This window comes from Dermacentor variabilis, chromosome 5 (genome assembly GCF_050947875.1).
Source record: "Dermacentor variabilis isolate Ectoservices chromosome 5, ASM5094787v1, whole genome shotgun sequence".
Lineage (NCBI taxonomy): Eukaryota > Metazoa > Arthropoda > Arachnida > Ixodida > Ixodidae > Dermacentor > Dermacentor variabilis.
The window spans coordinates 23,071,407-23,359,764 of record NC_134572.1 but is presented as its reverse complement, the minus strand read 5'-3'; the positions used below and the strand labels follow the sequence as shown (position 1 = coordinate 23,359,764).

Below are 288,358 nucleotides of genomic sequence, written 5' to 3'. Positions count from 1 at the left end.
GGTGACGCAAAGACACACGAAACTCGAGCCAAATTGAGAACGGCAGTGCAGCAATAATCTCAAATGACGCTTCTCCTGTCGCACAGGCTCAGCAAGATTTCGACTCCAGAATGAAAGTATCATTCTTTCTTTCGCCTAGGTTGCCCCGGGGCATACTGAGGGAAATTTATTATAAGTAAGCATAGAGACCCTTTTTATGCAGGATAATGCAACTTCGAGTTGTGAAATGCGTTGTTCCTGCCCCATCGTTCATAGTCATCAGGATCGCCAGTTGTTCACATCGCTAAGTGCATTTTCGTGGACCGTATTTGCTTCAGCGCATGGATGGATGGATACAACTTTCTTGTACATCCGGCAAGGTTTAACGTGACCCGGGCTCAGGTCTCCCACGGGGAACCTCAAGGCCCTGCCTCAACGCCGCCTCACGGGCTTGCTGGACTGCCCACGTCGTGATTCCTAGGTCTGAGCTAACAGGAATCCTCTTCAGACGAAGCAGCAGAGCAGTTTAGAATATTTCGTCAAAAGTATTCTCAACCCGAAAAAGTATAACTCGCGTAAATCTCAGTATCTCTGCACTACTGAACAACCATCAAATGGTAAAAAAAACTAAACTACATTCTGGGGTTTTACTTGCCAAAACCACGATTTGATTATTAGGCGCGCCGTAGTGGGGGACTCCAGAAATTTGGACCACCTGGGGTTCTTTAACGTGCACCTAAATATAAGTACACGGGTGTTTTCTCATTTCGCCCCCATCGAAATGCGGCCGCCGTGGCCGGGATTCGATCCCGTGACCTCGTGCTCAGCAGCCCAACACCACAGTCACTAAGCAACCACGGCGGGTAAATGGTCGAGAAAATTTCTTAAGTGCATGGTAACAATGGAAATCTGGTGTGAGTGAGAGCTCTGGCCAACTTCGAGAGCGGACGCTTCTTTCTTCGAATGGCGGTCAGAGGCCGAAATATGCGGCGCGTATCATGCGGAAAAGGAGGCTCGAAGTCGCGTTGCAGATTCGGTGTTGCTCCTCAACTCCCGAATCATTTTTTGCTCGATGCCGACATCGCCATTGCAACCAACACTGAGGCGGTTCAGTGAGATCGTTCTCTAAGAAAGCAAAAGAAACGCTCTTTAGTAACTTCATTACTACCTTGCAGTGTTGCGAAGGATAAAGCTCGCGTCAGTTATAGTCAGAGAGTAGAATTAGTGGGAACTTCGATCAGTGCTTTAATGCTTGACGCCTTACATGGCTGAATGAAAATCTTCCAGAGAGTACCTCTTCGCGCAGTAGGCTTATCGTAACATTATACGGGGCGTCTTTCTTTTTTTAGACAACGCAGCTTTTTTATTAAAAAAGCTATGACCGTGAGACACCTGTCTTTTTCGCATATGAGCTCTTAGGCGAGGCGGAAATAATTTGCCGCTGCTTAAGTTACTCTGAAAAGACCATAATTAACAAAAATTTTTCATTGACCTTTTTATTAATAACTTGAGGGCAGTTGTTCATATATGGAAAACTTGCAGGGGATCACAATTTATGCCCCCCCCCCATACCTTTTTTTCCATAAATAAAAAAAGTCGCACGTAATTTAAGGTATTCATAATCAAAATTGAAGGCCAAATCCAGGCACCGTCGAGACTGAGCGCATCCCGCTGCACGTCGGACAGTGCCCCTTAAGCAAGCGTGTGAGGCGAAGTTTGAATGATAGCGTGCCACGGCAAATCCTGACCCGACACACAGCGCCACATGCTTGGCAGACAAAGCGTGCCGCAATCAGTGGCGCGCTGCTGATGGCGTGCCACTGTGCGTGCCACAATGGGTGCCGCTACTGGCCGAGGCGTCAGTTTCAAACTTCCTCGCGCTTGTCGTCACGGGGTATTTATGTCTGATACGATAGCGGGGCAGCCTTTTCTGCATTCCCGCGGCCATAGGTTTCCATATTGCCTGGATTTACCGTCGAAATTTGATGATAAATATGTCAAATTACATGCGATTTTCTGGATCTGTAAAAAAAAAAAATGTGTATGCCATAAATTGTGATGCCCTGCAAGTTTCCACATAAACAACCGCCCTCAAGTTAATAACAAGAAAGTTAATGAATCACCTTTGTTAATTTGTCTTTTCAGAGTAGCTTAAGCAGCGGCAAACTATTTCCGCCTCGCCGTAGAGCTCTCATGTGAAAACGACTCGTGTCTCACGGTCAAAGCATTGCGGTAAAAATATGTAATGTCTAAAAAGAAAGCCCCCTGTATACGATGATGGATGACCCGGTACACTTACTCTGGCTTGTCACATTAGAAAGCTTGGAGCATCGCCAGCCGCGCCATGAATGACAGTGGTCGAATCCGGGTTGTGCCTGAAGCCAGCGCTTCGACGAGAGGACTTGTGTTCGTCAGGGCCCTGACAAAGACCTTGTCGAAGCGTTCGCTCTAGCGACATCTCTTGACCGACCTTTGCTGATCATTTCAATAATTTGCGAAACATGTGAACCTTTCTGCAAGCAAGTATGTGTATCGTTAAGGCATGAAGAAGTTCTAGAGGCTGGAAGAAAAGAAACAACGGAACTCAAAGAACAAACGGGCTGCTGGTGCTAAACCTAACATATTTGTAGTAAGCCACTCCTATATATTCAGGAGCAGAAATCAGATACTGAAGACCGGAGATTCGCGTGGTTCCTGCGAGCATTTCTTTAAATTTATTCACGTCCACTCGTGGCGTTCTTAGAACGTCGTAATAAAGGATGAACCTATGCGCGCATAGCTCCAACAAACTTCCTTTGATTCTGTTAATTTGGCGCTTCATAAGCCAACATTAAGCCTAACTTTCACAACGGAAAGTTTGTATGAGAAAATGTAATAGTTTTGTAATGGAATTAAAGGCAGTACAAAACGATACAAAGGTAACAACATTTAATGAAAACATTGAGATACTTCAGGGGGAAATAGCAAGGTTTCAGGCGGGAAACACAAAGGAAAAAATAGTAGGCGACCCTAATCTCTGACTTAGGTGTCCCTTAGTGGCACTCGCACCTCGGCGTTGGTGTTCGTTCGTTGGTGTTCGTTGGTGGTGTTCGCGAACGTCTATCCCCTAGCATGATATGCGGGCGAGGAGTGAGGAAGGGCGTGGAGGAAGCGCAGGGCGCGCCGCCTGGCGGGGCGTAGCCCCCTAGCGAGCGGCGCACGAAGCGCACTTTACGCGACATCTCCGGTGCTGGCATCCGAGCATGTAACGAGCGCGCGCACGCGCGCAGCTGTTGCGAGCAAGCGAGTGAACGATCAGGTGCGCGTCAGGAGAGAAGCGAGAAAGGAGGGAGTGACGTCATAACCGCTCTGCTAGGCAGATGTTCAGTCTATGCCAGACAACTGTTTTTCATTAATTATCCGGTTAAATATCATGCCACCTTCTTGTGTGTGACGTCATTAGTGACGTCATTACTTCCTCTTTGTCCTTCCGGGTTTCCAGAAATTTCGCCGTAGTCGTGCTCACGTGGCGGGCCTGTAAAGTCTACGATTATATGCTTTGGTGTGCTATAATCAGTGATTTCTAATTCAGTATAATTATTCCAAACATTTCAGTAACTCAACTTGTGACTAAAGTTATGATCTGATATCATATATATATATATATATATATATATATATATATATATATATATATATATATATATATATATATAATGAAACCCATGAATTTTGTACTGTACTACTTTTTTGTTCTTTATTTTTCTGATTTATATTGAATTTCGTCCCCTGTCGTCTCAGGAGGTGAACCGGAAATGCTGCGCAAGAAGCAAGAGTGTCACTCGATGTTCGTGGCACTAATAAACGCCGACCAATGTGGTATGATCAGAGCGGTTAAACGTTTTGGCTTACACACGCAAGCCCACTTCTCTCCAATCCTTGCTCAGAGTGAACAAGGCTTCCGTTTGGAAGCCAAAACACCTCATTTCTTCGACAATACCAGTTGTTCGGCGTTCTTTTTTCCTTTACTTAATGACTTTACTTCCCAGCAAAACATAAGGTCGTCCAGTCACCGATTTCATGTATTAATTATGCTGGAATAACCCTCTAAAGTATCCCCGTGAAAATATGAAAAACAGATACGTATATGTTTCATCAAACACTTAGTGCCACATTTATATCTACACGCTCGCGCTCAACTTAATGATCATTCTCTTCTTTAGCATAGTCCATGCGACCATGCCTTTCAGGAACAGATGAGGTTCTACTGATATTCTCTTGATGACAATTTTTGTTTCTTACCACAGACATCAGGCCACAGCTACATGATTGCCACTATAAAAATTTAGTACCAGTAACATTTACAAACAGTACATATTGATGATGAGAAAGAATACTCGCAATCGGGGAAAAAGGAAAAGTCACGAAATTGTGGTTATCTGCGCTAACCTAATGAGAGAGCGCATGGCTTCCTGCTTTGTGTCTGCCAAGTTGACGCTGCAGCGTTACTCACTGCCCGACTCTGCGATGTCTTGTCTGCTGTCGCTGCAGTCGTAATGACGCGTGACGTTCCAAGCACGTCGTTGCCCTCTGGATCGTTGCAGCCCCCGCCAACTAACGACCATTCAGGGAGGAACGACGATTTCGGGGTGAGTGCGATAGCGTATTGACAAAAAAGAACGGAGAGATTGTGCGTGAGAGCCGCAGTGCTCAGCCCAACAGCGTTCACCACAAGGCGTCGGAAGGCGCATAATAACATTCTCTGTCCTCGGGGCTCGTTCTCCCTTATCACTGACATTAGGGTAACGACGCACCGGTTTTTTTTTTCTTATGAATTTACTGCTAGCTCCACTGTAAGTTACGCGCACGCGATGTCAGGAAAACATCCACTTATGCTGCAGTGGCAGCATGGTGCCATTTTTACTCTCTTTGTCACTAGAAGTGGGGAACAAAAAGAACACGCTGGAAGAATTTTCGTTTTGCCTTTTTTTTCTATGCTTTTGACAAACCTCCCAGCATGGCGCAATCGCCCATAATGAAAAAATTCCGGCAGAACCCAGCTCTCCAATAACGAATACTTTAAAACAACTAGCATCGAACCAATGTAGCAACACGTCATACGTCAACGCCGAAACGCGTCAATTTGTGAGGCGAGTATGCAGCCCGCCTCCTCTCCCGCGCTTCCCACTAAACACGCTCTGCCATCTAGCGGCGCCGCTGCAAATCCCGCGCAAGGCGCGTGTTTCAATATAGTCATACAAGAATATATAGTAATACAACATTACCTGAATATAAATGACGCAAGTTCAATTCCGCTCAGCACCAGAGAAACTTTAGCGGTTTTCTTTTTTTTTTTTGTCGTAGAAAATCGGCACATACCCAGAGAGGTACATTGGCGTGAAAGAGGTTCATTGAGCTGTGGCACGTACCCATTGACCCAAGTCGGTCCAGCGGTTGGTCTCTAACATGGTTTCCCCAGCCCTGCAATGCGAAAGGATTGCGATCACCGCGCGGTGCTTAGACATAATGCCACAACGCAAGGTCGTGCGTTCGACTCCCAGCAAAGGCCCTGTGTTCGAGACCAAACGAACGTCATAGGTTCGAGTGCCTTAAACAAGTCTATCTTAATTAGATGTGGCTTAATTAATTTCGCTTTAATTAACAAATAAGGTCCTGGGTTCGAATCCTACCATAGGTCGTGGATATGAGTGCCTTAATTAACTTTCCATTAATTAACAACAAAGGACGTGGGTACGACTCCCACCAAAGGTCGAGGATTCGTAACCTCATTAAGACCAAAGATCGTTGGTTCGACTCCCAAAAAGGAGAATTCGTAGCTTTTTGGACCAGCGTTTGGTCACGCCGACAACACCGGATTTTCCGCCTCATGAGACATTTAATGCTTTCGCATTAATAAGGATAACTTACCTTTCGCGCTTGTGATGCTGGAATGCACATGTCAAGCATGCTGATAGGATTGCGTGTGTGTGTGTGTGTGTGTGTGTGTGTGTGTGTGTGTGTGTGTGTGTGTGTGTGTGTGTGTGTGTGTGTGTGTGTGTGTGTGTGTGTGTGTGTGTGTGTGCCTTCCCCCTCTATGAAATCATAACCAAAAGTGACAACACAACAGGACCAATTTCACAAAGTGTAATTTTCGTCGCCAATCACTACTCTTGTGTAATTTTGACACTGCCCAAACTTCTCGCGAAGGAAGGAAGGTAAAAAATTCACCGACGATTACGAAACGTCCTAATGCGAAATTTGAGCGCAGTTCTATATGTGCTTTAATTTCGCTATACATTGGCTGGCACTGACAATCTCTTTCGTGCGGCAAGTTCCAAATGGAGAGAAGTGCAGCGCGTCTGCCTCTCTAATCGGGAGATCACGTGAGGCAGCACACGGGTGACGTGTGGATGCGATCCAGAGCATGCACCCACTGCAGACAAACCTCCGCTCACGCAGAGGTTTGTTTTGATGCGCTCGCCGCATGCCTTATCGATGGCGTCATCAGTGAACAGAGAACGCACAGTACTCTGGCGCTATAGCGGAGCGATCGTCGCTGCGGAAAGCCCCATACGCACCAGCGGTAAAAAGCGCGAGGCGCGCCGCCGGCTTTGAAACGCAGCTGCTGCAGAGCTGCCACACCAACTGGCGGCGAGCCGCTGAGGCAGTCACGTGACAGCATGAAAATCTCGCCTCCTCTGTGTATGTACGAGATGTCGCGTGCTTTTTCCTTCGTATACCGACAGGTCGGCGCTGCGTTTACGTTCTTCATCCTTCGTTCTTGATGCGAGTCATGTCATATGAAGATGACGACGTCGCCAATCGCCACTGATCCTAATCATGTCGGCGTGCCGTCTTCTGTTGCACCATCGCCGCATTCCAAAGTCAAGGAGAATGAGGTACTGGGTGTCGCCTCCCCGTCCTTGTAGGGCCCATCTTGTCGTACAGAATCGGATATCAATCAATCAATCAATAAATAAATAAATAAATAAATCTTTATTTATCCAGGAAAGCTGGATGGGTCTTCAGGGCTAAAAGCCACCCTAGGCAGCTTGACTGGGTCCCTGAAGACCGCGACATTGGCAACATGCGACGTTCCTTCTACTATTATACAGCCGGGAAAATGAACGCAAACATGTCGCAATTACAATGGAGCGATGCAAATAGTGCGTGATACACCTGGATTTTTACCTTCGAGGCACACTGTCTCCAAAAAGCTTTCCATCAGGACGTCTTGATTTAGCCTCATCATTGTAGAAAACAATCTCAAACCATGACAATCGAAGCAAGCGCGAACGAGACCAAACCAAGCAGACCAAACAAGCGCAAGCAACAGCTGACACGAACAGACGATAGCACGAAACGAGCGGTCCGGCTGAGGCCAGATACGAGTGCGCATGGAGCGGTCGGGAGGGTCCGCATGACACCGCACGTCACATGAAGGGGCCGCTCTCATTGGTCTCCGCCGTTCGCGGCTCGCGTCTTTCGTATCCCTATCCGCAATCGCTTTCATCCTTGGCTGTTGGGCTCGTTCGCTCGCTTACGCCGACGCTCACTATATTTAAGGCCAACTCAAAGGCCCAGTAAAGAAGAGCGCTTGCTCCGCTAAGGCCCGTTGTTGATCCGCCGAGTCAGACTGAAGCCAAGCACTCCAGGAGGGAAGGCGAGATTTAGGGAAATAAGAAGAGATAATGGCAGTGTTACATAAGTACAGAATGCGTTCTGTATCTGCGGACAATTGGGGCAGTGAGCTGTGCTACGCCATCGGAAGTTGAAGCGCAATGCTTATTGCAAGGTTACTTTTCTTATTCTGAACGCGAAATATGCAACTACTAGTGACGCAACTTTTTCAGGGACTGCGCCACTCAAGGCTCACCTAGATCCTCTGTAATGTTCGAAATATTTAAAGGAAGTAAGTTTGACGTCCATGAATTATTAATGGAGGTCAAGGTTATTAATAATCACCAGTGACAAAGTGGTTCTTCTCGCTTTCTCAAGGTGACGCGCTAAGGCTTTGCCATCATTGAAGGCTGTATGGTGTTTTCCCCTTCTGTTTCATCAGACAGGGTGCTTATTTCTCTCAAGTTATGACAAAATGATAGAGAACTTAAATTTCTCTTCAGTTTTATAACCATAAGCCATCGTGATATGCACGTTGCACTTTGATTGCCTTTCTTTCGGTTAATAGATTTTTTTTACTGGCAGTCGAACTATCTTAGAGCAATCGTTTTTCCATAAACCTGTCAGCAATTGCCTAATTTATTTCCTTCTTCCTTTCCTTATTTTCTGTTTTTATTTCCGGCCAATAGAGAACTCCTAAGAAATTTGTAATTGCGAAACTGGGTTCAACGAACGTTTTCTTCTCTTCCTTTTTTTGGCTCAATCAGACCAGATTAATCAACATTATAACGAAAGTGGCAGATTATGCTCTTTTTCATTATTTCTCCACATTTATTTCTCTCACTCGCTATAATGCCGAGCGTGTGCTGCTTTACTTTTTGCCAGTGACTGTTTCCACCAATTTCACCGAATCACTGTCATCACTAGTTCATGAGTTACCGCCGCATTATAACTGGGAGCCTCGGAATTGCTCGCTTTAGCGATTTATTCGAGGGTGTTCTCATTCATGGCTGGCAGCACTGCTAAATAGAACCTAACGAAAACGTCAAAGAGGGTCTGACGTTGACCTTCGATGAAAGTTTAAAATATGCTGATAGGGCTATAACATGAACATGAAATAAAAGTCCTTGCTAAAAGCATTGAGCCGAGCGAAGGCTACAGCGACGATGGGTTTGATAAAACATTAATGCGAAAGCATTATGTCCCACGAGGCAGAAAGCCGGCGTTGTCCGCAACGAGTGGTAACAAAAATCATCATACCCAGTGACGTTGGCAACACATTGTATGACATCAGTAGTAATGCAGAATTTAAGTTAGAACAAGTTAGAGCAAGGTGACTTAAGGTGAAGGTAAGTGAATGAAGGTGAAATAAAGTGTATTAAGCCTCACCAACATGGGCTAAGTGGATTAAAGTGCAATAACGTGGATTAAGGTTGCTACAAGTTAGAGCAAGGTGGATTAAAGTGCAATGACGTGGGTTCAGGTTGGTACAAGAGCAAGATGGATTAAAGTTGATTAAGGTTGGTACAAATTAGGGTTAAGGTAGAGTTATGAAGGACACGTGACAATGTATGACGTTACGTATCATGGACGTAACCAATTAAATAGAGAAGTCAAAATGATTTCGCATTCAAATCGCGTAAGGATAATTCAGTGACTGTCAATTTTTGTGGGTGTGGTTGTGTGACCTCAAATATGGCATCCGTGCGCGAGCAGAACCCCTCCTACTAGTGACGGCCGGTTCAGAAACTTCAGCGGGCAAAACACTATTTTTTTTCTCAGGGTCTCGATGGTCCGCGCCATGCTGATTGCTGGACATGCGCATCGGCCATCCACTCGAAAAATTGAAGAGAGTTGAGGCATGAAGCGCCCCTACATGTTCAAGCTTCGCAGCTCAAAACTGCAATATGCTTTTTTTTTCTTTTTATATCGTTCACACTTTCGCACAATGGCTGTGAAATCATCCTTAGCAGCCAGCTATAAGCCTTGGCAAAGCTACGTAAACGTTATGGGAGTGCTAGCTGTATGGCTGCGTGGCTGTGCTGCCATCATCACCATCTGGTCCTGATTCATGTACCCGTGCCACGCGTAGCCAGCCTGGGGCCGGAACGCGAGGAGCGGCGACCAGGAAGCTGGCCAGTTGCTTGGGGCTTAGGGAAGGTGAGGTTGTCTCTCCAGTGGTTCTTGCTCCCTGTGTCGTCTCTGAGACCCTCAGCTGGTCACTGGCTCTGAAGCCATGGCCTTCAGCCCACAACGTCTACATGGTTAGTGTACATATGCACGCTAGGAATATGTACATCTCCTAATCAGCTAATGATATAACTTACATGTCCTTTGGTGTTCGCGCTACGCTGACGTTGCTTCTGATGTAAACCGAAAACTTGCGTATATGTCTAACGCTTTTGGCCCTCGATATTAGATTGCGTTCAGGACAGCCGTTCCGCCGCGATAGCTTGCGAAAGTGACACAAGATGCACAGCGGATTCAATGTCTACACACAAGGAGAAGAGTTACACACAACTAGCACTGGTCAATGTTGTCACGATAATGTGCATGAATATTCTACTTTTGAACCCACCCCCCAACATATATATACCATCAAGAAGCCAACAAACAAAGACACCAAGGACAACATAGAGGAAAACTTCTACTTACTAATTCAGTTGAAGAAATAATAAATTAGTGGAAATGAAAGTGGATGAAAAAACAACTGGCCGCAGGTGGACACGAACCCACGTCTTCATTTCTTTAACTGAATTAGTAAGTACAAATAATTCCCTCTATGTCGTCCTTGGTGTATTTGTTTGTTGGATTCTTTATGTTATGATTGATGAAAGTCGGACGCCTCGGTATATATATTAAAAAGTATTAATCAAGTTATGGAGTTTTACGTGCCAAAATCGCGATCTCAATACGCGACACGCCGTATTGGGGGACCTTTGGACTACCTGGGGTTTCTAAAGGTGCACCTAGATCTAATTACACGGGTGTTTGCGCATTTCGCCCTCATCGAAATGCGGCCGCCGTGGCCTGGATTGGATCCCGCGACCTCGTGCTTAGCAGCTCAACACGATAGCCACTAAGCAACCACGGCGGGTCAAGAAAAAGTAGCATACATGAATGTGAACAAAAGCACATTCTGAGCGAGCCCAGACCGCGCAGCAGCTTCGCCAGGCGGCTGTCGTTAATTAAAAGTTGAGAGATGGTTTGGAGGATTTTTTAAGCCCTCCCACCTCGTTTTAACAAGCCCCCGCACCGCCACGTGTATTTCACTAAGAAATACATCTATTTCTTAATGACTTCCTTTGGCCCAACAGTTCTCCTGCAAATATAATAATTTCGACGCTTGCTATCATTCTTCAAATTTTTTTTTTTCGCTTTACCTTCTGTCTATATTCTCAAGTTTTACCCCGGAGGTTCTCGTCCCTTTACATCTCTCAGGCCAAACCGCAACGTTTCTGCGCCATAAAGGGGCGACTTATATCAAAAATGACTAAGAACAAGCTAAACGCGGTTCTGCTCTAGCATAACAGCTTTGTTCCATATCTTATTACCCGAAGTAACATATAAGTATTTCGGAGGCAACGTGCACAAAACTTCCAGAGATATTTAACTAAGCTTCGGAGAGCTCCACTTGTACCATTAAGTCCAACTTCACGCCTACATCAAAGTGGTCACACGTTATCCGCGTTCTGTCGAAGACGCAGAATGTGCTGGGATGTTGAAAAGTAAATTAAGGGGTATAGTTCGGTGCCAGGAACGCCCCGCCAGAGAAGGCACGATTGAAAGTAGGTGTGTCTCAGGACAGCTAAGCTTGCGAAGAACGTGTCTACTCGTACAAAGCATTTGGTACTGCGCTCGACCGCTTCCCAATTAGAGAAAATGCGCGCACGCGCATAAGGGAACACACACTTTTACAGCGAAGCTGTTAAGGGCTACTTCCCCCGGGATCGTGTCCGTGTGTTAACAGAGAACTGCCAATATCAGGATTGACTCCAGGGTCGTCGGCTGTTTCCACAGCTGGCTCGTCGGCGCACCTGGGCGCTACCGCGCGAACGCGCTCGTGCCACTGCTCCCGCATTTGACATCATAAGTTAATTAATTAAGCAAGTGGTTTATTATGCAATTAATTAATTAATTGACCAATTTTACAGCGAATTACAGCGAAGCTCTTAATGGCTAGTTGCCCCAGGATCGTGTCCTTGTGTAGACATAAAAGTCCCCATACGTGCGCCGATTCCGAAGATAGTCCAACGCCGGGCCGACCCGCTGCAGAGGTGCAGTTCGCCATTAAGGGGCCCACATGCACAGCTTCGCTGGCCATTCTTCTTCACAGAGTGAAGGGCACTGACTTTTTGAATTCCAATGTAGCAGTAAACATTAAAGACGTAATTTTTGAGAAAAACGAAAGAACTCGCGGTCAAATTTCAAGCACCCGATAGCAGTAACCATGCGCAAAAATACCCGAGGCCGTCTGCTACGTTGCGACAGTGTTGTCAACGCCATCATCGATCCGGAGGCGCAGGAGAGTGAAAATAGAGCGCGTAGCGAGAGAGGGCAACAAGGAAAGCGTTTTACGCTACGTACGCTGCATGGTATTGTTGCGCCATCTAGAGCGTCTACGTACAAAGACATTGTCATAATTATTATAGCCTCAGAGAGTTTGCGCGTTGTGCCAATGCATAATTTGGGAGGCTATGCCTTAATATTTACAACCACGTTCACAACGCGGCGCATTTTCTTCGAGACACTTTATTATAACGTCAAAATATCTCCCCAGCAGTCAGTTTAGGCTCCTCTGGCCGCATTGAAGCCTTGGGTACAGCGATAGCAGGGGAAAAGTAAACATGTCCGCTATAGAATTTAGCATACAGTTTCTCACCATATTACCTAGAGGGAAATCTGGCGCTGCTGCGCTGTGGTATGTAAAGTCCCTTGATAATTTGAAAGTAGCGACACTCTTTGAACTCTGCCGTCGCCGCGCGACCTCCTCGCCTCCTCCTCGCCCCTTGCGCGTTCCCCCGCGGCAACCAGTTTTGCGCCCGTTTTCCGGCACGACGATTGGGTGGACTACGGTGAACCCCAATTCACCGTAGTCCACCTTAATGCTCCTTCATCCACCTTAATACTCCCAAACCACCTTAATACAACCTAATCAACCTACATCGCCCCTAATGCACCTTAGCCTACCCTATGCGGTCTTAATCCTCCTTTATCAACCCTAATCCATCATATTCCGTCTTAATCCTCCTTCATCCACCTTAATCCTTATTCACGCACTTTAATCCCACTTAATCCTGCTTAATGGTCCCAATCTACCTTAATACACCCTAACCCGCCTCTATCAAACCTAATCCAGCTCCATGGTCCCTAATCCACCTTAATCTACCCTAGTCCATCCAAATCGGTCTTAATCCTCCTTTATCAACATTAATTGACCTTAATCCACATTAATCGACCTTAACGTTCCTTTATCCACCTTAATCCTCCCTAATCCTTGTACATGCACCCTAATCGGTCTTAATACCCTTTCATCAACACTTCACCTTAATCCAACGTTATCCTCCTCCACGCACCTTAATCTTTATTTATGCATCTTAATCCTTCGTAATGCACTCTCATCCACCTTAACCTTCTTTAATACACTCTAATCAACCTTAATCCTCCCTAATCCACCTTACGTCAACCACTAATAATTCATTAATTAACTTGGGTAATCATTCTCTTATACAGGGGTGGACATGCTTTGGGTCCCCTCTGGCCTTCCTTGGGTCACGTGGTACTTCCAGTTTACAACGCGACCTTGAAACAAAGATCTAAAGGCTTTCGCCTTAAAACTAAAAAAAAGCTCAATTTTGACTAGTTAACGCTCATCACCTGCAATACTACGGGTATACTTGCCACAAGTTTTTTCAGGGCGCAAAGCAGGGATCCTCCTCGCCCCTTGCGCGTTCCCCCGCGGCAACCAGTTTTGCGCCCGTTTTCCTGCACGACGATTGTCAACTACTAATGAATCATTAGTGGTTGACATAAGGTGGATTAGGGAGGATTAAAGTTGATTAGAGTGTATTAAAGAAGGTTAAGGTGGATTAGAGTGCATTACGAAGGATTAAGATGCATAAATAAAGATTAAGGTGCGTGGAGGAGGATTATGGTGGATTAAGGTGAAGTGTTGATGAAAGGGTATTAAGACTGATTAGGGTGCATGTACAAGGATTAGGGAGGATTAATGTGGGTAAAGGAATGTTAAGGTCGATTAATGTGTATTAAGGTCGATTAGTGTTGATAAAGGAGGATTAAGACCAATTGAGATGGACTAGGGTAGATTAAGGTGGATTAGGGACCATGGAGCTGGATTAGGTTTGATAGAGGCGGATTAGGGTGTATTAAGGTAGATTGGGACCATTAAGCAGGATTAAGTGGGATTAAAGTGCGTGAATAAGGATTAAGGTGGATGAAGGAGGATTAAGATGGATAATGATGGATTAGGGTTGATAAAGGAGGATTAGGACCGCATAGAGTAGGCTAAGGTGCATTAGGGGCAATGTAGGTTGATTAGGTTGTATTAAGGTGGACTGGGAGTATTAAGGTGGATGAAGGAGCATTAAGGTGGATTAGGGTGGACTACGGTGAATTGGGGTTCATTGATTATTAAGACCGATTAGGCTACCATAATCCTCCTAATGCACAGTCATCGACCTCCTCCTTCATTCACTCTAATCCTCCATAATCCACCAGTCATCCTTAATGCACCCTAATCCACCTTCATCGACCTTAATCTACTCTAACCCTCCTTAATGCACTTTAATCCTCATTAATCAACCGTAATGCTTCCTCATTAACTTTAATCCACCCTAGCCCACCATAATCCTCTTTAATGCACCTTAATCCCTCTTAATCCACCCTTATCCTCCATGCACTTTAATCCACCATAATCGTCCTCAATGCACATCAACGCACCTTCAACCACCCTAATTAACCTCATCGACCTTAATCCAACCTAGTCCTCCTTTATGCATCTTAATCCATCTTCATTCATCCTAATTCACCTTCATTGACTTTAATCAACCTTAATCCTCCTTAATACACCCGAATTCATCTTAATCCAATCACTAATCAATCATTACTTTGCTAATCATTAGTCATCTCTTATACGCGGCTGTACATGCTTTGGTTCGCTTCCCGCCTTCCTTCGGTCACATGATATTTTCTGTAGCTCACAACGGGACCTTGAAACAGAGGTCTAAGGCTTTCGCTCAATAAGCCACACACAAAGGGATGTGTCACAAGCAATACTAGATCATACGCACGAAGTAAAGCATCTGATCATGCGGCAGAAAAATTATCTGGAGTATAGAACTCGCCTCAAAGCTCCCTTTAAATCAGTATACCCCGTTCATACGGCTTTAAGAAAAAACCAGCCTCCTCATAAATGTTGCCTCCAGCATTATCAATGCTGTTATTAGCATTTTTCAAAATTTTCAACCTCACTGGGGCGCGCAACTGGCCCAAAATAACACGCCTCCATAGAATCCTGCGGCTCGTCCGCGGAAGCCCAGGAGGAATGCGCGCTGTGCGCAGCCGGCAGGCGAGGAGAATCGAGGAGGAAAGCGCCGTGAGGAGGAGAGTGTCGCTACTTTCAAATTATCAAGGCGCTTTAGTGGTATGCAAGGGAATGCTCGTATATTGTGGCTTCGGATTGGCACCGTTTTCGAAGAGCCAGGACGCCTTGAAGACACGCCTGGCTAACACTGAGAATAATTTCCTGCTGAAACAGCACGCAAAACGCTGTTTTAGCTTTATTATTACACAAAAACATGTTTTGCTTAATTATGAGCGCTTGTTATTGGATATACAATTACACGAAACACAGAAAGTATCAGCGGGCCGCTATAGTTGGAGTACAGACTAAAAGGTTCGCCCTCGCTTTAGAACAATTTTCCGTCAGTTCTTGCTTTTCTTGGCTTGGTTATGCATTGTAGATGAGCAAAATTCATTGGAAGATGTAATCTGGGTGAATGAAAACGTTTTATCAAAATTTTACTTTAAAAACGCATTTGTGTAGTCATATCCACGTTTTAGACGAAGCCTCTTACAACACCAGCCAACACAAACCTTGCAGACACATATACCTATGCATATGCTACAGTGGCTACATATACGGACCATGCATATCAGAGCTAATATTAACTCTATGATGCCTATACCGTCATTCCCAGACAGCGCAGGGCCCCTTAGGAAACTCCCATAGACGGTGGCGCCAGATGCCCCTCTAGGTGTTATAGTGAGAAACTCTATGGAAATTAGTAAGAGGCGATTGGATGCATGGAGGAAGGAAAAAGATAGCAGGGAGCGCACTGTACCGCACCGCGATTGAAGCCCAATACGTGATCGCACGTCAAAGTGCACGGTTGGTTTTAGTGTTCCCACTCTGCAGGCAGAGTCCCGCCAGGCAGTCGAACAAACTCGCAACAAATGAAAACTACTGACATAGCTACTGGGAACCAAACATCTCAACAAATCTCAATTCTTGCTCTGTAATCTCGGCGCAAGAGGTCACGTGTGGGCCACCACTGTACCGTGGTACTGTGGCTTCACAATGTGTTCGCTTGCCAAGGCTGGATGCATGACGTAATGCTCCCTCCTATATTTTTCCTTCCTCCATGATCGGAAGTTTGGTGGCAGAAAAGTAGAGAGATCACAAACAACAGAGGCCTACAAAAACGAAGTTCCCAATAGTGGTTACGAAAGCTTCATACTGGAAATTGTTTCTTTCTTTTTAATATGGATAGGACATGTATTAGGCAAAATAACAAGAGCTTGGTTGCGCAGCCCACCGCCCTGTTTCAAAGAGGACGCTCATAGCATTCATCCACGTATTCGTAAAAAACTGCAGTTGGCAACCAAGGCACACGAACTGCGCGGGGTTGTTACTTCACCAGCCAATCACAGAAGCAGTAATCGTCATGCGACCATTTCAATATGGCATCGTACTTGATACCTCCAGGCTCCAGTGTCTGCTGTTCTTGAAGAGTCTTTTTATCGGCGGCAGCGATGAGATGTGCAACAGACATTGGACAAAGTGTATGGAGTTTGAGCATTTCACACTTCAAAAGTCCGCGGTACAGTTCATTTCACTGCCGACCCCGTTTTACTCATGAAACTTCCCTGCCAACTAAAGTGAAACTTGACAATAGTTTCAGCCAAGCAAACGTTTTATTTCAGTTCAATAAAAAATTAGGCTTTCACTGTTCCATTATAATGGACAAATGAAAACGTCCAAAATTACGAGCTTATAATTTTGTTTTTGTGGTTACCGCCTTATTTAGGTAACAGGGAAAGCTTGAAGTACGAACTACTTGCAGTCTCACGGAGGAACAGTGGCTGGCGGTTATGAGTGCGTGGGCGGGGCTTGACTGCAGACTTGAGTTGTCCCTAGATATTTTCTTGCTTTAAAGCAAGAAATCTAGGGACCTTATTGGTAACCACGTCCACACGATACTAAGGGGTTGGCTACATCACAGCATCACACAAAATCTGTGGGAATCATTAATTCTGTCTTTATCCTTCATCCATGACGTCAGTGCCGTAGGTAGCTCTTGGCATCATATTGCCTTAATGCCGTCAGCACCAGGCACTTTAATCGCCTCACATTCACTCCATGATGAACGCTGCTTACATATTGTGCCGTTCGTTAACAACGAAAAAGAAATAAATGTGTGCAGTGCAGCATGAAATGCACAAAAAAAGTGTGGAAAAGAGGCCTGACTAGAGCCGCAAGTGTTTACAGTGTTTAGTCATCTGTATGTCCTACGCGAGTTGGGTTGCCACGTGGTCAGGTTTTCCCTCAAGGTGCTGGCTGCCTTTCCGACCCCCATACTAGCCAGCACGCCACTCGCTGGTGTTCCAGTTCTCCATTACTTGATACGTTATAACTTGCATCGCAAGCACCCTGTTGGGCATTCCACGCGGATTCATACCCAATTCCTAAATTGTTCACTGCCGTGATACCGTATGCGTTTTCCGAAGTTGTGGCACTAAGTTGACCATACTTTAGCCTTTTTTTTTCTTTTAGATGCCTCCTTCATTTGAGTCCAAGGGCATTTTCTGTTTCTCTCTGGTACGTCTCTCGGCGGTCACGCACTGTTGGTATATTTATCGTGCCCATTGGCATAGTTTGGCCTACATGAGCAAAATTGCTCATTATGTTGCTTTCACACAACCCAACCTGGGTTACCAAAACATCAGTCAGCATGCACTTGGCTTTTCCCGCATGGTCCATATTTTATATATCACAATCTCAATAAGTCTCAATCATGCAAAGCTATAGTACTCGGTGTTTTGCCACTTTATTTTGTTTGTTTTTGCATACAGTACTTATAGAAAAAAGACACGCCTTCACAGCGTCATTTCTTTTTTGTTTTTTTCAGTGTACAAATACTTTCCTGGGGGAACAGAAAAAAACAAGTGTTAAGTTACCCCAAAGTGTACAAATTAATACAGATTACCATGTGATGCTCAGGTTCTCAGTTCACCCGCTGTGTAGATCTGTGACATAATCCAGTGCTAGGTGGGATACCGCAGGAAATTGAAGACAAGTTTGAGATTTTTGTGATTCTGCTGATCAGCATGATACCTAAATGAAATGGCATCACTTGATCTTAGCATTTCCTTAAGGATCATGCATGTAGATATCAACATTGAATGTATGCACTTTTTTACAAAAACAGAATGAAAGAGTAAATGTATAAGCATTGTAGATAAAAATAAGAACGTATATCAAGTTCAAACAAACCACATTCTTGGTAATGTGCGGTATTTAGTTTGTGTGCAGTGCACACGAACTAATTCAGTTAAGTTCTAAAGCAGAATTGTAATGATTTCCATGTTTCTTCTTTACTTCTGTACATAGATAGCAAAATCTGGTGTACCAGAGACTAGTGCAATAGTGATCGAGACATGCTCAGCAACATGCATCTGAAGATAAGTTGCAATTCCGTTTAGGTCTGTGTAAATAATTGGGCTATTAATGCATCTTCCCACACACTTTGCTGCTAAGTAATAAAATTGATTAAGAATCTCATACAATAACTGAATGGCAAGTCAAATTGAAGATGTTTGAAAAAGGTTAGCAGGCATATTGAAATTATATAATTTTTCTGCATGTTCACAATACCTGTTCAATCTGTATCTGTAAATTTCCAAATATGTAGCCCAAGAAATATCCTGGAAAATGTTTTCTTACGAGTGCATTTGCGCATCATGGACTTGCTATGCTGAATAAAATTAAATCAACGGACACAAAGTCCCAAAGCAGCACAAAAATTACGGGGTACACCATGGTAGGGGTGCTTATTTTGACTACTTGGAGTTCTCATACAGCACTAAAATATAAAATTAAAAACATAGCGTTCAATGAGGTGGCTGTGCAGTTTTTGAATTTTGCACCCAAACCACTGTACCAATACAGCATCATTAACACAAACTTAACACTATAATACAAATGAGCGCTTTATGTGCAGGGAAGGTTTATGAATGTTTGCCAGGTCGAGTCACTGCTTGCTTTCAAGTAAAATGTACTTTCCTTTTTAATAGTGCACAAATAACCAGCGTTCAGATAATGCAGTTTAATATCTACGGTGCCACCAGCTAAGGAGCTGTCGTGGAGATCACAATGAGGCAGTGCCAGCTATACTGCATTTTCATGACCTATCCAGCTCACTAAACATCGAATCTTGGTAAGGCAGCCGTATTCCCAATTCCAGAATAACCTACTGAAACAACATAACTTCATATATTTTGGAGTATTTTTCAGCAGCAGTGTAACCCTAGAATTATTTAAACAAAGCCTCATGTTCAACAATTTGCAAGCATCTTTCAAAGAAAGGAACAAGAAAGGAAAAAATGTTTTATTCATAGTGGAACAAAATGTCACAGACTTTTGTCAGAACCGCACTGCAGTTGCTTTGGACATCAGTTCAAACAGTACAAAAATATATGTGTTGCATAGCTTGTTGTGAGAAAATACAAGCCGTTGATCACTGACCAGTTTATCAGCAGTGTATGAGGAGAGCAGCCTTGGGTTCTCAAAGAGCAGTTCCACAACACAGAGAAAAGGTTTACTGCTGCTTTACCTAAACAGCACCATAGGACATGGAACGACACATCAAAATGGACACACACAGCAAAATGAGTGTGCCAGAGGTGCACAACAGAGGATGCCAAGTCTTTCCACAAACCCTCTCCCCCTTGGCGCCTTCTCATTAGGCTCAACATCGCTGCACTTCTCTCTCACTCCTCCATCCCCTTTCCACATGTACAGTAACACACTGAACAAAGTCTAGCTAACCTCCCTGCCTTTCCTTTCCTCTCTCTATTTCACTGCCACATCTGGCTGCAAAGCTGCCAAACTTTCCAAACACCCATTTGGTAATACTGTACCAAACACAAAACAAAGAGAGGTTTGTGCCAACTTTTCAGTGACCCTAAATTCCCAAAGGCCTTTCACCAGCCTTTTCACAAGCAAATGTGGGCTCTATTGGATACCAAATGCTAGGGAGCAAGCTACTGCTCCGAATCAGCAGGATGTGAAGCTGGGGAGACACTGCCCCCTTGCCCCGTCTTCCATTCCCACTGGTACTGTTCAAGTAGATAGGTTCAGCGGTATCAAACAAATGCCACCTTCCATACGTATGTGCTGCCAGGGAAAACAGGAGCTAAAAGCAATTTTTTTTCATGCATAGAGGTTCAAACAAATGCAGTACTGATGGTGTTATAGATAGCCTTCTGTCTAAGTATGCTTCGCTTCACCTGTAAAACCCATTGAGTTGACTCTCCTGTACACAGTGAACGACTTCAGATTTGCTACATATTTTAATGCATGCATGAATGAAATATGGCACCTCTGGTACCACAGTAATGTGTATGTACAGCATGCAAAGATGAGGTTCTCGAGGTTAAATACATATCCGAATGAAAAAAAGAAAAGTAAGTCAGGGCCTTAATGACTCACTCCAACAACACACCGTTGCAACGTAAGTGAAACAACACACTTTCGGAACTCTGTCCTTCAAAGTAAGAATGCCAGTAATCTTTGTTATTAGAAAATTAGAGACATATGATGAGTGCCAATCCCTATATTTACCCAAAAGAAAACACATGGAACCGATTAGGCATTGTTCTTGGGACTCCCTAGACTATATATACACAACATAGACATACATAGACATCCTGTTTTGTGGGAGATGTATTTTCTCACTCTATAAACCAATCATCTCATCATTCCTCACACTGATAAGTTTTACAAGTCTTGAAATGAGGAAGATTCACATGAGAAGGCAGTACTGACACATAAGGATGCTACTGCAACTCTTTGAAGTTCAGCCACAGCCGATCGAAACACAGTATTGCGAGAATGGATGATTCCATACATTTTCTGACAGACATGAAATACAATATTGCAAAGTGTACTGGCATTCACAAAATATGCTTGGTAGTGGAGAATCTGCTTTCAAAGAGCTTGTGTTTGTACAGCTGCTTAACACATGCCATTTGGACTAAACAGCGAATGCAGAAAAGTTGATAAAATGTTGGATTGATAATAGTTCTCAGATTGACCTACTGTTCCATCCAACAGGCTTCTACATAACATAATTCAGTTTTAACTGTCATTCATAAATGTGCAGGGCTAACCTGTTTGCTATGGTGCCTCCAATTTTTATGCAGTTTTATGAAGAAACCAGTAGCACGTTGAAAGCTTCAGTGGTTTCTTTCCTTTTCTTTCTGCCTGACATTCTTCAAGAATTTGCAGCCTATGCTCTGTTTCAGTAGTTCTGTGCAGCAGAACCAAGGCTACGTAAACCACAAGCGCAGATTCTTGCACAAAAAGATGTAGTGGCACAGTTCAGAACCCATGAAGGGTTGAATGGCCATGACAGGTGGTATGGTTAACATGTTTACTTGGAAGCTTCTCTGCCGGTCACAGGGTGGTTTGTGCGATACTGCTTTATTCTTTAATAAAATGTTTATTGATGCTTTATGATAATAAAAATAAAGTTCTCCACACGTACGAATGAAAACATGCGGAGAAACAAAATTAATGCAGTGCTGCCGTACAGACATTAATTTGCACTTAAGAAGTACAAATGATTAACTTAATCGACAGTGACTAAATTCAAACATGTAGGCGGCATAGCAACAACACCGCAGAGGACTTCCTCTTGGGTAGTGCTTCGTCCTTCGCAGACTGTCTGGTATCATTCCAAGCTGCCTTTTTACACGAAAGGAACGAATAAGTTGGAGTTGAACATGCCTGGAACAGTGTGGAAGGCATACAGTAAACGTAACGAATTCTAATTAATACGATAGCAGTACTTAAGAACGTGAGCAAGCTCACCATGTACAAGTGGATGTTACAAGATGGATCAAGAGATGCTGACACCATTCCGTGCGACATGCTGGCCGAGTGCTCCTTATGAACCTTCTGCTGTCTCTGAAACCCTCCTCCTATGTCTCTCGAGATATCTTACCAGCCTTTTTGTTAATAGAGCAAATATGGAATTAATTTTCTACTGCTGCCATCATGGCAGCTGATAAACTGTGCAGTTGCATTTTTAGTAGATGCTGCCACAACTTGTACTGCAGCACTCGCCGCTAGCAGCCAACAGGCCAAGAGAGGGCACCTTAGGGATGTGTTCACCCTCTGATTGGTCGCAGAAGCCTGTAGCCTCCACAGTGCTGCACGGAACTACTGGAACAGATCATACAAACACGGTCTCTGCAAGACACACTGCACTTAATAAATATTGAGTTTGCCTGCCTCATGCGCATTCTTCCTCATTATGAAGTTTTACAGAAAACCTTGGAATGGGAAAGATGGACAATAATATAAACAGAGCCAAACTTTCACTGTGTGGCAAGTTAGCTTGCATTTAATATGTTTTTCATTACAAGCTCTTCCACAGTGAGTTAGAATAATGACCAAGCTCTAGACACTGCATAGCAAGGCTCACATGTTAAAAATTGGTGTTTAATGTTCTTACGATAGCATCACATAGAAGAAGCTGTTGCGTGAAAGACTGCCTTTCCGAATGTCTTTGTATTAACTTGCTCAAACTCAACATTGACTATACAGTAACTGCAGGTCAAGGTCAAATGGGATTGACTCAGGCTAGGTGACATAAAATCAGCTTTCAAAAGCAAAATTTTACAAGCATGGTGTGTCTACTGTGCTTCTCAAAGTAAAAAAGTTTGCAAGTGTGCGCACAGAAATTTCTCACCCTTTTGGTTAGCAGCAACAGTAAGCTGCCATATGTGCATAGCACATACAGCTAAACTGTTTGGATAGGAACATACAGCTTCAGAGTTTTTGCATTCAATATAAAACGTTTATAAACAACACTTACATGCAGAATTTTAATGCTCTTATCAGCACGCATTTGCCAAGATGTCTGACCTGTTTAATCATGTGAAAACACAAACAAACTCAATATCCTATGTACATCAAAGGTTTTTTGGAAATAGTATGCACATGTTTGACAAACATGCTCACAGAAAACAGTAAACTATACATATGGCTGGTTTTGACAGACAAAAAAAATGGAGACTGAACAGATAACTGCTAGCAGGAATAACTGGTTCTGTTTGAAAGGGAAGTAAACTTTAAATTCCTTAATGGATAAAAGAAGAATAGCTTCAGTTACAAAATGACTGTTGCCCAAAATACATGTTTGAGAACTACTAGGCACAATGTTGAAGATTTTCTGGTAAACAATACTAGCACATGATTTAGCTGTACCCCTGCAGTATTTCAGAAAAAAAGCGCATATGATTCAGAAATGCTACACTGACCAAACTATTTTATTACTTGCCCAGACGCTGTTCCCCTACCTGGATGCCAATGTGGCACTCTGCCATAAAATGCAAGCGCCCTCAAAAAAATTTTACATCTTATTGGCTTGTGCAAGGACATGCTCAATCAATTAACAGAAAGCCTATAACTTGATTTAGGTGATTAGATATATATATATATCGGTTCCGCCTTTTGCAATTGGGCATTTAATTCCAAGAAAGGCAGTGTCAAATGTTTCTCAATAGTAAATAAAAAAAAAAATGAATGCTTTGTTATCACAGCTGTTCAAGCACATTGCAATGCAATTTTGCAGTGAGAAATTTTTGTTAATCATTTGCTTTTTTTTTTGACAAAGCTGCAGTAAAGAAAAGAACTGAACGTCACCTTAAATTAATATATTTCTCATTCAGCATTAATTTTGTACGTACGTAAAAAATTCCATAATTTACTCACAAGTACAAACTTACATTTGGAAAATGTGATATAAAATGAGGGGAATAAACTGAAACCTCATAAGCACTTAGTCAGTGGCAGTGATCTCTTAGCTCGCTGCCGAGGGCACTCCACAATATGCTTTCAGTGTACAACCTGATAAAAGATCTTCTTTTGGCGGCGGTATAATGGAGCCTCTTCATAATTGCAAAGCTAACTTCTCCACAATTAAGGCAGTTTGGTAAACTAGTGACGGCACAGTCATTTCTGCAAACACTGTGTACGAGCACAGCTTGCTAGTCTTATGACATGGGAAATGCAGGCACTGTTCACGTGACCGAACCAGGCGCAAGGGCCAAGCATGTGCAGCTACCGTGTTGTCTTCATTTGAACCACAACTGGTGCCATCATTATTTGAGCAAATGTACCATGCAGAGAAGTGCAATTGAGAAACAAGGAAAAGGGCCCATTCTAGCTGACATTCATTATTCACTTATTGGCTGTTTATGGCACACCGACCATGTGTCTGCCACTTGGTTGACTGCTTAGCATGCTATGCCTCTACACGATAGCCAAAAGAGCAACTCCTTCTCTGGAACATATATGAGCCACAGGTAACATCTGTGCAAGAAGGCACACAAAAGGCTTATGTCCAAGTTAAGTAGGTAAAAGTATACAAAAATTCTGAGAAATCTCCCTGTTCTACATTAGGGCCGGCATAGCAGTAACTGGTCAGTAATATCTTCACAAATTTGCTGCACTTTATCTTCAAATAAAGAAAAAGTACTCTAGCCTTTCTTTTACTTTCCAAAACACTGCTTGAAGAAGGCCTCATGTGGACTTGCAATAATACTAATAATTCTTGTTCATAACCTGGCTCATTTCTTTCTAATGAAAGTAACATTATGAGGTAATGTTGCTCAATGCTTCTTGTTCAGGGTAATGGCACAGATCATTGACAGCATGACCAAGAAGCAAGCAAAAGAGCTCTGTAGGTGGGAGGAACCAGACTGGTATGATTTGTCGCACGCTGGAGGGCAGATCACGTTCACAGTTTCTGCAAATGACAAGAAAGAAATACAAAAAGCAGTGAGGCAACCTTACAAACTGCAAATTGTCAAAGGCACTCCTGCCACACTTTACTCATTTCTAGGATTCAGTTGTATATCAAACAATATTAACACTACACATGCACAGAGGAAAAGAATACACTAGTAATATGATGCCATACGGGCACACTATATAATCCTTCTGGTATGTAAATTTGTTCTTTTCCTACCTTATGTCACCTTGTGTTATGGTTTCCTTTTGTTTGACATGGCCCATGAAATCTATATTAGATTTTATAGCCTCTTACAAGGTTCTACATTTTGGAGAGCACCTGCAACTGCTATAACTGCTGATCACCAAACAGAAACCATATGTTCAATTTTTAATATAGTAGAACCTTGTTCATACGTATGTTTTGCAAAAGAAAAAAATTATAATTCGAGAAAAAATGCACGTACTGGAAAAACATACGATCTGAAGTCACAAAAAGATTTACAGAGTCAAGTCTGATCGACATCTACGTAATGCGAAGCGCTGGGTGAATCACTTCAGCACGAGCCACCGATGCATGCAGAGCTGGTGGAGACCTAGCGGCCCGAGACGTGCTTTGTCATTTTTGCGGTTTCGGCAAGCTTTCGTCTGCGCTCCTCAAATTCGGCTTTGGTCAGCAGCTTCTTCGAGCTGGGCATTTTAACAGGAAGTTGTTACATGCCCACTCGGCGCGAATCATTGCCGCATGATACGCCGACACAAATGGAGCTGGTGACGCGTTTTGTTGTTTTCTCATTGCGTGTTGTTTTAAGACTGTGACAGGAAACCAAACCAAAATTGAGCAGTTGGGCAACAGCGGAATACGAAGCCTACGATGCCACCAGCGGTGCGTTTCAAATATATCGCCTATTAAAAGCGTAATACGCTTCCAACGGCACTACACCCCACTCGCTATGAAATAGGTAGGTGAAGAATCTTATCACAATAGGGTTGGTGGTGATATCTGTGAATGCGGCGTTCGACAACACTGGACAAGATTTGCTGATACTGGAATAGGAAACAGTGGTCGCTGTATTGTGGGGAAGTATATTGCAGAAAAGCTGCTGCAGTGGGCACCTACTGTTTACAATCGTGCACACCTCACTCCATTTCTCGTTTACGTGGGATTTAGCAAGCGGAAGAGGCATCACACGATCACAGTTTGCCGATATACTGAACATTGGTGACGTGTTTTCTGGGTACGTAGGAACCTGTAAAAGATGACCTGCAACTGCATTGGGTCATTTTTTGTATTTTCGATCCTGATCATTGGCGCCAGGAAATTGTACGTAACGGGGGCCATATCACCGACGTTCTACTGTAATTTGTAGTATGCATACAGTACATAATTTTAATATTAAACTTACGGATATTATATGCTATAAAGCTATTAAAATAAAGCACAGCCCTTTCATGGCCATTCAAGTCTGCTTCAAGTCATATGTGGCCTTGGTGCTTTTTACAGACACTTGCAATGCTAATTGAAAATTCAATATCAGCAAAGCCAATGAAATATGACACAGCCAAGCTGCTGCACCTATAAGCTTTCTGCCTCTTCTTTAGCTTTAATAACAGCAACCTCACATCTTTAGCTTTGGCTTAACAAATACAAGGTGCTTAAACATGATGCTACAGGAAGGAAGAAGCGTGCAACTATTTACAGAGGGCTTTTAATGGCTGAGACAACATGCATAGAGAAGTGATAGCTAAAATCTTTTTCGACGTCCTCAACGCCACCATCCATGTCCTCTTCTTCCAACATTATAGACTGTGACAATACTTACTATACTTACTTACTATACAATTCTGACAAAGCAACCTCCTGCCCCCCCCCCCTTCCCCTCCAACTTTATGCTTGGAGATAAATGAGGGACAGTTGGGAACGGGGCTCTTACTCAGGATCATATAAAAATTCAAAATGGTGGGTGGGACAGTTTGATCAGAATTATGTTTTAAGATAAATTGATGGTAAAAAGCTAAGGCACTGTAGAAGGCAAGTCACTATTGTGACACTTGTGATTTCATGTCACAACGCAAGAAAGAACTACACTAAGAAACATGCTTGATTTGCTCTCAGGCAGGGATGATGCGAGGATATTTTTGTTGTGGGGGTGTATGATTCTCTGTTTTCAATGTGGCTGGAAGTTGGAACTTCCTCACTGGACATTCCATGTTAGTAGAAAAGTAGCTTTGGGAGGACAAGAAAGAGTTTTTGGGAGTGGCTACTTCCCCTCGCCCCACTTTGGAGCCCCTCATGCCTTTAAGAGCAGTAATTCATTAAAATCTATTTACAAAACACACATGACTTTTTTTTTTATTACGGTGTCTGCTTCTAATTTCACCAGGCGTGTATGGACAACCACAAAATTTTACGGAACATGAAATCTGAGAAAAAGCTGAATGTCTGCACAGCCTCTTGATTGAGCGTGGTATCCTCATTTACAGCCTCTACCACTATATGTGAACAGCATTGTGATTTTCAGTTTTAGCGGCAACTTGTAACAGGCTGCTTGGAAATTGAACATTTTCTGAGATTCTGTGGTCCGTAAACTTTTGTGGTTGACTGTACTTACATATGTTGCATTAAAGCAGCAACCTGCAAATACCTCAGCAACCTTTGGTTTGCCGATGACATTGTTCTATTCAGCAACGCTGTGGATGAGTTAAAACAAATGATTGAGGACCTTAACAGGGAGAGTGTAAGAGTGCAGTTGAAGATTAATATGCAGAAGACAAAGCTAGACAAAGCTAATGATAAATAACCGGGCAAGGGAACAAGAATTCAAGATTGCAAGTCAGCCTCTAGCGTCTGTGAAGGAGTACGTTTACATAGGTCAACTAATCACAGGGAACCCTGACCATGAGAAGGAAATTCACAGAATAAACATGGTTTGGATTGCATACGGCAGACATTGTGAGCTCCTAACTGGGAGCTTACCGTGATCATTGAAAAGGAAAGTATGCAATCGGTGCATTTTACCAGTGCTGACATATGGCGCAGCAACTTGGGGACTGACAAAGAAGCTTGAGAACAAGTTAAGGACTGCACAAAGAGCGATGGAATGAAGAATGCTAGGCATAACTTTAAGAGACAGAAAGAGAGTACTTTGGATCAGAGAGCAAACAGGCATAGGCAATAATCTAATGGACATCAAGAGAAAAAATGGCGCTGGGCAGGTCATGTAATGTGCAGATTAGATAACCATTGGACCATTAGGGTGACAGAATGGGTACAAAAAGAAGGGAAGCGCAGTAGAGGACAGCAGAAGACTAGGTGGTGCGACGAAATTAAGAAATTTGTGGGTGCTAGTTGGAATCGGTTGGCGCAAGACAGGGTTAATTGGAGATCGCAGGGAGAGGCCTTCGTTCTGCAGTGGACATAAGATAGGCTGATGATGATGATGAAAAATATGTGTAACCAATATCTGCAAATACTTAGCAACTTGCATGACGTATTTAAGCTACAAGCAAGGATGATTGCGCCTGCAAGGTAAACCTGCAAAACAATCAGATATGCTATGAAAGGGTATGCACAATCACTCTCTGGCAAAATGACAGTTAAAGAATGTTGAAGAATGTTGCTCATGTTGAATGCTCATTTTTAAGGATGCCCGCGTGGCACTTTTAAGTTTGAATGGAAAAGCAGGGACAGTTAATCCTGAATGCAAGCTGGGTATTCCCTTTCATATTGATCAGTGCTGTTCATAGGAGTATGCTGAAAGAAAACAGTGTATGTACTCTCCAGTAGTGAGTGCCAGTGTGTGAGTGCCAGTGTGTGAGTGAATGCACACAAGTCGGTCCCTTCAACATCCTGAGTTAACCCTAAATATCAACATAGTATCTGCTATGCAGTGCAGAAGTACTGTTGCCGAGGGCATACAGACACAGCTCATAGAAAAACAGTACTGACCATATAACTCGATTATCTTCTCATCATTGCCCAACTTGTTCAACGCCTTGCATGTGTAGTTGCCGTACTGCTTCTTCTCAATGGCGATGATACGCAGGGTGGAGTCAGTGAACTCGTCAGCCGTGGAGAAGATGGAGATTTGGTAGTACTGGTTGTCATTCAGTTGGTAACCGTCCTTGAGCCACACAATGGACGGTGACGGAAAGGCCTCGATATGGCACAACAGGTCCATAGGGTTTTGAAGGGCCTGGCCGTACCGTGGGCGGTCCACCGATACCACCGGTGCAACTGTAGCGTGAAGAAAAACATAACCATGTCACTTGGCTATCGGTCCCAGTATTATGTATGCAAATTTGGAAATAAATAAAACTGATTGACGGATTTAAAGAAATGACTCTCAGTATACTGGAAGCACTGACAAGGCGTATAGAACTTTTGTATCTCTCAGGAAAACAGGCCCACTTGGGTTGACTAGGCATACTGTGGCACAGCCCACAGGATTTCTTTTCTGAATCATTTCCTTAATTTTTTCTGTTTAGTGCAGCTGTAGGTCTGCCTTGTCAAAGCAGCTGCCGCATACTTCTTTCATCTCACAACATAAATTTATGACTAACTGCATGCAATAATGCTTAACCAGTCCAACAATTTACACTGCTTACATCCAGGCATTTCAACATATCTTTTGTGGTCCGTTGCAAGCAGGTGTAAAAGACAGGAGCTCCAACTTCCACAGTGCTCGTGAAGAGCTGCCTGTGCATGTTTACATACTTTCAGCACACACAATGTAGCTGTACCCAGTGATGCGTTGTTGAAAAGCTCTATTATTTGCTGCAAGCATAACTCAAAAAGCTATGTGATCAAAATAGCTGATGACTCAAGTTACCAGAAGCAACAACTGAAAGTAGTTTCTACAACTATCTGTCAGTCTCAAACACAGTAGCTCACTCTATCATTGTCCTTGTTCATTTGTTACCTGCATATGTGTAGCTTGCACATGACTGAATATGTACAAAGCTCAGTGACTGAAACACAAGTTGAACCGCATGACGGCTGGCCCTTTTTATGGCACTGGTGAATGCTGGGTGACTGCCGAGACGGTGGACTGCATTCACAATCTGTAAATCACAAAGCCATTCACATTCATTTGATACAAAAATGCGTGAGGTCAGTGTCCCCAGCACCCGCTGGTGGCCCATAAGGATATTGTGTTTCAATCACTGAGCACTGCACATAGACTGAAACAAGTATCAGTATTGCTGAGTAAGTGCAACACCTTTACTTTCAATAAGATGTTATGTGACCAGTAACCAGACAAACTCCCTTGTCCTAAATATTCATATGTAAAAAAAACTAGCTCTAGTATTGGATGATCAAGGGATAGATAAGAGCAGTGCAACTGCTACTTTCTGCCAAGTGGCACAGGCACACCAATGCAACATTAATTGTGGATTATCGCTGCAGCGCTTAAGCGGGCAGCACTTTTCGTCAGTGTCGTGCATCTTATTAAATGAATGCTACATTAAATACATAGTAGTTGCATTAAAACTTGCTTCAAGCTTAGTACGGAAAAAAGATAGAGAAATAACAGCAAAAAGAAAGTACTTACATTCAACTTCAACGCCAATGTTCCTACGTGCCCCATTGCCAACACCATTGTCAGCGATACAGTAGTATGTCCCACGGTCATTCTTGCTGACATTGAAAATGTTGAGGATGTTTCCTCGATAGACAGCACCACCTGTGGGCAGCAGGTCGTTGTTCTCTCGCCGCCAGGATATGTGTGGTGTAGGGTTGCCAGTGGCATAGCACTCCAGGGTGATGTTTTGGCCAGTGCTGGCTATCACAGACCTTGTGCTGTTGTCCGAGATAATCGGAGGAACTGCAAAGGGAGAAAAGGAGCATAAATACAAATTAAAAAGCAGTCCAATAGAGTCATTTTGAGCAACAGAATGTCATAGTGAACTTTCTTTTTTGGACAGAATCGCCCCACAGCAAAAGAATGAGGACGAGAGGACTAACATGGACAGGACGAGAGAACTGACAAGGACAGGTGGCAAAATACTGATCAAAACATATGCACCAGTTATCTCAGCAACATGTTTTATTGAGTCATAGTGAACTTATGTCTGCACGTCATGGGCATGCCAGTCACACTGGTCATCACTCCTGCAAACGGTATTTCCTTAGGTTTAATCTTTTTATTTCATGTCTAATTTTCCACTTCCACATGTTTAACGTCACATGTAGGGATGCTGACTATGCCGAAGTTAAACCACAGTTGTGAATGTCACAAGCAGACCTTTCTTTGACATATATTTGTGCTAAATTGAGGCCAGGTATGACTCAGCCATATTTCCTTTCAAATTGCCAGTGTGCCACATAAGTGAAAGAATAAGGGGATCCAAGAGGCTAAATTTTTTCTTAGTTACAACCATCTGAAGAAAACATACAATGAAACCATAAAAGGCACGGGGTAAATAATCCTTATGTTTAATTAAAGTGTACAAATAATAATAAAAAGGGAAATGAAAGTGGACAAAAAGACAACCTTCTGCAGGTCGTCTTTTCCAACCAAACCCAACATACTGTAAGCAGTACATTCACCCGTTATCTTCTTCTCTTATGTATACTCTTCCTAATAGCTGGTGTCGTCTTCATCAGTGCACAGCCTTTCCGAATAAAGTGGGAAGTTAACAGCTATCCTATGTACAAAACTATCTGACTTGTGCGGGTGAAAGGATGTTCCCCATCTGCACACATGACAGTGAGTAGCACTGGCTAACACTCTTAGGGCTAATATTGTATGCAAATTCCATAGAAAGTGGATGGGAGAATGGCCGCTGCGGTAGATTACACGGCAAAGCACACAGCATGCGTAATGCACAATATGTGGATTTGGCTCCCACTTGGGGTAGGTTGTCGTTTCATCCACTTTCATTTCCCTTTTCCCTATTACTTGTGCATATCGATTAAACAGAACACTTAATTTTCCCTATGCTTTCTATGGCTTCATTATCTGTTTTCCTCATATTAGTATGCTACATGCATCTTCACCAATGTTTGTCTCCCATCTACTACAAAGATTTCAACCCTATTGTATTTGCTCTTTCTCCCTTGTCAGTAGCACTCCATTATTATAAAGAGAGTACTCTGATCAAAATGTCCCTAACAGACAAGAGAAGCCTATGCATATATGCAAAATGTATACGCTAAGGTGTGCCTAGTGAAAACACTTTAAGCGTAGGGCATCCCAATTATGTCGCGATAACTGTGCACCATTTCGGAGACAAAACATCCACGAGATGTGCAATTTTGGAAGTCCTACGAAGAGTGTCCCAAGGGCATCACATCGGGACCTTTTTCAGTCCTCACGTAAATAGTTGCCCTCCCGGAGGCTTTATTTGTATTTCACTTTCCTTGTGACAGTCAGGCTTTCTGATATGTTAAAACTACACATAATCCAAAGCTATATCGTATCTGCAGCTCATGGGTACAAAATACTTTGCTTACTCTCTGGCACAGTTTTCTTGCAAAACACCATTTTGATTAATACGCCACATGTGCCTGGCAGAAGGTCTCAAAGAAATTAGGAGTACGCTGCACTTCCATACATGCACGCAATCATAATGTGTGCACACATATATGTTCTTGCTATTATACTTGCTGTGCGAGTGCTCTGCCCGTTGCATATGCCATGGCATATGCTATGAACGAAATATTCATTATAGCAAACACGGTGCAAAGGTATGCAGCATGTGCAAATGATGTCCCTCGCAGACTTGTAAGGGATGTCTGGACATGAAAAGTATGCTCAAACAATCATGTGAGAGATGTTCGCTGAACGTATTCAGCACATCCCTGGAATATCCATGTCCTAGCTTTGGATGTTCACAGGATATCCAAAGGCTGTCATTGCAGTCACATGGGTGCGTAAATATTTTTACAAAATTAGAGATATTTGATGATTATATTGCAAAGAATGCTCATACACTGTGGAGCTACAGGCAGAGCTAAAGGAACACGACCTCAAACAATATAGAAACACACTGAAGGGGAACTAAGTAGTTGATGAGTGAACCTTCAAAATTTCAGGTACAAAATGAATAGTCTATGTTACACGATTCATAATTGATTGAAGTAATCACAACTTAGTATTGTCAAATACTTGTTTCTTTCAGTATATAAGAGAAAATGTTACTTATCACAGTCTATATATAGGAAGGTCAATGCTGTTGGACGACACTGGTCACTGAGCAGAGGCACCAGTTCTTGAGCAAATGCATGGAGCATGTAACGTCTGTTTAAAAATTTCCAGTCACTCAACAAGCCAATGAACTTTCTTTCTTGATTTAGGCAAAGCAATTTCTTATTTCTACAATCTCACCATTTCTGTATTGTTTAAGAATGATGTGTGGTGCGCTAGTTAATATATCACGTTCAACTCCTGCAACAAGCACAATGCTCTTGGTGCATCATTATAGGAAAAAGACAGCACGCAACTTTCATATTTCCCTTTTGATTAGAATAAGATAATACTCAATATCTGATTCGATATATGAAGGCTGTTTTATTTGAATGATTAAACTCTAGGGTTTTGCATGCCAAAACCATGATCTGATTATGAGGCACGCTGCAGTGGAGGACTGCGATTTAATTCTGACCAGCTGGGGTTATTTAACATGCACATAATCCCCACCTGCACGAGCGCTTTTACATTTAACGTTCATCAAAGCGTGGCTGCCGTGGCCAGGATAGAACCCACAACCTCAAGCTCAGCAGCGCAACACCATAGCCACTGAGCTACCACAGCAGGTTTGAAGGTCGCTTTTCTCGAATATTCATATTCAATCCAATTTGAGCATTTTGGTATTTGAACTCCCCTAGGAATAAGGAAAAATGCATGTTTAACCAGCACTTCTCTAGTTTCCCTTTACCCAACCACCATCCTGAGTTTGAAGGAAAGTTGGTAACCCTTGCCATCAGTGTACTCTCACAAACATATGTAGACAATCAGGGCAACTACAGATGCCATATCGAATTATAAGGCACCCAAACAAATGTGAGGTTTATTCCTTCTATGGCAACAAGGTGTGTTTTCGATGTTCTCATGCAGCTTCCGTGAAAAGCTAAGCATGAGGTCTGCCTGAACGCAGTTATGAAACATACTTCTCTTATCACTTGTCATTATCAAAATGCCATTGCCAAATGTCAATTGTCATGTCATGTCGATCATGTCAAAATGTCATTGAGCAAAATGACTTGTCGTTTTGCTTGCACACACACCATGATCACCAAGCGGAAAAACTGAGAATATTTTTGCTTTATTTGAAGTCCTAGTTCTGCATATCTATTATTGTTTATATGCAGCTCAGATGGTCACCGCTGCCAAGGAGCGTTGTGTGAATATAGTGTGTCCTGATTTCATTGCTTTTATTGACAATGCCTTCACATTCTAACTAAACAAACTAACAAGTCTATAAAAAATAACTGTATGGCATGCTTTCCTTCAGCACTGAGCATTTAGAGATTTAACAATTACAAGGGCTAGAATAAATGCCGACATTCTTTAACTGAATACAAAAGGGAAGCATTAAAGGAATACTGACACATATTCTCAAAGTTATAGAAACTCTGCAACATGTTTCTCATGCTTAGTATCACTACTAGTGACACTTAGTATCAAAGTTGGGAAACACTTATGATATATATTGTTACATGTAGAAAGACACAGACGAAAGAGGCTATTTGCAGGCTATATACACTGGACTGGAGCCAGAGCACCAGGCCGACATTCACTCACGCCAAGGGCACAGACCTACTTCGTCGTCTTTCTCGCGGCGGCTCGTCCCTCGGGTATCTACCTTTAATATCGTAATACTACCCCCTGGTGGCAAAAGCGCTGTCACGGTGCTTTTAAATATCCAAGGCGCGTAGAGAGTTGTAGGGCTTGAGTCGGGTGACGTGGACAATGTCACTGGTTGTCACACCGGAGGACGTAGTGGGCGTGGCTAGAGCAATTTCATAGGTGACATCGGTCACTTGGCGGAGCACATGATATGGGCCGGTATAACAGGAAAGCAGTTTCTCACAAAGGCCAACTTTACGCGATGGTGACCAAAGCAACACGAGGGTGCCGGGCGCAAAATGGACATCACGGTGACGGAGGTCGTAGCATTGCTTCTGTTTGTCTTGAGAGACTTGTAGACGAACACGCGCAAGTTGACGAGCATGGTCAGCACGGGCGATTGCATCACGGACATAAGCGCTAGTTGAAGCTGTGGTGGACGGAAGCACGGTGCCTAGTAGTAGCATCGGTTCGCGGCCATACAAGAGGTAAAACGGGGAAAAGCCGGCAGTTTCGAGACGGGAAGAGTTGTATGCAAAGGTAATGTAGGGTAGAGCCAGGGCCCAGTCACGGTGGTTGTCTGAAACGTATTTGGATAGCATGTCTGTAAGGGTGCGGTTCAAACGCTCAGTGAGGCCGTTCGTTTGAGGGTGGTAGGAGGTAGTAAATTTATGCTGTATGGAGCAGGCCCGCATGATATCGTCAATGACTTTTGCCAAAAACGTACAGCCACAGTCTGTTAGCAATTGATGCGGAGCACCATGCATCAAAATGATATCATGTAGAAGGAAGTCCGCAACGTCAGTTGCGCAACTGGCCGGAAGAGCGCGGATTACGGCGTAGCGAGTCGCGCAGTCAGCCGACCTCCGGTGTACCATGTACGGCGTAGTCAGCCGATGTACCGACCACTCCGGAGTTCCGTGGCGAGGACGGGGATCGCTGACCACCACCAGAATGTTACGTGTGGAAAAACAGACGAAAGAGGCTATTTACAGGCTATTTACACTGAACTGGAGCCAGAGCGCCAGGCCAACATTCACTCGCGCCAAGGGCACAGACCCACTTCGTCGTTATTCTCGCGGCGGCTCGTCTCTCGGGTATCTACTGATAATATCATAATAATATTAATTTGATAGTAAATTTGCTCACCAAATGCTGCAACTTGCACCATTAAAATTTCTGTGATGTCACAATACTGAAAAAAATTTGCTGACGTGTAGTAGTAAGGCTAGATGTGACGGCATTGCTCATAAGAGGACAAATAAAAGTGCTGTGCATGTTTTACAGCGAAGCTGTTAGCCTCTAGTTGGTCGGGATTCTTCATGGTGAGCTCACCCAAACAACACGGCAGCTGGAAAAGGGGCTTGTGCTTGAGTTTCCGCATAGCAGAATTAGGTTTTCTTGTATATTCAAATTACAATCCAATGATATCATGTCTGTAGTTGTGCGTAAGTCGTACTTCACAAATTTTCTGACACATCTTATCTTGAGAAATTCAAATAGCTGAATAATGCACTTGCACCAGACGGAGGGTCCAAAAACAAATGGCAGCTGGAAGGCTTTGTGTTTGAGTTTTCGCTTAACAGAATTAAGTCTTCTTGCATATTCAAATTACAATACGATGCTATCATGTCTGCAGGTTGTAAGTCGTACTTTACGCATTTTTTGACGCAATTTACTTTTAAACATTAATTTAGTTCAATAAGGCGCTTGTGCTTGGTGGACGGCCTAGAAGATTAAAGATGTACACTGCCCTTCTGCACACGTGTGTGTGTGCGTGTGGCATACATTGTTTGTCGTGGTGGTGCTTGTGTGATGTCGTCTAATGTCCGCACCAGTGAGCTGGTGCAGTTAAAATGGAGGCAGATTTTTCTTCTGGCTGTGCTTATGAGTGGCAGTTGCAGTAATTGCAAGAACAGAGCGAGCCAATGTGTGAAGACATTTTCCAAGTAGCTGGACTGTTTGGGCTTCTGCAAAGCAATCTGAAAGGACCAAGCTGTTTGTGTAAAGTGAGAAATTATGCGTGTGATGCGAGTGTGTATATGTGTGATGACAGCAGCAAGACGACGACGGCAGTATCATGACTGATATTTTTTGTACTCCGGTGAAGAATTATTACAAGTTTCTTCACATCCTGATCACATCCAAATGTGGTACAATTTCGCACAGCATCTATGTAACATTAGCTGCTACCGGGAAAAGACTACAGGATGTGGGCAGATCGGTGCAGCCTAACGCAGTGTCTCAAAGCATTAACTGCGACAAGGAAAGAACGGGTGAAACTGCCCCATTTTGCTTTAAGAAACAGTGACATGCAATGTGATGCATGCAAGAGATAGTGATAAGTCTGTGACCAAACGAAAACAGGCTCATGAAAACCCGTGCTCTGGCTCGTGCCAACACATTACATGTTCCTTTACGACCTGGCCCTAACTAGAAGGCGGTGCAACGTCGCACAGCTTCTTTGTAGCATTAGCTTCTATGATTGAGGAAAGGACTGGGGAATGTAGGCAGATGCCGAAGGCGGTGCACTCTAATGCAGCATCTCAAAGCACTAGCTGCGACAAGGAAAGAATGGGAGAAGCTGCCACATCCTTGCTCTTATAAGCAAATTGATATGCAATGTGATGCACGTGAAAGATAATGGTAAGTCTGTGACTGAATGGAAATTGGCGCATGAAAACCCACGCGCTGGCTCGTGCTAATGCATTACATGTTCTTTTATGTCCTGATCCTATCTGTAGCATTATCAACAATGATTGAGGAGAGGACTACGGGATGTGGGCAGATCCCAAAAGTGGTACAGTCTAACGCAGTGTCTCAAAGTGCTAGCTACGGCAAGGAAAGAATAGAAGAAACTACCACATTATTTCTTTTATAAGTAGCTTGATATTCAACGTGACACGCGCAAAAGATAGTAGTAAACCCATGGCCGAACGGAAACTGGCACAAGAAACTACATGCTGTGGGCGTCTGAAAGTTGCTCAGGAGAAGCATGCGTGTGATCATGGCCTAATGGTTAGAATATCGGGCTGTTGTGTTGGAGGACTGAGGGTCAGTTCTACCATCAGACATTTGATTTTTTGTATTCAAGAGGACCAAATCAACGCAAAATGGGAGCCTGTGTTCCGCTAGGTGTCTGGAATGAACCCGAAAATTGCTCTGCATTAATAAATAAATCTAGCTCCAGGCATAAGCTGCAAAAATCTGTGACTTCAACTTGGGCCCTGTCAAGTCACTTTCACAGCGATTAGCACAGCAGACCTTCTACTGTAACGTCTGCCAATTCTCATTCTGAACTTGTACAGCAATGTTAAGGCATCATCAGCAATTGTCTGTCATTTTCAAATCCTTTTCTGCTTACTATGCCTTTGCTCATAAGGTAAACCAATCTTTTGTTATCCTAATACTGCAATCTACGATTTCACCTGATACTTCTTTCCAGTATATACAATGCTTCAAAATGTGACACAGATTTTTACAATGATTCTACAAAGATTCTACAAAATGTTACCTCTGACGTGAACGTAGACATTTGAGCTGAGTTTGCTGGTGGGTCCCAGGATAATCTGGCACTGGTAGAGGCCAGAGTCTGTTTCCTGCAGCTTAGTGATCTGCAATGTGTATGTGTTGCTGCCTTCGTCGTGCCGAATGGAGAACCTCTGGTCCGGCACGATGGCCTTGCTGCCAGATGAGATGAAGAGGTTGTTGCTGGGATCACGTTCATTAATTTTTATCCAGATTATCTGAAAGAATAAAAGCAAGTTGTCTCATTTCATGTATCATTCATGCACTAAAGGAACAAAGATGAAGTCTTGTTTACAAGGAAAAAGTGATGCACAAATCATCCTCAATAGGCCCGTATCGCTTATTGCAGACAATGGTCCTTCTTGTCATATTACACAAAAAAAAACAAAGCATATAGCCAGTGAAGCACCCCTGCCAGGAATATTTGACGACATGTGACAGCCAGTAGCTAAGGAATTGATGCCACCAGCATCGTGAAAAGGTGGTACTAGCAATCTTTTTTTTTTTATTTATTTACTCTCATACCCACAGCACCATTTAGGCATTACAGTGGGGGGTTACATACATCAATGTAAACAGCTTATGGCATCCAATAAACAGCATTAAACTGTACAATACAATGAAAGAAAGGCAGGAAACGGCATCATACAATTAAGTAATAAAGCACTATGTAATGATAGCAAACTCTACAATTACTATATACTGTAAAATAAAGAAGAAAATTTCAAAGAGCATTTACAAAATGTTCATTATTAAGTATACCAACTATGGCAGCAGGCAGTCGATTCCATCCTAAAATAGTTTTGGGGAAAAAAGTGCTTTTGAAAAGCTTAGTTCTACAACTGTATTCCCTAACCTTGAGCTCGTGATCTGTTCGCCTGGATATATAATGTGGCTGAAGAATATACTAATTACGGTCTATTCCAATTTGGCCATAAAATATATTGTGAAAAAGTTTCAAGCATAATCCCTGCCTTCTCTTTTCTAAGGTGCCCCATTTTAGTGTTTGTTTTGCACTACTAATACTAAGGTTTCTGTCATAGTTGCCGATTACGTACCGTGCTGCTACATTCTGAACTCTCAAGTTTATCTCGGTCGGTACACGTAGGTGGGTCCCATACGGTACATCCATATTCTAAAATGGGTCTAACATAGCTTTTGTACAGAAGATCACGAGCCTGCTGGGGAAAGAGTTTTGTATTGCTCCATAGAAATCCTAACACTTTGCATGCCTTTGCTGTAATTAAATCAATGCGCCTGTGCCAACATATGGACGGTGTGAGGAATACACCCAAGTACTTGTACTCGGAAACAATCTGCAATGGGGAACCCGATAGATAATATACAGCTTCTGGCATACACTTTTTAGTAAAGCGGACAGTTTTCTGTGTGTTTATTTGCATATGCGACTCTCTGCAGGAGTTTTGTAGTTTAACTAAACCATTTTGCAAAATAACAGTATCGGCAATGCTTATAATTTCCCTATCAGATCATCAGCAAACAATCTTACGGAAGAAACAATAGTGTTGGGAAAGTCATTTATACATATTATGAAAAGTAATGGGCCCAATACCGAGCCCTGGGGGACGCCAGACGTTGCGCGGGCCGCACTAGATTATGCGCCATTTACCACTACATGCTGAAACCGCAAAGAAAGGTATTCCTGAATCCATACAATTACTTGTTCATTGATATTAAACCAACGTAGTTTACATACAAGCAATGTGTGATCCACCAGTTCGAAAGCTTTTCTAAAATCTACAAACACAGAGTCAACACAAGAACGAGCATCCAGTGCACCACAAACTTCATGAACGAATTCTGTTAATTCAGTTGTACAGGAAAGCCCTTGCCTGAAACCATGTTGTTTCTGATTCAGGAGGTTATGATTGGTAATGTGTGTCATTATGTTACTGCACAAGACGTGCTCCAATACTTTGCAGACAATACTTGTTAGAGATATCAGTCTGTAAATGCTGACTAGTTCGCGAGGCCCCGATTTATACACTGGCACGACGCAAGCCATCTTCTATTCGTGTGGTAGGACCCCGGTGTTCAATGACTTCGAGTACAGTATCTTAAGAAAGGGATGGATGAACGATGCACACAATTTGAGAAAAGCACCTGTCAATCCATCAGAACCCCTGCTTTGCTGGAATCTATTGGCCTCGAGCTCCACCACTGGAAAAGCTGGTGCCACCGTCGGCGTGACGTACTATTAGGGATCACGTGGACATAGCAGCCGCGTCGGCTGCTTCGGGAGCACCAAAGCGAGCTGAAAACGAGAGTTTAAATGGCCTCGTACGCTGCGGTCCTCATTTAGTGGCGAGATTTTCCCGCTTCGAGTGTCTCCTTTACAACGCTTGAAAGCACTAAAATAGGTAGTGGCTGCCTTTGAAGGCGCGCAACATGGTAGGCTACTGCTCGGTGCCGCAGTGTCGGACGTGCGCAACGGAGCCCGGTGTCAGCTTTATTCACATGTAGCCGCAGGACAAGAAGCTGCGTGAAGCTTGACTCGCGAAACATAAAACCGGCAAACAGTCATCGGCTACAACTCGGGTACGCAGCAAGCACAGACGCGAGGAAGATTTCTGCTACGGCACTGGGTCTGCGATGTTCGTAAAACACGCACTGGGACGCTCGCCCGAGTCCGCTGCCCGACAAATGTCATGACGGGTTGTTCTATGAACTTGTCGATGCTATAGATACTGGCAAGTTCACTGGAGTGGGAAGGGAGCGGTAAGAAGCACATTAAAAAAAAAGCCTAGCATATGGTCATGTTTGTATTATGAATTAATGGACTGGATTACAAGAAAGAAGAAGCGGGAAATCGCACGCTGAGAGCATCGATAAACATACAGTGCGACGCAACTCAAGAAATAATATTGAAATGTCCAGGAACTTGGAAGAAAAAACAAGATTGAATCGTTGCGATGGCACATCACAGTCCCCGTAGGCGTCAAAGTCTCTACAATTAAATTATTTTTGAACAGCTCTGATAGTGCCCACGCAACAATGGTTGCTTGTATACTGTCACATGCTCATATTCTGCGGCCTAAAGCTCATAGCACGGTGCGAAAACGCGCACGCGGCGAAAGCGAAACAGTGCACGGACAAACATGCAGATGCGCAGTCGGTCGCTGCGAATCTGTGCGATCGCTGCATTGAGGCTTCATTCTATTACGCTCCATTTAGTTCTACAAACACTGTAAGAACATATTTCACATAGTTTGCTCTCAGCGTTTGCCTACCTTTCACGCAAGAAGCCGGTTCAGGAGACTTCATCGAGGCGACCGCGCGCAGTGGCGTTCACTGTACGTATTTGGTAAAGGGATAGCGTCTGTAAACGATTCTGTGCTTTCAGTTTGCCCAAGATTATAATTTAGACAGTAAAAAACTTAAATGTCCGGGAGAGCTCGCGCGTGGTGTTTTCAGTCAGCGCTGACAGCAAAACCTATGAGGAGCGTGCCGCGTGATCCCTCATACTACGCCAGCGAGGCGCTTCCAATAGATGGTGACTCCGTAACTCCTCGCCGCCAATACGTTCAAGAAGAGATGTACCGTATTCCACTTTCATCAATAATTATATCATCCATGTTTTCAATTACCTCATTAGCAGACGGATGTGGAATTGCGCTCGAGGCACTGGGTGAGAAAATGGAAGCAAAAAACTTGTTGAAGCAGTTGGTTTTTTCTAAGCTATTTTCTATTTCCACTCCGTCATGCTGAAGTGATGGAATACATACTTTGTCTTTTCTATTACATTTGAATAGATTACATAACAGCTTTTTTGTTGTTTGAAATGGAGAAGGCAAAGCGTCAAAGAATTCTTTTTTTGCCTGGCGGATTTTTGTTTGCAGCATTTTGGTTATGGTCGCAAGTTGATCGCAAGCTACCGAAATGGAGTTTCTTTTATATTTCCTGTATGTCCTATTCCTTTTATTAGTAAGGCGTCGCAGCTCACCATTAAACCATGGCTTAGATTTAGCACGCCGTTTGGTCTGCACCCAAGACAGCACATAGTTTTCTTGCATCTCAAGCATTTTTGCATTCAAAAGGACCCATAACTCATCAGCGCCGATTGTTTCAGAAAGTATTTCGAATTCCGGAAGGAATTCCTGTAATGCAAGTCCTATTTCATTTATGTTGGCTTGGTTGTAATTATGAATCCTTCTGGCTCCCGAGCTTTGCGTCTTTTCGTACGTCAACTTCATTTCACAAACCACAGCTTTATGGTCACTAATACATTGCACCATTAAAACTTTCCTAACCCAATTTGGCTGATTAGTTAAAATTAAATCTAAGACAATATTTTGTCTCATACCTTCTGTTACCACCTGGGTTAAGGAAAAGCTGTTTAGTATCATCAACAATTCCTTTGCCACTGCAGATGCAGCCATAGTATTAGAAGGGTGCTTATTCCAAGAAAGCTCTGGGATGTTAAAGTCCCCGCCAATGACAAGGTAATCTGTATTGACTGTCTCTATCGTCTTTGAAAAATCAGACAAGACAGCAAGAGAGCTTGAAGGAGCCCTATAAAATGAACATACTGATAATATTTTCCTGTTTGGTAACCGAATCTTACACCATATATCCTCGCAATTTCCGCTGCCGATATCGAGAGCCGAACAAGAAAGCAATGTGTGAACAAGTATAAAGACCCCACCGCCATGACGGTTTCTATCGTTCCTAAAGCATGTGTAGCCGTTTGGAAAGACTTCATTGCTTGTTATTTCTTCATCTATCCATGATTACATTCCAAAGCACTACAGTTGGTTTGGTCATGCATAGCAGCTTGTGGAAATCATCTACTTTGTTCTTGATACTACAGCAGTTGACAACAAGGAAAGTTACATCTGCTATGGAGCTGCGCATGCGTCATGTCATTTGCACAACCTGGCCACTACCTTCATCATATACACATAGTTACGGGAAGGAAGAAGCGTGCGTCTATTTACAGATGGCTTTTAATGGCTGAGCCAGCAAGCGTAGAGCAGCGATAATGCTACACTCTTCTTCGTCATCTCCAAGGCCACCATCATCGTCCTCCTTTTCCCACATTACCGACTGTGACATCACCCTCGTCGGAAAAAGCACCTTATTGGTGCGGCTCTTCGGTCTGAGAAAGGTAGGGTTTTAGGCGGCTGACGTGGATGATGTCAGAGAGAGGTGAAGGCACCATGGCATCCAGCGGAGACACTTCATATGTGACAGGGGTCACCTGGCGAAGGATGCGGTAAGGGCCACAGTACCGCGAGAGGAATTTCTCCAAAAGACCAACACGCCGAGTTGGATACCAAACTAGCACAAGAGCACCTGGTTCGTAGTGCACGTCGTGATGGCGCTGGTTGTAACGGCACTTCTGGCGTGTCTGTGAAGCAGAAAGATGAATGCAGGCAATCTGGCGTGCTTGGGTCGCTGTGGCTATGACATCCAGAGTGCACTCTGTCGGCGAGTCGAGTGTGGTCGAAAGGAGAGTCTCGAAAGGCAAAGTCGGCTCACGGCCAAAGGGGAGATAGAAGGTGAATATCCAGCTGTGTCACGGCGCGAGGAATTGTAGGCGAAAGTGACAAATGGTAGAGCAATGTCCCAGTCGCAATGATCGGAGGAAACATACATTGCTAACATGTCAGTTAATGTGCGGTTAAGGCATTCGGTAAGACCGTTAGTTTGAGGATGGTAAGCGGTAGTAAGTTTGTGTTTAGTATCACGTGATCAAAGTAGGTCGTCTATGACTTTGGCAAGAAAGTATCTGCCACGATCGGTGAGATGTTGACGAGGTGCACCGTGATGCAAGATAACGTCGTGAAGCAAGAAATCAGCGACGTCTGTGGCACAGCTGGTCGGTAGGCCTCTAGTAATGGCATAGCGAGTTGTATAGTCTGTAGCCAAAGCAATCCACCTATTTCCGTCATTTGATACAGGGAATGGTCCAAGAAGATCAACGCCAACGCGAAAAAAAGGGTCAGCCGGTATATTCAAAGGCTGCAGCAGTCCGGCGGGAGGCACAGCTGGTCTTTTCCGGCATTGACACGACTCACACGCGGCAACATAGCGCCAGACGGAGCAGTTGAGACTGGGCCAGAAAAACCGTCGCCGAATTCGGTCATAGGTCCGCGTGACGCCAAGGTGTCCAGCGGTGGGAACGTCGTGCAGTTCCTGCAGTACAATATGTCGCAGATGAGACGGAATGACGGTTAGGAGCTCGGGCCCGTCGGGGTGCATGTTGCGGCGATACAGGATGCCATTTTGTAGTCCGAACATATGAAGGGATGGGTCAGACGGATCAGAGAGCAAGCGTTCGATAATAGGGCGTAACGACTCATCGCGTCGTTGTTCAGCGCGAATGTCTTGCAAGGCAGAGAGCGAAAGAATGCAGATCGGTACGACATCCACTAAACCGTCCGGTACATCGACGGGATGACGAGACAGGCAGTCGGCGTCCTGATGTAGACGACCCGACTTGTAGACCACAGTGTATGTGTATTCCTGTAGCCGTAGGGCCCAGCGACCGAGGCGTCCGGTGGGATCCTTGAAGGAGGAAAGCCAACAAAGGGCGTGGTGGTCGGTTGCAACTGTAAATGGTCGACCATATATGTAGGGTCGGAACTTGCCCACCGCCCAAATGAGGGCAAGACACTCGCGCTCAGTAATCGAGTAATTGCGCTCTGCGGGAGAGAGGAGGCGGCTGGCGTAGGCGATCACGCGGTCGTGCCCACATTGGCGTTGAGCTAAAACTGCGCCGATGCCGTAGCCACTGGCATCAGTGCGGATTTCTGTCGGAACGGAGGCATCAAAATGGGCGAGAACAGGAGGTGTGGTGAGCAGCGTGATGAGCTGCGAGAAAGCAGACGCCCGTTCAGAGCCCCAACAGAAGGGAACGTCTTTCTTCAGGAGGTTAGTCAGGGGACGGGCAACATGGGCGAAATTTTCCACAAACGTGCGGAAGTACGAGCAAAAGCCAATAAAGCTGCGAACATCTTTGGCACAAGTTGGTACGGGGAAATTCTGCACAGCATGAACTTTAGCGGGGTCGGGGCGAATGCCTGACGAATCGACGAGGCGTCCGAGCATGGTTATTTGGCGGTGACCGAAGTGGCACTTGGACAAATTGAGCTGTAAGCCAGCGGTGTGAAAAACAGAAAGAACAGATGAAAGTCTTTCAAGATGCGTTGCAAAAGTTGAAGAGAATACGATGACGTCATCCAAGTAGCACAAACAGATGGACCATTTCAAACCACGTAAGAGCATGTCCATCATCCGTTCAAAAGTCGCCGGGGCACTGCACAAGCAAAAGGCATTACCCGGAACTGATATAGGCCGCCTGGTGTGACGAATGCTGCCTTTTCACGGTCCATTGCATCCACGGCAATTTGCCAATATCCAGAGCAAAGGTCTATAGATGAAAAATAAGTGACACCGTGGAGACAATCCAGAGCATCGTCAATGCGGGGAAGTGGATATACATCTTTCTTGGTGATCGTGTTTAGATGACGATAGTCAACGCAGAATCACCAGCTGTTATCCTTCTTTTTGATGAGAACAACAGGGGATGCCCACGGGCTGGAAGAGTGTTCAATAATCCCTTTGGCAAGCATCTTGTCAACCTCGCTCTGGATAACTTGTCGCTCAGAAGGAGACACCCGGTATGGGCGTCGGCGAACAGGTGCTGCATCGCCGGTATTTATACGATGCTTCACGACCGTAGTTTGACACAAAGGGTGATCGTTCAGGTCGAAAATGTCGGAGTAGGACTCGAGGAGGCCACGGAGCTCTGCGGCTTGTTGGGTTGAGAGGTCTGGTGCAATAATCTTTGTAAAGTCGTCGGTCGGGGCTGGTGCAGAAGGTGCAGAATGAGCATTGGTCGAAGACGGCGCAACAGATAGAGCGGAAATGTGGCACTCGTGCGTCGGTGACGTGGCTAGGGACATGCCTCGAGGAAGTACTTGTGGGCACTGTCCGAAATTTAGGATGGGAAGACATGTCTGATTGTCCGGAACAGAAACGATAGTGTGCGGGAAGGAGACATTGTGAGAAAGCAGGACTGAAGTCGCGGGAGTAAGGACATAGTCTCCGTCAAGTACAGGTGGGCAGGCTAAGACAGGGATGCAGGTTGCTGCAAGAGATGGCAGGCGTATAAAATCTGCGGAACAAAGCTGAGTTCCGCGGAAAGGTCAACGGGGACAGGTAGTGGTAGGTCAAGTTGTACAACGCCGGCGGAACAGTCAATCAGAGCAGAATGGGCGACCAAAAAGACGCATTCGGGGATAACATTGTGAGGGCAACGTTCGAGCACGATAAACAAAACGGATGCGTGGCGACCGGCGACACTGACACGAGCAGTACACATTCCAAGTACAGCCGGAGTTCCACCGTCGGCGACCTGGAGCAGTTGAGTCGGAGCAGGAGTCAGTACTTTCTTCAAGCGCGTTCGAAGCTCCGCACTCATGATGGAAATTTGGGCTCCAGTGTCGATGAGTGCTGTAATGGGCAAACCATCGACGTCCACGTCCAGAAGGTTCCGATTAGTAGGCAGGGTCAGCAGAGGAATTTCAGGCCGGGGTTCTAGAGCAGCGTCACCTCCAGGAGCTGCCCCAGTTAGTTTCCCGGCGGAGAGCGGCGACGGTAAGCTGGGCTTGGACAGCGATGCAGCTGGTGCGAACGGGAGCGGCGACTATGTGGTGATGGCAAGCGGCTGGTCACGGTGGCTCGAGCATTGTCATGTGCGCCTTCAACCTCGGTGGAGAGTGATGGCGGGCGAGGATTCAGTGGGGAGCGGCGGTAGGCGGGAAAGCTTGGTCGAGAGTGGGATGGCCAGGAACTTCGACAGTGGCGAGAGATGTGGCACACACGTCCACAGTTAAAGCAGATGGGTCTATCGTCATGTGTGCGCCATTCGGCCGGGTTGCGATAGCTCGGATATGGACTGTATTAGCTCCGGTGAACAGGGGCAGAGGCAGCAGATGAAGCAAAGTCAGAACGGCTGGCAGAGCAGATGGACGGAAGGCCCACATTGGCAAGTTCTTGGCGAATTACCGACTGAATGAGAGACACAAGCGGCCGGGAATTGTCAAAGCACTGTGTCACTGGCGTGGCAGGAGACACTGCTTCGATTTCTCGCCGAATGACACGTACGACGTTCTCGCAGGAGGTGGGCTCACGCGGCGGACAAACGTCTTCGCATGTCGATGAAGCTGCGGTATTAGGTAGACGCATAAACTGTTGAACTATGCGGCGGCTCTTCGCGTCTTCAAAACAGCGACATTCGTTAATGATTTCATTGACCGTTGTTACGTTCTTGTAAACAATCAGGTGAAACGCGTCGTCCGCGATGCCTTTTAAAACGTGGCTGACCTTGTCTGCCTCTGCCATATTGTTATCCACTTTGCAGCAAAGGACGAGGACGTCCTGGATATACGCCACATAAGATTCAGTGGACGTCTGTACATGGGCCCCAAGGTCCTCCTTCGCAGCACGTTGGCGGCCGACGGGCTTGCCGAACAAATCTCTAAGCTTCTGCTTGCACTGGTCCAAACTCATAAGCTCTTCTTCGTGTGTTTCGAACCAGACCCATGCCGTTTTCTTGAGGTAGAATATTATATTGGCCAGCATAAGCGTGTTATCCCACCTGTTTTGTGCGCTGACCCGTTCGTAATTCTGCAACCAGTCATCGACGTCAACGTGGTCGATCCCGGAAAACATGCCAGGGTCGTGAGGCTGGGCCAGGATGACCGTCGGTGGCGACGATGGGGCCGTGATTAAACTCTCTCCTTCGGATGACATGGCGGCCAGGTTACGTCTGCTGCAGAGCTCCGTCTTGCACAAGTGATTACCCCGCACATCCACCAAAGATGTTATGGGAAGGAAGAAGCGTGCGTCTATTTACAGATGGCTTTTAATGACTGAGCCAACAAGCGCAGAGCAGCGATAATGCTACACTCTTCTTCGTCGTCTCCAAGGCCACCATCATCATCCTCCTTTTCCCACGTTACCGACTGTGACAATATGCTTGCCTATTTACAAACAGCTTATCATATTTTAGGTCTGCGTGAGCAGCATTAAGGGCATTCCTTTTGCCGAATTCACAAAGAAACTTTCTTTTTCTGCGCACTGCCTCTGAACAATCTTCTGATATACTAGTATTGGATCCTTTTAGTTTCTTGGCGTTGGCTACAATTGCCTGTTCATCTTTAAACATTGAAAACATTGCAATGAGCAGCCAAGGTTTATTGGCCTGTAGGCTATACTTCTTGTTCCTTAATTGTACTCTAGAGTATTTAAGCATAAAGGTAACCTGTTATACAATAAATATTGCAAGAGATTAACACATAAAAGTGTGAAAACCAAAACAATAAAAGACATATGAATTTCGCTGCTGCATATATTTGAGCTCAATGAGGTCACATGGAGGAATACAGTCAACTTATTTAGACATTGACAAAACTGTGGGAAAAGGTCAAATTATCTGGTTGATCGAATTAAAAGAAGACACATGAAAATCATCCAAAGACACTGCTGCTTATTTGGCAGTATTTACCCGATTCTAATGCAAGCAGTTTTAAATGGTTCAAAGAAGGAATTACCTAATTCTAACATGCACTCAATCTTACAAAAAGAAAAATGTAGCATGTCTCCAATTCTTTAAACAAAAAAATATTAAACCTGCAGAGTGTGCTGGCACAGAATAGAAATATATATATGCTTGTCCATCGTCGCCCCTCTAAGACAGATCTCTATAGCCACGAGTGACAACATGTATTTCTCCATGCAGTCCATTGAATTTTACATTCCGCATTTCTTGAACGACTTTGCAACACTCACGAATGGTATGGTAGCCCATGTCTATAATAACCAAAGTGCCAGTTTGTCCTACGATGCACACAAGACTACAACACAGCAAAAACGTGTGACGTGGCTGTGTTCTTGCAAGCTTAGAACATAAAATAACTTATCTTTTTATGTGAACTTGTAATGAAAGTAGTGTTTTGCCAATGCCCAACTACAGAAAAACTTGTTCGGACGCCATGTTGTGATAATAACGGCTATGCCACCGTCTCTGACTATAGGCTGCTGCCAATGCTGAGACTCAGTTTTGGCTTTGTATTTAATTGTAATGTGCAGTAAATGTTCGGAACCATTTTCTTGGAAAGAAACGTGGCCATTAGAATTGAGATGGTAATCGTTCATTGTGAGCTACTGTTTCTGCTTGAAACTCCATGGTGGACAGGTTGAAAATCGTCGTTTTCGGCTTTCACATTGTGCATTAGCACCGCCAAGGCAGACAGCAGCACTACAGCCATACATTCAGAACTGGGGTCAGGCACGGGTGTGCAGACCAGTCACATTCAAATTACCCAGAGGTCCAAATGTTGCTTATGAAACAAGTCCAGTGGGCAACCAAGGCCAGGTCCAAGACCATCTTACTCCCTCAATAAACGTTCTCATCAACATCATCATCATCCGGCAAGGGCCAATTTCAGAATTGAAATAACGAATGCGGTGGGACATATGGGCATCGGTTGGGACCTTCAGCCAGAGCCTAACTGACAACTGAATTACCCAAAATCTAATTAACTGAAGTCCACTATACAGTCTCCATATAGCACCTTGCACAACATTATGATGATCGTAATGATGATGGTTTACAGTTTTCATAATTCGACTATAAGAATGTTATAGCTGATGCGGCTCCAGAAATATTTACCCCTTACAGCGCTTTAATGATAATAAGTACAGACAAATTATGTAAACACATTATCTTGATTTTTACAGTTTTATTAATTTTATTAGATATTGCAAGGACACAGAACAGTGGATAAAACTTACCGGGTATGCCTCAGCATACTGCACAGAACACTGCAGGTCCACTGTGTCCCCTATGCCGACCACCATTTCTTTGCTGATGTATGATATCACAGGGCTCTGCTGACAGGAACCTGCATAAAGAAAAAAAAATCTGCCTTGAAACACACACTTTAGTGCTTTCCACAATAATACATATACATGATATAATGCATGTGTTCTGTACGAAGAAATTGTCGAGGCAACAGCTTAAACCACACTGCTTTTACATCTTTTGTTGTCACCTCACTATCATTGTTATTACAACCACCAAGTAAAGTCGAACTTCGATGTCACCAACAGGGATGTAATGAATTATCAGATATAAAGAAGCAAACTCTAAATTTGATTGATCATGCTTTAGTTCAATTGAGTATTCTACTGATATAACGAAATCGAAAATGTGAAATCCAACACTGTTGGTTATAGCAAAGCAAAAACTTTTGTTTGCACTTGCCTCAAAAAATATATTCTGATATCAGAAATGACAAATTCACTTGCGCCGATAACCTGCACTAATCATCACCAAAAGTGTCAAACACAACTTTTCAGACGTTTGGCCTTTCGGACTGGCGCGATTATTCGGACTTCCCTGTGACACCCACCTGCCCCTAGCACCAATTTACACTGGCAAATACCGTAATTTCGGACATTGCAAGTCGTTTCGGGCATGAACCGCACGCGCGATGTGGCAGCTTGGCGGTTATGAACAAAATTGTAGCCATGTCGACTATAGGCACGAAACCGCAACTTGGGATGCAGACTCCCTACGAAGCGGCGCTGGTTAGGCTTAGAGGCCTTGGAAGTGCGGCCGGTGGAGTGGCTGGTGACAAGCCACAGAGAGATGCACGCCGTCAGTATGTTCGCACGCGTAGATATTATCGGCGATCGAGCGTGATATCAGGCGCACGGGAAAGACTGACGGCCGTATTAGCGGATTACGAATGCTTGTGCGGCTCCCTCCGTGCCCGAAAAAGCCAAGCCGCCACCGCCGACAGACTTTTTCGGACACCAATGGAACCGTACGTGAATCCGAACTCCGCCATACGCCATAAGGCTTGCCCGTGCGTCTGGTCTCACGCTCGATCGCTGAAACGTCTACGAGTACGAACATATATTGACGGCAAGCATCTCGCGACGGCTCACGTGCTTGTGCGGATTGCGCAGTTGCGTCTTCGCAGCGGTGCGGAGTGTGTGTACTTTGTTCCCGTGCCTCGTATCGGCACCGCAAGTTGCCGCTATGTCATCAAAATCGAGAAGAGACCCTTTACTGGACCTCTCGCAGGCACCCCGCCAGCGTTACCCACAGACATTGTAGCATTTTTTTACGCCGAAACCTGCGTGTATGCATGCTTATAACGAATATCAGATGTACTGAAGGTATTTTCATGGCCGATGCAACTTGGTTAAAACGAGGTTCGACTGTAGTATGTTCCAGCTGCACATACACAGCCTCTGTTGAAAATTTTGAAGCAACTCCTTGAGCAATGACATTTGCCACCATTCTTTTGAATTCCTGCAAGATGTTTGGTTCAGGGGACTAAGCACTGTCAATCTAATATCAGAAGCTTTGTAGCAAAGGTCTAGTGATGTGCAGTGTTTGCAAATTTATGATAAAGGTTGGAACTGCTGCTGCGTGTGTACCATAATATGCACGTGGCGAGGCATTAAGTGAAGTGAATACAATACAACTATTGACCTGCCTCATCCCCCTCAAACGAAAACGTGCAACGTAGCAGAGAAGCAAGGTTGTGTGCACAAACTCAAATGCACAATTTCCAATGTTTGTATGTGAATGTCTCAGTCTCACGCGTTGTTTGAGCTACGCAGAACTTCACTTTCTTAGCTCAAAAACCAACTATCTACACAACCATCCGAGTAATGTAGTACCCCAACTTGGACGGCTTTTTTTTTTTTTTTATTTGCTGGTGTATTCATTCCTCACTCTTCTGTCCCACTGCAGTGAGTGCGATTCTGCCCATCGACTGAAACACTGCTTTTGAATAAAGCTCGCTGACAATTCCTGTGATGAAGAGTAGTTTGAGAAATGTGCCCTCACCGAAGTCCACTAGAGTAAGTGCTAAGAAAGCGCGGTTACCAAATCTTAGCTCAGGAATAGCGATACCGCGCGTCTCACATCAGCGTGTCACGGCGATGATGATGGCAATATAACTGTCACCGCTGTCAGCACGGATCTAACTCGTGCCACTCCCGATGCAGCGATATGAAGCTGGGAGCCAGTGTCCTTTATCACGCAGTCTGCACGCTTACTTTGTCTTGTCGCTTTGTTGTTTGGAGCGAGGTTTGTAGCGTGCTCACCGATACAAATTATGGTGTATGTGGCGTCTGTGCCTACACATTTTGGAGAAAACTCAGACAATAGCAGGCAATTGCCTCATGCAGCTGAGTCCGCGCTGTTTAAAACTCTAAGTTTGTGTTGCAGATGTGTGATGCAGCAGATGATGCAGAATGAAGGTGCAGCGTGAAAGATAGGGGGTAGATGGGTAGTGTCAACATAGGTTGAATACAAAGGAAGACAAAGAAATGGTTGTCTAATAGCGACCTAGCGCGCACGTAAATCTCGCAGAAGTATTCAAAGACAAAGCGGCAGCGAAATTAAACACGGCTCTTCTATACTGTAGCTCTCGGTCATTGCGAAGCATAACCAAGAATATAACGAGCAAGTCTCCGTCAGTTCCGTTTCTTCTTTTTCTTTTCTTTTTTTTTTGTATTTGTGTGTGTGTCGTAGTACGCAAAAACGAAGCACAAGTGATAGCGGCATACGCTTACTGAACGCGCACACGCATACTATAAGCGCCATTCAAATATACAAGAAGCAAAACAAATGACCGAATAAGCATTATATATACTGCCTTGCGGTGATGTACTATGAACAAAGCACGCGAGAGCTGCGCGAGCCTGGTTTCTATTGTTCGCCCAGAGAACGAAGCGAATGTGATCGACCCCACCGTCACGACGTGCGCAAGACCACCTCCACTGCCAGCGGGCTCCATACAGCTCGCCGGTTCAACTATACCAGCACACCATAACACGCGGACCAATCGATGGCCCTACGCGCTGCGCGAATAAGAAAAATAAGGAGAACGACCAAAGTAACACAACAGCAAACCACGGTGTACCACGGTGGGAGCATGACTCAGTCGAGACCACCAGGCGAGGCGCCATCGTCGGGGCCGCACACAGCCTTCGCTTTGGAATAGGTGTAAAATTGGCGTCCCACCTCGCCGACGCGCGCCCGCGAAGCGCACGGTGATTTGGATGCGCGACGGAACGTCGAAACATGCCGGACGAGCAAGGGACGCTGCCCCTCGCCGCCGTCGGCGGCGGTGGGCCGTCGGCCGAAGATCGTGCCATCATGTCTCCCCGCCGCTGCGAGCTCCCGCTTCGGTTGTTTGTTGTGCGGTCGCTGCGGCGAACAAAGAAACTGCACGCCACATGTGTGCAAACGTACGCATAAAAAAAAAAAGAAATCATTAAGGAAAACGAGGTCGAGGTGCGTCAGCTGGCAGACAAGTTTCAGGCACGGACGTGAGTGCAGACTATCAGCGATGTGCGTTCAACGTATTCGCGTGTAGTCAAGTATTGCTGCACTTATGGTTAGCGAGCATAACGGATAGCGGACGTTAAACCAGACCAGGGCCATACTCCCGGTTCCTTATTAGGAAAGGGGGAGTTGAGGGGGCGACAGCGGCCATTTTGAAAGATTTATGCCGATTAATTTTCTCGTGTGAATCAAGCACGTCACCGAGATACAATAATTCGAAAGGTATAGCTTTACTTAGACAAAAAAAAGAAAAGGAACGAACTTTGTTGGGTGCCCGGAATTTAAATACTGGTTAAAGGGACCAACAACTGCCCAGAATGTGTTGTGAGACCTTCATGGAGACGAAATGACCAGGATTTGTAGTGGTAAAATCCAGCACGCTGTTCGCGGTTTAAGTAGGGATTATAATATTAAATTGGTTGGAGGTGAAACCTTGGTGCTTCGGATGTAGTCTGAGATTACTGTACGTAAGTCGGCCGTTATTAAGTACAACATAATTATTGCTTAAAATTGCAATTTCTGTACATAATTAGACACTTGCGATTTATTCATTGTTTCGGAAATCAAAAACGGACGCATGGCTACGGCAACATGCTGAACTATGTATCATGTGTAAAAGTGTCGTTTCGTTTTCGATTGGATTGGTTTTATTTTGAATGGTTAACTACCAAAGCAGTTGAACAGGAAACCACCAAAAACGCGTAGCTGTTATCGCAGAAATGCTTCAATATTTCGGAAAACATGAATTGCAGGAACATCGACTTGATAAAGAAAATAATACTTTCTCGCAGTTACGGCCGCACTTCTCGTCTGCCTCCCACTAATGCCGGCCTATAATTGCTATCGCACTCACCTATCACTGTCTTCAGCATGCTTCCAGTGAACGACTACATCCAAAAATGGAGGGGGGCCGGGCCTCCCCGGGAACTTGACTGTAGGTACTGAGCGGGATGCGAACTTTTGACGAAAGATGCAGTGTACCACGATCGCCCAGCGTATGTGGTGAACTGATCAGCGGCATTCGATCTCTATAGGATTCAGCGGTTGTGGTTTTTATTCGACCTACTGCTAGCAGCCGAACGCCACTGAGCGAGCACTTTTAATATATGAACACACTTTTTTTATGCAATATATGCTATGATGCTTGTTTCTATCATTTCAAAGCAGAATCAGAGACTGTTCACAATTCCAGAACACAATTACCAGCGTATTTAGTTCTCTTTTGTTTGTTTTTCTAGTGGCGTATTTACATTTAACAATAGTGGCATTACCTCCTACCACCGTGCACGACTGTCTGTCCCACCTTCACTCTTCGAACTATTATACTCTTCTTCGGCCACCCATGCGCAATGAGTTGCTCCATCTCACGCACATCAAGCCCCAGACGCGATATTCGATAAACTGGGGGTTAGTCTCCCGACTCCCGCCAGGAACATTGAAGCATATAAGCCGCCAACCATCTGTGCGGTACCTTCTGATATCATCAAAGTGTGTGTGCGCGCGCGCGCACGCACAATTATAAATATTGTCGTTGTTTGATTCCTGTATCAACAGAAGTCAGTTCAAGGGCTCCTCACCAAGTTCGGGCATTGCTACGACTTACAACGCCTCTCGCTCAGGACAACTTTAAACCGACTGGACTCGACACCGTTCTCGGAGTCGAGGATACGCGGGCCATAGCAACACCCGTCACTGGCACAAAAAGCGATTCATGCACTAGTACACTTGAAGTGCACTGGTTTAAGAGACCGGTTATAGTGTCCCATGTGCATCAACCTGCGTTCACTCAGTGCTATTTCTCTCTCTTTTTTCCTCTTTCTATTCCCCTTTCCCTTACCCCCAGTGTAGGGTAGCAAACCGGACGCTCGTCTGGTTGACCCCCCTGCCTTTCCTCTCCTTGCTTTCTCTCTCTCTTTCTCTCGGGCATCGCAAACGATATAACGTGAAGTGCGTAACGTATGCATGGTGACGACGTTGTTTGAAAAATATTACATTTTTGTACACCGCGAAGACGGCCGTACCTCCAAACGAAACCTCGCGCGACCTTATTCTAAGAACAGCTATGTTAAGTCACAAGTTTCCCCTGCACATCCAGCAGCGACATGACGATCGCACTGTTAGACGCTGAGTGCGCAAGTCCCCCATCGAAAATACACCACACAGAAAAAAAAGGGAAAAGCGAAAGAAAATGAGGCGGGGCTCATGACGCAGACGCCACGTGGTTTCTCGGCTCCGATCAATGCCACCTATAGTAGTTCACTTCGATTGACAAAATGCGGGCGACGAACACCACCTACTGACACTGGTCGAGGTAATGGCAGATCTCTTGAGTGGGTAGCCTTCTTGCCTTCTTAATCGTCATGCAATATTATATATACTTCTATCTCCAGTATCAGAAACACAGTAATAAAAAATATTCCGGTACAATGTTTCGTGAATGGCGGTTTGCAAATTCCAGCATAAAACAAATTTCCAACAGGTCTTGCTAAGAGTCAGGCGCGGCCTCGTGAATAGTTCGCTGGGAAAGGTAACGTTGGGGCCTAGTTGCCAGTGTTTCTAATGCGCGGCGCAAATCCGGCTCGCTGACGTAGGTATACTATTATTCCAGGAGAACATGCCACAGAACTTGATCAACGAAGAAATTGTGCACACTGCGCGGGCGGCCGCTTGCCAACTGCTCAACAGTACGACCCCCGAGGCTTCGAGGTCCACGACGTTTTCGGGCGAAACTGACAACGTATTGGTTGCGTGCATTAAATACTGTGTGCATTGCTAGGTGAAATGAGCAAAATGTGAGTCAATGCTCCACAATGAAGAATGCGCGTTCATGTTGTAGTCAAATGCCTTACAAGTGAAACAGCCGTTAAACAGTCGAGTGGAAATCTAAGCGCCAGCCTGGCGTGACGAGTTCGCGTATCCACCACAGCAGGAAGCGACCCAGGTCGGGACACCGAGGCGGATGTGCGATTCATGGTGATGCACGCGTGCCTGGCATGTCTTTCACCTGCGAGGCGCAAGCGTGTCCTGTAGCTTTTTTATTATTTTTTCCCCCTGTGGGGTTTACGTCTGCGTGGCGCTGGCTTGCAGCACCTGCGCTTCAATGTGCCCAGGTATACGCGCAGAGGCTGCGGGAGGGTACATGCATATTCGCATATAGGCGGCGGAACGTTCAAGCGTGCTGTATTCGCCGCTGTCGCCGCTGTGGTACCGCCGTTGTGCGACATAATGCGGATGCGGGTAGGACATCGACACACCTGTTTTGCCCCATGTGCAAAAGAAAAAAGAACAAAAAGCGCGGGGCGTCCTAAGGTGTACAGTCCAGCCATCACGACATGAAAAAAAGAGAGAAGAAATCCACACCTCGCATGAATCTGAGCCCTGCAACCAAACACATGCGACGAACGCAAGCGCTATATATGTGTTTCGCTCGCCCTCGAAGAGAGTAAGTGGTCGGCAATCACTTTAGAGAAATACATTTCCAGCGTAACAGCTAGTCACAGCGCTGAAGTATTGGCGGAACGCAGTGTCGCTATTTGCTTATTAAGCATGGTGAGATTGGGAAAATTGAAAATTGCTTTGCCTGAATGACGACAACAAATTCGCAGGCTGCCCAAGGTGAAACACACTTATTCAATAACTGGAAACTCTTGCGCAGAAGTGATCTTGTCCATGCGCTCTCAATAACTGGCGCGTCTCCGGAACGATTGCGATTCTCGTGCAGCGAAGCATCATTCGGAAAGGTCTCCACTTGCATCGGTCTTTATCGGTGTAGACTACAACAACTGCTGTTATCCCTCAACATATTATAACAGAAACTAATATTCGACAAGAAAGAATTAATTCTCGAAAAGAATACGAATTGAGTAGAAAATACTATTCGATTCGTATTCGAAAATGTGTATATTCGCACACCCGTTATTTTTAGACAAAATAAGTTTTGGAGGTTGTGTGATGAGATTAGGCGTACAACGATGATGAGGCGTAGACGAGTTGCAGGCGTACAAAAGAGTCAGCGATTCAAGACAGGATCACAGAAATGCAGCGCTAAAGGACAGGACAAAATAGTGACGACCACACAGGTAGTAATAAAACGAAGGACGACAACAACGATATACCGGACCATAAACAATAACAAAATAGAGAAGAGCACTGTGTACTCCTCCTCATCTTGTCTTTTAGATGTGTTTCTGTGATCATGGTCAAACTAGCCCGCCAGTCAACTCAAGACAGGAGTAGTCGCGTGGAGTTTCGTCATGCAGTGGAAGTCAAAATAGATCGATGATGATGGCACAGTTGCAGTGCCTGTACATCCGCAACATGCGCAACGGCAGCAGCGCCATCAAGGAAAAAGCGCGTAGGGATACGACGCCTACGAATCAACAGAACCAGCATTTGAAGAGACGATACCAGAGTATCAGCGGCATGCAATGGCGTCAGCACTGACGCCGTATCCTCCTCACTCCACGATGACAAAATAAAGAAAGACAGAATAGTGTTTGCCTGAGCTTGCTGGTTGCACATAGCACAATTGGTTTCCAGCAGAGCGTTCTGACACGGGCAGGAAGACGCGACGGACGACACAAGCTGGTCTAGCAACTGAATGTTTATTATTGATTTCCTATACTTTTTATAGCACAAGAAAACCAATGCCTCTTTTCTTTCTTTCTTTTATTTTTTTTTTTTTTTTGTAATGCCGATTACCCGACTCCTTGGGTTGAAATATCGTCCTTGCGCAAGTAGCTCTTTTCTTTTTCTGTTAGTAGTCAACTACGCCAAAACTACACCGAAATTACACTAAGAAAGTCAACTACGCCGTGCTCTTTAAATATACAGAGGCGCTACGTTCAACCACGGCGCTGGCACCGCCAATGATTAGGAGTGGTCGCACGAGTGGAAAGTGCAAAAAACAAAATGAGATAACGCCTCAGTCGGCGCTAGTGCAGAGAACACCTGTAACAAGCCAGCCGTTCCGTTAGCCTTCTGACGCACATTCCCGAATAAATGTAGAGGAACGACGCCATACCGTGCCGGTCACCGTCACGTCACGCTACAGTGCATAAGCTATAGCTGTTGTGCGTTTGTATGGGCGCGCGTGTGTCCTGAAACGAGCACTATAGAGAATGCCATGAAACCACGCACAGTCAGCGTAGTCACTATGTGGCGTATTGCAATGAAAGGCCACCGCACGCAAGAACGCTTCGCAAAAGCCACAATAAGTCTATAAATACGTCTTTCGTTGTTCTTTTACTACAGCCTTGTTAAAATAATATGCCATGACCCACAATGCGCAATTCAGAATGCCTCTGAAATACGCGAGAGAGATCAAAGGGGAAAAAAAATTCCTCCATGGCTTGTAAACGAAAAGAGAAAGATACAAATGTTGTGCATGTGTATAAATAGGGTAGCCAGACCGCAACGAAAATTGAAAGAATTCAAAGGAGCGTCACAGGAAAACAACGCCGCGAAGACCTCGGAACTTATCTAGAAGGTGGCTTGTGTCTCTCTGCGGGACCATGCGGTCGGGATGGAGTCAAAGACCCCTCGTTGTAATTCGCCACGGCAAGCGGGCTACCGCGAGGGGAAACGGCCGCGGAACGGCCTCAATGGGCGATGGCGAGGTAACAATGGACCGGGATTCACCAAAAAGCTTCATTGCGAGAAGCTGGGGAAAAGAACGGCATAGACGATGCCCCACGAGGGCGCGAGGTGCGGGATCCCCGCAGCAGAGTATATTACCTCGTTGTTCCCATCAGCGTTGGGCGATGACGCACTGCGACGGCTGCGACGCCTTCAACCCTCCTGTAGCCCATGAAGGAATGTACCATCGTATATGTTACAGAGCGCTAGTGCGCGAGCGGTCATCATGAAGAAACTGGCGCGGAAAGTGGACAAGAAAGAATACATGGACGAAGCGCTGACAACGCTTAGAGAGACACTAAAGGGACTCTGATGAACAATACAAAATCAGGTCACGTTAGTAAAGCACTATTTCAAAAACCTATGTACATCAATATGATTTAAAAACAGGGTTGACTACTACATGAGAAAATTAAGGCGCATAAAGCGGGAGACACATGATGCGATTTTCCGTGCGATCTGTCGTACGGCACGTCGTGTGCGACTTGCCTCATGCGGCAATTCGGGACACATGGTACGAATGACCTAGCGACGGGTAGCTCCGCCCAGAACCGGCGCCCCTGCGTGGAAGTTCGGAATGCTGCATAACTTTGAACAGAAAGTGAAAGCAAACGTATTTGCACAGCTCTCTTGTTTGAAACAAACGATGACAATATAAACACGCCTATGGAAGCACTGTAGACGTGTTTCCGTAAGGCCGCGTTAGCAGTAACGGCTCCTTTGACAGCCGCCTGTGGCTATAGGAGCCGGCAGGCATAGCTCGCTCGGCCATCGAATCCGACACCGGTGGCACTTGTGACACGATCGCTTGCAGCTCGTATAACGAAGCGCCTATGTCAGTCGGCACAACATGTACACAGTTATCTCACGCTTAAATTGCAGCACATTTGATTTCATTGGTGCCGACGGAAGCGAACGAGCATGCCAGGCGAGCTTGCGATCGCTGGGAGACTCTGTAGGCCTAGCTCGCCGGCCGTCTATCCGAGGCCGAGGGCCCACGCCGATGCGTACGCAGCTCGTAATAAAGCGCCTAAATTCATCAGCACAATCAATATCTGAACATTTATGTTTCTCTTAAGTGTAAATACGGTTAGTTTTCTCGGTGCCGTTAGTAGCGATGAGTAAACACGCCAGTCAGGCGAGCCGCTTCGTATAGACGATTGCTGGCGCGTCTGCGCTGACCGCGTCCGATTAGAAATTACGCCGCCAACGATTTACTATATCGCACAACGTTTTATAACATCCACTCTTTCGAGGCCACTTTATCCTATAAGTTATTTCGTGTCAGAAACAAATTGCAGCTTATTTATGTGCCGCCGTCAGCGGCGAAAGAGGCCTTGGTTTCGACCAGGGAGAAAAAAAAACAGACGTGATCGGAGCGGCGAGGCGCTCGCTCGCCGGCTCCGCCCCGTCGAGTCTACGACGTGGCCGTGACGTTCGCGCTACCGGCGCTGTCATTGGCTGCGGTCGCCCGACCGATGCGGCAGTCGCACGACAATATTCAGCAAGTCGGTCACATGCGCGGCGCGCGATTCGACGCCGCGTGCGCCGGATTTGGTTGAGAACCTGTTGAGTGCGGTTGCCGATGCGAAGGGTCGTACGACCGATCGCACCCAAAATCGCACCGTGTGTCTCCCGCTTAAACGTCCTTCTAATACCGCGCCGAAAGTCGGCGCCGTACGTCAGTGTGACGTCATAAGTTTCAAATAATTCTCTCCCATTTGGGCCAGTTCTGCCTATGAAAAGTCCTCGAAACTTCTTAGGTTCCCTTTTGGGTTCCTTTGGAGTGCAAGTCCTTTCACGATAAACAATTAACTAGACCCGAATAGACGCTGTCAAAACATGTGACGTCACGGCGAGCAGGGAAGTCAGGGTGGGGTTTCTACTTGTCTTCGTTTTGCACGTCGTCTGGATTATCAAGCCTATTTTCACGGTAAGAGAGGCTGCTCTGATGTTTTCGGAAGGCTAATTTCCGAACAGATCTATATGTTCGTCTTTACTGTCCCTTTAGGTGACCTAACTCACTTCACTGTGATCCTGTAACAGTTATACTAGATTATTCTTACAGAAAACTTTGCTTCGCAATGACAGAGAACGAGTTGAAAGTGAAAAATGTTGCCGACGCCAGCTTTGATTTCTCGAAGCAACGAACTCCCTGTGACGTCACAGACAATGGTAACGTCTGGCCGATAAACGTGATTATCAGAGAAAGCGATTACGTAGAATGCAACACCATGACGCAACCCAGCAGGCTTCGCGGTTTCTTTCCATCCCCAGATGAAGAGCTCCAACATGTGAATGAACAAACGCAACACGACGTCATTTCTGCTGCGGTTTGAACTCGAGAAAACCTAAATTTAACATTTGCCTTCATTCAATGTCGATTTTCTTTAGTTACAGGACTTTATTTCTTTTTTTCCTCCACGTAACTACAGCCTTGGGTGTCCCCTGCAAGAAGTTCCGCGTTTATTTATGCAGGTCTGGCGTAATACCGACCATGAGCTCTGTGATGTGGCGCCACTTAAAAATTGAGGACAAATCTTACTGGGAACCAGCATATGCTTCAGTATTTGAGCCAGATCTCAACACTATGATTTAGAGCTCCTACTGCACAATGATTAAGCTCTGTGGATTTCATTGTTTATTTTACCTCGTCATCGCGTTTCTGTAGCATGTCTTCTGTGAAGCTGTCTTTAAATCTTCCTAGGATTTCTTTACGTAGGAAAATGCACCCGTAATTCAAATTCACAACAAACACTGGACACTTCACCATAAAGTAGACGATGTTTTTTCTCCAGCGGCACGAGGTATTTATGTTATTTATCCAGAATAAATGGAATGAACGGAACCACCTAGGTATCTCCACCGTCAACATCACCGGCACTTCCACATTTAAAGGTGCGATCAAAAAGACGCGCGTAATAAGGTGCAATTTTATGGTTATTCCACCACCTCCCTTTGGCAGCAGCCCTCTGAGGGCGTTAATGAAAGGAATGAGTAGACTTATGTCTTCAAATTGAGGCCCGATCCACTCCCACTGAGTCTCCGGCACGCAGGTGCTGCAAGCGCGCCTATGTGAAACCTGTTATCTCTGCAGGCCACGAACACCGCAAAGGGCTCGCTCTTTTTCTGTCACAGGGTGGTTGCTGAAGCTACGCCTCCTTTCGTCTAACGCAGGCGTACGCGAGCCAGCGCACCCTTACACGACTGAGGCACCAAGGCTCGACACTCTCGCCGGCAGGTGGCGAGATGAGCAGCGACCTTATCCCACAGGTTCGGCCGCCATCTGGAGCCACCGGGCACTGTTCGTACTCAAAACAGCTGCACTGCGCGCCGCAGAGCGAGCGCGCTAATCTCCTCGCCCAGGGAGTAAGTCAGAAATTATGGGAGAAACTGCATAGCCGTAAACATGCAGCGGCAGCGCGTAGTGCGCTGCGTCTCGCGAATCGAGCACAGAGGGTCGGCCAAAAAATGGAACGCGATCGTTGCAGCGCGCAGAACATGCGCTGTCACGTGGCTTCTGCGATGAGGCATAGTTACCGCGCAGTAAACAGTTGGTTTGTGAATGGCCATATGGCAGTTCAAAACGCAAATTGAACGGCGCCAGCCCCCTATACCGACAGAGACTATCGGCACAGGGGGCGGCAAGAAAGAAGTGGCCGTTCTCACTTTTAAACGCGTTTCATTCTACAGCGAAGCTGTCAGTCTCTATTTGGTTGGCATTTTGCGTGTCCGCGTCTGTCAGCGAAAACGTGGGCCGATCCAGGCGGCATAGGGCATTGCAGGGCCAGGAGCAGTGGTGCGTATCCCCGTAAGGAAGAAGCTCCAAGTAGTCAGTATAGTGAGGCGAAAAATGAGTACATTCTTTGGTACCACGCGTGCAACGTACGGCACAGCATTCGTTTCAATAAAGAACAAGCACAAAACAAGCATCAATACCCCATCATTGATGATAAGGCGCTCCAGATAACAATGCGAAGCACGTAAAAAAACCAGCCTAGCAACTGATTTTAATGTTGTTGCAGCACCGCTATGGGCGGCCGCGTGCTGCCAAAATTACCATTACTCCCATTAGTGTGAATCCATAAAGCATTGCATACGCCCCATAAGCAGTTGCAGTGGTGGTTTTGAACAGCTTCGCTGGACACTTTCGCAGGGCTGGGATGGCGAGTCTTTTCTTCTTTTTTTTTTTTTCACACTGGTACCACATGTACTCCATAAACCGTAAACCAAGACGGCAGAAGGTGTTTTTGAATTGACGAGGCACGGCGGCTCTTCGAATTACGGAAGAAGCAACTGAAAAGAGTCTGACATGATTCTTATGGCTGTACAGTGCAACTACTGTCGGGTACTGTTCAAATGATATGTGTACCACACCTAAATCAACTTAAGCAGTAGTGTAGTGACCCAAAAGAGAAATACGTAGTAATGGTGATGTTGACACTAATTTAAATAACCAGCTATTTAAGATTGTCGACGCTGTCGGAGCCGAAAGACGTCGCTTGAAATACACGTGGAGCGCAGCGTTGTGTGCGCAAGAATGCATACGTGTGGTTTCGATGCGATGCAGTGCTGTAAAAGAGCATGGTTGAAATTGCAAGCTGGACACCAACTTTCCTGCTTCTTATATTTGTTCACAAATAACTAACAAACGACATGTTTTAATTCTTTTGTGTACTCTCGCAACGTTCTATCTGTTCTCTCAGCGCTGAAGGAACCATCTATTCGTGCAACACATAACGTCACGCATAGTCGATTACATCGCAATATGCGCCGCTTATATATACGTATAAGGACACGGCTCATATGATGACGTGTCATGACGCGGCACGGCTTTCATATGCGGTTCCTTTGGAATGGGACGCGACGAAAACCAGGTCTCGGTGTCCCATGACCCCGCGCCAACCGGATCTGAATCATGGGGCACGAACTACGAGTCCTCTGATGTTTTGCTCAAGCAAAAAAGAAGAAGGAAACGAACAAAGTGGCAGAAATGAGTGAGAGGTGGATCCGTAGGGGCAATAGTAAAGCGTAGAAAAATGGGAAATGAAAATGTTACAGCGATAAAAACGTCATGCTCTACGTTCTTTTATAGTTGATGTCGGCTTCTTTTGTCAGTATATACATATATTGCTTTTCTCCGCAGGCTCGCAGGTGCGATCACACATCTACATGACGGAAACGGGACGCCCAACACATGTGCAGAGCTCTATGTCTATCCATCGGAGCTTGTTTCTCGGGCCTTTGTTTTTTTAATTGTTCCAGAGATATCGCGACAATCCGCTTCCCAGTCAAGCCCGTTTATATGGTAAGTGACTAAGCGAATCTCTGATCACCACTCATACACTTATAGCGCTGAAGCTGTGGACTTATGAACAGGCCAACTTGTGAAGTAGTGAAAAAAAAAAAAAAAAAAAAGAGGGCACGGGGCATATGGACAGAAAAATGGACCGGGAAATTTAAGTTGAGCCAGCTGGTGCGACACGTCCAAGCTTAGCCAGCAGGAGGAACACTCGTATTAGTTGTATGTGCGCTTCGTGTGTCATTGATTATTCATTGAAAAAAAAAAAAAACAACTGTGGAGAGATGACCTACAGTGCCTCAGTTCCAGCGGAACCGCAGCGGAGCTCACTATAATGTCTCTGAAAACATTTGCAGTATCTGAGTATTCGTGAATTGTGTGATCAACCAGTGTGCTGTTTTTCCTACCGTTTTGCGTTATCATTTGTTCCCTATGGTTAAGCATTTACCCTGTGTATGCGTGAAACACAGCTTAGCAATGAGGAAGTTTGAAAGTTCCGGTGAAAGCCCAGTGGACTTCACATGGTAGATCGGGTCCGTGTGAATAACCTTGTATTTTCTTGAGCCCTGCGCAACGAAACATTGTGTTTAGTGTAAAAGGTAGCAAGTAATTAAAGGGGCAAGCAATCTGTGCACCAACTGTGCACTTGTATCAACTAGCCCGCTTCACTTACAAAATTACAAACGTTACGAACTCACGAATACTCGGCTGATGGCGATGGAATTAGGTGCATGACTAAGCCAGTAATGACTCGGATCATTGTCGATAATTACGGGGCTCTTCCTTCCCGTACTGGTTTTTAGACGCACGACTCGAACTTGTGCCTTCAACGAAGAAAGGGTGCTGCAAGAGGGTTGCACACAATGGGATGAACGCAGCGTTCGGACGTTACTGTCGGCCGAAAACGCAGTTTATACGGTCACGACTCGATGCCATATTTGAGCGCGTTCTAGCAACAATGACACATCATTAGAGGAGCGCGCAAGAGCCTCGGAAACGGAGCTTTAAAACTCGCTCGGCTTCGCTGCGCCGGTTGGAAAGACTAGAAAAAGAGTGAAAACGAAGAATACGAAGAACCCCGTCCCTCCGTCCTCTGTGCCTACACGCTGCCAGCGAAAACAGGCATTGATATCACGCCGTCACACACAAGCAGGGGAAAAGCGGGAGCTCTCGCTATTGTGCCCGCGTGGATTATGGCGATCACCATTATGAGCCCCCCTTATTCCCTCTCCCTCTCACACGACTCGACCTCCCCCCCACCCCCCTCGGCGACCCCCTTCTCTTCGCTCCGAGCGTCAAAGGAAACGTCCCCATGCCGTGCTGTTCACTGGCTGCAGCGGCAGGCATCACAATCCGGACGACCAAACTGTTCTCCCCTCACTTTCCTCGTACTCCTTCTCTCTCCCTTGCTTCGTGTGAAGCGTGCATACCCCGCCGGTGAAGCTCACGTAGCGCCGACGAGCACGGCAAAAGGAAGCTCCAACGGAGGGCGCGGAGTTGGAACCGGTGCCTAAAGCGAAGAAAAGTTCGTAGCCATGAGGAAAAGGTGAGTGGACGGTGGGAGGAGACACTAACCGGCAGAGAGAGTGTGTGGCTGAAGGTGGGCAGAGAGGGAGATCGGTCGGTTCTTCATAGTGGTGCTTTGAGTGGGAGAAACCGAAGGTCGACCTTTCTTTCTTCACAAACACCAGCACCGCCGCCACACTGGCTTGGTTCTTTCCTTCCGGGCGCGCTTCGAGACGCCGCTCATCATGCCTCCGGAATTTCGGGGCGTTGCCGCCGAGAGCGCGCTAGTTCTGCGACGAACCGATGAAGAAGCGCCTCTTGTAGGAGTATTATTGTGGTTTGCGAAATCTGCGCCCGACGAGTTATCTGCATAAAATGCGCGCTGCTTGAGACAGCGCGCATGCACCAGTGGCACGTCCGGAGGCAGCGGCCGTCGAGGAAGAACAGCAAATGTTCGCGGCACACACGACAGCAAGTTGTTTGAACGACGAGTGGCGAGCGGAAACGTCCTCTCAGGCAAGCGGAACGGGACAACCCTGATGCGCGTGCTGTGTAGGCAGGTTGCGGGAGAAGCGCATCCAGATGCGCTTGGACCACGCGTGTCCGGCAGCGCGTCCGTCATTTGACGGTAGCCGAGACACTATGGATGCGCTGTAATAGTCGCTCCTCTTTGTTTAAATTGCCCCCTTTTATCACTGCAATAGCAATTATGACACACCAGGCGCTTTCTGCTGTAAAAAGTCCAAGGGCGATAATATCACCGCCGTGCGCTACATGTGCGAGTGAAGCTTGCGAGGGTGAGACGACGATGGTGGTTCAATCGTGCGCGGGGAAGTGGGGAGGAAGCGCGCCGTCTTCCGTCGCACGCAAGACACGGGGGGGGGGAGGTAGTCCTACTCCGGCAGCAGTTGCGTATGGTGCCGCCGCGAGCGGCCCTATCTTCAAAGCAATCTGCGATACGGAAAGAGTGCGCCGAGTGCGGATAGCTTCGTGTGCGTTGTGTTCGCGCCGCTTAGTTCGCGCTGGAGCGAGATGCAGCACGAAGATCAATTCGTTCGCTGCAGCTGCCGCGCTTTCTCGCTCCAGCGTTCTGACAGCGAGTGTGCGTGGTCATCGAGTGAGATGTATTCATATTTGCTTCTGCGCGGGTGACACCATGCTTGTCAATTCACTTAGTAAGCGAATGTTTACAATATGGCCAATAAAACTACTATCCTTACTTCGTATAGCTGTGTGCTAATTTGCTATCGCAATCGATGCTTCACTTTTCGGGCGAAGCTGCGACTTTTTTGTTCTTCTATCCCACACTAGTATTTATTCTTTTTCTCAACAGAGGGTCAGCCAACACAGGGTCGGCCAACTAAACGATGATGTGCCACTCCGCCTCGTCGAGCCAAGCTTCGCTGCTGTTCCGCGACTTCTGCGAAAAGTTAGCAAATGTTCTCACAGTGAAACCTTATTACTAAATTCTTTTACCCAGAGAGAAGGGTAGCCGAGACACTATGGGTGCACTCCAAGCTAAGCAGGCCGCAGGTGGTCACACTCAGACTCCTGCAAACGAACTCCTACCCAAATCCGGCATCCCTTAACAGCATATATCCTGAGATTTATCCGACTTGTTCTTGTGTGGCCTGTGGTGAGGTTGCTACTTTGCCTCATATGCTCTGGGAGTGCGGGTCGCTGGGCCCGAAGTTCACCAAGGAAGAGTGGGACGCGCTCCTGCGAAGTCCCGTCTTTGAGGACCAAATCCTGGCCGTACAGCGCGCCCGCGATCGGGCCGGCAGACTAGATCTGTCAGTCCCGTCGTGGGATTAGCCGCGTGCGCGTTTTATCGCGTTTTGCTGGACCAAATAAAAGTTTATTCACTCACTCACTCACTCACTCACTCACTCACTCACTCACTCACTCACTCACTCACTCACTCACTCACTCACTCACAATGAACCTAGCAAGCATTTACCCTGACTAATTACTGGGAACTTTATCACATGCGAGACATCTGCAAATAAAGAGTTTGATCTTCATTACGCTTGTTCCAGTACAGAGTTGACTTTCCAAGGCAACTGCCTGGCGTTGCTGCATGCAGGTGCGAGAAAAGATTGACGAAGAAGAGACTGCTAATAAACGACATATTTTGAGGCAACAATAACAACAACATGGGCGTTCGGCCCCCATGCGATTAGTACCTCATCCTACGAGACGTACACACTTTTAAACGTATTATAACGACGTCCAAAAGACAGAGAAGTGGATACTTCAGTAAATGTTCTTAGGGTAAAATAAGTATAGTTTGTGCGCGTTTGACAATACGCGAAGATCACATAGCCAAATAGCGAACGGATACCTGTGAATGAATACCTGTGATGAATGAACTTTCATCTAACATAAATGCCGTGGTCGGTAACATAACCCCATATCAAATTTAATATGACGAAAAAAAGCCAAGGACAGTTTCATCTCGCCATGTTCTATACTAACATTGACCAAAATAGGGATGCTTCAGGGGATTGACTTGGTGATGAGCTCCTACATGCTAAAATGAAGAGCCCCGAAGGCTTCAAAGCAACTTTTTTGCTAATGGTACGGTACTCAGCGGAGCCGACGATGGGAAGAGAGCCAAAACAAACCTCCTAAACTGCGCGATAAGACGGCCCATTCCAAGCTGCTCGCAAGCTAGAGAGACGGAACAGCGTCCCATGGTACACCTTTCGACGCAAGAGCAATATCGGCAACGGCACTTCTAGCAGCGGCTCTCGAGTCAGTTAACCATGGTTGTGCGAAAAAGGAGTGAACAATTTCACTTATCCGCCGCTTCAACGCTATAATACTACACCGACAACTTGCCCCGCGAGTACTCACTTTTTTCTCATCTGCGAAGAAAGGGTCATGTTACGGTCTTTCAGCAAGTCCCCGAGGTACGGCTAAGTACGCCCTGCCGCATGCTGGTGACGTCACCTTCGGCAGCTTTTCTATATTATTAAAATACTTTGTCTCTCTCGCTGTCACCGCGGGGCTTTCTTTTTCTTCGTTTTTTAATTCCCAGGCTGCAGTTTGTTGTTTGGTGTTCGGGTGTTCTCCTTTTTGTTGGTTATGCCAAGGCGAGGTACGGTATAGTATACTATATCCCACGGTCTTAAATCTCTGCTGCCTACCCTCGCAATTTCCCATAGAGATCGACGCACGCGGGAAAGCGACACGAACACGTGACCAATCATTCATCGAGACAGCCCGGTCGCCTCGCAACACGCCCGCCACACAAAGCGGGAGCTCGCGCAATCGCCGCACTAACAACGGTCTCTAACGCTTCCTCCCGTCGCGCTGCCATCCGCGCTGGGCTCATTACCTCCCTCCCCCAGCGAAACAACACAAACACACAAAAATGAAAGGAAAGAGAAAGCAAACTGGCGAGCGAAGTCACGACCTGCGGATACAAGCGAGATCTCAGAGTGCGCGCGTATATATAGGTATATACTGAGGGTTATTGACTTCTGCCTCCTCTACAGCTACGCCAACGCGTTCGCTTCTGCGAGCACGCACAACACAACGGTGACCGAATGATGCAGTTTCGTGTTGTCCGACGAAACGCAACAGAGCTAGGAAGGCTGCTAGAAGTCTCAACGGAGTTGACAGGCCTGTGACTGGGTGGCCTTTAAATTGTTAGCATTAATGGCGCACCGTACGAATTTTGTAGCTCCTTAGAACTCGTTACAAATTTCCTTGACGCTGTCGCTCGTCCAGTTGGAAGTGTCGATCTCCTGTCGCAGGACGCCCGATGATGTGTGTCGTCAACCATAAGGATGTTGCGGCGTACAGGCGCCGACAAAAGTGGTATACTCCACCCAGTCCACGCAGCGGGAGCCGGAGCTACGGCAAACTGAATCGCAACACCATCTACAGGCAGCACCTGGGATCATGCCTGCCGATAATAAAGAGCACCCACTGGCTGTCTCGATCCCAGATACCGCCTGTAGATGGCGTCGCGATGCAGTAGTGTGCCGCTGCTCCGGCTCCCGCTGCGTGAACTGCGTGGGGTATACCACTTTTGTCAGCGCCTGTACATAATTTATCCATACAACCAGGATAAATTCGTGAAATGTCTCGAGAGAGGCAGAGACAGGGCTGCATTTAATCTTTGTGTCTGCATATTTCGCGCACATCAAGAAAATTATGAGGCTAGATGCACCTGTATAAACTAGCCAGTTGGGCACTCTGACGGAGCAACATGGATACTGAGCATCCATTTTGAAAGATTTGTGAACTAAATGCACGTGAAGCTGCATGGTAGCATTTATTAGTTTTATGTACAATACACTGTACGTGCAGAATGACAGCTTCAGAGCTGCAAGCGCTACAGATGTGACATGGGCGCTATCATATATAGAGGCAGCAGAAAGTCGTTATGAATGGGTGCTCAGAATGCGAGTAATGTTGATAGACGATTACTTATTTTTCACCATGTACGTAAGCAAAAACCGTGGCTTACTGGATCGAAACGGCGCAGCGGTGCGGTCTTAGAGGGCACGGTAAAAACTAACCCACTGCGAGATGATGGACAGACGGCAGAAGGTGATCATGGAAAGAGAGCCTGATACGGATGGTCCCTATCAGGTTGCTCCCATTTCCACACATAAGTTCAAGGGAGGGCTGCTGCTACTTCTGACTAAGATATGAATCGACACCTCAGGTCACTTCAAATGTCACCCATACCTTAATATTATCTATATATGTATTTTAAATATAAGTTAATTTGCCGTAAAGATGAGGCTATTAGTGGCGACGGTTGCGTTTGCCAAAAATTAAAAATAATAACAAAGAAAGAAAATGCTGCAGGTTTCGAACATCACTTTTCGTCAGTTTTGCGGGTCCGGTGTGGGTTTTACGCGATTTATTAAATTTTGTCTGAGTGCGGAGCAAAAGCGGCCGCTGCTGCTGGGCACTATATTGACAAATTGTTGCGGCTAGCCAGCTTAGTCAGCAAACTGTCACCGTGCTAGAGGTGCACGCTGACAGATCATTCGCCGCAACTTCAAACGTGCCTGATACATAACTGTTGAGTAAACTTCCTCACGGCCATCGAGCACGTGCAACCAGAGATATAGATCGCCCAACACACGCTGGCTTGCCCCAGCGCGAATTGGACGAAAACATTTCCGCTAGCCTACGAATGGTTCCGGTACAAGGGCGAGAAACAAGGCGTCGGAAGAGTGATTCATCATCGCTATCCAGCTGCCAGCCGATCCACGGGCGCGTCTATCGCGTGCATCGGTCTGCAGAGATGTCTGCATCCGTCATGCCTAATTATACTCCAGACAACGGGTACGATGCAGAAAAGGCGCTCTAAGGGTGGACCATGTTACCGACATACCTTCTCCAAAGGTCGGTAAGGTCTTATAAGTTGCGGGATCCATGAGGACAACGATAAGTGAAACTAACGTGCCACACAAACACGTGCTCTCTCTCTCTCTCCATATATATATATATATATATATATATATAATTATTGGGTCGCGGGAATCATATCCGCGACCTTGTTATCGGTTGTGTCATGTACAGTAGCAGAATTAAGAGGCATTCTTCAAATATTTTTGCCCAGCGTGCATACAGCAGCAAATGGGTCATTTTCACTGACTGCGAAGCAGCCCTGGAGACACGAACGCATTATTGTTTTCAATGTCGCTATTCCTGACTGTCTTATGAAATTACTCAAACGTTGAACTCCTTCGCCATTGTAATGTTGTCATATTTTTTTTTTTTTTACGGTGCATTTCGAGCCATATTAGTATATTAGGTAAAGAAGTAGCAGATAAACTGGATGCTGAGGCACATACTTAGACCCACATTGGCACCTGTTGCCTTCTCGCCATCTATGCTAACGGTCTCATTTGCGACCTGGTATACAAGTTATGCCGGACGACATGGCTTGACCGTGCGAAGTCGACGTCAACGCATGGCATTGAGCCTCTGCTTTCCTATAGACCTCAAGGTAGAACGCACACTAGACGGGCACCATCTGAGTGCCCACAACGCAGTATAACAGAAGCTTCTGCAGAACACTGTCGCATTGAGCGTCTAAATGCGACCAGCAGCGAGAGATCCTTAGCAGTTGCCTAGACAACTTTGTTAGGTGCGCTTTCTTCCAAGGTTAGCACGCATGCCGAGTTAATTTCGAATTATGAAACTTGGCGTCAGCGCGATCACAATGCGCTCAAGTGCGTCTCCATACATGCCAACGTTATCGTCTTGGTTCTCTGTGATCGGAGACGGACCCGCCGTGGTTGCTCAGTGGCTATGGTGTTGGGCTGCTGAGCACGAGGTCGCGGGATCGAATCCCGGCCACGGCGGCCGCATTTCGATGGGGGCGAAATGCGAAAACACTCGTGTACTTAGATTTAGGTGCACGTTAAAGAACCCCAGGTGGTCGAAATTTTCGGAGTCCTCCACTACGGCGTGCCTCATAATCAGAAAGTGGTTTTGGCACGTAAAACTCGATGATTTTTTTTTGATCGGAGACGGATAAAACATAACGCAGGCGCTCGACCATGTATATACGCTGCGCCACGCTGTGCTATGCTGGGAAAGTTATCGCTGATGCATAGTTTAAATCTAGAGGAAATGGGCTGCCAGGCTTGTTTTGACTTCTGCTGAAACATATCCAAATCTGCAGCTCCACGCGGCCTGCAGCGAAGGTCATCTTGTGATGTCAACTAACATATGGTTTGTACAAGCAAGCGAATACGCCACGTGAGTTCTGCTTGCTTTGGCATTCTTATTTATACGCGGGACCAGAGTGTCCAATATCTTATTACTTACATTACAATGACTGTTAGAAGCCTAGGAAGCAGGCTTTGGTTAAAAAAAATAAGAGCCTAACTATGGTTTGACATTTATGGCGATATCATAAGTAAGTATATGAACGACTGCGGTGCGCTGGGGAGTTCACTGAGCACATTCTATACATTGAACACTGAAATAGCTTGTGTGCCTACAGTAGAGGCTTTGGAATTTTTCATGACACATGCGCAATCACTCATACGAGGTGCTCGTTGCTTAGCGCTAGGACCGTGTTGGTCGGGCTGTTCCCGGTTCTGGCGCGTACGGAACATACCCACACGTATATTTTGTGTTCACACTGAAACGACATGTAGCATGCCGACGCCAATCGAGGGGGTTTAGTCACTGAGACACCAAGGCCGGCGCCAAGACGCGAAATAGCACTGAAAGCTGGCAAAAAGTCAGCTCGCGCATACGGAGGAATAAAAGACAGAAGGCAATTGAGAGGTGCAGGAACCTGCATCAGAAAAAAAGGCATGGTACTATTGCAGACTTTCAAACTCTACGTCAGCCGTATAGCATGTATACAGCCTCGAATGCTGTGCGTGAAACAACGCAAAGGAATTCATGCCGGCGGAAACAGCTGGATGGAAAACACACGCGGCCGCTTCCAAAGCGAAATAAAGCTGCGCACTTTCCGGCCTGGAGTCACGTACATAACATTCTTTTTGCGATTATTATCACAGAGCATGTACAGAAAGTAAACGCAAAAGCAAGCTCTCGCTGAACGGCACGTCATATTGTGGAACAGCGCGGTATTGACTCGCAATTTTATCGAGAGTCTTCGCACAGAACTCAAAGAAAATGACTGAAAACAACACAACGCGCGCAATGTCTTACAAGTTTCAGTTCAGAATCAGCTTGCCCTGTGCGGGCGCGCTGTTAAGTATATGACTCGACTGCCAAGCAAGTAGAGATATTTAGATCTATGACACAGAAAAGTGGTAAGTTTCCATGGCTGCGGAGTCAGGCGAGTACTTCAAAGATTATCCGTAGTACATATTCCTTCTCGACTTTACGCGACCGCGAAAAATATTATGAATACAGAGGAATCTGAAACACAGTTTCTTCAACATCTTAACCGAAACACATGCCTTGACAACACAATTCGAAGTCAAGGGACGCTAATGAGAAAAATTATTCAAGCTGTATTAGTAAATTACCCTTCCATAACATTAAAAAAAATTCACTGCTACCAGGAGAAGACGTTTGGGTAAGCCAGAAAAACATGCGAAAACGAAAGCCGTATGGCGATTTTGATGCCGTCTGCGCGGGCCTAGTAAATTTTTTTAGCGGCAGAAATGGGCTAGACTACGTAAAATTTAGTAAACTACGGGGTTTTATGTGCCAAAACCAGGATCTGATTATGAGGCCCGTCGTAGCGGGAGACGCCGAAAATTTGGACCACCTGAGGTTCTTTAAGGCGCACCTAAATCTAAGTACACGGGTGTTTTCGCATTTCGCCCCCATAGAAATGCGGCCGCCGTGGCCGGGATTCGATCCCGCGACGTCGTGCTTAGCAGCGCCATACCATAGCCACTAAGCAACCACGGCCGGTAGCTATACTCTGTCCTACATTCTAAAAGAGCCTAAGAGTGAACTTTGACAGTTAAAAACAAAAAAAACCTGTACAACGGCCGAAATAAGAATAAGTACTTTGCTATCCGTGACGTCACACCGAGGTATTGACGATGCTTTTTAGGCGGGAAATTCAAAAACGAACCTTTCACTGACCTTGAACTTTTTAAATGATCAACCCATTACAAAGAAATCAACAAATTTAGAGTTCTTCAAGAATGCTTTAGCTATCTAAACTGATCCACCGTTTCTATTTGTGTGCCTTTAAAGCGTGTTTCAGCATTAGAGAAATAAAATTTTTTAATGTGCTCATGGCGGTTCTGAGTGTTTGCGCGAAGCACGAACGGTGCTGTAGTTTTTCTAGCTTCACAGTTGCCTTCCTAGATGCTTCCTAGATAAGTTGGCCTCTTATAATTATCACCGCGTTATTCAGGTCATATTAACGCTAATGAAAGAAATCAAATACCACATGCAAAGAACCGTAAGCAGCAAGATGGTCACAATAGTCGTCACTTTTAACTTTGAGAACCTGTCTCAGCAGAACCTTGAGCGGATGTTCTTGCAGAATACAACTTGAATTATTGCCGTTTGCAACATTTAAATTCCGTTTTTTTCAGACAGTAGCGGCGCTACGCACTTGCAAGCATATGTGTACAGGCTACTTATGGCGAATGCCCGAATTATAAGAGGTGAAAAGGAATGAGGCAAGAAAAGCAGCTTTGGCTTGAACACTTAAGCGAGAACAACAAACAATGGCGCATACATTGTTGTAACCTATAGGGCATTCACACTAGCAGTAGCCACGGTGACGAATGAGGCCGTAGAAATGCCGCGTTGAGCACGTGGAATAATTGGAGTACCCAAACTTAGTAGTTGCAGTAGTTGGTAGTAGTAGTTCTCGTAGTTGCAGCAAGGTCTAGTGGTAAATGTTTAGATTCCTTTCAATATCGCACCTTGGTCGATCTGTTTTCTAGTGCACTCTTTTGCAGTCGGCCTACAGCCATGTGCTGACGTAAATAACGCGGAATCACCGTCGGCTCGAAATACAAAGAAGTCCCGACATAAAATACGCCGGATAGTGCTAGAAACTATGACACTGCTAGCTGAAAGTTTTCACATTAAACATAATGTATTACAACTTTCTCAAGAAGCCATCCACATACCGAGAGTCAACGAAAGGTTGCAACCACGATCAACTTTTCGAGCTAGCTAAGGTGTTGGTCAGCTTTCGTGGCTTTTAACAGGCGAATTTAACTAGAAGGGCAAAGGTACGTGCGACACGATTACGCCTAAAGTTGGTTACACCCCTTCAGAAGTCCCGTAGTTAAACATATGCAGAGTGGTTAGGCAGCAACAGCCGGTTTGACCGCGGGAACATTTCCAAAACGGTGCCAAACAATCGAGGTAAACAAGGCGTTGCCTACGATTGCTGGCCTGCCACGCGCTCGAGACAGGAAGCAAGACACGCCACCAGTCGCAAAATGTAGGCCCCATGGAACAACGATCGCCGCACGATTCTAACTTGCTGTCGACAGACTAACCCGTCTGCATCGTGCAGCGTGCGTGTGTATCTCGACACGACTGCACACACGGTGTCGACGAAACACCGACGCGAGACTGGAACGAGCGGATCGCAGGCAATTTCGAAATGTCCAGAGGTGGCGCGCACAACGCTCATAAGGCGCGCATTCCAAACTATTCAGTGTGCGCTACGCCCGAAGATCGCGAAGGATTTCGTCCGAGGAGCTCCTGGCTTCTTTGTCGCGCTCTGGCCATACATAGTCCCGTCTTCGTTCCAGCCTGACAAACAGAAGCCGGGGGACTCACACACGCTTCTGAAACGTGAGGGAAGGGGAGAAAGACAGGAAAGGCCCGCTCCTTCCTGCCGCGAAAACCGAATTCTCTCCTGGCCGTGGCCGTTCGAAGAGCACAATGGCCACGCAGGCCGTTCGGCGTTTCTTCTGGCAAAGTACCGTAACTCACCTAAAGACACCAGCGCAGCGAGGAAGAAGATGACTTGAGCCATGGCACACAAAATTCAGTTCCGTTCGTTTCACGTCCTAGCTTGCGAAGAGCAAGCGATGTTCGACAGTAGGTAGCAGGCGCCGCTGAGGCACTGGCAGAAGCGGCAAACGGCCGTTGATGCGGCTGTGTTCGTGCGCTAGTCGCGGGGTGGCGGCGCGTCGTCGTTGTGTTGGAAGCCGACTCACCGGCGAAGCGTTCTCTCTCTCTCTCTCTCTTACTCGCGTACACGCTGGGCGTTCGAGTTTCCTCCCAGCCTCTCGTTCTCTCTCATGAGGGAAAGGAAGGCGAAACTGAGGGCACGAATACAAACACATGACAAACAAGATCGAACTGATCACGTGACTCTTGTACCTGTGAGTCACGTGACGTGCGAGCGGCCGCAGCGGGTATGGAAAGCGGCTTCGGGCGCTGCGACACCGTGGGGAAGGGTGGGAAAGAGTCTCTGAGGAAGAGCGTTCGCAAAACCATAGGATGAGGAAGAAAATAGAGAGTGAGGCGTACAAAGCGAGGAAAGAAATGCGACGTGAGTGCGTGAGTCCTAGGGGATGGTCCGCGTAGGAGAGAGAGCGCGTAGCTGCACGTAGAATAAGGCAGCCGGAAAGCGGCGAAGGAGAGCCGGCTGCAGAACCTTTTGGGCATTTGAGTTGCCACCTGTTCGGCACGGCGGAGAGACGGGTGGCGCCGTCTGGAAGCGATGTCGTGAAAAACATCTGCTCACTGCCGAGGAGCGCAGGCAGAGTTACATGCTTTCGTACTCGGAGTGCTTCCGACAGGGTCTTTCGTGGGAAACGGCCAGTGTGAGCCTCGTCTGCCGTCGTCGCTGTCTTACTGCCGCGCGGGCTCGCGCCTTGACCGTCACTGCGGCAGAAGACGAGAGCACTTCCGGCCTTGCCACCCGCCAATGCCCGATTCACACCTCTAAAACAACGCTAAAAAAGCATGTTCCGAGTTACGCACGCGTGGCAGACAGCGACTACGAGGCACTTATACGGTGCCCCACGTCCGTCAGGATAGCGCGCAACGGAGGCCTCTCCGTCGCATTTCTGCTCAGGGCACGTGATTACGTGAGTGGGGGCCCAAAACCTTGGGGTTCCGCTAAAGCACGTCGTAGACAACTACCCATTCGTGTGCGCACAGAGAAGCGTGCCCTTCACACAGTGTTTCGTATAGGAATTACAGTTGCAAATGGATCTTTCGAGTGTTGCTTCATATTCGTCTTCGCACGAAAACGTTCACCAGGTGTAGCGCCATCAGTCGATGCCCTCTTGAACACACAACTATTCACCAACGTCCAGCTTCGACACTACCGCAAACCCGTGACTTACGCAGTGTGACTGTATAAGGTCAACTACTGAAAATATTAATTGAATTACCGGCAATGCTATCGCCAGAAAAATTTATTTCACACCTATGTAACAAAATTATGCAAATGTAATAAATTCTGAGTATTAATGCCATCTGCTCCTAGACTGGGGCAAAGGGTAAGAGCGATAAAACAGGGAATGGACTTGAAGTACACCGGACACACTTTGCATTTCTTAGTTACAGTCCACGGCGAATCAACCCAACTTTCTCGAGGTCCGCACAATGGAGTATAGTTAATCTCTGTCTCTAATTTCTCTTGAAATAGGTAGTGTATCTGCCCGTTTATAAATGAACAGAAAATGGATTCAACAAGGCAATACTCAAGCATGAACGAATTCAAAGCATGAACGATGAATTCAAAGGTGGTGATGACGTCATGCTTCTCTGGGACACGTTTAACTCTTGTTAAGTCTTGTATTGATAAACTCGTACCGATGTATAGAAAGAAAACTAAACATCATAATCCATGGATCACTCGTGAAATCATTCATCTCAAACGTAGAATAAAGCGAAAACGCAACTATAAGCTAGCTCAGAATACCGAATTACTCTCTTTAAGGGGTGCTTTACTCATCAAACTACGTAACGCCCGTGACAAGTTTCCTATGATTACATTCTTAAAAAACTCCCAAGACAAGTTTTGGAGTTTCCTGTCCGACTCTAATCGAAGTGTTCAGCAGCTAAGAAAAAACAACAACGTAAATTCTAATCTTAATGATATCGTCAATGAATTAAATGCCACATTTTATAAAGATTTCACTCGAGCTTCAGTTCTCGGCGTCCATGATAAATATGCGCCATCGGCATCTCAATCAATCCCTAACGTTTCAATTAGTCGCGAAGGAATTCTTTCTATGTTGCTTGATATTGACGTAAAAAAATCGCCTGGAGCTGATGGTTTGCCTAACAACTTTCTTCGACGCTACTGCCTAACAACTTTCTTCGACGCTACTCCGAACTAACTTCTCAATTCCTATACATTATTTTTAGTGCATGCCTGAAACAGAGCTCAGTACCAAAACACTGGCTGACGGCCAAGGTAATACCGGTTTTTAAACCAGGTGATAAACTTATTCCTAACAATTACAGACCTATATCCCTCATAAGCACATGTAAGTTCTTGGAGCGTATTATCGCTAATCACATATCTAACCACATCGAAGGGAATAATTTTTTGTTAACTTTCAGCATGGTTATTGTAGGAGATTTTCAACCTCAACTCAATTGTTATCTATTGTACACGACTTTGCCAGTGCAATAGACGACCGCCTGCATATTGACGCAATATTTCTAGACTTGTCAAATGCATTTGACCATGTGCCACATGCAAATATAAATGAAATTCTTAAATCACTTGGACTGCCAGAAAATATAGTGCATCGGATTCAAGCCTATTTAGCGAATCGTGTTCAGTTTGTGGAAATCGATGGTGCGAAATCTAATAGCCTGCCTGTCTTATCCGGTGTACCAGAAGGGTCAGTGTTGGGACCCCTGCTGTTTGTTATCGGTGTAAATGATATTGCTGAAAATTTGGATCCTAATGTCAATGTGAAATTGTTTGCTGATTATGTCATTTCTGCTGCTGTCAGGAGTTCTTCATGCCAGGATACACTTAACAATAGTCTTTGTAAGCTCGCGGACTGGTGCGACGACAGAGGAATGCAAATAAACTTTTCCAAAACAGTGTCAATGACAATAACACTAAAACGAAAATCACTACTTTATACTTACCACATTGGCAATCGGAACCTTAAATCGATTACCTGTGTGAAATACTTAGGCATAACAATTAACCGTAACCTCAAATGGGACACCCATATTAACAACATATGCAACAAAGCTTTTAAAAAAAAACTTTGCTTTCTAGGCAGAAAGCTAAAGAAGTCACCTTCATCTGTCAAGCTGCAAGCTTATCGTTCCTTCGTACACACAGTGCTAGAGTATGCTTCCATAGTGTGGGACTGGTTCATTAATAAGGAAATTGATAATCTTGAACGAATTCAGCGTCTGGCTGCACGGTTTATTTGCTCCGATTACAAACCATCATCATCAGTTTCTGGCATGTTAGGCAAACTTGGACTGGATACGCTCCACGTGCGCCGTAAAATCGGCAGGCTGAATTCTTTTACTCGTTGTTTCATAATCAAACAGGTTTAGCAAATGCTACATATGTTACCCATGCTCCACAAAGGTCGTCGCGTATTTTTCATTCTAAAGTAGTCCAGTCATACCTTGCTCGCACTAAAATCTTTCAGAAATCGTTCTTTTTTTTTTCCTCTTACGAGCGAAGAATGGAATCATTTACCGGAATGTGTTGTTGAATGCACATCTTATGTTTCATTTGAAAATATGTTGAAAAAGCATCTTTTGTAAACCCGCTCCTGGGCAGCTTTGCTGCCTTCAGTATTGTGTAAATAAAATAAAATAAATAAATGCTGCATATGAAAGCGAATGGTATTCGCTTCAATACATTTTAGATTGAAGTATACCGGTAAGCCATGCTCTCTAGTAGGCATGTCTCGTTGGTATCTCTAACTGAACTACGGAAAATCGGTCCTCAACTGAGAAAAGTCGTACAAATGCAAGCAACTACGATGAGGCCTTTCAGGTGAATGCCTTTCCGTATCAGATGTCATAGGTGTATCTACCGGTAGGGGGGGGAGGCACTATCCACCCCCCCCTCCACAATCGGAGTGTGTGTGTATGTGTGGGGGGGGGTGCAAGGTATCCACCTGCCCCCTCCCTCTCACTTTTGAAAGCGGGCACTTTCGGCTGCAGAATGAAAAATCCAACAACACTACAGCAAGGGCCAAATTTTCTTTCTGGATAAAGTGACCACGTAAATAATGCATTTCTCTACTACATATCCCATACTTTGGCGGAGAAGATTGTTTTTCGTGCCTCGTGGCGAAGCGCTGTAGCGGTTGACGCGCCGGATGCGCCCTACACTTACACATATGTGCTTTGTGTTCAACGTAATCGTATCTAGCCTACACTGCGTCACAAACTTACCTATGCATCGTGACGTCATGGTAATATCGATTACGCCCAGTCTTGAATATCTGAACCAACCTAAGTATGAAATTAAGCTATTTTAAAGTGTTGCTCAACGTCCATACTTGCTAAGTGTCGTCCTTTTACCTACGACAAGCGTCATCATCATCATCATCAGCCTGGTTACGCCCACTGCAGGGCAAAGGCCTCTCCCATATTTCTCCAACAACCCCGGTCATGTACTAATTGTGGCCATGCCGTCCCTGCAAACTTCTTAATCTCATCCGCCCACCTAACTTTCTGCCGTCCCCTGCTACGCTTCCCTTCCCTTGGGATCCAGTCCGTAACCCTTAATGACCATCGGTTATCTTCCCTCCTCATTACATGTCCTGCCCATGCCCATTTCTTTTTCTTGATTTCAACTAAGATGTCATTAACTCGCGTTTGTTCCCTCACCCAATCTGCTCTTTTCTTATCCCTTAACGTTACGCCTATCATTCTTCTTTCCATAGCTCGTTGTGTCGTCCTCAATTTGAGTAGAACCCTTTTCGTAAGCCTCCAGGTTTCTGCCCCGTAGGTGAGTACTGGTAAGACACAGCTATTATATACTTTTCTCTTGAGGGATAACGGCAACCTGCTGTTCATGATTTGGGAATGCCTGCCAAACGCACTCCAGCCCATTCTTATTCTTCTGATTATTTCCGTCTCATGATCCGGATCCGCCGTGACTACCTGCCCTAAGTAGATGTATTCCCTTACGACTTCCAGTGCCTCGCTGCCTATTGTAAATTGCTGTTCTCTCCCGAGACTGTTAAGCATTACTTTAGTTTTCTGCATATTAATTTTTAGACCCACTCTTCTGCTTTGCCTCTCCAGGTCAGTGAGCATGCATTGCAATTGGTCCCCTGAGTTACTAAGCAAGGCAATATCATCAGCGAATCGCAAGTTACTAAGGTATTCTCCATTAACTTTTATCCCCAATTCTTCCCAATCCAGGTCTCTGAATACCTCCTGTAAACACGCTGTGAATAGCATTGGAGATATCGTATCTCCCTGCCTGACGCCTTTCTTTATTGGAATTTTGTTGCTTGCTTTATGGAGGACTACGGTGGCTGTGGAGCCGCTATAGATATCTTCCAGTATTTTTACATATGGCTCATCTACACCCTGATTCCGTAATGCCTCCATGACTGCTGAGGTTTCGACTGAATCAAACGCTTTCTCGTAATCAATGAAAGCTATATATAAGGGTTGGTTATATTCTGCACATTTCTCTATCACTTGATTGATAGTGTGAATATGGTCTATTGTTGAGTAGCCTTTACGGAATCCTGCCTGGTCCTTTGGTTGACAGAAGTCTAAGGTGTTTCTGATTCTATTTGCAATTACCTTAGTAAATACTTTGTAGGCAACGGACAGTAAGCTGATTGGTCTATAATTTTTCAAGTCTTTGGCGTCCCCTTTCTTATGGATTAGGATTATGTTAGCGTTCTTCCAAGACTCCGGTACGCTCGAGGTCATGAGGCATTGCGTATACAGGGTGGCCAGTTTCTCTAGAACAATCTGTCCACCATCCTTCAACAAATCTGCTGTTACCTGATCCTCCCCAGCTGCCTTCCCCCTTTGCATATCTCCTAAGGCTTTCTTTACTTCTTCCGGCGTTACCTTCGGGATTTCGAATTCCTCTGACTATTTTCTCTTCCATTATCGTCGTGGGTGCCACTGGTACTGTATAAATCTCTATAGAACTCCTCAGCCACTTGAACTATCTCATCCATATTAGTAATGATATTGCCGGCTTTGTCTCTTAACGCATACATCTGATTCTTGCCAATTCCTAGTTTCTTCTTCACTGTTTTTAGACTTCCTCCGCTCCTGAGAGCATGTTCAATTCTATCCATATTATACTTCCTTATGTCAGCTGTCTTACGCTTGTTGATTAACTTCGAAAGTTTTGCCAGTTCTACTCTAGCTGTAGGGTTAGATGTTTTCATACATTGGCGACAAGCGTGTTGTACACTTTCCGCAACTTCGAACTACGGGTCAGTACTCCTTTAATATCCTTTGTTTGATGAGTCGCTGGGAGCCTACCTGTCCGTCTGAGAAGTGGTCAACGTGCCGCCGCTATATTAAGGAAGCAAAGGATTCTATGGCGGCAACGTGTGCCACCTTTCCACATCACACAGCGTATACGCGGTCAAGAATCCGGAATGTAATCGCTCGAGGCCTCCGCTCCCCTGCCATAGCCTAGCTGCGTTGAGACTAAGACGACACAACGACCTAGCCAGTCATCAGTTTCTCAGCGCTTTTAGTGTCGACCCCGTGGTGTCGGCCTCCTGAGGGGCGTTAAATTCAATGGGATGGTCATTACGGAAGCACAGGTCAAACACCCTCAGGAACTTCCGACGGCGCCGCGAATCATAATCGTTCGTCAAGGGACACGCTTCCAAGTACCCGCATTCAGCACTGTCCAGCGGTACTCAGAACTGATGAAACCAAAGAAGAAACGGTGGTCTACGGCCTAAAGACTGCGAAAAGGAACGAGAAACGGCGCAGCATTTTTTCGCCGCCTTTTACTCGCGCGCCTAGACTCATGGGTCATTAAAATCCCTTTTCTTCTTTTTATTCCGTCATTTCCTTTCTTAGCTGTTTTCCCATGGCTTTCACCAGCCCGCCTACACTATACGTATGTCTTTATTGTGGAGGTGTATGAATATTCGGAATTTGGAAGACGAATGGAATAGTATGTTTTCTGATTCGCATTAGATTTCAGAATTATTCGAAATTGTCGGATATTCGTTTGTGTTTGAATATAAGGTTTAACACTTGTCGCAGTCTCGATAGAGAGAGAGAGAGAGATTGGTGCAAGTGAAATGTGCACCGAAAGATTCTGCTACAGGAGCGTTGCAGAGGTTCATTCAGTAAAGATGCTTTGCTTTTTGGCAGCCGGTGTACGAATTCCTTTTCTCTAATTGGGTAATTCGTCATATTATTGCGCCAGTCTCACGCACGTGCCCCCGTACTACCTCACTTCTCTCCTTGAAAGAACGCAACACTATACGTGCGTATCGTCAGCCACATATGTGGACCAGCATATACGGCCCAAAATGGTTGCCTTATTTTATTAGTCATTTTCAGGGTACACGGGATAATTGAGAGCCGTTGTTTCCCATCTGCGATCTTTTCAGTTGACCGGGCGCCAACTTACAAACGGCAGTACATTAATCTGTCAAACACCGTGGAAATGCCTCATTTTTTTACGAAGGGAATTCCATGCAAACATTGTATTTCACTTTGAATAGAAATGAGTAAAACATTCGATAATGAAATATTAATTAAATATCTGGTTCCCCTTGAAAATTTCTCCATTCGAATAGGCACTCCTAGTTGATACGGACTTCATTCCGTGCATCTGTGCTGCCCGATTATTGGCCAATAATCAGAGTGGATAGCCATTACCACGGACGCCATCGTCATACTCCTCCTTCTCGTCCTTTGTTCACCTTCTTGGCGTATGTCGCGTAAAACGCGAAATCGTACAATGTGCGAATAGTTAACTGCGAAACGGTATACAATTAGTAAAAGGAAGCTTATTATAACTTCAACCTTTCACTTGCCTCGAATGGTGAGAATACTTTGCGGAAGAGTATGCGCGCACTTCGTTGATTACCGTATCTACTTATTAGGACGGACCCGCAATATGGGCAAGAAACACTGCAAAAAACTTCGGCAGCATGTTACATTCCTGTAACACGTGAAGGCGAAAGCCTGCTACATACGTGGTAATGCATTAAGTTATACGACCGGAGGGGTCAGAGTTCTTTGCAAAACATAACGAACTGCATTGTGAAGTAAAAGTACGGCGCAATAGGTCGACCTCCTCAACGATACATGCGAGCACCTAATGCACTACTAAATGGTTATTTCGTTCTCTCTTCCTTTCCATCTTTCTTTCTTTCATCTTTTCTTTCTTTGTCCTTTCGTTCGTTCTTCCTTTCTTTCGTTATTTTTCTTTTGGTCTATCTTTCTTTCCTTGGTTCTTTCTTTATTTCGTCTCTTCATTCATATTCAGCCATTGCATTTTTGCTTGCTTACGTGGGTATGAGCCATTCCTGATGATATTTTTTGCATCGCTGATATTCAACAGTGGACTAGACGCCGCTTTTTTCGGGTCTGAGCCATTGCAAGAGAGAGAGAGAGAGAGACGAAGAGGAAAGGCAGGGAGGTTAACCGGTTTTCTACCCTACCTCTGCTTGGGGGATAGGCGTAAGAAAGAGGACAGAGATGAAAGGGGTAAAAGAAATGCGCACACAGAGACACACGTACACAAAGTCACTGCAAAGAGCCACTTAAGGCTTTCGCCTTAAAATAGTGCCGTAGCACCACTGACAGACACACAGGGTGGAGGTCCGGTGGAGGAGATACCCTTGCTTGCGATGGTTTTAATGTGCGTTGAGATACCCAGGTGGTCAAACTTAATTTTACTACGACGTCATTGCATACGTGATGCAAGTTCGGGACGTGAGACCCCATCACTGAAAAAGTACGGGTTTCCCTCACAAAATACTACGCTCGTAAGTATTCGAACCTGCTTTTTCTCTCTGAAAACGGTAGTTGTGCAGAAAAGCAATAACCCTTGCGACATATCCAGACATCGACAAAAGCATGGAGGCCTGTCAAATATTACGCAGCCAAGGTAGCACGTAACTGGAATCGTCTGTGCAAAGCGGAAATAGCTCATCGAAACATTCCACTTTCTCCGTGTAAATCCTACACCGTTGATTGGACTACTGACATCTCCATGGAAGACACATCGATCTCGATGACAGCGGGAAGCAGCAGGGAGGACTCCAATGATGATGACAAGCGCACACTTCCAACTGCCAAAATTGCCCGATATGAGTCACAGCGCCACCGAGACGCCGTCGACCGAACCTCGCGGCGCCAGGCACAGGTCCACTCGCTTGTGTGTGCACTCCAGGCACTACAACGCGTGCGTGCGTTGTGTGCGTGCGTGCGTGGCATGCAGAGACGAGACGATGTCGCCGCCCGTGACTCACGCCCTTCGATCAATAGAACGGCAGGTGACTGCCACAGTATTGGCAAAAAAGGCACAGAAAGTGTGAGAAAAAAGGTACTGCGTGGTCAAGAAGCAGGCCGCCCCCTTGTTTGTATACTTCCGTTTCTTTCGCGGCTTCTCCCTCTCCTATTCTCCTCACCGCGACCGCGCACGCGCACCTGCTATCGGCAGTCGCACTACTGGCCTATACAGCCACTCACTCTACTCCCACGCGTTACTGATATTTTTTACGTTATTTTTTGTGTCTTTTCTATTTTGCGCGTGAGTTCTGCCCGTTGTTGATGCTCGTCATTTAGACCATGTGAGCTGGTGTGTGCGCCCAAACTATTTACATAATTCCATGTCGCCTCACGAAAAGAAAAATGTAATAATAAAGGCACAAATAGGATAGGCACGGTCATATACGAGCGGCGCCAATTCGTTCTGATATATAGTGCTGCCGTTGCGGGGACCCCCCGGCGGCTAGTTTTTTTTTTTTTTTTTTTTTTTTTTTCCCGCGCCGAGTAGTCGACCAGGGTACGCACGGAGTATAGGAGTGGTGCTGAATCAATAATTCCGTCGCCACCGCCGCTGCCACCGGCTGCGGGAAATAGCGTCAGGGATGACTGACCACGCCGCGTCACCTCCTCAGCCAGACCGGAACGTGCTCTGCCGAGAGACAGAAGGAGAACGAGAGAAGAGAAATAGTTAAAAAAAAAAAGACAGAGAGAGAGAGAGAAAGCGCAAGGAAACAGGATCGACGCTCTTCTCCGGATTGGGCACCCGTTCACGCGAGACGTTCGAGCCTTGCGTACTCCGGCTCGGGAAGGAGGTTTAGCTATAGCGGACCCAAAATTAGCGGTCTCGGTATGCTCCGCCTACAAAGACGAATGCGGGTTATGCGTCAATGCGTAGAAAATATTTCTTGGGCATGCTGAAGTCGCGTGCGCGATCTTACGTCGCTTTTTATATAGGCGTTCAGGAACAGCGGACATGAGTGAAAGCGACATCAACCGACGGTTACTGCGAACGTGCCAGGCCAACTATGGCATATCCCTCCAGCGGCCGAACAGGGGCACTAATATAACTGCTCAAAAAGAGCTCTCGCAAGTGACGGCGCCAGTTAGGTGGCGCAGCTGCACAAAGTTATGAAATAGCGTCTATCAAAGCGTAGTAGGTGCTTCCACTGAGGCCGGCGAGCCTTTCGCAAGACTGCATGCAGTTCCCGAGCAGTTTTGAGTGCTCTTGCTCGCTCATGACAGCACCGTGAGCATCTAGCGGCTTTCTATATAGAAAGGCAGAAAAACAGAACACTCGCGCGTTTTACGTGCGATTAGCATAAATTCAAGCGCGAACAACTCGCCAACGCCTAGAATGCAGTGTCGAGTTTCCATATTTGTATCAGTGACTTGATTCAGGCACCAAAACTTACAGTTGAGATTACGCCGTGCTTTTACGCCGGTTACGGAGCCAATAGACGCCGCACTCTGTTAACGCGCGTAGCGAGAATTCCGGTCAGTTATAAAGCAAAACTTTATTTGCCCCCTTTCCCGAGTTGGACGTGGCTGCTTGGCTGTCGGGTCGGTCGCTATCTCGCCAGATATAACTGTGGATACATGCACGACTCACATACAAAGGTATGTGCGTCGTACCCACGAAGGAATGTACCCGCGAAGTGGCTTATACAAACCTTGCATGCTGACCAAGCAGGCCAACCTTTGTTCTGCGTTCCTACATAAAACCTGAACACACGTATAATGTCAGCTCACAGGCACCTCTAAAGAAAAGCCATCTCCTCGTGGAATGATGAATTATATTTCAAGTGTTGTCTGATTTATGTTAATATCTTTAATTTAACAACTCCCTCTCTGTCACTGGGTCTGTGACCGTTGACCAATTCTTCAGAATGGGCATGACCCACTAAGATTCCTACGAAAGGCTCATCAAATCAAACCAGACCCAACCAAACCTGTCATTGTGCATCATTGAATAGGCATCACCAATCACCAAAGCTTCCCTTCACATATATAGATGCCAACTTGTGTGTTGGATCTGAATAATTTTTTACCGCAGAAACCGTTCTTCTCGAGGTCCCTCGCAGACTTCCACTTCATGGAAACTACGCCAATGCCAGACATGGCTCAACACAGGACAGCAAACATATAACCAGGGGCGCTATAACTTAAAGCTATTCCAAACTTTTCTATTCCAATGCTGCAATCAGCCCTCCGCGATCGGTCACAAACTTTTTTTGGACTACCCCCACTTCGCCAGTTCGTCATGCGACGTGATGAAAACCGCGATAGCTCCCAATCTGACGTGACGTGTACGCACTGATTATGCATGATTCGACCGAACAAAAAAGTAATTATTTATGATTCGACGCCTTTTCGCCATTAACTCTCTGTTATCAGACGAAAGGTTTCAGGCTGCATCCACTTCGCTTGCCTGTCACTCGATGTCACCAAAGCGCGAAAACTCGTTGCGTCAAAGTGACGTGTATGCGTTAAAGATGCATTAATATGCCGAACAATTTTTTTTTTTCTGAATAGCCCGAGATTGTCCCGTTCCGGAAGGAATAGAAGATAGCTGCTGCCGACCGCTCAGGTATTGGCTACTCGCACATGCCGGAGGGTACGGGTTTATTTGCCTACAACAAAACTTTTTTGTGCGACAGTATAACGTAATCGAGTCCTTTCGGCACGTATGCGACATCCCTCGGCCAACTCTTCCTTGTTGAGGATCCGTTCTGGCGGCAATTTTAACTGCCCCTTGCACACCGCCGCGATTTCACACTAGCCACCGCAAGCTTAGGGAAAGCGAACCAAACGCAGGCGCCGGCACCTCCCTCTTCATCCAGTTATCTACACTTTCACTGTGCTGGCTCGCCCCCATCGAAACATTCTCCACTTGAGCGTTCTCCTCGCTTATTTTCGGCCAATTAGATAAGAAAAACCGCTCAATGTAGGCTACCTTACTCGTTTTGAAAGTAAACAAAAATGACCTCCTATAAACGAGGAGAGCGTTTGATTGGGCTGTTCAGGCAACGCTACGGGTCACCGCGCGATGCTTGCGTCGGTAGTTCTGTAAGTTCGACGTCAGGACATTGGAATAGAAATATATTGGAATAGTTATGCGTTACGGGGCCCCAGTTTACATATACGTACGTATAGTCATATGTACTTCCGATACAGATGGGCCGGTCACCTGCTCTGTTCTCTAGAGAATTACGCATCTAAACAGCAAATGCTAGCTAAATAACCTCACAACAACAAATATATGTGGCTACGCACTCCCCCCCCCCCCCCCCCGTTATCTTCACATAATTCATTTATTACACCGAATTTACTTCTTTAACATAATCCTAATCCATAAGAGAGGCGATGCCAAAGACTTGAAAAATTATAGAGCGATCAGCTTACTGTCCGTTGCCTACAAAGTATTTACTAAGGTAATCGCAAATAGAATCAGGAACACCTTAGACTTCTGTCAACCAAAGGACCAGGCAAGATTCCGCTAAGGCTACTCAACAATAGACCATATTCACACTATCAATCAGGTGATAGAGAAATGTGCTGGATATAAACAACCCTTATATATAGCTTTCATGGATTACGAAAAAGCGTTTGATTCGGTCGAAACCTCAGCAGTCATGGAGGCACTACAGAATTAGGGGGTAGACGAGCCATATGCAAAAATACGGAAAGATATCTATGGCGGCTCCACAGCCACCGTAGTCCTCCATAAAGAAAGCAACGAAATCCCAATAAAGAAAGGCGTCAGGCAGGGAGATACGATCTCTCCAATGCTCTTCACAGCGCGTTTACAGGAGGTATTCAGAGACCTGGAGTGGGAAGAATTGGGGATAAGATTTAAGGGAGAATACCTTAGTAACTTGAGATTCCCTGATGATATTATCTTGCTTAGTAACTCAGGGGACCAATTCCAACGCATGCTCACTGACCTGGAGAGGCAAAGCAGAAGGGTGGGTCTAAAAATTAATCTGCAGAAAACTAAAGTAATATGGTTAACAGTCTCGGAAGAGAACAGCAGTTTACGATACGTAGCGAGGCACTAGAAGTGGAATACACCTACTTAGGGCAGGTAGTGACCACGGATCCGGATCATGAGACTGAAATAATCAGAAGAATAAGAATGAGCTGGGGGGCGTTTAGTAGGCATTCTCAAATCATGAACAGCAGGTTGCCACTAGCCCTCAAGAGAAAAGTATATAAGCAGCTGTGTCTTACCAGTACTCACGTATAGGGCAGAAACCTGGAGGCTTACGAAAAGGGTTCTGCTTAAATTGAGGACGGAGCAACAAGCTATGGAAAGAAAAATGATGGGTGTTACGTTAAGGGATAAGAAAAGAGCAGATTGGGTGAGGGAACAAACGCGAGTTAATTACAACCTAGTTGAAATCAAGAAAAAGAAATGGGCATGGGCAGGACATGTAATGAGCAGGGAAGATAACCTATGGTCATTAAGGGTTACGGACTGGATTCCGAGGGAAGGGAAGCGTAGCAGGGGGCGGCAGAAAGTTAGGTGGGCGGATGAGATTAAGTTTGCAGGGACAACATGACCACAATTAGTACATCACCGGGGTAGTTGGAGAAGTATGGGAGAGGCCTTTGTACTGCAGTTGGCGTAACCAGGATGATGATGATTATTATCATTAATAATAATAATAATAATAATAATAATAATAATAATAATAATAATAATAATAATAATAATATGCGCGAGGCCGAAACCGAGCGTATCGGGAGCGCGCCTACGCCACATCTGGCCAGAGGTTCGCCGTCAAGCAAAAGCAACACATCTTTGCGGTGAGTGGATGGCCGTTGGCTGAAACGCAGGCCTTCAATATGCGCAGTCAAGCTATTCGAATGGCCGAGGTGCATTTATTAAACTTTTTGTTCTCGAACTCCACTATACCAAATGCTGACCAGGGGCGCTAGCCTGGTGTGGAGATTGTCAAATTCCGCCATATCATCGAATTAGCCGTCGCGTCAGTTTTGATTGACTCACAGTACTGCTGCTACCTTTCTTATTAGCTCAAAACGACAATATAGCGGTATATGACAATGTCCAGAATAGCACTCTAGCACTAAAAGACTAGTAATTCCTTTTTGCGTGACAAGCATTAATTAAAGTCTAGGTCCTGGGCCGACAGCCATGATCGGCACATTGAACAGCGTGTCACGGTCGGTGAATCCGTGTTATTCCCGGGTGATCACGGCCACACCTAAGTGCTCGATCCCTGTTTCGCACGGAAAATGTGGTGGAGCTCTCGCGCCAGCGTGCTTTAAATAAGTGTTTAATTATTCATTTTAAAAGCTGATCTGTTAGGACCTTGCCAACATACAAAGGTCAAATTAACATCGGTGGCCTAGCTCTAACAACTATGAAGTTAATCATCATATCATGGATTATAGGCTGCTGTATAATCCATCAGGGTATTTATTTTATCCGCCGCTGCTGTAAAAATTGGCCCGCCAAAATTTACACGTCTCGAATCCCACATTATATTATTATAGAGACCATTCCTGCAGCATCACTCGCTATACTATACTATACTCGAAGCGCAGAGCGAATTACGAATTAAGCTTTCTACACGTCTTTGTATAACACTTCAAGGAGCACCAGTTTTCAATCTTTCCAAGAATTGCTCAGCATACAGTGCGATAAAGAGCACTGAATTATTGCGAGCGCGCTGCCAAGCACGCAGTGGCAGCGCGCTGTTTCTTCGCATGTGTACATAAAGCGCTCCCGAGAGAAGGCGTTCTGACACTACAACACAAATGTGCATATATATAGAATATCACCGTATATCTAACACTTGTTTATCAACCTGCAAGCACTCTACATGTAGAAAGGAACAGGACCAGAATTAACAGGTTCATGTTAGGGCCCACGTCACCATTGCTTATTGAAGCTGAGCAATATGGAAGTTAGATCCGTGTAAAGCAACATCCCAAGAATAATGCCACTTTCGAGATGTCCATCTCCAAAATCTGCTAGAAAGTGAACTGGCTTTGCAGTTAAAATCGCTCCGAAGTGCTAGAAAGAGGTGTTTGGGAAACTTAAATGGAACGCTAACGTATTTCTTAGCACGACCAGCATTTCTTGGCGCAAGAGGACGTTATCATCAATCAGTGGCATAGGAAGCGGAGTCGGTCTGCATTGTATGCTCTTACGTATCGGATGTATAGTACTGTTGCGTTCCCGAAAAGCTCCTCCCGAAATAAAAATCTGCTACGACAATGCTGTTAATAATGTATACAGAATCCCAGACACCTGCTTAAAGCGACAGAGGTGCACATATGTAGGCTGTCTATAGAGTAACCTACCGATTCAAAATAAACGACTGTGAGTATGCGTTGAGAAGCAGGAAGGCGGCCACTGCAACTCGCACCTGTCGCTCCGCTTTGGCTTGAATGGCCCACTGTTATCAGCGGCACCGCCCTAGCTAAGATGAGCCTCAGCATTTGCCAAGATATGTAGCGAAGGCACACCTTATCGCCGCGCGCGGCGTATCAAACACCGCAGGGTGCTGTATTCGGCGGTATTATTGCCAGGCGGATGTGGCGTACAGTGACGAATTGAGTACAAGCGCCCGTGCTGTCTGCTTTCCTTGCTTGTATTCCGTTCCGGTGTATCAGCAAACTATATCTTATTGAATTATTCACGTCATTCCAGTGTCACATCTATGAAGAAAACCTTAAACTTGCCTGACCTTTCCTTGTGTCGAAAGTCCCTTCGCCTTAACCTTTTCCACTAAATCTATTATTGCAACAACCATTTGAAGGCCCTCCTGTTTATCGACCTCATTATATATCTTCAAGGACCGATCATCCCTTCAAAGTGGGTCTACCGTCTTTTCGCACAAAATTGTGTAATGACCCTTGTTCTTCGAACAAGTGTCGCATGGAACCACCTTCCCTCCACAATCGCCAGCACAACTAATCACCATGAGTACAAGACCGTTTTACAAGATGCGTTGTAATATATATACTTTGTTAGCTGCACGTCTTGCCATCTCCCCCCCCCCCCCTTCTTCTAGCAGTGCCTTTGGGCCCGGATTGCATTTGTAATAAATAAGTAAATAAATAAAAGTCAGGCACCTCTTCTAGCCACAGAGCATGCGAAGTATTCTTTGAGTCCAGCGGGTTTTCCATATCTGGTTGTCAACGCTCAACAGCAGGGCCTCGGTGGGTTCTGCCTCCGCTCGAAGAGCGCACTGGAGTGGCCAAACTAGTCCAGCTGAACGCGAATGCGATCGACGCGTGGCGCAGTTACGATACATCGTCGAACATTGGACACTCTACAGTCTAGTGGGGCAGGCGCGGGAATATGACACGTTCCATCGCACGCCGGAGCAGCTGGGAACAGGGTGCGCATCGGCGTTCTTGCAACAGCTCAAATGACAAGCGCAACAGGGAGAACGCACGCCGAGAGAGACGCCCGTCAAATATATTGAGAGATGTGAGAGCAGTGCGCCTGGCTGCCTAGACGCATCATGGCGCAACTGAGAGATCAACAGTTGCGTACCGTTACGCATGGTTCTTCAATATTCGCCATATCCGCATCGGCTACCGGATTGCCGCCAGGTGCACGCGTAGTCTGCATAAGCGCCGATATTTCGCGGGGTTTCTTTAGCAGTCGGGGAAAAAAAATTTCGCAATTAGTACGTCGCTGAAAACACCGCAGTTGTACGTCATTTAGGCGTGCCTACAAATGCCTCATTGACACAGACATGTTTACAATACTTCCCAGGTTAGATGATTATAATTACCCAATGAAATCTCAGTAACGAAAAAAAATACTGGAGGATATATACTCCACTTTACTGGAAAAAATATGCACTAGGTTTTCTTCGAGTAACACATTTGCTCTTCCTTTAAATCTTGGTGCGTGATAGTTGGGAGGCCCTGTATAAGTCACTCAGTAACCAAAATGAGGCCAAGCCGGATTCACTCCAAATCAGAATCGGCAGCAGCCATCTGCAGCAGCGCTTATACTCGGACTTGCAGAAAAAAAAAAGGATGCCACAATTTCTCCGGAAAGGTGAAGCAGTACTAGCGATAGGGGAATACAAAACAATTTCACAAAGGAAGATTACACCACCGAAAGAAGCCCCCTTCCCCACCTATGTTTCAGAAGCGGCAATACCGACTCGGGAACTAAGTCCAAAATTGTATTTCAGTTCGCATATAACGCCAGTGGACACCGAAGGGTCAAAATTTTTACAACTGTACAATGTTCTCCACAAAGGGCAAAATAGCGCCATACAACATACCTTCGCCATTTTATTAAGTCCCAATGAACATTGAACAGCAATTAGAAGTGGATGCAAGCAGGTAAATTTACACAGGGCAGTGAACACAGAAGGACAAAAGCAACGTTGATGAAACAGTCTCATCAGGACGTAACACCACAGGCATGTGCGGTGGCGGCATCCGATAAATGTCCAATCTTGCTGAAGGGAGGTTCAGGATCTGCTTTACTTGGCTCTGTAGCGGTACGCAGCTTTACCGCTAACATGAATAACGAGTATAGAGAGGTTCTTGAAAAAAATAAGCTTGGTACCATGCCAGCACTAGATTTCAAAGGATAACCTCATACTCTTGATTCTCAGAAGTTAACGTAAATGTTTCATTGCCTTTCATTCACACAATGTGCTTTTTTGCAATGGTACGCTGATGCTTCTGATTAGCCATGATGAATGACTTGATAAACAAAGAACATGTGGATAAGGAAAAGATACAAACGGAGACCCCTTGGATCAGAAAACAAGTTGACAAGGCACGGGTCATACACAAATACAAGAGTGGACGCCCTTCAATTAGGGAGAACGCCCAGAGCCAAAGTCGGAAGGGTCTCCGAAAAGATCCGCGACGATCACTGCGGAACCATTAACGAGCTTTCTGAAGGAACTCGCCGATTAAACGACGCCATCCACCAAAAATGTCATCAATGAAGTGAGAACGCACCCAGCGAAAATAATGAACAACCAGATGAAATGAGTGAATTCGCACCCACGTACAATAAATAGATATGCAGCAACACACACGCACACTCGCCTACGCGTGCGTAACTTCACAATGCGAACCAGTATCAGACTACCACTACGAGAGCGCAGAATGTCAATAAAGGTGCACCAATCCCCAGATTTACTAAGAAGTGTATCGCAGAGGAGCCATCATGTTACGTCTAATTGTTTTGGGCCGCTCGTCGCAATATGAGTCCAATGGCCATGATACAGCTACAGGGAGGAAAGAACTCTGAGATACACACTGCTTACCGACCCAGAGCACCCCACTCGGATGGGCAACAGCGTATCTCTGGACACCTGCCCTGACCTTACCTTCGCGCGCAATACTGGCCCTGTCGTTGCGCACGGGCCTTTAGAGGAGCACCTTGGTAGTGACCACTACATTGTGGCGACCACCTTGTCATTACGGGGTGCGCGCAGGCCCGAGCGAAATGTGCGTATAACGGATTGAGCTAAATTCAGGGAACGTCGCCAGGACCCACCTGAGCGCCAAGGGTACGAACGCTGGCTTGACTCTCTCGCATAAGATCTAGAGGCCACCACGAGCACACTGCGCACCACAACCGAGACACCAGACATAGACCCGCATTTACTTCATCTTTGGAACGCCCGCAGAGGGTTTACACGACGATGGAAACGACAACGCCTCAACCGCAAACTTAGGAAACGTATAGATCAAATTACACGGGAATCTCAGGAGTATGCAGAGATCCTTACGAGGAATAACTGGCGAGGATTTTGCGATCGCCTCTCAGGCACATTGAGCCCAGCAAAAACGTGGTCGATTCTTCGCTCACTCACAGATCCCACCCCAACAAAGGGAAAAACATTTCAACAGCTGCACATCCTAACGCACGAGTACAGGGACGATGTCTCGACACTCCTCAGAGAGATAGAGAAGCATTTCATACCCACAGGCCCGCCGCCGCAATACCCTGACTATCCTTATTTAGGCGAGGCGAACGAATTGCTCGATGCAGACATCACATCTGACGAGGTGCGGGTGGTCCTACAAGACCTACGCCGCAACACGGCACCGGGAGCCGACCACATCCGATTCGCCACCCTTCGTGACCTCAGTGACGCGGATATTAACCACCTCACCCATATCTTCAATGATTGCTGGCGCAAGGGCATGCTTCCCCAAGCATGGCGACACGCCGACATCACACTGATCCCCAAACCGGGCAAGCCTGTTAAGGTTGAAAACTTACGAACCATCTCCCTAACATCCTGCATTGGTAAGCTCATGGAGCATGTACTCTTGCGGCGTCTTCAGCCCTTCCTCGAAGAAAAATCATTCTTTTCTAACTCTCAATTCGGATATCGGGCTCATCTGTCTGCCAAAGATGTGCTTTTACAATTGCGGGAGGAAGTCATAGGACCTCCGTCGTCCGCCCAAACGAGAGCACTCATCGCCTTAGACCTAGAAGGGGCATTCGATAATGTTGAACGTGACCTCATCCTTCGCGATGTTCCATATTCACACTGTGGAATTCGTATGTACAACTATATCCGCGCATTTCTTCGAGATCACACAGCCACCGTAGGAATGGGACCGCATCGATCCGGTACGATTCGCCTTGTAGGACGTGGGACACCCCAGGGCTCAGTTCTTTCCCCTACTCTATGCAATATCGCGCTCGCAGGGCTCCCCCGGCTACTCGACCAGATCCCTGATGTCGCCCACGCTATTTATGCAGACGACATTACTATCTGGTCGACACGGGGTTCCGACGGAGCCATCCAGGACCGACTGCAGCAAGCAGTCGATACAGTTTCCGAGTACGCGAGAAAATGCGGCTTAAGATGTGCTCCGGAAAAGTCGGAGTTCATAATCATTCGCCCCCGGAGCCGTTCCTCTACTCCCCCTATCACTGTGCACGTGGATGGCACACCGATACCACAGGTTAATCGTGCTCGTATCCTCGGCCTACACGTCCAAGCGGATGGCAGGTCAAACTACACTGTTTTCCTTCTATCCAGACAGATTGAGCAAATTCTGGCCGTGATCAGGAGGGTCTCCAACAGGCGCTCGGGCCTTCGAGAAGAGGACCTGCTGCGCTTGGTGGAGGCATGCGTGGTCAGTCGCCTTACATACCATCTCCCATTTCAGCGGTTGATCCAAGCGCAACAACTTCGCATAGACTCAATGATTCGCAAAGCGACGAAGCTGGGCCATGGCCTCCGAACTATACTTCCACACACCGTCTCCTTAACTTAGGGACACATAACACACTAGGCGAGCTGCTAGAGGCACATTGGGTCAGTCATCGCCAGCGCCTCCTACTTAATCCTACTGGCCGCCATCTTCTCACACGGCTAGGATACTCTGTCCCACCCCTTGAGTCTGAAACCCGTCCAACGATCTTGTCGTCAGCGATACGCCAAGCACTAAGTATTCATCCACTGCCACGTAATATGCACCCCGAGCATGACAAAGGGCGGCGCAAAGCCCGTGTACGATACATTGGCCGCATGCTTGCAAACATCCGGGAAACACATACTTTATACACGGACACATCAAGCACTCAAGAGCGCTATACCTCGGTAGTTTTGGATGGCACCGAATCCCTGAGAGACTCTGCTGCAATGCGCGGAACAAATGCCGCTTACGGAGAAACTCTGGGTGTTGCTCTTGCAATTCGATACGCCTTCCGTGTTCCTGAGGAAGTGTATATATATTGACGGACTTGCAACAGGCATGCCGGGCGTTCCTATCAGGACATGGCATCCCGAGAGCGGCGCACCAAATTCTCAAACAGATCCCGCAAAATACACCAACCACACCTCCCCGCATCCACTTACTCTGGACCCGTGGTCATACCTCGCTGCCGGGTAACGAACGCGCACATGCGGTTGCCCGAAAAATTTCCCTCCGGGCGACTCGATCGGCTTGGTGAGGCGACTATAGTTCAGAGTGGGGGGATCCCTTGCTCCGTTACAAAGACATACTCCGTCATTATACACGCATTCGTCGCACCCACGCCGCACCACCGCCGTCCTTCTCACGGGAGGAAGCAGTGGCATTACGCCAGCTACAAACCGCAACTTTTCCAAATCTTGTCTCTCTCAATAAATTCTACCCACACTGTTATGCAGATCGTTGCCCTGGCTGTGGCAGCTCGCCCACAATCTTCCACGTCACGATTGAGTGCACTGCAAACCTCTTTCCTCCCTTGCCAACTCTCCTTTACCCCCTACGCAACAAAGAGCTGTGGGACGATGCCCTCCGCGACGGACCTCCCGAGGTCCTCCGAGCTGTGATACAACGGGCTCGAAACATCGCCGGAATCATCTTAGGGACCCTGGACTGAGGGTTCCTCCCCCACTGCTCTCGCCATTCAAATATTATTAATAAAGATGTTTTACTCTCTCTCGCTCTCGCAGGGATGTCGTGGTCGGTGTTCGCCTCATGAACCCGTAGAAGTGCAGCGTCATCGAGTGAGCACGGAGCAAGGAGAGGTGGACTTTTCCTGCAGCTCAGCGTCATCGGCCGTAGCAATGTGACGAACTGTCGCAAGAACAGGGCTTGCTTCACTATACGGTGAGCCATAGATCGCATCGCCTACTACGCAGGCGGGCGAGACCTTAACGGGCTGCGGATGTCAAGACAAGGGTTGCCAACTGAAACAACAACAACAACAACAACAACAACAACAACAACAACAACAACAACAACAACAACAACAAAAGAAATGCGTGTTAATGAGCCGTCAGCACACTGTCGCAGTACGGGTCGGAAGGACTTACGCGCAGTCGATATACTGCAAGACAGGTAGTGCAGGTTTCTTCGTTCGCCGGGAAACCAGTAGCTGTCAGGCTGGAGCATAAGTGCACAGAGGATGGGACGACACGAGCTGAACGTTATGCGTCTGAAACACGGCAGAGCGCAGGGACGTTGCTGGATTGGGCTAAAAGCGGAGGCCTACAGGGTGCTTACCTGAAACAAAGGGGGCGACTTTTCAAGTTTTGAATATCACCAGAAAGTAGGTACTCACCACGACAGGCGTCATCGCACGAGGCGTGGTAGATAAACTCGTCAAATATAGTCCGCATGTCGAGCGACAAAAAAAGAAGCATGGCACAAAGAATGGAAAAGAAAAAAGTGGCCACGTACTTCGGCCGCAACGCGCGGCGCTGCGGACCGAAGGCAACGACCGTTCTTCAGCGTAGCTGGATGAACTGGAAGTAATACGCCACTGGTTAGCCTGAAACTAATTCCGGATGCCACCGACTTCCGCGATTCCACATTTCGCGCTCTTTCGTGCGTGTGGACGCGAAATTGTGGCCGGGAACAATGGCACTCGGAACGGGCCGATGGCAGTGTCGCAAACGAGGAAGGACACCTGCCAGCTGTGGCCTGCGCAGTGTCAGCTGCCTGCCTAGTGTTAGCTGAGCCTGAAGCTAGAATCGCCCCACCCCGTCCTCTCCACTTCCGTCACGGCGACGACTCGATGTGGCTGCGGCCTTCCGAGGAAGCTCGTGCGTAATTAAGCACTACAATTAACTTCACATAATTTGACAATGTTGTCAATCAGTTTTGATAAAGTTAGAAGCCGCGCCGCCCTCGCAAGCTAAGCACTGCCACCTCGTCGATTAGATGCCGAAGCGACGCGGTGGCGACAGTTGCTCCGTTGTCCCTCAGGGCAGTGCCACAGTCACTTGATTGCACGAGCTTCACCTACTGTTGAGAAGATAAAAAAGTCATGGGAAGCACGGGGGATTTGCAACGCAGCGCATTGGCACGTAAACAGTGCGACCATGAATACAACGGGATGGCGTAGGACTGTCGGTCGTATACGCCACCTTATGCTATATAACGCGAACTCACATCGAAAAAAGGAAACACATAAAAGCGCATGCATCGCAGGGCTTTAATCATCGTTGCTGTGAAACGCCGTCTCAAAACGAAGTAAAAGGATGGGCTCGGTCGTCTCGCTGTCGTCGAGAGCGGAGTCATTCGTTGCTCCAACTAAAGTCATTGGGCAAACAGCGCCTCAAATATTCCAGCGAAACAACCGAACGCGACAAAATCTTTCACGGATTGTGTGGTGATTGACCGGGCGACTTCGAAGAACGTGTGAGGCGCCTGCGCCTCGGCGTCTGTTGCCTTGCGCAGAGCTGTGATAGTTACACTTCTGTAGTTACACCGTAAGCACATTCATGCGGCACTAACGGCGTTGTAAATCACAATAAGGCGTAGAAATACGCAGTAGCAGCGGGCATGGTGAGCTGGAGTGCAGAGGTGAGCAGCCTTGCCAGAGCGCGCCGCCCGGGTCTTGCGGTGCAAGACGGCGCTGACGTTAGCCGCTACAGGCTCGAGTAGTACTGCGCACGCGCGAAATCGAGCCGGGTGCACATCGCTTCAGTGTCCAGTTCCCATCTTGTGCGCCCGCTTCCCGCCGCCATGGTCGCCCTGCATGGCCATGTGGTTTTAACGGGTTTTAATACGAGGCGCGGTCAGCCGCCATCACTCGTGCTTGCGTGCCGCTTGCAACGTGATTTTAAAGCCCCTATAGGAAGGCAGCGCGGCCACGACGGCACGAAGCGAACGCACAAGGTATAGCAACCGGTCAAGGAAGCGATGAGCAGGCACCCGACTCATGGCCGCGCGTGCGCAGTGGACACCCAATTCGATCCCAGCAGTTAGCCATTAGTTAGCGTTAGGACGAGCTGCTCCGCAAGGCCCCGGCGGCGCGTACTAGACAAGGCAGTTCACCTCCGTACATAACAGTATATAGAAGACCGTATATTCTTGCAAAGAATCCCTAGATTTCGCCGAGATGCGTTAGGGGCCAGAGATACCGGGAAAAAAAGAAACATATTTGGGGAAACACGCTAGTTGCGCGTCAACGGCTAAATGCAACGGCTTCATGCAGATATATAAAAAAATTGCCGCGTCATTGTAAGGTGTATAGCGCGTTCCAGTTAACGGCAGCCAAGCTGTTTCAGAAAAAAAAAAAAGAAAAAGCACAGTGCAAGACAGTTTCAAGGCTACGGTGTTCGGTTGCCAGAATTCTGACGCTAGAAGACCACAGGTCTTATAACTTTACCTTACACCATGAATTCTTCGCTTCTTTTCTGTTTTTGAACAGCTTGAATAATCTTAGCTGCGACACACACACACACACACGCACATATAGTGGCTCACCTCGCAAGGTAGTTAAAGCACGTGGCGATGAAAGTTGCCTCGTTGTCCCTCGGGTAAATGACACAGTCAGTTCGTTCGTGGGAACACGCGCACAAAAGAAAAGACCACGGCAGGCGAAACTTGAGACTGATCACGACGTCAGGCGTGACAGCTCGTGCATGAGAAAGGATGGAATCGCCGCCGCGCGTCGCCTACATATTCCGGAGCTCTATATAATGGGCCCTGCGAGAATTCCGGAGCAAAACAGAGTCTCGTAAACACAATTGCAGAAGTCCTGGCAACAAGAGGAGCAGCCGCGACTTAAAGCTTCGAAGCACGCCATACATCAGAAGGCAGCGGCGGAACCCATGGCTGTTTCCGGGTCGGTGAAGTGGTGGACACCGCGCCTAGCGTCGACAAATAAGATGTAACGATTCAGCTGAACGGGCGGCTGCTGCGCCAAACGCAGAATGACGGGCGGGTCACTTAAAGCAAAAAGAAAAGTTAAAGCGCAATTAAAATTTAAGCGCAAATCTCAGCTGTTGGCGCATGCGCTGCTGTGCCCAGGCATCTTCGTGCGCCGTACGTCATCGCTCGTCGCCAGTGGACCGCAATAGCCGTTACCGCCGAGATCAACAACTCGGCGTAACCGCCGGTCTGCCAGCAAAAAACAAGAAGAAGAAGCAAAAAACGAGGACAATGAAAGAAAATGATCGTTGTCATAATCTGACCTTCCATAATCCGCCGGTTTCGGAATGTTCCAGTAGCGCCCACTTCGTTCAGCTGAGACTGCGTGCCGCATCGAGGATTACGGTACCGTCCTAGGGAAATGATCGTACGGCCGCAACCGCATCGTCTATCGATGGGGCACACGAATGCAACCACCGCTCCGCACACATCACGCCGCCGTCGTGTTTGCGACGCGCCGTCAAAAACTAGGTGGACCCGCGATCCACGGAAGCGAACTACGTAACGTGTCGGAACCCCTCTCGAGTTTCACTATCGATTTCATTTTCATTCGCGCCGTCTATGCACTGAAATATAAGCAGGGCAATATCGTCACCAATTTCGAAGATGTAGTAAAAGCAGAGGAAGAATTCTATACTGACATGTACAATACGCAGAGCAGGCAGGACACATCCTTTGAAAGTAGTAATGAACAGGTTACAGAGCCTCCTTCTATAAGTTGAGATGAAGTTAGAAAGGCCTTAGAAGACACGAAACGAGGAAACGCGGCAGGTGAAGATGGAATAACAGTCGATTTAATGAAAAATGGAGGAGACATCATGCTTGAAAAAGCTTGCGGTCCTTTATAGGAAATGTCTCACGACTTCAAGGGTCCCAGAGAACTGGAAGTATGCCAACATTATACTAATCCACAAAAAGGGAGACGCTAAAGAATCGAAAAATTCTAGGCCCATTAGCTTACTGCCAGTGTTGCATAAAATATTCACGAGATAACTTCCAATAGAATAAGGGCAACAGTTGACTTCAGTCAACAAAGGAACAAGCTGGCTTCAGGAAGGGATACTGTACGATGGATCACATCCTTGTAATCAGGTAATCGAGAAATCTGCAGAATACGATCAACATCTGTACATGGCTTTCATACATTACGAAAAGGCATTTGATTAAATGGAGATACCACCAGTCATAGAGGCACCACGTAATCAAGGAGTAGAGGAGGTTCACGTAAATATGTTGGAAAATATTTATAAAGATTCCACGGCTACCCTAATTCTGCACAAGTAGGAAGACACCTATAGAGAAAGGGGTCAGACAAGGAGACACAATCTCTCCAATACTATTCACTGCGTGCTTGGAAGAAGTATTCAAGCGATTAAATTGGGACGGCTTTGGGGTAAGGATCAACGGCGAATATCTCAGCAACCTTCGGTTTGCAGATGACATTGTCCTATTAAGAAACACTGGGGACGAGTTAGAACAAATGATTGAAGACCTTAACAGAGAGAGTGTAAGAGTGGGGTTGAAGATGAATATGCCGAAAAAAGGATAATGATCAATAGCCTGGGAAGAAAAGTAGAGTTCAGGATCGCCAGTCAGCCTCCAGAGTATATGAAGGAATACGTTCACCTAGGAACTCACAGGGGACCCTGGTCATGAGATGGAAATTTACAGAAGAATAAAATTGAGTTGGGGTGCATACCGCAGACATTCTCAGATCCTAACTGGAAGCTTACCATCATCACTAAAAAGTAAGGTGTACAATCAATGCGTTCTACTGGTGCTAACATATGGGGCAGAAACTTGTAGACTGACAAAGAAGCTCGAAAACAAGTACCGCACAAAGAGCGATAGACCGAAGAATGATAGGCGTAACGTTAAGGATACAGGAATAGAGGAGTGTGGACCAGAGAGCAAGCGGGCATAGCCGATATTCTAATCGAAATTAAGAGAAAGAGATGTAGTTGTGGAAGGCATGTAATGCGTAGGTTAGATAACCGGTAGACCGTTAGGGTTACAGAATGGGTGCCAAGAGAAGAGAAACGCAGTCGAGGACGGTAAACGACTAGGTGGTGCGATGAAATTAAGAAATTCGCAGTCAGCCGGAGAGGCCTTCGTCCTGCGGTGGAATTAAAATAGGTTGTTGATTATATATATATATATATATATATATATATATATATATATATATATATATAAGTGGTTCGGAAAGCTGGTCCACCCCCCCCCCCCCCCATCGCAACATTCCGCCCCTGCGATAGGCGCTATTTAATAGCTGGTAATAACAAAATTAGGCAATTACCAGCCCTGCGGCTTTGCCAAGATTGCTTTGACAGTGCTAGGCATATATAGTTAATTTAGCCCAAGTTATATTTCGTTGCAGTTAGCCTTTAAGTTTTCCGCGATCTGTACAACTTTGCTAAGGGTTGTACCAGCGAAGCGTTTAAGCTATATCGCTGACGTCATCATCACCAAGTAAAACATCCACGCGTGTTGAAATGTCCACAGTGTCGGTGAGAGCGCGAAACGATTCGCAGGTCCGCCGACGGGCCGATTCTTTCCCCAATACTTTAGGTTGGATACAAGAAGAACAGTGTCTGTTCTTTTAGCTGTGCACGCAACCGTACCGAGGTGGGACGTAGCTTTCATTTTTACGCTTCCGGTCACGGTCCCGCTCTCAATTGTTCGCGTGCACGAACCCGTGACCCAGATGCCAGCATGTTGAATGCGGCTCGACCGACTTGCTTCCCGGCGTCCGGTTGGGCTGATGACCGCAGGCTCGCCATCGCTCACCAGCAGGTGCTCCAATTTATGCGCTTTACGTCTTCACTTAAATTGTCCCACCACAACAATCATCACCAATCGTGGGTGTATCTCCTATATTAAACGCTGCGCCCCCGTTACTTCCCAGTCTTGAAAGAGCATGTACATCTGAGCATGCTCCAAATTTCTGACAAGAAAGTAGCAAGCGCGGAAAGTTAACTAAACGAAGTTCACGCAATATTGACGACGACGATTGCCGTCCAACAAGTCCCAAAGAGCGTACAGTTTCTTTAGAGCACACTAAAGGCTTTGAAGGGTGCTTTTAATTTCTGCTACTCATGCTTCCGCGCTGGAGTGACTTCGAAAGCAAAGAGAATTTAGCTTTACGTACAGCTAGCGCCCTCTAGCTAATCTCCGGAAAACTAAGACCAGAAGCGCAGGCTCTTCAGCGTCAGCGCGAGTGCGCTGAACGTTGAATAGGGTTAGTGTTCTTGCATATCTGCTGCGCGAGCTCTATAACATAATTCTAGTACACTATAGTACCTGAAATAAGAGGCACCCTATGAGCTAATGTGCGCCCTCTTTTCGGGTTAGAGAGAGCGCTTCACGTTGAAAGCATCCTAGTGCCATCTATCTCAGCGCTTCAAAAGCTAACGTCAAAGAGTTTTTTTGATCGCGAAATTCATAGGAACAGATCCTTACGCGCGTGGGCTCATCGTTTCGACACGAAGGTGGCAAGCTTTTAGTTTTGCAAGAGGCAAGAAAATTATGGGGATTTTACGTGCCAAAACCACGATCTTATTATGAGGAACACCGTAGTGATTCCGGATTAATTTTGACCACCCTTAACGTGCACCTAAATCTATGCACACGGGTGTTGTTGCATTTCGCCCCCATCGAAATGCGGCCGTCGTGACTGTAAGAGGTACTTGAAGCACATGCCAAGGTGTATGTACCTGGTAGCGAACCTTCCATATATGTCTACATGTTCAAAACATGACGATTCATCGGTTGTTCATGAGGATAAGCGCTGGTGCACAAACTGTGTGACGAGGAAACACTTCCGGCGAAAAAAAAAAAAATATTGTGACGCCATATTCGTTAAAACAGAAGTGATGTCATTTTATTCTCGAACAAGCGAAATTTATTTTGGTGCCCTGCCATTTTGAAATGCCTGGCCATTCTACTTGATGGGCGTTTCGGGATTTCAGAGCAGAAAACGACACAGCAAAAGGCCAACCGTACGGGTGGCGAAATCGCCCCCCTGCACAGAACATACTTCCTTTGGAGGCTGACGAAATCTTTGGGTGTAGATTGCTGGTCTCATCTTCGGTCGACAACCCTGTCGACCTCGCAACCCTTTTAGCCTCGTTTAAACAGCTAAAGAAAACAATTATCTAGCGGTCGCAACTGGCTAGTTTTGACTGAACAGGTTCATAAACGATGAAACTCGATGAAACTACCCGCGCCACCAAACTCAGGCGAACGTCGACAAGCAAAACAACACATGTGAGGAGCGTCTTGTAACGAGTGCGCCTTTCTGTACACTTCGAGAGCTGTATTACAATGCAACTGATAGCGGCGTCAACGCCCCTTCTTAAAGTGGGCGCTGAAAACGGGTATTTATTGATAAAATAAAATAGAGTTGTCTTTTCTTGCCTCGCCATGCGTAAAAGAAAACTGATTAGTAATTTTATTTTTGCTGTCTGAATCGATTTGTGACAATTTGTTCTGAACAGCTTTTCGCCCGAAGCTTCGCGACCTACTTATATCGACATTATGGTGTTGGGCTGCTGAGCACGAGGTCGCGGGATCGTATCCCGGCCACGGCGGCCGCATTTCGATGGGGGCGAAATGCGAAAACACCAGTGTGCTTAGATTTAGGTGCACGTTAAAGAACCCCAGGAGGTCAAAATTTCCGGAGTCCTCCACTACGGCGTGCCTCATAATCAGAAAGTGGTTTTGGCACGTAAAACCCCAAATATTATTATTATATCGACATTGCGCAAACTTCTCACCTATGCGATGCGGCATATTGTCGCCTTCTGTTTTATTCAAGAATGGGCCGCCGTGTTTTGGGACGTCAGGAAAACTAGCGACACAGGGGTCACTGCAGGCAAAACGGGATCCAGAAGTTAGGCTAGGCAGTAACTTATTTTCCATTACGGGACATTTCGTCGCATTGAGCATGAAAGTAGATAACTGAAAAAAATTACGTTGCTAAGACAATTTTTGCACCTTCGTTGGTACATCTGCACGTTCGACTATTGCATTTCCCTTGCAAACTCATAATCGCTCGAACATATATCGGAAAAGTTCTCTCCGCTGCATTTACTCTCCCACATCGCAGAACCAGCGGGGTTCTGCTGATTTATTGTTGGTCTGCTGTCATGGTTCGTCACCTGCAGGCGACTTGCAAGGCTGGTGTCGGAAGGGTCGCCAGCCTCATTAAATCTTTGTTTTTACTCGCCGGACTGCTTTACTACTCGCCGAAGTACGGTATCACAGAACGTTTAGATGTCAGAGCGCAGCTATATGTCCTAACATCTGCAAGTCTTTTATAATAGCGTTACTGTTCCATCGCTCTGCCGTCACTGATCATGCGTAGTAAGCTATGTGCATGCGCAGTCAACGACAAACAATATCACTATATATATTACAGTATAACGTAAACGCAATGGTGAAATACTGTATCAGCCATATGCTATATTAGCGGACAGATTAAAAAATAAATTTCCGTTTTTGAGGAGCGCATAACAGCGCGAAGTCAGACAAATCATCGGTATATGAAGGATAGGATGATGGCCCAAACTGCGGCATCAATGATGCGATTCTTATGTCACACAGTGCTCTGTACTTTTGCATAACGGCATGGCTCCTTTTCGTAGAAGAAGAAGAAGAAGAGAGAGAGAGAGAGTAATGTAGGAAGGCAGGGATGTTAACCAGTCAATAGTCTTGTTAGCTACCCTACGCTAGGGGAAGGGAAAAGGGGAAGCGAGAGAAGGGAGAGAGAAGGTGTAGATACGTGTACGGACAGCACTTGAGGTAAAGACGCTCGCGCAAACCAGAACTTCTGAGAAAGCATAAAAGTGCCTTCACTGCCTTCTGAGCCGATGATAGGTCGGGACGGTGCTCTAGTAACGTCTGTTAACTTAGAGCACGATCATCTAATTTCCTCAGTGTGTTGGACAAAGATTGTCTTTGTGCTTGAAATTGAGGACAATGACACAATAAGTGTTCAATGTTCTCCTCGCATCAGCAAACATCAGATGCAGGACTATCAGCCATTCCAATTAGTGCTGAGTAGGCATTCGTGAAGGCAACTCCAAGCCATAACCGACACAGAAGAGACGCTTCACGTCGGTGCAGACCGGCTGGAGGTCTGAGTTGAAGTGACGGGTTTAGTCTGAGCAGACTTGTGCGCCTTGTATGTGAGGTGTTCCACTCTGCTAAGGAGATCGTGCGTGCTCTAAAAATGCCAAGTTGTCTCGCGGCGTCGGTCCTTGAGAGAGGAATGGGGACGCAGCGGTCTTCTTGGTTTGACGTCCGAGCTGTCTTATCGGCGTCATCATTTCCTGTGATACCGCAATGACCTGGTATCCACTGGAAACAGATATCATGGCCTTTTTCTCTTAAGTGTTCGCAAAAGAAAAGTTTAGAAAGGCTAGCAGGATGATTTTCTTTTAGCACGTTTTCAAATGCAATATAGTTCCTTCTTATCAATAATCGGTTAATCAGCTTCGGTTATTTGCTGTCAAAATATAACATGTCACGGAGAGCTACGGCGCAAATTGCGTGGTGGCCTCGCCACCAACTTTCCTGTTACTGTCGTTTACTGACTTCGTGCGACTGGAAAATTGGTCAAATGTAATTTAAAAATACTAGCAATCTAGCTTAACCTTACAAAGCGCGCTTCCTGCAAGGTGTTACTGTATTACCACAGGTACGACACAACTACATTTCACAACAATGTTTACGAATTGAGCCCGCTTTATGAGATAGTAAAAAGAAGTCCGTGGATTTCCACTGTTGATAACAAATAATTGCGACTGAAGCATGCGCAGTGCATATTCCAACTGCGTTGCGGATTGTGTAAGTTTAGGCCACGAGTTTGTAGCAATGCCTTCTTTGATGCCGTTAATTTTCCCGCTTTTCGCATTTCATCAGTGGTCAGAGCGACGCTCCGCCCTCGTTATGAATGGGATCAGCCGGCTTTGAATGGCGGGTGATAAGAGTGGCATAGAGCCGATCGGAAGACATCACTCTATTAGACCGGCCATCCGTTTTCCCATGGTGTGGACACTTTTGCTCGTGGCAACATGGCCTCCGTGGAGTTGACGGAATACACGGCGCGCGTAATCTCTGAGGCCTTGCCTGCAGTATGCGTCCTCATCTGTTCAACATGAGATGGCGCAGCTTGCTTGCTGGCCGTCCTGGCCGTAGGGAGCCGGCACGCAAGCACGAGCCAGCCGCAATGTCCCTCTGTATGTTTCCGGGCGTACTAGCCGCCGATTTCTTGCAACATCAAATTTGGCGCGCTTGTGCTTCAGCACTTCAACACAGATGGCGCCACAGTGTTACAGTGGCGAGTGGTGGCATGAAAGCGCGCTGACAACAAAAAGAAAAAAAAATGAGAGAGAGAGAGAGAGAGAGAGAGAGAGAGAGAGAGAGAGAGAGAAACACCCACACACACTTAGCTTCTACTTTCGAATATGGACATGCTCACATAAATAAGATATGAGGCAAAAAACGGGGACTTTAGTTGCGAAACGCAGAATTGTCACGAGGGTACTGTTAAAAAAAAGCGTAAATAAGATGTGTTGCACTTTAAACCAAGTACAACAATTATACTCGTATATTAAATAATAATTCTAATTTAGACCATCGAATACTAAGCAGAAATTCAGATAAAGATACGATACTATGAATGCTACGAGACGTCAAGCATTTAACTTTGCAAAGAAGAAACCAGATGCCAAACTTATGTAAATTACATCTGCTAGAGAGTCCCAAATTCATACATGGCACTTGGTTCTAGAGCATATAAGGGAGCCCAGATGCAAGTAAGTGCTTGCATATCGGCCTCCTAGAGTTTATCGGTGTTTTGTGCACCATATATTTCTGATACCTTATGCAGCCGAGGTAACTGCATTACCTAAAGATAGTATCAAGAACATCCGTTTTCGACAAATTTTATACCATTGACCAGGTAACGTTGATAAATTTTCTTTTCATCTTTTGGAATATTTTTATAAATTGGGGCACTTGCATCAATGATTGATTCCCGAAATTATTTCGAGTGACAAAGTCAAATATTATTTTACTCTCTTGATGTATTATTGCTCGTTGTTCTAAACCAAAAGTATCTGGTTCGAACAGAAACAGAGAATAAACGCATATACAGAGGTAGAGGCGAACGGCCCGACTTCCGGCCTTTCAACTAACATTAATCACGAAGTGCTTTCCGCAGGAAGAAAGATGCCAGTGCACACCACCACTTGACGCAGCGGAAAACGAAAAACAAGGAAAAAGGTATTATTCCTTTGTTTCGGCGCCTACGCTGGTGTTAAAAAAATAAAAATGAAAGCAATGTGACGATTCTCATAGTGCTTGTTCTTGACATATGTGTAAAACACTGGGCTCATGCTGAAAAGCTTATTAATAAAACATGTGATTAGAGCGCGAGCTCGGTAACACACTGCTTCTCGGTAAACAAAGCAGCTTGTGCGATGTACGCAGTCTGCAGTCCGCAATGTAGGCGAAAACAGCTCGACGAGCCCACCGAGTGTCGAATTTTTCCTTGGATGTTTTCTTTATTGAGTAACAGTCTTTTAGTTGAAAGAAGTTCTTTGATCTAAAACAGTGACCTTGCGTTTCGAAAAACCTTGCACCAGTAGTGTTTGCCGTACAGATGCAGCGATTATGACCACAAGATGAGGCACGCGCGTCACCGAAAAGCATGAAAGCTTTTGGCGACAGTCTGACGCCGAGACTGACGGCGTCTTCCTGAGTTCGTGTTCTGCACCTTCTCCTAGATGCCGATGGTGATAATGGTGATTTCCATTGGCATCAACTTCGAAACGGTGTGGCGACAAATAATCTCCTTGCCTTGCTTGAGCTAGTCAGGCTTTGCTACATCTGTTGTAGTCTGCATATTGCATATTTCGCCTTGATATTTTCTCTCTTAAAACCTCTACCTCTATATTGCACATTTGCGTACGCCTGTAACAACCTCAGCTCATTCATTCTCTTTTCTGATTTTTTTTTCACCGGTACACAAACGTCTCTTGCTAATCTCGGCTGCTGACCAGGTAATGCTTCCATCCTGGCTTTGAATCCCAGCGCCTTTGGAAGGTGGACGTTTCTTGCGGTTGATGTAGTAATCGCGCACTGTCTTTGTACAACACAGGAACAACACTGCTGCGCCACCGCTCAGTCATTTGAGAAACGCCCGTAAAGTGCCAGTTCTACCTAGTCAGGGCAGAGAGATCTGCGATGTTGGTAACGAATGTGTACCGTATACGTGCCAAAACATGGGTACATTTGTAAAATTTCATCATCGTCTTACTAAAATCTATACTTTTTGAAATTTAAGTTTAGCATCTGTTTCAAGACACCCAACAGAGAGTGCCTCGTCACTTTTTCACCGTTATGAGTAAGGAATATTTACGTCCATTAGTACAGCATGTTCAAAAGACAAGCAAACAAAAGTGCTTTCTGTGCTGGCTGTTATATAAACTACGGGCATACACGGATACACTCTTGCGCGCGCTACCGTTAGTCGTTTTGAGTGGAGCTCCATTCACCCTTTCCATCATTTTTTTCTTTCCCACTGGGCCCCCGGGCCACCGCACATCTCTGGCGGAAGTAAACCCCGACGCGGAAGCACGCATTATTACACAAGCGCAGCAACTGCTTTGTACTCTAAGCCTCTTAGCGGAGTGCCGTCTTATGAAGCATCAGATAGATGCGGTACTGAAACGGTAGTTCCTGGTCTCAACTTCGAAAGGAATCTAATGGTGGCACAACAGTATTCGTACGATACGAGACAAAAATCAGAGAAGGCATTAAACCAAAGGAAATTAAGTAAGAAGGCATGAGCGGGCGTTTTAAAGGAAGCTCTGAAGTAGCCATGACGTATCCGACTGTTGCAACTTTCTGAGAAGCAGTATCGGCTGAAGCTGTGGGAGGCTGTGATAACAAAATTGAATTAGCGCTGCCGCCACCTTCATATCAGAGGTGCGCGGCTAGATTATTTCCGCTCACAGGTTTACTTTTCACTAAATCTGAACGAAAAGCGAGCATCAAACAACCACAGACTGAAGAAAACTGCTGCAGGCGTTGTGATTGCAACACTCGAGTTCGAGTATATATACGCCTATTTAGTCTCTGGATGAGTTATCAGTGCTTATTAGGGGTCCGAAGAGAAAATATAGAAAATAAAGTGCCATGCAGACTGTTCGGGGGGCGCAAACACACACACACACACACACACACACACACACACACACACACACACACACACACACACACACACACACACACACACACACACACACACACACACACACACACACACACACACACACACACACACACACACACACACACACACACACACACACACACACACACACACACACACACACACAAACACACACACACGCACGCACGCACGCACGCACGCACGCACGCACGCACGCACGCACGCACGCACACACGCACACACGCACGCACACACACACACAGACACACACACAGACACACACAGACACACACACACACACACACACACACACACACACACACACACACACACACACACACACACACACACACACACACACACACACACACACACACACACGGTGGTTGTCTATAAACAGCGACAAAAGGGGTTTGGCTACCAAAGAGCTTGTTATGCTAAAATTGCAGCTAAAAATACCTCCAAACGGAAATACAGAGAACGAAGGAAATAACCGAAATTTGTCCCAATGGTGAAGGTAATGATATAAATAGAATGTAACAAAAGGTTGCAAGTTTGTAGCGGAAAGTTACAATTACCTACTCAATGCAGATCTACCGCATGATAATAAACAAACATCAGGAGGCTCCAATAAAGACCAGTTTGACTGGCACCATAGCACATGAAATGTGATTGAAGACAGCAGTATATAAAGACAATCAACATACCAACTGCGCCGCTAACAGGGAACTAATCAAATAACTGCAGACGAGAAAATGCCGGAAGGCTTTGACCGAAGGGTATACTCATTATTATCTCTTCCGCTTATGACCAGTCGGCATTTTCGCCAAGCGTTATCGGCTACCGGCCACGATAGACATATGTCCAACGGGATTCTTGCACCGCCTGTAAACATACTCCTTGTGTAATGGTGACTGAAAAGGTTTTTAACTAAATGAACTGAATTGATTGCAGTCTATAGGAAGGAATGGCTGTTGACCCTTGCCTCCGGCGACGTTACGTGTGCTTTACTGAACAGAAAGTTCTTACTTCTAGATCTTTAGAGTCGGTCAGGATGTTGCAGCGATTACAAATTTGCGATATCCTCAGGGTAAATAATACTCAACCACAAACAAGATGAATACGAAATATAAGAATAGAACACTACAGTAGAAAAAAGAAATACATGAATACGGCAAACGAATAAGATCTTATTAGATAGAAGAAAGAAAAATGCCTACATTTTTAAAGAATAGCATTGGTCAATGCACCTTTGAAAAACGTACGGTCGGTGCGGGCAGTTTATTCTATTCGCCAGCAGTTTTGAGAATTTACTTTGTTGGTGAACATACACAGCAATCAACCAACCTGAATGCAGCCCACATTTGCCTTCACCCGTCAGCTCTTGCCTCATTCTCACGCCATCTAACTCTATAGGGTACTTTTGCTGTACGGGTGAGGCGTAACTTTTCTTAAGCACTGTCGGCTTAAGAACTTAGTGTAGTTAAGTGCTTAAATACTCGAGTTAAGGAACACTAAAGATAAAAATAATTTGAGCTGTGTTAGTAAACTACACTACTGCCACTCAAAAATAAAAGAAAAAAAGCCGCTTCTATCCCGAGAAAAGGCATAGAACGCCAGAGAAGGCATATAAACAAAAGATGGGTGGCGGCGCCGCCTTGGACGCCAGCTCGTCGTGACGTCATGTATTTGTTTATTTATTTACTTACATGCCTACAGCGCCCAATGATGGGCATTAGAGTAGGGGGAAGGAATATACAAATGATGGAAATACACATGATTGATGGTACAAAAGGATACATCTAATACATAATACAACACAATATCAATATTGAAAAATACAGGACTTAATACAACAGTACACCTAAGGCTATTATAAAATACAATATAAATACAATTTAGTACGTAGAACAACAACAACAACAACAATATATTTCATGTCATGTATTTTGAGGGCATCTGCCCAGGCCTAGTTGACTTGTCATCGGCATAGATGAAATGTACACTGTAGATTAAAGGAGCTAAAAGGCTGAACTCCGAAAGTTTGAAAAAAGAAAAGAGAAAAGATTTAACCTTGATGTTTTCAAGGAAACGTTGGCGGCTAACGCTATGCACGAAGGCGAGCTTTCTGGAGCGCGCCGCTCCTACTAAGACAGACCTCGAACGGCAGCTGAAAAAGGGGTTTGTGTTTGAGTTTCTGCGTAACAGAATTATGTTTTCTCGTATATACAAATTCCAATCCGACGCTATATCACGTCTGGAGGTTGTGCGTAAGTCGTACTTTGCAAATTTTCTGACTCATTTTAATTTGAGAAACTCCAATAGTTCAGTGTAACGCCTATGCGCCACGCGGAGGGCCTGCGTGGATCGGGATGCGTGGTTGGGGATGATTTATTTTCATGTAGACAACGTCCCTGCCACCGATGTCGACGTCGACACCGACGCCGGATGTTCTGCGACACGGAGCTCCTAACGCTTTCGCGTTAATATTGTCACGTTGCAGTGACGGTGAAGAACACTGTGGCAGAACTGTGAAACACGAAACTAACTTTTTAGTGGGCGAACCCGTTCTCACAAAAGCACGTGACACTAGAAGAACAACGATAGAGGCGAGCACAGTCGGCGATTCGAAATCTTATCTGCGGGTCGAGCGATGAAGCGCGCCGGCTTTTATGCATGAGTCGTCGAAGGCTGCAGCATAATTGCTGGTGCTTGCGTGCCTTCCAGAAAGTCTGCATAATTACCGTCGCGTATACAATCAGATACACAAGGTTCGGTGACAACATACAGCGGAAAGAACAATCGATAACATTCGAGAAACTTCTGAGACATGCAGGTGCGTCCTGCGCCGAGCGATAACGTTTAACATTTGTTAGCCAGTGAAAAGTGGTCGCCGGAGAAAGATCAACAATTATGCGTGTCAATATACGTTAGAATCCGCGACGTCGCAATGGCGTGCCGGCACTGTGGTTTCGGTGCGAAAAAAAAAAGAACACAATAGAAATTTGATATTCGCTTTCGCTTCTAATAACATAATACCGCAAAAAATAATGAAAATGGACTGGTTAATGAATACTTTATCGTTCGATGTTTTTTTTTGTGTTTCTTAAGTCATCCCGTAAAGCTTTAGATTCATTCTTCAAAGGAAGGGAGCGATGGCTACTCCTTTTGAGGGAATGACTGCTTCTTCTATATTAGACTCCATTAATGCAGTTCTCGCACTTTCTCTACGGACTACATTTTATTATGTTTTTACCAGGCTAGTACCTATCTAAAATGCCCTACCCAGAATACCGAATCTTAAATACCTCTGCGACTATTTTTGTATTTTACAAGTAGTTTTTCAAACCATCATTTAGTATTGTAGCTTACATACTTTTTCTTGAAAAAGAAAAGCCCACTTGTCGAAACGCTGGCTCCCGCTTCTGCCTTGTTATCGTTTTGCTCATACTTTTTCTTTTTTTCTTTTACTCTTCCTTAAGATCAATTATGTGTGGCCACACATGAGCAGGTCATAAATACCAGGTTCTCTAGCCGAGTGCCATCCATGCGGTATAACCGAGCTCAGATTGGTCCACCTTGACTGATCAAATAGGGCACCACTGTAGGTTAAATGAGGCGTACAACTCCTGCGGGACCCGCCGTGGTTGCTCAGTGGTCATGGTGTTAGACTGCTGAGCACGAGGTCGCGGGATCGGACCCCGGCCACGGCGGCCGCATTTCGATGGGGGCGAAATGCGAAAACACCCGTGTACTTAGAATTAGGTGCACGTTAAAGAACCCCAGGTGGTCGAAATTTTCGGAGTCCTCCACTACGGCGTGCATAATCAGAAAGTGGTTTTGTCACGCAAAACACCATAATTCAATTTTTAATTTAACTCCTGCGGGGACGGTAGAGTATCCGTCTCCAGTGCAAGAGGACCGTGATTCAAATCCCGGTGCCGCGCAATTCTCCACCGGGAAATACAAAAAAAAAAAAAAACCCGTGTGTTGAGAAAATTGCACAAACAGGCCTGGAGTGCGGCCTGATCCCGGTGACCAGAACCGGTAACGCACTCTTTCACCAGAGCAGGATTGGCCACCCTGGTGCAGTACTTGGCCACAACCTCCTATATGAATACAACAATCAAACCCCGGCCCTCAGTCCCCAGCAGCCGCGAAGCAACTGACCACGGCGGCGGTCAGATCTGTAACGCTGCAGAGGGTGCTAAGAATACCTGGCTCCGGACAGGCCGCCATTGGAATCTGAACCTGGCAACGTTTAACGTTAGAACGCTATCTAGTGAGGCGAGTCTAGCAGTGTTATTGGAGGAATTAGAGGGTAGTAAATGGGATATAATAGGGCTCAGTGAGGTTAGGAGGACAAAAGAAGCATATACAGTGCTAAAAAGCGGGCATGTACTGTGTTACCGGGGCTTAGCGGAGAGACGAGAACTAGGAGTCAGATTCCTGATTAATAAGGAAATAGCTGGTAACATACAGGAATTCTATAGCATTAACGAGAGGGTGGCAGGTCTTGTTGTGAAACTTAATAAGAGGTACAAATTGAAGGTGGTACAAGTCTATGCCCCTACATGCACTCATGATGACCAGGAAGTCGAAAGCTTTTATGAAGACGTGGAATCGGCGATGGGTAAAGTCAAAACAAAATACACTATACTGATGGGCGACTTCAATGCCACGGTAGGCAAGAAGCAGGCTGGAGACAAGTCAGTGGGGGAATATGGCATAGGCTCTAGGAATAGCAGAGGAGAATTATTAGTAGAGTTTGCAGAACAGAATAATATGCGGATAATGAACACCTTTTTCCGCAAGAGGGTTAGTCGAAAGTGGACGTGGAGGAGCCCGAATGGTGAGACTAGAAATGAAATCGACTTCATACTCTGCGCGAACCCTGGCATCATACAAGATGTAGACGTACTCGGCAAGGTACGCTGCAGTGACCATAGGATGGTAAGAACTCGAATTAGCCTAGACTTGAGGAGGGAACGGAAGAAACTGGTACACAAGAAGCCAATCAATGAGTTAGCGGTAAGAGGGAAACTAGAGGAATTCCGGATCAAGCTACAGAACAGGTATTCGGCTTTAACTCAGGAAGAGGACCTTAGTGTTGAAGCAATGAACGACTATCTCATGGGAACCATTAAGGAGTGCGCAATAGAAGTCGGTGGTAACTCCGTTAGACAGGAAACCAGTAAGCTATCGCAGGAGACGAAAGATCTGATCAAGAAACGCCAATGTATGAAAGCCTCTAACCCTACAGCAAGAATAGAACTGGCAGAACTTTCTAAGTTAATCAACAAGCGTAAGACAGCGGACATCAGGAACTATAATATGGATAGAATTGAACAGGCTCTCAGGAACGGAGGAAGCCTAAAAACAGTGAAGAAGAAACTAGGAATAGGCAAGAATCAGATGTGTGCGTTAAGAGACAAAGCCGGCAATATCGTTACTAATATGGATGAGATAGTTCAAGTGGCTGAAATTGAAATTGAAATTGAAATTGAAATTGATTTTTATTCATTATAGATTACAGGTTGTAAAAACAAATAATATACAGAAGGAGGTCCCATAGTCAATGACTGTATCGGGACCTCCTGTTATTTATAAAAATGCGCTTTCTAAAGCAACGAATTGAACTACATTAAAATCATATATAAGCAAACATGGAAGAAAGTAAGTACTGGAGAATGCAAAACAAGATTACTAGTTAGTTACAAGAAATCTAACGAAGGAAATTATACAATTGCAAGGAGCAAATGCAGTAAAACCAAATGAGCTAAACGAATTGAACAGTAAAAAAAAGAATTTCATATATACATGACCATAAATGCAACAGTAGAAACAACAACAAAACAACTTTGAAATACACATGACTATTAATAAAAAAGAAAGGTATCAGAATAGCAGAATATTTAAAGTAATAAGGGTGAAGAAAAAGAGAGAAAAAAAAAGGAGTTCTATAGAGATTTATACAGTACCAGTGGCACCCACGACGATAGTGGAAGAGAGAATAGCCTAGAGGAATTAGAAATCCCACAGGTAACGCCAGAAGAAGTAAAGAAAGCCTTAGGAGCTATGCAAAGGGGGAAGGCAGCTGGGGAGGATCAGGTAACAGCAGATTTGTTGAAGGATGGTGGTCAGATTGTTCTAGAGAAACTGGCCACCCTGTATACGCAATGCCTCATAACCTCGAGCGTACCGGAATCTTGGAAGAACGCTTACATAATCCTAATCCATAAGAAAGGGGACGCCAAAGACTTGAAAAATTATAGACCGATCAGCTTACTGTCCGTTGCCTACAAAGTATTTACTAAGGTAATCGCAAATAGAATCAGGAACACCTTAGACTTCTGTCAACCAAAGGACCAGGCAGGATTCCGTAAAGGCTACTCAACAATAGACCATATTCACACTATCAATCAAGTGATAGAGAAATGTGCAGAATATAACCAACCGTTATATATAGCTTTCATTGATTACGAGAAAGCGTTTGATTCAGTCGAAACCTCAGCAGTCATGGAGGCATTACGGAATCAGGGTGTAGATGAGCCATATGTAAAGATACTGGAAGATATCTATAGCGGCTCCACAGCCACCGTAGTCCTCCACAAAGAAAGCAACAAAATCCCTATAAATAAAGGCGTCAGACAGGGAGATACGATATCTCCAATGCTATTCACAGCATGTTTACAGGAGGTATTCAGAGGCCTGGAGTGGGAAGAATTGGGGATAAAAGTTGATGGAGAATACCTTAGCAACTTGCGATTCGCTGATGATATTGCCTTGCTTAGTAACTCAGGGGACCAACTGCAATGCATACTCACTGACCTGGAGAGGCAAAGCAGAAGGGTGGGTCTGAAAATTAATCTGCAGAAAACTAAAGTAATGTTTAACAGGCTCGGAAGAGAACAGCAGTTTACGATAGGTAGCGAAGCACTGGAAGGGGTAAGGGACTACATCTACTTAGGGCAGGTAGTGACCACGGATCCGGATCATGAGACTGAAATAACCAGAAGAATAAGAATGGGCTGGGGTGCGTTTGGCAGGCATTCTCAAATCATGAACAGCAGGATGCCACTATCCCTCAAAAGGAAAGTGTATAACAACTGTGTGTTACCAGTACTCACATATGGGGCAGAAACCTGGAGACTTACGAAAAGGGTTCTGCTGAAATTGAGGACGACGCAACGAGCTATGGAAAGAAGAATGATGGGTGTGACATTAAGGGATAAGAAAAGAGCAGATTGGGTGAGGCAACAAACGCGGGTAAACGACATCTTAGTTGAAATCAAGAAAAAGAAATGGGCATGGGCCGGACATGTAATGAGGAGGGAAGATAACCGATGGTCACTAAGGGTTACGGACTGGATTCCAAGGGAAGGGATGCGTAGCAGGGGGCGGCAGAAAGTTAGGTGGGCGGATGACATTAAGACGTTTGCAGGGACAACATGGCCACAATTAGTACATGACCGGGGTAGTTGGAGAAGTATGGGAGAGGCCTTTGCCCTGCAGTGGGCGTAACTTGGCTGATGATGATGATGATGATGAAGATACTTTCTGAAGATACTTTAAACGCAATTTCTATTCTCGACCGTAGCGTACCCTTTTTGATTAGTGTCAGTAGATATAGCTTCAAAAAGCATATAGACAGTTAACAGCGTGTTCATTTGGGCTGGTTGGTACATATTATCATACACGAAAAGTTAGAACACTGTGACACAGGACACAGATTCTATGTCCTTCCTGTGTCACATGTCATGCTATTGAAAATTCTGCAGTTTCAGAATGTAGGCAGGCTGTCTAATCTAAATATTGAAAGGCAGCAGCTTTCCGAGGGTGGACAAACGCTTTTCGTAATTAGGCGTTTTGCTTTGTTTGACGATATAAAGCACTCCTATGACACGGAACTTTGTTTCATTTGTGCAATGCCTCGTATTTGTAAGGTATCCAGAAAGTAAACGACTGTCTCAGTATTTCGTATTCTACTGAGATAAGTTTTTGAAATTTCGGTATTAAGTAGTCTGCTAAGTAAATATTTTCCACCATGTTTAGTACCTTAGATATTTCTTTCTTTGAATGTCGTACAAGCCTGGGCGGTGGCCAAAGAAGAGTGAATTTACTCTTGCAGGAGTACAACTACTCCCGCAATATTGTCAAACTTTGAAAACGCAGTTGCTCTCGCAACAGAAGAGCCCAGTATTTCATTACTTCTTAGATTTGAACTTTTTAAAGCCTCGTTCGTTCCGTTCCTTTTCTCTCCCTCAACGCATCGCCCTTTTTTGCTCATCGTCTGAAGACGACCTGAATTCGAAGTGACTTAGGTGGGAGTCACCTTTGTTGGGCATTTATCTATAGAAAGCATTAGGGTTTGGCCGGTGGGGTGCAAGAGACAGCAAACGATTGTGCGACCGAGCTTTGTGAGCTTTATTGGAGGAGCCGCCACGCAGAGAGGAAGACAACGTGGCGAAGCAGACAGTCTCAGTGCAAGCGACAGTGTTCCAGCCAATGCGACAGGAAATTGACGCCAATTCGCTTCTACAGCAGGAAATTAACTGCAGCGAGTCAGTCAGTTCCGATGAAGAAACGTATGGACGAGGCTGCTGATTCGTCTTCGTTCAGGTGTATTTTTCTCATGGATGGGTAGGCTTTACTGCTGCGTGTGTCGAATTAGACCAGCCTAAGCCTAGCTTATACCTATCCATCATTGCTCAATGCCAGGGCTTAAAGGCTTATTTTAGAAAGTAGGGCAGACTCAAGTTTCGAACAACGCAAAGTTTTTCTAAGAACTTTAAGTTAACTTGTTGAGAAATCTGTGGTGTCACAACAACTCGCCAAAGAGGTGCTTTGCCAAAGGCTAGGGAGCCTACATTCAAGCGCTGCTTTAGGGTGGTGTACAACACCAAAATTTTGACCATTATTTACTGCCAAATTTAGTGAGTAGCCATTTTAGTCCCCAAGCTCGCTAGAAATCGCGGCGAATTCCTGCTCTCTTTTTGTCCAGCTCTGATGCACCCATGCTAACACGCGATCTATGAAATTTCTTTAATTTAGTTTTATACTAATGCACGCATGGAACCTGTATACATCTTCTATATACTAAACGCCTTTTCCTTTTGACAAATAAGATTTCTTTATTTTTCTGTTGCATGTATTGCGACACGTATAAAACAACTAGTTATAAGGCACGCTGGCGTGCGCGTGGCAGTATTATCTCACGCCAAGAATTTGAACCGCATTAAACATTTTCGTTGCCCTCCACTTGTGCGTAATATATAAAATGTCCTGTAATAAAGACTGTGCTTACCAGCCTGTTTAACAAAGACGTAGACGTGCTTTGTACTGCACTCAGACACACTATATGTCTCTGCCTGCTGAAGCCACAGTTGTTTTAAAAAAATAATTAGTTTCACGTCACCAAGGGCAGCGGAAGATGTGGTCTGTCGGCTCGTCTTTCGCCATTTTGTCTCCCACATCCTATAATTTGCCGGAAAGTTTAACCCGCCAATTGAGCTGGCAGAGGCAAGTACCCTTATAAAGGCTGTCACCATCCTTGCTGTTATAATTGCTGCGTTTATGGCATATATTTAAATCGCAGATTAGAATCATGCCAATCTCTAACGCCATTGCTATAAAAAAAGATATAGTACATCTTGGTATTCTTTGGAAAGTGGCACTTAAGATCGTCCCTTAAGCGTTGTGAAATAGTGAAGCACGCTTTGATAGCGCTGTTCACATTTGCTGCAACAGCTGTTCGGAGCTTCAAACTGGGTTGCCTGTGCCTGTCCGTTTGTTTTTTACGCAGCGCCTTCCTCGTCCTGTGGTGAGCCGTTACGGCCAGGCACCTTCCTCTCCAGCCCCCACCTTCAGCTTCAGTCTCAAAGTATGGCGAAGAAAACTTTAAACACTATTTCCACCCCTAATCGAACTCAGGCACCTCTGGTAAATGGCAATGCGTAGTTGGCATCCTGGCGCGCTGGTTATTGAGCTGTCGCTCAACATTTCCGCTTGGCAATTTTCTTAGGGTTTTGTGCACCATGCAGACCCCGACATTGGTGACGTCCGTGCATGCATTTCTGAGGCCACAGAAGGAAATACTGTAGCGGACTAAGACGAACTTCTGGACGTCGCGAGGAAGTTGTGCTTGATAAGAGGGATGTGTCTGGTGTGAGGTCAAACTAGCTACGACTCAAACTCAAACTAGCTACGAGTGCGGCTAGCCACATGCGAGCAACTGCAAAAGAAGTCGCGATACATCATGAGGATACATGAGGATACAGACAACAGGCAGAAAACTTGCAAAGCGATGTCCTCCACTTTATTATTTTTGATAGAGTGCACAGCCGATAAGAAAAGTTTTCGAGTACGTAAATTGCGAATAAGTTACATTTCCTCACGACTTCTCCACGAAGCCTGAAATTTAGGCACAGAGAAATACCGACAGCATCTTCAGATTATAGGGCGGCTGCACAGGCTACGACGAAATTTCCTTTTTCTTCCAAATTCTGTGCACCGATATTTTGTTTGTTTGAGAAACATGCATATCGCAGTGGTAGATTGATGGATTAAATGACTTAAAGGTTATGAGCGAGAAAAAGACGAAAGAAAAAGAGGAAAGACAGGAAGGTTACACAGAAAAGAAAATACGGTTTGCTAACATGTTCTGGGGGACTGAGGGACGGGGGGAGGGGTGGAAAGTTAAGAAAAAAGTAGAAAGATAAGACGAAAGTAGATAGACGCATAGAGTAGAGACACAAGATCCCAGCCGGTCACAATCACCACACCTTATCACATCGCAATATCATGTGCAGCAACAATAATCAATAATGAAGGCTGAAGCTGTTTGCGTGACACAAACAGTGACCGTTGCCTGTTGTCGCCCTCACAGGCAATGGTCTGTGAGCAATGCGAGATAGAACAATCGCGAGCGATCTCTCTTGGCTGTAATTATGGGTTGGAGTCTCAAAATAACAGTTTGAGAGACGCCGTAGTGGAGAACTCCGCGTAACCTTGTACCACTCGGGGTTCTGAAACATGCTCCGTTTGGTACACAAGTGGTTCTGCACTCGGCTCTCACCGGAACGCGTCGCGGTCGTGGCAGAGATGGAACCAGCGATGTCGTGTTCAAAACCAAAATATCTTAGCCACTTCGCCACTATGGCTTAAGAAGAGAAGACTAGTAAATGAGTACATGAAGGAAAACTAGAAAACTTTCTCCTTGCTTTAACACGAAAGTGGTTAAGGCCGGGGTCCACGCTTGACTTCCTGTAACGGATGTAACGGATGTGACGTCGGCGCCAATCAGTAAAAAAGCTGGCTGGTTGCAGCCCTGGGGAAGCTACCCGAACTCTTAGCCAAAAGGAAGGCCGAATGCTCCTCGAGATGTGCTCTTCCGGTTCGCGTCGTCTGCTCAGCGTCTGCATGGCATCTTGTTACATGTTCCATGGTTGGTGGAATGACGCAAAAGATGCTTTGACGCCGCAACTATAAGCTGCGTTGACATGCATGCGACAGCAGGGCTTCGCTTTACCTGTACGCTTTCCCTGCAGTTACCTTGTAGCCTCCTTAGCAAGCAGTGCTGGTGTGTACCTTTACAAATATTCACATGAGCCACAGCGTCTGCTCAGCGTCTACTTGGTGCTTGCTCGCTAAAGTCATCACGTAATATGCAAGAATGGGGTATTACATTAATGATGCGGTGAACAATTAGACTTCTTTAGCGCTCCGCATCGTCAACACATCACCAATGCTAATGCTGTGGCGCCATACGCTAACTAGAAATCAAACCAGTTTTACTGCTCGGTGCCGTGTCTGTAGTCCTAGCAGCGTGAAAACAAACAGCCGATCTTAATAATTACGACAAAACATACCTAATGATTTGACCTCAGCTTGAGATGAGACTTAGCGATGACATTTTGCCTCTTGTTTCTTGCTGACAAAGCCGAGAGCCAGTAACAAGCGCGAATTCGGATCGAAGCGGGTGGTAGGCACTGTATCAGCGCTGCCACGTTGCTATAGTTGAACACGGTTATGGTGGCTATTACAGTTAGCGGCGGTAACTGCTACAGTAATTCTCAGTATATGACGTGCACGCGCAAGTGTCCTAACATGTCACGTATCGCTGTACTGTATCATGTAGGGATCGAAAATAGTGTATTCCCAATAATTAGCCGGTTATGCTCGGAACTATATACCGTGGTGCTAGGATAATACCTGTGTACGCTTTGCACATTCGGCAGTGCTGCAATGAAGATAAGAGCGGTGAAGCGAAATACTGCATCGTGACACTAACGAGCGCCTACAGGGAGAGCTTCTGTAGTCACAGCGGAATCTCCAACGCGGTTGGAGATTCCGCTGTGATTCCAATGTGATTCCGTTGCGCACATGGTTTGTCTTTCGCGTCGGCTCAGCCTGTGCCGCCTCGTCGCCTACGGAGTGCAGCTTCAATATGCATCAGCAGTACTTACACGCCGCCTACTGCTTCGCTTGCGATGGCACTAAGAAAACTGCTGCACTAAGCGGCGCAGAAAGGCAACAGCGTCGACAGGCGAATCTTGCTTTGGTCCGCCGAGACACACGCCAGCGTGAAGCAGAACGCCTTTGCGCGTTCACGGCGCACGCTGCGAACTCTGCCACTCGCATTCCTGAAGCTGAGCGGGTCGCAACTCAACTGCAGCTGCCCAAAGCACTACGGAGTCGGACAAGAATGCTCGTACCGTCGCCGAAGCGACTCGGTAGCTGGATGGTGCTCTCTAATAGGACGCCGCACGGTAAGCAAACCTGCAAAATGGTCGCCGGCCCGCAAATCGTGCGCCTTTCCCTGCAGCGGACCGTGAGTTCACGAAGCAAACATGCAAAAGCTTCTGTAAAGACTCGTTTCACTTTCGTGTTCTACCGATTCCTATGAAAGAGGCATCAACTCTAATTATTTTACTACATGCACTCCCTCCTTTCTGTCGCACGCCATAAAAGGGTGCAAAGATTCTGAACTCACGGTGTTTGCATATCACTGTTTGAGTATTGAACAACACAGTATAAAAAAATTGGCAGTGGCTTAGTTCGGCTATGCCAGGATATACGTAGCGAAAGCTAAGGCGCAGCATGGTTAGCCTTGGATAATCTTGATTGCAAGTCCAGGTTAGTCTGGTTGTCTAGCTATGTTGCGGCGTTAAGTCAGTCGTTCGGCGCGCTGTTCGTCTGTTTCCTGGGCGATTCGTTTCTTCTTCATCTCGTTCCGATGTTGATGCCAGGCCTCCTCCTGCTTATCAGAATTGTCGACGTCCATACTGCCACCTCAACTGTGGTTGCGGCGCACGCGTGTTCTCCGACGCAGTTGGCGACGCGAGCGGAGGCGAACGCAACGACGAGGAACGCGGTGTGACGTCATACCAAACAGCGGCGGCGGAAAGGCGCGCCGCTGCGCAGCGGCGGAACACCTGTGGCTCGGTGCTACTAGTGGCGCATGCGCAGTAGTGACTAGGGAGCAACAGAGAGAGAAATATCCGCGAGGCGCGCGTTGTGACGTCATGTGCCTCCTCGGAGCACCGCCATGGCGAAATCACAAGTTCGCGGCCAGTAAAGCTTTCGCTTCAAAAAAGTACTTTGTAGATGGTAGCTGTCAGCCGCATCAGTCCCGTGATTAGTAATGCCCTTAAGGCTTCATATTATATAGGATGAAATATCAATCTGGGCTCTCTTAAATTGAGCTTACACAAAAGCTCCACTGTCGTATTGTATTAGTATACACATACGCGCAGAGTCGGCCCGCCATACCTGAGTTCCTTCTAAGCTTTAAACGTTCAAAACATTAGTGCGTTTTCCTTGCGGTTATGAAACGAGCATGGTCGAAGTGAAGCGTTCATCCACTACCAAAGCGGTGTGTATGAGCTAAACGGAAATGTAAAAATGAAGCCGTGTCTCCGAAGACTACACTCAAGCATCGATGCCTTTCACCGATCAGTTCACATGAACGCGCAGCGTTATGTCTTGACGACTGACATGACCTGTGCAAGTTAAATGTGTGCGCGGAGATGATGCTATAGGTATGTTAGCAATTTAGACACGTATGATCCTACACGTATGATCCTACACGTATGATTTACACACGTAGAAGCCTTTTCGAGAGCGGGTCGTCGACTCACGTCAATAGCAATTATTAAGCGAAGGCTTTCATCATCAAGTAAGCGAAGGCTATCATTATCAAGTTAGAACTTGATGATGATAGCTTTCGCTTAATGGTTGCTATTGACGTGAGTCGACGACCCGCTCTCGGAAAGGCTTCTTCCGAGAGAACGCGCACCATAGCTACAAGGTGTTTTAGCTGTTCACACCTTAAGGCCAGTGACCAAATAAACGACCTGAGGCTGCAAGGAAGTGAGACCACGTTGACAGCTGCAAACACGACACGTGTGTGGATGTTTAAACTATTAAGCATGAATTACAATGAAGTCGTTTCCTACAACTTTAAACATGCAGCATTCTGTCCTTTCTGTTGCTCATGCTTCATGCCTGTTCGCAGTAACTTTAGCTTCGGACATCGCTTCGGCAAAAAGTATTTTTAACCGCATTCCCAGCCAGGCATACCCAACCACTCTTTTACCACCAAAGTTTCTCATACCTTGTCTTTCATTCTTTACAAAATTTTTTCTTGGAATTTTCAGAACGGCAGCCCACACACAAATGCAATGGAAAAGGAAACACTGACAGCGCATATATTTTACGTTATCTCTTCTCAGACTGAAATATTAAACGCGCGAAACAATAACCGGAAATCGACCCACGGAAGACGCCGCGTTTCAAACAGAAAGCTTGCCTTTGTGCATAGCGTTCGCCGCAGCGTCTCCCGGTAAACGTTACGGTTAGATAAGCAGCAGTTCCCGGGAGGCATGAAAAGCAGTCAGGGGTCCTTGAATGCTATCGCGTTCTACTCTTAAAGGCGAAGCTTAAGAGTCCTTCAAATTTAACACATTGAACATCATTTGCGCGTTTGCGTAAAACGGGCCTTCATGTGCAGCTAGGGTGATAAAACCACGCGTGAACGATTTACGCATAATGAGTGTAACAGACAGACAGACAGACAGACAGACAGACAGACAGACAGACAGACAGACAGACAGACAGACAGACAGACAGACAGACAGACAGACAGACAGACAGACAGACAGACAGACAGACAGACAGACAGACAGACAGACAGACAGACAGACAGACAGACAGACAGACAGACAGACAGACAGACAGACAGACAGACAGACAGACAGACAGACAGACAGACAGACAGACAGACAGACAGACAGACAGACAGACAGACAGACAGACAGACAGACAGACAGACAGACAGACAGACAGACAGACAGACAGACAGACAGACAGACAGACAGACAGACAGACAGACAGACAGACAGACAGACAGACAGACAGACAGACAGACAGACAGACAGACAGACAGACAGACAGACAGACAGACAGACAGACAGACAGACAGACAGACAGACAGACAGACAGACAGACAGACAGACAGACAGACAGACAGACAGACAGACAGACAGACAGACAGACAGACAGACAGACAGACAGACAGACAGACAGACAGACAGACAGACAGACAGACAGACAGACAGACAGACAGACAGACAGACAGACAGACAGACAGACAGACAGACAGACAGACAGACAGACAGACAGACAGACAGACAGACAGACAGACAGACAGACAGACAGACAGACAGACAGACAGACAGACAGACAGACAGACAGACAGACAGACAGACAGACAGACAGACAGACAGACAGACAGACAGACAGACAGACAGACAGACAGACAGACAGACAGACAGACAGACAGACAGACAGACAGACAGACAGACAGACAGACAGACAGACAGACAGACAGACAGACAGACAGACAGACAGACAGACAGACAGACAGACAGACAGACAGACAGACAGACAGACAGACAGACAGACAGACAGACAGACAGACAGACCATATGCCTGTTTATTCCTCTTTTGTTGATATTAAGGTGTGCAAAACACATCAAGTTCGCGCAGCTAACAGTGACAGGTCATTTTATTTTTTGCAAGGGGTGAGTGGATACAATGTTATTCTTCGGGCGTCGAGGATGGCCTCGCAGTTCCCTTTCGGCAGAGAGGCACAAATGTGCGTCTGGAAAGAGCACAGGCCGCCGAATGCGTCGTGTTTGCAACGGAACGCAAATGGAAACAGCACGTCACAGAGCCACAACTTGACGCGCCCTCGCATAACATTGCAGTCAGCGCAACGCGCGCCCCGAATGACAGCCGCGCCCGGGGCCTGCCATTCTTTTCGAGAATCTGGAGTCGTTTGCCGCGGGCTTCGCGACACTGCGGCGCACCATATCCGCTTCTTCGATGGCACTGTGCGTCTTCTTGCGGGCTGGCTAGTTGTTGGCGGAGGCACGTCGCTGAAGGTCGACGAGGTTGGAAAAGGCTATTGACATAACATAGCACCTTTCGGGGGACTGCATTTTCGGTGACACTTTGAACGAATTCAAGAAAAGAAACACATGAAACGATAACGGGAACATCACGGCAAAGCGTAGCACTATAGTAACAGCGTCCTGAAACTTGCAAAGCTGCACGTCGGGACGCCTACTGTAGCGTGGAGTGTTTGCCGTGTGCCGTGACAGACGAAGACAGCAAGCATTTTTTGTCCCTTTCTTTCTCACTCCCCCCCCCCCCCCCCCCCCCGCCATATTCTTGTGAGGAACTACAGGGAGGCGGTAGTTGCTTCCACCGTGCAGTTCGTCTTCGAACCAACCAATCTATGTCAGTGTAATGTTTCTTAAGGGACCTTCCGCGTCTGTATGAAGGCGGCATATTAAGTATGTACGCCAAACATGTCATTTAACTACATACTACGCTGGTTAACGGTTCAAATCCGCGTGCACAGCGTTGTAAAACTCTGTCTGCATACTTGCAGTTGTAACATGAATCTGCGGTTGTTTATGGCTGTTTACAGAAACGGATTGCATCATTGCATGAGCTCGCTGCCTCAGAGATGTAGATAGAACCTTTACTTATTGTTTAAAGGAGTGTATAAGATGGTAGCTGTAGATTTTTGACCCTAATACGTTGTTTCTTTTCATAATATTTTAATGCATAAGCATACTTTGGCGAGTACCCCAGCAAAATCTTTCTGTCACGCGAAAAGTGAGGAACTGAAAGTGAAAAATGGGTAATTTGCGAAGTTAAGACATTTAGTAGTTATAGTAGTGTAGACGTACAATATCGGTAGCTTTCTAAGTGATAAACAATTGAAACGAAAGACAAAGTAAAATTGATCAGAGAGAATACCCATATGATCAGATTTATGCATACCCATACGGATACATAGGGCTCCAAAGAAAATGCATGGGGAAGCTTTTAGTAGCTGTGGGCCAACTGAAATTCGAGGCTGGGCCAACTTGAAGTTTGGGTCTGGGCCAACTTAAATTAGGGGCGGAAAACTTAAAATTCGGGGATGGGCCAATTTGAAATTGGGGGGGGGGGACTTGAAATTTGCGGGTGGGCCAACTTGAAATTTGCAGGTGGGCCAACCTGAAATTTGGGGATATGCGTACACGTACTTCGACAACTCCAATGAAGTTTCTGCATAATTTTAAAGTTACTACTGTTGCTGATACTATGGCGGAAAAGAGTAGCCGTCACCGTTTAGGGTGACGCCCATATCGCTTTTATTTTCGTTTCCATAAAGAACAAACAATCAAAACACACATATTTTAGAAGTTGTGAAAACTGTACAGCCTGCTTGTCACACGCAAAGAATGACACTTAATTAACAAGTGCGAAGGCTTGGAAACACTGAAAATATATTTGATATCGAAGATGGTCTCAAACCGCCGGTCTTGACATTGTCTACATTATCGTGATGTCCTGACAAAGAGCAAAATATGCTGACGTCGAGATGCAGCACGCAAGACGAGGCAAGTGATGAAAAAAGAAGTAAACAAGCGCGCTCTGCGTGTTTCTTTTGGCTATGCTGGCAGTATCAGAAATCGCAGGAACAGAGTGAGGTACCGTTTCAGGACCGTCATAACACATTCACTTAAAAACCAAAAGCCGTATTGGCTCGCACAAACAAGCATTATAGCATATTATGTAGCCCCCCCCCCCCCCCCACTCTGTCGCCTTCCAGTATATTTTCCTTGGTTTAAAGTGTTTGAACTTTCATCTGACGCAAAAATTGACTCGCCATCCCGGCTCTGCGAAAGTGGACGCCAAGCGAAGCTGTTGAAAACCACAGGTATAACTTCTGAGGGTGGGGGTATGCAATGCTTTATTGCTTTAGAGTAATGATGGTATTGGTCATTTAGAGTAATGGTACTAATTTGAGTAATGCTAATTTTTCCACCACGCCACCACTGGTTGTATTGCCATTTATTTTCCCTTTCCCGCTCCTCGTATTCACGCTGCTCCAAGGGAGTCCTAGATATGCATTGCCTACCTATAGTGGTGCTGCAACAACAAGTAAATCAGTTGCTACGCTGGTTATATTCTATATGAAAGGCCACTGACGTCACTTACCACATCACAAGCTGCCGTCGCCACGGCAGCTTGCGCACCAGTAAAATTTACCGGGAAACGTATGTGGGCAGCGTTACGTGCTTTGAATTGTTATCAGGAGCGCGTTATCATCAATGATCTGTTTTGGATGCTTGTTTTGTACTTGTTCTCTATTGAAACAAATGTTGTGCGGCATGTTGTGTGCGTGATACCAAAGAACGTATGCACTTCTCGCTTCAATCGCTGAAGGTTTTTTTTATAGCCGAATGTATTTGTTTTTCGCGAGAACGCGCCGTCAAAATCCCGAGCAACTAGAGGCTAACAGCTTCGCCGTAGAAAGAAAAAAAAAGACGTGTCGAAAATGTCATGGCAGCACTCCTTTAAATGCACATAGGATTTATGACGGCCCTACTGAGTACCATTGATTCTTGCAGTAATTCATTGGTCGAATAAGGAGTATCCCAGGCTGGACCAAGCTTGGAGACGTGTTCATCTTTAATTCTTCGTCTCCGTCTTCCTGTGAACTTCTGTTATTACTTCATTGTGTTTATTTCTTAGCCTGTATTTGTGTGTGTGGCACAACTAGTTTCCTCGAACACATATATGAAAAGTGCGTTGCTTTCCTCTGTATTCAAGATGCCTTTGTGACATTCTGGATATTCCTTCCGGGGAGCACAGAACTAGCCAAGCTGTTAATTCGGCTTCTCTTCAAGACCTCCCCGATCGCACTGATAGAAAAATTATTATTATTATTATTATTATTATTATTATTATTATTATTATTATTATTATTATTATTATTATTATTATTATAACTTCGGTCTTGTTTGAGTCGGTGATGCGTGTGCGTAGTTTCTATGAGAGCTGCTCGGAAATTATTTGCTCAGTCACAACAAATACAAAAAGAGAAATGTCTTCAATCTTGTCGCGCTTTAAACTAGGCTTTCGCGCTACTTTCCACGACCTTTGGCACTGGGCTCTAGGTAAATGATTTGAAAAAATTAAAGTGCATGAAGTGTTCATAGCCCATGATTTTATGGAAAAGACACTGTCTCTGATTGACTAGAAAAGCCGATCATTCATGTTGGTCTCCGGTGCCAATCAGGAACTGCCGAAAGGCAAGCTATCAGCCAAAGCACACGATGACTACTCCTGGCAGCATTAGACGATGATCACGGCGGCCATCAACACGGCGGCCACCAAGACAACTGACCCCTCTTCGTTTCCATAGTGCCGCTGAGTGAAAACAAAGCTTTGGTTCGATCATATGTAGCCCGTCTGAGAGCAGCTCGGTCGCCTTACGAAGAGAGCTGCCATCATGATAACGCGTCAATGGCAACAATCACGTTAATCATTATTACCGAAACCTAAAACTACCAGATCTGCCCGAAAGGTATCTGACCTCGTTTATATTAAGGAAAAGTATGGGGTGCAGGTTGGTCACACTGCGTGTCGTGCAACGAAAGTCCGTGATGTTCTAGCCTGCTGGTGGCGCTTTCTGTAATGCAGGAGCAGTTGTGTAGCCTACTGTCCTCTGGTTTTGACACGATTGTAAGCGGCAGAAAATGACGGAGGGCCAATTCAACAACATGCAGCGTAAAGTTCTCTGTGAAGCTTGGTAAAAGTCAAACAGAAGCAGTTGGGCAGGTACGAATATCATTTGGAGATGCCGCTATGAACATGAAGCAGAAGAAATATGGTAGAGCTGCTTCAACGAACAAACGTACTTCTTTATTATATGGTATTTAGGAGATGTCGCCTTCATTTGGCGCCGGCTACTTCTTTTCACATAGTGATTAAAAGAAAGAATAACTCGCAATAAAAAAGAATGAAATCATAATAACACAAATTACAATAACATAGGTACACTAATGCCGCACTAACTGCAAGTCAACTCAGAAACACAGCAACACAAAGTCCAGTCAGATATTTGCACTAAAGTAAACACAAAGTCCGGTCACATAACTAGACTCAAGTCAGATCATAAGATGCCAACAATAATAAAATGAATAAAAATCGGGCCCCTCGGTTAACCCTCTTTCTTCTCGTTCATTAAACTAAAATCAGGGCGCAAAAGAAAACACGGATCAGATTCGTTTGAAGCTACATAAAACCAGGCACTCAATTGGCCAAAGTAGAATGCGCTTATCACATATAAACACCCTACTGCATAGTTTCCGAGAATATTGCTCACTTCTAGAAATTTTTGAAGGGCCAGCTAGTAACGTTCGTCATTGCAATGAGTATGCTGGCCAAGGACATAAGATCTTCCTGAGGCTGAAGGGCCTGCGACTAATTGCCCCTAAATCACGTGCTAAGCGTTGTCTGTGTGTGTCATGTCCCGCACATTCTAGCAGAAGTTTCTGTACATCTTCATCAGCATGGCCACATTCCGGACTATCAGGTCTTGAAATGTGACGTAGAAAGTGCATTGTGTAGGCGGCAACCAGCCGCAGACGGTGAATGAGCGTTTCAAAGGCTCTGCTTGTATATAATGGGAACGGTATTTTAAATTGAAGCGATTGGTCAATGTGAAATAAATCTCGAGATTTCGAGTTCTGATCAAACTATGTCGCTTTGCTACCACGGGCTGAGATCTGTCTTAGTATGTGCCGCAATTCGCCTTGCGTTAGAGGGAGCCCATGTGTGGCGTTATTAACATGGGCTTGTCCAGCTGCCTTGTTTGCTGCACAATTTTCCAGGGATATTGCAGTGGCCAAGTATCCATTGAAACATTATTTTGCGATTTCCTTCACTTGCTTTCGCGAGTTCCTTTAGTGTCTCGTAAGCTAACGCCATGTTTTGCGAATTGCTGATGACACCATGAAGTGAAGACAAAGCTGCCTGTGAGTCATAAAGGATGTCCCATTGTTCCCCTTTTTGCATAGAACTCATGTATCGTAACACAGAGAATATTGCAAAAATCTGTGCTGTTGTTGATGATGTCGTGTGAGATAGATTAAACTTCTGTATTTGGTTCTATTATAGAATGACAAAGATAGCTGTAGAAGAAGTTGTTTGGCAAGAACCATCTGGTATATGCTTGAATATAGCCAGTGTATCAAAAATATATCTGCTAAAATGCTAGTTGTTGTACTGCTAGCATAAACATATCTCGTTTGCGAATAATGCCTTCAACCGAAAGTTGAATGTTTGGAGCTACGAGTCGCCATGGAGAGTAGGAGGTATCTGAGTACCAAAATTCGTGATGTGGTACTATACTTTTGTGCACCAGTATCACCGAATTCAACGTTATCCCTGGCTCTCTTAGTAAGGGCAATTGCTATAGGGTGCCTTTTGTACTGCACTGAAACGCGAAAGTAGCGTCGACAGGTTTCAACCGTCCTCATAATAGGAAATGGAGGATGACGTGCTTCTGCAATACCTACGGAACTTGAGGTTACTCGAGGAGCGCTTAAGCATACTCTAAGACTCCTAGCGTGAAACTGTGCTCTCTCTATGTCCTTCTACTCTCTCTCTCTCTCTTCGTCTCTATACCGTGTCCCTCAGTACAGGGTAGCAAACCGGATGTGCGTCTGGTTAGCCTCTCTGCCTTTCCTCTCTTCTATTTGTCTCTCTCTCTCTCTCTCTCTCCTAGCAATTAATCGTTAGTCTCTCTTCAGATGAACGGGAGATTGCATGCAGAACAGGTGAAGAGCAGGTGAAGAATCTTTTGCTTTATAAGTGCTTTATGTACTTCTTAGTAAAGATGAAACCGACCCTACCTATGTCGTGCCTGCTACGCGGCGAAGAACATTTATTACTGGGTTTATTTATTCTTCGAGGGCTTAATGCGAGAATTCCAAGAAAGTTTCCTGTCATGTATAACCCCTAGAAATTTGTGTTGTTTCACTATGTCTAAAGAATGTTGAAGAAACTGCCAACTTTAGCCTCATTCTTTTCGTCAACAGGCAACCTTGTGCTCCTCCGAACTCGTTCGGCAACGGGTATCACTATCGAAATAAAGCTTAGTTGTTGTGTCCACCTCAAACGAAGCAGTCGACCTGCCATAATTTCCTCAGGTGTCCCTCAATTGAGGCACAGCTGAACATCCTTTAGCTATCCTCTGGTGAAAGGCAACACAGCCGTCTTACTGTAAGCAGTTTCATTCCTCTTTCCCTTAAAAATTTGTCCACAATGTTTAGGCCTTTCTGCAAAGTTGATTGAACAGGGCCGGTACTTGAACCAGAGGCCCAAATACAAACATCATCCGCATGTATAGAGTAGTGTAATGCAGGTAGAAATCTCCGCGGAAAATTCACCATCACATAATTAAAGCGAAACGAACTTAAGACACTGCCTTGTGGACCTTCTTAAATAATATTGTGAGAGCAACTTTTTCCTTTGCTTGTTTGAATAAATATTGATCTGCCATTCAAGAAGTTGGTTATCCACCATAGCGCCCTTCCAGAGACTCCCAGTCCTAGCAGGCCACACAATATATGAGCATGGCTTAATGTGCTCAAGGTTCGTTTAACGTCTAAAAAAGCGCTATATTGTGACACTTCCCCTAGCTCCTTCGGGTTCAACATAAGTAAAGATATCCAAAATTGCATCCATGGTGCATCGCCTCCTTCGAAATCCTGTCATGTGATCGGGAAGTGCTTCTGTTTGCTCAGATCACCATTGCAACCTTGTGTCAATCATTTTGTTGATGAACTTGCATAAACAGCTCGTCAGGCTAACAGGAAGAAAAGACTCAAGAGAAAGAGGAGTTTTACCAGGCTTTAATATAGGTATCATACGAGCGGTTTTCCAAGAGTCAGAGACAGACTCCTTTTTTCCACGAGTGATTGAGTAACGCCAAAACTGCCGATCGACTAGTAGGTCCCATGTTTTGCAACATACTATATGTAATGAAACCTGGACCTGCAGCAGTCTTTATCTTACAAGACGCAAGCACACATTTTGGTTCACTCATAGAGAATTCGTAGTCTAATTGTAGATGCTGCGACTGAAAACACGCAATAACTTTTTGTTTTGCCACTTAAACTGAATATTGACACTCAGCACAAGTAATAGATACGTTCGCTCTAGTTATAGCTTTGCAGAATTCCTCAGCGATCAATAATTCTGAAATATGCTTGGCTATTGCGAGAGCACGAAAGGGTTGTGTTTAAACAATAGAGCCGCTTAATGCACGAATAGTCATCCATACTCGTGGAATTGGTGTCGAGGGAGACAGAGGGGGACAGTGTATCGCAAAATTCATGCCGTTCCCCCCCCCCCCCCCCCCTCTAATTTTCGTAGTCATCTCCGCATGACTGAGTGGATTCGCTGCGAATTTCTATACGCTTCTACATTTCCACACCGGCGAAACGCTATTTCTGTCCTTCTTCTTACAGCTCTCAGATGTTCATATTCTCTATCAATTGATGTGTACTCGTCAGGAATGGGCACTTGTTTGGTACACATTGTCATTGTTTCTTGTACCACTATGTGAGTTTGTCTACGTCAGCTTCAGAATCCACGCTACTGGACCAGTGTTGATGGCAAGTGGAAATCTCCGCGGTAAATGCACCATCACACAATTAAAGAGAAACGGACTTAAAACACTGACTTGCGGGACTCCTTAAATATTACAAGAGCTGCCAATGTGTTATATCACCGTATCTTCATTTCCCAGCGCTCTTTAATCGTGAATGTGATATAAGAATTGGGTAGTGATCGCTTCCACGTGTTTCTGCGCCTATTGTCCGCCCAGCTAACAGGATAATTCGAGCACAGTGTTAAGTCTATGCAACTGGCGTAGCAATATCCTCGCATAAGTATCACAGATCCATCATTCAATACTGACAGATTGCACCTTTCCTCGGTGCGTTGAACGATATTCTCACGGGCATCACATCGATTACTCCCCGTTTGGTGCGTTGAAGTCCCTACATATGATAATGTGTAATCTTGTGATACTAAGTATATTTACCAAATTATGAATCGTAATACGTCTCAACACTCGCAGGGATATGCTTACGAATGTTACACATATTTTAGCAGAGATATACTTTGCAGGCGGCATATTCTGGAAAATCTGAACTGCTTGATTGAATGAGGTGAGAAGGCACAGCTTTTTGAACGCAGAGCACTGTTCTGCTGTTTCCAGCTGGACGAGATGATCTATAAGCTATGTAATTAGCAAGACGAAAGTAATCACGTACTCCAGCCTCTTGTATGCGCAGCACAGGGAAGCCGCGTAGTGTAGCTAACTTGCCAAAACAGTAGATTTGGATCGAAGGCTGTTAGTGTTCCACTGAAATATTACGGCATTTCCGTAACCACTATTCAGTATTGCCACCCGGTAGCACTGATGGGGACAGCTGGCTCATTAATGGTTCCATAGACCACAGTGCCTTTTCCTCTGGAAGCTTGTTCGCCTGAGGTAGAACTGTGGCAATTGCTCGAACTGCATGGGTAGAATCATCTGTCCAACACTGAGTAGCGCGGTGTTATGCTGGAATGCCGATGTTCCAGTCGCCGTCTGCAGCAATCGCTGAGGTTGTCCTAAGTTAGGTCGCTGATACTGTTGGGATGTGCAGCCTTCAGTGGTGGTAGCAGAATGATGACTCCGCTGTCACTGGGACACTTGCACAGCTTGCTGTTTTAATGCAGTCGAATACGATGCTCATTTGAGTTTTGTTCAGTTGCTGTAAACTGGCGATTTTTCACTGGGCTCACTGCATCCAGATTCGGAAGAGGCTCCTTGTGTCGTGGTTGCTTCCCATGAATTAATCCATGTTTGCGTAGCATGGATACGGCCTTGTTCTGTGGACATCCTAAGAGGGAAGCCGTATGATTATCCGCACAATTTGCACATTTAGGCTGTCGCACAGGCTTGCATTCAGCATGCTCATGGTTCTCGGAGCAGATTTTACATCGACGTGATCCGCGGCAGTTTTTTGCCAGGAGTCCAAACTCTGACCTCTGACACCTCAAGGCCGGACCAAGGTATACTTCTACCGGGTGTGTGGTGAAGCCCAAGTGGATTTTCTGTGCCACTGGTTTGTCATCTCTGAAGTGAAGGATTACATAGTGCAAAGAACGGGATTCAACTGTTCCGTCCTCTAACGGTAGTATCTTGCTTGTCTCCGGAGTGATATTACTCCAAAATCTTTCAAAAACTCGAGCATTTGTCCTTCAGTGTACTGAAGAGGCACGTGACGAATCTTTCCGACTTGCGTGAGTACGAAGCCGGTATGTAGGGCTGAGCTCTTAGTCCCGCTACTCTGTGCAATAAAAGCAGGTTTTTTGCAGATGCTGCTGGAGGTAACACTCACTGAAAGACTGCCGTCTCTGTTTACTCAGAGTGTCTGAACTTTTTCCTTTGCTGCCGAGGCTATTTCTGATGCATCATGATTTGGATTCACTTACCAAAAATTGTGTCCTTCTGGTGGCCGGAATACCACTGGGATTCCTTCATATTTTTTGCACGTCACGAATCTGAAAGGTTCTTCATCACACTCGATGGCTTCATAATCGCATAGGTCATAGTTTGAAGTTCTGCCATTCTCCTTATTGGGTGTTTCATCAAGACGAGGTCTTTTGCTTTCACCATCACTGGGCTCCACCAAGGTCATCGGAGGCGGGCCGTCAGCGTCTTGATGTTCAAGGACTAGCCATGCCGGCTTGATAATGTCATGCGCATGGTGTGTGTTGGCAGAATCTTAGACGCGCTCCTGCATTGCATTCATGTACCTCAAAACACGCTGGCGATCATAGAGCTCGTGCCACTGTTGGGAGTGAGCCACGCCCTGGGAGGCCCTCAACAAGCTATAATAATGCGATTGTAGATGAAATGCGAAGCGTGGTAATGCAAGATCGTGATTAAGTCTTAAAAAATGAAGTCGACTGTACTGTGGACACGAACAAAGATGCTGTGACTGCCATTTTAAGAACGATTTGGGTCCGCAGAGGATGCCTGCAAACTTTGTGCGCAGAACTTTGACGGAGGAATTTCAAGACCCGGCAACTGCACCAGTGTAATGATAAAGGTTATTGTAAATGTAAAGGTAAAAATAAATTATAATGGTAATGGCAAAACTATAAAATAACTCGAAAGAACGCGCTGTTGAAAACGTGAGGGCATCAAGTGTAATAAGGCGGCTGCCTTACAGCACCTGCGTTGTAGGGTTCTAGGACTGTTTCGAAAAATGAAAGGACTACGAAACTGGGCGTATGAAAGAAGAAAGGAACTACTTCGACGATGAAAAGAAGTAACCGTTGCCAATAATGGTACCAACCTCGCCGTTATTTCATATTAATAATAAGAAGAAAGAACGACGCATACATCAGGCTACTCTCTTTCATCTGAAAGCATGGCTGGATACTTTTCAGAGAAACTTCGAATAGCTATTGGCAGACGTCGTTCAAGAACACTTAAGTTCAATACAAATGAGTCCTTTCTCAGGCAAGTTGATCGTTTAGCAGCAGTGAGTTTTCTCAACCGTATAAGCTGTACTGGATTTTCTTCCTGTTTAAGGCTTAACTGATGCTACATGGGACAGTCAATTCATAAGCGAAAATTGCCTGTGCCATTGGTGAACATGGTGTCATTCTTGCAAATGAAACATTGGCTCATGTATATACCGCAATAAATCAAGAACCCTCCTTTCAGAAAGCATATATACATAGCGTGACACACATGCCGACAAATACATTGGCAACATCTTCCAAAGACAATATTGAGCCACGCATATTTGACATTAAGAAACACAGCCCTTGAGTCGGTTCAAGGTCGCTCGCTCACGCCTATCGATCAGGAAAGTCATTGAACGAAAATGTGTTCACACGCAATGCGGGAAAGTTTCCGTTGTTTCCGCTTGACCGTAATCGAGCGAGTGCCCATGACACATAATACCGCGAATCGAGCACTCACTTTCTCCGAACTGGGCAGGTGATCACTAGGGTGGTGAGCTTCTGCAAGACCGAAGGAGAGCGACAGAGAGATCGAAATGCCTGAAGAGTTAAAAAAAAAGGAAAGAAGAAAAAAAATGAACCGAAAAGAAAGACAGCGAAGGAAAGAAATGGAAGAACAATGCCACAGCAGGACGTGTTTGTTCTACACTCGCTTCGGAGCGTGTCCGAGCGAAATCAAGCCGCCGCAGACTGCGTTGCAGCTGCGCCAAAAGCAAACAGAGTAGAGGGGCGAGGTCCTTGCTGTATAGTTGTCACGTCGAGTGGACGGGCAACGCGAGTCGTTTGGCAACCTTTGTATTTAAAGGCGACCCCGGGCTAACAATGCGGCAGCAGCCAAGGAAGAAACGCGGAACGAGCGGCTCGACAGCCCGGAAGGCTAGAGGCGAGTCGATCGAAGTGAAACGTTCGGTGGCAACCACTGGGCCGCTCTTGCCGCCGAGGTGAGCGTGACGCTGCTAAGAGAAACCACGCCGCGCGTGCACACACCGTGCGTGGCAGGCGTGTCCCGCACAGCGTGTATAGAAGCCGCGCCCTTTCATTTATGGCGCTTAGGCAGCCGTGGACATTCTGTGCGCCTATACGCTTGCACGTATACGTTGTGTGCTTTGAGCGCAGCTTCGGATGATGGTCTAAAGTGGCACGCATGTAACAGACGGGCTACTTTACGTGGCAGACAATGAGGGACACGGGTTTGCGCAGGATCAATTTGGACATTGAAATAACGAGATAAAGCCCTTGTCGTACCGCTAGAAACGAAAGGTGCAAAAAAAAGATGATGGCGTAAATTCTGTTGGAGAAGGGCACGTCGGTGCACTGAGCGAGAACGCTAGCTGATAGACGGGCAGGTTTAGCGAACGCGCGTTTTCGCGCTAGCGCCATGTGGCGTAACCTCTATGCGTCCGGCGGGCGCAGAGAGGTGCTGTGTACGTCGTCCATCCGCAGTAATTAAAAACAGGTAGAGCAGCTGTTGGCGACGTTGCTCCCTACGGCGATGCACCTAAGCATCATGTGGCGTGACGTCTCGGTTACTTGACTAAAAGGGAGATGCTAACACTGCTCTGCCTGAATGTGTTTTAGGAGTTGCTATAGCAGACGCCAAAGATTATCACAATGCCCGTTCATCGTGTCGCTGAAGCTTGCATTAGTCAGTCCTCTTTGTGGAGCATGCACAAGCGTCTGCCTTTTGTTAAACCACTATTTATGGTTGCGGCTTGCGCCGGATGGTGAACAATGATGGTGCACTGTCACCATCGCGAAAGTCGTGCGACGGCAGCAGGCCATGTTGTCGCGCTTTACTCGACAACTGTTCCTGCTGTCAGCTTTCCATTTTAACGCGCCACGCAGCTGTATTATTTTACTTCACTTATTGACTGTGCGGACAGAAAAAGCAATCGCTTAAGTTATGATAAGTTGCGCAATCCTATGACGCAAATTCATCTAAGACCTGATCGGCGCGGCGCTTGCTATATTGAACGGCTCGTCGTCGGACAGATGCCCATAGAGTTCCATATAAGGAGCACATGCTAATGCATCACACTGGCCGCTCAAGGGCTCATCAGCGTCAATGTTTTCATGCATCTGCACAAACTAGTCGGTCAGCCAACTATGGCGACCATCTTGAAACTTGTTCATTTTTTTCGTTGTTTCAGCTTTATTTTGAACCTAACCAACCTGTTATCTCAAGGGCTGCGAGTGAGTACTCTGAGCTATAATGCCTATGAAATAATGACGATGTTCTGAGTGCTTAATGAAAGAGTGTTGCATGGGCCATGGGCTATGAATAAAAGAAGGAAAGGTATGTACATTAGTTGGCACACTGATCTAGTGCCAACTAAAGAAAAGAAAGCTCCATTCCTTTGCTAATTGCTTTTCATTCATCAGATAATAAGCGCTTCTAGCGAGATTGCGAGAAATATACTACAAATATAATTGTGAACTACATATAACTTCCAAATTCATATACACCAAAGCTGCCAGCTCGTTACGCTATTGTTCTTTAACGTGACGAAACGTGAATGGCATTTTGAAATGTGCAATTAAAATATATTCTGAGTTCATTCAGTCAGACCACAAAACCTTGGCCGGTGAGTTGAGTTTTAGCTGTGTGTTCTCGATAATCAGTTTTATTACATCTTTTGGTAGATGACGCTTTAATTCACGATAGTTTTGTACAAGGATACGACGACGCATAAATAATGACTGAACGCTGTCGAACGCAAACACTAAACGTCTTAAATATCGGATTTATAAAAGCCACACAATTATTTGATTAAAAATATTTTGGACAAAGATTTGTTTGTTGCCTGAATGAAGATTGTTTGCAAATCCCGACATAAAAATCGCTTGCAGCAGTTTAAACTGTGGAGCAGCTTTTGATTTCATATTGAATGCGATAGAGCCATTAGCTGCGTTTATCCTTATTGGGTTCGTAGCTATATTTAGAGTCTTGGCTACCTGAACGAAAGCACCAGAGTGAGCACGAGGTCGCGGGATCGAATCCCGGCCACGGCGGCCGCATTTCGATGGGGGCGAAATGCGAAAACACCCGTGTGCTTAGATTTAGGTGCACGTTAAAGAACCCCAGGTGGTCAAAATTTCCGGAGTCCTCCACTACGGCGTGCCTCATAATCAGAAAGTGGTTTTGGCACGTAAAACCCCAAATATTATTATTAAAGCACCAGATACAGTTCCTTGTACTTAGATTTATTTAAACGATAAATGATAGTTTTCTCATTGTACCTCAAACGCATATTTCCGTAGCAGAGATTGTCGGTCGAACCTTTCAACTTGGTGGAACGACAGAAACTGAACAAATGTGTTCGTGCGGTATGTTGATCAGATGAAACCGAAACAGATGCTTGACGTTTACAATTGAAAAGATAAATCTTTTAAGTCCTGGCGCACATTAAAGGCGAACTTCTTCAATAGCTCAACGATATTTATCAAAGCTCTTCTTTGGCCTTCGCACGTTCTCGCTGCTCTTATCGTTCCGCCCCTGACAGTGGTTCCGTGGTGCTTGATCAATTGATTAAACGGCTTTTTAAGAAGTGTAATTTACTGCTTTTTGAAGTATGCTCCCAATCGAGAACGTTCACAGTTCATTCTTATTTATAAAATCGATTAATTTGACTGACCAGAGCAACGCGCGTACTTATGTAAAACAAATGATAAATATCACGAACTACGAGAACGATGTTGAAAAAAAAAGCTTTAATGCTATTTTATTTTGAGAATGATACTGAACACAGTAGTGCCTCACGTTGTGCAATTAATTAATTATAAAACTGCACTTTGCTGTGAACAGACACAGGCCACAACTGTTTGAACACTGCAAGACGGAAACGGGAACCAGTGTTGCGCCGGGTAAATGAAAACTGCATTGCAAACTTCGGTGAAACGGCGTGGTTTCGACTGGCAACGCCGTAAGGCACGCAAACAGTGAGAGAAAATAGTGCAACTCTAGTCCTGCATCAGCACCATACTGCAGGGAAACCCGTCGGCTAATTCGCTATGACCCTTCAACACGAGGGCAGAAAGAAAAAAAAAAATAAGGCGAAGGATGCGACGTTTGCAGGTGCACCCGTTTACTCTAGCTTCATCTGTAGTTCAGGCTAACTCAGTTGATACAAAGAATGCCGTGGTCAGACAGGGATTCCGGCTACAATAAAAGCTTTTTTTTATCAGGCACCTGTGAGGAGATAGAGGGATAGATAAGTGAAAGGCAAGGAAGTTAATCGCACTCACCTCGGTTTGCTTCTCGGCACTGCGGGAAACGGAAAGGACAAGAAAGAGATTAAGAGATAGAGAGAGAGAAAGGCTATAAGGAAAAGGCAGGGTGGTTAGCAAGACTGAGCCCGATAGGCTACCCAAGGGAAAGAAAAAAATCAAGAATTCCTGTTCACTTGAGTTGTCAATGTAATTGTATTATCAGCATCGCGCCACAGAGGGTCGCTCACGCCGGTTGACTTCAGAAAACGCAGCAGTACTGTTGTGGCCTTCAGTAGCTGTGATATACAATAGCATGTTTCCCTGTGACATGAGAGGCCTTGTTAAGTGATAATGGTCTCGCGTTTACCCGGCTTAAACCGCAGGTTGTCTTTGTAGCATTGCGCCATTCACGTAGATACGAACTTTTCGTTAGTTGTTTTCCCTCAGCAGGTTTCCGTAAAAGTTACTTAGGTGACAGATAATTACACGCTGTAGGTTGCATATTTTGAAAGAATTGAAGCAAACTAACATGTCTGGATATCATCGCTTTTTTTTTGCTTTTGGTAGCGGCGGAGGAAAATGGTTAGCACAGTGGCAACGCGATGAGAATTTTACGATAGACGGCTCTGACGTAGCCTTTCTTGACACGTTTATGCATATAAAAAAATGTTTTGCACTTAGTTATGTACGCGGCTCAAAAACAGAACTTCGACGCGCTGGAACGGGCTCGTCTTCGAAAATAAGAGCTAAATAAAAGCAAATATAGGGAGAAAATGGAGGGTTTCACGCAGCTCAGAAATTTATTCAGGTGTACATGAAGCTTTCCCGAACACAGTAAGCACAATGCAGAACATCATCAAAGAAACAGAGAAAAAAAATACAAGTAAATGAGCAAACAAAACCTCTATCAAACTACTTGTGCTCTTTGACGTCCTTAGTGTTGTTCATCAAACCTCAGTCACTATGTATGCCTCAAGCTGTAAAAAAATTTGGTTGATCCCAGTTTATAGGAGCTGGTCGTAACACGATAGTGAAACTTGTATTCCCGTGAGCCGTATAGCGGCTTTGTTGCACATTAACAAATTCAGGTCCACAAATGTGCACAGGATTTATTTAATTACAGTTTCTGCTCGAAGGGAGAAGCAATGACATCAAAAAGCAAGCACGCGGCTCATATGCTGCTGCGCAGCGTAAACGGCGCACCGGAGGCTACGAGGCGTCACAGGTACAGTCAGGTGCAACAACTTAATTTTGTGGTATTTATTAAACCGCTATTTCACATGTGAAAGCCTCCGCGCAAACCTGGAGCCCCTTCGAACATCAACAAGGGTGTTGCAAGTCATACTGCACGCGACTGTACAGATCCGGCGCGATGGTACGCGCGCGTGGCGAGTGGGCGTTTGCGGCGAAACTGCATCACTCACGTGCCCATACGCGTGTCCGAAGGTGAAGCAGACACGCGGTGACCATCGGCGACTTTTGTAAGTAACGAGAATGTGCCATGAACGGCGTCGCCCGTGGACGTCGACTAAGACCGCAAAAAGTCAGTTCCAAGCACTACCGTCTTTACTACCCTTATAGGTGTTCACGCTAGCGGCCGTGTTTCCCACGGAATTATTTAGTGACAAAACAAATAATACTTAACTATCCTCAATGCTATAGGTATGCGTCCCGAAGAGCACAGCGCATTTAGTTAAGTAAATGTTTCTAACCTTTCTATGCCTACTTTCCTAACCATTAGGTAGGCACATAACCATGAGGTAACCATCAGGTAGGCGCATAACTCCAAACTGATGTCATTCTGGAAATTCATTCCTAGTGGAGACGTCTTGCAAACTCACCGGCTACAATTCGTAAATTACAACATGTGCCGCAAAGTAATTATTTCAGAAAATACTTAGTGAATTTTCGTTAATTAGTTGAGTATATGTTTCGATTTCTCATGCAAGTAATGTTCGCCTCTCTGAATATTCCAGCTCAAGGGCTAGAATTATGTTATCTACAACAGGAGATTAAAAAAAAAATATCCGTAGAACTGAAAGAAAATTATCACCCTGTATGTGGGGTTTAAACGAAAAAAGAATAAAAAATAAAAGGAACACAGTGAGCCGATTCTAGAACAAAATAGAAAAAAAAAACATATAAGAAGAAGAGCGCGCGGACACTCACGCTTACAAGAGTTTAAAAAAAAAACGAAACACAATGTAAGCGAGCCACTGCACAAAATCCTCCTAGTATTTCGAGTATACATGCCTATACTTATGAAAATGGTTTTTGCAGTACTGAATGCTTTTTCTTCAAGGCCGCTAACTGGCCATGCTCCTATTATTGTCCCAAAAGACAATGGACGATTTCTCAGAGCCACAAATTTAAAGCACATCTGCTGCCTTTGCTGGGCGTATCTAGGGTAGTCCAACAGCACGTGGGCTGTCCTCGTCCATCACTCCGCATGAATACGACGAGGAGCTTGCGCGATTAATCCCGGAGAGAGTGCTTTTTGTATACTCCGCGAAGGCACAGGCGGTGAAACAGCGCTTCCACACTTCGCGATATTTTCCCATATGCACTGAACTTCAGCTCAAGGTGTACAGCATGCACAATGATCTTTTGGGCTATTCATTGTACCATGCCGCAGATAATCTTCTTGCTGAGAGTCCTCGTAATGAGTTTCTGACTTCACGGCTGAACAGCGGAACGCTGTATTCTTCCCCATGTTTGTGCGCACGCTTCGCCGGTTCGTCCGATCAGTCATTCCCAGTTAATGCCGCTATGAGCAGGAACCCACCATAAAGCAAATTTCGTGGCCTCGAGTTTCCACAACGCAACGTGTGCAGCAATGTGCTCGCGGGTTTTGAAATTTAGCTGCGACAGTATGCTGATTTGAGCCCTTAAAATCAATCAATCAATCAATCAATCAATCAATCAATCAATCAATCAATCAATCAATCAATCAATCAATCAATCAATCAATCCCGTGGTTAGCAGGTCAAATGGCTTGTCTTGGTTATTAAATAGTTGGCGTTGCACGATAACACGGGCGCAATCCATAATTGGAGTTGACATGTATTTGTGACCGATTAGACTGGGATGATCACAGATACAGCGTAATCAAAGTCGTTGAAGGTGGGCTGGTCCTGATAACAGTGCACAATATGTACACCATGGGCGCTACAACGTAAAACTATTCCAAACTTTTCTATTCCAATTCTGTAATCAGTCCTCCATCATTGGTCAAAAAATTTTCGGGACACGTCCCCCCTCCCCCTCCCCTTCGCCTGCCTCTCACGCGACGTCACGAAAACAGTGAAAACGCCCCATCTGACAATATATGTGCACACTGATTATGCATGATTAGACCGAACGAAAGAAAAATAATTATTTCTGGTTTAACGCCTGTTTTCGATACGCTGCCATTGGTCAAACGTTTTCGGGCTGCGCCCACTTCGCCTGTCTGCCACGCGACGTCACAAAACCGCGAAAACTCACCGCGTCAAAGTGTCGTGTACGCGTTAAAGAGGCACCGAACAAAACTGATTTTTTCTGAATAGCCGGAGACTGCCGCGCTCCGAAAGGAATAGAAGATGGCTGCCCGCTGTTTGCTCTGTCACTAGCTACTTGGAGCTGCCTGCGAGCTTGGGTTTATTTGCATGTAATACACAATTTTTCGCGGCAGTATAACGTTATTTAGCGATTTCGAAACGTATACTACATCCCTTTGCTAGCTATTATTTGCTGAGGATCTGTTTTAACAGCATTTCTAACGTTCCGCTGCACGCCACCGCGATTTTTGACCAGCCACGGCAGGCTAAGCAAGGGATCAATCACTGACCCAGCCACTACACTCCTTATCCGGTTATCTGCCTTCGCTGTGCTGGCTTTGCCCCACCAAAACCCTTTACACTCGAGCGTGCCAGTCGTCTCTTGAGCAGCCATTCTGATAAGAAAGTCTGCTCAGTATAGGCAATGCTATTCGCTCTACACTATAACTCCTATAAACGAGGAGCGCGTCTGATTGGGCTTTTCAAACAGCGCTGCGGGTTACCGCCCGATGCTTGCGTCGGTGGTTACGTAAATTTGACACCCAGAGACTGGAATAAAACAGACTGGGACAGTTTTACGTTATGGGGCCCCATATCCTGATACCAGAGCGCGATGTACCAGTCCACGATGTGGTTTTAACGTGATTTGTAATGCGGGACGACCCCGGACGCAGTGCAACGTCACAGCCCTCGCACCTGTGCGTCATTGCAGTAACCGATAGAGCTAATACCTTTAGTGTTCCCAGCAACATACCTTAACGTGTCTACTGGGAAGCTGTCGCTTGACTGTGGCAGTCAACTTGCCATAGTTTCTCCGCATATATTTTCATTATTTTCACTGTGCGCATAGTGTATACAGCGGTTCACTGCTCACCATTCTAGCGCAGATGGCGCTGTTGCTGCGGGCGGCCTGCTCAAGCCTCTCACTTTTCCTCTGCTGCGCGGTCCCCTTGGCGCTGTCTCCTTCGAAATGTAAGTGGGCACAAGATACTTTAAGGATCGCAGTGCAAGCATATTACCCCAAGGTAAATTTACCGAGGGGTAACTGCATCCCGCAAATGAGAGCGCGTTACCAGCCAGCAGCTCGTTCAGGGATAAAGGTAAAAAGCGGAGCGCCAGAGTCACTCATTTCTCACTCGACAAAGCATACTGCAGCTTATATCGTCACCTGTACGAAGTTTTCCACCCTCTGACATTTAACCCTGTAATGCCCAAAGATACACACATCTAGGGTAATTACAAGAACGTCCTCACCTTTATTTCTAGCCGTAGAGAGCACACTTGTATATATATAAAGAAGAACAGCAATGAGATGTTACTTGAGTTATAAGTTCATTGTACATTAATTAATTGGTAGTTGGTTTGCTGAGCTATACACACGCGACTGAAAAACTCTCTCCAGCATATCAGAAACGCTATTATGCACTACGCGTTAATTTCTCGTACCCAAGTCAAACTCTTCAGGTTGTGCAGGCGGCGCGAAGTAGCCACCGCGGCCACGATCCATTGACGCCGATCAGCCGCGGTGCCGATGGCTTCAGGGGGCGCTAGTAAAACACGGCAGCTCGGGCCGGGTGCGCTGGCGTGTTTTGTTGTTGTTCGTCTTCTGAGTGGTTTTGACCCACAGTGGGGGATTAGCCATGAATCGGGTTGTTAAATTAGGTGTATAGAAAGAAGAAAACAAACAATTTGAACGTTGGAGCTTAGAAAGTAAATTTTCTTTTGTGACGGAGGAAAGCAATAAGAACACTCTCAATAAAGGAAAAATCTAATAATAGATAAATAAATAAATAAATAAATAAATAAATAAATAAAAGAAGACTACAGTGGGGAGGGGAGGGGGGAGGATTAGTCTAACAAGGTAATCGATTGGTTTCAATCATGTAATTTTATAATGCCAAGGAAACATTCTTGTGGCACAACCCAATAATGGAGGCTCAGAAATCACAGGCTCAGATAAATGTAGGCCAACATCGCGAAGCGGGCTTGCCAGTAGCTTTTGCTTTTCTTATTACAGAAAAAGGCCTACAAGAACACAAGAAGTGGTTTACTGTCTCCGCTTCGCCACAGAATGATCATAATGGTGAGGGGACATGACCAGACCTGCGTAGATAGAAGTTTAGCGTAGGTATACGGCAGCTCAGATTCATGATGGACACTTAAATTCTTCTTGTTTCCTAAAAATCAATGAGCCAAGGGTATAGAACATATCGATAATCCATAGAGTTAGTTACTGCGGAGCTTGACATTGCCTTCATAACGGCACTCTTGTGAAATCTAGCAGCAGTTGCATGAGAAATCAAAGGACAATATGGGAGAATCGGGCCGCTTATCGATGCATTGGCATGAGAATCTTCAGGTTAATTTATAATTAGTCCTTTATGGCGAGGCAGTCAAACGTACACTTTTCAAGTACCCAGGTACCGATGAATGAAAGTTCCTCATTACTCGAGAATCACGAGAAGCAGTAAGGGATGAGCACAATGATAATGAATCAGTGACCATCACGGCTGACGTAGTTGATGTGCTTAATTTGAATAGAGCCAGCACCCATGCCTTGAATTCGGCTAAAAAGATAGGTATAAAATCTGGCAGCCGAAGAGAAAATGTCCAATCAAGAATCGGCGAAAATATACCTACAGCTGACTTTTCTTCCTATTCCGAAGCATCTGTCCCAATTACAGTGTTTGTTTGAAGGTTCTGCAGATGATCTTGTAATAGACCGCCTAGAATACGATGCAGAAGTAATTCTGCATCATTAAGAAAAAAGGTCATCAAGTTGAATATCCGTGGTAGGTGTTTATGCGCACGTCTAAAGGGTCAAGTAATTTTAGCACGAATGTAATTTTCGGAGTATGTAATGACGACCAGATGACACCAAAAAACAACGCAGGCTGGGAAATAAATATCGTTTGAGAACGTCGCAGTAGTGATTCATAACTTCTCAAGAACGTCTGCACTGTCAAAAGGCGGAACCTGTACGAAGGAGGAGGAAGATGGGATTCTAAATAAGGAACAGAATTTGCAACAAATTTAGGAAGCCCTCAACATAAACGTAATGCATCTCTTTCTAAGAGGATCAGAAGGCTGGCGCTCCAGAGAAGAGCACGCAACCAAATTCTAATAGAGGACGAGCGTACATACGATACGTCATTAGGAGTGTATCTCTTCTCAATCCTATTCGACGACTGCTCGGCCTACACAATATGCCGATTGCACGGCTACCCTTTCCAGTCACATGATCTATGTGTGCGCACCAGTTGAGAGAGGCGCTATATATCATTCCAAGGCTCTACCTGTGGTATGTCTTGAAGGTGGCAAGACAGCGAGATGTGCACTGTGTCATGTATCGGAAAGACGAGAATGGCACATTTGCTGGCATTAAGTAAAAACGGATGAACATTTGACCACCTCTCCAGGGTACAAAGGTAAGTTTGAAGTCATTGGTATAGCGTGTGGATGTCGTTTGCAGATGCGAAAAACGTGATATCGTCTGCACAAACATAAGCAGTTACTTCTTCATGATGGGGAAGTGTGCTCATGGGAAAATTAAAAAAGCATCGGGGAAAGGACTGAGCCTGGCGGTACTCCTCTCGTTTGTCTATACATAGAGGAAGAAAAGCCGCTTTCGTAGCAATAGAATTCTCTTTCGCCTAAAGATGAGTGAATCCACGCTACTATATACCCAAGAACGCCACAAGATGTTAGCTGTTATATCAATACAGTGTGCTCCACGGTATCGCATGCTTTAGCGATATCGAGCGTCACTAAGGCCACGTATTGCTTATGAGGTCGAGCGAGTCGTTTTCGGCTTTCTAAATCGACATGGGCATGCCAGATGGAGCAAATCTGACAGGGACAAAGAATTGAATTATCATTACCAATTTCATGATACGATGGTATGCTCTAAATTAATTTTACTACGTTGGACGTCATCGAAATGGGCCTAATGTTCTCCAATGTACACCCTCCGCCTTGTTTATTAAGCATCATTATTACTTTGGCGAGCGTCAACTGCAAAGGAATACTAGCATATTTTATTGAATAATTTACCAGGTCTAAAAGAACTTTAGGTGATTCCTGTAACGATATATTTAACATTGCATTTGTGACTCCGTCAGGGCCAGGGGCTGTATTCGGCAAGCATAGTGCAGTCTGATTTAGCTCAGACAGTGAAATTGACATGAAGCAATCCGAAAGTTCTACTGAATAGCCGGAAGCCGGGCTGCAAATCTATTTTAGAAATCTTTGGAGGCGCTCATTTCTTGCGGGGTAAAATTGATCTAGGCTAATGCTAAAGGCGTTGGTAGCACCTTTCTAGCACGAAGAAATGTGAATAGAGCACGCTTGTATTAGTATTTCGATAGCTAATCGTAATGCCTAATATCATATTAAATCTTTGGCGCGATTAACAGCACACCTAAATACACCAGCATGAAACTGATAATTTTTCCGGTTTGTCGGGCATTGAATATGAAGAAACATTTTCCAAGCGGCTTCTTTTTCTATTTTCACGCGTACACTCATCATTCCACCAACGACCAGCAGTGCCTTTAGCCAAAGGGATGACAAATTCAGCTTGCTTCCGGGAACCCTCTAGAACCGAACAAATGGCTGAAGCGATCTCCTTATCATTGGCATTGGCAAGTTTCGAAACGACTAAATGCAATGAAGCCTTAAATATATTGTGGTTCACAAATGTTCATGCCTGTTAATCTAAAGATGTTATTGGACAAATGATGTCTAATGACACAGGAAGACCATCACTGTTAGTTGCTGAGTGAGCCGCTGTCCACGACAAAACATTGATGCCAGCGCTACAAAATGTTAAATCTATAACACCAAACCCAAGTGACCTCTGGCAAATGTTAGGTGCCCTGTGTTCCAATCCCATAGTCGCTTACTACACAAGTCTGTTTTTAGATCCCACGACACGTGATGCGAAATAAAGTCCCCTGCAAACAAAATTTCTTTTCTACAAGCAGCCACACCCCTATGGAGCTGACGCGTACTTTGCACATCGGTGGGGCAATAAGTATTTATAATTGAAAATGAATTATACTCTGGGAGTCCTATACGGAACAAAAAAGGTCACACTTTTATTTCTGACGGACATCATCTGCCCACAAACGTGGCAATACCTGATTTAGTCAAAATCCTCACGTTATTTACAAGGTGGTTGCAGCGGTAAATATCAATGATCGCTGCTGCGGAGAGCTTGTACAGGGTCTCAGTGTGACTTAAGCGGCAGTCTACGCCCCGTACGAGATCCTTGGTGCACGCAAGGTGAGGTGGGATAAAAGCACTTACTGTGGTGGAAGCGAATGAAGTGCATTTCAGTAGTTTTTCAACACAGGTCTGGTTTGGTGACCGACACACTATACGTCCCCGTCCGAACGTACGCACGTCACTGATGTTTTGGAAGTGGTTGGACATGGTCTTAAGTTCCTTCCGGACAGCTTGTGGGTTGGTGAGCCTGATGGAACCTCCATTGGTAGGCACAAGCGCAACAGGAATGGTGCTGACGCCATTGCGAAAAATTAAATCTAGAGGCAATTCATTCGGTGGCAGGGATGCTGACCGGGCGGATCGCGCCTGGCCAGGAGAATTGTTCGACATCCGCCCAAGACGGCTAATGCAAGGAATGCTAATAAATAGTGGACTAAAGGAAGGTTAGTGAGAAACCTGAAACCACTGTATACTCATCCAAAACACCCCTTCAGGTCAACGAAACATTTTCGAAACTGCTTCAATCCGCCAGCTGTTTCCGACTGTACTTCCGGATGATCGTGAGCCGTCGTCTTCATCACCGGCGCTGGGGGCAATAATAGCGCTGCCACAAGCTATTAAAACAGTGCAGCACATAATATGATACACTAGGTATTACAGAGTTAAGCCACGCACAAAAGGGTTCGTGGAGAGAGCGCCAGGTTTCGATGCGCGCAATAAAAAAAAAATAGATTCTGGGGTATTACGTGCCAAAACCACGATTTGATTATGAGGCATGCCACAGTGAGGGACTCCGGGTTAATTTGGACCACCTGGGGTTCTTTAACGTCCACCTAAATCTAAGTACACGGGCGTTTTCGCATTTCGCCCCCATCGAAATGAGGCCGCCGCGGTCGGGATTTCGATCCCACGCCGTCGGGCTTAGTAGTGCAAATCTATCGTCACTACGTCGCCATTGTGCGTTTTCGTGCGCGCACACGAATGCAGTGGTTTGTATACGAGACGAGTGTGTGGGAGGCATATATACCGTTAGCAGTTCATGCTAGGAAGGAATGCGTCCACTCTATGATGCAGAAGCGTTTCGGAGAGGCTTAGCACTCAATATCACGAGTGTCTCCTTGTCATACTAACACAGGCGAAATATTTAGCTCATATATTTTCCATTGTACCCTGCCTCTTACAGCATGCCCCGATGAATACGTCTTCGTGCGAAAGAGGCCCTTGTAGTCTGCTCATTCAGACAGCATTCATTTGTCATGGTTAGCAATAAAAAAAAACAGATTCTCAATTACTATACGTCTCCTGTTCTGTGCTCAGCTATTAGGCCGCGCAATCACGTGACATGGGTTTCGTTACACCTGAGCAGCTTTTAGCGAATGAGGCCATTGTTATTATCGACATTGCCGTTTTATGTCCACTGAACCTGGGCTTGACAGTTGTATTGTCAGACGCTATGTGAAAACGTAACGCCAGCAGCAGGTAAGACTTCCGGCTTTTGCTTTCTTCTTCCATGCGACTGCATCGGAAGCACAATAGTTGTACTTTACTTCTCTACACGAACCTTAGTTATTCATTATAATTTGCCATCCCGATGAGTGATCTTTACTGATAGTATTGTAGGCAAATCGACTGTTCGGAATTTTCGTATATTGCACGAAATAAATAAGGAGATAACGTTGAAAACAATACGAATTTGCGAGTTGAAAATAAACTGTGAGTGATCTGAACAGAGCGCACAAGTTTTGAGGCAGCCTCTCTTCGAAAACAAACCTCTCTCACGGCTCCGTGATTACGCGAATATGAAGAGGCGCGTTGTTATAAGTGAAGGATCGTTGATTTCACTAAGTTGATGGCTGGGCTTTAACTTTGCATACGGTTTCAACGTTTGAAGTGATTATTTTAATTTCTTGACCCATATGAATGTAGGCACTTTCGTATTTCTAAATGTCACACGAGGTGGAGCGCGTCACGCACCCCGTGTGCCACAATTGGACGAACCATCTCGTCTGCACACTATTATGTCGCGTAAAATAGGGATAACATGTATCATTAGAGAGTATGTATACGAAGGAGAAGAGAAAGGGTTCGCAACGGAGACCACAATGCTGTAAAAATATTTTGATCAAAGGCGACTTTCATCGCAGCAGCCGCATCTACTGCTGCGTCTGGCTCGGTCTATCACAGCGAGAATCACTTGAATGTGAAATACAATTGCGCCGCACAAGAATGGCGAATTATGGGAGTTTCAACTTGCACATGATAGCAACGCACGGCAAAACAAAGTAACAGAAAAAGAAAATGCTGAGTTCTCTGTAATTGAGAGCAAATTTAAGCGTGAAATGGCTACCGGGAAAACAGATTGCTTGGAGATGATACTGGCCACAGTCTTAAAATGGGTGCAGTGCATGTTCGCAACGGCACACCCCACAACACCACAACGCACCACACCACACTACACCATACTGTGCGTTGGTTCACATGGACGCAATAGTTCTCTGTCGCAGACGGAACATCATTAGAAATCGCGGCGTGCCGGAGCTGCCTGCGCGGCGGTTTTCACGGACTGCTGGCGTCGAAAAGAGCGCAGGTAACCCTGTCTTAGCGCCAGAAGACGACAGTCAAGTGTATGGCGCCCTGTATCTGCCTTTTGAACGACCGCCCATTGGAAATGACAAATAAAACTTCAGCGTACTAGAAGTTACAGCTTGAGTGATAGTGAAAAAAAAAAAAAAACGTTAGGAAGGACTCGGAAGTAATATTTTTGTAACTTGTTCAGGCAGTAACTAGCGTATGTAACGTGGTCCTGTACAAAGGGCGGGTGCAAAGACTGAATCTTTTATTAAAGTTTTGACTGGTTGACCGGTTGTTCTCGTTCCATTCCCGTTTTGAGTGCGCGGATAAGGGCTCAGAATTTTGGCTCAATGTCTCGTGAAGGAGGCCGACAACAGGAGCTAAAAACATTTCATGCTAAAAAGTCTGCACAAGGCCTGCCCAGTCCTTTTTCTCGACTGTGTCTTCGATTTGCCGTGCACTTATAGCATGTCCATTGGGCCTTGAGACGATAGCGCCTGGGTTTTCGTATTGAAGCGTCTTAAAATAAAATTTCGCACTCTGCAGATGCCGGGAGCATGAATGCGCGAACGCTTTACAATGGCAGCGTTCACCGTGAGAAGAGGCAGCTCTCGGAAATCGTGTACGCCCTGACTTCGGGAGCCAGGCTCATCATTGGTGGGTTGTTATTTTCTTATATAGGCATATGCGTATATATGACACGTTCCTTATTACTCAATCAGTTGGTCAGCACAGGTCTGTACGGACCATTGGGCTAGTTGGTTCAACTTGCTCAAGGTGGCAGCTACACAAAGCACTGCTACAGAGGCGCATGCGCAGACAGCTCTTTGGGGAGCAAGTCGCTGAGAGCACTAGTCAATGCAACTTTAGTTTCTCCCCGAGTACAAGCAAGCCATAACAATGACCGATCAGAAAGGGGCCTGAGCGCCTTTCTCGTGAGGCAGACAGACAATGAACTTTAATGAGGTCCCGAGGGACTAGCCGGCGGAGACCCGCTAGGGCCCCCGGCTCGCCGCTGGCTGATCCCATGTCGGAATCGGGAGGCCAAGCCTCTCCACTCTTTCACGGGCCCTCTGGACGGCCATGGACTGGAGCTTGAGTTCCGTACTAGATGTGGCCTCGTCCCAGTCCCGTTCGCTGGTGAAGGACGTATCCCGTAACGCAGGACACTGCCAGAGCATATGAGATAGAGTGCTAACCTCCTCCCCACAATCCGGGCACTGTGGGTCAATTTCTGGGTAAATCCTGCTTAAGAAACATCGCGAGGGATATGACCTCGTCTGAAGCATCCTAAGCGTGATCGATTGAGATCTGCATAGATTCGGGTGTGGAGGCGGGAAGCGCCTGCGTTCCTCTTTATAATGGGAAACGATCTCATGAAAGGTTAATAAGGGGTCGCTGTGGCCGAGCTCCTCCGGATCCAATGTAGCCCCACCGCCGTCGTGGCCCGTTAATTCTCACGCACGGCGGTGAGCAATCTGTGATAATGAGATTTAATTGAAACCGGAGTTGTTTGCATACCTGTAGGCCTTACATGTGACAGCGCAGATGCAGAGTGGCAGGTGAAGAGACGCACGCAAAAGTACGCAGACCCACAACCGATGCTAACACGTCAATACTTATAACTACCTAGAGCATAGTTGGAAGTGCACACCTGTTAGCGTTAAAGTATTATGTTTCTTTGTCCATGCGCAACGTATATGAATGAACGTGCTGACGCCAAACCGCGATTTCGCTACGCCTTTATTGCCGCTTGACGGGGCCTCTGGTTTTAGGCAATGGAATGTTCCAAGTAGCGTCTGCCACCGCGGAGGACCCCTCGTAGCTGCCGCTTTGCTTTTTTTCTTTTGCATTGTGCAAGTTCTACTCCTTGTTTGCCGTGCCATGCTTATACAGCGCTTCAGAGTGCGCTGGTTCCATCTGGTCAGCGGTACGGATAACTTGATTCGGAGCAAGCGTTACGTGATAGGCCAGCTTTCGTTACACACGCGCTTTACGTTGCATGGCGAAAAGGGCCGCTGCTGCTTGCGACAGGCCACGCATGGCGACAAGCTTCGCAGGTGCACGGTTCCCAACGTTCTTCTAGCGTGCAGTGGCTTCGCGAAAGTCATCGCAGAGTGAGAGGGCAAAGGAGCTGCGGCGGCGTTGGTAGGCCCACACGCAGGGCAGACAGTGTCGAAACAGAGGCCTGCACAGAGATGGCGCAAAGTCTGCACTGAGCGTATTCCCTCGCTCAGGCGCCATAAGCCGAACCGTGCACGCAAAATGGGGCATCAAAAGTAAGATCACTCATAAAAATAACCATACCTAAAGTGTGTCGCATACATCCTGAAACACTTGTGAATGGAACTGTGCTGCAAGACTGTATAACATATGTAAAGCGTATTTAGTAAAACGAATTTGAAGGTATAGACGACTCGGTGTTTGCTGCAGCTGTCAGTATGTCGTCGTTTAGCAGGTTCTCTTCTTTCTTTATTTTTCACAATGCTTTTTATCCGGCACATTCTCCAAGTAGTTGGATAAATGCTTTCCAAGCACGCTAGGCGTCTTATAGTTGATGTTCCTGCATCTGACATTCCTGTAGAGTTCTCGCACAGAGTCGACTACCGTAAACTGGACAAAACTCACGGAAAGTTTTAAAATTCATAATACGTTCTGCAGGTGTAAGCTTTTCATAATCCTGAAGGCGCAAGAAATGTAGCAGAACCGACGTTCTGACGGACAGAATTACTTGGCGCCTGTAGAAGGTTTACTACCCACTTATTAGAGGTACATGCCCATGCATTATACCAAATGTTCCACACAGGTGTGCTGGACGCTGCACATGAACACGCAGGGCATATTACGCAATATTTTGGGCTGTCAAGGCGTACCAGAAGGATACGCCTGGCATCCGTACCGCTCCTCCCCCAAAATGTTTCTTTTTTCATCTTTCTATCTTTTCGCTTGCGAGCGCTCTCTCTTTGCAATCAAAAGGGTGTTTTCTTGTGGCGGCTTTTATTTTCACTAAAGCAACACACACGTTGACACGAACAGACACAAGTAAAAATAGCAACCAACTGAAAATTAGATAAAGGTGGACCATAGTGTTTCTGGGGCCATTTGATTAGCTAGTTTCATTTTTGTTTGAAGCGTCGCGTTATGTTTGACTGTCGACGAATCCACGCGGTTTCTCATTTGAGGCTTGTTCTTTTCTATCAGACATTTCCCTTTTCTTTCGACAGGACTAAAGCTCCGCATCTGGAGCTGAGTGCCTATCGGATGCATCGCGAAAGCTGACTCGCCGCCCTATCGTCCGCGGTGCTCTTGCAAGTCGGCGGCGCTGTATATAGGAACACTGGCTTTTAACGCTGCCCTCCCTCTTCCAGACTACGTGTTTCTTGGAAACCACTTTCGCAAGGATGTGGTAATCAGATGCGCCTAGTGCATTAGAAATGCCGTCGCAGCCGTAAGGCACTGGCTCAAAGGCGCTCTCTTTTTAAGTCTGGAGTCTTTCACCGCGGCAGTGTTAACATTGTTACTCAAATCCGGTATGTTGAACCACGGCTACATGTAAGTTTGAGGTTCGCCTCGGGAAAAAGACACCGCGTTAATGCTGGGTAGTACATGTGTCCGTCGTCACAGCTTATGTTTGCAGGACATTGTGTTTTCCTGCAGGAACAGGTGCACTTTAGGAATTTGGTTCTTTAGCTTTAGAAGTTTTCTTCAGGGATGGGAGGGGTTCGGTAATGCGGATGGGGATTCACCCAGGTATAAGGTTGTCCGGCGTTCAGCTAAAACAACGTTCTATATTATTTCAATATTCTATATTATTGTGAGCGCAGTCCGTAATCCAGCTGACCATCGGATTAAGTAAAGTGTTTGGAGATATTGCTTCTTATTGAAAGGCCGTTAATGCTCATGGGCTGTAATAAATATCCAGAGCAGAACGGTTTCTGCTAAAGAAAGAAAAAAAAGAGAAAATGCCGCAGAAATGCTTAAGCATACTTGGCTCGGCTGCTACTTGGTTTTTGCTTACTTAGCTAGTTTTTACATGGCTATCCATCGCTACCAATAATCTACTATTACACTATTATCACGATTACATGAGCTGACTTGAGCAATATGTAATTATTTTGCAGATATATCGTATCAACTGAGCCGAAAAGCCGTCACAACCATTTTTTGTTCTGCCACACCACAGCTCTTCTTTATTTTCCTTCATTTATTTTTTGTTGATGTTATGTTGAAGTTATGCTATCTGCTTGTGGCAGATAGCGTAGTTGTTGTTCTTGAACTTGATTACTCCAGGAGGTGGACATTACTAGCGTGAAAAATTAATAGAAGTATTTAACAATTAGCAATACTTCACTAATTAAATGTTTAATTAATTACACTATGGCACACATAGTAATTTACGAATTGTAGCCCGTGAGCTTGCAAGACTTGAAATAAAACTACAGGATGACATCTGGACTTTCGAGATAGTTTTGAGATATTATTTCCCATAGTATGGGACGAAATACATGGGTGTTCCAGTTACCTTTGTGCTTCATTGCATACAAGAGCGGTTTCTTAAGAAAGTAAGTGGAACGACAGTGCATTTTTAGCGCAAGTTTGACGGCACATATCTTGTAAATGTGTCATCCAGACAATTCTTTTCAAAGGAATATGCCTCGCAGTCTCATGCGCTAGAATTAGTAAATTACAATATGTGCCATAAGGTACCTAGTTAAAAACTAAATTAGTGAAGTTTTGTTGATGAGTCAATTATACGTTTCAACTTTTTGTGCATGTCCGTCTCTCGCAGTTGACCAGCTCATGGACTAGAATTGTGCTATCGTCCAAAGGCAATTAAAGAAAATTCAAAGTACTCGTTGAAACACCCTGTATAAAGTGATGCATTTTTCGTATTCGTGTAAACGTCAACTAAAAAGCAATGTAAATGAATTGTGCTAACAGCTTCATAACTGACATCTATCTCAGTCCATTTTCTTGCAATTGTTTCTCCTGTTGCTATTTTTGCAGTCATCATATTTTTTTTGCTGTACTGCTTCATTATAGCATTTATATTAAGTGTGAATTGCTACGTTTTGTTAACTGTACTAAACAAATACACACTTACATATCTTGTAAGCCATATATCGTAAGGAATTTACATACTGTGTTTCCGTAATTATGATCTTACGCTCTTCTTGAAATTTATGTATGTAAGCTTTTTGATTCCCGTTTTGTTCTAGCGCGAATACCTTGCCATATTATTATTATTATTATTATTATTCACTTCTAATTTCCACTTGCTGTGTTCTGTTCAGTTTTCCTTGCTTTCTTGTGTTTACACTCCCATTAGTAGTTGCAGATATATGTTACTACCATCTATTCTTTATTCGCAGGAAGTCTGCCACACTAAGGTTACTTTACTCCTAATGAATTCTGTGTTTGCATGCTCACCTTTATTGCATAGGTAATAATGAATCAATAATCCGGAAATCGAACATATACCTTCGAAATCTCCCACTACAAGCCGTTACTAAAGATTGTTAATTCATGAACATCGCTGGAAGTTATGCAACTCGGTGAATTAAATAAACAAAAAAAAACGAAAGGCGAAGGGCAGCATGATTGTATATAATAGACACACGTCTATTATATCTACGCCTCTCGGGCACCATGCTTATTATACAGTGCCTTCTACGACGAAACCTGGGGCTTTTGCATCGGTGAAGATTATGCTCCTCTCAGTGCGCTTTCCCCTTTCTAGACATTTCTTTTCTATACATCACTGCATGTTATATGCCACAGAGCTACCATGATTTACAATATCAATCAATCAATCAATCAATCAATCAATCAATCAATCAATCAATCAATCAATCAATCAATCAATCAATCAATCAATCAATCAATCAATCAATCAATCAATCAATCAATCAATCAATCAATCAATCAATCTTAAGTACATTTATCTAAGGCGTTCGCATGGGCTCGGTTGAGGTAAGTACTTTTCCTTATATATATGTGTACATTCGTATAATCATATGCTCTTCGTTTGTGCGAAGAAGCATTATGCTCACACCTTGTTCCGATCACTTTTCTGTGCCAAGGAGCTGGCGTGGGATTGTTGCAGTCCGTTGGCAGAATAGGAAAAGACGTGGTCGGTGAATCGGACGGGGGTCTTCTAGGCCTGCTGAGTTCGCTCTTCACTGGCGTTAACGTCAGCTTAGGTGAGTCGCTTTCTCGTGCTGTACTCTGTGAAACACCGACGCCTCGTTCGCTGCATGTTTACTTATAATACGGAGTTACTATTGCGCCCAAACTTCGCTTGTAGGACAACTTTGATTCCCGCCTTGGCAATGATTCTTCTAAATATTTGGCGGATTCGGGTATGAGCCATGGTCTGAGCTGACGTGCTCACATCGGCTCCGGATTTTATGACCAATTTTGCAGTGCTAATTATTTTTTACCGCGGTATAACTATTACCACTGTGTCTGTGAGAGTGCGGGTCATCAACCGGTACCGGTGGCTACCAAAGGTACGATTTTTCGCCAATTTCCCGGGACTTTCCGTGGAAGCCGGCGCCGTTCCAGTAAGCCTAATCGAACAGCTTGGATCTGCCCATAGCCAGGCCCATCCTCTGCGAGGAAAGGCCGTCGTCTTCGGGCGGCGGCTATACAAACATGTCGACCGAGATGGAGACGTCCATTGTTCGGGACCCGGCGAATTCCGGCGTTAGCCAGATGTGTGTTGAAACTCAAGGGGAAGAAATTTCTTCCGAGGAATTCAACGACAATGCAGACTGGTCGCATGTAGGCCGGCGTATAAAGACCTTGGCCAGCCAGGGGACTGCCGCTCACCAGTCAAGACCTACGACGAAGAACTTTGCCAGGAACGTGAAAGCTTCGGTGACGAGGGCAGCAAGGATGCCGGACGCTCTACCGAGGGTGGAGACCAAGGTGATAGTGCGGCCTCGGGGAGGCCTGAACATCGCGAGGACCCAGACCGCCACCGTGGCATCAGCCATCATGACGGCGGCGAACGTATCAAGGGAGGATGGAGCAGCGGACACCTTCTGCCCCAACTTGCAACAAAACATCATGGTGGTGAGTACCCCCGACGATATACGTGCTTCACGTTACGCCGAAATAAAATCGATCTGCATTGGTGGCAAGGAACACGTGGTTGGCGCATATCAAACCGCGCCATATGGCACCGTTAAAGGCATTATTAGAGGTATCCCAATAGAGGACTCCACGGCCGCAATCGACCGGAACATTGTAAACTCGAGAAATCCCTTGGCACTTGGCGCGAAGAGGATTGGTAGCTCGACCACAGTCATCGTGGCTTTCAAGGGCCTGAAGGTCCCGAATTACGTGTGCTATGGTCCCGTTCTCACCAAGTGCAGCCTATATCGAAAACAATTCGATGTATGTAAGCAGTGCGGAAAGGTGGGCCACCGCCGCGACGTTTGTCCAAACCCTCACGTGAGGGCTTGCTTTGCTTGCGGGGCCGTTGACCCCAAGGAAGACCATAGTTGTACCCCCACTTGCCGATTGTGCGGAGGGCCACATCTGACCGGTGACAAGGTTTGCAAGAATAGGTTCAAGGTCCCATACGTAGTTACAAGGAGACAATGGGAGCGCAAGATGGCCGAACAACAAGCGCAGCAGCAACAGCGAACATCTCTCAGAGCTGAGGAATTTCCATCGCTGATGTCAGCAACTGCAACACCTGCCGGCCCAGCTGGTCGCCGAGCGTCACTTTCCGTCTCGAAGCGCAGGGCCAGCGAGAGTAGACAGCGTAGCCTTAGCCGCAAGCGATCGCAGTCACGTGACCGCGTGAGCTGGCCCGATGCAGCAAGGCACGGTGCCAAGAAAGCACAGGGGGGTGCCACCACCACCACCACCACCTCCAATACCGCAACGACCACCGCAACGACCATTAGCACCAGCAAGACCGTCGATGGCAACAACAAGAGCAAGACGAAGGAAGACGAGGCGATGAGGATGTTGCAGGAAGACAACGAGGCACTCAGGCGCAAAAACAACGAGCTCGAGACAAAAGTCAGTAGGCAAGAGGCCACTATTAGCAAGATGGCAAACGAGATCATGGAAATCAAGAAGCTTCTCACGACCCGTTCCACCAATAACGAAACGCCCCAAGCGGTATCATGTGAACCAACACCCAGCATCAGCAGCGCTTTACCATCAACATCCGCTGAGAAGGAACCAGCACCCAAGAGACGAGCGATCGAGAACCTGAAGGAGCGCAAGCTCAACGACCGGGTGGACAACCTGAAAGACAAGGTCGACCAAATCGTGGAACACCTCGATGGGCTCGAAGATTATATTAAGACAACGTTCACCACGATGATTAACGACAGGTTCGCCGCCATCGAGCGGACGTGTCAGCAGTTAACGAACGCAATACAGCAAATAACGCGGCAGTACAATCAGCAACAATCATGGCCGCTCCAGCAACAACAACAACTACAGCAGTGAAGGGTCTCGTGACCTGGCACTGGAACTGTAACGGTTTCGCTAGCAAGAAGGCAGTCTTGCAGCAACACATAACACAAGTAGCAAACAAGCCTGATATAATCATGATACAAGAGACTCGCACTGATACAGTGTCGCTACCCGGTTATCGCGTATACGCCAAGTCTCCAAAGGTCAGCGGCGGCAGAGGGATATGCACATTGGTTCGCAAGGGACTCACCTTCATTGAGCACGAGTTGCACAATAGTAAAATTGAATACACTCTCATCGAGGTCGTTACGGGCAAGAAACAAAAGAACAGCACCTTTCTGCTTAACGTCTACAGTAGCCCTTCACACTGGAAGCAAAAATTCAAGACGCTCCTTCACAGAGCCAGCACCGTGGCGGGGACTCACAGGCTCGTCGCCTGCGGGGACTTCAACGCGGCACACCCGGCATGGGGATATAACAAGCAATTGGCCAAGGGGCGAGACCTGTTCCAAGACACATTGGACCTGGGCTTCACCCTCATCACAGACCCGACTGATCCTACAAGGATTGGGAACTCTGTGTCCAGAGATACGACGCCGGACCTCACGTTCGTGAAAAACGACGAGAAGGGGAATATCTCCTGGCGCAACACGGGGTCAGAGCTCGGCAGCGACCACTACATCGTAGAGGTCATCATACCGGAAGAGGTCAAGGCCTCGGAGGACACCAGAAAACATTATTTTACGGATTGGGATGCCTTCCGTAGCCTGTTACCAACGGAGATGGAGGAAATCAATAACATAGAAGAATGGTCAGCTCACATCGCGGGGAAGGTCAAGGAGGCGACCAAAATCATAGAAACGGATGAGCAGGTCGACAAGGTTGACAGCCGTCTCGCGCACTTATTCGAAGCAAAGCAATCTATCCTAAACAGGTGGAAGAAACAACGACTAAATCGGCGCCTAAGGAAGAAGGTGGCGGAGCTGAATCGCGCCATCGAAGTTCATTGTCGGCTGCTCTGCACGCAACAATGGAACGAAATCTGTAATGCTGCGGACGGGCAGATGCATAGCGGCAAAACCTGGAACTTGATGCGGCATCTGCTCGACGAGACTAAAACAAAGTCCCACCAACGCGACCGCCTCGCAAAGATCATTCACAGAGCAGTCAAGGAAAACGGGGAAACTGAAGTAATCAGACGCATAAACAGCAAGTATCTTCCGGTTACACCCACGGAAAGGCATCCTGAGTACGGCGGTCAAGCCAACGAGAAGCTTGACCGCGACATCAGCGTCGAGGAGGTGCGAGCGGCCCTGCACGAACTAAACAGCAAGTCGGCGGCCGGCCCGGATCACATCTCGAACAGAGCGCTCAAGAACCTCAGCGATGTGGCCATCGAAAACCTCACCGGTTACTACAACAAGTGCTGGAGTGCGGGGTCACTGCCCCAGCAGTGGAAGACTGCCAAGACCATACTCATCCCCAAACCAGGCAAGCCGCCGAACACGGACAACCTCCGGCCCATCTCGCTCACGTCCTGCGTGGGCAAGGTGTTGGAGCACGTCCTCATGTGTAGGTGGCAGGATTACCTGGAGGAGTCGGGACTATACCCCACCACGATCATCGGGTTTCGGCGTTCCCTCGGCACCCAAGACGCGATGATTCTGTTGAAGAAAGATATAATTGACGAAGATACCCTAACGAAAGACAACAAGGCCATTCTGGGGCTGGACCTGCAGAGCGCCTTCGACAAGGTGAAGCACTCTGCCATCCTAGCCCAGGTGTCCAGACTCAACATGGGCGCAAGAACATACAATTATATCAAGGACTTTCTGACGGGACGGACTACTGAGCTCTGCGCCGGCGATCTACGGCTCCAAGAGAAGAGGCTCGGCAGTGTCGGGACCCCCCAAGGCTCGGTCATCTCGCCGTTGTTATTCAACCTCGTCATGATCGGGGTGGCCAAGCGACTCTCTCGCGTCGAGGGCGTCCGGCACACCATCTACGCCGATGACATCACGCTGTGGGTTCCGGGAGGCAGCGATGGTCACATTGAGAGCACGCTGCAAGAAGCCGTCGACGCGATTGAAGACCAGCTGAACGGTTCTGGTTTGATCTGCTCACCGAGCAAGTCAGAACTGCTGGTGTTACCACCGAAATACGTCAGACGTAAGAGGAGCGAAACGAGGGATTACGAGGCCATCAAGATCGTGACGAGGAACGGCCACGTGATCCCGGAGGTCGACAAAATCCGGGTGCTCGGCATGATCATAGACAAGCGACGGGGCAACGGCGAGACTATTTCCCGCCTTACAGCCAAGATTACCAACGCAATACGTCTCATCAGACGGGTCGCCAACCGCAAGGCCGGGATGAAGGAGGAAAGCTTAATTCGGCTTGTGCACTCCTTCGTAATCAGCCACGTCACCTACGTTGCAGCCTTCCACAACTGGATGCAATGTGAAAGGAATAAAATCGACGCCCTGATACGCCGAGCTTACAAGGCGGCGCTCGGACTACTCGAGTGTACGAGCACCAACAAGCTCCTGAGCCTGGGGGTACACAATACCCTCGACGAAATTGCGGAAGCGCAACGAACCGCCCAGCTGGAGCGGCTCTCTATGACCGAAGCCGGCAGGCGCATACTTCAATACTTGGGCTTCACGCCCGGAGCGAAAGCGGCGAGTAGCGACGTTTCTGTCCCGGACGGAACCCGGCGCCGGATTCGGGTGGACCTCATCCCGAGAAACATGAACCCGGAGTACAACAAGGAGAGAAGAGCGGCGAGGGCCAAGGCCCTCATCGACTTTCACGCCAAGGACGAGCACGCAAGGTTCGTGGATGCGGCAGAATACCAGGGAGACTGCGCGGCGTTCGTAGCTACCGTCATCGAGGCGTCGTCCGGCGCGACGAGGGCAGCGGCGAGCTTACGGGTCCGCGAGGCGTGTCAGGCTGAGGAGGTGGCCATTGCCCTGGCCATTGCCGACCCCGGGTGCCAGACGGTGTTGTGCGATTCCCGAAGTGCAGTGCGGAATTATGCAAAGGGCAAAGTGTGTGGTGAGGCTGTGCGCGTTCTGTGCTCGGCTGACCTGCAACGACAGAATCGGTGTGTTAGAATCAAGTAGTTCCCGGCGCACGCGGGCACCGATGCGTCCGAGAAGCACGATAACCACAACGAGACGGCACACGCAGTGGCGCGAGCGCTAACCAACCGCGCCGCTGCAACCGACCGTCCAACGTGGTGTAGTGCCAAGGACCGCATTACGACGTTCAACGAACTTACCCAGTTCTACCGCCTCGCTCGAAGGACTTTCCCACCCCCGCACTCGGGGCTGAGCCGAGCGGAGGCGGTGCTGTTCAGACAATTGCAAACTGGTTCTTTATCCACCCCAGTATTAATGACTCATCTATACCCTAAATTATATGTGAGTGATGTGTGCCGCGTGTGCCAGCGGGAGAGGGCCACCCTGACGCACATCCTATGGGATTGCACCAAGTTCCCCAATGAGGCTTCGACAAGTACAACGATTCCTCCGCGACTCGCGGCTGCGGCGGAATGCTACGACCACGAAAGCCAAACCTGGGCCGTCCAGCAGGTCTCGGCGGCTCTTGAAAGACAAAGGCCGAGCGAAACCGACGGAACGTTGCCCCACAGGGCGACCAACCGCGGGAGTAACACGCGCTGGAGTTGAGTAGAGACCACCCGCTGAGAAGACGTCAGGGCCCGCGTCACGGCGCCATTTAGTCATGGTGTCGTTCTGCAGGCGACTACATGAAGTTGTCTCTCTCTCTCTCTCTCTAAATATTTCCTATTCTCATTTGTCAATGTTTGTAAGTACTTTGTAAGCACGAAAGCAGCTCCCAAACCTGATTGAAACTCGGCCTTTTGTTTGCTTGGATCACTTGTTTCTCATAGAGTTGGCACATGGGCGAGTCGGTGACTATAAACGACAAAATCAGCCTGCGAACAACTTCGAAATATGGAGAGGGGACATTTTTGTTGCTCGTAAGTCCGTTCTCCGTGTTTCGTCATCGTTCATGGCGTTTCTGTGATGTCACCAGCCGCGGCTTCGCAGTGGTTGTGATGTTCTCCTGCTGAGCTCGAGGTAATGGGTTCGACTCCCGGCCCGAGTAGCTGCAATCCTGTTGGGGCGGAATAAAGAAAAAAAACGCTCGTGTACTGTCCTTCCGGTGCACGTTAAATAAATTAATGCTGCTAGAAATTATTTAGAAGTCTTCCCCTACGGCGTCTTCCACAGCCCGTGTGTTGCTTGGAAATGTTAACCATCCAATTTTTTTATTTAACCAGATAGTCGTTTCTTGAGGAAATTGAACTCCGCAATACTTTCGAGAGCGCCGTATCTTGCAAGGGTGCATTTTGCACTCCGTGAACAAATAACACGAATGCATTCTCAATATTTCAAGAAGGTGAGGCATTGTGTTTTGTCAGGCAATCTAGAATGCGGCGACGTTATTCTGAAGTATTTGACGCTGTCAACGTGCATGCCTCCGCAACAGCTTCGTTGTGGGAATCACACCATTTCTGTCGACAGTCTCAGATGCATAGATCGAAGTCATCATTTCGAAACATGAAAGTGTACTGAAACATATTATGAGGTCATCTACAACTTAGCAACCAAACTGAGCTTTGAGACTGGGCTACTGCGGTTTCGTCTTTGAGTTTCTACCGTGGTACGTTGTGCCTTATGGAAGATGCCGGTACGCTGAAGGATGGATTTATAATTATGGAAACCGACGTTAATCAGTTCTGCAGTAAACCTCCGAGAACCTCAGGCTAACGTAGTTATGCTTCTCCATGGTAAACAGCGTATTGCTTAATGTGAGAAAACTACTTTGAAGCGTTGTATACATTTGTTGATTTGGGATTAAGTTCCCCGAAGCATCTCTGGAGTCTGCGAGATGGCAGTTTCCTACCGTCACAGTTGCAGCGCTGTTAGCCCGTATACATTAATACAAAGCCGGTGTACCGAGGGTTAAATCATTCACAAAAAGCCCCAGGAATTATGCAGCTAATATACAATTCTTTTTTGACGTAGAATGACGAAAATTTATTTTTGTTGCGGTTTAGGCGTCTAGAAAGGACTCATTGTTGATGAATGAAATAATGGTTAGTACCCCACCCTCAATGACTCTGTTTTATCTAATGCTCTGCAAACAAATTCACAGGAAATTTCGTTTCCCCCCCCTTCTTTTCGTGGCTTCAACGTTCCGAAAACTGCTTTGAAGAGCTATGCAAACATTCACCCACAGCGATGGACCTGATAGCTTGAAGGCCAAAAAGTTATTGCGAAACAATATAGGAAGGAAAATATTACAAAGCTTGAGATGATACTACTGTATGTGGAAGAGGCTGTTCCTGAGCTAGTTGGCTCATTTTGGCTTGTTCCGTAGAGACGTACATACGGCTGCCTAAACCTAAGATACTAGTAAGTCTTGAAAGGGAAAATTAGCATCCACTTGATCGCAGCACGACGCTACAAAGCAAACCCACACGGGTTTCTCAGAAGGAAAGCTTCCTAGTTGAAGAAGAATGGGGAAACTGGTCAGTCACGAGTCGCATTCTGTTTCTGTATGTTGTTCTTGCTGCATTATGCTGTTTGAACCAAGTCAGTACTGTAAGATTAAGTAGGATACCTACCCTAGAGCACTATTCTACAACTTGGTGACCAAGAACGGAGTGCATATTACGTAGCCATGAACACGCAATGTTACAATGGTGTTCTTTATGCCGGCCATTAATATTATCTCACAAAATGTACATGGCTGAAGTCACTTTTTTCTTACAATCGGCTGATAGATGTTCTGAGGGCATTTTACCTATCGATAATAAACAGACACTTGGCCCTGAAGTCGCAGTTTGCCATCAAATAGGGCGTTACCCAATGTTACATAAATAATTTTTCGATGTCACTTTTCGACGTTCCAGACCTGGTAAGGAACGTTTTACTGGCTGTGCTCGGAACGAAGGACATCCTTCTGGGCACGCCTTCAAAGGACGAGCTGACCGCGGCGGCAGATCCTTTGGTCGACCACAACTCGTAGAGCGCGTGGCGCTGCTGATGGAACGCCGGATGACGCGTACGCGCAAGCGCTCGCCTCAGCCGGCCCAAGAACACGGCTTGCGGACGTTGCGTTCTATCCACCGCCCTGCGGAGCCTATATGGAAGACACCAGCCATAGCTTTTGGTTTACATGGAAGGTGTCCGAGCCCTTCAGGTCACATGAAAGCTAAAACACTTCTTTCCAAGCATGTAGCCGAAATAAAAGCAATGATTTATTTTTGTTAGCGACACCTTGTTGATTTACGTGCAAAATACGATGTAACGAAGTATGTTATAACGAATTAATCAATATAATGAAGTAATCGTAATTTCCATGAATCATTTTTAAAAACAAACGCACTTCAAGTCTCCTTCCAAGGGAGCAAACATTTTATTTCAGTAATTGTAACAAACATCCAACAGTTCAGAATGAGAATATACTGAACTTCACGCTGTTTAGGCTAAAGCGGGGAAAAATGGACTGCGCATGATTCAATACAAGGACGTAGTGAGAGACTCTACGTCCTCGTCTTGAATTCCGTACAGTGCATTTTTTTCCGTCGCAGTAGGAACCAACTTGCCCAACAACAAGTCCTATTGATTACGCTAAAGGCTGGAGGCCCGCGACGTTGCTATACTCCGTTACATACATAGCAGTCAATTTGTGGAATCTACGCAAGAAGGTCGGCCAAGAAAAGCTATCACTCCGTGCATTCCGTCCACGCTTCGCTGCTAGCCAACAGCGTTTGCTCGCGCGAGCAGGCACGTAAGGCTCGTCGCGACGGGCTGCAAATAAACAACCCGAAAAAAATAGAATAAAAATGATCTAAAACGACGCATTAGCAGTCGTATACCGCAGTGTGTTTGTTTCTGAGGATTAAAACTTGTTTCATTCAATACTGAGCCTATATAAAAATCATTTGCGCACAACTGCGGTCACAAAACATCGAACTATCTCCAAGTGCGAACGAAACCAGTGCAAGAAGTCTCTCCAGCCTCCACAGCGTTGACTGCTATGCGTGGAACGGAGTATCGTCTGATGTAGCATTTCAAAACTTCTACGAGCTGTCGGCCACCTGGCAACGCTCCAAACCGGACGCGCTGCCGCGTTGGCAGCGCGCGCACTGCAACCGGCCGCTGCCGTCTCGCACACCACGCTCCCGACGCCGCCGATTACCGCGTTCGCTTGCGCTCCGGGGACGCAGCGTTGGTCGAAAGTCTGGTCAGTCGGGACCCTACAAGCCGCCACGAAGCGGGGACAGCGCACGGCTCGCACTGTGCGCGCTTTCTCGTACGTAATTCTTCAACGTAATTATGCTCAGTCCAGTCGTGGCCGCGATAAACTGCCATACACGTGCAGTCAACGAGCTTTCTCCGCATGCACTGAGGCCGTTTTCATGACAAGGCATTTCGTTTTCCATTCTGTTTACCTTTCCTCATCATCTCAGGCGAAGCCGCGCCGTCGTTATCGCCTAGATCTGGTGTTTGGTGCGAAGGATAAGAATGACAAACGGAATAAATCGTTAAATAGTACAAGCCCCGGGAATCGACCACTCCGCGTAGCGGGTGATAAAGAAGGAGAATGAAGTGGAACGTTACAAAATGCAGGCCCCGCTAGTGTTCCCGGTCACAGTTCTGCCACTCTGCTTATCAGCTTTCGTGAAGCAAGCCTCCGACATTACGCGCAATGCCCGCCGCGTAATGCCAGCGACGAGCATGGTACCAAATCGAAGCGCTCCGTCGGCATGCTAAACACTGATAAGAGCTGTTACAGCGCTACATGGGCGTGCATGATGGCAGCAAAGATGGATTAACGTCGACAGCTGCAGCTGTCACCTCGTTCATGATTACGCGACATAGAACAACCTCTCGCGGTCGCTTTTGGCGGTGCGCTGGGTGCTTTTGCATCGTTTTACCTCGTTATAAAGTAATGCGGCGGCATACGAGCATGTGAGCGCAATTTAGTTCTCTACGCCCCTCCCTCCTAAAAAGAAAAAAGAAGACGAAGGGAAAGAACCAGATAAATTGCTCACGTGGCTTATATGAAGAAGAGTCTTGAGCTGTGCGAAACGTGCCCATTAGGCTGCCAATTGTCCTCTGCTTAGGATACTTGAACCATGTCATCTTATTCTCAGTTTCTCCTTTTTGTATGCTTTTTTCTTTTGCACCTTCAGCACCTATGTGCTGCCCATACATTACATGCTTCCGAATAAACATATTTCAGTAGCGTTCGTCCTGTATCGTTTCTTTCCTCGACCGTCTACATCAATAACCGCAGAAAACCACTTACTAAAAGAAAATCACCCCTATAATGACTTCCGCTCATTTCAGACAGAGCACGCAACCGACCAAACAAACAAACAAACAAACAAACAAACAAACAAACAAACAAACAAACAAACAAACAAACAAACAAACAAACAAACAAACAAACAAGCAAGCAAGGAAGCAAGGAAGCAGACAAAGAAGCGAATAAACGAGTGCCATAGATCTAACAAGAGTACAGGCGGAGCTGTTCACATGAATGAGAGGCTAAGAAAATCATTAAAGGACACACAAAGTTGACCGGCCTGAAATCTTACGTTTTGTATTGTTTCCGACTTTTACGGGGTGTTCTTTAATCTATACAATTCATATAAAAAGTATCAGCTCAGTAAACGTGTTGTTCTTGCTGAGAAGTTCCTGAGCTAGGCGCTAAGAATGTGTTTCAGAAGACTAATGACGAACAATCATTACTTCGCTTTTCTTTCTTACAGCCTTGGGCACAGTTACATAAATAAGAAATTTGGATGCAGTTACATTTTAATGCATTCCCATCTTATAGATATCTTGACAATCGCATCTAATTCGAATTGATGCTAATCAAATTTTAGCGCTCAACCCAGGTAATATGGAAACCGAGCGAGTCCCACTGCGCGTTAGACGGAAACGACTCATGACGAAAGGTGTGGCGAAGTTTGAATGATGGCATGCCACGGCAAATGCTTATATGGCAGGCCGTGGCAGATGATTGCCAGGCAAAACGTGCCGTATTAGTGTCTGCCGCCACTGGCAGTTTCATTCAGATTTACGTCGTGCTTTCGTCACGGGGCGTTTCCGTTTGACGTGATATTATGATGGCGGAGGCGCCGTTTCTGCATTCCCGGGGCTCTGTTTGGATATTGCATGGATTGAGCACTTAAAATCAATGATAACTACCTCGAGTTAGGCGTGATCTTAAAGATTCCCCGGAAATAGGGATGCCTTGAAATTTGACTGCGTCCAAATTTGAAATTCAAGAAACTGCCCCCAAAGCAACAGCAATTTAGCTAAACAAATTTTTGTTAATAATTCTTTCAAAACTCACGTTATTAGTGAACGAGTACGCGAGTCTCGGCTAGGAACCATTCTGAAAAAGAAAACCCAATGTTCGCCACGCTTATAGCCTTTTCATAAAAATTTTGTACAATAAAAAAAAAAATCTAATTATGCAGCAATTCTGGTCTCTGAAAAAAAAATAAATGGTTCCTCTCGGAACCGAGACTTTCGTCCCATGTTTTTCAAGTGCGCCATCTAGTGATTCCCGTATTGCCATAGTGCAGGCTGATTTGCGCCTTTCAAAAGTTTCGTGAAAGCACCTGTATTTTGATGAAAACAAACTCGTTTATGTTCACCGCGCACGAATTACAAATAAATGAAAACTTACATATTGCAAAGACTAACACACTACATTCTTTTGTACATCAAGTCCGTATAGTCAAGGTTAGAAATGCTTCTGAAAAATATGAACTTTGCATTGTTGCTACTAGCCTATGTTTTCTCCCGATTTAGTCGCAAACGTGCCGAGCCATCACACTTTGTTGCATTTTCGATCCTCGTGCGGTTGCGCCCTCTGGAAGAATTCAATGGATCATCGGAACCTTTCCCCGTCGGCCGTCATTTATTCAGCGTCTCTGAGATCATTAGCCATGCTGCCGCTGACAGACTGCCTCGAGGGCAAAGCGTGAACCAATGACGTCGGCCATACTCCTTGTCACGGAGAAGTAATCAATACTTGCGCTTCCGTGCCAGCTGAACCAGATGTCTCCCGCGCCTGCGAGGACATAATAAAGACGGGTCGGAAGTTTTTCGCAGCCGTGGCGCTAAAATAACGATGCGAATTGATTGAAATGAAATAAAAGCGCCCACCCCCTCGAAAAAAGAAGAATAAAGATAGTGGGATATATGAGCGTTGTATTAAAAAATTAAAGTGTTATAATATAAAAGGAAAAGTTACATTATAGGATTGACACGCGGAACATTCTACTGAAGGACTGCGTATAACTAGACTTCTTTTTCACAACAGAGCAAAGGCCATGACAACACGAAAAGATGGAGAACACAGATCAAAGGGCGCAATTAAGTGCAAGGTTACTCAATGAACATAAATAATGCGTGTAGTAAGCCGGGGAAGAGACACACGCATACACATACACAATACTCACATATACACACATACACACATACACACAATACAATACACACATACACCGACACAAAGATGAAAGGATGCCTAAAATATATTAAGTGTTCCACAAGGAGAAAAATAAGCTTGAAAAATATTAATTTTGTACAGTCTATGCGCATAAATTTGTGCGACATGTGTATTTTAGAATGCAACAAATGCACACCCGTACGAAAGCTTCTACATGAGACAATCACTCGTCGTACTCTATGGCCGTCACTGTCGGTGAGAGCAGGGATGTACCAGTACATCGCCAATTCCGGTAAATGTATCGCACTCTCTCGAGTATCGGTTTCCAACGCGACCGCGCCACCTCAACGGCGGCTCGTGTGAACAGAGCCCTGCTTGGGACTCGTGGGCATCGGATCTGCGGCTTTCGACGACTCAGAAGACGTCTTACTTCCTGCATGTGAAGGACAAAGAGCTAGTAGCGAAGGTAGAACAGTATTGCAATCTGCCTCAGAACATGAGCAGCTTCGTCACCATTTTCCTTGCTGCAGCAGGTGAGTTTCCGCGAAGGTTTAGACTCAACAACCCAGTGTCCTATTTATCAACTGTGGCAGCAAGGTGTTCACACAAAGCGATGAAACATAGGAGAGGTGTGGTATAGTAGCCGGGATACATGGCTCGTTAAGGGCTCAGTTGTCTGGATAAGTATACCTTTGAACAAAAAAAAAAAAACAGCGGCAGTTCGATGTTGCTTTGGCTGGTAGCGCAATTCAGACGCAGAACTAGGAGAATTACTTTTTCTCTCCTGCGTATCCCCGGAAAAAGGAGGCGATAGCCTCACATGATGAGGCGCGGAGATTGCAAGATACTATAAGAGTTATTTTCGCAGTCGCTTTTTGGCGGAAACCAGGCATTGTATTATTACTCTTTAACGCGCCATTCCTTTCGTAAATACAATTTATAAATAACAGCTCTACACTTTGCCTTCCATGATGTTGTCCATCACCAGTGCTGTCGGCGTTTGGGGTTGCCGATGCGTGCCAACCGGAGAGCGTGGACCGATGCGTGAAGGGAGTGTACGACAGCTCCAAAGGGGACCCGGCCTTCCTTCCGTTGAGCACCGAGCAGCTGTCGCACTTTTGCACGTTCGTATCGGTGGGCTTCCTGCCATATTTCTCCCATCCTAACATATTTAGGTAGTAATTTGCAATGGAATGAATCTAGCAGCCACTCCCACAGGTTCAAGCGATGGTCCCTGACAGCTTGAGACAAAAACTATATATATATATATATATATATATATATATATATATATATATATATATATATATATATATACAAACGATAACTTGGACCACCCCTCACTCGTGGGGCAAGCGGCTGACAGAAACCGACAAAAGGTTGTGCGGAAAACATCGACGGTGATTGACAAAGCAAGCGAGGAGCCGAACACTTCTAGAAAGCTATTCAGCTTATTAAAGAAGTGAAGCAGTTGAAGATGCATATTTTTTGCTGTGACGATAACTAGGTGGCGTCTGTCGTTCCATTACATAATTTCGCAAAGAGCTATTAACGTACCCATCCGCATAGATAGCGTAAGCGGTCATACATATAAAATTCGCAATGTGTGGGCTGTCTCCAGCGGCTCGAGCAGCGGAGTGAACGAAGACAACCATCCTTCTCTCCCGCTGCCGTAGGCCTTTCCCGCAGATGCAACGAGGGAGGGTGGTGGGAGTAGAGGCGGTTTGGCCTTCCTGACCGGTCCAGCGCTGCATTGGCCTCAAAGCTTTCGCGCGACAGCACATGCGTCTCAAAGAGCTACAACAGCTGGCATTCCGTGACGAGCGCGTCCTGCAACTCCTTTGCCCGAGGCCCCGTGCCCGTTGCATCGGCGGTGAAGGACCAAACGCCACCGACAACCGCGGAAACGGGCGAGAGAGTAAAATAAATCTGTTCGCTTTAGGGACCGCTTGGCGATGCCAGATGAAAAGCACCAGGTAGTGAGCAACACTGATTAGGAAAGAAAATTAAGTTGGGAACGCTCGAGATGAAATTAGGAAGGTGAAGAGAATTACGGCCGTGTAACTGCAGTGCGTAGAAGAGATGGCAACAAATGGGAGGTGTCACACGGTAAGTCGCATTGCGTACTAAAGACAGGGAGGCGTAGCAGGAGGATACAGAACAACAAATTCCGTGACGGGAAGAGAAACACAGTGCAAGCCTTCGATGTTGGCGCACTTCGGCAAGGCAGGAGCGATATAGGAACAGATTATGATTTTGCGGTGAATCGATTATTGTAAGAGACACTATTGTCACACACAGAATTTAGAACATTCGGCCTCTTTCATGAGGGCTATGCCAGTGGCTTAAGTGCCGAGCCGAAGCGTGTTTTTTCTTAGAAAAGCTTGACAACGGACGGCAAGCAATTAAGGCGAAATGCAGCGGCTTCCAAAATGCGTTGCTGCCATATGGTGGCATTTTTTGGCAATTTATAAAAACAAGGAGTTTCATTCTCGCAAAAAAGAAACATTTGTTTCTTAGGCACTTCAGTGCTTACTTATTTGCCTAGTTATCAAAACTTTGGAGGTTAAGAGGAACCTTTAGCTCGGGTGCTTCTATCTAAATACATGTAAAAGGAGAATTCGTTTTTCTCCACAACCAGTGCACTAAATTTGACAAAGTTTGTTGAATTTAAAAGAAAAACATAAAATGCAGTGACTGTTGGTTTCGAATTTTCGATTTCGGTCGTCAATGTTTTATTAAAAATTGCCAAAATGGAAAATTCTCAGAAACAAAAATATCAAGTTTGCAACAGCGTAACTCACCGACGAAAATTGATAATACAATTCCGTGAATTGCACCTAATAGTACATCTAAAGCGGACAAAATTTATATGTTACACATGAATCTAAAAAGAAATTGTAATATGGAAATATAGCTTTTGCAGAACCCTTGTAACCAACGTAGCAAATTCATGTAAGATATAAAATGACGTATCGAATTTTTCTGCTTTAAACGATCTCATGGATCCCGTTTACAGAACCGAGATATCTGTTTTTTCTGCAGAGCTATGAATCTGTAAACTTCGTGCTTCTACTTTTTTCCAGCTTTCGAATTTTTGAAAATATTTTTAACAAAATTCAGGGCTTAAATAGAAATTCCGCGACAAACAGTTACTGGAATGTACCTTGCTCTCTCAAGTGCAACAAATTTCATTAAAATCGGTCCAGGGATTATTTCAGAAAAACGTTTTTGCGTTTTCACATGTATTTGAATAGGCCGCGTCGGAGTTGGACCCGAGCTAAACTTCCTCTTAATATAGGCTCATGAGCAGACTAATTTTACGATTTGTGAGAAGACTGATATTCGGAGGACATTAGATTGCAAAAGTAAAGCGGGAGCTCTTCCAATAAGCAAGAAAATGAAAGTCATGCATACCGAACGCACATTTCCGAATCTATTTAAAGGGAAGGTTTGGTGAAGCGGTTAATGAAATGCTATAAATTTAGCCATTTCATTCCTGCGTCTTTGGCATAACGGAACTGGCGCGCGCGCATGTGCTCTCGCGAACCCGGGCTACGAAACGTGATGTGACAACTCTTGCATTGCCTTGCACTTCTTCGTTCCTTCTTGTTTATTTTAAGTGTACCACCCGCTTCTTTGCTTATCCCCCGATGTGGGTATGTGCCATAGTATGAGAATCACCGTCATCAACACCCGGCGATCATCTCAAGGACGTAGTTGGCAGTGCACTTGAAGCATACATACGATTCTGACTCAAAGGTAAGAAAAGTAGGCACAGAAAGGTTAAAAGATCTGGTATATTAAATCACTTGCACACTTCATGATGCATATTTGTTGCAATGTGGGATATTTAGGTATCATTTGCTTTATCGCTGAGTAACTGCGTAGAAAACAAGGCGAGCAGCCTGTACACCGATAAGGGTAGCTAGTCTTGGCAGCGGCAGCAGTAGTGCAACAATTACAAGCCTGCTAAGCTTCTTGCTTTGTACCTACAGTTATCTACCATGCGATACAGCCGTGTCTGGTAAGCCCGCGGCTGCGTCACAAGGTACGGTACCGCTCTGCCAAGGACAGCTGAAAGAGTTGTACTGTCCTGTGCCTACTCTGTCTCGGACGGGCTACAAAGGCCACCCGTTGACAAGCTACTGCGCTCTTCGCAGCGGCAGCAGCACAGTTATGAGCCTGCTAAGCCTCTTGCTTTGCACCTACAGTTATCTACCATGCGCTACCACTGACGTATCTGGTAAACCTGCGGCTGCGCCACAACGTACGGGAACGCTCTACCAAGGACAGGCGATAGGGTCTCACCGCACCTGCGCCTACTCTGTCTCGGACGAGCTATAAAGGCCACCCGTTGACAAGTTCCTGCGCTCTTCGCAGCGGTAGCAGCGGAGCGGCAGTTAGAAGCCTGCTAAGTGTCCTGCTTTGCACCTACAGGCATCTACCATCCGCTACCATAGCCACACCTGGAAAACCAGCAGCTGCGCCACATAGTACGGTATCGCGGTACCACGGACAACTGATAGGGTCTTACCCTCCTGCGCCTGCGCTTGCTCTGTCTCGAACGAGCTATAAAGTTGGCCCGCGATGTACCATGCGATACCACAGCCATATTTGGTGAACCAGCAGCTGTGCCACATTGTGCTGGATTGCTCTACCACGGACAGCTAATAGGGTCAAACCGTCCTTCGCTTGCTCTGTCTCGGAAGAGCTATAAAGGTTAGCCTTTGACAAGTTCCTGCGCTTTTCTCAGCGGCAGCAGCAGTACGGAAGTTACAAGCCTGCTAAGCTTCTTGCTTTACACCTACAGGTATCTGCAATCCGCTACCACAGCCACGCCTGGAAAACGAGCGGCTGCGCCACATCGTACTGGATCACTCTACCACGGACAGCTGATAGGGTCTTACCTTCCTGCGCTTGCGTTTGCTCTGTCTCGAACGAGCTATAAAGGTGACCCGGTATGTACCATCTGCTACCACAGCCACAACTGGTAAACCCGCGGCTACGCCTGACAATATCTGGTAAACCATCGGCCACGGTCACCTGATAGGGTCTCACTCTCCTGAGCCTGCTCTGTCTCGGAAGAGGTGTTACGGCCACCCACTGAGAAGCTCCTGCACTCTTCGCAGTAGTAGCAGCGGTGTGGCAGTTACAAGCCTGCTAAGCGTCTTGCTTTATACCTACAGGTTGGTTGGCTTGCACTTTCTCTAGCTAGACATATATCTTTGCCATTACTGCTGCTGCTGCTGTTACCGAGATACCCACAACCACAATATTTGCAAAGCCCATTGATCGAGTAGAACATGCGTTCAAAGGAAAGCTGGATGATGTATTCGAACGTGTTACTGTCAATGTTCATGCGAAATTTCATGCCGAACCTTGTTTTGCCGTCAGCAGTATAAAGGGGGCAATTGAATTGGCGAAGAGCGTCAGTTTTTGAACGCTTCCGTGGGAATGTTGACGGCTTAAAACGAGGAGCTAAAGGCGGCCAACAAAGCTCCGAGCACATGGAATGGATCACTTTAAAAAAGACAGCTTAACTAGAACAGTGTTTTAGAAAGAAATTCGGCGGATCCCACGCCCTGTGGGAATCGATGTTATGCGAAGCAGTGTGCGGGGAGCCTACCAAGTTAACGAAACGATCATGAACGCGCTACGGCGTAGGCGGCTGTTTCGTGACCTACATGACACGCATGTCATGACGTTCATATCATGACCTATCATTTATGTTCGTCATACACTCTTGTCATACTATGTCCATGTTGGTACATACCAAGTTAACAAAGCGACTATGAGAGCTCCAAAACGTAGAAAATCTATCTATCTATCTATCTATCTATCTATCTATCTATCTATCTATCTATCTATCTATCTATCTATCTATCTATCTATCTATCTATCTATCTATCTATCTATCTATCTATCTATCTATCTATCTATCTATCTATCTATCTATCTATCTATCTATCTATCTATCTATCTATCTATCTATCTATCTATCTATCTATCTATCTATCTATCTATCTATCTATCTATCTATCTATCTATCTATCTATCTATCTATCTATCTATCTATCTATCTATCTATCTATCTATCTTCGCATTTAAAATTCACCGACGATTGCAATACTCCCTAATGCAAAATTTGAGCGTAGCTCTATACGTGTTTTCATTTCGTTATGTATTCGCTGGCGCGGACAGTCTGCCTCTTGCGGCACGTTGAAAATGGAGCGAAGTGTGGCAGGACTGCATCGCTAATCTGAAGATCGCGAGAGCCAGCGCATGGGTGACGCGTGGGCGCGATTCACAGCAACCGCCGTCGACAGACCTTCCAGACGACGCGCGTTACTCTGGCGCCATCTCGTAGCTATCGCCACCGCACTATACGCTTTTCTTTTCACCCTTTAGCCATACCCTCCTCCTCCTCCGCTTTCCACATCATGGTTCCGCGGCACCCTCTTCCTCCGCTTTCCTCCTCGCGTCTTGTATCCTCCGCTGCGATCCGCGTTCACTTTCATCTGTCGCTGTGTTCATTCACTCGGTTACACCGACGCTCGTCGTAAAAATTGGCGCCCAATGCGCTCTAGAAATATATTTTTTGTTTGTTTACAGGGCACTATCAGACACCAGAAATAAGACCTCCATGTACGTAAATAAAGTAACCATCTCGTCATGTGTGATATAAAAGCAACTTCATTTTCATTTTCCTGTAATTTAATGTTGTTTGAACCGCACTTCATGAGCGGCTTTCGTCGTATCGACCATATCAAATCAACGGCCATATCAAATCAGCGTAACATTTATTGAAAGTTGGTTGTAAGAATATGTTCAAATCCCTTCCATGCAGTTCCACGTTCATCTGGTATCATATTCGGGGTGATTACGTGGCGTAATATATTGATAGTTACCTTGCAAAAGAACCGAAGGCATTGCGAAATATTATATACAAGGGTGCAGATTTGCCAAATCATGACATCTGCCTGCAGCACGTATAAATCTGTTACACTTGCTCATATATTCAATATTTCTTGTGCCGTGATAAGTTTTTCGTAATCTGAGAACACAACTGGCGCATATAATGGGCCAATTTGTATCCCTCCAGGTTGTTTCATTAACCAGAGCATGTAATACACGATGCCTTTCAACATTTCTTAGCACTAGGCGTGCGATTGACCGGTTGGGTGGGGCCCCTATGGTACTCGCGCGAGGTAATGCAAAGCTGTGGAATCTGAGGGGGAAAGTCTTGCTCACCTTGAAAAACTATGTTGTGCTGAGGGTTTTATATGCGCTTCGCTGTAACAACGGGAGTCGTCATAAGGCTAATCCTTGGGAACTTTTGAATACTGCTGAACATGAATAGCAAAATGGAAACTCATTCAAATCACTGAAGCCTACGGATACATTTAGGCTAAAATTGGTCAGCGTACGATCAAACAGTACAAATATGGACGCGTGAGGAAGTGATACATTTTATTGTTCTAATACTGTTATGCATCCGAGCTTTCAAATCAAGAATGGGCTGACCAGAGAGCCAACGATGCGGCGGTGAGGCTTGGCCTCCCGTCCCAACGGGGGAGAGGCCCGCGGCTTGATCACCTCCCTAAAAGGGGGCATCGGAGACTCTCAGATTATCAATAAAGTTCCTTGTTTGTCTGTCTGTCTATCCTGTTATGTTACGTTGAAATACCACAGTGCGACAGACATACTTTTCATACGTTTTGCAATTGCTTCTGTGTTATCTTTCTGTTATGCATGGTATAGCATGAGGTCCCATTACACTGTTTTCACTAAGTCACTTCTTCCTGTATGTTCTACTTCATCTGTATATTTCTAGACGTCTATGAGCAATAAACTCGTCAAAAAAGTAATCGTGCGCATGGGGTGCATAAAACTAGGCAGTATAAAAGGGCATGCATATTCCGAATGGATAGCTAGTTTCCATGCAAGCTGACAAAGGAGAAGGAAATATCACGAAATCATCGCACGCATTTGAAAGAAAAGCCCACAGAAAACCGAGGCTTCTAAATTTCCGCTCGCCACAGGAAATATCGCCATGCAGGCAAGGCTCAATTTACACAATTGTCTTTTCAGATGGTACTTAAAAACACCAGTCCTCTAAAACTCCCGTTATTTTTTCATCAGGGAAGAAAGGTTTCTGGCACTGCAAAATATAAGTGTAAAAATGTATCCATTGCGTTCATATTTAGAATAAAACCTGGAAATTATAGTTTAGTCACTTTTGGGAAGTAAGCATGCAGATTCATTGACGACGTGATGCTCAAGTATTCCGGCGTGGTGCGCATGGTCTTCCAGGAGAGTGGTTGAGGCGAGAGGCTGCATCATGAGGGAATCAGAGGGTTGTCCGGACAGGGCGAGGTCATTCCTAGAAGCCACCATGGAAGGTCTTAAGGTCGCCTACGAAGACCTCTGCAAGAACCACCATCTGCAAAAGAGCGCTGGTACGTCATTCCTGCATCGCCTGATGATCGTGCTTGATGAACAAATCAAGAGAACCATCCTGTGTGCTGCTTTTGTATTCTGCCTTGCCTGCGCCATCACAGCTCTTCTTGTGCTGTGGGTGGAAAAGGCTGAATCATTGGCAAGACTAACTCAATAAAATATATGTGCGTGGAAACCGCAATTCGTATGTTTAATTTGTTTGTTTATTTAACGAGTTTGTTCGTTTGTTGTAGGTGTTACAATTGAGTGTCAATCCAGTGTCAGTAGAATAAGTCGCCCAAGTGGTCAATTGATCAGCTCATATTATAGGAACAACATTCAATTCAATCAAATTAGCACACTGAAAAAATTAAACTGTCCATCGATATACATGCAAATATTTGTAGAAACTGATACCAGTGAGAAAAATTGTTTAGTGCTTTCTGTGCACAGTGTATACAACGTAATGTGTAAATAAAGGGCGATGCCGTTTGGTTTGAAATGAAGTCAAGGGGGAACGCGTGTCAGTTACTCTGTGCTTGCAGGTGTAGCCGACGTGGTTACAGGCCCAGCGACATAACGTCTTCTGCTGGTCGTGCAATCGCTCTTCTTAGTATTTGCTTTCCTCAATCCCGGCAGAGGCTTCCATTTTCATCTATTTCAAGCTGTAGCGCGCGCGATTTATGTACCTTGCACATGGGTGACTACTATGTTAAACTATAGAAGGTGTGCTATGTAGTTTAAGCTGTTTTCATTTCACCAATGATGATTATTTTTACTTCTTCGATCTTATAGAAATGGGGACAACAGCGTACCCACTAATTTAATAAATGCAGATAAAGAAATCAAGTTTAGTTAATAAACGACGTTCATACCAAGGTGCAGTATGTTTTCTGCATATACTTAATATTGAATAGAGATGAATATGCAGTGAGAATTCTCAAATTTGTTTTGCGCCATGAACTCTACCGCCTTAAATAACCTTTGTATGTTTCCAGTGTATCTCCGGACGGCGCAATGTATTCGCCAGAACCCTGCCTCGCATTGTATGTACTTGTACATCAACCAGCTTGACTCAATTGTTGGCTCCAACGTGACAGCCAAAATGCAAATGGCCTGCTGGTGGGTCAATTTTTTTAACCTTTTTTATGATGCCTTTATTACCATAGTGTGTATGTTCACTTGAAACTCTAAGAGGTGGAAAGAGAGCAGCAATAATTAGGGAACTAACATTTAGTGGTGGTATTCACACTAAGATTAAGAAGAGGAGTAAGCTTGAGCAGGACACGCCATACATAGAGGATGTGTTGGAGTTAGAGTAACGGAAGAAAAACGTAATATGAGGTCGCAAAGCAGCAGTGAAGCCAGAGAGAAATTCTCACTTTTGCGTCGTTGGTGAGGCATCAAAGAATAACTGGCTACTGTAAAGAGCGTTCTTGGGTTTAATGGCGATTCGGGGATGACATTAGCCAGGCTGTTAACCCGACATGCTGCTCAAGAATTCAAATGGATGACATGTGAAAGAAGTGGCAGGAAGACTGCGGTGGATTTAAAACTGCTAGTGGTGTCTACTACGATCGTCATTACGAGGCCAAGTTTCCTGTACGGCGAATGTCTTTGCCAGCGACTTCCAGTCGCATTGGCTCTGCTTCGCCCGACCCCATAGACCTTTTTCTGGCACGTGAGTGCTACCAAAGGCCGCGCAAGCACTTATGGAAAATGTGTGTACGCCTCAGAGACGGGGGTCGCACTTCCTTTACTGGTGCCTTGTGCGAGCCCCTCTCAGCAGTCATAACTGAAGAAAATTTGACAAGGTGGTGCCCGTTAGCGTCAAACTCATACAAAAAGGAGTTGTTTATTGTTAAGCTCCGATGGCCACTCGCCTGTCTGCGATTCCAACCGTCTAGTGTTCCCGCGTGTCACTGTCTTCTTTTTTTGTTACAGCCCAGCTGGGAACCTCCTTTACCTATTTAGTGCGCACGCCCTTCGACTCTGAATATAATTCTGGGTGATGACCAAAGCATTATAAACATTGTACAGATTGAATACTAAACCCAGTACCATGCTAATAGCTGCAGAGACGACTTTCATGTATACTTGATTTATGGTCCGCTTTGTATATTATTCCGTTTTTTTTTACTTCGGACAATTATATGACTTTTTAATGCGAGGTGGAGGAAGAGAAGGTCGCTTCACAGTTCCTTGCACAATTTTTACAAAACTTAATAAATACAATTTATTCCGTTCCATGTTTGCTGTGCGGTAATGTAAAGTGCAATATGTCATAAATGCCTGGGCAACGTCCGAGAGATAAATTTAATTTTTTATGTGCTATGCGACGTTGTGCAGGTGCTGTGATGAAGCATATCGCTTAGCTGCGATTAGTGGTTCAATGTTTGAACCATGCTGCTGCAGTGCTTTTGCGGCACGTGGCCAAAAACTAAAGAAAAATGCCCTGCTAACTTTTTTGAAGCAGTGCAGCTAAATAGATTCGCTTTCAAATAGACTGTCCCATCGAAGCAGCAACCTCGAAGCAACACCGAAGCGGCAGGAGAAGATGCATGAACCCCTTTTTCTTTAGGAAGCCACAGTCTCTTTGCTTACGTGCTGTCCGGCAACGTAGCATTCTGTAAGATGAGTTTTAAACAATGGTGGCGATATGTTTGCGGCGGAGCTTATCTCTCCGCGAAAGGGCGGCAGCTCGGTGATTACAGCCTAGCAGGCGTTACTTCTTTCCAATGTCTTGCGTAGAGATATTTAATAAAGAGACTGAAGTAACAGAATGAAATAAATATAGGTGCTTATGGGCGTGTGTACTTACGTCGTGAAGAGCGGCTCGCTCGGGTGCTCGAGTGAGCCTGCTTTCTCGACGTTCAGTCAACCACAAAAGTTTACGGACCACGGGATCACAGAAAGCGTTCAATTTCTGAGCAGCCTGTGACAGTACTAGAGAGCAAAACCGAAAATCAGTCTTTTTTTTTAATCTACTAGTAGAGGTTCTATATGCGAGTACTAGGCTCTGTTGTGAGGCTGTGCACATGTTCAGCTTTCCTCAGGTCTGGCGTGCCGTAAAATTTTGTGGTTGACTGTACACTCTTTCCCTCTAGTGCACCGCGTGCCACGGGGCACAGCGGGATTGCCTGAATAAGGTCCATTGCGACGTTGAATTCGAGAGGTAACGGCCGATCTTGTAAGTTGACGAATGCATATTATCGCAAAAATATATATATATATATATATGTTTGTGTGTGTGTGTGTGTGTGTGTGTAAAGAGAAAGAACGAGGGAAGGATAAATGAACGGCAGGGATGTTGGCTAATCGGTACTGGGGTAAGGAGAAAGTGGAGAGAAAGATGAAGAGAAGTATAGAAACACCACTGATGATATCACTGACGTAGAGAAATTTCTCTGCTTTGTATCACAGGCAGTCGTTATGTCCGGTAGCCTTCAGAAATCGCAGCTGCGCTTTTGCGGCCTTCTGCCATAGTGACGTGCGAGGCCATGGTCCCAAGATCTTGTCCAACGAGAAAAGGCTTCCGTCTAGCTTGTTTTTTTGTAGATCAGCGGGCCTTCCTAGCGTGGTTGTTCGCGATCGTTTTGTATGTGTACCTTTATTCAGTCGTGTGATTCCTTGTACCGTAATGATGGCACCTTTGGCCTTACAAATCTACTGGGATAGGATGGATGTTCAAATGGAGTAGCCCGAGTAGAAAGACTTTCTAAATTTACCTCGTGCCCGCGCCTCAGGTGCGATAAATGTGGTATAATTATGATGCTGTGTTCAGCCAACGGAAAGGCAGTTTTCATCTTTTCTCGACTTTTTTCTGCATACTGTGCTGTTTTTGAACCACAAATTCGCCTCGTCTTGTCTCTTCGTCCCTACAGCAACATGCAGTTTTATTCTCTGTGCGCCCGTGCTTCGATCACTAAGTCATGCGGTGAGACCGCAGCCGACCAGGTGATGGACCTGATCAACGGCATGGCGCAAGCACCCATCCTGGCCAGCTGCGGGAACAGCATACCCGGCTTGGAGAAGTGCCGCAATGCGCCATACATCGCAGCCGACAAAGTGACGGTGCCTAAGGGCACCGTGCTTTCGCGGCAGCTCAAGATTATCCTAGAAGAGTCGTGATCAAATTCGGAGAGGAATAAACTGGTCCGATATCTGTGATGCACTGGCGTTGAAAGCTATTTGTTCTTCAATTTGTGCCAAAAAAATGCACGCGCGCATATACTTTTTGAAAGAACCAACGGTATTAAACATGGGAAACGCGCATCCGCTGGAAAAGTTTCGCAAAGTTCCCAGCCAAATGCACATGTATCCGCACATGTGGCTTTTGTTCCCCTTATTTTTTTTGATAATTGCGTGAAGCGCGGAGCGGAGCATCTGTAGTAGCGGTGAATCATTCGCCGATTCGACGAAGCGTGCCATTTAGGCCACTGTTATAACTGCTAAGTGTGAAGAGCTACAAAACAGGGGCGAAATTGACAAATTTAAGTCGCAAGAGCTGTTTGCCGGTGGACGGCCCCCTTTGGTAAGAGGGAACACCAAGCCGCCATGGTGGCTTAGTGGCCAAGGCATCCTGTTTCTTAGCTGGGGGTTGCAGGTTCGATTCCAGGGCGCGGTGCCCGTGTTTGAATGGCGCCTAATTCAATCCCGTTTACTGACAGCTTAGATGTATGCTTAAGAACTTCAGGTGGTCCTAAATCATCCAGAGCCCTCTGCGACGGCATTTCTCGTAGTTCTAGCGCTGCTTTTTGGATGCTATGCTTATTCATGGGGAATAAGCAGGGAATACGACATATCGGTGGGCGGCAGCTTGCACTCATGAACCGTTTATACGTAAAAACTGCTTTGCAAGCACGAGTCCGCGAGTCTTTGTGTCGAAAAGGATTAGTGTTCAAGAGATTTTTGGTCCTACTAGCGTGGTAGATTTATGCAGGAACCAAGAATATAACGCGTTCATGTTAACGTGCGCAAGTAGATCGCGCAGCTCTCTAAACATTTTCACAGCCTAAGGGTCTTCGGTTTGCCTGTTGTCATTACGGGTATAAAAATCATTGCGCACACTGAGGACAAGCTCAATTTACACGTACGATGAGTAGTCATTATTTCAAAACTGTGTGTCAGGTCTGGCCTACCAGTGCACACAGAAATATCTTACACGAGAATTTGACAGCGACAGTTATAAACATTTATTTATTGCACGATTCATATAATATGTCGCAGCTAACATATTTTACTTGCCCACAAAAAGTCGCCAAAAAAGAAAACTTCATTTGTCTCTATCAGCCAATCAGTTTTGCCATTTAAGGCGATGGTATTAGCCGTGGGGCAATGAAGCACCCTTTATGCACTTATAAAGGTATTAAACCTTTTAGTTGTGGCGTCTGTGGGATTTGTCGGGTGCTGATAGTCACTAGCGCTATAAAAAGTAATACCATGAAACCTATACGACAGGGGAACGGGTCAGATGCATGGCGGAATTAGTGAGTCAAGACGCAAACTCGTCCTGACGATGATGAACACTTGAACAAGGCAAGTGCAACTTCGAGTTCGTCCATAGTGAAAGGAGCGTGCATGCGGGGGTTGCGTGAAATCGGTGAGTGGTCGAGTTTCGATGTTCCAGCGGCACTAGTTTCGCCAGCAATCCACTTGCAGAAATTTTCAGCGACGCCAGTTTCTCTGCATTGTTGGTGAAGGGCCCAAGACTTGAACAGGTTGGCACTGCTGAGGGTCCTACAGAGATCACGAATATTTCTCCATATGTGAGACAAATGTCTTCTTGGATCCAAAGACTCGTAGAACGACATCCATCTTTGCAATGTCAATTAGTCCATGCGACGCTGAATTTTCCTCTGAGTTGGTCTGGCCAACCTTATTAAGTCATGTACGGACTTTGTACGCCTGTATCTTCGCTAGGCACGGCGACGAATTGCATGAAGCTTCTGCAGCTCAATGTCGTATTCGGGGCGTGTAGACGTTCTCGAAAGCGAATGCATGGCAGTCTCTGGGGCACCTGTTATAGCGTCCTCTAGGCTAGAGGACAAGTCATCATGATGGCCGTCTTCGACAATTGATTTTGACATCGGCCAGCCGATACATTGGGTGACGCCTGGAAACTTGCACATCCGTCAGCACTTCAATCCTATGATAAGTGGGGAGGTGGTCACTTCCCCGCGTTTCAATATCCGAAAACCACTTAACCTCACCGGTGAAGGAGCGTGAAACAAAGATGAATCCCAGGCCGCTATTGTAGAAAGCTCCACGCAAAAAGGTGGACCTTCCATCATTTAACAAGCACAGCTTGTTAAATGATTGGGAGGGAAATGTTCGGAGGGAAATGACAAAGAAATAGCATTCATGAGGGATCGCAAAATGTTGATGGCCTGGAGATTATGAGCCAATGTCGCTTCAGCAGGTTCCGCAGCCATTGCGGTTGGCGGAGTTTGGGGCAACTCAGCCACGCATAGTGCCCTCGGTAGCTCAGGCCATTCTTCAAGACGGGCGAATCTTTACAGTTTGTTTTCCTTGTATTCGTCTTGGTTGTGCTGTGCGTTGATGCGGACACCCCCTTCTGACGGAAGATGGTGTGCTGCTGCCGTTTTTCGTGAACGACTTTGGTGTCGATGCCGACGACACCGAAGAGTGGCAGCAGCGTTTCGAGGCGTTGTATTGTCCCATAACATTCGCTTGAGGATGGCGAATTCCTTCCGCACCCGCGGGCAATCCTTTGATGAGGCCTTGGGAGCACCACTGCTGCTAGGGCAATTTAGAACATCTGTGCGGCAGGCTTCTTCTTAATGGGACTCAGAGCACCGCGCGTACACGACGTTGTTTAGACTGACACCCTTTTCGTGGCCATTGCTGCAGCATTTGAAGCACTGGAGGGGCTTCGGGTCAAATGGTCGTACAGGATGGCGGACATGTCCTACTTTGACGTGAAAAAGAAAGCCGTCTCCTTCAGACAAAACCACCACACAGCGTGTATTTCCAAGTCTGTAACTCTTCGTAATGAAAGTGCCCTTCGTCATTGGTTTGATTAGTATTGGCAAGTTTTCATTCAGGACGAGAACGTCCACGTTATAAATGATGCCCCCAGCCCAATCCCCACCTGTAGGGATCACTGATCGTACCTGTACATTGTCGATCTCAGTTATATTACATAGGCCTTGTAGGGCACTGCGGTGAACCACGTCAACTGCTAGGACATTTTTTCGTGAGTTCATTCTCGCGTCTTTATTCTCATTTTGTGCAATTTTCTCTAGCAACGAAGAGATGAAATGCCTGTTTAGGAGCCGCAAATTGGTCGTTGGGTCCACAGGCGTGAACAACGAGAGTGCGGCCAGCGCTGCAGTGCACTCTTCGTGGTAGAGACACTTGCCGACAATTACGCCTGCAGTATTCTTTGCTCTTCTACCAACCACGAGTTTGAAGTCGTCGTCCCAGGAGTCATAGCTATCCAAGCATATCTCAGTGGCCTCGCTGCCTGTGTCACTTGATGTGCTTCTACTTTTCCTGGAGGTCATCCGGCCCGACGGCTGCGCACCAAGAAAGCCTCGGAGTTCTCTTTATCCCTTGCCGCAAGGAGGGAGCGGCAGCTCCCAGAATAGCAGGGAAAGAAAGCGAAAAATTAGAGACAAGGGTACAAGCATTCTACCCAAGAATCACTTCATCTTCCTTCCTCGAGGTACTCGTACGCAACAAAAGATGTAATATATAAGTAATGCAAGAAAAAAAGTAGCGATATGATATGCACGAGCGGTTAGCCACATTAGACAGGCAGACGTTGGAGTACGCACACGCACACACTCGCGGTTGGTAGGCTACCTTGCACTTAGTGTACATAGAATGTAAGTTGTCTCAGAAGATCTCAGAAGATATAAAAACTGAGGCTGCCCCAAATACGTATAGCAGGCTTCGAATAACAAACGAAACTGCCTTGACCGTGAAGCCGAGTGCACAATCAAAAAGGCTGGAAGAAGATATAATGAAATCAAGGTTTGACCTCGACCAACGCAACCACAGGAAAAGGTAAAGACTCCATTCCAGCTTATGAAGAAAGGCTAAATATCTTTAATTTCGCTTTGAGAGGCTTGGGGAATATGCGCAGGAGTTGATAAATGGTCTTTCAGGCATGAAAAAGCTGGCATAAGGTAGCGAGAACAGCTGCGTTTATGGCTGTTGAGCTACGCTCGTGTGCAAGCAGGATCCAGTGAATAATGGTTTCCTTCCACAGAAACCTTTGGGTTGCGCAAACATGGCACGCACTGGCACGAAAGCCGTTTAGGTGTTGGAGCAAGCAGCCTGTTTGAAAGCAGGGAGTCTCCCGGCTTCTATCAACCTAACGAGAACGCACTGGCGCTTTGTCAATGCACGATTTTTGAAAGGTTGTTGCAGGGAACGTTTATGCAGTGAACTGTTGAAAGCAACAAGCTCAGTGGAAAGCTTCGTTGGTCGAGCTTTATTCAAATCTTTAGCATTATAAAAATATTCTCGGGTTTTACATGCCCGAACGCCAATCTGTTTACGAGGGATGCTGTAGGAGGTTAGACTCCTGGTTAATTGAGACAATTCGGTGTTCTTTGCTTAAACATAAATCTAAGTACACGAGCGTTCTTGCATTTCGACCCATAAAAGTAAAGCTGCTGTGGACGGAATTTCACCAGTCACTTCGCGCTTACCAACACAATGGCATAGCCCATGAACTGCCGTGGCAGGTTCCTTATTTTGTTAATTTTAAGTTGTTCAATGTTTTATTTGATAACGCACTCAAGAACCTACAATCCGACACGGCGCCAATAGGCTTGAAACAAATTTTGTCTGTAAAACACTTTAAATTGGCCTCATTATAGAAAAGCACCGCCATGCGGAACTTTTGAGCCAAGGTCAAGACATAAGAAGCCCCCTCGTAGTCAGACAGAGCTCTCCCATCATAATCCCTGGTATCTTGTCTCGAGATACGTTCAGCATTAACATTAATGGAACTTGGAATGAAAATTAACACTAGTAATGAACATGAGTGAAACTACACGCTTATAATGAGGATTAGCTGTCGTACCATTAATGTTTTCTAGAGATGGGGGGGTTCGCCTACGAGGCCCTTTCGCGTGGGCATGATGGAGGGTTCATTTATCGCTATTTCTCTGTGTGCGTTCAAAAACAGAATATAACAAATATTTGACGTAAGCAAATACGACCGTAAAGTGAACAACGACACAAGAGAGAAGGCACGTTGATTAGAACCAATGACGTACTCTGCTATGTGATCTTCGGTATATTAGAACTTATTTAGAAGTTACGCTTCCAGTTTAAGTACAATGAATTTTAATGCGCGAAGAAATGCGACAAACGACTAAAGTGACTCCTTGCTGTGTTGTAGACATGGGTACGTTCGCTGAGAGACCGAGAAAGGAGGAAGGAAGTGGACTTCAGTTACGTTTCAAAAAAGCATACTGCGAACCCTAAAATACAACAGGGGTCGATGAACGCTTTCTTTGCCGCGTCAAGGCTTAGACCGAATGTTAAAGCTTTGAATGTCTTAGCGCGCACCCAACGCACAAGAAATAAAGGAGAGAGAGAGTGCAAGATGGCGGCGACGTTTACATGAAGGTTAGCGCAGCTCACTGTATCTCAAGAGAGTTCCATGAAACGAAACTTTTAAGCCACTTTCCTTCGGTTCATGAAAATTCCGGCATCGCATCTCACGCACGAACTCCAAGCCATGACGCACAAATCGATTGCAGCGCGCTTCTGTCACAGCCGTGCCGAAGTGACTGCGTAAACCTGAACTGCTTACACACGCTCTCCAAACTGAAACCGCACATTAGGCGATTGTAACTGCTCTGCGGCGACAATGTGGTGGCGAATGGCCATCGATTTTATTCAGGAAAGGTGGCTGCAACTGTACTGTGGTCTGAGGGAAGTGACGCTTCCACAGACACGACTGCAAATCGAACAGATTATTCTGGAGTACGCTTAAGTTTGACCACGTACACCACCTTACAGATCTTTTATTACGGGACGTGGCAACAGATAAAGCTTCCCGGATATTTCTCAGTCTTCTTCTTGACTCTTATGGCAGTCCAACCATGTTACTGTCTGTTTTGCTTGATTACTAAAAAGCCGCAGCCATCTAGAGAAAGTGAAAAAAAGAAGGTCACAAAAAAGGTTGCGATCACAAAGCTGACTTTAGTGAACGAGACTTTTCTGTTTCTTTAAGAGAAGCCGTGCTATACGTGGCTTTCGCAGCGCTAAGCTTTAGTAGCCAGTTCCCATGTTATGAAAAAGTTGTATATTGCTTTTGTCAAGTTTTGTTCTGGTTGTATCACGTGTTGCGAAAATATTTGTCTGGCTGCTCGCGCAAGGTTTTAACTGCATTCCTTTATTGATTCGGTGTGTTTTCACAAGCATTTTAGTCTGCGAAGGTGTTGCTCACTGCTGGGCTACCTGTTTGAAACTGTGCTGAAAACATTATTGAGCGCGAAATCAACATGACGGCCGAGGTAGAAACTATCTCTATCTATCTTGTTGGAAAATGTTGTTCGAACTTGGAAACGAGCGCTTGTCCTTTATGTTTGTTCTTACACTGATTTTCGCTTTCATTTCGTGCTCATTAATCTTGTCAGTACCAAAAGATCCTGAGAAAGCACAAAGGGACAAAATAAAAGAAAGAGACAAATCATTACGTTGGTTGTCCATTATCAGGGCCGTATGCCAGTTGTCCATCAGCCACCGACTGGGACAATGTGTGAAACTTGCCAGCGTTGATGTCCTTAGGTGAACGTATTATTGTGAGCAATATGAGCGGGAACAGAGAAGCGCGTGCCAGATACCCTCAAACCCTGCTATGGGCGATACCTGGCGGCCGCCGTCGGAAACAAAGTGGAAAGGAAGTCGCTGTTCTAATAAATGTTCGCACTCTCACCGTGCGTCTCTTTACACAAAGTGCGGAACTTCGCATCGCCAGAGCACATTGATAAAGCTGTTTGATATTGCGGTTACTGATAACTTTGTGCACCGAAGCGTGGTCAATAGCAGCACTGTTTTGAAGCGTAAACGTACGGGAGCTACTTCCCTCAGAAGTCTGTCCGTCTATCTGGAACGCCTGACACGATGCGCTCCATAAGATATACATTAGGTCGTAGGGGTGTGTGGGGTATATCTGCAAGTACCTTACGCTACACGCAGGAACGGGCGCCTTAGAGCTGCGCTCTAAAAAAAAAAAAGAAGAAAGCATGTCTGAAAATAAAGGACTCGCTGTAAGTTAGTGTGCACGTAACCGTCTTATCGGCTGTCGGCCGCCAGTGAAATGCCAGCTGCCGTTATCGACAAACTCAGGGTGGTGGGAGTGCCAACAGTTAGCGGAAGAGCGTCCCCCTTTTCCCTTGTTTTCGACAGTGCCATCTGCGCATCGCTCTAACTCGGTCTGGGGGCTATTTCCCGCGCGTTTGCGTGTTCCGGCTCATATTGCTCACGATAGTACTTTATAGTACTAGCTTCACAAGAGGGATGTACTATTGCTGCAAGAACTGCGACAACACAGAGCACAAGAAAAACGGTAGCTGCACCAACAGCCGCAATGCAGTGATCTAGTGCCTGGAAACGAGAAACTACGATACTGCATAGTGATAGCTCAGTCGCCTTACTACAACCCTCCACGCGCGCTCTCCACTCTCACTCTTTCTCTGTCACACTCACACATACACACATAAATACACAGACGCACGCGCGTACGCGCACCCACCTCACTCAATTCTTCTTACTGTTTATCAAAACAATAAATAAATAAACATGCGTAAGGTTGCCCTCCTAACGCAGCATGGGGACCGCTGAACCACAGGCAGTAATTACCTGCGCGTTCATCCCTTCTAATCATGGTATTAGACCTTGCGACCGATGCACGAAGGCACATTGAGAGGTCTAAGGCAGAGATATTGCATGAGCAGCAGCAGGATGACCAAAAGCAATGCCGTAGTAAACAGTCGCATGCATGGCCAACATGAATGCAATTAATGTGGCTTGCTTGCAAACGTCTGTTTCTCCTACGCAAGAAGAAAAAAGAGAGAGAGAACGCTCACTGGCTTGCCAGACAAGGTGGTGGGGCTGGGAACGCCGCGAAAAATGATCGCTCCGTTCACGCGACGCCAGTGTGCACAAGGCGAAATACATCCGGCGATTGCGAAGCAGGTGTGCGCTATCGCCCAAGAAAAAAACTGAGGGGAAAGTAAAAAGAAATAAAATAATGGAACAAGAAGAAACGTGAGAACAGCTAGCCAGGTGGAAGTAGAAGCCGAGAAAAGGTCACTGACCCCTCCCATGCCGTCTCTAATCTGGGTTGAAAGCTACGCAAGAATAAACAAAAAGAAGAAAGTGGGTCCCCGTTCAGAAGCAGGAACGGGCCTCGCCATTTCGGGACTTGGCCGAACGATGCAAAGCGGGTGCAGCCGCATGTGAAAGTCTCTCGAAAACCGACTGTGGACGCTCGCCATTTCCAAGATGAGGGCTCCCTGGGTGTGGTGGATTTCCAGTCTGCTGATTTCCTGCTCGGTATTAGGTGAGTAAAATGGTTCAAGATGCGTCATTACCCCCTGTTGCGTGGCATTTCGTATGAAATTTTGCCCTCGTGCAACTTTGTGAGTTATTTTATCGTGGCCCGTAGAATTAGGCCAACATAACGGGGACAAAGGAAACGAAACCGCACTGCAAAGTATAGCGGTTACGACGGAGTGGGGAGAGAGTACTAAATTTCATACAAATCGAGAGCAGCACTACCAACGTTGCAGATACTTCTCACATTTCTCGCTCCCGCAACCAAAAATAGTACGTCCCATATGAACAAAAGATACAGGCATGCGATATCTGTTTCGACGCAACATTAAGTCGTATACATTTATGTTGCAAAATATGACGCGATTGTTACACCGCATGCGTCAGAGATCTCAATCAATTTACTACCGAACGAGCGGAGTGACGTTCTTGCGTGCAGTGGCCATAGCGTACCGCTGGCGTTCGCGAGCAGAAAATGAAATCTCAAATATTGGAAGCATAAAATAACTAGTGATATCTCGGGGAACATCCATACAGACAGCATAGGTTCTTCTGCCTTTCGCAAGTCTTTTTTGTTACGCAGAAGCTTAAGAATTAATATTCAAGCCTTAACCTTCCCCCTTATTTCACCCATGAAAGAAGAACTAGAATATTCTTGCTTCGTATGTGTCCCTTTTACTAATTTTAATATCAGTAAACTAGAAGCTATCGAAAGAAATGAACTGGAGTACGGTAGCTAGCTGGACGAGTCGGTACATCTTCATAACTATCACACACAGCACGCGCTAAGAAACACGGACGAAGACTCGTGCGTGTTTTTAGTGCGCGCTGTGTGTAATAGTTATCCAAAGAAAGTAAGGTTTATTTATTCTAAATTCAAACTTTTAGAACGACTATGTGAGCTCATGACAGCCAACAATATCGAAAAATTTGAAATACGACGGACGAAGAACCATCTAAACTTTCTTTATTCACTTCTAAATGATAAGCACATGCTTGGCCACAGAATTGATTTAACTCCTCTATCCATGAGGCATACAAAACATCATCGAGCCCATTCTCTAACTCCGTATTTTGCTAAAACTAACACGTTTAGTGGGATTGGATAAATTTTATTAAAGGCCCTGCAGGACGGCACGTCAGCGCGCAGAACACGTTGCAGTTTTTATTTTTTTCCACGTACGCTATCTGACTTGAACCGCCTAACTGAGCCTTACGAAGTGTATGTTGATTAGATTTTTTATTTATGTTGTCATGTACAATGCATTGCAACAGTGCTATATATTCTTTAGTAAAGCAATGAAGGGGGCTAGTTGGTGAACGTTCATGGTTATATTGCGCTCAGTTTTACAAACACGATACTAAGGAAGGACAGGACGTGGACGGACGAAGCGCAAACTGGTAGTTGGTAGTTTGCGCTTCGTCCGTCCACGTCCTGTCCTTCCTTAGTATCGTGTTTGTAAAACTGAGCGCAATATAACCATGCTATATATTCATTTTTGTTGTTTCTTATGATTGTGTTGCAACTGTGTTTTCAATTGATTTATAATTCTGTTTAATTTATGATCTCCACAATTGGGCTTTATACTTACCTGCCTTTTGTTACGCGTGCCTGTTTTATAAATAAAATAAATAAATAAATAAATAAATAAATAAATAAATAAATAATAAAAAAAACAATTCCCACAAACGATACGCGATTTGCCGCAATCATACGTCCACAACCTGTAGTTGTAATGCATAAAGCAGCTGCGTAGAAGGCGTCTCAGATCGAAAACAGCGGCTCCGAAAAACGTGCAGAAGGGGACTCCTACGACCACACTACTTTCGTAGCTTCCGCGGCTGTGGGCACTAACTGTGAAACAGAGCAAAATAAGCTTTAAGGAACGTGATTAATTAGGTTGACGCAAGACAGGATGCACTGGAGATCTCTCGCAAAAGCTTTCCTCTTGCAGCACAGTAAAAGCAGGTTGATAATAATGACGAATATAGTTTATCATACCAATTGAAAATTTGGTTGTCGGAGAAATAGAAAACAATGAGAGCAGCTGGTATTTGTGATATTTGTCGACAAAGATGTTTATACAGAAAGAATAGACTGGCGACTACCTGGGGAGAACTTCCAACGTAGTTTAGGTCTGGCCACCACACAGTGCCGGCAAGACTATTCTACACCGCAGTACGCCATACAGCAAATGCAGTTGAAATAAGCAGCAAGGGTTACGTGCCATAATCGATAACTACGTAGAATGTACTTTGGTTTAGGGTGATGGAGCGGTCACTGTGATCCCGACGCCAAAAATGCTTAAGGAATGCTCTCAATGCACTTGTAGCTCAAATACGAACATTATTGAAAACTAAACTAGGCAATACTGCCGTTTGCCAGCTCTTTCAGCATTTGTCTTCACGAGAAAACGACTTACGAGGAAATAGAAATAAAGACCAAAGGCCCCTCTGTCAACTTATACCGCACAAGAACCACGTGAGTGATGACGTCAGAGATTTGGAGTGATTTTGAGTATTTAGGTACTTTCTTTTGTAGAAGCGATCTCCGAAAATTGACACGCCGAATTTGTTTTCTTCGCCATCAACTTCTCTCACGTCTCGCAATTACTTGACTTCCGCGGTTAGCTGCCGCAGACAGTGCCTCCGCTGCAGAGGATTCGGGAATGTCAAGGGTGGCACGGTGCCTACGCTTCTGCTTATGAGAGCGCACGTGGTCTCAGTCGGAGAAGCTAACCAGTTTGCTGTTTAAATTAAGGTCGCTAAAGTTTAATTTTCTTCGACATGTTGGTTCGTATATAGCGTTACTGTATTTGATGATTAATCTTAAACTTCTGATAACATGGCACAGAAGTGTCTCGGTCATGCAATACAACACTTTATGCTGGAGATCGAGCTTAAATACGTCGCGTAACGTAAGAAAGATGTGTATCAGTCACTTTAATACGACGTGCTTAAACGGCTGTGTCGCCGCTTTTTTAGCCTCATGGTGTGCAAGGCTGCCGTCTGGAACCCGAAACCTTGACACTACTAAAACTTTTCATGGTCAGTGTTAGCCTTTACCTTTCATCATGTCCTGTCGCGACTCGATGGGATTGCGTTTATCACATATTCCCACTCTTGTCCTTCTAACGTCAATGTCGTTCTGCGCATGCGCGAACCACGCGCAGCCGGAGCCGCACCGGCCTCTCAGGAGTGGCGTCTGCGGTATGCGGCGTTCACCACGAGGGACCCGGAGTCGTGCCGGCTGGAGCCTGAGCGGGGCCTGTGCTACGCGGCCTTCACTCTCTACTACTTCGACGCCGCGGCGGGCACGTGCGAGGAATTCCTGTACGGAGGCTGCGGTGGCAACGCCAACCGATTCGGCTCACTCGAGGAGTGCCTGGCCACGTGTGCCAGAGCGACTGCCGCTGCCGGCAAGGCGCAAAAGGCGGCACAGCCAGCGAACCACCGATCAGGAGGCGACGCTTCTTCGCCCAGCGCCGCCTCGCATGCAAATGGTGCCGCGGGCCTCGAGGCACAAGCGACGAGATCGCGGACGACGCCGACACACTCCACGCCGGAGGCAGAAAACCGACGAGTGGGGCCTGCCTCGATGCACGACGCCGCAACTTTTATTTCCTCGGATTTGTTCGGGCCGCTCGACGGGGAACAAGTGTAGGATGCTGCGCGGCTGTAGCTTCGCCGAGGTGACACGAAAAAAAAAGTCGCACTCGACTAAATTTACTCGGTGTCTGTGCTTTGAATTTCAGCGTCGGTTCAGTTTACCTTCGTGTTCATGAGAATGGGACGGTGTGGGAGATTTAAGAAGCTTTTGGGATCAGCTTGACGGGCTTGCACAGCCTTGCACGTGAAACGGAGCAATAAACACCGGGTGTTGAGCACTGGCAAAAAAGACTGACGACAAAAAAAAAAAAAAACTTGTCCTACCTTCGCAATGCGTCACGCTTGATACAAGCCTAAACAGCAACCTCAGTCAAATCGATGGTGGAGGTGGGACATCTAGCATAAAAACTTCATAGAAATATAGAAGTCGGCGTTTCACGTAGTCGTAAAAGCGAAAAAGAAAAGGGAAAATGAAACGTGTTTATAAGTGCAGGAAACTGGTCGCACTTTCTACGCAATTGCTTAAGAGTTGCTGAAACAATTTAAGTTGCTTATTACAAGTTGTTACGTCCCCTCCATGTTGGCGAACTTATTGCACGCGAATACTTCGCAGTACAATCACGTCGCAATGCCATGCGTATAGACAACGATGGCGATCTGTTTTCGAACGACTGTAGATACGGGGCTTATGGCAATAACGCACATGCAGGCTCAAAGGCTTGCGGAACGCGGAATCTGAAAAAAGAAAGGTTTCCTGAGTCAGGACACGAAACCTGCATTTCAAGTGCGCTACGAGGTCTGTATGTAGGCGACCAACATAGTGTCGTACTGTTTTAATGGCTGCAAACTAAAACATGGCTGACATTGGGCTTTCTGGCGATACCCACATGAATTAAAATATTGACCCTCGTGTAAATAAGTGAGAACTTTATCGTAGAATTCCGGATCTCTAATAGGAAGTTTCGTTGATAAATGCAAATCGCGCCGGTTCGCTGTAATCGTGAGCCACAACTATGTTCATAAGCGTTCATGGCGATGACAACTGTTGGAACGACTTTTAGAACGGCGCACAATCACTGTGACTTTTCTATTTCTTTCCGCTGTAATCGACATCGTAAGTACAAATGTCTGTGCGCATGGGAAATAGGTGATTTCTAAATGCCTACATAAAAAAAGGAAAAACAGGACGTGGGCTCTGTTTACCTGAAGAGTTCTACGTTTTGCAGATAATAAGCTGAGAGCAATAGTAATGGTTTTATCGCATTCAACTGGTAATAACTGTCAAGAAAAGTATTTTTGCATATGTATATAGTCCGACGGTGTAATGTGATGGATATACGGAGAGCGATAAACTTTTACCTTATGTATATTTGTATTATAGGAACACTGGAAAGCAGCGCAAATGGTCTACAAATGCAAGCGTGAGGCCCTATCGCTGTAATAGTGATGTGATAGCACGTTCACGTATTCTTTTAAGTTTGGAGTTGACGGTACTCAGATATTTTTACGTCATTTACAAGCGATACGCACGAAATGACTATAAGTAGGTTTTGTCGAGTAGTGGCACGGGTTCATTAGTGGCCTGTACGATCAGCTTACGAAAACAAGTCGGGTCCGTAAATGTAATGGAGGCGCTCTATTGCTAAAAGCTCAAAATTGCGTGACGTGAAGCTGATGCTGCACCCCTCTACTACGCGTTCGACGTTTCGTTGGCAGTAACAAATTCACGTTTGTTCTTGTACCGCTGGCGTGCGCTCGTATCAGCAGCGAGATCAACGGTTCATAGATTGTGGGAGAACATGCGCGCATGACTCTATGGATCTATGTAATATAGGCGACGTGCGCAAAAACAAACTGCAGTGACAGATTTCTTGTCACGGACAGTGCGGTGGGGGCAGGGGTGGATCCATTTGCATATGTGTTGCTAACAGAAAGCAATGTCAAAGCTAACCTACCCCATATACTTAAATTTTGCCAAACTCACTAAATGGAACATGTAAAAAATTCGTAGTCACTTCCCGTTAAAGAAGGCGCCTCGCTTACGACACGGCAGGCAGCCACTGATACCCACACTTGTCCGGTGGAAATACCTTCATACTTGACGGTGGTTTCTGCTGTACTTCGCTGGAGGACTCCGAGAAGAGAGCACTTTCATAGTTTTTCTTTCTTTTTCTATTTACTTGCTTCCCACTGCACTGACTGATTCCAGGGAGTAGCAGATGGTTTCTTCGGTCGTGATTCGCATAAGAGGCGTCAAAACACGTACGCATCGCTCGTTTCCACATATGGCCTTAAGCGCAGAGTAGTGCAAAGTGTTCGCGGTCGTGGATGGCATGATGAGCGCGCCGCCCGGGTCGTAGATGTGCTTGAGCGAAACCCGAATTCAGACAAGAGCTGCAATTTGAGACAGCCCCAGTCCAGAAATTCATGCACTGGTTCAAGCAACATAACGCTCACAACGGCCTGTATACACGGCTGCTCACGTCGAAGATATAAATGCAGCCCGTGAACTGTTTCCAAACAGTGCTTCACGATCAGACTGCTCGTTTGAACGAGATAGCACATGCTGGAAGACATAGAGCTAAGCTCCGGGCCCATTACTGTCCATATATATGTGACTGGGTTCCTCTTTCACTCATATCCGCCGGGGTGGCTTAGTGGTTGTAGCATACTGCCACTGAGCGTGAGGTCGCAGGTTCGATTACCGTCCGGCGGCACTGCGTTTCCACTTGGGTGGAATGTGAACGCCCGTTTCCATTGACTTAGATTCATTGTTAAAAACTTCATGTAATCAACAACAACCGGGAGTCCATCCCTAGGTCGTCATAGATGACCCTTGTGCTACTTGGGATGCTAATCTCAATTTCTCAACTTTGTAAAAAAACAAAACAAAAACCAACATTGTCTGCCGGTGCGTAGAGCACGGAAATCGGCGGTTTACATCCGTCACTAATGGACCACGGCCACAACCCTTTCAGAAGCAAGGTTTCCGTTCGTCTTTCAAGAAGGCGAGCACAACAAATATGCGCTTGTAGACACAAACACACACGCGTGCCCTTTGTATGTTCTCCTCTGACAACCTAAAACCCACACGAGCATTCAATTAGAGCGCGTATTTGTGTCGTACTTTCGTTACTGCGTGTGCGTTATTAGTGGAATTCAGGCTCACAAACTTAGGTTCGTGCCTACAACTCCCACGACACTACTTCGCCCTATCGAATAATCACACGAACGATGGGCTCACATTCGTTTCTCTTGCTGTTATAATTCGTATATGCGCATTTATTGATCATACGTCACATTACTTTTGTTGCAACTCAATTTTTGTTGTATTTATTTAGTCTGCTTTTATGCTTAGTTGTGTATGTTAAGTATCGCTACCCTGTTGTATTCATGGTTGTTTCAACCCCCCCCCCCCTCACACATGTAAATGCCGTTCTGGCTTTTACGACACTTGCATAAATAAATAAATAAATAAATAAATAAATAAATAAATAAATAAATAAATAAATAAATAAATAAATAAATAAATAAACAACGAAACTAAGTCGAATATTTAAGGCATTGGCATTTTAGTGGGGTGCGAGCTACGCGCTTTACTTACAAGAACGGAGCGAGCCCACTAGGGTCACAACCGTAGATATGGTGCCGCCGGATACGCTGAAGAGACTGATTTACTTGCCTGCCAGTTCCAGTGCCATGTGGAGTTCCACGAACTTCAAGGTTACACACTTTCTCGATGACCCAAGAATAACACAGACCAGTGCTTGCGATCAATTGCTCCGCTAAGCAACGACGAGGCTGAAACACAATACGCACGTACCGAAATAGAGTCAGCCAGCTCGCGTTCGTCGTATCGAAAAGACTGAAGGAGAAAGCTCTTTATAGAAAAGCTGAGTGGCTCACCGCTCGTCACTGTAGTCCTCGGCCTGTCACGCTTGTCGTCTGCAATCTCTATCCGTTCGCTGCTTTGTGTTGCCTTTTTCGCCGTGCTTAAAGCGTCCTCATCGTAAGGACGGCAGCCGCCTCTATTTTTGTGATTGTTGCTACTGTTGCGTTCTCGGCACGTGGCGCTTTTTGTCTCGCTCGTCGTCTATACTTATTCGGCCTCTCTGTGACAGCAGGGGTTAGGACGTCGCTTCTTTCCGTCGAATGGTCTCAGAAAGCGGCATGCAGAAGTCTGTGCCACACCTGCAGCGGGTTTCAAGCGCCATCGCCAGGCGGCCAGATTGAAATTGAAATTGAATTATTCAGTATAGATTACAGGTTATAAGAAAGAATAATATACAGAAGGAGGTGCCATAGTCAAAGACTGTATCGGGACCACCTGTTATTTATAAATACGCGTTTTATAAAGCAACGAGGAAAACTACATCAAAATTCTATATAAAGAAACATGGAAGAAAGTAAGTACTGGAGAATGCAAAACAAGATTAAGAGTTAAAATAAATCTAACGAATAAAATTATACACTTGCACGGAGAAAATGCAGCAAAACTAAATGAACTAAACGAAATTGACAGTAACGGACAAAAATTTTACCCAAACATGCAATACAAAAACAAGAAAAAAATGTCAATATCTACATGACCATAACTGCAACAATAGCAAAAAGAAACTTCGAAATATACACGACCATTAATAAAAAAGAAAGGTATCAGAACAGCGGAATACTTGAAATAATAAGAGTGAGAAAAAAAGAGAAAGAAATAAGAAAAAAAGTTAACGTTAAATATTTTCTGTTAGAAGAAAATTCTTCAGATGTGTTTTTTTTAAATATGGATGATGAACGCGAAGTTTTGACGCAAAGTGGTAAGGAACTGCAAAATGAAAAAAGCTGAGAAATTAAATGATTGTTTGCCATAGTTGGTGCGCACCTGAGCTAAAATGAGTTTACTGTTTAAGGCAAATCTAGTGACATTAGCGTTTATCAGGCATGTTTTAGGAATTACACATGCAGGAACTTGATTATTCAGTAACTTAAAAATAAATATACTCAAATTATACAACACAGTTTCTTTGACAGACAGAATGTTATTAGAGTGTAGCAATGGGAGAGCGCTAGTATTATAGCGACTAGAGGGGACTATTCTAATTGCTTGGTTTTGCAAAGTTTGAAGTGAACTGAGGTGAGTATTATATGTATTTCCCCAACATATTAACGAGTAGTTAATGTGTGACTGTATAAAAGCGTAATATAGCGAGACAAGTGTAGAACGGTTAAGGAATTGGCGGGCTCTTATCAGTAACCGAATACCATAAGCAACTCTCTTTTTATTATTCGAGACATGATAATGCCTCGAATATTAGTATAATATTCGATACACCAAGAGCTCACTTTTTGTCGCCCCCTACGTCGCAACATAATGTTGTACCCCACGTAGACTCTCTGCATGCGTTATGAATGTGGTGTACTACTCGAGTGAGAATTAGCGTGTCGAAAAATTAAACATAACAATAAATGCCAAGGTATTTAGAAAGAATCGTCTGCCCTAGAGAGCACGTTAAGGGGAAAAAAGGAATACGAGCAGAAGGCATTGTGACAGCACGATACGACTCAGTTTAACCTCGAAAATCTGCAGCCTGTAGTTTTCCGAATTTGTGTCCACAACATGGGAAGCAGCTCGCAAAAGCGATAAGGCACGGCGGTAAGGCGAAGGCGAGCGACGCCAGGGCGAGAGGGAAGCTCGAGTCATGTCCTGGGAAAGCGAGGGAAAGCAACCACAAGAGGTTGTGTACGATTCAGAAATGTAGGAATCTAACCTAGGTGTCCTGTCTCCCTCAAAGGTAGCGTAGACTCGTTTTTAATCCTGCGGACACCCGAGAACGAAGGAATCAAACTTAGGTGCTTTGTCTCGCTCAAAGGTATAGAGCGTAGCCGCGTCTTTCTTCTTGCGGACGCCGGCGGTAGTAGCGAGGATATATGGCCGGGAATACCGCAGTATAGAAGCAAGAAAGGTGCGACAAGCGCCACAAAGAGTAGTAATGCTGCGAATGAGTATTCGCTGTCACCGAAGCCAGGTAGTCGCAGTAAGCTTCTGCAGGTGGTAAGTGAAGGTTTGAGGTAGGCCGGGAGGCAACGTCCGAATAACTGGGCGTACGAAATGCTCCAGTGGACTTGTCAAGTGCGGCGCTTGTCATCGACACCAGTTTCTCCTTGATGATGTCACGCAGTCTAGAAGGAACGGGTTGAATGGTTGCAAGCATCGCTTGTACAGAAAGATGTCCCTGAAGTTTTTCCCTAATAAGGGCACGCACCAGCGCTCACAACTCAGGGTTACCGTTCAAACGAGTGTCGCAAGAGGCGCGTGGAAGGCGAATGGATTGGAGGGTGTCAAGACGGTCGGCATGCTTTGATAATATCACGAACGCTGTTTGAGCTCTGAATGACGAGAGCATTGAAGCCGGTTCAGTTGATGCCCTTCAGTATATGGCGAATACGGTCAGCTTCCGCCATATTACTCTGTGCGCGGCGGCAGAGAGCGAGGACGTCCTCAATGTAAAATGTATAGGACTCGTCAAATTTCAGTATGCGTGTTGCCAGCTTCTGTTTCGCGACTTCGATGCGTTCAGAGGGCACGCGGATGATCTGGCGAAATTGCTAGGTGATTCTTGATAAGTCCGAAAAGTCACTTTCATGGTTAAAGAACCCCGTATCGGCAACTTAGGTGAGGCAACAAGCGACGTACCGTAGCTTGTACGTGCCGTCGAAATGGTTGACGTCGCTTGCCCTGTTGTAGTGCTCGAGCCAATCATCCAACGTCGTCTCCGCGTAGTCCGGCAAATACAGGAGGGTCTATTGTCGCCAATATCGCCGACGTTGTGCCAGTATGTGTCGTCATTGTTTCGCTTGTCTCGTCCTTCACGCATGGTACGCCTGCAGGAGGCCACTCTGATGCTATTGAGGCCACCTTAATTTCAAATCTCAATACGGCCCAGCCCAATTCTCTCCTCACCATTTTAATGAAGCATAAAGTTTGCTTTGACGTTTCTTCGCGAGCCTTGGGTCAGAGCTCTGTAACGGCTCGTGGAATTAAAACAGATGGCTCTCGCATCATTTGCCGTCACCCGTACGGTGTGTTATCTTCAGAACGAAAAGTTATAGAACAGTAAGTGAAGGACATGCTCACATGCAGTACATCTGCAGGCTTGGAGTGACACCTGGCACCGGCAAAACATGGCGAGAGTGAGTGGGGCTATACTAATCCAGGTACAACCAAATTAGGAAGGCCCACTAATCTTCAGCAAGAACACTCCCTCACCACAACAGGAACTGGTCTCCCTGGTGCAGTATTCGGCCACTACCTCCCGAATGATTCCTTCAATAAACCCATGGCCCTCAGTGCCCCGCAGCTGCGGAGCCCCTGACCAAAGCGGCGGTGGTCAGACCTGTAACGCAGCAGAGGGTGCTAAGAATCTCTGGGTCCGGACAGACCGCCAATGGAAACTGACACTGTCAACCTTTAATTGTCGAACTCTGTCGACTGAGGTTAGCTTAGCAGAACTCTTTGAGGAACTATCAGACATTGTTTGGGATATCATCGGCCTTAGTGAGATTAGAAAAACTGGTAAAGCTTATACATTTCTCAATAACGGCCATGTCCTCTGCTATAGAGGTCTGCCAGATGAGAAGCAATACAGGGTAGGATTCCTAATTCATAAGGATACAGTGGGCAACATTGACGAATTCTACAGCATTAATGAGAGGGTAGCTGTAGTTGCAATCAAATTTAATAAGATGGATAGATTAAACGTTGTAAAAGCCTACGCTCCAACATCCAGTCACAATGATGAGGAAGTCGATCAGTTTTAAGAAAGATGTTGAATTAGCGATGAGAAAAGTGCAAACGCGATATGCGGCAGTAATGGGTGACTTCAACGCAAAAGGGGGCTAAAGCAGGCTGGGGAACAAGCAATAGGGAACTACGGCGTCGACTCTAGGAACGCTAGAGGAGAGATGCTGGTAGAATTCGCAGAAAAGAATAAACTTCGAACAATGAACACCTTTTTCAGGAAGTGTAGCAACAGAAAGTGGACCTGGAAAAGCCCTAATGGTGAAACAAAAAATGAAATTGACTTCATATTTTCTTCTTATCGCAGCATAGTGCAGGATGTAGAAGTGATAGTTAGGTTAACGTGCAGTGATCATAGGTTAGTGAGGGCGAGGATTCACCTCAATTTGAAGAGAGAAAGAGTAAAATTGATCAAGAAGAAGCCGGTCAACCTAGAGGCAGTAAGGGTAAAAGCAGACAAATTCAGCCGGCTACAGCAAACAAATATGCAGCCTTAGAACATAGAGATGAAGATGACATAGATATAATGAATGAAACTGTAACTAGGCTGGCTTCAGAGGCAGCAATTGAAGTGGGAGGCAAGGGACCAATGCAAACAGTAGGCAAGCTATCCGAAGTAGCAAAGGACCTAATAAAGAAACGACGAAGAATGAAAGAGTCCAACTCAAGAGATAAGATAGAATTCGCAGAACTGTCGAAACTGATCAACAAGGCGACAGTAAGTGATATTCGAAACTATAACCCGAGAAAGACTGAAGAAGCTGTAAAACATGGGCGCAGCCTGAAATGAGTGAGAAAGAAACTTGGCCTAGGACAAGCCAATATGTATGCACTGAAAGATAAGCAGGGTAATATCATCAGCAATCTAGAAGATATAGTAAAAGAAGTGGTAGAATTCTGTACTTACCTGTACAGTACCCAGAGGAGTCAGGATACCTCCATTAGAAACACTAATGAACAGGATACAGAAACTCCTCTTATAACTAGCGATAATGTCAGAAAGGCCTTGCAACACATAAAACGAGGAAGAGCTGCAGGATATGAGGGGATAACAGTCGATTTATTGAAAGATGGAGCAGACATAATGCTTAACAAACTGGCGGCTCCAAGTGTCTATAGATTGCAAGGGTCCCAGAAAGCTGGAAGAATGCTAATATTATACTAATCCACAAAAAGGGAGACGTTAAAGAATTGAAAAATTATAGATCCATTAGCTTACCCCAGTATTATATAAAAAAATATTTCCCAAAATAATCCCTCATAGAAAAAGGGCAGCACTAGACTTTAGCCAACCAAGGAAACAGGCTGGCTTCAGGAAGGGATACTCTACAATGGATATAATATAATAGGCGAGGGAAAACATAAAATTACGCGCTAATAATTTTATTTTTGCGGTTACCGCCTTATTTTAGTAACAGGGAAAGCCTTAAGTACGAATTATTTGCATCCTCGTGGAGGAACAGTGGTTGGCAGTTATGAGGGCGTGGGCGGGGCTTCACTGCATACTTAACTTGTATCCGACGATAGTAGGGTTTTTTGAATTAGCTCTGGAGGAATTATAGAGAAATATATACTTGCAGAACAATCACAGTTCTTTTGGATCCCTCGTTTTCTGCTATACCAAGTTAAGTACCAAAACTAACTCGTATTGTTATTTGGGAAGTTGCGTAAGGATGCGTGGTCACCAGTCACGTACAACCGCGTATAGAGCGCAAGACGCTGGGGTTCTAGACGCACTGCGCCCACTGCGGAAGATTAGAAAAACACCCGCATAAGGTTCAACAGCGAAGTGGCTTCGTCAGGTGGCTTGACCGGTAACTGTAGAAGCATCATTCAAAACACACGGAATCGTTCTCCACTTCCGGCGGCATTTTCTGTATTTCATTATCAAATAGAAATACGTTGATTCATAAATATTTTCATAAAGAACGGTTAAATGCTTTAATTTTTGCTTTTCCTTCCTGTCAGGCTGTTGCCTTGGCTCTCTCCATTAGTAGATCGCTTAATTTCTCAACTTCTTACGACTCTTGTTTCCATTGCCAATTTTGCGCGAAAAGGGCTGCACAAATAGGGAAAGACCAGACGAGTCACAGTCATGGTCACAGTCATATTGCTTATGAGTTTAAGGGTTATTGCAGGGGTTGATGATGGACACTATCTCGCATTATCTTATTTTCCGCCTTATCTAACCCATTTCGCGGGTATATCGTTCTAAGGATCTGCCAGTGCCTCGGCGAGCCGTCACTCCAGGAAACTATGAAGCAAAAGGAAAAGTTAAACGCAACTGGCGTTTCCTCTGGCCGCAACTCGTTCCATGAGCATACGGACCAGCTGACCACAAACCGAATCCATTTCCTGGTACCTGGATTAATCTAAATAAAGAAAATTGATCTAAGGAAACAACAGCCATGCGCGTGACCGTTGAATAGATGGTTACAATTGAACGCATCTCGAGTTAATCGCGCGGGCACCGAATCGATTAGAAAAACTGGCCTTCACACCCCAGGAGATAACGATGACTACCATCCAAAAGGAGTGAAAAAGGCAGCAAAATGTTGACCGCTGAATATCTGTCGTCTCAACATTGATTTGGCCGCGGTTTAGGAATGTTCTTGAGGAGTGGTGGCGTGAGCTGGCAAGTGTGGTCCGGCTCCCCCCCCCCCCTCCTCCCGAACCACCCTTGAGTGCGTGCCTGCCTGATAGCCGTTTCTAGCTTAACGTGGTGCCTTTTGGACTGCGCAATGTGCCAGCTATGTTTGAACGTATGATAGATACAGTGTTCCGCACCTTAAAATGGAAGACGTGCCTTTGGTACTTGGACGACATTGTCATCTTTTAGTTGACTTTCTCACCTACTGCGTCTTAACGAAGCACTTACGTGTCTAGCAATGACCGGTTTTCCACTGAATACTAAAAAGTGTCGATTTGGCCGGAAGCCGAAGCATTATAGTATTGGGCCACGTCGTAAGTAAGCATGACATTCAGCCTGCTCTCGATGAGATCGCTTCAGTGTTGCGATTTCCGCCACCAACCACACTTAAAGGCGTCCGCAGCTTTCTAGGACTAGCGTCCTATTTCCACTGTCATGTCCGTGACTTGGCCACCATCAGCGCTCCTCTGCACATACTTCTGATTTTGAGCGTGTCTTTTGTGTGGTGGGATGTCTATGAAGTCGCCTTCCAGACCTTAAAGCGACGTTTCACTTTAGGGCCAGTGCTACGTCATTTCGATGCAACCGGCTCTACTATTCTACACAATGATGCAAATGGGCATAGAATTGGCTCTGCCCTGCTGTAGCGGGATCAGAAGTCTGAGGGGCAAGTCGTGGCTTATGCAAGACGTACTCTTTCTTTTTCTGTCGAGCGCAACTATATCATCACAAAACAGGAATGCCCCGGCATCGCATGGTCAATTGAGAGATTTCGACCCTATCTTTATGACCGCCATTTCACAATTGCGACCGACCACCATGCTCTCCGTTTGTTGTTGTTCCTGAAAAACTTGTCCGGATGCCTCGGCCGTTGGGTACTGTGCTTTCAGGAACATGACTTCACTCTCACGTATAGGTACGGCAAACAATATCAAGGTGCCGCTGCTTTGTCGAGCTGCCTGCTGTATACCAGCACCCATGCGTCAACTCCGGTCTTCACGGCAGTATCTCGCCAAACGTCCAAGCACACGCCCAGCAGCCGGGTACCCATTTGGTGGCCTCAGTTGACTTTCTTCCGTCTACTGACCTCACCTCGCCCCAACGCACTAATTCATACTGCGGTACGCTAATCAACCGATTCACTGAATTAGAACGACCCTGCAACAGTCGCTTAAGATGACAACTTTCACGTTTTCAACTTTAAGGTAACGCATTATTTCGATTAATTTACCATCCTTCCGGTAACCGATGGGTCCCAGTCAAACCTCGCTCACTTCGACTCCAAGTTTTAGAAGCATTTCACGACCACGCGATGGCTAGCCACTTAGGCTTTCACAAGACCTACGACTGCATCAATAGGCGCTTGCTTCTGGTCGGGACTTTCAACCTTTGTCACCAAAAGCGTTAGCTGCTGCGCGTCATGACAACACAGAAAATGCTCGATATCCCTTCCAGCGCGTGCTCTGCACCCTCTATCATGCCCATCTACCCCCTTCAATTTTGTGAGCATAGACTTATACGGACCCTTCCCACTCAGGCCCGCTGTTCATCGCTGGATCGTTACCGCAGTGGCACATCTAACGCGCTGTGCTGAGACAGCAGCTCTTCGCTCTGGTACCGCTTCCGAAGTCGCCGAGTTTTTCATGCGGAGTATCATTTTGCGCCACGGCGCACCTCGTGTCCTCCTGAGTGACTGTGGCAAGAAGTTTCTTCGCATGTGGTTCGTGAAGTGCTCCAGGCCTCTGGCATCACCAATAAGACCACATCAGCGTACCATCCACAAACAAACTGTCTTACGGAGCGTTTCCACCGAACTTTGTCCGACATGATATCTATAGATGTTCGACCCGATCGCACGAACTGGGAGGCCATTCTACCTTTCATGACGTTTACTTATAATACGACCGTCCAATGCAAAGCAAATTACAGTCCCTTCTTCCTCGTGTACGGTCGTGCCCCATCTTTCGTTTTGGACACCATATTACTTTCAGCAACTGCTGCTCCATACGTGCCCCTTTCAGAAGCATTCGCTGCTTGCACCGCCCGCTGCTGTGAAATTGCCTGCGCCAACACCGCTACCGTTCAGGACACAAGGAATGTTTGCTATGATGCGACGTGTCGTGTTGCTTTGTTCCGCCCAGACGACTAAGTTCTTATGTGGGCACCAATTCGCGCACCTGGGTCTGTGAAAAATTTCTTCATAGACATCTCGACCCACACACAGTTTTGCAAAGAACTTTAGCCGTTAACTATCGCATCACTCCTGTCAATTCACCTACTGACCGCCATCGCCGCACTACAGAAATCGTACACGTATCTCGTCTGGACCCATACATTCGCCGTAACTACGCTCTATAGCTTGCGGGCTTGCTGACCGCTTTCGTGAAAGGCGGGGAGGAGGGGGGGGATGTTGCGTGAGTTAATGCGAGCGCTATATATATGGCTAACGTATATATCTTTGTGCGTCGTTGTCATTTGTACATACGACTCATCATCATCTTTTCGCTCGTGTGGTGCTTCGACATAGTCCTGTGCGGCTGCTCTGAAATAGAAGTACCGCCTCGGTCGACGTGCCACAAGATGAATTTTTTACTTATAAGTTGCCTGTAGATTAATAGATATGGTTAGTTTTCCCGTGTTGTCTTGAACACCTACAGGTGATCAGTGATCGGCTTTTACTGGTTTAGTATGGTATTTAAGAAATAGTCTGAGGAGATTTTTTGTGCGACATCCATTAGCTTTTAAAACGAATTTTGAATGCTATAAAGGTGTAGAAGAACTTCAATCAAGAAACTTAAAGGAAGCAATATACATAAAAGGTAGCTATAAATTTAAACACAACTAAAAAAATAGCGTTGGCATTATAAACACTACTATTTATCAGCGCACTTTGCTGAAATGTCAGTTACATTGACGTATTACATAGGCTGGTTTTCTGGAGAAGAACAACGGGAGGCCTCTACGGAAGTCAAAGCTAAAGTTGTAAATGCTCTAAATAGATATATAAAAAAAGAACAGGATACACGAGGGGTTGTAAACTGGCAATATAACTGAATTAGACTGGTCTAGCTCGATATACGTATAGGAAGGTGGCGATGCTTCGATGATTGTACTCATCCTTATTCAATTTTACAATTCAGTTCAAGTTTATAACATATATTAAAAATGGTACATATAGTTCTAAATATACAAAAGTTGTGCATATAGTTGTGCATATACATATTGTTCTTGGTCTGTTACTTTTGCGCAGCCTTTGCAGACGCCTTACGTGGTCTCGCTTATGACGGTGACAATGCCTGGTGGAGGAAACAAGGACGAGTAAGAAACTGCGCGCGCAATGTCTTCCAAGACGATATACTCGTTAAGAAGTGGCAAAATTTTAACTCACCAAACCATTTTTATCTTTCTCTATGCCACCTTTCGTTCCTCTTCTTTCATGTCCCTATATGTCGGGTAAGGAACACAGCACTCATTTGACTTGTATCCTTGCTATTACCACTCTACATTCGCTCTCTGTGAAGACAGACTCTTTCCATGCGACTTCGTACCTGAAATCTTGCGAGTGTCCCGTTTGGGAGACCGTCGTTAAGTGGGATAAGTCATAAATAAAACCTAAATAAAGTTATAATAAAGAAGACCTCATCTCGTGCCGCTAAGTATAGCGAGAGTTAAATGAGATAAAGTAGGCTGAATAACTACATAAAAATAATTCATACAAATATAGTAAAGAAAATAAGGAAAGTCTACGTTTCGGAAAGACTACGAAAAAGCATCAATGACATATATTTAACTTAAGACAAAAAAAAAGGAATTTATAAAAAGAGGGCAAAGGTGTTTTTAATGCGAACGGGAGTAAGAGAAAAGTGTAAAGCAAAGAAACATAACTATAGCTAAGGAGAGCGATTGGGGTAATGTGGAAAATTTCCCGATTGAATGCACCGCCGCCGTCTACCCCTCCACCCTCCCTAAAGAGAGACAGGAAATATAAACGGAAATAAGTGGTCGAAGTTGAGTCTCGAGAAGACGATATCTGTTAGCGCATACTGCTGTTTACGCTCTCTTGACTCACACGACTAAGGGCCTACTTCGGAAGAAAGAGGCCCGGGGTTTCGACTAAAAGTTGTATGGAACATAGTGTTATTTTCTGTTAGTTTATCGTGCACTCTCTTGCACTTACCTTGTAAATACCAGTACGCAATGTACGTTTACCCAAATTCATTCTTTGTAAGCGAATCAATTTTTTTAGAGCTCAATGAATTTCTTGTAGCGAAGATAGCAGCAGGCTAGTAGTATTGAGAGAGGGTTCTTTACTCATAATTTCTTTCCTTCATTTTCGCTTACTTTATCAACCAGACTTTAAGTCAGATTCATGAACTATGACAAGATATGGTACTATATGTGACACGATTTTACCAAATCTCTTAGTAAGCAATATGACGATATTTAATAGGTGCATACTTGTGCAGCATATATCTTGCTAATGGTTAAAAGAACTGCAACGAAGACGAGCTCCTTGCAAGCAGCCTTATCGACACTGGGCTCACAATTTAAGTCATCAAAATACACAACACATACAAAACATTCCCTTGTGTTGAGCGTCGACCATGTATATTGCAATGCCACCATCATTATCACTGTCCTCCAAGAAAGTCACATTTACGAGATAAATTTTTACGTTGTTGAACTTAGTTGCACGTACGCGGCTTGTTATGAGCGCTCAGTCGTTCCTATTAGAAGGAGACTAAGCCCTCATCGTCATATGTAATCTCCGCTGACTCTAAGAATTCGCGTAAAAAGAACAGTTTACGGAACGGGCCAGTAAGCTATAGCAATCCGGCTCTCTGTGACATTACTCGTATCGTTGTATATTTATTTATTTATTTATTTACTTATTTATCATTGTAGTACCTAAATGGTCCCAGAAACGGAGCATTGCATGTGGGCAGTGGCAATGCATCGGCAGCGTAAATAAAATAAACTTTCGTCATTAGTTGGGTTTGACTCAAGAGTCCGATGACGGTGATACAGGCTCTGCCATTAGCCCGAAAGCGCATTGATATGACCGAAAGAGAACATGCGTTCACCTTACTCTCCAAATTTACAAAATAGCTTTAACTGACCACTTTAAACGTAGCGTCAGAACATATCAAATCCTAGATTTCGTGATTGAGGTGAAACCTGAAAGTTACTGCCAAGCAAGATGGACTATACTCTTGCTACTTACGAGCGCCATCAATGATTGCGGCCGTCTTGTTTGACATGTGCCCCCTTTCTTGCCGTGTATTTAGCGCGCTGCATAGCTTATACTTACGGAATGAACCAACTAGCCACAAACCAAGGTTTTATTGCTAAGAAGAAGTCGGTGCAAAAGGGTGTTAGCCGAAGTCCCAGTCTGCTGTGTCTAGATTCGTACGCCCACGTCTTCCCGCATACTAGAACCGCAGAGTAACACCATCTCTGTTTTTAAGCCACCGAAGACCACATCATTATCTCGGAGGACACGAACATCGGGACTGTCTGCATCGTGCAGTGGTATGAAAATACCTTAGCGAAAATGTTGGTCCTGAAACTTTCTTTAGTTTAATTAGATGATTTGGTGATAGCGCGTTCTCGCGTGATGGCACTCCACATGAAATCCCCGCAAGAAGGCGGAAGGTACTTGGACATATAATGCATTGCTAAGCATTCCTTCCAAAACATCGACACAGAAGCCATACCTACCTACTTTACGAGCCGCAAAGCCATTCAGACATTTGCCCAGAGATGAGGCAGCTGAAATAGACAGTAAATAGGCTAGGCGTATGAGGAAGATTGTTACATCTCTGCAAGTACCCAGAGGGGTATTCAAAGAAGGAGTAGTGCCAATGCTAAAGTCAAGGTCAGTGAAACCTTTTCGTTATCCATTGGTCCGTCAGGGCATATGACTTGGGTTGGTACATCATGTACGTAAGGGGTGGGCATAAAATTGGATTTGCTTAGCGCGGTCACTGGCCCGGGGATGTGGAATCTCTCTCTCTCTCTTCTTTTACAAAACAAACTTGCCGCAGAAGTCGCACCATATGTCTGATGTCGCCGCAGTTTGCTGGCAAGGAAAGTTGCGAGGTTGCCGATGTAGGAGTAGAAACAACCGGATTATACCAGCGTCGTTGCCAGCAGAAGTACGGGAAAAGAAACACCAGAGAAAGTGCGCAGTCGACGAGACTTTGGCAGACAGCAATGTGTACGCGGCCGCTTGTTTACGACGTCCATCACGACGAGTCGACGTTTCAGGTTTGGCCGGATTGGAGGGGGAAGGGCATTTGCACGAGCACGTGCCGTCTGGAGTGTGTTTCAGCCCTCTTCGCTCGGCTATAAGACGACGACCAGCGTGAATTCTTGCACGACAGCGGACGACGAAAGGCTGCTGAGCTGCTTCGACTGAGGTAAGCGAAATTGTCGAAAATTCGTCTTCTGGAATGTTTTGCTTAAGAACACACGCGCTTTATTGAAATTTGGATACAGTAGGGCCTAAAATGCTGTTGCAGACAGAACCAATTTACTCGATTCACCTCACCGTGACAGACTAATTACGTGACCATCGCCGTTAAAGTCTTTTGAAAGGCGCAAATCTCTTATTGGACTGAGTGTGGGAATTGGTGATAAATATATATATATATATATATATATATATATATATATATATATATATATATATATATATATATATATATATATATATATTCTAGAATTTGTGTGGAAGAAAAGGAGGAAAGTTAAGGGGTTGTAAAAAAACTCGCTGTCTCGGCCGAAACGCGAAGAATTGTGGCGCGCGACCACAAGGAGAAAGAAAAGAAAGAAAAAGTCATAAAGAAAGAAAGTGAGAGAAACAGATATATATATATATATATATATGTGTTCATAAAAACAACTACGAAATTATACGAAATTACATCTTTTCATTACGCGTGCGATGCTCTTACTAATTGAGCTACCACGGCGCCGTTTCTCCAACTTTGTGAGGTACTTTTGTTTTTACTACTAGAACTATCCCTGGAAGCGTTAGCCTGCGCCACCACTCACACACCTTGGCGGCGGATGTCTAACATCCTTTCTGCTACAGGCGCCACGAGTACGTGATCTATATGGGTGACGGCAACTTGTCAATAAACCCACACATGCTACCTGAAGGCATCAATGTTCGCGGATTCGGGAGCCTCGTAATGTAATGAACGAGAAGGAAGGGAACCGAGGCATTCATTTTAGAAAAAAACATATCATCAGAAGCTAGCGAACGAAGACACCAAGGACAACATAAGAGAAATTACTTGTATTTACTGATTGAGCTAAAGAAGTGAAAAATTGATGGAAATGAAAGTGGCCGAAAAAACAACAGGCCTCATGTGGGGAACGATCGCACGTCTTCAGAATTACGTTTGCGATGCCCTTACCAGTTCAGCTACCGCGGCGCCGTTTTCCTATCCACTTTCTGGGGTACTTATGTTTTTACTACTACAATTAACCCTTCATTTCGATTATTTTTATAATTTCGGTAACTCAATTAGTAAGTCCAAGCAATTTCTCATTTGTTCCTTTTGCCTGTGTGAGCTTCTTGTGATATATATATATATATATATATATATATATATATATATATATACTCATTTAAAGACCAGATGGAAAGGGGCAATCATCATTGGTTAACGGCTGCAACTCCTCTGTCTATCTTTATATGAATAAAAAGAAAACAGAACGCTAAAGCAAGAAATTGTGACAACGAAACAATTAACAGACATTAAGCGTATGCAGACAGCTGATGTGTCCTACAAAGTGTGTCACAAAGTTGATGCTTCCGACTATAGTGCAGGCAGGAAACGTTTCTCTACTACCACTTTTCAGGTCTGTCTACGATGTTGAAATCAAATCTCAGTTAACATAGAAACATTCAAACGGGATCACTTGTAGTTTAAATGCAATAACGAATTGTAATTGCTACAAGAAGGCGAAAAAACCACTATAATTGAGTTAATAAGGCCTGTAAGCCCCTGTCTGTGTAAAAAAGTAGGCCGTTTACATAGAAAGGACATTTTAAATGGCGCTGAATGGGTCGTAGTTTGGCATACTCGATTCACCTTGTGCAAATAAGTACTTTCCTAGTGTCTGGCGATATATTGCGTGGTTCAACAAGACACTGACATTAGTACATCGCCACTCCAAACTTCTCAATGTACTACTTACAGAATCACCTACAACGTTTAGGCAAAATACATTTGAAGCATTCAACATGAACAGAAGCTGGGACACATGAACATGCGGCTGGAACCAAGGCGATCACCTGCCGACAAAGGCTCGATATTAGATCTCCAAGAACGCTTGAACGAAGCAGCAGCACTGAAAAATAGGGCTGTTACAAACTTTAAACAAAGGCGCGCAGATTAAACGTACGCCCTGATGTATCACAAGCGCACTCACGCACGTCGAGTGGGAGGCCTTTGTAGTAGGAATAGCTCCCCGTTCCAGCCCTTGTTGCCAGTGAAACATCACGCTTTGCTTTGAGGTTGGGAAATTTTGCAGATGCGCTGGATGTGCTATAGGTCTGATTCCTCTGCGTGCAAGAAAGATTTCCATAAGTTCGCTGACAGCGCACATCTAAAAAAATGGAAGCCGAAATGAGAATGGATGTGTGAAGACACGGGCAAACCAAAAGGAGAGAAAGCTAATTATCGGGCTCCAAATATATATATGCCGCGGTAACAACTTCGCACATGACACTAAGCGCGGCACTTCTGGCTGTAGCGGCGAATATCCTTGACTCACATGTATTCCGTTCACGTCCGCAGAGCCGTCATCAGTGGTATTTCTGTGCCACAGTGACTTTGTGCATGCGCTGGCCGTACTAATGGTCCTCGCTGTGTTTGGCGTGTTGCGCAGGAACGAAGATGAGGACCTGGCTCCTTCCCACCCTGTTGGTCGCGCTGGCGTTGGCCGCGTGGTGAGTAGTAGCGACCAGCTGTTGTCACGATGGCAATCCAGCTCCCCCCCTCGATGCACCGCCATATGAGCGCAATGCAAGAAGTCTTCGTAGCTGGGGTATCATTTTCTTAGTTTCATTATCATAATCAGCCATGCGTCTAACACCACTCATAAGTCCAGTGCAGGTCAAGGGGATCACCAATTATCGCTGCGGGCTATTGCCGCATATTGCTTATCTCTTCACGCTTTATCTATTCCTACGTTGCCATCGATTGCGTTTGTCTTCCACTGATGTTTGAGGTGTTATTTTGATACACCCAATCCATTATCCGCTCTACAAGTTTCACGTGCTGCACAAGTATTCGTCGCCATCTTAATCCAAGGATTTACTGATATCTCTTAAGCGAAGAAAATCCGCTGCTTGCGGTTTCTCTGTAAAGGGTAATGTCGTTTTCCAAATTGTTAACAATGCACCTATTATATTCTGTTTCACCGCTGGTTGCGCTGTTACTAGCTACTTTTCAAGTTTCTTTGAATTCTTCTGGTTTAAGCAATCTAGCGATTTCTCGTATTGTGTAATGAAACAAGTTCAGTCCTAATCGTGTTTTTCTTTGTTTGTTTACGCTTCTTTGTTTTACAATACTGTGCGTTCCTCCTTGCTTAATGCTTCCTTGTGGAGCCTGTACGGTATCGTAAATAAATATTTACAAAAGAATTCCCTTGCACAATGTCGTATTGTAGCGGCCCACCAGCCGTGTTATAACGAAGATTGAAATTGCAGTGCGACAATTACTCAGAACGGAATGAAAAAGAAAGTGCTTCTACAGATTGCGAGTGAGCCTATCAGCGTTGTCCAGGAGCTCCCAAGAATTCTTCCGGTGTCATCCAATCTCTCTAAGTTTTCCAAGGCTTCAAAAGGACCTGAGCCTGAGCTTGTCGATACGGCTTCATGGGGAAAAGACAGGCTTAGAAAGACGGGGCACTGTGCAAGGCTACTGTGCAGTTCTTTTAAATATCATGTGTAAGTCTGTAAATGTACTGAGCACGAATGTATCGAGGAGTCTACATGCATCTAGGAAAAACTGCTTTCATCTTAACACGTAATTTCACCTTCCGGCAGCACTTACTCTATAGCAGTCCTGAAAGATAATTTGTTGTTATAACTTGGAATTATCCACATTTCTTGATTAATCACACACGATGAGTATTTGCCACGGGTTGCTCTGGCAACCACCACAACGAGTCCTCGAACTTTGTTCAAACTATGCGATGGTGTGAAATATTGGAGCGATTAAGCCCACAAGGCAATTCCTGCTGGGTAGGAGGAACAGCGCCCTGGTAACTACGAAACGTCTCTTGCACGCCTGTAATTCTTAAGGCTGTTCTATTCCCCCCGCTAAGGCAAGCGGCATAGCACGAAAAATAACAAAAACTAAAAGAAAGACGTTGGTCGTTTAATGGTTAGAATATCGGGCTTCACTGCTAAAATCCATTGGACCGTATCCGACCATCGAACTAATTTATTCATGTTAATTCACGTACCGAGAGCCCCACGACACAGGCCCAAAACGGTGATGATCAGTATGTACAGATGAGAAGATGAAGCGTATGACTAATGCCTACGCAAACTTCCCCGCGCGCGAAATCGGCCTGGCTGACCACAACTTAGCCAGGAAGGAAACGCCGAATGAAAAGTTTGAGACGTGAAACGTGAACGATTTCCGAACCCCGTAAAAATGGTCCGAGGAAACCTCGACGGGAGTAACATGATAGTTAGCTAGGGATATTTGTTCATTAATAACGTAATATCCAAGGAAGAGTGATTCAATCTTCTCACACAATCCGGGTGCACGAATGGGCGTTCAAAGGAGCGCTTCCTCTCGAGGACGAAAGGAGACGTCTCGACGAGAGATATCGTAACATTGCTTGCGATCTAGCTGACTCCTGTGTGGAGGTGAGCACGTTGCCGAAATTCGTCAAGTCTCCAGACGAACTGTTCCGGTATACTGGCCGATGTGTTAGATGAAACATTTAGGAAAGCACCGTCGATGTTGAATGTCGGTGAACGCCCTAAACGAGGTAGAAAGGTGAGTACCCCGTAGTTTATCGCACAGTGGTGTTGTGAGCAAACGTCACGAAAGGTAAAAGTTCGTCCCAGTTGTTGTGGTTCAGGCCGACATACATTGATATCATACCTGTTAGTGTGCGATGAAATCGCTCTGTTAAACCATTTGTTTCAGGGTGGTGTGCGGATGTCCTCTCATGAACTGCGCCACAAGCTCCGAGTACTGCTTCGATCGTTGTTGGCATGAAAGTTTTGCCGCGATAACTCAACAGCACACGAGGGCCACCATGTCGCAGCACGATGTCATCCAGAAAGAAGGGGTCGACGTCTGAGATCGAAATAGAGCTAGAAGAGCGGTCTCTGCGTGCTGTGTGAGATGGTCGACAGCTGTCAGGATCTATTGATGATCTGGTGGCGTTATGGGCAGAGGTACGACCAGGTCTATCCCAACGATGGTAAAAAGTGTCTCGGGACAGAGGATGAACTGTAAAAGGCCGGAAGGAGGCGAAGTCCGTCTTTTCCGCGATTCACACTGGACGCAAGAAGCGACCTACTTGGCCACAAAGGCAGACATGCCTGACCTAAAGAAATGGCTCCTATGGTGGTTGGTATGTTTTGTAGAAATCCAAGTGGCCACCAGAGGGGTTGTCGAGAAAGGCTTCAAGGACCTGTGTGCTCAGCGAACGTGGGAGAACAGGTACCCAGCACCTCCACCACTTATGACACAACGTTTAGGCCGTCAGACTCTTCTTTATTCTCCCTAGCGAGAGCCCCACGACACAGGCCCAAAACGGCGATCATGCGTACGTACAGATGAGAAGATGAAGGGTGTGAATAATGCTCGCGCTAAATATATCCAGAACACCACAGCTACGGCAACGCGGAAAATTCATCTGGAGTGTCAATGTAGTTACTATCTCAATAACATAAACAAAAACCACACAAAATTTTATTAGAGGTCGTTGCAAAATGCTTGGAGAGAGTTTGGAAAAGAGCAGGGACATCGAACAAGGTTTGTAGAACATTGCATTGAATTCGACAAACTTTATTTGTACCTGTTGTAGCAGTATGTGAATCTTTCGGAACAAGAGGAAATAATTGAAATGTGGTTTTGTTGATCTTTCAGTATATCTGCCACTAGCCCTCCAAGATGCGAAAGTGTGAATTGCGCAGAAGCGACATGCCAGCCCGCCGACTGCACATGCGGATCTTACAAGGGCAGTTGCGGCTGCTGTGACGTCTGCTATAAGGTATATCTACGACTATTCCTGTCACGCAGCTGCTGATTTATCAGCTGCCACATGGTCCAGCAAGAAATGGAACCCTTTCAGATTGATTGACTAATAGGGGGCTTAACGCTTGGAGACGGCACAAGGTATATTAGTGAACGCAGTAGGATGGAGCTCTGGGTAAATTTCGACGGCCTTGTTGTTCTTTAACGTGCTGTCGAAGCAAAGTGCCCGAGCGATTTTGCACTTCGCCCCTATCCTAATGTGGTCGCCACGGTCGGGAATCGACGACCTTCTGTTCGGCAGCAGTAGGCCGCAACCACTAAGCCAGCGTGCTGAGTATGGATTGTCTGAGAAAAGCGAATTCCGTCTCTTTTAACAGCAAAGCTGTTAGCCTCTAGTTGGTCGAAATTTATTGCGGCGCCTCGTCACAAAAAAAACAAAAAACAAAACCATTCAGCGATTGAAGCAAAAGGTACATACATTGTTTGCTACCCCGCGTGCACGATATAACACAAAATTAGTTTCAACAAATAAGAAGCAAAAAACAAGCATCCAAACCACATCATTGATGATAAGGCGCTGTTGGGCAAGCTGCCGTCGCCACGGCAGCTTGTGACGTGGGGAGTGACGCCGCTAGCCTTTCATATATGAAAGAACGAACCTGGCAGCTGATTTCATTGTGGTTGCAGCACCTCTATGGGTAGGCACCGCATGGTTAGGACTCCCAAGAAATAGTATGAATACAAGGAGCGGCAAACGAAAAAAAAACGGGAATACGACCAGCGGTGGCTTGCTGGAAAAATTAATTACAATTACACCCATTGCTAACATTACTATAAATTACCATTATTATCATTACTCGAGAGCCATAAAGCATTGCATACCCCTCTCAGCAGTTGTAGCAGGGCTTTTCAACAGCTTCGCTGGAGAACCACTCCCGAAGGGCCGGGATGGCGAGTCAAATTCTCTCTGTCTCCTTTTGTCGCAACGTTTTACAGCACAGTTGCAGGCCTTGTTTTCACACGCAATTAATTTTATTATGTGATGTTGAAGTCAGAAATGCATCGCTATACGTATAAAGTCTAGCCGATACTTTGGCACAAGTGTTGGCGGTGGTCCGATTAATTTGGTACTGTAAACAAATCTTTTTGGTCCTACTATTATAGAAACAGATCAGTGAAGAAAATTAGAGATTGAACTCGATTAATAACTATGCCACGATAAGATTTACAAATGAGTGTCAAGAAGCGTACTAAAAGAGACCAGAAGGGGAAATTAGAAGGTCACTCGAAGGCAGAATACCGAAGCCTAGCCCAATGAATAACCTCCGCATGTACGTCTATTCGTGGGCATTGCAGAAAACTACAAAGTTTGGTCGGTCACGCATCATGATTGTATTATTCGTGTCATGTTTCAGTGCCCAGGAGACGTATGCACTCCGCTATTTCAAGAACGCTGCAGTGATGGTCACACTTGCGAGTTGGATGAGCCTGGCACCATCGCTTTTGGAGGAAAGGGCAAATGCAAGCCATCCTTGTCTTCCTAAGATGTAGCTCGGAAAATAAAGACAATCCCCGTTTATTAAAGCGAAGCTTGCTTTGCCTCTTCCTTCACTTATTCGGGTGCTCGATGCTGCTGTTTTGCGGCGTATACAACAACGTGGTCCACAGGGTATGTGCAACTGATCACGTGCCGCTGGGTATGTGAGCATTCTTGGCCAATCTACAAGATTGGGTAGGCGCCTGAATAGACAAGCAGAACAAGAGGAAAGAAATGAAGTCGGCGAAATAAAATGGAGCAAGTCGGCAACAAAAGCAGCTGAATGTGCAGTAAAGAAAAGTAAGTGAAGAAAATAGGCCCAGAGCATGCAATGAGCGAGGAAGTGTTGACTCACATAGAAGTGAAAATTATAAATAATAAAAGCGAAGCCATTTAGGGAAACATCGAAGAAACCATTGCTAGTAACCGATTGCAACATACACGTGAGATGGACCGTATGTTTTAACGAAAGCAGCGTGCGCTAAATTTGCATTGCCAAATCTTGTAATTTTAGCTTGCACCTTTGCGTCGGTGAGAACTTTGGTTTCTCCCGTGATTAAGCTTTTATAGAAAGTGTTTCAGGATAATAACTAAAACGTTAAAGTACTAGCACTGTGTTCAGTGTTGCTTTTATTGAATAAAAACAGAGGACACGACGGGCGACGCAAGAATCGACGTCCTAAGATAGTCACAAAAATATTTACGTTTAAAGGAGCAGATAATTAGGCAAGTTCGTTAGAAATTATGGGTGGGGGCTGCGCTAGAGACGCAGACGAAGAAAGCGAGATGATAAACATGCACCGTGTTTGTCATCTCGCTTTTTTTCCTCTTCGCCCCTTGCTCTGCATTAAAGAAAATATAATGTGAATAATGGTACTCCTAAAGAAACACATCCATAATACTAGAAAGTACAGACAAATTAGAGCGCAACGCACTAAAACAATAAAAAGATGCTTGCACAAAAATTAAGCCATCTGAGAGGCACCGCATATACGGGTACGCAAGTTGCCAAAGGTGATGCAGTGGACGCCATGAATATTGTGCCAGTTAGGTTCCAGATGGGAGAAATTTTTTGTCCGCCCTATTTTTTACCCCTTAAGTAATAAGAACAAGCGTTCCGCTTAAAATGATTCTTCATGTATTCGAAGCAAGCTGTGATGAACGCTATAGAAAGGCATATTCTAGAGAGCCTAATGCTTAAGTGGAAATGCGTTTTTAACGAACTAGTTAATAATATGTGAAAAAGTATACAAGTGTCCCATTACCTACTGCTCCCGAAAGCATGCTGATGTGTGTCATAAATGTCCTACGCCTTCAACATGCAACTGTGCACATAGATATATTGAGAAATAGCTAAAGTAAACGGTTAAACAACCATTTTACAGTACAGGACATACAGCCTCTGCTGCAAGCGAAAGTACATTTGTATTGAGCTAGGAGTTCTTCACATGCTTTGCTGTTCTGTCACGGCTTGTAGCCACACATTTGTAGCCGCGGCTACAAATGTGTACCTCAGGTAGAGCACAATCAGACAGCTTAAGCAAATGTGCTGCTTAAAAATGCGGTTTCAAGTAAAATAAAACAGTTCAATCTGAAATGCTGCTTCAGATTTCATGAGATGTGTGATTGTCTTTATGGAACGTACTACGTAACAAGTACTGCAGAAGGGACAAGTCGTCTAGTGACACCCTTTTTGCTAAGACAACCCAAGTAAATAATGCAAAGAAGACTTTTCTAGTTTTATATACATAAGGTCCTTTTACTAGCAGTGCGTCATGATGGTCATGCTATGAAAATTCTGAGACTGCATGTTTCTTCAAGAACTGTATACACTGTCGGGTATAGACGATGGGCTGAATTCAAAAAACGTTTTGTTCGTAAGTGACTTGGTTTGATGTCTGGTTGCATTCGCTAATAATTACAGTATCAGGATTGTTTGGGGTGTTCCGTTAAAAGGAATTCTGCAATTCCAGTGTAAGAGCTTTTTGTGATAACAGGGCCAGAATTTTCAAACGGTGGCAATAGCGCTGAGCCTGGTCTTACCAATTGCTTTAAGGCAGTTTTTGCTTGCCATCAGCTGTCACGTCGTTAAACCCGCCAACAAAGCGTGGGCGGAGTCGACAGAAAGTGACTGTAGTATATACTACGTACGCTAGCTCTAAACCAAGGTCCGATCTTTAAAAAATCTGGACCGGTACTCACAAAACGATCTTTAAAAAACTAAACTACAGGGTTTTTATGAGCCTAAACCACGATATGATTATGACACACGGCGTAGTAGGGGACTCAATAAATTTGGAACACCTGGAGTTCTTTAATGTGCACCTAAATCTAAGTACATCGGTGTTTTCGCATTGCGCCCTCATCGAAATGCGGCCGTCGGGACTGGGATTAGATTCCGCAATCTCGTGCTTAGCAACGCCACACCATAACCACTAAGCAGAAAGTGCGAAATGTTCATAAAGTAGAATTGTTATTATAATATTAGCGAAGGGGGCCGGTCAATGGCAAAGAGCATTAGTAACATCGTTGATGGATAGATAGATTATGGGGTTTTATACGTGCCAAAACGACTTTCTGATTATGAGGCACGCCGTAGTGGAGGACTCCGGAAATTTCGACCACCTGGGGTTCTTTAACGTGTACCTAAATCTAAGTACACAGGTGTTTTCGCATTTCGCCCCCATCGAAATGCGGCTGCCGTGGCCAGAATTCGATCCCGCGACCTCGTGCTCAGCAGCCTAACACCATAGCCACTAAGCAACCACGGCGGCTAGTGACATCGTTGTGAGGGCTAGCTAGTTCATCTTCAGAACTATACCAAAACACACGGAAATACTAATTCCGAACAGTCAAGCGCTTGTTCTGTGGTATTTGTGTCCCCGTGTGTTCTTGTATCAGTCGCGCTGCTTGGGTAAAGTTCGATGGCAAAGGGCACTTAACGGACGTAAGGCTTCGCGAGCACGGGCCTTGGGGTTAAATAATTAAAAAAATCTAAAAAATATTTTCGTTCGTGAGCGATATTTGTCATTAGTCAGCCGCCTTAGCTAATTCTATGTATAGCATCACGATTGGCTGGAATTTTCCCTTACGAACAATTCCAGCGTAAGAACGTTTATGAATACGGACCCTTTTCTTCAGAAGGCACTCAATAGCTGACTGACTTTGAGATAGTTTAACTGCGAATCCTTTTTATGCTTCTGACACATGCTACAAAAGATAATCATACAAACATACAAAACGATGCATTATTGTTTTCTCTTGCGTATTATGTGGCGTGAATGACAATGAGTGAAGATATGAACCCGCGAAAAAGTGAAACAGGTCGCGGATTATAGGACTGACAGAATATGACGAGTTTCGCCGTTTTTTTTATAGCGAGGGCTTTCACTGGTAAAATTGACGCCACTACTCAGGCGTTCAGTTATTGTGAAGTCTTAGGGTTCCATTTCGGCTAACAGAATTTTGACATTTTAAAGCAAATTTAGGTTTACTTCGCGGAGAAATAAGTGCTTTGTTGAGCAATGTAAATCTTCTCTTCATAGTATAACTGTCTTGCTCAAAGTATAAACCTAAACTATTCCGTAGCAGAAGGCGAGCTATGGCATTAAATGGTGGGCTCTATCCTAAGGCCTGAACAAGCCGAATTCCGGTTAACTTCAGCACTCTGGCAAAAAGTCTTCCAGGCGTGCCTTGTTCAAACTTGCTTGCTGATTTTCAGGATATCGGGTTGCTTGACAAGCTGTTGGAAGTGCTATATCTGCACATTAGAACAACCGGACTTCATATTCACATCGCCTTTATTTTAGATGTAACACACTGGAAATTATATTACCCGAAAATATCAAGTGAATCTTTAAGAAGGGGGTTAATCGAGAGGCCCAAATTTATTAATCGTGTCATGAAAAGCCAACAAACAAAGCATCGCACGCGTAATGCGTAGACGTGGCATCGTTTACCACCTGCGGCAAGTTGTTCTTTCATCCACTTTTATTGCCATTTATTTACCATTTCTTTAATTCAATTAGTAAGTACAAGTGATTCCCCCTGTGCTTTCCTTGGTGTCTCTGTTTGTTGGCTTTTCATGATACAAGTGAATTTTTGTCACATTTCTCCCTTACGCCTTCTGTCTCTTTTAGCGTCTTTTGATCTAACCTCTCCTCCGCATGCAGATTAGCATGTAGACGCCTATACAATAAAAGGCAGAAATTGCTGTGATTTAATACAAAAGATTTACTGCCGCTCTCTCTCTCAGTGAATACATAACACAGGAATTTTAAAGAGCTCTTATAATTTTATTATAAACAGTACTCAAATTTTTCTATGAAGCATTGAATATATTATCTTCTGTATTGTACGTATCGACTTGTACATGAATTCTCTAAACCAAACTCGAGAAACTTGACTAATAAAAAGGGTAAACTCAGGCAGCAACAAGAGGCAAAATAAGGACTATTTGTATTTGTTATAGCAGAAGAAGAAGGAAGAGATTTAGCATATGTAGCTACAGTTACAACACGTGGCGATGGTTCGTTCAGGACAATGGGTCAGATCCTGAATCATTCATTCAGGACTCCTATAACACGCCGGAATGCTCAGAGACGTAAATTAAAGTAAAGGCTTCAATTAAACAACATACTTTCAACTTTGCTATACACATGGCCCACAGCCGACTCTCCCTTTTACACGAAGTGTAGCTGATTTGAATCCTTTAATTCGCATAGGACGCCGCAGGCGCCTCGTATAACGCATGAACACATGGAAATGGAAACAAGGGTTCAGTACTAATTTGTAAAGTTTATAATCGAAGTGCGAAAGAAACCTTAAAGTTAGGCCAACTACGGCACTTCAGAGGAAGCTTCAGCTCGCGACTACTCCTGTGCCAGGCATTCAAATACAGTAAAGCGCCCAAATGCTTGTAATATATATATATATATATATATATATATATATATATATATATATATATATATATATATATATATATATATATATATATATATATATATATATATATATATATATATATATATCTGGAAAACTGCTGGAACAATTCGAATTAAGTTTGTTTGCATTTGACAGTAAAAATTAAATTCTAATTACGGCCGCAAGAAGAATTTGTATTTGTGTCTTGGAAATCTTTACAATAATTGCAGAACATTCGTAAGTTAACAAAAATCGATGTAAGAAGTTTACAAATTTGCCACTGTGCATCAAAAACGTATACCGCAGTTCCGGAAACTGCATATGTTAAAGGATCCAAAACGAATACATTTTACATATAAATTTACAGCATACATGACACTCTTACAGTGTGTACGTGGGTTTTTGTAAAAGCCCTACTCACAAATTAGAAGTATATTTCAGAGCGGTGTATACCATATCCTGTTTGACCGCTTTAGACGTATTATTAGGAACAGCTTAAAGAATTGTGATGTCGTTTTTAGTTCTGTGTTAGAGTTGTAAATCTGATGGTCGACTTTTCTTTTAATTTTGGAATTTTCAAGGATCTTCATAAAAAAAAGAAAAAACACTTGACTGCCTAATTCAAAAATCTGCTTCGTACATCCTCCAGATTTCAACTTTTTCTTTTAAGTGCAACAAACCTCATCAACGTTTGCGCAATGGTTGCCAAGAAAAACGATTTCTCCGTTCCCATGCATACAGATAGGAGCTTCCGAGCTAAATCTGCCTTTTAATACGACCTCAATTTTTACCAAATGTGAATTCGCTGTGACACAGAGTTTCTTCGGTACTCGAGGAAGCAATGGATAACGCGCGTATAACGCTTTCGAGTACTTGCTGAATAATTTGTTTTTACAGAACAGTAATCCAATAACACACATTTAGCTTTACATGCACATTGACTATAATGTTCTCCAGTTTAAAGCACATTATATCGCGGCGGTAGTTAGAGTTCTCCCCGGACAGCGGACAAAATTCTGCGCCGTGCGTAGAACAAAGATTGTATGCGTAATTGAGTGCAAATACCATAACTGACTCAAACACTTTGAATTTAGCCTACACATCCGCCATAAACTGCGCCTTATTTTGCCCAAATATATAACCAAGGTACTTCGTTTAGCTCACCGCGGACATCAGGAAAACACAATACGGACATCGCCTGAAATTAGGCGGAAAACGAGCATTCACCATTGCGTAAACATTTACAACAACCATAATCAAGCCGGAAGCATTAAACTTTTTCCTCACATCACCCTTAAAACCCCTTTCTTTCCTTTTTTATATCAACTAAACGTGAACTTCGTGACGCGTTCACTTCGCCTGAGACATTGGGAACAAGAGGGTAACGACTGCCTAACACATTTGAGCAGCTGCATAAAGAATTTTCCGCGCAGCTCGTAATTATCTGACGCTCTTGCAACTTTGCCCACGTATTACGCATAGCATACCCATATTTAAATATATGTCAAGATTTAGGCACACTGAGTTCTTTGAGAACATTGAAAAAGACATCCTACGTGGTTTGTAAAATATGGTTATAACATTCTGAAACGCTATCGGTGGTAAGTTTCTACAACACCTGTGATTAGCCTACTTAGTTTGAAGGTTAACCTAAACCAACCGCAAGAAGCATCTTATTTCAAAGAAGTATAAAAGACATGCCTTGGTTCACTGCGTAACCACATATAACTGACCACGCACCTTGTATAACGCATGAATATAAGGAGAAAACTAGCATTCCGCCATGAACGTAAAATCACAGAATTAACCTTCACACTTCGAACTTTCGATACGTGTAAGCCACAACACGATCTCTGTTCTTTATATCTATGACATGCTGTCATCATTGATTTTCAAAGGGCAGCGGGAAAACCTTGTAAGCATTGTAAGAATTGGAGCGGCTTCGAGCAATCCGCCGTCGCGCGGAAAGAAGGTACAGGCGCACCAAGTCCATCTACGACCTACGGGAGGCGAGACGCATACAGAAGAAGATCCAGCGTCGGATCAACTCCCTGCAGTCTCTAAGATGGAAGACCTTCTGTGATACCCTTGATCCACGTAAACCCCTGTCACATATATGGAGAACAGTGCGTGGTCTTCGAACATCACCGCAGCAACGCCACCCCTTCAAATGCCTGGCTCTCTACCAAGGTCGCAGAGAGATCGACGTAGCGGAGGACTTCTGTTTCAAAGTTGCTGGTTTACCGCCATCGTTCGCTATACGTGATCCCCGTAATGTTCCAATCTCGCGGGATTCTCGTATGGACAATCTGTTTTCCATCGAGGAGTTGCAGGCGGCGTTGGCAGCGTGCAGACGTTCCTCATCGCCTGGGCCTGATGGGGTGACATACGCAGCTCTTGGAAACCTCGGTCACACAGCCCGGCATGCACTTCTAGACGTGTACAATAATTCATGGCGTGATGGAGAAGTTCCAGCTGCATGGAAGTCCAGCCGCCTTGTGCCTTTGCTCAAGCCAGGTAAATCACCCCTAGATGTGGCGTCTTATCGTCCCATTGCTCTGGCCAGTTGTCTAGGAAAGGTGATGGAGAGGATGGTGCTGACGCGTCTAGAGTGGTATCTAGAACACTACCAGTTATATCCTGACGCTATGGCAGGCTTTCGACGCGGACGCTCTTCTATAGACAACGTTATAGATCTTGTCTCGTCTGTTCAGCACGAAAAAAGCCTCAGGAGACTGTCAGCGGCGATGTTCCTGGATGTCAAAGGCGCATATGACAACGTAACCCATCAAGCCATCCTGGACGCCTTGGGTGAGGTCGGCCTAGGCGGCCTTGTTTTTCGGTGGATATCCAGCTTCTTGAAGGACAGGTCATTCTTTGTGCAAACAGAGGACGGTGCGTCATCACAACGCAACACGTACCGAGGCGTACCACAAGGCGGAGTTTTGAGCCCCACTCTATTTAACCTGGTGCTCATCGACCTGGTCCATACCCTTCCGGAATCCGTCCATGTGTCGATCTATGCAGACGATATATGCATTTGGTCATCAGGAGCGACGCGTCCTCAGGTGCGCGCCAGACTTCAAAAAGCGGCCACACTAACATCAGGTTATCTTCGAGCACGAGGTCTGGAGCTGTCCTGCGAGAAGTGCTCTATAGTCGCTTTCACGCGTAAAGCAATGAAACCGTACGTTATCAGAATTAATGGACAGCCAATTGCCTACGAGAAGACGCACCGGTTTCTAGGAGTGATAATAGATCGCGACCTTTCCTGGAGTCCTCAAATATCCTACCTAAAAAGGAAATTAGTCATGATAACCCACGTGCTCAGATTTCTTGCGGGCAAGTCATGGGGTGCGTCTGTGAGTGCGATGCTCCAACTCTATAACGCACTGTTCCTCGGTCTCCTGCGCTATAGCTTACCTGTACTGGGTGGGACCGGCAAGACCAACCTCCGTGCCCTCCAATCTGTACAAGCGCAAGCTCTGCGAATTTGCCTTGGTCTTCCCAGATGTGCGTCCACGGCTGCAACAATAGCCATCGCGCATGACCACCCCATCAACACGTATCTTCAAGTCGACACTTTAAGGATGCATATCAGGCACTTCGCCCGCCTTCCATCGCATCATCTCGCCTTCCTTCCTGCCGCTCGACCTCGTTCAGCGTTTAGCAAGATTATTGCCGCCAACCATGGAATTTTACCGTCAAACTTCACGCCTGCAGCACGACCACCTCAACCGCTGTGGTGCCTCCATCCACTCCAGGCTCTTCTTGCTATTCCCGGTATCAAAAGGAAAACGGAGATGTCCACTTTCGCCCTCAAACAAACCGTGCTTTCAGTGCTACATGAACAGTACAGAGGACGCATCCATGTTTACACAGACGGTTCTGAATCCTCTAATAGTTCAGCTGGAGCAGTGGTGATTCCCGCAGAGTGCGTCATCCTCAAGTTCAAGACATCTCACATTACGTCATCGACGGCTGCAGAACTCGCAGCTATCCGTGCTGCTCTGGAGTTTATAGTTCACAAATCATCACATTCATGGTCCATCTTATGTGACTCAAAGGCAGCTCTTCAGTGTCTGATGTCTCCTTTCAACCATGGACCAAATGAGCACCTAGTCGCAGACATCCGACTGCTCCACCATCACGCAATCAACAAGGGACACAACATCATCTACCAGTGGATACCGGGACACTGTGGAATTTCAGGAAATGACAGTGCGGATGACGCTGCCCGGTCGGCTCATGATGGTGCCCAGATTATACCCATACCGCTGTCAAGAACAGACGCAGCCACAAGTCTTCGCTCCCTCGCCCGCGAGCTTACGCAGAATCTGTGGAACACCAGTGATTTCACGAACGCACGTCTCCACAAATTGGATCCACGTCTGCAACTCCGCCTACCACCAGGGTTGCCACGAGCGGAAGCAACACTTCTGTGCCGCCTGTGGCTCGGCGTGGCATTCACGAACTCATATTCATTCCGCATTGGCATGGCCGACAGCCCTACTTGTGACACCTGCGGCTGCGAGGAGACGATTCAACACCTCCTATGTGACTGTCCCCGTTACGCAGTGCGAAGAAAAGTGCTCGTGACCGCTCTCGCAAAACTGGACAATCGCCCCTTTACAGAGGAAAAAGCTCTAGGACATTGGTCCAGACGGGCTTCGGCACTCAAGGCCTTAAGGGCTTTGTTGAAGTTTTTAAGGAACTGCGAATTGTGCGACCGCCTTTGAACGTTGTAGCGCGTAGTTTCGCGTTACTGTGTGAATTTTCTCTTTTTTTTCCATTTTTTTCCCTCTTCTTCTTTCTCCTTTTATTCCCTTTACCCCTTTCCCCAGCACAGGGTAGCCAGCCGGTACTTACACTGGCTAACCTCCCTGTCTTTCCTCTCCTTTGTCTCCTCCTCCTCCTCCTGTAAGCATTCCATACAACGCCTCTAAACTGGCAAGAAATAAGGGTTTCGCAATTAACATGTTGTTGCTAATTCTCCGGCATTTCATAAATGGCGTGAACGTCACCTGATGTTCAGGCAAGTAGATACATTCTACACAGAACTAAACAGAGGAAAAAATAAAAATAAGAAATCTACCTGCCCTTTCTATACTTTATATAGAATCAGCAAAATTATCTGCATAAGTAAGTGAAGAAACTTTGCTCTTTAGGTGAGCGCAAGAAAGCATTCATAGCCCTGTCACTTTATTAAAATTGCGCTAAATTGAGCTTCAATTACAACCCAAATATGGAGCTAGAGCCACGCAAAAGTAGGTCATTTGCTTTAAAAAATAATAACAGTGACGCTAATTACCTTTCTACAGAGGCTTCGTCCTGCTGCTGCAAGAAGAAGGAAACACGAATGTTTGCTACGAAGCAAGGTCAGGGTGTTGCGATCGCTATCTGCTTAGCCAAACGTACAAGTCAGCCAGTGGAAGACAAGGTAGCCTTTTGGCAATGCAGCGGGAACGGTATGCCACTGTCGCCGGTGCCAATGCACATGCTAATGTGGCAGTACCGGTGGCTGCGAAAGCGACCAAGAAAGTGCGGCGTCTTGCGGTAGAGAAAGCTATGAAAGTCGCTGAGCTAAACGTTCATGAGACAGGAGGATGATCGAAGGAGGAGTGTGCTGTGACAAAATTTAGGAGGGGTGTCGCGTTGTTTGTTTGTTCTTTGTCGTGTGTGTTTAGGAGGAGAATCGAATAGTGTACTATTCGAGTCGGTCTTCGAATCGAATAGTCACTATTCATAAAGCGGAATACTTTTTGAATAGTTTTCACACATTTGAACACGTCAACTGCGACCAAGTAAACACAGAATTGGAGAAAAAGTACAGTAAAGATTTAAGCCCGCGGGCATAGTATAGATATAAATCATCAGAATGTAGTGGAGCAGGCTGCGTCATTTAGGTTGCCATACTTTAAAGGCAGTACGGACATAATTCGCACTCTTTGGAGAGCCCTGTGCATGCGCCGACACTACTTGTTTGCTCACAATGTTGATTTGTGCTTTTATTAAACAACGCTTCATAACTTACTATCTATTGACAGAGACTTACTAACTTTAAGACTACTGGGATGTGAACATCGTTTTGTATTAATTGTGATAACGGCAATTTATTATTCGAAAACTAGTCGAAAAACATTCGATATTCGATTCGATTCGCTTCTGGCACTATTAGATTCGTGATCGCTTTGGTCTCAAAAATCGCTATTTGCACAACACTAAAACTTAGTGTACGTGAATGCGAGAGTGATACGAACGTAAGAGAACACCAGAAATAGTGATCCTAGATAGTTATCCAGCTCCACATGCGACATTTCCTGCTCACATTTGATGCCATGCATGGAACAGCTGGCAGATTTAGTTTTTCTGGAGTTCAGCAGTGCAAATTCTTAGCTATTTCAAATTGCAGAGCAGCTGGGTTTTACAAATTCAGTGAGCATGAATAAAGATTTGTTCACATATAATGTAGCAGCGAACAGTCAGCTTGGCTTCGTTTCTCGCTGGCTGTGCAGGAGTGGCAACGTGGCGATAAGGCTCAGTTGCGTGGAGTGCACGCAACTGAATCACGCACTATGCATGCAAATGGACATGCAAATAAAGAAAGTTCTTCATGGTCCCGGACTTATCGCGATCGAGAAACAAAAGAGCAACGCCTTTGAAAAGGCTACCGGGATACCACAGAAGTGTTGTAGAGAACTTGTTTTTGATAAAAGGAATGTACGAATCGAGGAGGCCTTACAGAAGGAAGGGAGGGTATGGTAGCTTTGGCTTCTATATTGACTAGCCCCAGTAGCATTGAAGTGTTTTTATAAGCAGCCAGTTCTTCCATATTTGAATAAAAAAAAGGCATAGAATGAAGAGCTGAAATACGAATAAGAAGCTACCATGCATCATCTAGTAGCATTACCTTACACGAAGTAAAGCAAATTGCACTTGTTTATAGGTCACAGTATGGCACCCTGGTAAGCAGTGGTGTGAAGACTGCTCTAAAATTGATTTGTTAAGTATTTCTGCGGCCAAGTAGATTTAATAGCCCAGCATGACGTCCGAAGTAAACAATTTCATGAATCACTGCAAAACATATAAAGAGAAAGGGTTAATGAGCCTATAATCGGTGCATGTTAAAACAACAGGTTAAAATTGACACTAACTTGTTGCGTTTAGCTGTCCTAACTTTTTTTTACGGGATATACTTCTTCTGGGTTGGTTCTCATATTTCCTGATTTATTTGTATTGAATTAGAAGTGTTAGCGGTTACTGCATTACTGGCTTCTCTGCAAACTATAAAATAATCCATGATCAAAAGAGGAAATATGAGGTGATATAAAAAAACGTTCTAGCAATAAAGCACTTCTTACACACCTGCTGAAATATCAATAAGAAAAGAACTGCAACAAGACAGGATGTTATGCAGTTTCTGCGGTTAGACGCAAGTCGATCAATCAATTCAATTCGTTAATGCAAAATAAAAAAGAACACATACAAAACATTGTAAGTGTTGACGCAGAGATACAATGTCAGTGTCAATAGGGCAGAATATCTCGGCTTTTATTGAAATAGAACACGGGTACGGCAAGCTAACACAAGACGCAAGCCATAATCACCTATCAAAATGACATCTAAATAAATGCGCTCGCTAAGTTAGCAGATTTAGAAATCTGTGTAAGACCCAACGCCGTAATAAATATGGTAAGAAACGAGTTTGAAATATGGGCGGATGCTACTGACTGATATTTCTGGCCAGGCTGGCTAAGGCACTTACAAAAAAATAAATAAAGAACGAAAGATAGTTACGCTATGAAGAGGTTCGACAGATGAAGTGCAAGGCAGGGAAATCAAAGCAATAGCGACCAAGAACACGCCCGCAGGGACAGCATACGTGACATGACTTCCTATATTATAAAGCGCATGGCCTAACTGTAGAAAAGGTTCATTTATTTGGCTTGCAAATGGTGCAAGTTCTGGCGATGTCGTGGCCAGCGGCATGCATAAACCGACGGCAAAAAAAAAAAAAAATGCAAGGAGAGCACTTGCGCTGTCGTACTAAATAAGCGGAAATAAAACTGACCGAGTCGCATATAATTGCAGCTGGCAAAGCGATGTAGGTGCGGCCTAACGCCACAGCTGTAACGGCAGGGGATACCATTGACTTGTGTTGTATAAAGCGCACATTACAGCGCAGTAATCAGTGACGTCACTTGTTTTGTGCTGCAGTCGTTAAATGAAGATATTCGTCGCATGCTTGAGGCATACGCAGTTTTCCGGTTGTTTATCGCATGAATCTTTCTGTATGCGCTCTTTCCTCTAGTAGCATTACCTCACACGAAGTAAAGCAAATTGTACTTGATTATAGGTCACAGTATGACATCCTGTTACGTAGTGTTACGTAGCACCCTGTTACGTCGTGTGTATATATATATATATATATATATATATATATATATATATATATATATATATATATATATATATGTATATGTATATGTATATGTATGTATATAAAGGTGCGGAGAAATGAAGTAGTTATCTCAAACTTGTTAGCTATAGTATTTCGATATCTGTGTAAAGCTTGTGGCCTCTTCTGACTGCTCGCTTGGACCACTAAGACGATATGTTGATATCAGTACGCTCAGTACTGAGTGGAAACGGGGTTGAATCAACCTGCAGTCTTCCACATATGCTGACGCTAGAAATGTTGCGATCGTAATGACCATGTCATGTCCTCACATGAGCGCGCCAACAATTAGCTTTGGCACTCCAAGGGTCAGTGTCCCGACAAATATGCACTCACGTTTTCAAATGCCGGCTTGAGGACAGATATAATTGAAGCTCGTTTCCAGAGTTTAGACTTTTTTTCACAGTTTCTTTTATCATAATTTTAGATCTAACATTTCGACGTACTTTTGATTCTACTTTAACATGTACTACACACTGCTGCACCACTCACTTCGCTCTGCGTTGTAAGCCGAGTCATGTGCTGAACTATACTTGTGAGCTGCACGCATATAGTCCGTTGTTGTGAGCGAATGTCCCTTCGAGCCAGGAATTACTTTCAGAAGTACGCCTTTGTGCTGTGTTAGTCTTATTCTAGCTCAATAAAAAGACGCGATGTTTCAGGCGAGTTTAAGTATAATGAACGGATGCTAAAATGTTCGCCGCTTGGGATTGAGATCAGCCAGACTACAAAGCACACTATGAAAAGGTTGCTCAACACAGGAGGTTCCGGCTTCTGTCTGGCACGCTACATCAGTCTTAATTCTTTTCGCATGCTAAATGCTACAATACTTCGTTATTCTACATGCGTACCACCTGTATGCGAGCCAACTCTGGCCTTTAGACTTGACTTGTTTCTTGGAAGAGAGAGAGATACGCAGCAAGGACCGTAGCGGGTTGAGGTTTAAAACGATGACTTATGGGCAAGTGACTTTTTATAAACGGGCTCACAAGCTCTGCTCGACTCGATAGCCAGCACCGGTCATCGGGCTGGGTCTGGGTAGCTCGACTTTGTCTAGACTGGGGTTCGGTACACTGTATTATCTTGTTGGGTGGGTCCAGTCGCACACAGAGCGCGACTCTGGCCAGATGCATGAATACTGTGGCATAATTATCAGCATCAAGAGCGTAAACATTCGTACCAGTAGAACCATTAGCTTGATACACTTCCACTTCATTGCAGTTTTTGATGAAAAAAAGTCCGACGACAGAAAACTTGCTCTACTTGCCAAGAGAATGTTCGTAGTTCCGGCTACGTGCGAAAGCAGCGAACGAAACAGCGATCTCTATACGGAAGGAGCGTCGTGTTTGTCTGAAGCTACAATGAGTAGACGGCTTGTTGTTTTTCTGTAGAATAGTCTTCGTCCAAACAAAAACACAGATGTTTCGGCGCGAAGTACACTTGAAGTCATCAACCGTTGGCGTGAGAAAGGAAGCGCCCTTCTGGAGCGAACGTTTCGAAAAAAGGCGCTAGCCTTCGTCAAGGGTCCTGATGAAGAGAAGTCACCTTCCTGAAGCGTTGGCTCCAGGATGAAACCATTATATCGCGCACATAGCAGGTCTAACACTGTTATTTCACGTGCAATGGATCACGTTAAATAAAGTGTTGCTTTGTCCAAAGAGATACCCCTTTTCGTCGTTACAACAGCAACACCTTGACAGTGCCAGGCTGGGCCAGGTTTGCTTTTCTTAAGCTCCGGGCTTGGCCATGCTTTCAGTTGTAAGCAGAGGGCCAAACCTAAACAGAGGCTTGGATGGTGGCTGTGAACAGATGTAGGCGGCTTTCCACATGTGCGCATTCGGTATCGAATCAGCGTGGACAAGATGTATAATCTGTGAAAAGTAACAGCATGCTTTAAACACTGCAAAACCGACTTGAGCAGCGTGTAGCGGGGATTTTTCTATATGGCGTTCATAATTGTGTGAAATGGCACATCAATATTAAAATCGAATAGAAATTCAGCTAAATGTACGTTTGGAAAACACGTATCATGCAGTTTGAATTAAGAAGAAGAAATCTTTTGCAAAGGGCTACCGCGCAATAAAGAACAAACAAACTTAATTACCAGCAAACAGCACGAAGATATATTTGACACGACACCACGAGCACAAAGGAACTAGCGCCACCAGAACACAGTGACCAGTATTCTACGAAACGAAGGTTCAAGATTGAAGAATTAGATGAGAAAGTGGCATACATTTCGAAATGTCTTTTTTTTAGCGTGTCCCTATATGCAGTCTTTGTCGATAGCGTGCAAATCAAGGCGCGTTATACGGTGGGCGTCTGTGCCTCTGTAGTAGAATAACTAGAGAACCACCGGGGGACAGAAGCTGACTTATGTATTCACAGCGGAACACTAGAGACTGACTCTTTCTAGCCCAGCGGTGCCAGCGCAACTTCGATAATACTGTGTGATACCAGAAGAGCGTATATAAAACATATACCAGGAAAGAGCACGCCAAATACTTAGAAACTACCAGATAAAACAAAAGTTTGAATTGAGCACTCATCGTGTCAGTAGTGGCATTACAGAGGAGTAAGCCGTAAAGCTTAGGCGCTTTATTATTGAGCGCGCATTGTCGTGGTAGCCTTGTTTACTGTATGCCGAGGAACGGGAATCGAAGACATCACGCACAGAGGGATGAATAGTTGAAACTTACTTTGCACCCAGAAGACTAAACAATTTGCAAAAAACAATTTTTGTTTAACCTCTTGTTTCTTTAAACTACGTTACACTGAAGGTTGCAAATTTTGTTACGGCTGTTTGGGCGAATGTGAAGCGCGAACCGAAACCTGAATGTAAGAAAGAACATCGCTGACTCACCAAAGAATAAATGCATGCGAGGCGTTTGGTACGCATATGGATTCGAGTGCGAGAAATTGGGAGGAACGTTTTAATGCTTACCGGTTCATTTTGTCTATCGGACGATGCTCGAAACAGCGATTCTGCGAATAACCTTCAGACAGATAGGTCAGTTTCCATAAGCTAACATAACGCGCAATCGTAACATCCTGAGTCCGATCACGGGCTCTTCGGCCACCGCGATTAACAAGCGCGCATATCCACGATTCCTTCCACGTAACACTGCGCTCGCTCAATTTATTACACGCGTGAAGCCCCTGCGTTGATCCCGCGGTTTTCTCTTTTTAACTTAGCGAAAGCAAGAAAGTGCATCCGTGCGCGCGACGCGAGAACATGCTGGATTTCGAAGCGGACTGCGACGATCATTTGAGATAGGGGCCACGCTGGGAGGGCGGGTTGAGCTCTTTCTTTAGTTAACATTGGCGCGTTCGAAACCAGTTCTCACCCATCGCATTAATGAGGCGGCAGTGCTTCCAGTGAATGGTGCCACCTCGAGAGAACGTTCAAGGTTTTGTGAAGAGGAGGACGCTTGAAGCTGGACTTTGTTGCTGATTCAGGCGAAGGAGAGGGCGACAGGATCAGCCGCGTATATAACCCACCCACTTTTTCTGTAGATACGTCTTCGTTTCAACCAACTCTGCACTTGTGCCGCGACTGCGAAGGTGAGCCCTTGAGCACCGGGATGACCGCTTTGCTTCGCGAAGATTGCGGATACCGAATCGCCGAGTTTTCGGAAGAGACCCGTTGTCGCGACGTCATGCCGTGAATCTTTGTGCCAGTAGCATTGCCTTGTTGTCCTCGTTCAAGGCAGCCTGCAGGTTTTAATGGCGTGGCTCACGGATTTGTGAGATTTAGCACCTTGATTTTCATACTACGGCGCACGGTTTTAGTCGGAGTGTCGGCTGCATACATTGGTGGACACTTACGTCTGGCTAAACCATTCAGAGTATCTGTAACGACAGGAAAACAAAGCATAGTTTCCGACGAAGTGAGTTAACACTACGAAAATACTGGACACTGTTTGGCTGATTAGGTTACAGAAGTAAGAATAAATTCAACTGGCTAAACCAAAGTAGCGCACTCATCAAGTGGGTCTAATACTCTGCCATGTAGGCATCGTTAACGTCTCATGGGTAGCCACGGAGATGAGGTGGCACCTACCTGATGCGATATCATTAATGAATGACCATGAAGTGAATGCTTTAGAAGATGGTGATGCCCTCGAACGTTTTTGTTGAAGCTGCCCTTAACTTGAACATAATCATCAGCCCCAACCTTTCAAGTGGCTGAGTTATACATGAAAAGGCATTTTTAGTATTCTTTCTTGGAGGGCTTTCAGTATTCATTATTTGTCATGGCCTTCTTTCGTCATTTCTGACCCTTGCGCCATTGAACAACACACATCCCCATCAGCATTCATCATTAATTGCTAACTCAGCATGACTCAGAGTTCTACTAATGGCAATAAGCAATTTCATTTAAAATTGTGCCTTTTCAGTGCACGCCATATCCTACACTGTCTCCCGTCGCAGTTTGTTCGAACAGCCAGAACTCCCTTCGTTTAAGGAAAGCGGAAGCATGACATTTTTGGTTGTCTGGTTTTTTAGCGAGATAAATGAGTAAGCTTAATGAAAGCAACTAAATGAGAGCAACTATAGTAATAAATGAGAGCGATAAGTGAGAGCAACCAAGAAGCGGCATAGCCGCCAGACACTCACGTTTTTTTTTTTCATTTCAGGTAGAGTAAGAAAAATGAAAGTAAGATGTGCTTAGCCATGCGTGCAGCAGGGTTTACTCTTAAAATGCAAGTGTGAAGCGTGTGCTGAAGTTACACATTGAAATATTGTCGAGGCTATAAAAATATTAATACCTTGAGATGGAAGTTGTGCTTGCGTGACAGGTGGAAAATTAATATTTCGAGTAAGTTCGCCAGAAGAATCTACTTGTGTGGCTCCAGGATTTTTCATTTCTCTGTTACTGTTCTTTTTATTTGGTGAACTTTGATGCTTCTAATAAGCGAGGGTTTGGAAAATGACAAATCTTTATATTATTAGATGGAGATGTCGTTCGTAGAGGAAACGAAATTTTATTGTTTTACATGGTTAGCTCTCTTCGTGCGGCGCTTCTGGGGCCGGTGCTCCTAATTTCGTTGTCCTTGTATGCAAGCGAGAAAATTGCCATTTCTGCTCTTCTCCATTCATTGTGCCTTGTATGCACCCATTGTTTGACGGTCCGTTCAACTTGTCATAAAGCCTTTAAATTATTAGGCAAAATGGGGTAACAGAAACGGCAAGGACAAGAAGCAAAACCGTGGCTGCAAGACCGATTCTGTAGCACATGAAATCCAAGTATAACGTTCTTTCTAGCTTTATACGTGCCAAATATGCTTTATGTCTGTGCTCTAATAGCTCTGTTTATGTTCGCTAGAAGAATTGGCACTCAGCGTGAGCAAGAGAGAGCTAAAGAAAGAAAGAGGAAGAGGAGAGGGGGTAAAAAGGGAGAAAGATAGGGAGATTCCTAAGAAAAAGAAGGACGTATAGAAAGGCGTGAAGGTTAAGGAGAAGTAGTTGTGGTTGGCTACTTTGCACAGTGAGGGGGAGGATGGGATAGTAAGGTAAGGGAAGAGAAAGAGAGAAGGGGAGCATAAAAGACGACGTAAAATACGTGCATAATCCAGCAGTAGCAGGCGGTGTTTTCAAAACTTATTATGCGGTCCAGTAGAACTCAGGAACTTGAGCAGCGCAGACATAGCCGTCCATGCGGAATTGGTTTGGAAGCACTGGCCTAGTACTTCCTGTTTTCATAAAACAGCCTGCTGTAATAGTCATAAGCACTTCTCTCATGACTCTCTCCTCGGCACGATAGCGTGGGCTGACACCAAATGTGTGCGAAGGTCTCGTCACAGCTTCCTGCTCGAGAAACACCATGGGCAAAGTATGTGATAGTTAAGACATTGCAATAACTTAGTGCAAAAACATGGTGGCTGCACGTACCTGCTCGTGCCGAGGAGACGCGAGTACTCGCGAGCATTTACTGTCTTAGATGCCACTGCAAGTAGTAAGAGTAGCGTTAGAAAAAGTTGCTAGGCTCGAAAAGGTTGTAACTGCTGATGTTCTACGTTGGCTGAGCAGAAGCTATAAATAGCTGAGCTAGAAACTGCTGCCCACTTTGCTACAGCGAAGTCGGCATGGTGGAGAGCAGGTTAATTGGGTCTTGGCCGGCCGCACTCTTTTTTGAGCTTTTCTCATAATGCTGTAGCTCAGCACCCAAGCTATGCAAAGTTACTCGAACTCAGCGTGTATTGTACTGTGAGACGCCGATGATGGTTATGGTGTAAATGCGAATTTAGTAGCCACAAATAATAACGCCTATTTTTTTATAGCTGACTCAGGAAAATGAAACACAAGGATACAAAAGAATCGACAATGATGTCTTTGGGGTTACACTGCGTAATCACTAGGTTAAGTTCAATGCAGCGTTAGGCTGTGGCCAGTAAGCTGCGCAGGACACAAGGCATTAGAGATCAATGAAAAGAAGAGCGCTTCAAAGTACCTACTTCGTGACACAAAATATTTGATGAAGTAAGGCCCCGATGCTCTCATTGCGACAAATTAGGAAGCATGGGTGTGACCGTTTGAGATGTTTCAATAAAATAGGTACGCGTATTTAGTAAATTATCGCATTTACCATTTGCGAAGCCCTTGCAGCTCAAACAGAAATGATAGCCTAATAATAGAAGAGTTACAACATGGAAGTAGAGACTAAATATTAACTAACTTGAGCAATGAAGATCGGGTGTGCGCGCTAAGAAAGCCTATCGTAGCTGACAGCAAACATTTATTGTATTTGTACCGGCAAACATCTGATTGCGCGTTACGAAAAAAAAAGAAACCGCCAGTTTAATGCCCCTTTTGGAAATTTTTAATATAGAAATACCCCACACACCTTGCAGTAGATATAACTGCAAGCCAATGAAGTGGCGGCATTGTATAACTTGTTCTCACGTTCTCAACCTCTGTGCTTTGTTCTAGAAACGAAGATGAAGGCTACTCTGCTGCTTCTGGTGGTCCTCACCGTCGCCGTCATTGGGTATGTTTCATCTCTAAGAAAAGAAAACATGTCAGCGAACAAAAGTTTACCACATGACTTCCTAATTCAAAATGAAACCCACTTAGGACTTTATGAGGGAAAATAAATTCCATCGCGTATGCTTGACTATGTTCTTACGTGTTATAAATGTTATCAACGCACTAACTATTATGGTGCATTACGACACTAGTTGGACGGAGTTCAGATGATTCCTTGTGATTTATTTCAGTTTAATTGTTTTCATCGCCTTTCTCTCCTCTGCAACCTTGCAGAAACACCACCACGTTCAATAGCCGTTTCGTGCACGAAGGGATGCGCTTTTTTTCTTCTTAAGCCTGCTGATATTTGTAGCAAAGGCAAAAACCAAGGGCGATTTCAAGGAAGAAGATACGAACCAGGGTAATTCTGATCAACATTAAACCGAACACGGTCTTTGCGGAAAATACCCACGTATTCCGGACTGCTTATATATCTGCAAACTAATGCTCAACACTGGCGTCTGAGCTCGTTGCATTGTTTGACGGCTGTTACGCTTGCCTAAAAGAGCAAGCACCAACGCAAGGTATTTCTTGCGTATTCTCATCGTGGCTTCATCGCATTTATTTCGAGTCGCACAGCTCACTTCGTATTCAAAGCTGAATTGTTATCTTTGCTGTTATGACAACCACATGGAAAGCTTTTAGGCTGTGATTATACCTGGAGTACTCAGTGGCTTGAAATAGACATGAGGCACGACGCTCAAAATGTGCCGAATATGAGCTACAAGTGTGTCGCTTTAGGTGAAGGCGGACTTCAGCCCATTTTAGCTTTTCAGTGTCATGTGCCATTGAGATAGGGCGGAGTCATTGAGACTCTGGAGCAGCTCCAGAGGGCATGGCTCGCTTAATGAACTTTGTTTATAAGGAAACAGTATACGAGTATATTGTGCAATACTAAAAGAAATCGCTAATGCAACCTTGGTCAGTACACAACATACTGATGGAAGTTTTAGTCCTTGTACAAATCTAAGGTTTATTTGCTTCAGCGCTGTGATGTAACGTCCAGTGAATGTTCGCCGGGAAAGACGACCAAGCAACCAGTCGGGACGAGCGCTGTGCCTCCACGCATTCGCAGACAAAGTACAGGAGACCCTCGTAGTGGACGACTTCGAAAGTTATATCGGTAGATGAACCAGTGCGAAAAAGCAGTCATGAATTTGTCACAGATGGAGCATGTAGAAGGCACGGAAGAAAAATGAGCCCTGCAAAGATCTTTTCTTTTCACTTTATATTTCACCTACACGCTTGGCGGATTTCAGCATGTTTTTGGTCGCTGGTTCTTAGCCGAGCTAGTTGGCTCGTACTTTTCGAAAATCAGCAGACACGTGTTTTGACAACATGGAAGGAAAACAACACCGAATGTAGATACAGGTATTGCCATCTTTTTCGGTTTGTGGTTAATATGCTCATATGCGCAATGCGAACGTCATTAAAGGTTCTGTTGGTAGCTCAATAATGCGTCATCTTCCTTCCGCGTTGTCAACGCAAGCTTATGCAGTTTCCCGATAAGAGAAATGTTTTTAGTAATTTATCAACAGCGGAATGAACAAGGTGTCTTTTTAAAGGGCGGACGCTCTATTAGTGCACTGTATTCTAGCGTCATGAATTAATCTATTCATGCAACCTCTGTATTTTCGTGTATGTGCGCGTTTGTGCGCGTCGTGGAAGGAGTGACACTTGGCATATTTTGTTAACGCTACAAGCAGCTCCCTGGCGACCTCTGTTCCGAACTGTGACGCTAGCGCCTGCGACCCCAGCAAGTGCCCAAACCCTGCCAGCTGCAAGTGCGGTACATACAAGGACGCTTGCAACTGCTGCGATGTCTGTTACAAGGTACGCATGTCGGCAGCCGAACATCTCAGTTTCATCAGTTTCCTGCAGCAATGATTAGAACGTACAAAGAGGAAGTCAGGGCTGCCGGTCATATTTATTATGCACTGGTAATTACCGGCAGATATCTGATGTGATTGATGACTAATAAAATTGTGTTTCTCATTGGGCACGTGCACTAAACAGACAAGAAAACAGAAAAAGTTGTGCGCTCTAATGCCCACACAAACAAAAACAGCGAAGGAAATATGATCCTTATGTACCCTTAGGAGCCAAAATCTGAGCCGCAGCACAAAACTACAGCAAAAAAACCAAAGCCTTTGCGATAGTAAAAAAAACAAAACAAAAAAGAACAAAGAATTGCCATCCGTTAGAAGTAATAACGCTAGCGCAAATAAAATAAAATAAAACAAAATAGAGGGAGCACTGGAATCTGCAGGCAGCTTTGGCACGCACTTCATATCGACCACGTCTATTTAGCTGTTCTTATTTGTTTTTCACTTCTCAAGATACTTGACGCAGTGTTGACTGAAATTATACAAAGTTGCGTTTAATATCAGATACGGTGTATAACATAATGTACGGAAGACGGAAATAATAGGAGTCGTAATTAAAACTAGTACCGAAAGGAAAAGTAGACTGCTGCTCTTCCGGCCCACCTGTTTATTTTACCCCTTGGCAAGCACTTACGATCTAGTCAACGTTCTGCTGCACCCTTAAGCCTTTGCAGATTGAGAAACCCCCTCGTCCTTTTCTTTTGGAGCTTACAAGCATGACAAGTATCATAGGCGTGACATAATACAGCCAGGAATAGGTGGAACCATGCTTTGATATTTTGGCTAAGGGGTAGCGCTCCTCTAACCGAGTCCTTAATTCCTGCCTTTTGCTTTCCGCCATACTGTGGTGCAGTGCCCCGGAGAGTCTTGCGTGCCAGTCTTCCAGGACAAGTGCTCCGGCAAGAACACCTGCCAGCTGGAGCCTGGCGCAGCCATCCTGACCGGCGCCACCGGTATCTGCGCCGAGAAGGGATACGTCTTCAACAGCGAGAAGGGCCACCATGGTTGAACGAGACAGCGCCTGCCTGCAGTTGTGATTGGGGTTGGCATGTGAGCCCCGGCCAAGTGTGATATATAACTTTCGTTTACTCTTTATCTATTGAGTTACAAAGTACGTTACAGGTATTCGCAATGTAAAATAAAATACCTTACGTCTTTCAACTTCTGCTTTCCTCTTGAATTCATTCGAAAAGGCCTTGGTGTCTTAAAGAAAGTGACTGGCTTTGTTTCTCCTCCATAAACCAGAAAACGAACCAGAAAATGTCCATGTCATTCAGAAAAACATTGTTTCATGCGCACCACGTGCGCAGTCTCAGGTAGGTCCTGACGGCACCTCAAGCGGGATGGGCTGTGAGGAACGACTTCATAGTTGACGTCACTAAGGCATCGTAGAACTTTGTACTGTCCGAAGTATCGGCGTAGAAGTTTCTCTGAGAGGCCTCGGCGGCGAACTGGAGTCCAAATCCAGAATCTTTGGCTGGGCTGCCAGGCAGTGCATCGATGGTGTTGATTGTAACGTCGAGCATCATGGTGTTTCTGGCTAGTTATTCGAACATTCGCGAGCTGTCTTGCTTATTCGCCGCGTTCTGTAAAATCTGCGGCGTCAGTCTCGGAATCGCAGGAATCATGAGGCAGCTTAGCATCCAGCATTGCATAGTCGCCTCTCGACCGTGGAGGAGACTGAATGGCATCATTCTCATTGTTTCTTGCCGGCCTCTATTATAAGCAAACGCTGCATAGGGCAATATTTTGTCCCAGTTGATGTGACCCACATCGACATACATGCACAGCATGTTTGCCAAAGTCTTGTTGAGGCCCTATCACCCGCAAAGCAATGGGCTTACGGAACGTAAGCCCATTGTTTTGCGGGTGATAGGTTGTCGTCACTCTGTGTGCCGTGCCCCTGAGCGTGAGTACAGTTCGCAGAATCACAGCCGTGAACACGGATCCCCTGTCGGTTACGATGACCACTCGAGCACTGTGCCTCAGGAAGACGTTTTCCATGAAGAGTTGTGCGGCCTCAGTTGCTATGCTGCTCTGAAATGCCTTGGTTTCCGCATACGGCGTGAGGTAATCTGTCGCAACTATGATCCCCTTATTTCCGGTAGCAGATACTGGGAATGGGTCCGAAAGGTCTATCTCAATTTGTGCGAACTGTGTTTCCGGCACTGCAGTGGGATGTAATAGTCCGGCAGGTTTCTCAAGTGGCACGTTACGTCACTGGCCGTCAAGGCAAGTTCGAACGTAGTGATTCACCTGTGCTGCGAGCCATGGCCAATATCACTTCTCTTTGATCTGTGCTAATATTCCTGCGTAGTCTAGGAGGCCTGAGGCGGCCTGAGATAACAAATGTAAACCATTTTTTGTCGCCATATGTATGTAAGCATGAGCGGACATGAGCATGACTTTCAGTGAATATGACTGAGGGAAAGTGGACATTAGTGGATGCCTGAAAAACAAAATAAAATTATGAACGTGAGCAAGTGCTCCCTAATGTTAATGTATATGCCCACCATGTGTTTCCTAAAAAATCCCTTTGATCAAAGCTAAATGTAAAAATGTTCCGTTAAAGCAACACCTTTGTTTGTCGTAGGTGCTATAATTCCACATTTTATTTTAAGTTGGCAGGGTAAAGAAACAACAAAGAATAGCACATGGAAGCACGGAATCTACAGCTAAGCAAAGAAAATGTTATTCAGGTGGTTCAGAGTAGTACGTCTTTCTACAGTGCTTCGCTGTGCTCAGAAAACACAGAGCCGATGAGCTTTTAATACAAAGGTTCAAGAGAGAACGACATAGCTGTCGGTTTACAATAGCGGAGTAGCCTCACTCAACGATGTACGTATACAGCAAATTTAGCGTAATCAGCTTCGCACCTTTATCTACGCTTACCCCATTTATGTTTGCACTAAGGATCAAAAGAAATAATGCTGCCACCTAGAAGCATTCTCCACGCTGTTAACTAACTTCAGTATTCTACATGTGTGTTTTAGTTGTGTTTGTTTTGGCATCCTGCTTTCAATTACACAGGATTCGCCGAAAAGACAAATCTTACGAACAGCGACCAACCGCAAGTGGCATCGAGTCAGTTCACGAATGAATGCACAGCGCACATTGATTGGAGTGAGGAAATCACATCAATCAAATTATGACATTTAATGTCTCAAAGCAACGCACGGGCTGCGAGAAAGGACGCGTTTTCGCGATACTGATTTTACACACTTTGACAGTGAGATTTTCAAGTGCATATTCTGCAAGACGTGTCGCATAAATACATACAAAAATCTAACATGTATTTTGCTTATGCCGCCACTGTACTGTCGGCCTGGCAAGGCATATTATATTCCCCCTGGCGCGTAATATATATGCCCCCGTTTTCACGTGAAGAAATATTTTTTTTTTAAAATTACATACACACTGACAGTAATAAATTTGCCCCATTCAACAAACAATTTTCTGTATTTAAGTGCTGACGGCGCGACGTGGGTGCGACTAATGAACATTATTTTGTAAGCTGCACAGATGTAATCTTATTTTGCGATGTAGTTCAACGAGCACCAAAGGAAGACTGACATTTGCCTGAAGAGTCTGTACTCTGCTTGAGCAGTACATTTGTATGTTCTAAAGATGAACAATGACCTTTGTGGTTGTCTCTGTTTAAATATTTTGACCATTGTACAGGTGCACAAGGCTGTCACTTGCTCACTTGGCTGTTTATGCTTCCCGTAAGTGTCATTTCTTCAATGCGATAAATACCGCCAGAGAAGAAGAACAAGACGCGGTGATCAGAACGCTCTGCTCGAAAACGGAAGGTCTCCTTTTAAACAACACATCGGATGGTCTTTCCTAGAGGCATTTTTTTTTCAAGTGAACTTTCAGCCTGAAACGACACTCTCAGCTGAGCTCCACTGAATGGTCAGCAGAATGGTTTTCATCGTTAAAAACAAACAGGCTAACACATCTAATTTGCATATTTCACGGAAATATGCTTGTGCAAATCTCGTCCTGCATACGAAAAAGCAAATGAATACAAAGGACACATTCAGCTATTTTGTGTTTTCCTTCGTTTATCTCTGTGCTTAGTACATGCATACGCGGTATCCCACATGATGTGGGCCAAGGAATAAGTATGACGGTAAGGTATAGAAAACTGGTAGAACAAAGAAGTATTTAAAGCATTGTAGAAAAGTGTACTTTACGCTTCTAAAGATTGGGTGAGGGAACAAACGCGAGTTAATGGCCACTTAGTTGAAATCAAGAAAAATAAATGGGCATGGGCAGGACATGTAATGAGGAGGGAAGATAATCGATGGTCATTATGCGTTACGGACTGGATTCCAAGGGAAGGGAAGCGTAGCAGGGGGCGTTAGAAAGTTAGGTGGGCGGATGAGATTAAAAAGTTTGCAGGGACAACATGGCCACACTTAGTACATGACCAGGGTAGTTGGAGAAGTATGGGAGAGGCCTTTGCCCTGCAGTGGGTGTAACCAGGCTGATGACGGTAATGACTTTACTGGACCTCTTGGAGTTAAACTCTTTCGTATTGCTTTCTTGGCAAGTATTCTTAGGCGGATGTCTATCGCTCTTCCCAGAACAACGAAGCGCTCACGTGCAAGTGTTGATATATAAAAAAAATATCTCTTGATTGTCACATTCTGTGTGGTTGAGCTTGCGAATATCCAAAGTCTAATACGCAACATATAGAGCTGATCATAATTGCAAGGGAATAGCATTCTAATTAAAGTGTCTGACGATCAGGATACTCCCTAATGCGAAATTTGAGCGCAGCTGTTTGGGATTTTTCATTTCGCGATATATTGGGGCAAGGAATTTGAGTATGAAATCACCGCATCGACTGACAGTGAGCCGGTGTCGTCAGCGCCTTCGCAGAGGGAGAGGCAGTATGGGAACGCTGGCGCGATGAACGGAATCGGACCCACCTGTGAAAGAAGGCGGCGACGACGAACGCGCGAGCAGCGGCATGAACACATTCGCTCGGTTACGCCGAGGGACGGTGGCGCGCAACCCAGGAACGGGCGCCTAAGAGCTACGCTGTAAAATGTTTGAGCGATATCCTGAAAATAACCCCTATAGTATACCAGAACACTTGAGCACTTTGTTTCAAAGCCATCTACAAGTGTACACAGACGGTTCGGTGTGTGCACAAACAGATAGCTGTGCAGCGGCATTCTGTATACCATCCCTTGATGTGTCATGGTCTGGCCGACTGGATCGCGTAGTTTCCTCTACAACAGTAGAAAGCGCCGCAATCACCGCGGCTTTGCGGAAACTACGTGCCTTTTCTGCACGAGATGTCGTGGTGCTGACGGATTCCAAGTCAGCATTACAAAGATTACATCGGGGCCTACCTCTAGAGAAATTTACAAGGCAGTCTCTGGCACTGATTGACGACCTCACGAGCAAAGGATTTAACATAAGGTTTCAGTGGATTCCATCACACGTAGGAATTGATGGAAACGAGGAAGCTGACGCCCTTGCACGCCTAGCGCTGACATGTGTCCCAAAAGTGAAAGCTCCAAAAGCTTTTCAAAACCCTAAGGATGCAATCCGCCTTCACTTTAGACAGATGCACAAGAACCACACGAATCCTGTGTGACTCATGGATTTACACGCGAACAAGCGACGCTTTTATACCGCATCAGGACCGACTCCGCATACACCCCAGCTTGGTTATTCAAGACTGGGCTTCGCGCTTCCCCACTCTGTGTTTTCTGTGGTGACATTGGTGACATCGAACATTTCATTTGGCTATGCCCACAGTTTGACACAGAAAGAACAGCGTTGGTCGAAAACCTGCAAAAAAGCGGTCTCACGCACAGGACCTTTGAAGACGTTGTTTTCCCCGGAGGGCCCACGGCATTCAGGAAGAGAGCGCAACGCCTGCTGATAGCCTTCCTGCGAGACACGGGGCTCATCGACACCTGGTGACACATCCCTGATCTCAACTTGAAGGAGGATCAGGCGGAACAATTGCCGGCTATGTATGCCAGGCTAACCCCGCCTGCTTCAACATCACCACCACCACCACCACCACCTACGCTAGACGGCATGTTTCTGTCTCCGTTACTATGCTGTAGCATCCACAATCAGAACGCCATTATTCCTAAACCTTCTTGGTAATACAGAGGGACGACGGGACATACGCAGTAACCCGTACATTTCATTGGCATTACGAGCTTGCATATTATTACCAAGCAAGTAAGAAGCTTTAATTCGCATTATGCATAAGTTTACACACTGGTAGCTATCTACTCGACAGGTAGATAGACGGCCTGACAGTATGGCGCAATATTGATGGTAAACAAAGAAAATGACTCCCTAACCGATCGTCCTTTGTCATAGGCTTGTTGTACATACTATTTGAGTAAATAAATAGGAACCATAACTGGCAAGCATAAGAAGGCACATTGGCATCATATGACGGCTACTTCGATGAAATAAGTAAGTCTACGTAGAGAGTGAAATTATAAGTATATGAGGCGAAACCGAACGTCGGCTTTTAGAACGCATACAAGATAGCGGCCCTGCGTGACAGAATGGGACACAAGGTAAGAAGGGGACGGACGAGGTCAGACTTACAAATGGGTTTATTGAAAAATAATATAAAGATCTCATATATGTCTGCTGCCAGAGTGTCTTCTCATCATGATGGTTTACTAAGATGAAAACATATGAAGCAAACATAAGTATACACAGCGTGATTCGATCAAGGGTATGGCGTGGAGCGTGAATAAGCATACTCCTTGTCTGACAGAGTAATTGAAAGGTGGCCAATGTAGCCCTCTTCTCTCCTTATGGCATGGAATGCCTTAATGATTCCACATCCCATGAATGTACCCTCTTTTGAAGGAACCGCTGCTTTCTGGAGATCTGACAGTATATGAGGCGTCCGCCGTCTCGGCAATGCGCTGGCAAATTTAATCTTGACGTCCCGGAAAAAGATTGCTCGTGCTTCCTTTATCGCTGGTTAATGTATCGGTACGAACTCGCCCAGCTATCAACTATCTTTTACCACCGTTTCACAAGACTGTTTGATTAAACCTATTTAAGCCTCCATGACTGACTGAATTGTGCATTGATAACAGCTGTATGTAATAACAGGCGTACATTGTTTATCACTGTATATATCATGATCATCACCCAGAACCTCGAGTAGCATGTCAGGCGAACAGCCAGGCCAGCATATGCAGCATATCATTAAAGCTTGTTTCTTTTTGTCTGTATTTTTTACCGGTGACCATTTTCACCGGCTAACCGTTACTGCTACGAAGTTACCGCTGGACGCAAGAAGCGTGTATACGTATTGGAATTTTCTCGAAATGTGTCGCCGATTCTACAGAAAAAGTACTTTTTCTTGCCAGATTGCATGTACGACGTGAATAAAGGTGTACATTTTAGAAAATTCTCATTGCTAAAGTTGGTTTTAAATTTTACTCGTTTTCTTTTGGCACAAGTTCACCCGAAAACCTTTGATCACGCCTTTGACAGGTTTTTATTCCCCTCCGACCCGACAAGGCGACAGTATGCTCGGATCAGATGCTGCGTGTTGATATTGACCAGTGCTACCACAATAGAGGCCTTTAGGGAGTCTTTAGCTTTGGGTGGCTGTTTGACAGTATCCGTTACATTTACGCCTCCATGCACAACCGGGCAGCAGACTAAAGTATTGCGAACTGAGATGCCACATTGAGGGCGACGTGGGCGCAGAAAGTCGGTTAGCCACTTCTTGGTCATGCAAGCCCCGTGAATGGAAGAGACTCCATTAGTTAGGAGTGCAACTTGACAAATTCTTGCTCAGAAAGCCTGAATGTTGATTCTTCCGCCTGAAACTGCACGCTCCACAATGACTATCATTGGCTTTTCACGCCTTCTCCTTTACGACAGCCTCCTCCTGGACATAGGGAAAGTGAACCACCCGATAACGTCTGACCCCAGGCCTACTTTTTTGGGTCACACATGACACTTGGCCACGAGCTCTTTTTTCACCCAGAAAATAAAAAGAAAATTTCCCTGTAAAAAAAGCGGTGATTTTCGAGTCACTGTGGCCTCCGTGTAAGAAGACAAGGAACGCATACGACTTCTTTCCTGCGTCAGATTGGAAGCTGCTACCGAGAAATTATTGCGCTGTATTATTGACAGAGGGATCAGTGAAAGGACAGTAAAGCCCCTAGGCATAAATAATGATAATATTAATGCATGTGGTGTTTCCAATTTGTGTACTCGAATACCTCGGGCACCCTGAAAATCTAGGTGCGTTTCTGGCATGCGTGCCATTACTAAATTCGGGTATAGTGAAAGCGCCAGAGATTTCCCTAGAAAAACCAGCTGTAAGCAAATAAGGAAGGGTGAAGCAGACAAAGCAAGGTGAATTTCTTGTGCTCCATGTTTGCAGCGGGCCTTTGTACTTGTAATAAAACCGGTCTAGAACACACGTCGCCGCAGTCTCGCAAAATCAAAGCAACGCCACAGTATAGTCCTCGGACACAATAGACTGCAGAAACGGCAAATGAAAATGTTCTGTCTGAGTTTTACGAATGCCTGCATTGTGTTTCCCTTGGCATAATAAACCACTGTCTGCCCGTGCCTCCACAATTATTTCGTAGCTGAGTGAATACCAACCTTGAAAGACGGAACCAAGATGTTTTTTCGTGACCGTCGTACTCAGCGGGCGGCACTGAAAGTGCGTTCAGCACTAGTCGTGATGTCAACACTCGAAATTATTTTACTAATATGGGGCGTATGCAACGTTCATGCCATTGGAGGTGAGGATTATCTTTGCATTTTTAAAAGAAAGATCACATTCAGGGGACGCTATTGCCTTTTGGGTGGCGTTGGATACTACTTGCCACATAGATGTTTTTCCCCGTAGTTGCAGTTGCAGCAATCATTAAGCTTTCTTAAACAATGCCGAATGACGCAATGCAATATAAGGATCGCTGCTCTCGCTTTTTTTTAAATCTTAAAACTGGCGCATTGGGTTTAACTTTACAAATTAACACTGCGGCTGTGAAAGACGCTGTAAAATGAAGTGCTTTGGAATAATTTTGTCCATCTGGATCTTTAACGCGTATCTAAAGCACGGTATGCCTGGGCGTTTTTTCAGCATTTCGCTCTCATCAAATTGGCAGCCACCACGTCCAGAATTAGAACCCGTTAACTTGTGCTTACAGCTTAGCAAAAATGACACTAAGGTAAACCGTCGACACGCGCAGCAATACTTATGGGTACACAAACTAAGCCAGATTATACTTCGCAGCTTTGCCTGAAAGGGAGACAAAGCTTCATGAATTACACGAATTCATGAACTACATGAATTAATTGATTCAATAAATTTCCATTGTTTAGCTCTTTATTTAATACGAAGGAGGATAAAGGGAAGAACCTGTCTTGAGAGGAGAAGGCACGTTGGAAAGAGCACGATCTACAATCGGTCCAAAATTCCTGGTTTCCTGGTAACGCCACGAGATCTATGGTGGTGCTACATTTTTCTAATCCTTCCTCCGGTCGGATGCTTTTATTGTAAATCGGAAACTCGGGCAGAGGTGTTTCTTCACATAGTTTTGTGCGCCTGATTACCACATGAGGTGTTTTGCCGCTGGTATAATAGGCTACTTGCAGTTGAGGCCGGTGGATGGGGTTGTGCATGAGACTTGTTTTTTTCTAAGCTGGGCGCGGCTTGTGTGTCACCATTGGCGTAGCCATCATACTAGCAAATGTGCTCCGAGCAGACATCTGCGACAACTAGGAATTATATTAACTTGACCTTTGGGTTTGCTGGATAAGGTTTTGCTGATGTAGTGTTTTTTGTTTGGCACTCTGCATCGTGGTTGTCTTGTGTAAACATTCCAGCACTTAGTATTCTTCGGTGCGGCAACTCTTTCCTCACTGAATTATCGACTGGTACGTGAATAGATAAAAAAATTAATATGTAAAATGCCAGACAGAAGATATTTAGCTTGCACTCCTGGTGCACCGAAGGCTTCACATAAACAAATGAATTCGTAAATAACAAAACTGAAGGGAATGCTTAACGCAGACTCTCTAGAAACTTCCATTCTTTATCATAGTCTGCGTGAGTATCTTACTAGAAATGAAAAGTAACACAGTTAAGATGTTCTTTAGTGACAGTGGGAGAGAAATTTCCGCACGACATCCGCATCAGAAATCAACATTCACGCCTGAAAATTTTGGTGCGAGGGAGGGGGCATGTGTTGCGGAGACATTACAGTGTCGGACTGTTGCTGCTTTTATAAAAGGAGCTGTGAAGTCCTGCTGCTTCTATAAAAGAGACAATGTACAGGCGCCTTTAATCTAAGCTGTAACATGCTGCCCATGGTCGAAGAGCTTCGAGACTGCACGGTGGCGCCGACATACGATACATTGGAGCACTAAACATCGCTCGAATTACTGCTGGTAGTTATTATAGCACTTTCTCGCCAAGTATTTTAATTCGAGAGGTATAGAGACTGTCATGTATATTGAGTTTTCTACCTGCACTGAACAATAAAATATCTAGTAATATATAAGTAACATATAACAACGTTGGTTACTTTTACGCGAATAAAAAAAAAGACCATATGTGACAAACGCGTTGCGTGGGTCAGTAGTGATACTTGATACCCTCCCTTTAGCCCTTTACAGGCAAAAGACCCACAGAAGACAATTGAAACATGGCTCTAGTTTTGCAAGCAGCGACTTATATTATACTAAAATGCAAAATATTAAAATTCACATTCCGTTTTTCGGCAGTAGCAGGTAGTAAAATATTCGTGCGCCAACATTGAGAATATTAAATTGTAGGTGCCGGCAGTGACGCCGGTATGTAGCTAACGTTGGCACAGCTGTCATTAGAAAACAAGGAAGAAAAAGAAACGCTTTGTAAGATATGGTCATAAGTGCTATGTCGTCTGGCCTGTGATAAACGAATATTGTAAGCTTTATATTTGTATCTCGCACCGTGCTTTTTTCTTCATTTTCTTTTGCCAACAGCTTGGCTAACATTAGCTGGGATGCACAGTGTGTATCAAAGGGGCACGACACATGCCCTCCATTCCGCATTTAACAAGAAAAAAAAAGTGAAATGATTACTGAACAAAAAAATGTAACGTTTTTGTCTTTGCTATGCGGAAGTAATATCGGCATGCATTTTTTTGCGCTCTTTATATGCTATGTTTGCTGTGTAAAGGGGCCATTGTGGGCGTTCCCAACGGTTCACAACGTCACGTACGGCATACAAAAATGTAGCTCAAGCGGGAAGCTCGTGCTGATGATGACCCTTGGGAAGTGGTGATCTTCTTCACTATACAGCTGCATTCAGTCGAGATTCAAACGGATAATAACAGCTGACGTAGGAATTAGGCATCAGTTACATGCCGTGATAAACTCGAAAAAGAAATGACATGGACGCCTATGAGTGACGCACAGCCAAATCAAGGAGTGAGAACCATAAAATAAAAAAAAATGTTCTTTAAAATACACTGACAATTGCACCAAAATCACGTAAACATTTTGTGGAATTGTACACTAACGCTGTTTACTTCATTACAGAAATGCGAGAAAGTGGCGTCTACTTGACACTATCGTCCTTCAGTGACCATGGAATTTTACCCTTTTTCGAGCTGAACTGGTTCGGAATACCACACAGATACATCGGACTTGTATCTGTCATGTTGTCGACAAGGAATCCGCCACAAAGTCCTTCCGATATTCTCGCCCGCCAGCCTATCAAAAAACCCACCGAATCGTACGTTACACGTATCCAAGCACCAAACTTCAACGTCACTACTTTGATGAAAGGAAAGTGCCTGGGGTACTGGGCCCTTGTAATGGAAACATCGGGAAATGTGAAATCGTCGAGGCCAGACAAAGTGCTGTATTCATCGTGCTTGACTCCTCAGCCTCGATGGATGAGAGAGAACTGTGCTGCCCTATCTACGATCAAGCTAACCGATATGCTAATCCCCGGAACGCACAATGCCGGAATGTACAAAGCAGGGTACACACACCCGCACGAACAGTTGATATTTAACCAAGATCAAACCACCAGGCAACAGCTAGCGTACGGTATTCGCGGCCTGGATTTGAGGGTGCAGTATTGCAACGGCGACTATTATATTACCCACGACATTATGCGAGGGCAGCCGACTGTACGGCAAGTGCTCAGGGAAGTTCGTAAGTTTGTGGAAGAAACGGGGGAATTGGTGCTCTTGGATTTCCACAGGTTTCCCAAAGGTTTCGAGCAACAACGCAAGGTCGCCACCACACGACACGATAAACTTGCGGATCTCATTGTTACGGAACTGAAGGGTGTGCTTCTGAAGAGGTTCGACTACTTGAAGACAATGGGTGAAATATTAGGGGCATGTAGGAATGAAGGGAGAAAGCAGGGTGGCGTCATAGTATTTTACAATTCCAGAGACTACCATGGACCTTACCAAGAGTTCTTGGCTCCCGGAGTATGCCAGAAGTGGCCTAACGCGCAATCCAAGGAGGCGCTGATGGAGTACCTAAAAACAAAGGCATGTGTGCGCGGGGCGGGTTATATGGTCGCTATAATGGCGGAACTCACACCCAAATTTCCAAAATTCGTTGTAAGCACACGCAAGTTGGCAGAGTGGGTAAATCGCGACATAACGGAGCTTTTCAGGCGCCAGCCGCAGAAGTACGCTGGCATTATTGCGACAGATTTTTTTCTTGGGAACGGTATAATTGATGTTGCAATTGAAGCCAATCTGTTGAGGGGGCGCCAAATGTTTTCAAATGAAATGTTTGGTCAACGCAAGAACTGAAGTATGAGTGACATGATGTAAACAAAAATACTTGGGATCTGTTTTGTATGTACGAATGTCAATGCTCTGCTACTTCCAAACATGTATAAGGAGCATTGCAATGCGAAGACGTCCGTACAAGACGGAACTTATGTTTTCGCTTTCGCATTTATATACGAGGTACATGGGTGTCTACCTTACGTTGCAGTCGGGTGATACTTTTGCCGTTTTAACCCTCACAAACTTTGACTTGTTGCCTAATGTGTGTCCTACAACAACCTCGTACTCTTGTAGTTTGTACGTTGCCACGGTAAAGAAAAGCAAACTTCTGTTTTCCCTTGAGCCAGGACTTTAACAAGGAAAATCCGGTGTGCCTATATGACTTTCAGGCATTTATGGACATATACAATGACGGGCTGTGACCGATCAGAACTTCACTTCAATATAAAATTGGTAACAAGTATGAATCTGTTTCGAAAACTACCCGTGCTATATTGAAGAAAGAAATCGATTACATTAAAACTATTCTTCAACTCAAGTGACTTGGCAGTGCCACAAGTGTATATACAATAAAATACATTTTTCAAAAGGTATTGTGTATTTTTGAGCATTTATTAATAGGTTGGTCAGTGGTAACCAATGAGTGAATGTTAAGTGTGCTGCTAAGTGTCTCATTTATAATTAATAATTTTCACTGGAGGTCATAGAGTTTTCGAATGGGGGTGTGGAAACGGGAAGATTGGTCAGACCATCGCCATTTGTTGAGGTGTTTCGAGGCAGGTCATGAGCTCTGAGACAAAATAAAGAGACAGTGCATGGGTTGTCGTCGCACCGTCCTGGAGATCGCTTGGTTCTCTGCGTGTACCTCGCGTTCCGTCTCGAGCTGGTGGTAGTAGAGATGCCACATATGTTCCCCACCCAACGCGAACTTCTAGAGAGCGCGAGGAAGAAGCATGCACTATACCGTGGAGGAAGGAAAATGATAGGAGGGAGCTTACCGCAACGCGATTGAAGCCAACCTGGTGGCCCCACACGTGATCGCACGTTAAAGTTCGTGGTTGGTTTCAGTGTTTCTGCTCTCCAGGCAGAGCCATGGCAGCGCAGCTGAACAAGCGCACACCGAATAAAAACTACTGGCATAGCTACTGGGAACCAAGCGTCTGAGCAAATCTCGGTTCTTCCTCCGCGATCTCGACGGAAGAGGTCACGTGTTGGGCCACCACCGTGGCTTCACGGAGCGTTCACTTGCCAAGACTGGCTGCGTGATGTAATGCTCCTTGCTATAGATTTTCTTCCTCCATGTACTATACTCCGTCCCAAGTATCAGGTGCAGCGCTATCGAAGCTACGCAAGAAGTTCAGTGTTGAAAGCGTATCACTTCGCGCGTTCCGTCCATGCTTCGCTGCGCGCCAATGGCGTTTGCTCGCACGGGCATGCACGTGAAGTTGCCGCGACGGGCTGCCAATAAAAATGCCTGAAAAATAGCGCAGCCATAAAGAAATTGACCTGGAGCAACATGACAGCCGTATGCCATAGAGTGTTCGGTGTTTCTCACGATTAAAATTTTTTTTTCATTCAATACTGAGCCTATATAACGAACAGGGCCCGCATTCACAAACATTTCTTACGCTAGTAAAGTTCGAAAGAACAAGAAGCGTCCAAAAGAGAGAGCGAACATATTAAAAGTTGTTACGAACACAGAAGTTCGTGAATTCAGCTCCATTTTCTGACAACTGCGATCGAGAACATCGAACTATTACCAAGTTCGGACGCAGCCACCACAAGATGTCTATCATCCACAACGTTACACTGTCTGAAATGGAGCACAAGAAAAAGACAATGACAGAAAAAGCGTGGGAAATTCAAGGAAAAGGAGACGGTGCGAAAAACGTTGTCTTAACGAGAGTTCTTATAAGAAAAGTTAGTGACATTTGTATGGTTAAGCAGCAGGATAATTTACAGTCTCCGTACATGGTCGGCAATTATGTGTGTCCGTCAGAAAGTCCAGGTGGAGTTTGCGTTGAAGTGATGGGGTCGACCATAGTACTCTGGTGGTCATGGCTCAGAGTGTTGCACGGCAACGTGCCACGAAGTGTGTGAAGGAGGCCGACGCGCATGCTTGAGGTGAGGTGGGGTTGTGTCGTCAGCGTTGGTGTCCCTACACTGTTGTGAGTAGCGTTGGCTCACGACCATGTGCGCGTGTCTGAGTGCACACCATGATGTGAAGTGTGGTCTCGGCAGGGCAATGATGCCCATACGTGGTGTCGCTGGAAGCCGTGTTGAGTTGTGGGTCTCGTTGGCACAGTCGATGCGTACCAGTTTTCGGAAACGACATGGGAAGGGGCACCTTGGCAAAGCTTGAGACACCCTGACGAGCGCCCTGAAAATGCGGCAAGGTATTATGACGTGGACTAGGTGTTGATTGCGGTGCTGTCGGCGCCAGAGTGTCGCAAGCGTTTTTCGGTGAGGCTGCGCCGCTCGTGGCGTCGGTGTCGCTGCGACCAAAGCGCGTGCGGTTTGGTAACTCATGTAATGGTTCGCCTTGTGCGCTGAGGTTTAAATATGAGGACGCAGGGTGGAGACTACAGGACATTTACTCAACCGTGAGAGAGTAGTTGATGGTGTGCGTGTGGTCGCCGTGACACGTCGAACACAACCTCGCTGGAAGTATCGTAATAGTTGAAGTTGCGCGGAAACGTCGGCGTGTCGGAAATGCGTAGTTCAATGGGCACTAATGACATTGGTCTCCAGTCCACGCTTTGAAGGTTGTTGGACAGCGAAGCTGTAAACGACAACTAGAACGATTACCCGTTGCGACGTAGGTTGAAATTATTCACGCGGCGACATTAAGATGCACTTTATCTAATTATTAACTTAAGACGTTTCGACGGCCTGCGACTTGGCTTGCGCGGCTACTTCATGCACCTACAAAGAGTGGACCACAGCTAAGAGAAATTCGCTGCGCGTCGTAAGCACGCTGCTCTTTAGGAGTCCCTACTAAACGTGAACGTCCCATAGCACTGTCACAACATAAACCAGTTGCTAAGCGGGTTCTTCTTTTAGTACGTAAGTGTAGTTACGTCACTCCTGACTTCGTATGCTACAGTCAAGCTGCCACGGCCCTGGCGGCTTGCGCAACAGTAATCTTCACCTCTAAACGCATGCGGAAAGCGCTACGTGCTTGTATTGCATGTACGCGCAGGAGCATCTTATCATCAATTATGTGATCCGGATGCTTGTGTTGAGCTTGTTTTTTATCAAAAAGTGGGCTGTTCTGTATGTTGTACGCATGATTCCAAAGAATCTATGCATTGTTCGTTTCACTTTGCTGAGTGTTTGTAGCCTGCACGTTACGGGAGCATGAGCCATTGCATTAAAGGGCATGAGCCACTGATAGTTTTCTGTCGATGTTACGCCACAAAGAAATCCCGCGATCCTAGCCATAGACAGCTTCGCTGTAAAAGGTGGTGATGGTTGAGCGTAGCGGCAGATCCTTCTGGCCAGTGAAAGTGGAGTCTTTGATTAGCGCGGTCTGCGCAGACTATCTGCAGGTATTGCTTATGTTCTGTTGGTCGCCACCGTCAGAATTGCGTCATCAAGGCGGAGGTCGGAATTTGACAGGGAGTCGACCAAGTGAAAGAAAGGCACGCCAGACCGCGGGTGGTCAACGCTGCCTTCTTGCTGGCGCCGGTGTGTAGCTGCCTTAGTGTGGCCCACGAGTGAACCTCAGCGGCATTGAGGCAACCCGTGGTAGAGACCGAAGTTTGAAAGGCGCTGGTGCCTTGAAAAAATCTTGAAGCGCACCGGAACACAAACAAAACTTTACAGATAACGAGACAGCACATCGTTTCTGCGTTTTGGTGCGCTTCAAGATCTGCTCAACACGTACTTTAACCAAGTAGCTTGAGTTTCACCCTGGTTGCCTTCTGGTGACACCAGTTCTTTTGGGTGCTGCAGCTGAACATCTTTATAGTTAGTCGTTATGGTGGAGGGCTGCGTCGGAGGCGTGTTGCCTTGGTAAAGCGTGGAAACTGTACAGGCGTGGCAATGACAAGACCAGGGCGCAGCCTTGGCCAACTGGAGCTTTTGAATGTGTTGCCGGGTACATCGTGGAAGCTGTAGAAAAGTCTGATGGAGGACCACGGTTGGACGCAAAAGCCGGCTGAAGTGACGAACTGCGAGGAGTAATGGCTGTTGGGGAGGACTCGACGTGGCTGGTACTGTGATGGAGGAAAGTGCACGGATTCTGGCTTCATGCAACGAGAATGGGGTGTGGCACTGTCGGTTCAGATAGCGCAGGCATGAATGTCCTGAGTGCGTCATAAGCCTGTGGCGTTGGAGGTGGGACATCACGACGCAGAGCAGGAGGATGCACATCTATCATGATACGGTGCTTGTCCTGCTGCAATGTGATTGCATGGAGGCAGAATGCCGCCTCGAGCTTGAGGAGCCCGATGATCGGGCTTCCGGGCGAGAACTGCTAGAATGTTGGTGGCTCAAGGATGCAGCTCCCCGGTGCGGCAACAGGTGAAAGCATCATGCTGCTGACGTGCGGGTCACCAATGTGGAGACGGCGACGCTGATTAGACCGCCTTCATTTACGTGCTTAGGGAGTTCCGATGCAGGGCATGGGCTCTGAGAAGAAATGAAAGAGATGGTGCAAAGTTGCGGCCACACCACTAGGGAGCTCACTTGGTTTGTCTGCGAGTGCCTCGTGTTTCACTTCGAGCTGGTGGTAGTGGGGTTGCCATACGAGCATTAAGGGTATGCAGAATGGTTTACCAGCTAAGATGGCTCAGTGGATATGGTGTTCTGTTGTTGAGCAAGAAGCCGTGGTTTCAGGTGTCAGCCGAGGGCTGAGGCATCTCTATGAGGGCTAAATGTAAGAACGGTTGTTCCTAGATTTAGACGCACGTTAAGAAATCGCAGGAGATCAAGATTTACCCGGAGTTTTACATTAGCGCATTTCTCATAAATGCATTAATGTTTGGAACTTCTAATCCAATGAATGAATGAATGAATTATTGTTTGAGTTATTAGGGATTGTAATCAGTCGATTATTCGATCAATACATCATTCAGTTTTCAAAGGATATTGGTATTGCATGCGCCACGCAGCAGGTGCACCTAGAAAAAGGAGAAACATGCCCTTTTGAAACTACACTATGCTTTGTCACTGCATCGCAACTTTACTTATAGTGCGATATTTCGTGTTCATATTTTCTCATTATTACATAATTTGCAACAAACTAAAACACAACACTCTAGTGTATATGTTGCTGAACTCTGAGTGACATAGTGACAGCAACACTCACGATTTTAAAATCATTGTTCGGGCCATAGTGATCTGAAAGGTGTCTGTTGGTAATAATTATTGCTTGAACTAAATTGCAGCTAAACATATTGGCCATGAGAAGTGAGTGTTGAAAGACATGAAGCAAGAAATCCACAAGGACGTTCAATGCCAAGAAAGACGACGTTTAGAAAAATCCGCAAGTTACCATTACTTCAACGCTGCATGTGCGCACGGCGCTCCTACGGTGCTGCAGTACAATAGAAAGTTGAAAACCTAAAGGACGTGTCCAGTCGTTACAGATGAATGCATTGTGCTACATATGTGACAATAAAATGGCGTGGGACCCCCGCGACCATGCCATTGTTTTACGAGAAAAGCAAACTTCGTGCCTATGCCGCTAGGTTTCAAGCAAATGGTCGACATCAGGCGTCTATGGCCACTCACGGAGCTGTGCGCTGGATGCGAGCCATGAATACTGCGCTGTTGATTATTTTTTTGTCATACGCTTTTGGCAATGAAAATATTTCTCTAGGTGAAGTCTACTACATATGATTTTGCTATAATTGAGGTATTCGCTGTTGTTTCCTTAATGCACAGTAATGCACTTACAACGTTCTTTCCAGTTTATTGGACTATCTTGTACTTTTAAAATTGAGTAACTGCAACTGAAACTTTTTGTGTCGGTTGGTTATGCTGAGAGAATGCACTTGTAACGTACTTGTCCGCACGAACCTCAATGCGATGAAAGCAAATTTGAAATTTCTAAACATTTCCATTTTTATGTTTACTCGGATTGTCTTGACTGATCATCTTGTTGATATGTTCTTGAGTCACATGATTAAATCTACCGGTTTAGGAAGGATGTTGTAGGCCAAGAAGAAAGGGGCTGAGCCGAAGCGCCCGATATTTATTAATCATATTATGAGAAGCCAACAAACAAAGACACTAAGGAAAACAGGGGAAGTTTCTTCTACTTACTAACTGAAATAAGGAAATGATAAATCAATGGCACCTTATTGAGAGAGCATCGCACGTCTAATGCGAAAACGTGGGATCGTTGCCCACCTGAGGCAAGTTATTTATTTATCCACTTTCATTGCGATTAATTTTTCATCTCTTTAATTCAATTAGCAAGTACAAATACTTTCCACTATGTTTTCCTTCGTGTCTTTGGTTGTTCTCGGCCAGGCATTGTCCCTTTCCATATGCGGTGTTATGACTCTTACCACGTGCAATACCATGTAAATTTGTAAGTGTCTGTTAAGGCTTGAGTTGGCGTCCCCGTCTCCTTAATGCGTTTTCCTTGCTTTTGAACAATATTTGCGCAATAACGTGCTAACTTGATCTGGTTGGTACATTTCTGAAGAAAACAAGTAATTGTGCCGGACAACGCTGGACAGCGCTATTTCAGTCACGTCCCGTTGTCCAGCGATGTCACTCGTTTCCTTCAGACATGCACCAACCAGCTTAATTTAGCACGTTATTGCAGCTTACGTCCAGCACATCGGGCGCCGTTATACCCTACCCTCTTCTTCGCTCTTCACTTCTGTCAGCGCTTCGCCTCTCTCAATCGCGTCCCGTTGTCCAGCGCTGTAACTTGTTTTCTTCAAATATTTGCGCACTGACTCGAAAATACGAGCGTAGTTTTTAAAGAACAGTACGTCTCAAACACATTGCTGATAATGCGTGATAGCAGACATCTTGAGCATGTGTTTGGTAGAGCGACAGAACGCATACTTGAGGTGTGGATGAAATGCTTCCAGTAGAAAGTGTTGCATTGTTTCAATCTTTTGCGCACAATGATGGACAAGGAAAGAGTTTGGTTTACTTGCTAAAATTGCCTAGTGTTCACGCATTGTTCTATTAGTTTAGTTATAGATTGAAGCAAGCGTGCGTAACTTGCCGTATTTTTTCTTTTTTTGCAATGGCAGGTGGTCTAGAATGCTAAGACGTTTATAACAGTACTTGGTTTAGATTCAGAACAAATGACTTTTACGCTTCTTGGCTCTGTTCATGTTGACCATCCTAATTGCTTTTTAGATATTGGGAAAAATTCAAAGTACCGACTCAAACAGCCGAGAAACTAACTGAAGCTTTATCTTCGACAGGACTATCGATCAATTTTGAAGATTCTGGCTGTCGCAAATTCCCCAAAAGATTTAGGGCTCTGCTTAAGTTTTTAGAAGTCCCTATTTGCCTAAGGTTACAACAGTAAAATGGCACCGAACTAAGCAATAAAAAACATTTGGTCGAAAAACATGCGCCATTTTTTCCAGAAATGAAAGAATGTGAATATCTCTAATTTTATTTATGAAACAAATGGTACGGTGTCATTTGCCAACTTTTGGTAGTGCTTGCACTATTGATACAGTATGTTACTATTATAAATGTGCAGCTCTTCTATATTGGCTTTACAGACGTAAAAACGTTACATAGCGCTACGACAATCTTCAACATATATAGCGGTGACCATTTATGTGAAATAAATGCAGAGAGAAATACGGCGAGATATAGTTTTCTGCATCAAATACATGAATGATAAGAATATCAAGTAATTTATGCAGGTAAAGCACAATGCAACCTGTTTTGTTTCAGAGATGAGAAAATCGGGGATCTACTTGACAATATCCTCCTTCAATGGACTCGGCAGCTACGGTTACTTCGAGATGAACTGGTTTGGCATAGGAAAAGAATACATCGGAGAAACTTTCACCGCGCTAACAACGAAAAATACACCAAGAAGCCTGTCTGACATTCTATCTCTATGGGCTATACGACGTCCGAGTGGCAGATTCACAACAGGCGTTCTAGCACCAAACTTTAACATCAGCACTCTGATGAGGGGACAGTGCCTCGGTTACTGGGGCCTCATAATGCGACCAAGGAATGTATCGGCAGATGACAGCTCACGGGATTCCGAAAAGCTAAACAGAACACAGGGCTTGAGTGAGAAAGAGAAAAAAAGTCTTGCCCTTGTGTCCAGTCTCTTGCGCTGCTTTCCGAAAGCTGCCCCGTCACTAGCCAGCCCTACTTCAGACTGTGTTGAAGTACTTTATTCTTCGTGCTTTACTCCCAAGCCTCGGTGGATGCGAGATAATTGTGACGTGCTCTCTACCCTCACACTGATGGACATGCTCATCCCAGGAACACACAACTCTGGAATGTACAACTTGGGGATCACCCTACCGTACAAGCATCACGCATATAACCAGGACAAAACTGTAAAGCAGCAGCTAGCATACGGCATCCGTGCCTTAGATCTGAGAGTTCAACACACCAATGGAAAATTCTATGCTACGCACGACAGAGTTCGGGGATGGCCTACCATACGGCAAGTACTCCAGGAGGTTCGAGAATTTGTGGATGAGACCGGTGAACTGGTGCTTCTGGATTTTCACAGGTTTACGAAGGGTTTCGACGAACGATACGACAACGTGACTGCACGCCACATTGAGCTCGTACAACTCATCGTTACAGAGTTAAACGGTGTGCTTCTGAAGAAGTACGACTATTTAGGAAGATTGCACCAAATTTTTGGTGAATGCAAAAAGGAAACAAAGCCGCAGGGCCATGTTATTGTGTTTTACAATTCTAAATACAAGAGAGGACCTTATGAGGAATACCTGGCGCCATTAGTAGTGCACCGGTGGCCTAACGCGCATAGCAAACAGGCCCTCATGGAATACTTGGAAATAGAAGCATGCATTTCGGCAAGTTGCAATCTTATTTCTATAATGGCCGAGCTCACGGCGTCATTTCCTAAACTTATCGCCGGGAACCGTCAAGCGGCACAATGGATTAATTACGACGTGACGGAATATTTCAGGAATCATCAGCAGAAGCGCTTTGGATTTATTTCTACAGATTTTTTTCTTGGTAACGGAATTATTGATGTAACAATCGAAGCAAATCTTCTGAGAGGAGGCAACGGAAGAATTCTCAACCCATCTCGGATACATTATGACTGTAACATAACTGATAACATTTGAAAAAAGAATGGCAAAGACCATTTCAGACTATTTCTTCCCTTCACAAAAACACATTTCGTAGAATATATATAAGTGTCGACTTCGCAGCTAATCGCAGATACCTTTATATGTGGCGAAGTTTACGTGGTTCTTGCCTTGTTTTATTTGTACTCAATACAAACACTTTAGTTATTTCGCATTGAACAATTGTACTTATTTCGCGACTGTATGGTTGTCAACGCTTCTCATGGTAAGTGATGCGTTCTCTCCGAGTAATTGTACCTTTACACACAGAAAGTCACCTCAGTGCAACTTGCAGTTTGTACACAATATCGAAATTTATTGTATAGTTTGGTCAAAGGCGTGTGTTATGTCAAGCAGAAATGTGCAGAGTAATGTACGCTTTCATAAAAAAAAACAATGAAAAAGCAAATATCATATTTTCCTCGAATTCAACAGATTGTACCTAAGCTGTTAGCACACAGTCATAACATTGCCTGCTAACATCATCCCCATGTGTTATACATTCTTATAGGCTGCATAACTGATGGGAAAGAACATCTCACAGAAGCAGCGGCTTCATTTAGCAGGCTTGATTTGCATGCATTATTTGGAATAACCCAATTGAATGCCATTGTTGCTAACATTATGTAACGCGTCTATTTCCGAAGAAAACTTTTCTGAGCTCTGTAAATCAATGGGCGTCTGGAATGCTGGCAAATCTTTCAAGCTAAGCTCTTCCAACGACGCTCCATACTGTTGAATTTATAATTTGGTGCTTCAGCCGTTTATATTCTGGTGCTTCGCGAAAAAAACTGAAAGTGCTAATAACATAATAACATCGTGTGATGGGCGACTTGGTTCATATTGGTGGGTGGAATGGATAAGCGAATAAATACAAACACAAAAAAGATTAACTGAACAGGACAGCGCTCACTCTGTTCAGTTCTTTGCGTTCGCGTTTATTCATTGGTCTCTTCCACTCACCAATAGCACATATTCCAATACAATGCAAGAAAACGCACGCAAAAAGAGACGTACACACAGGACTCTGAATGCTTATTTGTTTAGCAATCCACCGACAATATTCTGGCTGCATGTTCATTGTAAGTTATAAAGTTACCCAAACCATGTCACTCTATTTAATTTTCGAACGCAACCCGGCGCTTGCAACTAAACACGAACTGTACGAAAGAGAATACTTTTGATGTTGCACGTAAGTGTGCTTATGGCTTGAGATAAACGTATCGAAAAGCGCGGAGCGTTTACAGACGTAACCCCAGAAGAGTTCTATAGCAAAAAAGATTGAAAAAAAATCGCAATGGGCAAACTGTTGTCGGAGCATTCTGAGTGAATGCATTGTATTACGTGGAACATAAAGCTGCCCATCTCCCGTGATGACCGCGTTGCTCTAGAGATGAAAAAAAAAAGAAATGAGTCAGAACGGTCCCTGAAATACGGCACGCCTGCAGGGATTCATGCATGTAACGCATAGTGAATAGTCAGGAAGGCATACCTTAAGCGCTAGCCATGTCTGCAGCGCTGTTACTTATTTTGCTTACGTTGGGCACTGGCCACTGTACTAGTTCTTCAGGTGAGTACGACTATTTCTTTTTGCTGGCTGCAGCATTTTGCATGCTTTCGTAAACAAGATCAGAAAACGTGCTTATATTATCCTCAAATTCTAGGGTCGGGAAATGCTCCCACACGGTGCGCTGCATGTACACTGATACATTCGACTTCCCATTACTATATACAGAAAGTGTGCTCACATTCTATTTATACGGTTGATTATTTGTGCTGCCTAGTCATCTAAACTTAGCAACGCTTCCTAGTCTTCCATAAGGGGAATCCATCATTAATTTCCAGATTACAATAGCCTACATAAACTTCAAGCAGTTAAGATATATTTAACGTAAAAATAAGAGCGCTTTAGGTTTTACTCTTAATAGTTTAAATATTATTCCTGGATTTGATCCTTATTACTATGCATAAAGTACATCATAGTGATTCCTTACTGAGAAACCCATTCAATGCTCATCTTCGATAGTGAACAGGTTTGACATAGAAATGTATGAATATAAGGACAGTATGTTGTGAAAACGCAATTCTGCTTGCGAACCTAATGGCCACATAGAGTTGAAAATCAAACAACGTCTTCAACAATATGCGGTCAACCGTATGTTTTTAGCAGTTATACAAACCATAGTACACTGTGTTAATGTAAACAAACATTTTGCATAACAAGTATTTTTTGATGCTCATGTTTCAGTTTCGAAATGCAGTAGTTTTAAGGAGACCTTCGCATACTAAGTTCACTCAAGTTCTTGCAATACCCTTTCCTTCAAGTCTTTTTGTCGCGCTTTCAAGAACACCCAGCGACAAGTAGAGAATAGTCAGCGCGAATGGCAGCTTGTGCGCGTGAACCGGGCAAGCACACGTGGAGAATTCCTCGAGTTTTATATTTTCAGAAAGACACGACTTAGGCTTTTTGTGTCTACTGCTTTAAATAACACTCTTGGCCCAACTTCTGATAATCATGTGTCAAATTTTATTTGTACACAAGTACGGAGCAGAGTAAGTCGGAAAGGTATTCTAAATAAGGAACATGAGCGGTAAGACTAGGTCTCTTAATTTCTTCACACTGATTTCACGAGAGCCACACTTATCAAAACTTCTCAATTATCGAGCATAGTGAAAATATTCTGAGGCTTACGATATGTAAGACGATCAGCACATATTGTTATAACGACCAAAAGAAAATATCGGGTTTTCATCGCTTGTGCAACACTCTATTTCATTCTTTTGCACTGTATGCTTGCGGCACCAATTATTAAGTTCATTTTATAAAATTTCAGAATATCAATATCATGGTACACCAACTAACCCATCAGTATCTTTTAAGCAAGAACTTCGATGGTTCACTGTTTGAGTTATGTTTAAAACACTGCTCAAATCCTTGACTAACCTTGAGCAGTTAATGGTGGGTTTTGTGAGTGTGATGACAACTAAGTCAGGCAAGGGTAACAAAAAAATTATTAGCGTCGCTGTGGAGCATGGAGGCGCGTTTAGAATATAAATAACATAACTTATGAAACTCGGTACATTGTATTTTGTTTCAGAAATTCAAAAATCTGGGACCTATTTGACCATATCTTCCTTCAATGGACTCTGGGGTCACGGCTTCTTCGAGCTGAATTGGTTTGGTATGCCGCACAAATACATAGGAAAAACGTTCGCTGCACTAGCTGCAGGAAAGCAACCAAGAAGGCACTACGAACTTCTTTATCTCGTGGCTGTTACGAAACCTACCGACAGTTTTACTACAAATATTCTTGCACCAAATTTCGACGTGGACACTCTGATGAGAGGAGAATGCCTCGGCTACTGGGCCCTGATATTAGAAAATGGGAATTCGTCCACAATAACGAACGTATTGTATTCTTCATGCTTTACTCCTAAACCTCGTTGGATGCGAGAAAATTGTTGTGAGTTGTCCATGCTAAGCCTAATGGACATGCTTATACCCGGAACGCACAACTCCGGAATGTGCAAGCCAAGGTTCAAGCTTCCGCACGGACAGTTAGTATATAACCAATACGAAAGCATCACGCAGCAGCTCGCATATGGAATTCGCGCATTGGATATTAGGGTGCAGTGTTACAGAGGAGAATTTTACGTTACCCACGACGTAGTGAGAGGACGGTTGACCATACGACAAGTGCTCAGAGAAGTTCGCAAGTTCGTTGAAGCGACGGGAGAACTGGTGCTTCTTGATTTCCACCGGTTCCCGAAAGGATTCGAAAGGAGCTCGCAATTCGTTGCACAGCGACATGAAAAACTTGTGGACCTCATTGTCAGGGAGTTAAATGGTGTGCTTCTTAAGCGATTCGACTATTTAAAAGAGCTGAATGACATTTTTAATGGATGCAGAAGAGAAAGAAAATTGCGAGGTCACGTTGTGGTATTCTATAACTCAAAGTACTACAGTGGACCTTACGAAAGTTTGTTGGCACCCGCAGTAGTGCATAAGTGGGCGAATGCGCAGAGCAAAGAGGCACTCATCGAATACATAGAAACAAAGGCTTGTTTTCGAGAAACCAGTAATATGGTGTCCATAATGGCGGAGCTCACGCCGAAATTTCCAATGTTCGTGGTTAGCACTCGTAGGATTGCGCAGTGGGTAAATCACGACATGACCGAATATTTCAGGCAGAAACAAGGGACATGCACTGGTATTATTTCTACAGATTACTTTCTTGGGAATGCGATAATTGACATAGCGATCGAGGCGAACCTTGTGAAAGGGCGAAATAGACTATCTCTGAACTCGTCCGGGCGCCACAACTACTGCAACGTGTCTGATTTTCTATAGAATAAACTTACAAATCAAATTAAAAAAACTTATCTAAGTCGAAAGGCCTATTTTTTGTATTCATCAGTGTCACGCTTTTTTGCATCTATCGGTGTCTGCAGGAGAATTTCCGCTGTGTAAGCGTTACGTCGTTTGTACTGTGATATTTCTTACCATAATGGCTCTATTACATTATTGCAATCTACAGCCCGCATACTGTCATTTTCAAGGCATTTCGCCGTTACCTTGTGCTTAATGCATCGGTTAAACGGGCATATGTGTTCAGGTGCTGTATGCATGCGCGCGCGTGTTTGTGTCAGAAAAAAGCATTCTGGAGGTCTTCGTAACTATTAGCCCAAGATAGCTTAAAGTTTACTGCAAATATTTGCCCCGACTGCTACTGAAAAAATTATGTCAAATGAATTATAAATAGACATGAATATTGGAAGGATTACGTGGCAAACACACGGATTGCTTCACCACACACGAGAACTTTCCGATAGTTTCTTGTAGTGGGAAAAAAAGAAAGAATTCAGGTAGCTACTTAACTTCAGGCCAAAATCGTTGTGATGGCCTTTCGCTGTCAGAAACGTCCCGTTTCCAGAAGAGTGGGAGATTTCAGGCAGCAGGACACCACAGTGGTGAGGCCTCTGCAATAGTAGCCTGCTTTCCATACAGCTCACAGAAGATTGTTGATTTTGCCACCCTTAAGGCACCGGCAGAAAGCACAGGAGTAAGCTTCATGTTGTGAATCTTCATGCCCATTCTGAAGCAGTCCCTTTAAAGAAGCGTACACAAAGATCAGCGAGCGGAACGCTTGGGAGAATGCAGAGAGCGCAGTAAATGGTCGCTGAGGTTCGACTAATAAACTATGTGCTGGTACAAATTTTAACTAGTTTAGGTAACAGCGAGACTAACATTATAATCAAGTGCTGGCCATACGTGTCCTGATATACAAAAGCAGACGTACAAATTTCCGTATAAGTACAGTCTGTGCAGTTTCCTTTTTTTATTGATTGGTTTTGCACGTGGCAGACAAAGATAGTAAATAAAATGTTGCAGCCACACCTCATGCAAGACCTGACGAAGTCACTTATGGAGTTCACGGCCAGGGTTATGACGCGTATAATTTGCTTAGTTTGTAGATTGGTTGTTCTTAGTGCCTCCCGAAGTCTGCGCACGACTTTCAGGAGCCGAAAGACATGGGTAACTGCACGAGTGTTGCTTTAGCAGCACTAAGTGAAAGGTTTAAAAGAACCATTAACTTCTGTCAACGAATGACAAGCTGTTTAACAACCAAATTTAGGCGGTGGAGTGCGGCTGTTTACGGCCCCACACACTACTCGCGACTTGTGCGTCAAGGTCGCGTTTTGAACACCGTGTATAACCTCTCGTTCATAGTGCAAAACATTCGACGAGAGCGCGCTCCTGATGCACATGTAGGGAAGAACAAGTGAAATGTTACGATTTTCTTGGTGGTCAGAGTTGGAAAGAATTAGTAAATTTCGAAAAAAGGCTTTAAACCAACGTCTGAAGTACCGAAAACATTATGACACAACTATATTTCTGCAACCAGCACCGCTGTTCCGACAGACTCAGGCTGTTTTGTAGTGAATGTGAAAAGGCGGGAGAAGCGAAACGCAGCAGGATGGATGAGGTGCCGCAGGTTCCCTCGTAGGTGCCCGCTGTGAGGAATGGTTTCAAACTTTCCTGCCTTTCCTGTCTTCCTTTTCTCTCTCTCTCTCAAAATTTAAACCATTGCGCGCAATTATTTTTATGGCAAGAGGTATTTTTTTTGTCGCCGTAATCACAAGGCGTCTATGTAAAATAAAACACACTAGAGCGGACTAGCAGAATCACAACCCAATATCTAACGAAACCGTGTGCTTGGAGCAGCTGCAGTAAATACTTCAGTTGGCCGTAATTTAACAGCAAACTTTAAAGCTTTACTCGTCCATGCGTCACACATGGGCAACGTTTCCCGCACATTACACTTTCGAGCTCTTCTTCCAGGTATTTCAGCATAAACTGTGCTTCCCTCACTCGCATTTCGCACGCACACCTTAAGCGTAACGTCCCTTCATATTCCCCGAATTCGATCTCGGTGGCTGCTAAAGTTATTACACTACAACTTGCTAACTTCTCGCTGTTCATAAAGCACCTGTAAACCTGCGGAACGTTTGCATAACTTATTTACTAAAAAGGCGACAATTAATCGATACACTTCGAGATTGGCAGATGACCCATTGCGTTACCACAATTTCCACAAAATGTAAGCAACGGGACATGCTTAGTTCACCTAGCACACTGGGAAACCTACTATGAACATCGTATAGCGCATGGAAATAGAAAAAAATAATGGTTCCAAATTATTTACAAACCTCCTAATTGTTCCAAAACTTTTAGATTTCGCCTCATATTAAATTTGATATGGCCCCATCAATCTTTCAGTATGACCTCGTGTCACATACAGTTTTCTTGGGACACTGGAAAAGGTGGATAACGGCAGTATAATGCTTCCCAGGCATTGTTAAAGGATTATTGCACAAAAGCTGTAATTCATCTGCCCACATTTAGCTACTCATGCACATAGGCCAAATTATTCTTCCAATTTTGCGGTGCTTTATTATAGTGGTATAGTCCTCCCAGGTCAGATTGGCCGAATTGCACGTCGTTCGAAAAGCACACTCCAACAGCCCCGGAGCACTTCAACGCGCAACGTTCTGCAAAGAACGCCAATTTACCAACTCAATTTCGACTTCACCTACACATCATAACCTGCCCGCTATTTTACCAAACATAAACAAGGGGTGCTATGCAGGATGCGCCGAGTTTCTCGTTCACCCGAGTTTTACCCGAGTTTGCTCGACGGCAGTCAGTGAACGGAGATGGCGCGGAACGCGCAAAAGCTACAAGCAAGAAATTATGTAGACAAAAAGCCGCGTATGACAACATGAGCGCACCCTGCGCGGCACGCTGCTTCCACGTTTCAAGCGCAGAAGGCTGCACAACGAAGCGCGCCAGCGCCGCGTATTGTTATGAACGGATGATCGCAACTTAGCAATACTGTGATTGTGCCGCTGTCTGTCTGCACACTTGCCGTGAGCCGCTTGCCACGCCTTTCCCGGGCGCGTCAAGGGCGTGCCTCCTCCTTCGGCGACTATCTTTCTATCCTCGATCGAATGCGAACAGGGTACATGCGACGCATTCTTGCACCTACGCTTTCGCTCAAACGAATACGTTAAAATAGAACAAATAAAATAACGAACATTTTTATTTCTTTAAGTGTCTGTTTTTCGTTTTGAATGCTAGAAGTTTGTGATGACAAACGGAGATCGAGCAAATTATTAAATTTTGCACTTCTTGCCGCGAGTGGCGACAGTGAGGCGAAAGCTTAGAAGCGGGTACATTGAAGCAGGTCGCACGCACGAGGCAGTTCATACGGTGAGAAGTCGCCTAGGGGCGCTACAGTGCTATTCTCAATAATGTCAGTGATCACCGCTCTTTCTCTATTGGGAGAATAGAAACGCAGCGCCGTGGTACGGCTGTTCATCGCAGGCGCCTTAAGGCCTCCACTTTACCAACTAAAAACGACATACTAGTCATAAATGCGAGAGCAACGGCTGTCGATGCAAAATGGCGGTCCGTAGTGCCCGTAGTGACGCAGTTTAGTGAAAATGTACCAGTGTATCTTTCTGCGCGAAGCCTCGGCGATGCATTGCGAAGAAGTGCGTGCTTCCCATCGACAAAATTCATCGCTTGTCATCGCTTGCCCAGTGAAAGTGCCTCTGAGCGCATGTACGCAGTAGTTGAGTGTTTTGTGCGCACCAAGGTGCTTGCGGATTACTTATGCTGGAGCAGGCTGCGATCGCAGAAGGATATCGTAACGACACCGCAGCAATCGCATTTTGGCAGGTGAGGGCTCTTGTGTGCGGTTATGAAATGAGACTTCGAACTGAGGAAGATGTTGGAACTGTTCAGTGCGCAGTGCTTGTGATGAAGAAATGCCATTGCACTGGGTCTAGAAGAGCGAGCGATTCTCGGACGCTGATCGTGTTTTCGTCGTTGTGGCTCCGATACATCACCGATGACAGAACAGCCATCTCAAACGTCTGCTGCGATACGCACTCCTCAGCATCGTCGTCACCCTCGGCACATCGACGCTTTGCAAGCAGCTACAGTGACGTGCCGATAATTGGTTACTGTGCGCTACGTCGCCACAATGCAGGCAATGAAACCGTGCTGTGGGGCCCTCTCAGCCCGAGAAGATATATGCATAAGCCAGCGACAGTCAACGCTTTGTTTTTGATAGTAGTGCGCAGTACATCACCGATGACAGTGTGTTGTGCGTGTTTTATGTCGGTGGTGAATATTGTTGATGCCTCTCAGTTCGGCACCGCGTCGCTGTTGCCGAAAGATAAGTTGGGCGTGGCCCAACCGTGGTGGGTGCGCGCACAAGAGTTACGTGCCTCGCGCGGGGCGTGACCTCTGGCTTTGATTGACAGGCGAACTCGTGCTAAACTCGTACATCGCGAAACCCCCTCCGAGTTCAACTCGGGAACATGGCGGCGGCAGCAGCAGCCTGTGTTATTGCAGCCAGCGGCAGCAAGCGTCAGTATGACTGTCTGGACCCGTTCGCGTACATGACCGCCGTGGAGTTTCAGCGTCATTTCGGCCTGTCGAAGACATCAGTGTGCTGGCTGTGTGACGAACTAGGCGAAGACCCTCGTCTGTGGAGACAGCGTGGCGGGCTTCATTCGCTCACCGTTGAAGAGCAAGTCCTCTGCGCCCTCCGTTTCTACGGGACTGGGAGTTTTCAGGGAAGCGTCGGCGCCGAGCGTTACATTGGACGTCGTCAAACTACTGTGAGCCTCTGTGTCAGCGATGTCTGATGCGCTTATTGATGCGGCAGTGCTGAAGCGGTGGCTGGCTTTCCCGAAGACTGCGGCTGAGCGGGCATTTATAAAAGAACGCTTCTTACTTCGCGGAAACATTACGAACGTAGTCGGGTATGTCGACGGAACGTACGTAGGAATTCAGGTGCCTTCAATGTCAGCGTTACTGTGATTAGCATTGAAGCAATGTCTAGACGCACCATATTGCCAAATTTGTCACTTCTGTGTAGCCGACTTAAATTTTGTGTTACCGACGTCACACATGCGGCAGCCTATGATACTGACTTTTTCGCTGGTTGCTGACATTTTACCGATTGTTCTACTTGTCTATCAGGGTGCCTTCCATATGGCTCACTTTTTGGGGAAGGAGGTTAATGAAGTATCAATAGATAAATGGATATCACAAATTGTGTGAAGTACCCTGTGAATGCTAATCTCACAAAGAACTTGGGTTTTTTTATGAGATTACTTAGTATGTAGCACAAATTACTTAGTATGCATAATTCTGAATTTTGGTCATGCGTCATGTATCGGCCGCACTATGAAACAGCAAGGCATTGCACAATTCGTTGCAGTGCGAGATGTGGATGTCGCGCCAAGCCTGTTGTGCCTATGCATTATGGCAAAATGAAAATGCATTGAGAATCTTAGTGTGCTGGCTTGCATGAAAAAAATACTTCAGAGTGTTTGCTGTGTTCACTGTTGGTGCATGTGCCAGTGGTTCAGTGTATTTTCTTTTTTTGGGGGGGGGGGTCAGCGTTATTCTGTATGGACAAATCATATATTTTCGTCTCATAATGGGGCTCTAATTCTTCAGCAGTAGAACAATGCAGATCCAATGCTCTGCAGAACTCAGTGTGCGTGAAGATGTCGTGAACCACCAAGGCAAAATTACATATCGGGAGAAATGTGGTGCAGATGCCAATGAAAAGTGGGTCTTTAACCCACCATGATAAAAATAAAGATTGCAGAGCGAATAGACCTTTTGTACAGCTTTAGAGCAATGATTACACAAACTGTGACATGCTCAAACGTGTAAAAGCTTGCCGCAATGCCAAAGTAGGATGAGCGATATGCAGCATATTTTGGCATTGAACATGTCTTGTAAATGCTATTTTTATTATAAGCCTCAAGCCTCGCTATCACGCCTTTCCCTCCGGCACTCCCTTTACTGAAACGCAGCACTGTCTTTCTATTGGTGTCATGATGATGATGGTAACGGCAGCAGTAAGGCTGGTTAATGCTTGCCCCTTTGATTCTTGTGAGTTTAGTGGTACAGAATATGGCACGTGCATACACCTGTGCAGCAAAATTTTATGCTTGTGGTGATTTGTTGGAGAGTTAATTCGTGTTGGGACATATCAAAGATGTGCGCCATTGTGGCTTAATAACTAGATCATTGGTGAGGTTGAAGACTCGTTGTATCGGTATAGAAGCTTGAAGCTGAATTGCACCACAATTCGACGGGACACAAAGAAGAGAAATACACACAGCAGAACGCTCTGCTGTGTGTGTTACTCTTCTTTGTGTGCCGTCGAATTGTTGCGCGATCCAACTTCAAATAGAGCATTGGGCCTCTTTGGTGCAGGACCGAGGAAGTGTGAGCTATTCGACACCATGCCAATGCCTTGCCACACAATTATGGAAGTCTGAAGGTTTGCAAACAAACCTTTGCTTTCAAATCCACCTGCTCATGTAATACAAGCGCTAATTGATAGAACCAACATACAAAAATAATGGTGGAATGAATGGCCTTTGAAAATTTGTATGTTGACACTAATGACATAATAGGTGCTACAGCGAACTCGACAATTGTACTGGACAGAGCACTTTGTTTCCTATGTGAAGCACATGCTTTCATTACATGCTGTGCAGATAACCAAGCTCAGTTTGTTTTAATGAGGTACACAACATTCACTGTAATCTGTTTTTGATTCTAAAGTGCCAAACACCACCTCTTTTTCAAGGATGTCATGGGAATATTTGGCGAGAACTGTTTACAGCCCCTCATAATGGAAGTGTGGCCAGCCAGCTTTACTTGGGTGCCTTTATAGATTTCTTATCCTGATCATTGTGTGCTATCAAGTTGCTAAAGTCTATGCAACCAGTGCAAGGCATTACGTGATTCTATAGTCGGATACAACTTTAGGAGGCCGCAGAATCTGCACTTCAACGGCAGGTGAACACAAGCCTGCACCAATGGGCACACACTATACACTGACGTCGTGCCGCTGGACGCACTAATACCCGCTCATTGAAGAGGGACTATTTCTTTAGATGTGGAGGCAATCGGCTGCTGCGCTTTGGTCATCTGGGTGGGGCCTCTCCTGTCTTGTGAAGTTGTATCCGACTAGAGGATGCCGCTTTTCATACAACACAAAAGGACAAAGTGTACAATTATTTGGCCTATGAAATGGATACATCACAAGTGAGCTATGCATGGGCTTGAGCTGTGTGACAATTAGTACATGCAAATATATGACATTGTTAAAGAATATGTGGTATCAAACATGCATGTAATGGCATGTTTAAATCGGGGAGTGTTGCATTCATGTGCACAGTCTATAGGTGATAGCATTATTAAGGTCATGCCGTTTCCTGTCGTTTTATTGCGAAATACACACACCGTTCATCTTGTGGCTAATCAACACCCACTGTATTCTTGCACATAGAAAGAACAAACAGCACAATGACGTATATGCTGCATTAGTGTCTTTTTCATTTACACGGTCCAGGTTTTTACGTGTTTGCCCATTTTGAAGAGACATCAAGTGCATGTTACAAGTGTCCCAATATGCACAGCACAATGTTTACTGCAATAATTTTATTCATGTTATTGAATAATAAACAAAATAATAAACTGAAAGCTCCTTTATAAGGTGTGTTCTGGCGGCTCGACTGGAAAGCAGTGAGTGCACTGATCCTACTGTTGCAGAGCAGCCCTCTGGACCTTGCCACTCTCTCAAGAGCATGTGCCTGGCGCTCGCCTACTGCCACCAGGCGGTTGAGTGCCTCCAGCAAGAGAATGTTTTGCTGCAAAAAAAGTGGATTGTTGGAATGAATCAGCCGCATATAAATTATTATTTACAAATAAAAATGCTCATTGCACTATGGGTACTAACTGCCCTTAACTGTGGAGTACTTTAGTGTATGCATAATAAAACAATTTGTTGGGACAACATTGCTTTATTTTTTATAACGGGTTGTTTTTTTCAGAGCCAATTGTAATGTTTATTAGCGTGCCAACAGCTGAGGTGTCCTCGAACCTTCGCGAGTCTCTACTGTCAGCACCACAAAACCTATTTTTGTTCGCTGCAAAATCAATGGCGCTCCCTACAATCCCGTCTTATGCGAGCTGATTGCATCCTATGCATACAAACATCATATTTTTGTCCCATTATGTAATTTTCTACCATCCTCGGCTGCAGTTGTCTCTCCTTGACATCCATTCTGTCACGCTTATGTAATCACCTGTTATAAACTGGCAACAAGTGATTGAAGACGTGCATGGCCTGCCCACCGATTCCATTTTTTTTCTTAATCTCAACTAGCATATCAGTTGCCATGGTTTACTACGCCACTGTCTTCCTGCCTTAATGCTATCTCCAACAATTTTTGTTACTTCGCTTTCTGCACAGTCCTCGACTTCTCAAGTTTCTTTGTTAACCTCCTGGTTTATGTCCCATATTGCATAACCGGTAGAATGCAACGATTCTAAACATTTTTCAAGGATATCGGTAACGTGGCGATCACGATGCGGGAATGCCTCCCATGTGCTGTTCAACCCATGAAATTTTTGTATAAGTTTCCTGCTTTATATCAGTACCTGCTATTGATATTTTACCTGGATAAAATACTCTTCCATAGATTCTGCGGGCTGAATATCACTGATGAATTTCTGTTATATCACTAAGTTAGTGCAGGTTACCTTTATCTTTTCCATATTTTCGCGGGCCCACGTACATGTAAAAGCACAAATATTCTTTTGCTCTCAATGCCTTTTTTAAACTGCTGGACATTGAGTTCGTTACTACGAAAGTGACTTAATCCGTGCACTATTATTATGCTAAATATGAAACAGTACAAATATACTTATCCGCAGTTTGTCGATGCCTCCGTCACTGTGTTGGTTGCGAGATCCATCGTCGGCACCACCTCCTTGTCGCATCGTAGCTATATCGGCTGTCTTCCTTTTGCACACACTATGCAATATTCGTGACGCTCGCAGTCACGCAGAGTGGAGGAACTCAGGGCACTCACAGAAGCAGCACCGGATAAGTTGTTTGTTCAGGATTGTGCCGTGAACAGTAGGTACGCGTTGCGATCTGTAAAATCGCCTAACTATTGGCAGTCTTTCGGGGTGCACGGAAAGATTGCTCACGGAAGAACAGAACTATCCAAGAAATAGTGGTCATTGTCGAGCCTGATCACTACGTCGCGCACTGCAAGCTCGTTGTACGAGTTTGTTTACACTGGGCCTCTTCGATGTTTAGCCGCCATGCTCGCCCGATGAATGTATGAGATGACGCCACCACAGCGTTCCCTCGTGGTACAATGCGAAGCGTACTAAATTACAAATTAGTCGAATACACATTCAGTGTACATCTTGTAAGCTTTAAAATGCTTTTAAACCACGTCAAACTAACTAATAATATTGTATTAAATGCATTTGTTTTATAACTCGCTTGTGCGTGTAATGCACTCGGTGGAACGACAAACAAGTGAAAGAAGGCGCGACCATGCACCGACGGTATGATCACGTGAGCCCCAGTTTGCCGACCGCCCAGAAGGCAACGCCCAAGGAATGATAGCCACCCCAGAGTGAATCTAGATAAACCAATGAAACTGGAGGCTTGTCGAAAGATAAACTGTGTCTCGGTACCATTTGTGCTTTCATCTTGGGGTGTCGCCAGAGCTCGTGAAGATCCCGAGTTTCGCCAAACTCGGCGCATCCTGCATAGCACCCAAGGTTCCTAGTTTCATTGATCGAGGACACCGAGGAAGTCTACTACGAACGTCGTATAACACATTAAAATGGGGTGAAAGCAATGGCTCAGTAATTGTTTTAAAGCTCTTACGTAAAACACAGTTCAATTTTTGCCATAAATGACACTTAACAAGCCCCTCCCACCCCGCTTTCTGCCTTTGCAAGCCTTTCCTTTTCACCGAATGTAAATTAGATTTGCAGTACAGTTCTCGTAGGACTAAGAGGAAAATTGCGGTGAATGGCAGTGTAGCGCTTTGGAGCCCTTGTTCGAGGAATTTCTCCCATACTCCTTCATTAACTAATGATCTTAGAAGTTTCCGACCCATTGTCCACAACATGCCCCGTTTCCATCGAAATATCAAGGTTGTGGCTTTCTGCGCTTTAGGACATTTGGAAAACTTGCAACGCGGTTTTGAAAATACGATTGTAATGCTCTGGAACACTTGCATGAACAAGTTTCTGCAAAGAAAGCAAATAAACTGCAATATTTCTGCTGTTTTCGTACATCGCTCACAAAATGATCCCAATTTTAGCTAATTATAAACAACATGCCAGGTTTAGTTCACTGAAGAGACCGTGAAAACGAAATAGGCGCCTTTGTATAGCGCCTATAAGTAGTAAACGAGAATTCAGCCAAAATTCAGACACCCAATTATTCCACGCAATTGAAACTTTCGGTGCGCATCACTAACGGGTAGCCTCTGTTTTTTTTCGAAATATAAAATTGCTGCCACTTTTGGTCCTACGAGGGCAGCTGGGAAACTGTAAGCGTTTTATATAACGCCTGTAAACAGGCAGAATACAGGTTTATCAATACTAATTCAGTCCACAATTAACCTAACAACTACGAAATTTGCCTGCACATCACTCTTAAAAAGTTCCCAACCGAGCTTAATATTAGTTCGGCGAATGCTTTGGTCAGATTTTTCAAGATATTTCGAACTAGTCTAGCAGCCCAAACACCTTCGCTGTAAAAAGTTCCAACACCACATGAGTCATCGAGTGAGTAAGGGGACATTTTCTCTCCCATGGCAAAACGAAAATAATTATTTAAGTTCATTTTATCATTAAAGCCGGTATCCAATTTATCGAGCCATTCTCTTCGCCGTCGAATTACAATGCTGTGTTTGTTACACTTTTTTTACAGCTTTCCAAGTTCCCAATTCACGTTAAATACCGCTCCTCGCGTATACTTATCTCATGCACCGCTAATGAGCATCAAGACTAACGCCAACGTGCTCACGCTGCTGCATATTTTCCTCTCGTACTGTTATGGAATGGTTTTTCTCACCAAATCGCTTCAATCACCTGTCTATTAAGTTTGCTATATATGTGCCTGATAACTTTCTCCTATGACTCACATGATGTGGCAATCTTGGAAGGGTGGAAGTTTGGGCTAGTTGGTATTCATAGTCTAATCAGTTTAAGCGCGAACGAAGACGGCACGACAAGAAACAAAGACAAGTACTTGTTTGTTCGCAACAAGGAAGCGGTTGGACTTAAAACCATGTAATATTGGAACTCACTCCTTAATTAATATTCTCTTGGGGTGTGGGGGAAGGGTAGTACAAGGGCTTGTTAAAGGGTAGTTCAGAGAGTATTGATTGCAGTTAGTCCTGCGGCGGTTTGCTGTGAAATTTGGTGTCTTTTATAAACTTTCCTGGCTTGCTTAGAACAACGCGCAGCGTTTGGTTCAAAAGGTTTGCGAATTTTACCAAAAGTTCGTGCGTCGCTGATGATGCCGCTGCTGTAATTTCAGAATTTCGTATTCTTGAGGTATTGTCTGGTTTTTTTCTACTACCATGTATAACACCCATGGTTAGAACGGCCGCTGAACTCTTGACAAGGCAAAGTTTTTTCTCCGAGAAAAGTTAAAGTCGTCAGCGCAATACCAAAAATATTCGTTCATTATAAACGGACCTCTTCCAAACCAACACCTTTCCGAATTCAGTGGCCTACAGCCCGTATTACCCAGACCAATACCCAGACCGAATGGCGGCCCAAGGGCTTCTGGCCGCCGTCTAGGCGGGGACCTGGTCCCCAAGCCGCTGGACCCAAATAAAGTTATTTCTCTCTCTCTCTCTCTCTTGTGTAAAGTGTAAATCGTGGCCTTCCATTTCAAGATACTATGGACATATTTAGTGAAAGGAATTCGCCGTAATACGTGCACGAACGATCTTGATTTCCTTTTTTTCACTTCGAGATTAAGCAAGCGACGAAGTGAATTGAATTCTGGGGCTTCTGTGCCAAAACGTCGACTTTATGATGCGGCACATCGTGATGGCGGACTCCGGAAAAGTTCTGACCACCAGGGGATCCTTACCGTGCCCCCCATGCACGGGACACGGGCGTTCTTGCACTTCGCCGCTCATCGAAACACGGCCGCCGCGGCCAGGGTTTGATCCCATGACCACGTGCTCAGCAGGGCAACAAACACCATAGTCGCTAGCCCTCCGCGCCGGGTAGTGAGCGACGAACAGCCTGTCAGCGACGAACATGCGATTGATAAAGCTAATGAAAAAGCCTCGCTCGACGTTCTTGGCAGCAACCAATCAGGAAGTTACGGAGAAGCGCCGACTGAAGCATTAGGTAAGTATTTTTTTTCTTTCAGGTCCCAAATCCTTCGCCTCTATGCGTGATGTTTTCGCATGTTCGCAGCTTTCCCCGCTTTCTTTTCTGTGCGCTTCCTTTCAATGGCTGAAAAGCCGATGGTGCATGAAGATACGGGGATCGATACCTAGTACCTGCACCCACGGTTAGCATGAGTTTATATGCATATAGTAAACGGAAACTTTCCGTGTATGTCGGATGGTGAAAGAGTGCTTTTCATATATGCATAACGCGAGGGTTAGTGTTTGAGAAAAGACAAAGGTTGAGCAAAAGGCTCTGCACATTTGAGCAGGGTATTGGTGCCTACTCTGAGAGCAAGACATATTTTTCAATCTTTTCTTGACAACATGACCTTATATTGTTTAGTCCTATGTGATGTCAGCTGTCAGCGTTCGCGACGGAATATTTTAATCCGATCCAATGTTGTGGCAATAGCTTGACTCGACGGCCCCTTAGAAGCGCCGACATTGTAAATTTTAAAAGATTGCAAATTAGAGGGAACGCTCAAATGCCACTGCTTGTGGGCTTGTTATCTATTACTTTGTGACATGACATGAAGCCATACGCATCGAGCTTTCCTGATACCAAATCATTGTGCGAAATAACGGATGAGGAAGTGCCGACTGAACAATACCAGAATTTTGCTTCTAGTCATGTAATATACATGTGTCTCCTATCCCGTGGTGACTATAGTATTCTATACCAAAAGTAAAAAAAAAAATGAAATTTTAGTGTCGTCAGAAGCGCCGCAGATTGCACTCTCTGGTTTCTTGTTGCTCAGTTTAAAAACATCTGCTGAGCGGTAGTGATGGCACCTGCCCTGCTCCTTATGTGGCTTTGTTGCTGTATCCGCAATGGTCATGCTTCTTCAGGTGCAGTACTAAGTCGATTTTCATGGCACCTTTGGGCACCATGCATGCATTTTAAACGCACTGGCACAATGCAGTTTCATCGCTCCTCAAAGCGGCTGTTTTGGTGGCATCAGCGCCTTGCGTGCTGCGTATTGGTTTCTCGAGAAAGTGTTCTTTTGCACCCCTACTTGTGATGTATCGTGAGCATGTACGCCAGTAAAGCTGTTGCCACCCTGTAAGAGCACATTTCACGCACGTAGGAGTGATGGGAGGGAGGGAGGAATTTTTGAGTAATCTCGCATTTAAACTACCTGCCAGGCCACCTACCTTGGGCTGCCTCGCTTCTGCAAATATTTTATTTTCTGATACAGTTCCTCCTAAATTTTTCCGAGCTAGTGTTACGCTAGCCAAAATAGCATAGCTCTCTGTCTCGTTGCTCGCGGCGCCAGCACGAGACACGAGTCTCCTTTTTCTCGCTGCTTGTAGCACTTGCACTGAATGTTGAACAGCAGCACGTTGACTAGTCATCAAACGGCAATGTGTAGAGAGTACCGTTTTACAGAAACTGTCCCATGCAGAATACCTTCTTTTTCGCAGCGCGGACACCAAGAGAGGCCAGCGTTTGCTGATGTGGGTGCTGGTTTTGGTCCTGACCAAAACAATTCTATCACGCAGCACTAAGTGCCAACTAAGTAACGTAAATGTGCATGTTAGTAAGAGGGTGTACTCTCTAGACATTAACAAAAGCTTGTTGAAGCTTGGCTGATCTCTCGAAGTATATTTTTGAAGATGCTGCCGATTGAGTTACGCTGGTGCACTGCGGTGAAATTCAGCAGATTTCTTAAGGGTTGGTGTCCGAAATTTCTGGGCTTGCAAAGCAAGAAATGCAACACTGTGAGGAGCGCCGATGGGCACGTCCTATTACAACGACTTGGTGAAATAGTTGAAGAAGCAACACAAAACTAACGAAGTTTATGATATGTTCTTTGGTGTTGCACCTCTATGTGGACGTACTTCGGCTAACATTAGCAGCCGAATGTTGCAATAAGAGTGTTCTATAGATGGCGCTTTTAAAGAGGTACGTTCTTTGAAGATATCACTGTGTGATGCCAAGTTTTCCTGTGTTATGTTCAAATAGATGTCGTGACCGAAGGTACGTATAAGCATGTTATAACTTTTCTAGTTATTGTGTGAGTAAATAGGGGAGAGTGAGGAGAAACCCGGCTGCTGAAGGAATGGGGCAGTCTGCATGTTTCTGCAGGGAATTGTCTCTGGGAGTTGATGAACGGTTTTGCGATTGGCGCTGCTATTGGCCAGGTTTACTTAGGAGTCGCTGCTTCGCGTGGCGCTGTAAGCGTGCTAAACGTTAAAAGTAAACTTCTCAGTAGCGGAAAGCAAGTTTACTGACCTTTTTTGTGCCTTTTATTTTCTACTGAGATAAGTTACTCACGCATTCAAACTAAGATAACGTTGCAGCTTCTTTTATTGAGAGGCGCAAGGCTGTTGTAGGCATTGTCTATAGTTTACGTCTTTTTTTGCTTGGGGTGCCACGCAGCCCATCTTCAGGGTAAAATTAAATGTAAACATGAAGGCCAGTTTCATGCAGATACAACAAAAGCAACTTATAGAACGTGTTTTCCATGATCCATATTTCATAGTCACCCGGTTGGTCAGTTCTTAACTTCACACACCTAAGCATCCTTTCGCGGACTGTACCAGGACACGTCCAAACTAGAAAGCGGTAATCGGCTGCTTAGGCAGGATCGTAGCACTTCGGACACTGAACTTTGTCTTCACATACTTGACCCAAGAGCAACTGATGGCTCGTTCAAGGCCTGCCACGGCCCGAAGGCTCCGAGGAGAGACTTCCCCACCCGAGAAATCTTCTGGGGAAGAGAGCAGACAGGTGGTAGGATGACAGCACGTTGGTAACGTTTTCATAGAGGCACCCGAAAGGCATAGAACAGTGGCGCATAGGGCAGAATGGGTCGGTGACCGAGTTGTCTTGGCAATGTAAAACAAGCGAGAGCTCCGAGTGGCAAATTTATTATAACGTTTTTTAGCAATGCTAAGTAAAAGCAGCAGTAATTTATTTTAACTCGTATATTAGCATTCCATTACTACTATTGATAGAATTACATAGTACTCCTAAACTGGGCCTTTTATTTTATTGCTGAGCTTACACTGTCAGACAAGCATAAGAAATTAAGTCATGGACGACGCGGCAACCGGCGCACACAGACACCCGCAGTTTATCAAGAGACAAGCGCCGATATTATAGGAAAATTACGAACGCGTTCTACAGCAGAAAAATGGTAGGCGTCTGTGTAATTCATCCCTCTATTGTTTTGGTAAAAAGGATATCTTTCTAGTACATGTCGTGGTAGTGACTGATAAGAAAGCCAGCTGTTGTTACTTCAGCATGTATTTCGGTAAGAATTTCTTAATAATTTCTTATTTTTTCCATCATATTGCGCTTGAAAGAGATGTTTAAATTCAATCTCAGCTTCTTTAAAAAAACACCAGTTAATGGTTTGCACTCCCGCCGTCTGTACCTTCCTGTCCTGTCCACGCAACCCGCAGTATTCAGTTTTCACGCAACCCTCAGTATGAACCAATACGAATTCGCCTAGCCACCAGTACTTCAGCTGCACTTTATTCAGCTGTGTGATATGATATCATGTAGATGTTCATTGGCGAATGTATCGGCAAAATAATTACATTCAATTGAGTATCTGAAGCTACTTGGAATTATAAAATTTAGAGCATGGAAACAAAAGAAAAAGAAAACTGGTCAAGGGACATTTTAATTCGCAGAGAATCCCCGTAATTCAGAAAAGATTCTGAAAGGACTTCAGCATCTGATAGCCGTAGTCTCCAGGCTATAAAGGTAGTGCGAAATGAAAACAAAAGCGGAAGAAATTCAATTAAATTCAATTACGTTTTGCAGACGTAGAACATACAGAAATACCAAAAGTAGTGTCGCCCATATCCACAGGCTAGTCGCGGGTCCAATGAAAAATAAGTAACAATTACAAGCACAAAACAAGACGATGAGCAAAACGAGTACAAGGTGAAGGCAGGAGCCAACGTTTCAACAAGTGGACTTGTCTTCTTCAGGACAATTTATGCTTTTCTGGCCACAGTATATATACGTGGGGTTCCCACCTATATATACTGTGGCGGGGAAAGCCTAAGTCGCCCTAAAGTAGACAAGTCCATTTGACGAAGCGTTGGCTCCTGCTTTCACCTTGTTCTCATTTTGCTCATCGTGTTGAATTTCCATGTACTGCATTCCCCGTGTTTTCCTTGAAGCACAAAACAAGTAAGATACATCAGGTGTTTACACATATTTGTCGTACACTATTAAATTGCACGAGCGTACAAAAGGAAATGCGAAACAATGAAAAGCATGTTATAGCATAAAGCATTTCTAAGTAAACATATAAAACACTAGTTAAGAGGATTGCAGGGAAGTTGCTGCGCCACTATGAAGGCTCAAAATATACATTATTAATCTGTACAAAATCGAAATACTAGTTAAATTATATTTTTAGCCGATTTCCGTGAGTTACTAAAAAAGGACATCATGATTGCTCACATTGACAAGCATTATTCAGGCTAAGCAAGTATTTTTAAGCACTAATGAAAAATAGTTTGCTTGTTTTATTTGTTCTGGTAGTTTATTCCAAATTTTAGATCCTGAAAACTGTAGCAATCATTTTCCGTAACTATCCTTACTTCGAGGAAGATTAATATTTGCCCTACGTTTGATTTATGGTCGCACGAGAGTATGTGTAAAGTATAAGACATGGAAAGGCAGGCTGTCTTTAACAATATTGAAGACACACGTGGCAACTTTTAATCCGTGTATCTTATTATACGACAAAACATTCATTCTATTAAACGAAGGCACACCTGGTTCAACGTAACATGAGTGGGTAATTATTGTCAGGGCTCGTTTCTGAAGTTGCCAATGAAGATGCCAAAGAAGGTGCCAAAGAAGATGCCAATGCCTTAATATCTTTAAAAATATTATCTTGCTCGCAATGTGCAGTAGTGTCGCACAAGGGCGAAACCCTAGGACATTGTATTCAAGGCCAAGCTTCTGCGCGGAATAGCTTTTCTTGTTTTATCTGCCAGGCCAACGCACAGTCAGCGGAACGAAGCCTTTCGCAGTCATCCTTTGTATT

At 45.3% G+C, this 288,358-nt stretch overlaps 9 protein-coding genes across 18 annotated transcripts in view; 7 read left to right on the top strand and 2 right to left on the bottom strand.

Annotated features, from left to right (window-relative positions):
* Positions 1-19,472: 19,472 nt before the first annotated feature.
* Positions 19,473-76,695, bottom strand: Lac (septate junction protein lachesin). The gene is made up of 6 exons (XM_075691967.1): positions 76,467-76,695; positions 50,050-50,159; positions 38,210-38,441; positions 30,457-30,729; positions 28,851-29,138; positions 19,473-24,917 (listed from the first exon to the last, which is right to left on the bottom strand). Exons 1-6 carry the CDS (start codon positions 76,507-76,509, stop codon positions 24,781-24,783), a joined length of 1,083 nt encoding a protein of 360 aa, XP_075548082.1. The 5' UTR covers positions 76,510-76,695; the 3' UTR covers positions 19,473-24,780.
* A 47,745-nt stretch (positions 76,696-124,440) lies between these two features.
* On the top strand, positions 124,441-185,903 carry LOC142582351 (uncharacterized). 3 transcript variants are annotated; one of them, XM_075691962.1, is made up of 8 exons: positions 124,441-124,601; positions 147,414-147,503; positions 154,878-154,988; positions 160,415-160,534; positions 174,280-174,415; positions 181,608-181,753; positions 182,732-182,855; positions 185,618-185,903. In XM_075691962.1, exons 1-8 carry the CDS (start codon positions 124,538-124,540, stop codon positions 185,862-185,864), a joined length of 1,038 nt encoding a protein of 345 aa, XP_075548077.1. In that variant the 5' UTR covers positions 124,441-124,537; the 3' UTR covers positions 185,865-185,903. The 3 variants fall into 3 exon arrangements, with proteins under 3 accessions (XP_075548077.1, XP_075548079.1, XP_075548078.1); XM_075691964.1 differs by lacking the exon at positions 124,441-124,601 and adding an exon at positions 139,512-139,724 and having other exon boundaries at positions 147,419-147,503; XM_075691963.1 differs by lacking the exon at positions 124,441-124,601 and adding an exon at positions 139,513-139,724.
* Positions 166,580-201,791, bottom strand: LOC142582352 (uncharacterized). 7 transcript variants are annotated; one of them, XM_075691965.1, is made up of 4 exons: positions 181,532-181,659; positions 172,876-172,910; positions 168,726-168,944; positions 166,580-166,919 (listed from the first exon to the last, which is right to left on the bottom strand). In XM_075691965.1, the coding sequence occupies exons 1-4, from the start codon at positions 181,595-181,597 to the stop codon at positions 166,832-166,834; spliced, it is 408 nt and encodes a 135-aa protein (XP_075548080.1). In that variant the 5' UTR covers positions 181,598-181,659; the 3' UTR covers positions 166,580-166,831. The 7 variants fall into 7 exon arrangements, 1 of the variants encoding a protein (XP_075548080.1); XR_012828419.1 differs by lacking the exons at positions 172,876-172,910; positions 181,532-181,659 and adding an exon at positions 172,185-172,226; XR_012828416.1 differs by lacking the exons at positions 166,580-166,919; positions 168,726-168,944; positions 172,876-172,910 and adding exons at positions 173,330-173,724; positions 201,574-201,791 and having other exon boundaries at positions 181,532-181,737.
* Positions 193,960-198,067, top strand: LOC142581818 (uncharacterized). Its single transcript, XM_075691267.1, has 2 exons — positions 193,960-194,289; positions 197,456-198,067. The coding sequence occupies exons 1-2, from the start codon at positions 194,232-194,234 to the stop codon at positions 197,944-197,946; spliced, it is 549 nt and encodes a 182-aa protein (XP_075547382.1). The 5' UTR covers positions 193,960-194,231; the 3' UTR covers positions 197,947-198,067.
* Positions 201,792-214,616: 12,825 nt separating the features above from the next.
* Positions 214,617-222,170, top strand: LOC142582350 (8.6 kDa transglutaminase substrate-like). Its single transcript, XM_075691961.1, has 4 exons — positions 214,617-214,755; positions 217,241-217,301; positions 220,474-220,597; positions 221,997-222,170. The coding sequence occupies exons 2-4, from the start codon at positions 217,249-217,251 to the stop codon at positions 222,123-222,125; spliced, it is 306 nt and encodes a 101-aa protein (XP_075548076.1). The 5' UTR covers positions 214,617-214,755; positions 217,241-217,248; the 3' UTR covers positions 222,126-222,170.
* Positions 222,171-238,987: 16,817 nt separating this feature from the next.
* Positions 238,988-245,578, top strand: LOC142582349 (8.6 kDa transglutaminase substrate-like). Its single transcript, XM_075691960.1, has 4 exons — positions 238,988-239,066; positions 242,436-242,493; positions 244,238-244,364; positions 245,271-245,578. Exons 2-4 carry the CDS (start codon positions 242,444-242,446, stop codon positions 245,424-245,426), a joined length of 333 nt encoding a protein of 110 aa, XP_075548075.1. The 5' UTR covers positions 238,988-239,066; positions 242,436-242,443; the 3' UTR covers positions 245,427-245,578.
* Positions 245,579-253,017: 7,439 nt separating this feature from the next.
* Positions 253,018-266,509, top strand: LOC142582348 (uncharacterized). 2 transcript variants are annotated; one of them, XM_075691958.1, is made up of 2 exons: positions 253,018-253,200; positions 265,096-266,509. In XM_075691958.1, the coding sequence occupies exons 1-2, from the start codon at positions 253,077-253,079 to the stop codon at positions 266,487-266,489; spliced, it is 1,518 nt and encodes a 505-aa protein (XP_075548073.1). In that variant the 5' UTR covers positions 253,018-253,076; the 3' UTR covers positions 266,490-266,509. The 2 variants fall into 2 exon arrangements, with proteins under 2 accessions (XP_075548073.1, XP_075548074.1); XM_075691959.1 differs by lacking the exon at positions 265,096-266,509 and adding an exon at positions 255,986-257,792 and having other exon boundaries at positions 253,021-253,200.
* A 1,366-nt stretch (positions 266,510-267,875) lies between these two features.
* Positions 267,876-273,625, top strand: LOC142581817 (uncharacterized). Its single transcript, XM_075691266.1, has 2 exons — positions 267,876-268,062; positions 269,591-273,625. The coding sequence occupies exons 1-2, from the start codon at positions 267,999-268,001 to the stop codon at positions 270,841-270,843; spliced, it is 1,317 nt and encodes a 438-aa protein (XP_075547381.1). The 5' UTR covers positions 267,876-267,998; the 3' UTR covers positions 270,844-273,625.
* Positions 273,626-283,198: 9,573 nt separating this feature from the next.
* LOC142582347 (uncharacterized) overlaps positions 283,199-288,358 on the top strand; it is an 8,021-nt gene continuing 2,861 nt past the window's right edge. Inside the window, exon 1 of the mRNA XM_075691957.1 lies at positions 283,199-283,293. The gene's annotated coding sequence lies outside the window, so the exon portion shown is untranslated. The remainder of the gene's footprint in view (positions 283,294-288,358) is intronic.

Excerpts from the sequence above, each read along its gene's own strand:
- LOC142582351 (XM_075691962.1), top strand. The coding sequence starts at position 124,538 with ATGCTCGTACCGTCGCCGAAGCGACTCGGTAGCTGGATGGTGCTCTCT. Across the intron at positions 124,602-147,413 it reads CTCTAATAGGACGCCGCACG|CGCAGATGGCGCTGTTGCTG; the intron begins GTAAGCAAACCT and ends TCACCATTCTAG. Across the intron at positions 147,504-154,877 it reads GGCGCTGTCTCCTTCGAAAT|ATGCCGGGAGCATGAATGCG; the intron begins GTAAGTGGGCAC and ends CGCACTCTGCAG.
- LOC142581817 (XM_075691266.1), top strand. The coding sequence starts at position 267,999 with ATGTCTGCAGCGCTGTTACTTATTTTGCTTACGTTGGGCACTGGCCAC. Across the intron at positions 268,063-269,590 it reads CCACTGTACTAGTTCTTCAG|AAATTCAAAAATCTGGGACC; the intron begins GTGAGTACGACT and ends ATTTTGTTTCAG.
- Lac (XM_075691967.1), bottom strand. The coding sequence starts at position 76,509 with ATGGCTCAAGTCATCTTCTTCCTCGCTGCGCTGGTGTCTTTAG. Across the intron at positions 38,442-50,049 it reads AGTATGCTGAGGCATACCCG|ATAATCTGGATAAAAATTAA; the intron begins GTAAGTTTTATC and ends TTATTCTTTCAG. Across the intron at positions 30,730-38,209 it reads TGTCTACGTTCACGTCAGAG|TTCCTCCGATTATCTCGGAC; the intron begins GTAACATTTTGT and ends CTCCCTTTGCAG.
- LOC142582349 (XM_075691960.1), top strand. The coding sequence starts at position 242,444 with ATGAAGGCTACTCTGCTGCTTCTGGTGGTCCTCACCGTCGCCGTCATT. Across the intron at positions 242,494-244,237 it reads CTCACCGTCGCCGTCATTGG|CTCCCTGGCGACCTCTGTTC; the intron begins GTATGTTTCATC and ends CGCTACAAGCAG. Across the intron at positions 244,365-245,270 it reads GCTGCGATGTCTGTTACAAG|TGCCCCGGAGAGTCTTGCGT; the intron begins GTACGCATGTCG and ends ACTGTGGTGCAG.
- LOC142581818 (XM_075691267.1), top strand. The coding sequence starts at position 194,232 with ATGAGGGCTCCCTGGGTGTGGTGGATTTCCAGTCTGCTGATTTCCTGC. Across the intron at positions 194,290-197,455 it reads GATTTCCTGCTCGGTATTAG|CCGGAGCCGCACCGGCCTCT; the intron begins GTGAGTAAAATG and ends AACCACGCGCAG.
- LOC142582352 (XM_075691965.1), bottom strand. The coding sequence starts at position 181,597 with ATGCGCACCACGCCGGAATACTTGAGCATCACGTCGTCAATGAATCTG. Across the intron at positions 172,911-181,531 it reads TGCATGCTTACTTCCCAAAA|GCGCGGGAGACATCTGGTTC; the intron begins GTGACTAAACTA and ends ATGTCCTCGCAG. Across the intron at positions 166,920-168,725 it reads AGTAAAACGTTCCTTACCAG|GATTGCAGCTACTCGGGCCG; the intron begins GTCTGGAACGTC and ends CCGCCCCAACAG.
- LOC142582348 (XM_075691958.1), top strand. The coding sequence starts at position 253,077 with ATGTTTTTTCGTGACCGTCGTACTCAGCGGGCGGCACTGAAAGTGCGT. Across the intron at positions 253,201-265,095 it reads CAACGTTCATGCCATTGGAG|AGATGAGAAAATCGGGGATC; the intron begins GTGAGGATTATC and ends GTTTTGTTTCAG.
- LOC142582350 (XM_075691961.1), top strand. The coding sequence starts at position 217,249 with ATGAGGACCTGGCTCCTTCCCACCCTGTTGGTCGCGCTGGCGTTGGCC. Across the intron at positions 217,302-220,473 it reads GCGCTGGCGTTGGCCGCGTG|TATATCTGCCACTAGCCCTC; the intron begins GTGAGTAGTAGC and ends TTGATCTTTCAG. Across the intron at positions 220,598-221,996 it reads GCTGTGACGTCTGCTATAAG|TGCCCAGGAGACGTATGCAC; the intron begins GTATATCTACGA and ends GTCATGTTTCAG.